At 43.3% G+C, this 288,358-nt stretch overlaps 3 protein-coding genes across 5 annotated transcripts; 1 reads left to right on the forward strand and 2 right to left on the reverse strand.

Annotated features, from left to right (window-relative positions):
• The first annotated feature begins 2,593 nt into the window (after positions 1–2,593).
• FSTL4 (follistatin like 4) lies at positions 2,594–237,556 on the forward strand. Of its 3 annotated transcripts, XM_050905332.1 has the most exons (16): positions 2,597–2,729; positions 17,184–17,217; positions 73,245–73,493; positions 126,414–126,604; positions 127,017–127,019; positions 130,195–130,315; positions 195,594–195,760; positions 209,962–210,082; positions 217,882–218,043; positions 219,057–219,191; positions 220,653–220,679; positions 225,943–226,061; positions 228,941–229,090; positions 229,680–229,787; positions 232,868–232,977; positions 236,058–237,556. In XM_050905332.1, the coding sequence occupies exons 1-16, from the start codon at positions 2,601–2,603 to the stop codon at positions 236,758–236,760; spliced, it is 2,529 nt and encodes an 842-aa protein (XP_050761289.1). In that variant the 5' UTR covers positions 2,597–2,600; the 3' UTR covers positions 236,761–237,556. The 3 variants fall into 3 exon arrangements, with proteins under 3 accessions (XP_050761290.1, XP_050761289.1, XP_050761288.1); XM_050905333.1 differs by lacking the exon at positions 127,017–127,019 and having other exon boundaries at positions 2,594–2,729; XM_050905331.1 differs by lacking the exons at positions 127,017–127,019; positions 220,653–220,679.
• A 2,140-nt stretch (positions 237,557–239,696) lies between these two features.
• LOC127021836 (uncharacterized) lies at positions 239,697–247,965 on the reverse strand. The gene is made up of 2 exons (XM_050905107.1): positions 247,522–247,965; positions 239,697–242,457 (listed from the first exon to the last, which is right to left on the reverse strand). The coding sequence occupies exon 2, from the start codon at positions 242,345–242,347 to the stop codon at positions 240,443–240,445; it is 1,905 nt and encodes a 634-aa protein (XP_050761064.1). The 5' UTR covers positions 242,348–242,457; positions 247,522–247,965; the 3' UTR covers positions 239,697–240,442.
• Positions 245,647–247,512, reverse strand: LOC127021837 (uncharacterized). Its single transcript, XM_050905108.1, has one exon. It carries the CDS (start codon positions 247,122–247,124, stop codon positions 245,958–245,960), a length of 1,167 nt encoding a protein of 388 aa, XP_050761065.1. The 5' UTR covers positions 247,125–247,512; the 3' UTR covers positions 245,647–245,957.
• Positions 247,966–288,358: the final 40,393 nt, after the last annotated feature.

Raw genomic sequence — 288,358 nt, forward strand, 5'->3', positions numbered from 1 at the left:
CCTGCAAATCTGTCCCTCATTCAGGTGAGGAAAGGAAATTGGTAGTAAAACTTGTCTGAGTTTACAGTGGTGGTCCAGATCTGTTCAATGGATTTGAATCTTTCTGTTGACTTCAGGGAACTAGACCGCAATCTGGTAGCTGTATTGCATGATGCAACTGCAGATCGGATTCTGCAAGGAGCCTTCCACTTAGCTCAGGGTAAGGTGATGCTGAGCTATGGTTTAGGATGCCAAGTGACATGAAAATGCTGTGTGATTTCAGAGTTAACCCTCACTTGATATTTATGGTGCGTATTTGTTGCTTGGTTTAGGCTGTTTAGATGTACAATGTATATTAGTGCGTCTTCCTTTTACTATGAGTGAGAGCAATTAGTGTACTGTCAGTCAGTATGCAATAAAAATAAGTAATTTCTAAACTGACTCTAGAGAAAGATGTTCTACAAATTCCATTTATAAAACAACCGGAGTTTCTAGCAGGTAGAGGCTGCCCTTTCAGTTTCATCTGTGTTGCAGGCATCCTAATCCAAACACCATCATGTTTTCTAGCAGCTAGTTATTTACTAAATATACATTAAACTAGCTAGTCCCCTGTTTTGCTCTAGGATTGTAATTTCAAGCAGCATATGAGTCAGAGGTCTCTAGAACTGCAAAGTGAAATAGTTGTATTTGCTGTGGTGGTATCAACTGAGCATACAAAATACCTCTATTAAAAATGTGAGAAACAGTATTGCTGTGCAAGAGCAATTCATAATGTAACAATGTACTTGTCGCTTATTGATATAGTGACTTTGGTTTATTAAACATTTATTTGTAGCCCCAGTAACGTTACATCTGAGGCTTCTAATTGGAATTTAGAAAGCCTAATAAATTTTGATTTCATCCTGAGTGCTCTCAATTCAGGGTGTTTACATTAGTGCTGAGAAAAAGCAATGCCTGAACGCCACGGGTGCATGGTGTGCAGCAGCTCTAGGCTGCGCTCGTTCTATTGACGGTGCATCTTTGGGCAGACGAAATAGCTGAGACCAAGTCAGTGCTGGTGTAAATGGTCATGGCTCCAAAAGTAATAGTGCTGCACCAAGGCTTGGATATACCCTGCAGCAAATACACGGCACGAGAACACTGTAAAATGAGTCCCGTCAAGACAAGGTATGTCATGGTGGCTTAATTCAGCTAGGCTTAATTTTGCCATTAGCAGGTAACTCGCCTTCTTAATGGATATTGCTCAAATCAAGCAGCAGCCTGTCACTTGCATGCTATAGAAATGCCATTGCTTGCTTCATTAAGTGGTCATTATGCTTCGTTACGGGTCCGTGTTAGCATCCTCTTCAGCTGCCGTGAAAGGTCAAAACTTCTCGCAGCTACCACGGAAATGGTACCAGGCCTGAAGACTCCTTTGGTATTTTTATTGTGAAAAAGTAATGACACAGTCTGGTGTCCTCTTCCCAAAGAAGTTCAGATGAAGTACGGAGCTCTCCTGGCTGAGCTTCCAGGGCACCAGCACTGGGCTACGCATGTATGGAACACATGGTAGTTCCATCTGACAACACTTTGAGTAACTGCATTGGTTTTACTTCCAAATTTTTAAAAAAAAAAACCCCACAAGACACGAACTGCTGCTCAAAGTGGATGCGGCTGTGGTGGAAATCCTTGCTTGCATCTTCCCAGTCCCCCGCAGCTGATGCGGGGCTGTGGTGGGGTGCTGCTGGGGAGGTGGTGCTGCTGCTGAGTAGGACGAGTCTGGGAGGGATTGGAAATGTCACCGTTTGGGACAGAGGCAAATGAGTGGAGAAACCACAGCCCCAGGTGGGGCTCCCCTGTGTCATGGTTGGAGAAACACATCAACCCTCTTCAGCACAGAATTTGTTTAAGGTCTTGCAAGTTTTAGTGGGTTTGGTGACCATCTGGGCAGGTGCCCTCAGCTGGGGGAAGAATGCCTGATCCTGTGTTTTGGGTGTCAGCTGTCAGACCCTGGCTGGCCCTGCAAACCTGATCGTAGCCTAAGGGGGTGGCAGTGGCTGTATCTTCATCATCCTCTGAATCGGAGGGGAATAGTGATATCTTCTGTCACATTGCTGGAAGCCTTCAGTGGTCAAAGTAGTGAACGTGGGTGTCTGGGGCTTTCCTGAAGATCTGCTGAGGGTACAAGTGTGAGTCCCTGACTATGAGTGACCCTGTGCTGCTAGGGGTTCTGGAGATGGGATGAAGTCACCCTTTGGCTTCCGCAGTACCATAATATTGTGTTTTGATGTGATTTGCTTTTGGCCGCGGTAGTTAGATTTGGAAACCCCAGGACTCCTGTTCTGCAGGTGCTGTGTGGGAACAGACTGGGAACAGCGTGTCCTGTGGAGCATAGTTTTGGGGTGAATGTTTCACAAAACTGCTACAATGTGGGAATTCATTGCCAATACACTGATGGGTGCAAAACAGGAAAATGGGTGTTTTGCTGCATGTGCTGTGGGAGTCTGCACAGCTCCGTTGGCACTGACCGGGTGTGGATGGGCGCTGTCAGCTGAAGCTTCCGCTGTGTTATTGAATCTGAGCTGAGTTTTGTTGTGAGACGATTGTTTTATGACTGTTCTCTTGTTTTCAACAGACGTGAAATGATGAAATCGAGAAGCTTTTGGTTATCTCTCGTATTGCTTGGGGTTTTCCCGTCGGTCACGAGGGGATGGATGGATGCGGACAGGAGCAGAAGGCTGTATTCGGATGCGGGGAGGTTGCATCAAGAGGTACTGTACACCTGCTGCTGCTGCAGCTACAACTCTTGTATTTCTATTTTTTTGCTGTGTTCAGGCTCTCCATACTGTGAAAACAGAAAACAAGTGAGGGCTTATCCATGTATATTTGTATTAAACGCCTGCTGAGGAGGTCAATGAAGAAACAGTGAAGCAGAAGCTCTTATACTTTTTGAGTATACTGACATCGTTCTGGGAGTGAAATTGTGCATCTGGCCGTTGTGGAGATGCTGTCTCTGCCCCAAAGACTTTACAGCATGCTCTGTCCTGGGGCTGCTGGGACCAATGAAGCTAAATTTAGTAAGCAGATATTGTCCTGGCTCTTCATTTGGGTCACTGGACCTTCAGGTGAAACCTGAAAAAAGTCCTTTTGCTGCTTAAAAAAAGGGAAAACTGAGCCGTAGGTGGTTCTGAGAGAACCAGCAAAGTTACTGCCCAGAGCGTTTGCCTCCCGACTTTCTGATGTCAAACCCCTGCAAAGCGCAAAGTAATCGGAAAGGGACCAAGGGAACATGGTGGCCATAGCGAGGGGTGGTGATCTTCATCCAGCTGGAGAGGACCCCTAATGCCTGGCTCGATGGGGAGGTGGGACTCCTCGTGCATTAATGCACTCTTCAGCGTTCAGTCCCTGGGCGTGTGGGAGTGGAGAAGAAGCTGAACCTGTTTTCAGTGCTGAAGGTGACAGTGTTGGCTTTCCTTGCAGTGATGTGGATCGAGCAGGTCCCCGTTCTGATAGGCGTCCGGTGCAGGCTGTCCCAGCAGGGACGGTGGCTTTCTGGACCAGAGCTCGCAGTGTGGCTTGCTGCACGGATGTGGGTAGGCTCAGATTTTCACGTGTCTGAGTCTGAGGCATGCGAATAAGGCCATAAAAATCTAGAAATGTGACTTTCATGAAAAGAAAAGGATGAATGCTGAAACAATTTTAGTTATTTAATTAGTTCCCAATTATCGTAGGTTTGCTAAATGATTGCTCAGATGCCTGAAAGTGGGAGATGGCGGGGGAGGCAAGGGAAAGGAGACTTTGGCATTTTTTTAACTGCCGTTGCCTAGAACACTTACATACTGGCAGACACATTAGTCAGTGCCAGGTTAATGATAAGCCCTTGATGGATTCATGCTGCAACTGAATCTATTTAAGCCTCAGGATTTTGTTCTAGTTGGAGAATCCCATTTCTCCCAGTCACATCCCATCTACAAATACCCACAGTTGTGTGCATTATTTCAGTAAAGCAGTTTAAGCCAATTAAAAAGATGCTTTTTGCTGCTTAGCAGGACTCGAAAATCATTTCAGTGGAGTTGGAGGTTCTGCAGTTCCAAGTTCTGTCCCAGGTGTACTTTTTCCTTGAGGTATCAATCCTCTGTTCTGTAAAAGTGAAGAAAAACAGTTCCCCTCCACACCTCCGCTGTTATTTTGTTGCTGTGTAGACTCAGGTAGTACACTGGCACTCTGTTGAACACGTTCTTGTATTGTCTCAGATAATTTTTGCTTTTTTATTAAAAATAATAAAATATTTTGCATGCTTTTGCATTTAAAAAACCCCTCATTCCTCACTAATGCATATTAGTTTTGATTTTTTGAAAAAGCTACTCTGAGGAATTAAATTCATTACTCAAATGATTTACTTTAACATAAATTGTAGAACTATTATACTACTTGAAAGACATTAATTCATTTGATCTTCCTCTAAAAACCATGAAGTTATTGTACCGATTACTTGATCTTGCTTGAGGTGAAAGGATCTAAGCTAGAAATGTATGTGTTCAGATTTGCACAGAATTTAACAGGTGTGAATATTAAAATTTTTAATGTACGAAGAATGCAGTTAAAGAGCTTCAAGGGATGTAAGTTATAGTGCAGATTTTTAAAGAAGTAACTGTACAGAAAGCTTGTTCCACAAGAAATAGTCTTTATACGGTGTGGCACCAAACATCAAGGTGAATCTGGAAGCCCTGAACATAGCTTTCGGGTAGGTCAGTGAAATTGAGATAACTTCTGTTTTCTCTCAAAAGGCATTTATTTTGTCTTTCAGAAAATAGTTTAGTCTTTTTAATAATACCTTTTTAATAATAAAAATCACAATGAAATCTTTTTCTAGTGATATTGGGCTTTGTTCGCTTTGGAGCTCCTTATTCGTGACAAGTTGGTTAGTTACCAAATTTGTGGTTTGATTAATATGTAATTCCATTAACATGCGTTTAAAACATTGAATCACAAATAGAAAAGCTCCTAGCAGTTCACTAAAATTGCTTTAAAAAAGTGTAAAGGGTTAATTTACAGGTCAAATAATTTGAAGTGTGCTCTGATCTAAAATTCCTAGGAACTTCATCAAAGCAAATACTTGGGTGTGGGTCACTGACCTTCACTAATACTTGTTCTGATCTGCATAGGAACAAGTTTACTGAATCAAAAACATTGCTTAATTTATGTTCAGATTGCTAAATCGATTTCTTCATGGTCTGTGGTAGAATTATTGCAGCTGTGCTTTGCATTTATAAAGGAAAAATAAGTCTTGAGGCCATAAACTGCAATATACAGCCCTTCTGCATGAGAAATTAACTCTCCAACATAGCGATGGTGTATGTTTTCTTGATGCTCAGCCTTCCACCTCAAATTTATGGGGTGTTCCTGAGAAGAGGTTTGTTTTCGGCAATATTTTCAGTCCTGATTAGAATAGTTAATAAACATGTGCACGCAGTCTGAAATTCCATGGGTGTACAATGAACTAAAATAGAAAACCTAATTAAAAAAAGGCCAACTGCATTTAGTTAGTATTTCAGTTAGTATTTAACTGAAAAGCTGCAGCTTGCCTGGTCCGTATTAATTTTGGAGAATACTGCTGTCACTTTTACCTTGTGAAACTTCTCATAGGCTGGTTCCAGAGGGTGCTGGAAAGCTCTTGAAGCTTTTGGGTGCTGCACATGGACTTCTGCGGAGCTAGGAGGTGCAGCTTCCCAGGGTTGAACCATCACGGGACTAAATCCTACTGAGTTGAATATATGCCAAAATACCTAAATGTATAGAGCTCACCACTCTGGGCTGATACTTTTGGACAAGTTTTGCCTCTGCCTTCAGCAAGGCTGTTTCCACGCTGAAGTTGGACATTTTAGAGGTGTCCACATTTCATGGGCAGCTCTGTGCTGGCTTAGAAGGGCTTTGAGTTGCCCATGGAGGATGAGGTGATGTGATCGGGGGTCACCTCTCCTTTCTTGAAAGGAATTCTCAAAAATGTAGCTCTGCGAGTCATTGCCAGCGGCAGTGGCTGTGAAGGTTGTTTCCAGCATGAGCACAGCAGAAAAGAGACGTAACCAATCTGGGTCTGAAATAAACCTGGAGTTCGGATTTGAAGGAGAACTCCACTCAGTCTCTACAAGGTAATCCACGCTAGTAGCTCAGGCTGATTTTTCAACCTATTGGGATATTTTACAAAAGCATCTTATTAACTACTGAAGTGTGACAGCTAGCTTTCCTTCTCTTGTTCCCTGCTTTCTGTGTGAGAGGCTGCTTTTCTGTATGTGCTGAAGCCAAGCTGGTTTTGCCATGGTTCTTGGGGCAAGTTTTTCATCTCCTCTTCTCAACCCGTGGTGCAGCAGAGCAGCGCTGCAGGTCTTCATCAGCTCTTCCAGGTCTCCCATCTGCTGCAGGGAGCTCCTCAAACACAAGTCGGCACAGCGCTGCGTCTCAGAAATTAAATTCTGTATTATGTTTTCTGGGGCACTGCTGGCAGGTAGCCTGAACAATATTGTCCTGGCTGGATAGTGTGAAAGTGGAGAATAATCCTGTGTTGTGGTACATGTATACTTGTTCTGTGCTGAATTGTTAAAGGAAATATTTGGATGTCACTGATAGCTCCTGAGCGGTTGCAGTTCAGACTGGCAGGCGTCCTCTGGTCTGCTCTGGGCTACAGAACCAGAACTGCTCTGTGGTTTTGTAGAAATACTTAATTGCTTTCATTTGGCTTTTACGCCATGCTCTGTTTTTGCCACCCATCCTCCTATTTAAGAAGTCCCGTGAGACACCAGAAACACGTGCACAGCACCCCACGCTCCTGCGGGGAGAAGAGCTGTGTCCCTGGGGAGGCTCCTCCAGCACAGAGCTCGCAAGTGATGCTCCATGTGCTCACACAAGTACCGGTGGCTCTTGCAGATCCAAGCACTGGCACGTTTGCCCCTCTCTGTGCTGCAAGATGTTTGTACCTCACTGATGCACCTTAACTGCCTTCCCTGTAAGGAGCAAGACACTGTTGGTGTGCAGTGGTATATCTAATTTGGACTGTGACAGCACAGTTCAAGGGTAAACTAGACCAGCTGTGCCAATATTATTTCAGGTCCTTGATAATTTTTACCCATGACGTTTGTTACCTTATCTGGCTTATGGCTTAAATGATATCACCAACCTCAATGTATGATGTGTAGTTATACTAACACCTATTTTTATGCTAATGAATGTAGCAAACATGCTCATTTCTTTAAGGTACCATAACTTTCTTATTGGCATTTGGAAGGTATTGGCTGTATAGGATATCCATCATTTGACTTGTTCATTAGTTATTACTTGCATGACACCTGAACTGCTTAAAATCTCCAAGTAATAAATGTCACCTTAAACTTCACCACGACTGCAAACAGCTGGGTCATACCAGCCCTTCAGTGCCATCCTGCACAGGATAAAGCATCCCTCTGGCATCCACTCACAGCCTCAACTGTGCTTGTCCAGGAGTATCAATTACTGCTGAAATTCCTAATTATCTTCAGATTCTTAAATGTTGTTTCACTTACTGCTGCAGCTGAAGACCACAGTTGGTTATTCCAAGCAGCAGGGGAGTCATGGGGATGATTTTGTGCTCCTTCCCTCAGCAAAGTCGTATTTCCTAATCTGACAGACTGCGAAAGGAGTGCTTTGGGAAGTAAGGTACAAAATTGCAAAGGCTTTTGATAAAAGCTTTTGCGTATAATTGAAATAGAGGCGTAATTTCAGAGCGTGAGCTTGGAATAAGACAGGCACAGTGTATCAATTTTGTATGCAGTTGAGGATCTACTATCCTGGTATTTATTTTAAGAATTATTATTGGTAATGTATTCTCTGCCATGCATGCGCTCTTCCTGCTTGTAAGTCAGTTTGGAGAAAGGAAGGAAAGAATCAGATTTGAATTAAAATCTATACTGGGCTACAGCCTGCTCCTGTTTTAAGCATTAATGAAGGTAAAGGGAGACAAGACTTAAATTTATTTTTGTATCACTTTGGTATATACTGATAATTCACTCCTTGTTACCTGCATTTATGTGTTATCTCTAACAAGCTGTAATTGCTGTTTGTAGACAATTCTAAATCTTAACTAGTATATTATCCCTGTGGAGATGAGAAGCTTTTGCTCTGAGCGCTGGTTATCGGAGTATCTGCAGTTCAAGGTGCTGTGGAATATTTTCGTAGTATTTGGATACACATGTTGGGGTCCTTCCTCTGCATCCCCAAACCCCACCTACCCCCTCCTGTGTACCCAGAGGGTTTAATAAATGCTGTATCTTAGGGGATGGTACCCAGAGGGTTTAATAAATGCCATATCTTATGGGATGGTACCCAGAGGGTTTAATAAATGCTATTTATGGGATGCTGTTATGCTTGAAGTACTAGAAAATTTGAATGTTGGTTACTTGGAACAAGGCAGGTACTGTATACTTGAATAACAGCATAAAATTTGAAGAATTTTAGTTTACATAGATGATTATGGTTCAATAGTGAGAGTGTCAGGAATTGTCAGGATGCATCTGTAGCACAACTTAAAGATGAAACCTCTTGTATGCAGTCCCTTACAGAACCAAAATCCCCTTTCCTTTATTTTTTTTTAAACTTCTGGTAAGATGCAGTGTATGATACCTCTCGGTGAGCCTGTATTGCCCAGCCTGCTGGGGGCTATCACCTTCCAGCTCCCAGCAGCCAGGGCCACCAGCTGCTGCAGGGGTGCCCTCGATACTGAGGACCTTGAATTTTGGTGCTGTAACTGGAGGTAGCTAGTGCTTGGATGCCGTCCCCTGGGGAGCGGAGGGACCATGGGCTCGGGGTGCCCGGCTCTGTGCTGAGCTGTGGCACAAACTGACCACAGGAATCAAATTTCTGTAAGTTTTTCTCATGTCGCAGTTGAGCAACTGTGAAAAATCATACCTGGGGCAGGGAAATGCTGGTATATTCCTGAAGCAGAGAATAAGACCAGAGTAAAACATCTTGCAAATAAAAAAGAAATCTAAGGCAATTTTAACTTGGCTATGATGTGGCAGAGGGTTACACTTTCTGATATTCTGTTCAGAAGCTACTTAACCTTAAAAGACTAAATATTGACTATTTTTTTTCCAAATGTAGCATATTTTCCCTTCCAAAAAAAAAGGCTGTAGCAGTAGTTTTTAAAGGAAGACAGCTCTACTTAAAGTACTTTCTACCATCAAGCAGGGGAATTCTCAGTTTTTTAGATTAGGGAGGGTACATCTGCAAATTTGGGGGTTCTAAAACAGGCATCCCATGAGCTTCCCTATGACAATGTGGAAGTTTATGGAGCTATACCTGGGTTTCTCATCTGAAGTCCAGAAACAGTAGTGAGTAAAATCAGAGATGCAGCAATTATCTCAATTAGCTACCGTATGGGTGAGCAGATGATACTGTGTGACGTGAGACATCAGAGCTTCTCTCAATGTTTATACCAGATCGGACAAATCTAAATTGCCAGCATCTGTACTGATAGCAAGCTTTCTCTAAACAGTAGTGCATGATTTATTTTTTTTCCCTCATGCCTGCTCAAAAAAATAAAGTGGATGTTCTCTGCCTCATTAACATCTTTTCTGAAAATATTCTGTATTCACAGTTGTAAACAGAAAATCCTGATTGTCAAACTAAGCTGCGTATTAGTCATAACCACTGCAAATGCTACAATCTGTATGCAGAGTGCCTCACCTTTCCTTGTACTGGATGTCAGCGTAATTTTCTTGACCCCTCGCTTGAGATAAGGAAGAGCACGCTCTGAAGGGGAAAAAAAATTCCCTGGGATGATAATCTATTAATAGCAATGGCCACTTCTTTATTAATTTGCGAAATGAGTCGGGGCTGTATATTTAGAAATTGTACAGCAGTTAGGCTGATCCTGAGAGCAGGTCCCTGGAGACTTGGTGTGTGCAGAGGTAACATCTAATTTAGTGATAGACCCAGCATGAGCCCAGCTGCATGTGCTGAATTTGATTTATCCCCTTGCACAAGCACTGCAGTCTCTTCCACAAAGTATCTGGTAAGAGGGTTGCTGCAGTCCAGCAATACAGGCAACTTGTGGATCTGAAATGTGTCGCCTGTTCTTCTGCATCTCTTCCATCTGCTGCATTAATTGGTTTTTTTTTTTTTGGCAAAGTCCCCTATGTTAACCTTTGCTTATGGCCATAAAAAAGGGACTCCTTTTGACTAAATCTACATCAGTATTAAAGGGCAGGAGACTGAAAACACTGCAAGGTTATCCCTATGAATTGCTGTACTTGAGGGCAGTTGGTACCTGTTCGGTACCGAATGTGGTGGCATGTGTTCAGCATCGTGCTTGTGGGATCAGAGGCTGCTAACAAAAAGAGGATGGCAAATGCACAGCCGTATACAAATCTCAGTGAATACTGGTCTGCAAATGGAGGAAGTTGGGAAAGAAAGAGAACTACAAAGAGACACTGGACTGTGAAGACTTGCACCTTAAAATACTACATTGAGCTATTGCTCAGTGATTCCTGCTTGTGATGTGCCTCTATGCATGTCTGGATTATAAGCAGCCATCCTCTGGTTTTAGTCAGAGGAAAACTAGGAAGAAATAGCAGACAGGAACTTGCCTTTCCTGATTTCAAGCCTAATTGTGACTGTTTAATTACTAACCTTGCAAAGTGTGCTCACTTTTCTCTTCAGATTAGAATGCAGGCAATTGCATGTGGCCACATGTGGATGTGCAGGGACAAAAGGAAGAGCAACTGTTACAGAAAAATCAGGAAACAGTCCTTTTTCCCTCCCTGTTGGTAACTTGTCTGTGCATTGCATGTCACTTACAAACCAGCTATAAAGTACCGTGTAGCTACTGTAATTTGTAACAGTGCTAGACTCTGCATGCGTTTCAGAGCAGTATTTCAGGGCAGGGAGCCTTGTCCCGTGCTCCATCTCTTGTTGTGCCTGGTCCACAGCCCCACGGGGCAGCGCTGGGGCTGTCCTGCGAGTGCCTTGTGGGCAGGAGCGTGCGGTGCAAGTACATCCAGCCCTGAACTGGGGAACCATGTGTGTGACAAAGCACGTGTGGTTGTGATTGTTGTCAAACCATGGGCTATTTTAGTAGTGGGTTGGCATATTTTTATTTAAGACTGCTAAGGGTGTGTATTATACATACACCTTAATATCTAGTCCACAGTTGTAGGATCCAGGTTAACAGATTGCTTTTAATCATGCACAGCAGCTTCTAGTGATGTGACTTTATACATGCATCAAGCAGTTATAAATTCTAGATAGCTAATGACACTTTTTTAACCTGCTGTAGATGGTTAATATTACCTGCCTAAAGGCTGGACTGTGTCCTTTTTCTAGAGTTGAGGAGAACCTCAAGAGCAGCTCGTTTGTGTGACCGCGTCTTGTCCCCAGTCCCACGGCTGTTTTAAAGCTGTGGGGAGGCTCTGCTTCATACTGTGCTTCCTGCAGACAGTCCTGGATTAGCTTTGTTTCTGAATGACCTCCCCTTGCTCATGCTGCAATAATCATTTACTGTAGTTAGAGCATCCACATGACTGTTCTGCTCTGCCTGCTCATTCCTTGGCTGGAGAGAATATGTGGATGTTATTAATAGGGATTGCCCGTGAGGTGTGGGAATTAGGTTTCTACGTGACAGTCCCCATGGTTTGGTACAGCAATTTCTTGGGCTTCATAGGTCACTATTTTCGAATCAGAAATTAGCCCTTCAGTGTGTTGGTCTTGCCTGTAGTTTTAAAGCTAGGAGGAACATGCACATGGTCCTTCCTTGTGCCCCCCAATTACTTGAATGCAGCTCTAAAAAGCAAAAATGATCAACTGCTGGTTAGCATTGGTGTAATAAAGGTAAGCTGAGGTGATCTTAACAGAGAAATTGGTATTCTTAATGTAGTGGTGGTTCTTCTGCACTTCCTGGGCTTCACTTGTTAAAGGCATTCAAAAGCAGCACCCCGAAGGCCGTACACCAAGATGCCGAATACGGCTGTCCAGCAAACTTGAGTTTGCTCAACCACAGGAGAGTTGAAGCTGAATCTTCCATTGTCCAAGAGTGCAAAAAAACATGAGTTCAGTGGAGACAGAAGTAAAATACAATATTTGAGAAAGAAAACCTTTGACTGTAAAGTGGTTTTTGTGGAAATTGGAGCCTGAGCTAGGGAGGTGCTGTGTGCTCCCTGCAAACAGTGTGATGCCCCCTTTTCCAGCGGAGTCAGGAGATGAGGGGCCTCCTGCTTCAGCAGCAGAAGAGCAGAAGCTCATGTAGCCTGCTCTCCCTGCAACAGGGATTTACAGGAAGAAGAGAGCATTGCCTTGTGTAGTGCACAATATGTTCTTTGTGGGTATATAGGACAAATGTAGGTATGGTTTTATACAGAGGTGTTTAAAGGTTTTATTTACACAGATACCAAATAACCTGAGAGTGGTTTTGCTGCTTGGATCCATCACTAATGACTATCAGTAAATCTGTTTGCAGCACATTGGTGTGCTGGTTTTGGCTGGGATAGAGTTAATTTTCTTCACAGTAGCTAGTATGGGGCTGTGTTTTGGATTTGTGCTGAAATCAGTGTTGATAATACAGGGATGTTTTAGTTATGGCTGAGCAGTGCTTACACAGAGTCAAAGCCTTTTCTGCTTCTCACCCCACCAGTGAGGAGGCTGGGGGTGCACAAGGAGCTGGGAGGGGACACAGCCGGGACAGCTGACCCCAACTGCCCAAAGGGATATTCCAGACCATAGGACATCATGCTCAGCACATAAAGCTGGGGGAAGAAGGAGGAAGGGGGGGATGTTTGGAGTGATGGCGTTTGTCTTCCCAAGTAATGGTTACGCGTGATGGAGCCCTGCTTTCCTGGAGATGGCTGAATGCCTGCCTGCCCATGGGAAGTGGTGAATGAATTCCTTGTTTTGCTTTGCTTGCACGTGCAGCTTTTGCTTTACCTAGTAAACGGTCTTTATCTCAACCCATGAGTTTTCTCGCCTTTACTCTTCCGACTCTCTCCCCCATCCCACCGGGAGGGAGTGAGCGAGAGGCTGGGGGGTGCTAAGTTGCCAACTGGGGTTAAACCATGACAGTTAGCTGCCAGGCACTGTACTATATTATGTATTCCCTCTGTGTAGTTGTATTTTAACTCTGCACAATGAAGTTCCTTCCCCACCCCACGTTTGTTCTGAATGAAATCTGATTCTTCATTCCAGAAGTGCTCTGCTCATCCATGGGCCCATGATTCAGCATTAATCAGGAGCCTGTGACACAAACCGGCTATTATGCCTTGGCAGGACATCTAGATGCTGTCTTCTGAAAGACTGGCATTCCCTTTTTGTACGAGCAGAAAAGGGCTTTGTGCAAAATGGTTGTAAAATTGCGTAAGGTTCACACAGGTGTTTGATGTGCAACACACGGCAGCTATGGGGGAGTGAAGCTGTGTGACAGCGGGGAGTGAACTGTATTTCTGATTTTTATTTTTATTTTTGTCCCTCCTAATCCAGGCAGGATTAGTAATCGTATTTGGTGACACTATATCTGCGCTCATGCACTGACACTGGGTTGGTCGGTCTTTTGGAGATGCAGTTTTTCAGTATAGCTACATGTCTGGTGAAAAGCAATACTGGAGCAAACGTACTACATTGATTTCCACATAACAATGATTAGGCACTTCAGATACAGAACAGAAGGACCTTTTATTCTGCATTCAATTAACTAACATTAAAAAGGAGGAAAATAGGTGCTAAAAGCGAACCTTGACAAATAAAACTGTTGTATTGCATTAATGAAATGCTATTTAAAATGGTATTCATGAAGAAGCTTTATAGAAGGAATGAGAAATCTGAAACAAATTTTTCCCTTCAAAGCATATGATTTATGCTCTGATAAAATTAGATTTTTTAGTTAAAGGAATTTGCAGTCATTAAATGGTGCCCATGAAATAAGTCTCATTTATAACCATATGCTTTATGGCTTCTGCAGAAAAGTGTTCCTCGGGCAATGCATCCGAGAACTTTAGTGTCATTTTTATCAAAATAGTTTGGTTCTCTACTAGTAACACTATTAAAACCTCTGTGTGATTTTTTTTTTTTTTTTACTTGAGAGCAGTATCTTATACTTCAAAGAAAGGGCGACGAATACTTTTTGTGAAGAGATTGCCCAAGTCATAGCGTGCGGCTCAGTGCTGTGCCTGTGGCCAGACTTGCTGGTAATGTCTCTTAGTGGTATATTAGATCACTAATAGAAAGGTCTTATGTTCAACATGCCCTCAAGGAGAAAAATTAGCATCGTTTCTTCTTCTCTGTGCTACAGAAGAGAGAAATGATTTGGCTGAGGCAAACTAAGAAAAATGAGTCCTTGCCCTAGTTTCACTTCACTAGAGGGATAGAAACCACAGTTGTGTCTCTTACCTGGAGCTGATGCCTTTTTGTGGCTGCTCCTTAAGCCCTGCCATGGTTGCCAGGTATTTTTCCCATTTCCCTGTGTACTCTCCTGAAATGTTGAGTGTTCTCGATGCCATTGGTCTTTTCTCCATGGAAGGGGACATTTTGGGGGACATACCAAGTGCTGGTATTCTCCCAGGTAATGGGAAGTGATGACTTGCAGCCTGACCTCACGTTCTCCCATTGCATTTCTAACAAGCTTTTCCTCTGAATCCTGCATCTGTTTTTTGGGGTAGTTTACATTGATTAGAGCTTATAATTATAAGGGGAACAGAGTAAAAGAAGAAACTTTGAAGACCATCCTTTGTTTTTCACGATGTCTATGCAGTTCCTTTCATGGAAATACCAAAAGGGTATTTAATACAAGTGAGCTGACACTTGAATTTTTTATAGAGTGTGATTGTCTTTTTTTCTTTTGATCAATGTAATAGTTGTAATTAGTTTTAGTGTTTCTAAGCTTTTGAACTGCAGAGAATTTGAACAGCTTGTAAAAGTGAGGGACTCCAGGGGAACTTTAAAAGTACTCTTCCCTTTTGCATATATTACATGTACACGGGCTTAATGATAGCAGGCTGTATCTGAATTTTTTATCCTATGCCCCACCTCTCAAACTAATATTTTGAAAAGCTCTGAGAGGTCCCTGGAGTATAACTGTCTACACAGCTCAGAGCTTTGCTGCCTAAAGAGGATAAATGCTTTGAAGTCTGTACTAATCCTGAATGCCATTTTACATATTGCTCAAGATCACTGAGGTAGCATCCTACAGGGAATAATGACTTAGTATTTTTATAAGCAAATACCCACTTTTTGTTTGTCCCCCTCAGTTGACTTGGAGGGTGCCAAGGAGACCATTTGTGCTGTTCTGATCCTTCTTGGTTTTGGCGAAACCTTTGTTTTCGAGAAAGACAGCTTGCCAGTCACTTGTAGGAAAGAGAAGCAGCATCTGTTGCCTACACAACTGGTGACAACGGACAAAGTATAAACTGTCACCACGTTTGAGCGGAGCTGGGCCAGGAAATGGTTGATGCGATTTCATTCCCTGGGCTGGAGGAACACCGCGGCTGGGGCAAGCCCTGTCCCGTGCTGGGCCCTGTCCCGTGCTGGGCCCTGTCCCGTGCTGGGCCCTGTCCCGTGCTGGGCCCTGTCCCGTGCTGGGCCCTGTCCCGTGCTGGGCCCTGTCCCGTGCTGGGCCCTGTCCCGTGCTGGGCCCTCGCGGGGGTCTTGGGAGAGGGACGGGAGGCAGAAAGGAGCATTTCTGTAGGCAGTAAACGAATAGCTACAACACTGTAGCGTGCGGTGTGTGTAATGTTACATCCTTGAATAAAACCCCTCATTCTGAATTACGTGATGCTGTCTGATGTATTCAGGTGAGGGAGGCAAGGCCTTCAGGAGTTAGCTGAGCAGGTACTGTTGTTACTTCCATAAGCTGTTTTTTTTTTCTTTTATTTATTTCTATCTTCTTTCACTTTGAAAAGCTCTGTATTTTTTATCATGTGCTGCAGTGGCGGCTTTCCATATTTTCAATTACCCTGTGGCAGGGCGCTCATACGGCAGAAGGGGACTGTGGATATATTTCATTAGATGCGTAGCACTGTGCTTTACTTCCCTTTGTCTAAACACAGTCTGCAGGGAGGTACTTTAGTTTTTTAAAAAAGTGAAAAACTACAAATAAAACTATAATAAGCATCAGGTGGGCCAGAAAGCTCAGATGTGCGGGGAGGCCATGTGTTGTTTTCCTATCAAAAGGAGGAGAGAAACAAACCTTTTTGTTATTTCATTCTCTGATAAACAAACATCTGAGAACAGTGAGCACTAAGGGAATGAAGTGAGGTTAAACAAGGCACATCCATAAGATTAAAAACCTGCCGTATGAGCTTTTGGCAGGGGTCTGGAGAGCTTGCTCCTCTTCCCTGTGTCTGTGCTGTGGGGGGTACCATGGTGGAGACGGTGCTGGGGCCTGATGGCACTTTGGGGTCTAACAGGTTTAAGTTTGCACTCAGTGGGGTTAATCCTGCATCATCCATCAGCGGGCACTGTCCAGGTCAACGTGACTCCAGGCAAGATGGTCTTTTAGAGTCCTCTGTGATTCCCCTATTTTTAATACTGGTTGCAAGAAGTAACTCGAATGATGGAAATTATAAGTATTTGTAATTAACCCATAAATAATGTTACTGCTTGGAATTAAATATTTATTCCTCTGGAGTCTCACCATTAGTATAAGTAGATAGTGTTGTCTGGGAACCCAATACCCTTTGAGACTTTATGCAATGCCTTCTTAAAAGAAGTTTCTTTATTAGAGATGGTAGTGATGCTTTGCAAGAAATAGGGCAAATGATGTAGGTGTGCAAAGACTGAAATGAGCCCTCAGCTCTAAGCATGAGTAGTCTGGTTGCTTTGAAATTATGCACGTATTTGAACAAGTCTCTGCTAAAAATATCTGTAATGGCTCCTCCCTCCTCAACCCTAAATCCTTGGTATAGTGATAATAACCCTCCTAGCTGCTCCCTTTTAATATCAATAGAGAAAAAAAATCCATTTTAAAGAAAGATATTGTGCTCAACCATGTAACTTATCACAGAATGATGAATCATTTTAGGTGATATATTGATCAATTATCTGTGGACAAACTGAAATATATGCTTGTAATTACTCCTCAGTTATTGTGTAGAGCTTCATAGATGCTTCTCTGGGACAATGACTAGTGTTTTTAGGGTTTTCTGTTCATGCTGCCTTTGAACAATTCTTGTATTTAAAAAAAAAAAACCACAAAAAAATTCTCTTTTTCCTTATAGGACTCCAGAAGGTTTGAAGTTACAAGAAGAAAAGGTAGGAAAAAAATACAGTTTTCTTTCAATGTGTGTGTTGGTGTTGAGTATTCTTGCAGTAACTTTTTAAAACAAACATGAGTTTACACACTTGAAAGAGCATACTGCTGTGGGATTTCAAAGAGACTGCCTCCTGACGCTCACCTGACAGTTCTTAGTGTCGCAAATTGTAGATTCCCCCCCCGCCCCCAATGAAAAGTTGCTCTTTCAGCACAGAACTGCATGACGGTATTGGGGATGCAAGTCAAGGTTTGTTGGGTGCTGGCAGAGGATCTAAACTCTGGCCCTGGAGCATTTCAGGGAGAAAAAGGTCCAGACAAGGCTTTCCATCCATCAGCACACTGCAAATCCACCCAAAGGTGCAGCAGTGTTAAATGCGAGTCGTGCCGGTGCCCTGAGCTCAGATCCTGCTCCTGTAAACTCTTTTGCGTTAATAACTAATTGGCTGCTGCCGTGAGTGGCTCTTTGATGGTTCCCGGCAGCTGGGTGGGAATTGGCCATCAAAGAGCTCGTTCTGGTTATCATTAATTTTGAGTTTTGTTTAGCAGATGTTTTCTGGATCAGGCAGTTGCTTGCCTCATCTGTCTCAGTAGAACGTGAAGCGAGTGGCATTCTCCTGTTCAACAGATTAATGCATTCCCCTGTTCTGTTCCAGCAGCTTCTTTAATCGCTTCAGGCATCCCATATATTGGGAAGAGGTTGTAACTACCACTGTTTTACTACATAAACGAAAAAGGTCGGGTCCAAGGGTAACTTGTCATCTGGGCAAATAATATTTTGGATTTTTTTGTGTTTTTTTTTTTTTTGCTGTGAGGCTGAGACAACAGAGAGGCTTGAATAAATTCAGTATAGGGCTGTTGCTAAAGGTGAAATCTGTTTAGCTCAGGTTTCCAGCATATGTGTGTGTTTGGTCAAACTTCTGCCACTCTTCATGAAGAAATCCAGTTTTATTGGACTTCCCTTGATCTCAGACTGAGGAGGGCTCTTGCATGGTTCAAGGCTGCTTTGAGATGCAGAAGAGCATCTTGGCATCCTGGATGTGGAGACATTTCAGTCATGCTCTAGCTACAGTTTGTGGTGCAATTCATTATAGATAGGGAGACTGAATCCAGTCTTGTGAAAATGAAGAAAATCTTGTGGAAGTACCCCTAGTCCTGTTTCCGATATGATTTGAGTCTCCAAAGTTTACTTCCCAGTGAAAGTAATCAACACCTACAAGAACTTAAATATAGCAATTTTTGAAAGCAGGACTGAGTTTATAGATCATGTGGGTGCTTGGAAAATGTTACTTCAGAGCAATAACTGGATTTTGAGATCAATGCCTCTAGACACCAAATTTCCAGGCTCAGTTAGGCTGATTTCTCGTTGCCTTCACAGGATGGGTAAGACTTGACTTCCATTTGGAGAGGTGAAACCATACCTTTTTTGAGAAATTAATTCAATATAATGAACTTCTCTGTCAGAAGGCTTCTTGGATCCATGGATGGAGTGGAGAGAAGGGGATGGTAGTTGAGGAGTTAAGGTCTATAGATAAATTGGGCTTATGCCCAGCAATGCAATCTGTGAATAATCAAGTATGTCTGAAGAACTGTAAACTCCTCAGAAGTCAAGAAAATGCTAACAAACATGTAAATACATCTTGGTCACAAAAGCCTGTGGATTTGTGGAGCTACCTGGGGATTTTCAGCAATGATTAAGTATCTTCCTCTCTGGAGTTAGTCCTCAATAGTGCCTAGAAAATAATTCAACAAAAGCCTCCTTCAGAAACCTCTTTGGTATTAAAAAGCGTGCAGAGCAGATACCACTCAGTGCTAGAAAAAGAAAATAACAGGAGGGTCGAAATGTTTGTTATGCACACTAAAGGATTTATTATAAATTTTGTGATATGGTATGATCTGATTTTAAGATTCAGGCCTTTTTTCCTTAAAATGGTAATTTTTGTGGATAATGGTTTTTACCTGAGGAAATTAGATGATTGGAAAATGTTTGAGGGTGGGGGGATTATGTTTGTTCCCTTCCCTTGGTGGAAGATTTGGCTTTCTGTTGAAAAGCTGAAAAACTTTGAGACTTAAAAATATCTAGTAGAAACCACCACAAAGGTGAGAGCTGCAGCAAACTTGCTCTGTGCCTGCTTTTATTATCCCATGCTCATGGATGAACTAGGATAATTTAAAAAGAGCTTTAGCTGAAAGGAGGAGCAATCCTGGCTTACACTTTTTGGAATTTTTCTTTTTCTTTTTTTTTTTGACAAAAGGTTTGAGTCCTTTAGATTGAAAGCAGACACTTTTCTTTCAAAGGAAACAAAGCCTTGATTGTTGGCAAATGGTCCACGGGTAAATACTAACTCGTCACACTTATTTCCTTCAACAAATAGTCCATTTAATAGACAGTTGATGGTCAGTTGTGCTGGGTTGTGTTTATATTAGATGAAAGAAAGAGATGTGAAAAGACTTTCTCCCTTTTTTAGCTGTGGATGAGTGTAGTTAAACTGGGAGGCTTTTGGGTTCCAAAGTGTCAGGACTGCATATGCTGGAGAAATTTTGAAGCTGCTCCAAAGCCCATTACAGTCGATGAATGGCTTTCCTTTGACTTCTGTGGATGCTAGATCAACTATAATTACATGATCTTTTAATTGCTGTGGTACGGAGGGGAGATGCTTCCCTGGCTGCAGCTGGCAGCCATCTTCCACTGTGATGTATGAAGACTGATTTCCTTCTAAATTTAAATGGAAATGGCTGCAGATCCGTTTTGTTCCTGGGATGCCTAACTGGTGTTCAAATACTACCCTTTTTGACTAAAAAAGATCTTTTAACCCCCAAAACCTCATTCTGGTAGTTGATTAGAAGCTGCAAGAATATTTTCCTAAATTCAGTTTAAGCTCATTAAGTTGAAATTTTGCTCTCAGTGGGTCATGCATGTGACCCACTGCAGTTTCCATCCACATTATGCTCATGTAATGGAAAACAGAAGATGGTGTGAGGTGCCAGATTTTGTGTTGCTAGCTTTTAAAAAAAAAAAAAAAAAACAAAAAACCAAAAAAAAACAAAAATACAAACTCAAGAAGACCCAGCATGTGGTAAACAAGCACAGGATTTGAATACCATCTCTTTATATTGCTCTTTTAAACTAAAATCGAGGGACAGGTTAGAGCAGGCAGACCTTTTTTCAGTTATCCAGTCTCCTCTCTATTCCCGTTTCTATCTAATACTTTTCCATTATTTATTCCATATGTTTATATATGGTTTCAGGTGTTAGCATTGTTGCTGGTTCCTATGCACAACCTGCCCTTAGTGCACAGGAAAGGGAAACTGAGCAAAAAAGTTAATAACCTGCACACTTACATCAGCTGCCTGGGACAGTGAAATAGTGCAGGAGAGCAGATGGGGATGAGCAAAACAGGAGTAGGGAGCCAGGAAAAGCAGCAGTTTGCAGATCAGGTGGACACAACAGGCATTTAGTGAAAAGGATGGAGAATAGCATGCAGCGGAAAATTGGGAGACTAAAGGGTTTATGGTAAATTGGAAGAAGCACTGGACCAAGCTCTGAAAGGAGTGCCTGTAAGCATTTGGCTTGACAGTGGCAGGGCTTAATTTTAAAGATTGGTGAGTTTTCACTGTGTAATGAGCGTAGATGAATGTGTGATGCTTACCTGTCGCTGTAAATTAGGCCACACTATGTATGTGAAAGCCATATACATTCACGTCCCTCAAATTGCCCATGTCTAGCAGAACAGGGCCTCCAGTGGTTTCCCCAACTATTTTAGTTGCAAGAACACGGGAATTCTGCAACTTCTGGAGCTGACAAATGCTCCTACTCCTGTTGGCAGTGTGGGCCTAAAGGATGCTCAGTACTAGAACAAATTGTCTGTTGAGTATAACTCTATGCCCAAGTGTATGTATAGTCACATTAAGCATAAAGAGCCAGATCTTCAGCAGATACAAATGAGGAAAGCCATGCTGAACTTAATGGACCACCTTTGCTGTTTACTAGCTGAGGATCTAGCCCAAGCACTTAAAACTTTTAATTTGTTTTTATGTTGCTCACAATCATCCATTCAACAAATTAGTGTCAAAAGATGCTTTTGAAACCATTCAGCCAAGAAATGTTCAAGCAGATTGCTTCCACTCTGACCATATAATCTTATTAAATGGGATGCAACTCCAGATTTATTCAGACAGGTGACATCACACTACCATAAAGATATGAACTTGAACTATCTGTTTTGAATTAAAAGGCTGAAACCTCTCTGAAGTATTCACAAGCTCTGTATTGTGGATGTCCTGTTTGTATTTATATATATTTATTAAGGATACGCAATCCTCATTGTTACAGTGTGTTTCCTAATCACAGCGAGGAGCAACAGAATATAGCACACCCTGAGCTTTCCCAAGTTGCCATAGTTTTATTGAAAAAATCTCTGGGGCTGCATCAATTAGCAGTGGTGGAGGATCCAGCCAACAGCTTAAGAAATACTTAATTACTTGCCACTTGACATCAATTCTTAGGTCCTAGATGAAAAACTGACTCATGGTTATAAAACAGTAATGCCCTTTAGAAATTCGATTCACTTCGTCCTTTCTTTTCGCACATTTCAAATTTTCACCTATCCATGGAAGATGAAAGGCTCTCAAAACTTGGCAGGAATGGCACGTTTCTCTCCTCAAACCCTTCACAAACACAATGAAGTGATCAGCTGTAATTACTTTTGTAGTAAATCACCTATTAATTTCCCATCCTTTTCTTTTCCTATTGCTAGAGTCCAAGAAATTTGGTTTTGTTCCTTATGACCTGGTCAAAACCCACCAAAAATCAGTAGCTGTGTCTGTGTGGCTCTTCAGAAGTAGCTGTACCCCCAGATTCTTGGTGGTCTGGCTATCCCAGTGACATCCAGATTATATGATATAATAAATATACATATCTATATGTATATACTATGTATGTATAGAGTCGGATGTTCAGAAACACACTAGCTGTATCTTCAGGACATGCCTCAAATTCAGAGGACAGGTTTTACATTAAAAATACCTGTTTTGTAGGGTCACAAGTAGGAATATTTTTCCATGTTTATTATACTGATTTTTACAATTACTCAGTCTTTACTTCAAACAAAGGTTATTGTCTCTGCCCATCTCAGCTACTTTGTTTTCATAGAAATTTTTATTCTCTCTGGCTTTTCAGGGCACATGTTGTCAGGGAATGGCAATCTGTTACCTGGGGAAGGATATTTGACTGGGTCAGAATATTAGTCTGATGTTTAGCTCCTGTTTTTCTAAGTTTGAGAAACTGCAGTTCCTCAGCATTTATTGTACCTCATCCCACTCGAACATTATTCTTCAAATACATGATGCGGTGGGGATGCCTAGTTTTGTAATGGTGGCAGGGAATTAGGTAGAAATAATGAAGGTAAAAATATTTTCGAGGAGCTACCCAAGGCATTTTTTTAGCTTGGATTTTATTTTAGAGTCAGGCTAACCCAAATTGGGGAGGGAGGAAGGGGCAAAATTGTTTGTTGCCACGTATCTATCAGCAATGGTGTTTAATTATAACTTGGCATATTCTGTGGTTCTAAGTGACAAGAGTTAACAGAGGGAGTACAACCATGTGGAGGGGGAAGAACCCCAAATAATCAACTCATTAGCCAGTGTTAGGCACAGTAGTAAATTAAAAAGTAATACAGATACTCCTAGACAGTCTTACTATAGCTGTTGGTATTGCACACGTGTACGGGACTCTGGACAAGGACAAGTAGCTGCAAACACTGAGCAGTGAGTTGCAGCTCAGCCAGGGAGTTTCTGAGCTGTTTTCTAAACCAAACAGTGCAGATCCTAGTGGTCACGTTTGGCTTCCAGATGAGTGTTCGTTCATTCGGATGGATTACTTCTGAAAATGTGAAAGCAGCCATGGTTTAGCCCAGCTTTGCCTGCAGACATAGGAAACCCATTGCGTGCCCAGCTCTCTCACTGCTGGAAGCAGAATGGTTTTGCAGACTTAAGGCTCTTGTAAATTGATACATCAGTTTCTGTAGTTAAGTACTTTGGAGCAGGAGGAGGAATGAATGCTGTTCATGGCAGAATGGGCATGAATGTTTAGTAAGTAAATATAATAGTATGTGGCTTTGCTAGAGCAGCAGATTGATGGACTCGAAGGAGTTGAAGCGAAAACTTCTTGAGCAGCAGGAAACCAGGCAGCTGTTACCAGCAAGAAGTCAGAAGAAGGAGCTTGTAGGCAAGCTTAGGAAGTGGCCAGACTTCATTTCCCTGGGTGGGGAGAGGGAGAAGATGGAGATAAGCCAGAAAACTACAAGACACTGTGAGGATTTACAGGGAGATGCAAAATAATACATATATGTATTCCATACTTCCTAAATAGTATCCCCAATGTGGAGTGCTGAGGCTGGATGTGCCCGAAGGCATCTCTCTTTTTTTCCATCTGAAAGCAGAATGAACTGTGCTGATTTGGCAGCTGAATAAGCCGCTTGTGCTGCTGGCTTCTGTGCTGCCAGGGCTGGCTGCCACACCGTGCTGCCCACCACAGCCCTGCTTGGCCATGCCCCACCTTTAAAGAAGTCCCAGTCCCTAATTTGAGCATGTGGGCAACAGCTGGAGATCGGGCAAACTTATGATCTCTTGGCACACAAAGGGAAGTTACTGAAAAAGAAAAAAAAAAAAAAAAAGCAGGGTGCTGCTGTTGCCTGCATTCCTTGTATTTAGTATCCATGGGTAGATATTGCACAGCAGTATCAGATCCTAAAACCAGACACGTAGAAATCTCAAACGGCAGTTAGCTCCACTGCAGAATAGTGGAAGATGCTGGAGTTGTTCCTCAGTGATGCTCGTTTACAGCAGATAACTTGGGGCACGAAACCTTGCACTGACCTGCGGCAATACAATGGCCTTATCTGCTGGCATGGTCCAGGAGGCTCCTTGAACTACTTCGTGTCTAGGAAACTTGAATCACTTGATGTTCAGGGTTTCTCACAACCAATTACATGACACGTGAATTGCTGACTTAAAGCTTGTGACCAAAATACGCACCACGAAGCCAACTTCATCAACCTAGCTTCTCGGAACAGTTAACAGCAAGGCAGAGTTTACCGAACAGACTTTTGGCTTCAAGCTATGCAAGAATTTTAAGTCAAAAGCATGCAAAAAAAGATAAAGCCATGTTGAGGCGGGCAGCGGGAAGCATGTAGTGTCCAACCTAGAAGGTAGATTCCTCCTGCTCATCAGTTCATGTTATTTGGAAACTTCGGAAGACAGATGAGCATATTTCCTGGAGTTAAAAGGAGAGGTTTTTTTTCTAGTACATGCCAAGCGCTGCACCTCTTGGGGCACTTCTGGCAGTGTCTGCCCCATGCCCGTGTCCCCCAGCGTGGCATGTCAAGGGCATCCTCCATGCTTTCAGGGAGGAGATCAGTGCCAACAGGTCGTGGTGCTGTGCTGCTGCTTGCTGCCAGATCCTGCCTGAGATGGATGACCTCCTCGCCAGCTCAAATGCCAAACTTTGATGAAGACTTAATAGAGAGATTAGGTTTATTCCACAGGGCAGTCTCTCCCTCTCTTTTTCACTTCTCCTTCTAATCTCTCTGTGCTCCACAGTCTGTAAATTACCTGTCTTTCCCCAAGAGATAACCACTTTAACACTTTTCCCTTCCCTAACGTCCCTTGACTCCACAAGCTCCTCTACTTTTTCCAGCTAAACCGGGCAGTCTTTTGGAAGATACCACTTTGTCCTACAAACGTTGTCTTGGCTGCATCTTCACCCCTGCAAAGCACTTATCTCCAGCTGACCCAGAGCAGTAAAGCAGGACTGGTTTGCACTGGGCTTTTAAGACAAGCTGTCTTTAAGAATAAGAGGAGAGATTTTCAGACAAACGGGCTTCTGTTGGCTTCAGCATCCTTAGCAGCAGCCAGGTTGAAATTCAAAGTGAGAGTTGAAGTCATGTTGGCCATTGTTCTGGGTGGTGAATTGCTATTTGTATGGAATACTACTTTTCTGTCCTGCCACATAATTCTGCTGAAATGCTGCTGTTATGCAGAGCATTGCATGATGTGGAAGCCTCTTTCATATGGAGGGGGCATACGCTGCTTGCACATAATATTGAAAGGTGCAAATGCATTGGAAACCCTGAGTTTTCAGACCAGCTGTAAAAGAAACTTCTTTGTAAGGGTTGAATAAAAAACTGGCAGCAGATGTTTCTGATAATGGCAGTATAATGTAATGTGCAAATACTCTCAAACAAGTCAGTTTATCCAGCATGTCTCAGAAATTAGCAAAATAAGTAACTCAGACTTTGAGCCAGAAAACCCGAAGTCCAGGATCACTTATGGGCTCAATCAGGTTTGAGTCACGATTTTTGAACGTGCTGCTAGTCTACTTAATGTGTAAGAGCATGGTATAGTTTCAATTACAGACTTATTAGGTTTCAACATGCCATTTCTTCCTGAACTGAGCTTTAACCATAAGGCAGAGCAATTAGGTTAATATTTTCAGAGCTTCAACTCACTGCTCAAATACGAGATAAAATAAGACAGAAATTACCCTCTTTGTGCTTTCTTAGTTCAGGCACTTATAACCAGGTGGCCGTGGCCTCTACCCGTGGCAGATGCAACATGTTGAGCTGCCAGCCTGGATTAACCCAGCTGGAGCATTGTGGTTTATGGTAGGGGAGGCTCTGAAAGTGCTCTGGTGTCTTCTCCTGGAGGTACCTCACTTTGCCAGGGCAGTGGCTGAGGCAAGCATCAGTGGTCCTTGCAGTACTAACCTGTGGGTCCGTTACCTTCTTCCATCACATCCAATTCTCACCAAACCCCGCAGGATGTGGAGTGGAGAACCGAACCGTTCAGGTGGTTGCTGCCATAGCCACGTCCCTGGCTGCCACCATAGCAAATACTCTGCTTAAATTAGTGGTTTTCCACGGGGCTCTGCTTTGTTTGTAAATGTTTCCTTTGGACTTTACATTTCCAAGCAAGATTTCAGCTCAGTAATTAGTGTGTGTCAGTATATTTTTTAATAAGAACTTATGAGCCTGTGAAATAGTCCAGTTGTTCTTGTTGTTTGGGAAAGAAAATCTACTGTGTGTAAGGTAATGTAATTACTTTTCTAAAGGAGTTTTTATTATGCACCTAACTGCACATTTACTGTACTTGATAGACCAAAATAAAACCAGAACAGAATGAATAAGCCATTTTGGTCCATTGGGTAAATAAAACAGCTAAAGCGTTTATAAATACGTATTTAGTCAGCAGAGCTGATTGGTGACTCTGCAACTGCTCCAGTGTCTGAGATAAGTAATCCAAGTTTAATAGCCTTCCATAAATATTTCCTTGTTTGTCATGAGGCAGTAGTTATTTATCTATGCCCTGCTGCTTGTTTGTTGTGTTTGATGAGATGTTTTGAAGAATATTAGAGAAGTTTGTTGTTTTGCATATAACAGAAGCATGGGCATGATGTGTGTTTATGAAGTAGCATGAGAGTGCTCCTCATATCTTGTCCCCATCTCCTTCTCCTTTCCATCCTTGCCTCTCCCTCGCAGGTGGTAAGTCTTTTTGTCACTCCTTTTACTCTTTCAAGTTTAGTGAGGTTAAAATGTGCCTTCTTTCTGCTGACCTTCTAATTTCTGTCTGCTAAAGTGGCCCCAAAGATGTGACATTCAGTAGGGCTGAATCTCAGCCCAGATGCTTTTTCTAATTGAGTGTAAAACTACTGGACACATATTATGAAATTCTTTTAGTAACATGTTTTACCAGAATGAAATTAGTATGTGTGAAAAGTGATTCTGGACCTATAGACTTCAAAGCCTGTTCCTTCCAAAGGCATAAGTTGGATTCTGGCTTTTAAATTTGTTCAGCACATTGGTCCAGCTCTGTCGAGGTTATCACGAAGCGTCTGTTCCTGTGGTTTGTTGTGTGCAATAGTTGGTGGAAAGGCCACAGCTGAAATCCCCCTTGTGCAGCCAGCAGATAATAGCATAAAGTTATGCTCTTGTTTCGAAAATAAAAAGTACAAGAAAAAAAGTGCCGTGTTTTCCATCTGCAGAATTGGAAGTTTTTCAAAATGTCACTTCTTACAAGATTTCAATTTAGTTTCTCATTGCAACTGTAAAGCAGGTGACAATGGCATGCATGCCCCTTCATCTATTTGTTTTGCTTCTCTCATTGAAATTCTGTGATGTGAATTGCCTATAATATGAATTTTTTCTTTGCTTTTCATATTTGAATGTTTTAAAGAATAACTTTTCTCTCAGTTACTTAGAAAGGATAATTAAAAAAAATCTAATTTGTTTCCTGTTTTATTTTCTGTAGTATTCTTTCTTCTTTATCCATATTTATTTTTCCAAAATGATTAGATTTCCTTAAATTATATAATAGTCATATTTAGGTTTTAACTCTTATTGCCCATTAAATACAGAAGTTCATCAACCGCTTTTAGCAGAATCAACATTGTGGCAAACCTTATTCCCTGGGAATAGAGTCAGTGAAGCCAGAAATTGGAAGCAGCCCTATGCAGCTTCTCAGCTGTTATCAACACGTCCAACTCTGTTGGCACCTGTGTCAATGAGGGATGATCCATTGCCAGAGACGTTTGTACGGAAAAACCAACAGTTTGTGAAAACAGAGGGTTGTTGCAATTAGAGCGGATGTACCGCTGAGCGTGCGAGGTGAATGTTTCTGCACCCCAAGGTGCTGGTGGGACTTGCGTAGCATGCAGGAGTCAGGATCCGGGCTATGTCTCAGCACTGTTCAACAATGAAATAGCTATGTGACCGATAGAGAACCCTAATAAATGAAGAACTATATTCTCCTAACTATATAATAATGCTTTAAACAGTGAACCTCAGCAGCAGCCAATAACTGAGCTAAGTTAATGGATGAGCCCGTGCGTGGGTCTGTCAGACAGGAGAGCTCATGGCCTCTCTGCTCTGCTGTACGCTGCTCAGGGTGGCTGGACCAGTGTGCTAGGAGTTGGAGTGAGCAGCCGGAGTCACAGAAAAGTTGGAGAGAAGGCTCATGCCGTTCTTGTAAAAACAAGGTTGTGTTTGCCGTTGCGACGGTGAACTGGCCAGCCTGGGCTGCAGAGTGTGTACAGGATATAGGACTGTCACAGCTTACAGTGGTCTGTTGGTCTCAAAACCAGTAAGGAGCAACTCCTTACTGTAAGGCACATAAGTCAAAGCCCTGACAAGTATATTAAATTATCCTGGAAGCCCTAACTGCCCCTCAGTACTACAAGGCATCTTAATTAGAGGGAAATCTCACAGGGAGGTAGCAGTAAAGGGGCAAAGACAGCAGAAAGCCCTCTCTTTTCCTTTTGGAAATATAATAAATGCTTCCTGCAGTTGGAGGTTCACATTTGGATGACACCTCCAAATATATTCAAAACAGGTCAGCTGGATTAGAGGCATTGCTAAGTGAGCATTTTCGGTAGGTCACAGAGTTTGCAGTTTTCACTGGAATGTCCTAACGCGTCTCTGGGAAGTGTGGAGATGCTGGTGAAGTAATCAGGCTTTGAGTGAACTTCAAAAAGATTTCTGTTTGAATGTTAGACAATGCTGAAAATGAGTCTTTACCACCTTTTAATGTTCACCCAATATAAATAACATCACCAGAACAAATCCTTGCTGATCTGTGTATCAGGCATTGCAATTCTCTCTTCAAAGGAGGCATGTTCATCAGGGCTTGTTTATTATAGCTGAGCTGTATTCCCTCCGATTAGATGATCCCATCATCTTTCAGACATCTTTAACTGAGCACCCTCTAGTATTTTAAAACAGAAATAATAATTTTAGCCCTCTGTCTTTTCTTTCACCCCTCTGCCTTTCCATCAGGCAGAAGCTCTAATGTGATTATTTCACAAGATGATGTTTGTTCAGCGGAGGGTGAGAGACTGGTCTCGTCGTGAGAAGAGCGCTGCTGGCCCGTGCACAAACATGGACTTCTTCATGGTTTTTTCTCTGGGAAACCTGGGGGATTATTTTCAGTTTCACATATCAAAGCAATTAATAGTGGGAATGACATAACCGAAACACATTTTATTGCATTCATTTAACAATAGGAACATGATGAAAATAATTAAAAGTATCCAACTTATTTTCCTTTGCATGGAGAAGCTAATACTGACTCAGTACTCTTAATGGTGGAGTTTCCATTTTACTTTCCTGCTTTTGTAGCAATAATTTTCAGACCTTCCTTAAACCAAACCTGTTGTTCATTCTTTCAGTGTATTCCCATGGGACAACAGGATTTCTGTCAAAACAGCAATGCAGTTCCTTTCAAGAAGGTAACTGGAAGCAGGGAAGAGAGAGCGGAGGGGGGAGCGTGGCTCCGTGCGCGCGTGTCCCCTTTGCTGATGCGCTGATCAGCAAGCGGCTGATGTTAATGGTGCTCTCCGGAGAGAGGCAGCTCTAGCGGGAGAGCCGTTAATATGCAGCCACTCTGTCAGTGGGAGCTAAGCGTAGTGCACTTATTTAATTTAGACATTAAATCTTTTTCTTAGCACAAACAAACACTCCTTTGGTAGCTTAAAATTCTCCTCTGCAGCTTTAGAGACAGAGCTTTTGTCTGCAAACCTCCTCTTTTGGGAAGGGCTCTAGGGAGGAGGTGATGGGTCCCTGAGATCTCTCCTGAAGCCCTGCTGACCCGTGCTGGCCGGTCACTGCTGGGGTGAGGGGAAGGGACTGTGTGTCCTTGGTGGCTCCAAGGGCTTTAGGTCACTAAGTAGTTAAAGGTAGTTGGTCAGAACTGCTCTGTTGAGTTTGCAGTTGAGCAAACAAGCAAAAAACCGACCCCAAACTAGATGTTTTTAGCTCACTCTTGCAAAATCTGATCTGCAACGCGTAAAGAGGCACCCTGTAGCTTTACTTATAGCTAAAGTCCATATAAGCAAGAATAAGATGAACTAATAGAGCTAATAGTTATTAAAACTGGGACTTGTGCTGACTTAAATACAATAAAGTTCTTTTTTATAATTTAATTATGATAAAAATGGCTTTCAGGTCTCCCATCCTTATCTCCCTTGTCTGGTTTTTTTTTTTTTTTTTTTAGTCTTTCCTTTTTGGATGAAAAAATAACGATAACTTTGGTGGAGTGTTTAATGTGATGCTGACTGACTGTAGGACTTCAGATAAGACTGTGATCTGGCAGCAAAAGCTTTGGGGGTACACTGTAATGGTAGGACATCAGTGGAGTCTGTGACTGGCATATTTCTGCTTTCTACTTTATATTTTAGAATTTAAACTTGATATTTTGGGATTTTCTCTTTGCTGGTGGGATGGACGGGGCCACTCTGCTGTGAGTGTCCTCTAGGGTCAAGTGATAAGTTCATACCATCCTCTAGAGCATGGGGCCAGGGTTCACGTCTGTCTATGGGTGACGTGTGCCATAAGGAGCAATAAGTGCTGCCAACTTCTCGCTGTCGCAAGAAACGAGGCTGCTCCATGCGTGGATGCCAGCATGGGGGCTGCCGCTGAGCGGTCAGCATATAGCACAATCTCTGCATTAGCTGTCTGGGGTATTATTTCACCCAGAGTTAGATCTTTATCTGAGAGTTAGGCTGTTAGAAATGAAAATTCACGGAGCGGATACTCAGACCACAGTATGTTTGTCAGGGTGTGATGCCGCGTTCGCAGATCCCAGCTCTTTGCCTGCAGATGTGGTGCATGCAGCCAGGCTGGACCACGCTGCCAGCTGGCACCGAGCTGCAAGTGTTTTAGCTGCAATTCTCTACTTGTTTCTTGTCCTGAGATCTCATTCAGGATTTAGTAGGAATTAATTCTGATAGAAGTTGTTAAAAAGTAATAATCGCTTCTTCAGTCATGCTCTTGGGTATTTCTTCCCCTAAGATTTTCTTCTCCTGCATCCTCTGATAGGAAAAAACACGTGAAAACATGGTTCACTGGAGTGCGAACATCACCAAAGCTGGTACAATTTCTGAGATAAAATCAACTTAAAACTAATTATCATAATATTTAACTTCATAATACTATCACAAATGTCAATCTCATGTAATCTGATAGTCATGACATGCCTTTTTCCTTATGGAGTCGTAGCGAATCCTTTAGGTCTTGGTTAGGGTTTAGCTTGTCCACTGCCTGCCAGTGGCAGTCTGTCATTGTTGCTGATCCAACCCTGTTGACTCTGATGAGGTCCAAATAATTAAAATTGTGTGCATTTATTAGTAAAAAAGGCAAGAAATTTAAGTAGCAGAATATCCTCCAAAACTGGAGTCTAGCTTTTAGTATTTTCCCCTGTAATTGGGGTCACTTAGTTTGCAAGAAAGATGTGAGCCTCTGAGGGAGACAGGCTGGTATTAGTGAGAGATGCAGTCCCACAATTATTTGTGTAATTGTGTAATTACTTGTCTAAAAAAGGAAGGTTTTTTTTACATAGTGTAAAGAAAGCCCTTCTCCCTGGGCGGGCTAAGCTGTAGCATGTTTTCAATGTATCTCCTGGAGGAGGAAAATGCACAGCAAGGAGCTTCTGCTACCATTTCTTGCTGTTGTTTGTATTTTGTTTTTAAGACTAGGAGCACAGCAAAGTGGCCGATACATTGAATGCTGTGAGCCGTGACCCTGTCCCTGGCACGCCGTGTCTTTCTAAAGTTTTTGCGGAAGCAAACCGAAATACCATGAATTAGACTCTGTTGGTGCCTGAGAGGCTCCATCTATTCTGATACTTCTAGTAGCAGAAGCAAAGAAGAAATTTATGAGAGTGGTTAAAAATACTCCTATTGATTCCTGGAGCTATATTAGTCTGAGTGATTTGGTACGCTTTGCTTTCTCTGTGTGCAAACCTCATTCGGTTGCTATTTTGTGCCTTTGTCATGATTTCAGCGAGACAATTTTAAAAGGAAAGGAATATCAATTGAACTAATACAAGGTGTAAGTGGAAAAACAGGCACTGCTTTGGAAACAGCAGCAAGGAGATGCTGGCTCCTCCAGCATGCTGGTGCTCCAGCGCTTTGTCCTGTATCAGCGCTGCTTGTGCTGAATGCATGGTTTTACTGGATTTGTGTTAGTTATTTCATTGATAAGTTGCTTTACTTTGGCAAGTCAGGCTGTAACCAATAAGTAAACCCTATCGTTTGGTCTTAATGGGTTTGGAGGCCCTAAGATGTATCTTGACTATTATGAGCCTAATACCTATAGCTGAGTGTCTCAGACTCAGAAATAATTTAACTCCTATTCACACAATTTTGAAAATAACAGGAATTAACAGGAATTTCTTGTGTCTTTATGTTGACTATATATGTGTTCTCAGATGGATTTCGGCATTTCATATTGAATTTCATTGACTGTTGGGTTTTTACCCTAAAAGCCACTGTATTATCTTAATCACAGCAAGTAACCTTTCTCTTTCTCATGTGTGAAATGGGGATAACACTAAGTAAACTTAGAAACATTGCGTGGAGTGGTTGAAGTATTTTGGTATCTTTACAATAAAGCTGTTAAAGCAACTGTGCGCCTGTGCGCCAGCGATATACTTTGCTCTGGCAGGCAGCAGCTTTCTGCCCAGGTTCAGTAGATGACACTTTGTGGGTCGGTGACAAATAGAGGCCGCTACAGCAAGCTGCTAAAATTATTGATGGGTTGGGGACCACTGTGATAGTTGGGTTAGAACTTGCCTGATGTCGACGTGTGGGGTTTGAATATTCCTCAGCAGCATCCCTTGCAATATCTGCAGAGAACGTGTCTCTTATTTAAGTTATTGGGACAGGAGGGGCTGGGCAGGCTCTCACCAAGACTGTTGTCCCTCACTGATGGAAGTGCAGAAGGAAATGCATGTGGCAGGACCGCGGTTTGCCCATCAGAGGCCTGAAGATGTTCCTTGCCCTGTGAGGACCTCTGCGCTTGGGGGACCACGTGAGGGCAATCGTCTGCTGGGCTCCTCTGGTCCTTCACCCAGCAGAGCTCCTTTCCCTGCCACAGTTCGAGACTGAAACGTGCCTGATACTGTCAGACATTAAACATAAAATGATATGGAGACATTAGGTCTTTGGGAATCTAATTAAAATGAAAAAATGTGACTGTTTATTTTGGGCCTTGTGTTGTACGTGTCAATGATGCTGGAGGGTGTTGGGGTTGGCGGAGGTTGGGTCTGACCCGGGCTGGAGCAGAGATCTCTGCTGCGGGGTCTGCCCTCAGCTGCACTTCCATCTTCTGCAGAGCCTGGCCCTTCAAAAGCACTGGTTCCTGCTGTGCTTGCACTGCAATATCGCATCACATGCGGACGGGCAGAGGAAGTGATTCTTCAAGTCTCTTAAGAAAGAGCTTCAAGGCTCTCTTCTCTGGAAGTAAATTTATTGGCTAAAGGGAAGTTGAACGGGATCACTTGTGAAAGAGGAGCAGCAGCAGAATGAAAAGGCTGCCAGGGAGCCTGCCTGCTGCTGGGAAGGGAAACCTCACAGGAGATGCAGGAGGGTCAGGGAGATACAATTTCTGTCCTGTGGCAATTAGAAGGGGTGAGAGGGAGGATTGAGTGGAACAAAAGAGAACCAAATGCTTTGAAAGAAAAAAGCCCCAGGTCTAGTCTGGCTTACTGATCTAAATCTTGATTGAATTAGTCATTCGTGGAGGTGAGGCAGTGACTGCAGGAGGCCAGGAGCCTAGGAGATGGGTTTGCTCTCTGCAAAAGTTATTTACTGGGCAGCTGCTGGTGCTTATCGGTGCTTTCCACTGTTTTTCCTGTGTGCATATTTGGAGCAGGTGGTTTTCCTGTTGAAGAACTCTGACTATTGCAAAAGAAAAAAGCTTGACATCCTTAGGTGCACTCATCAGAGCAAATCTAAAGGGAAGCCCAGGGCATTTTAGCATCCGCATGCCATGGCAGATGTTGGTGTCCCTTCAATGCTGAAAGACTGCTGTGTGCTCCGGTCCGCAGGGTATTACCAGCCTCACTTCTGCATGGGAAACCTGTCCTTCTGCCCCAAAGTCCCCTGGAAGACGTGGCCTCCTTCCCATCACCCTGCAGCGTCGCTGTGGGCCAGACCTGCTCGCGGAGCCGCCTTTGCTCCCCCCAGCCCGTGCTGCTCGCTGCCGTGTCTTGCTCCTCCGGCGGCAGCGGTGGGAGTTGTGTGCCTGGCTGCGTTTGCAAATTTGGCCTTTAGCTGCCTGGTCTCCCATTTTGTTGACGGCTGGAGAGATCATGCAGAACATACAGAAGGATGCGGTTGTGTGCGATGAATAATTATTAAGTGCCTGGTTTGTGTTATTGCTTGAGCCAGGTTTGAGAGACAACCTTCGTGGTGTTTGTGTTACAGAGCCTCTGTTGGAGCAAGGGCAAGCTTAAAGAAAAAGGGACAAAATTCAGCGTCTCAGCCGGTACCTCCAGGACCAGCACCCTCCTGTCTGTTAGGCATCATTGTGCGCCCTTCCAACAACCCTCCCTGTATTTAATGAAGAGCACCAAATATGCTGGAGGTGGAGTATCTTTAGAGGAGAACTCCACTGTCAAAGTCGGTATGACTTTTCTGTTTAGCTGTGCTGAATTGTTTTTGATAGATGTTTCTGTGGTACAGACCAGCCTCAAATGACTTTCCTCTGTACCTCATTGTGATACACAGCTCTGCGAAACAGCTTCTTACAGCTCTCTCTGGGGAAGGCAGTGCTTTACATTGAGCGAGAGATGAGATTGCAAGGTCTGCACTTACCTACCTTAAAAACAAATAAAAAACATTTCGACAGCCTGAGGTAACTAAGTGTTACCCTGGTATTTTGTAGCAACTTTTTTAAATAAGAGGGAGGCTTTGTTAATACCATAGTACTGGGGCAATACGCTACAGCTGACATCTGCAAAATCTCTTCGGTTTTGTATTTCATTATTTCAACAGATCTTACTCATCCCTAAAGGTTTTGTTTTAGTCTGAAGGAAAAGCAGATGTGTGTACGTGTGATCCAGAGTCATGAAAGAAGAATATGGGTATGCATGCTTGCTTTTTTCTTATGCATAGGAGATCCAAACAGAAAAAAAGCTATCATTTCACGATCGTCTGTGCTCTTCCACTCAGTTAAACCAAGAGACCCTAAATCCTGTGGGTGCAGGAGCCAGTGCACAGTGTGCCAGGGATTGGGAGCTTGCACGTGTCTGTGCATCTAGCGTAAATGCAGTAATGCTTGAGCCAGGAAGACACAGCAGAAACCCACCTGCTCGTAACATTTTCAGTACTGACTGTACAGGATTTTGCTCCTGGTTGCTTACCTGTAGGCGGTGGGAGAGAACTGAAGCCTTTACAGATTTGTCCGTGGTCATGGCGAACACAGGAAAGGGCATGTGGCGGCATGGGCAGAAATAGATCATCAGCACAGCTCCTTATCTAGAGCTTGTGAAGATTTTACCTCAAATAACTCATCCTGCTCTGTCCTTCCTATCTCTCCCTCAGCTTTGCAAAATGTATTTCACGTACATAGTGTCTCCCTGCTTGAGCCAGTTATCTGGCTCTCAACAGCTACTTATTCTTTCAAAGTACTCTATTACTGCTAGGACTTGATTTTTATATATATACAATCATTTTGCTATTGTGCTGGTTGTGTGTGGCTGTGGATGCAAAAGCAGCTTAGCTCCCTGCTTTCCCGTACGCTCCATCTCTTGCTGCAGTATTGATATTTCTATATGTGGTGGTAAAATTAATTAAATTATGTTCTCTATTTATGAACTAGTTTATTGCTTTAATTATTCATTGCTACTGCAGCTAATTTGATTTAGGCAATATTTAGTTCTGTTTCAGTAACTTTTCATTTTAAAAACAAACTGCTGGTTTGAACTCATTGGCATTAACAACCTGTTATTGATTAGTTTGGCCTCAAACTGTGTGATGAGGAAAGAGTGGCTGTATGCCATGCTAAGCCTTCAGACCGGCACGTTAACAGCAAGTTAAAGCATATTTTTCTGGAAGTAGTTCTTTGGAAAGTGTATAAAGCCTTGCAGGTGTCTAAGGAAGGTCAAAGCCCCTCAACAATTTCTGTGGCTTGAGCTTATCTGTATAGGAAAGAATAATGTAAAGGATGCAGAACTAAAAAACTGCAATGCCTCCTCCCACTTTTGTACCTCAATCCCAGCATTCAGGCATGCCCTTTACTACAAAGTTTTTTGTTGTGAATTGGTAATAACATCTGTAGTGGTGAAATTCGGTCTGCTAGTCTATGTATCTCTTAAGGTCTGCTCTCCAATTTGAAGAGCTTAATTCAAAACCTATTAAAATCAATCGGAAGGCTTCCTCTCTCGCTTGTACTTTATTTCATACCCTATCTCCAATAATGACTTGCAAGCTTTTCTCTGTCATTACTTTCTGCTGACTGTTCATGATTTAAAAGATCAAGAGGTTAAATAGCTTCTCTTCCACCATCTCTGGTTACCTGTGAGAAAAGCTCGAGGGCTACACTTGAGAGCAGAAAACGAAGGTCTTGTTTGTAAATTATAGTTCAAGGTCAGTTTGAAGAGTGTTTTCTTGAGGGACCAGGGCTGATCCTTCTTTTCCATTCATACCACAGTGGCATAGCTTGCATTTCATGTGTCTGACATCAGCACGACTCTGGATTTGGTGAGCTATCCTGTCATGACCCTGCAAGGCTGCGCCCAAAAGATGAGGAAATGAGCCCATATTTAGAGGCGCAGGCCATCGAGGGCATGGGGGTTTGCCATGGTGCAGCTCTGACCTGAGCAGTGGACGGGGGGGGAGAGCATCAGTAAGAGGGTTTTAGGTAGATATACAGAGTTTGTAGCTCATGGGCAGCATATTGTCTGCACTGTCCTGTTGTAGAGCCCACAGCTATGTGGTCTTTCCACCTTTCAAGTTGCTATGGGATAACATAAACGTTTAACTTATGACGTCTTATGGACAGGGCCTTTTGATCTTCTCCCTGGTCACTCCATGTTGGTCAGATATTCATACAATCATCTTGAAGACTTTAATGCCAGTTCTTTTGGTCTACAGTAACTTCTCTGATCACAGTCCTTCTCTTTGGAAGTGAAGAAGGCCAACATGGTGAGACGGTGGGGGCCTCTTGTCAGGTGGTCACCACGGCCATGGCATTGGGTTTGTGTTCAGCCAATTTGAACATGTGCCAAGTCCAAACCTCTCCTGGGGCTGAGCAGTCGTGGTGGTCAGAGGGCTGCTGCCCACCCAGTGGAGGCTGGGGGCTCTGCTCGGCTCCACGGTCCTTGAGTCGAGTCTGGCCAGCTGCAATTTCACGTCTTTGCCTCAAATGAAGCATATGCTTCCCAACGGATGTAAAGTGCTGTAGGTCCCCGTGGTTTTCCTGCTTTCTAGAGGTGCAGGTCATCTTTTTTTCTGTCCTTGAGCTCTTTTATGGAGAAGTAAAAGGTTGAGGGAGGCTTTTGTGTAACCTCCTTCCTCTGACAAATATCCTTTATTTATTCCGTACTACAGTGTGTTGTTTACAGCATATGCAGTGATATTAAACAGCTGCCACGTCTCAAGCCAGAGGTAGCTGCAGCAATCCTGGAGTGCCTATGTAAGCTCACGTCGAATCCCTGGGGATGAAGGGCTCTATTAAAAATGTAAGATCATTATCACTAATCTTGAAAGTGGACCGATGCATTTAACATATATAATTATAAACTTTCGAACAAGATGATTTCATCTGGTGGAGCATCTGGGAATTGTTTTTTCATTATCATGTTTCAGAGAGCGAAAAATCCTCCTATCCTCTCGGAGGATTTTGGGGGATTAGTTGCTGCTGTTTGCTGTTGCGTATTCCTGCAAATGTTTGTATAATTATGCACGTCTCTAATTCATTCTGCATCCTTTTGGGGGGTTTTGCGTTGCCTTCCCCAGTGATGTGCTGGGATGGTCCCCTTCAGATGGCAAGGAAAATAAGGACAGGCTTTTCCCATGATCAATTTGAAAAATGGTTTGACAATGTATGCAGGAGTTTACTGATGCGGCAAAGTACTTGCTTGTGCAATCAATTTGGGAATGACCATACTGACTCAGAAAATCACCTGATAAAGTGATTTGCATGAATGATATTTTCAGCGTGAAATGCAATAGGAACCACATTGTGATACCTTCATCGAAGGATTGTCTCAATTCCCTTCTAAGCCCCTGATAGCAGGTCACGCTGTCCAGGCAGCAGCTCTGACCACTCGTTTGCAGGGGTAAGGTGTAAAAAGAGGTCTCTCTGGTCCTGGTGATTGAAAATTTTGCTTCATGAAGAAAGTGCTTCCTCAGTAGGATTTTAAGATAAATGGTACAGACAGTCAAAAGTCGCTATGAGAGTGTGTTTTTACCTGATAGGAACAGTTCATCCCAGTTTGGGTTTTCAAAGTATAGGGCTATTTGCTATTGTGACAACAACTGATCTTAAACTTTTCTCTTAGAATAAAACCCAGTAAAGGCAAAACCAAAGCATCTAAATTTTAAGTTAGTAAAGACTTAATTTCATTCAATAACCTTAATTCCCTCTCCTTCTGATACTAACTTTTATAGGGAAGGTTCCCGGTTTTGACAGTGCTGGGGGAAAAGTTGGTTGTGATGGCCCAGGGATATTGTCACAGTTGTTTAAAGTGCAGTTCTTGGAGAAGCAGCAAGGCAAATATACATAAAAAAGAAAGGCACAAAAAAGGGGGAAAGGTGTAGTTCGTGTGGTGCTTACTTATAAGCATGTTGCTTAAGAAACATGAGTATATCTGCCACGCACAACCTGACTAACGTATGCCAGCATTGGGTTTCTGAGGCAGGGTTTTTGCTCTCCGTTTAAGGACTGTTGGCACTGCAGCAACAAGAAGACCTGGTGAGTGAAGCCAGGCTCTTAGCAGAAGGCAGAGTGGCAGGGAAAGGGAAAGAAAGGCTTGGGAAGGAAAGCAGCGCACAAAAGAGGAGGCTTGTTTCTGTTGCAGGTAGGATTCAGCCCATGCAGCTGAAGGTGGCGATGCCGTTGGGGTATGCCCTTTTGATAAGATGCGCGTAGGGCTCTTGGTGAGGGAGCTTTGATGGAGGAGATGGGAGAATGATGGAAATTTATTGCTTTGAGCTCCGTTCTCCCAGCGTTTTGATCTTTACAAAACTCAAAGGTCTTTAAGAGTCCAGAATGAATCCATCCTTTTCATGTCTTAATTCTTCTTAATGCAGTTCTTGCATGATGTCAATAGATACCTTCAGACAGACTGAAGGATTTTTGTCTCTTGTTTAACTCTTTCTGAGTAAGGTGCATGGTGATGGGTTGTTGGAACATCTTTGATACCCTGAGCCCGCTGTTACCGTTGCACTTGTGGGACTTGCCCCATTCTGCGTTTGTGACGGAGAATTCAATTGTAGGGCACCTCTCTTGTAAATAATACGACTGTTTTTAAAGGTGGTCTTGATCTTTGTTAGGTTTTAGGGTCAGTAAAGTTATAAAGGTGCTGTTGGATTTCCCATTTGAATGATAGTTCCTGCCAGAGATGCTGGCTTGCTCCTCTTCTTGCTCTGTAATTTCACTGTACATCCAGGAACTGTGGGACTAGCAGGGACTTCAGATGTCTTATTCTCTATTTAGCTGCCTGGTTGTCACTCCTCACTTTCAGGAACTTGACTAGAAAGCAGAAGCAGGGGAGGAGAGGAAGAGGTAAATAGTGTGAGAATGGGAAGGGAAGGGTGAGACTGGGAGCCTGGTGCAAATCCTGCACTTGGGTGGGGTATTGAGCTGATGTGTCGACCAGGTAGCAGCTTTCTGGGAGTGGGACGAGGTAAGTGTGAAAGCGGTGGAAATATCTTGTAATGAAAAATGCTCAAGTTCCTGCTGAGGAAGGATCGTGGTAGGTTTACAGTTTTTGACCAAAAGTGATCCACTTCTGGGCAGCCAAGCGTGTTTAAATTAGGTCAGTGCATAAGGCTCTTAAATCACATTCTTTTATAGGGTGTTTTAAGGGTATACAAGTTTTTGTTGTGATACCCTCTGGAAACAGGAAAGCAGTAAGACAGGAGATACTGATGGAAGAGTAGGCAGAGCAGGCTTGCTTGGGAGTAAGGATACTCCGGAGAGTCCTAAAAGATACAAGTTAAATGGGAAATGTCTCCTTGTTCTTGCTAGGGAGGGAAGATGCATTGCACCTGCCTGCCAAGGGCAGAAATATAGCTTGCCTGGCCATCGGGAAAGCTCAAGGTTTCATACAATAGGTTGAATGGAAACCCGTGTCCCACTCTGTACAGCGTGGGGAGCCAAAGGACCTTGTAAGAAGATGGAAGAGCATTTCCACTGGTGCAAACATTATGGAAAACAGTCTTAAGTCTGTGTTTTAGGAGTCCCCCCTTACCCTCTGAAAAGACCATGCTAGTGGGGATTTATTGTCCTTTCTTGGTAGAAACGGTACAGCACCACAAGCAAAAATAGTGACAGAGAAAGAGAAACTCGCACATCATTTGAGCAATATGAGCATGTGACACCTCATAGTTTTTTGCCCACATTGGAAAGATACTGTAAGGCTTGCTGGCTTTACAACAAAGTCTCAACCAACCTGTGATCTTGGTATCTTAAGTCTTAACGATCTTTTCACAAACAAGATAAGAACAAAATAGAGTCTTTTCATAGACTTGTAAAACTTAATTATTTTACAAGGGTAAACTTAATTAATAGAATTCATTGACACCTGCAGTTGAACTGGCTAACACATTCTCTTTCCTCAAATGTTTAACCACTAGTAATTAATACTATTTTGCAGTCTGCTAAAGCATCCCTAACTTTGTTCAGCCTTGGAGAAGCTGGGGGTTTCCTTTGTAAGAACTTAACTGTAACACCGTTTCCAAACACCAAATCTCCACTTTTACTTGGAGATGCCCAAGTTCCAGAGAAGGAAGGGCTTGAGATGCGTTGTTGTTTTTTTTTTTTTAATAGGCTAGCATGATTGCTAAGCCTGATTGCACAGGGCCCATCTCTGCGGCTCCACATGGAGCCCATTCACTCCTCTAGAAACCCTTTCAAATCATTTCAAAGTTAGAAATTTAGAAGCGCATGCAATATGTGAAGTGATTCAATGATTTGACACTACTTAAAACAGAGGAACTCCTGTTATGCCTCTCTCTTCCCTTCTAAGCATTTCCATCAAGAGCATTTGAAATCAATGACTTAAACTCCTTGGCGCATCTGACTGTCTCATGGAAGGAGTGAGGATGTTGCTGCAAATTTAAATAACGACTTCGAAAACCAATAGCAACATGAAATGAGTACATCTGCCAGTCACTGCGGTCCCTGTGGGCAGCAGCAAAGGAAAAGTAGCCTTTAAAATGCACCTGGCAAGATAGTGCCCTTAGTGACATTGCACACCTAGTTATACTTCTCTTGATAAAGATAAGTGTGAGGTTTTTTTTCCGTAAGCACAAAACAGGTGATTAAAGTCAGGTTAAGTTTTGCATTTGTACAGTGGCTTGATTATGACTTTAAAACATGATGGTTAATAAAAAGGATCAGAAGTAAAAGGGGATATTAATTTTACTTGGTCTGTAATATTGCGGCAGTTATGTTCAATCATTTGTAAGACAGAAGGCTGTAAAATACATCCTGTGATGAGGTTATAGTAAAACTAAACATCATCATAAATAACAAAATTCAGGTATTTATTTACTGATCTCTAAATAAGGTGTGATTGGAGTAAATATGATGGGAGACATTTAATTAAACTGAATGAAGGAGTGTTGTAAACATCACAACATTGCCAACGAAAACAGAAAATTAATGTGTTGGCAGACCACATAGTTAAAACTCTAAAATGCATCTATAACTATGTCCTTTTGATAAATGTTTCAGTACCTCTGTGAATGTTTTCAAATTGATTCAAGGACGTCCAAGTGCCATAATATCTTGCCCAGCCTCTGTCAGGGCTGTTGTGCTGCTTATTTTCAGTGAAAACATTGCAAGTAAAGAATGTGTTCCATAAGGAGAGAACTGGCTAATACCCACAACTCTATGAAATGAAAATACAGTTTGCATTGGAAGTTTGCATTGTATTGTCACAGATGTCAAACTATTCTGGTCTTGGTAGTAGTAAATGTTTTTCTGTGGATTGCTTCTTTTCTCTTTTTGATATTTTCAATAAAAACATCAAAATACATTTTAATTGATCCAATGTTTGCTGATACGGTTCTGCTCTGTTCTCCTGTTTTATTTTGAAATTGCTGGATCCAGAAATGGGGCAGGATTCCTCCTGTGTCACAGGGAGGAAACCTTGTTGAGGATGCGGCTCCTGCTAGAGGTTTTATTTTGAATAGCTGATAAAACTCAGCCCAAAGTCTTCTCCTTTGCTGCAGCAGAGTTTATTTCTTGTCCCCACCATGCAATTGCCTCCATTTAGATTCCCCCCTCCCTTTTTGTATCCTTTTTTTATTTTTCGAGGGCGATCTAGTCAGTAATGCTCGGATTCCAGTTTCCCATCAGACGAGCTGCTGTTGTCCTGTTGCTTGTACTAACACCATGGGGGAGCTGCTCAGGGTACACTAATGAGTCCGACTCTCGAATGCATCTGCCTTTCACAATGTGAACAAAAGCAGCATCTTTAAGTTTCTTTGCTGCTTTTCAAACCAGACCAGTGCCTAATTCATGGGAAGCCCATGTGCAGTCTACAGAGCCGTGTTCATCAAAAAAATAAAAATTTCTTCTTGCATACAAAATAGATAGTAGGAGTTAGCATTCATAGGAGAGGTGTCAGAACCATGAACTTACCAAGGTGGTAAGTACTGACTTTGTGCTTTTGGAGGACTTTCTCCATAAAACGAGGTGGAGAGGAGTTGAGGTTAGAACACCAAGTGCACTGCACAGACGGATGAAACCAGAGGCCATTAAGAGTCCTATCTCTTGAAGTGTGCTTTGTGATAGAAGTACATGAAAATCCCTCACTGCAGGTCACCGTCTGTAACGGTGTTAATGGAGCTTTGAATAACACAGTGCAGCATTGCTGCAGTCTCATGGTTTTATCATGCTTTTTCCATTATTTCTACTTCTTCTGTGGGAACCAGTCTCATCATTTCTATTCTCTCCATTTTTTTGGACATAAAAGGCATGGGACGCTGCCAGGTGGACATCCCTGCCAGGAAGATGGCAGCATTGCACTGCACCTGGGCAGGCACATTGAATTGTCCCATGCGGCTTTGCACGCTCCGTGGTGCGGATCTTGTGCCCAGCAAGTAATTTCTATTTCTGCTCTCCCTTCTTGCTCTTCCCCCAGACCTCGGCTGAGGGGGATGTGCAGACTGCACCCCTGGGGAGGCTGGGAAGCATAACTACTTGTTTCTCCCTCCATGTGTATTTAAATGACCTGGGAGCAGAGTCCCTGCACTTGACATTTTATCAATACTGCCTTCATTAGAAGTTCACTTCTGTTCATTAAAGTTCCCTTTTTAGAGGTAATTTGTCACTTCCGTTCAAGTGAGAAGAAGGGTATCTGGAGGAATGGAGTGGTTGCATTATTTCTTGATGTAGATTTACAAAGAAACGGGTGGTATCAGCACGTTGTCTGATACTCACCTCCCACTGCTGGAGTTGATTCAGGTCCAGATTAAAACTCCACAGGTTAAGACCCATCAGCAGTTTTGGCGGGTACCAGCCCGCTGAGCTTGAAACAGTGGGTTTCATGGAGCCAAAACATCCTTCTCTTTCCTACCCACGTCTTCCATTTGACTTGCTAGAGAGCAGCCATGGACATCACCTCACCAAGGGCAGATTTCAAATTCGGTACATATTTGTAGTGGTAGGTTTGTTTAGAGTCATATTCTTTGCTTAAATCCAGTTTGTGAAACTTCACCTGATGGTTCCTGTAGTGTCTTTTCTAATCTGGACATCAATGTGATGACCCATAGGCTACTGAACTACTAAGGAAACTCTTAGGAAGACATTCAGACTTCATTAAAGGCTTCAGAAATGTTCAAAATAAGCTATGTGTTTTTAGCTATAAAGGAAGACATAGTTGCTTTTCCGTAAAACACACAACAGTCAAGCTGAATGTGGAAAATGGGATGAAAGTCTCTTACCAATCAAAACTCTCGTATTTACAGTGCTCTAAGGCTTCCCACTCCGTGCAAAAATGAGCTGTTAGAGGCAGGTGGTTGATCATCACAAAATGCAAAACTGAAATACCAGGTCCAAACTACTGGTGTGGTGTGTGTACGTGCTTGAAGGAAGGACCCAGCGTAGCTTTCCCTGCTCTCTGAATTGACTATTCCTTGATTCATATTTATTAAGTTACGATAGAAAGGCTTGGTGGCTTCTTGAGAAACAAATACAACATTAATGTTGACAATTAACCCAGTTGTTCTACCATGCAAAAAGGTGCAATTTTCCTTTTCATGAAAAATTAAGATCTACTTTGATCGTTTGGAAAGCGTGAAGTAAACTAATGAAGCAACTTCAGTACGTGAATTCCAACGTACTTGGTAGGTAAATACGCAGCATCGCTCCTCGTAGGCCCAGAGGATCTAACTACAATCTCAAAATAGAAAACCATAGAAGAAATTGCAATTAAATTTGCAATGCATTCAAAGAGTTGAAAGGGGATGGTGTCATGCTTGAAAACGTATCGTTTATTCTCTTTGGTAATGTGTACAGTTTTTTCCTTTCTCCGTCAGAGACAGCACCAGCTCTCCAAATAACTAGAGAAGCTGGCACGCAGATGCTTTCTTGCTCATTAATAAAGTCAAGAGTTTCAAGCACAGAGTCAAGATATTGGTAGCACAAACTGCAACATGTGCAGGAGGATGTCTGGATGTGCATCGTAGGAAACACAGCGGTGGTGATACTCTGCTGAAGAGTAAGCCATGCCCACTGTGTGGATTCATCTGGTGAGAAGAAAAGCTTGCTGGGCCGTGCTTGTGTGGGATGTCCTAGGGTTATCGGAGATAGGTGATGAGTTGGGAGCTAAACCTACATTTTGGTTTGCCATAAGAAGTAATGCCCTTGAAAGGGAAAGGTGGATTTTTGATGCAAGATGTCTGGCAGAGCTGTTGCCCACGGTGCTGGCACAGAGCTGCGGCTCGGGCAGCCTGCGAGCAGCTTCAGCAGGTGCTCCGTGGTGTAAGGGATTGCAGTTTGCCAAAATGCCTGAAGACAAAGCCCGTCTCTGCCTCGTGTGGCTTAAATGACTCCTTCAGGAATATATCTGCTGCATCTGTTCAGGTTGAAAAAGGATGGTAAATCACAATAGTGCCAATTGATTGCTGTGGAAAAAGTTTATATCACTTTCATTCTATAAGTTAACAGTTCAACTACTGAAGTAGAACCAAAGTCTGTCAGAAACGAGGAACATTCATACCCATCAGCATTTGAGGACTATTTTTATTTAAAAACCTTTCAGGAGATATAAAAATTATTGCTGCTGTGAACCTTGCGATAGAGCTGTGAATATCTTCTTTTTGAGCTCTAACAGCTGCATCAGAATAGTGAGAATTAATAAGTGGACGTGCCGGCACAGCAGAAAGCCTCGCGGGCAGCTCTGCGCACACATGTCCTCCTGCCTCGTGAAGAGCAGCAGCATCGGATGAGCTGGGATGAGCGGATGAAGCTGTGATGGGAGGACCTGTGGCACCTGGCTGTACTGGAGGTCGGACCCAAGGCATGGTGTGAGCAGGAGCCCCCAGGAGCCAGTCTGGGATGGAAGCGGTGCCCATGCTGAAATAAATAGTGTTCTCACTGAAGCTAGAGAGAAAACTCCCACCGACAGAAACACAAGCTTAAAGTGACAAGATAGGACAGAGGAACAGAGCAAGGAGAGTACAGTTCTGAAAAGGACAACCCATCCAAGGATTTTTTTTTTTTTTGTACTTCAATATATGCATCGACATGTCTAATTGAAGAAGAAAAGTATTAATTGCGTTCAGAGAAAAGTGCCAAGATGTATTTTGAAAAGCATTCAAATGTTTTGATAAGTTCTGGAGCACTTCAAGGGGTGGCTTGGATTTTTTTCATGGCTTGACTTGATGTGAAGAGTATCTCTGCAATGTGAAAGGAAATTGTATCTTGAAACAGCATCTAAGCTTACGTTGACTTGACTGTCATTTTCATGCTAATAGGTTGTTAGAGGCTGAGTTAAACTGAAGACAGGAAACCTTTAGGGTCTGTTTAAGGCATGATAAATATGAATACTGCTGTCTCTTGTCTTCATGCAACTCTTTATTAAGCAAAAAAAAAGTAGAACCATCATTTTTCTTCTAAAGACCTTACTGAAAAGAATGATTAGTACGTTTATTTTTTGATATTTTTTTCCATTCTGAAAGTCTCCACACTCAGTGACGTGGTCTTACCCTCTGTGGACACACGTGCTTATTTTGCATCAAGGTTGCCGACACGGATCTGAGCGATGGCACTTGTGCTACAGGAGCTCTGGCTGTGCACTGAGCTTCCGACAGTGGGGAAGGCTCTGCCTCAGCAATCCCCACCAGAACCAGCGGGGAAGCTGTGTGTACCTTTTGCAGAAGGTTTAATTTGACCACCTTGCTTTGCAGTGTCAGGACCCAGCAATGTCAGTTATGTGACATCTACCATCCGCTATCACTGGGCAGAGTGGAATTGGAAAGCAGGAAAACACATCTTTAGAGATAGCTGAGTCTTACAGAATTAACAGAAAATGAGTTATGGCGATCTGTTCTTTCAGCTGGCGAGCACAGTGTTTCAGTTTACCTATGGTCATTAATGTTTTTCTCTTGCTTCAACATGGAAAAAGCGTATGAAGCCTGAGTGCTAGAATAGTTTGCGATGAGGAGAAGCAATCCACTTGTAATGCATCGGATCGTGAGTTCTAACCTCATCGCTGTGCCAAGAATCCACTTGCTATTAAGTGCTGCATTTTGATAAGATGTTTATGCACAAGGCTGGGAGATAAGTCCGTTGTCTCAAAAAATCAGCGCTCCTTGCTGTTGCCTGCGTCTTGCTCCTCCACCTTTTCCTGGCACAGTCCCATAGAACAGTTTTGATGATGTGACAGGAAAATGTGAAGGGTTTAGAAGGATTTGTTCACTTTGGCTGCTTATGGAAACTTCTCTGCATCAAGGATAACATTCATTAACACCTACCGCACAGCGATTAAGCTAAGTAAGGGTAGTTAATATTTACGTGGCATTTTGAAGGAAGATGGTGATAAATTCCTATATGATTTTCCAGAGATAAACTTAATATGAAATCCATGAATAACAAGAAACAAGCCACAAACAAGACAAAGTGGATGAGTATGAGCATTTTGCATCCCCAGCCCTTCTGTCATCCATCCTTCTTGCTCCTGACATATTGCAAAGCAAAGGCAGTGGAAGTTAGAATTCTCCATCAAAGAAAGTTTCTTACTCTTTACTCTGATTTCTTTACTCCATACTGACCACTCTCTGTCTCCTAGACTTTAGATCTGTATTAATGGATGTTTGTTCATTCTTCTGTAAATAGATCAGGTAGATAATAAGTAGTTATTTCAGAGTGCAAGTCTACACACTCAGCAAAGCTACATGCAAGTGAGACTTGCCAGAAGCAAAATCAATTGGTTGAACTTTGAATATTTCAAAGAAGTTCAGTGCTGCATGTGAACAAAGACTAAAAATGCTGTAATGCACTCAAGCCATTTTTTTCCAGCTACAAAACCATATCTGATGGAAAAATAGCATTGCTCAAATATGCAGAAGTAAACACTGCCACACAAAAATAAATTAATTACTAAAATGGCTGGTCTCAGTCCTCTAATAATCCAGCTCAGATGCAGAGCTTTGATAGTCTGTAAACTGTTGTAACGCGACTGGGCTGCAAAGCTTCGAAGAAGGAATTGATTAAAGCTTAACCCATCTGAAACGCATTCCCAGTTGTCCGAATTAGTTGGGCTTTGGCAGGGTACAGGCGATGCTAATGCCAGCACCGCTGCCAGCACGGCCGTGCTCCCGCAGGGGACCTGCAGCCTGGCAGTGTGTTTCCAAGCCAGATAACACACATGTCCCTGCCGTGGCACGAGTGAACCTGTGGCTACAGCGTTCAGCTCCTGCAGGGTCTCCAGCACAGGTTGATTCAGCAGGAGCGGGACCTGTGAGCATCGCTTTGACGCTGTTCCGTTGGGATGAGGCTCTGCGTTATGGCTGGAGGGATTCCCCTTAGTGCACAGCCAAGCTGATGCACTGCAGCTATGGGACCGCTCCTGTGAAAATCTCAAGGACTTTTTATTTATTATTGGTTTCCTAAAGGCCCTTTAGGTATAGGGGTTTTTAAGGATTTTTTCACATTCTTTATTGGTCTGTAAGGGTTATTAAATATCAGCATCTTTAAGATCCGTAATGTGCAGGAAAGAGCCATGAGCTCTCCTGTCCTTGAGCAAATGTTTTTCTGTTGTATTTAAAGATATGGCCCTTTCTCCAAAGTCTATTGCGGTATACCCTGGTTAGTGTTTTAGGAGAGCTATACAGGGAGAATACATTACTGTGGGTTTATATTTTAATTTAAGTATGACAGACGTCCTTGGTCTGCAAATCTCCACTGTCTTTTTATTGTCTTATGTAATGTTAAGTGCTCTTTGTGAACAGTCTTTTCAATGTTTGCTAGAAGTTCTTAGCTGTACAAACTTTTAGTAGTAAAATATATTTAAATTCCCTCTTGGAAAAAGGGATTAATTTTATTCTTTATATTCGACCGTAGTCCTTCCAAATTTTTATTGGAGAAGACATATAATTAATTGGAGAAGACAATAAAATAATTTTGCAGACTTTTCTGAATTTCAGTGGGATAACGTTTGCTAACCAAATGCACTGGTTTTGGAGCCTTTCCATACTCAACTCTCTTTGCATACAGCTGTATACATTTTCTCCTTTTCTATATCTATTTTGCATTCAGCAGCAATGAATTAAATCTTTCCACTCACCTGGCTTTCTGTGGTTGCTGTCTCTAAATACTTGACTGTGACGCTTTGCCTTGTCCCTTTGGCTTGCAGTATTCCCAGGGAGCCCAGCAGCGACCAGCACACATAACTGTATAGCATCTGGAATTAAAAGCAGTTTAAAATGCAACTAAATACATAAGGAAAAGATGTACATAAAACCTCTATGTTTTTACTGTATGTTTTTGACATTTGCTTGTAAGTGCAGTTGTATTCTTCTGAAATGAGTTAACCTGAACGTGAAAATGTTGCAAACAATTCTCACCGTTAACTATAGCTGATTAAAGAGTGGCAAATAGATAGCACAGGCTATCAGTTTTTTGAAGACCGTGGAAGGTGGCTGCTGCACTTAGAAGAATGCGAATTTTATCTGACAGCACAATGTTGAGTTCTGGCTCGATATTATTGCTTAGAAGCTTCCCGATCTGGTGCCGAAAGCAGAGTCTCCCAGCTGAGCCTTCAGGATCATCTTAAGTGATGAGGAAACCAATTCCTCCATCCACCAGTCGTGCTGTGAGGAAATCCCTATTCTCAACATGGAAAAATCTCCCAGTTCTTGTTTCCAGGGGCAGGAGCCCTGCCCAAATCACAAGGGAGGTTCAGCACAAAAAGTGTCCCGGGCAATTAATAATTTTTCTCATCCATCTTATCTCTCTTTTCCTTTTTCATTCAGAAAATGCTACAGTTCTGGCAAAGGCTGATGCCTCTTTTGACGCTGATGGTGTCTGACACTGCATTAATGTGTAGTCAGACATGAAAAACAATGCAAGTAGCATTGATTTGTTGTTTTCCAGGTTGGTTAAGTTCCTTCCTATTGAGGAAAGGGATTTAAATACAGCTTGGCAGGCTGGAGGGAATAAATACAACCAGGAGTTCTTGTTCCCACTGCTACTAATGGTGAAGCTCCCACTGCTTTCAGGGGATTCCGGATGGGACCCTGATGATGCTTTCAGAAAGAAAGGGATTTTTAGTTTCTCTTTCATTGTGGTAGGTGTTAAATGCAGCGTCTGCCATCCACACTCACACTTTGACTCCACTTTCATTAAATTCAGCAGTACTGTATGTGGGGCAAAATGCAGCTAAAGATGAGCAGAGGTATTAAATGCAGTCCTATACAAGTAATCAGAATTACAGTTATTTGGTGTAATGTTTCCTCTGGATGAGACTGGACGATTCTCCTGCGCTTCTTGTCACACTGTGAAGTTTTGCCCACGTGAGCTTTGCTTTCTTTTCCTCCAGTGATGTTCCCAACCCAAAGTGTGTCGGTGGTGCTGGAGGGCCAAGGCAACACACATCACTGAAACATCAGTGGGCTCTCTGTGGTTTAATGCTGACCCAATTTCCTTTACTTTGCTATTTCACGTATGTAGCAAACTGGTTTTGAAAACCCTACGTTTGTCCGAGGCGTGGAAGTGCTTGGCCGAGGATGTGGCTGGTGGTGCCACGGGATGTGGCAGCGGCTGCTCGTCACTGTTCTGCACAAACAGCCCTCTGTGTGTCGACACGAGGTCCAGCATTTGGGAGAGGCAAATGATAGTTTCTGTGGGTGGAAATCTGGAATTTAGCCATCAAAATAACACCAAGCAGACAAAACCATTATTTTTCCCAACCAAAATGAGAACATTTCACTATGCTAATGGCTGAAGTAAGTTAGATTATTTTTTCCCCCAGCACCGTTACGTTCTTGCAATGCGAGTTGTAAACAGGGATAAAATTTTACCAAGGATCAAATTCACAAATGCTCAATGAGCTTTTGCAAATTGGTGTTTACAAAGCAAAAGCCAGTGGGAGCTGCTGGCTCCAAATACTCACATTGCATTTGCAAGTTCGTCTGGCACTACTTTTAATTAAAAACTAGGAGTAGTTCGTCCATGATGCCTTAGGAATGAGAAGGCACTTCAGTTCTTTCTTGAATTTTGTAAGGTTTTTTATTAAGTCTTCTGTGTTACATTTCTGTCTGGGAGATTTCCGGGCCTCTCTATCCCTTAGGGATGTGTACTTCAGGGAATTGCTGATCTGTATGGTTTCTCAGCTGATCAGAAGATGTATCTGAGTCTTATACGTGATACCAGAAAATCACAGCATAATATAAACTATCTGTTTGCAGTGCTTCATATAATCTAAAAAGTATTTCTGAACTATACTGGGAATGGACTTTTTAGTTGCCTATGGATGTGGGTGCTTTGTAAGACATTGCATCGTGCACGCCAGTGAAAGGGGCCCTGGGTTTGCTAGTTTGGCATTGAAACCATGTGTCATTTAAATTAGTAGGAGGGAGGAGAGTCAACACGGGTGTTACCTGTGGAATTGCCATGAGCTGAGCAATTAAAGCAGTCTCACTCTCTGTGTCTCAAAGTTGAATATAAAAAAGTGTCAGCGTCAGAAGTCAGTGAAGACGTGAGCTTTCTGTGCAGCACCTCCTACCTAGCTCTGAAACAAACACCTTATATTTTAATCTTCCACGTGTTTTCGAAAGAATACTGTTATCATGCTGAACGAGTGAATGGTCCGACTTCTCAACTCCATCTGCAGGGTGAAAGCATAGGCTTGCACTGAACGTAACGGTGAATTTGCCACACGCTCCCCGGTAACGGCACAGCTGGTGCTGCAGTGTCCCTGCTCCGCCGTGGGCACCCGGAACACCGAGGCTCTGCGCCGTGGGGCAGGGGGCTGTGCCGCGGCGTTTTGAGCACAGGTGAGAAGCAGTGCTGAAGGTCTGTGATCTCCAGATGTTTTAAATGTAAAAGTCACTGGAAGGATCAGGAAGGGAAAACCTTCACTGGGCGGTTCTGTAGGCAGCTCCTATTAGTAGGAAGGGTCCCACGAGTGGAATCGCTTTGTCCCTGAAATGTTTCAGATTTAAAAACTGTAAATTGGACGCTTCCCCAGTTTCATTTTTTGTGCTTCATTTGAAGTGAGAAATCCATTTCTGCCATGTAACCTGGCTACACGTTTACTCCGAGCGACATGGCTCGGTTGTGTGATGGGGCTCAGGTGTGGGTGGGAGCAGGAGAAGCAAGGTTGAGTCTTGCTAATGCATTGCATCTGGTGGTGCTGATTGGAGAAGGGGTGGGGAGCACCTTCAGTCCTGATAAATCCAGGCTTCCTCCAGTTGCTACCTTGCTGTTCCTCTGTGTGGTCGTATAGAGTTGGTGTGGAAGAGGCTTGGGAATAACAAGCAGGAGGCAAAATACCAGGCAGAGGTGGGTGTCCCAGGTGAGCAAGCTCCAGAGCGTTACAATAGCAATGGCTGGACAATTCATGTGGTCTGATGTCTGGCATGACCCAGCAGCAGGGATTGTTTCCCACTGGTGATGACACTGCCTGGTCTGCTCTTGGGAGGGAGGAGGTTGGCCAGCTGAGACATGAGTGCTGAGATGGCTCTGCTGAGCTTCCCAGACTTGGAGAGGAGTTGAGTGAGTTAGCTGATGCTTGCCAAGTGGCAACATGCTTTCTGTGCTGGCTGCTCTCTCCAGAGTGTGTCTGAAGGGCCTTGTCAGGTGTGCGGTATGAGCGGGGGTCCAGGATCCCCTCCGAGGGCTGGTGCTCACCCACAGCGTGTGGCAGGGGAAGGTCAAGTGTGCATTTGTGCTGTGCCCCAGGGGACAGACTGGATGCTGGGCTCCTTATGGTGGCAGAGGAAAATAGAAGTGGGTTGTATGTGCTGGAAGGCATCATTCTTGCTCCCCCTCAAGTAGGAAAACAAAATAAGCCTCGCGCGGGTTCATGTTGGGTGATGGATGCTTCCAGCTGCTGGAGGAGCAGCTGTGTGCCCTGGGCTGTGCTCCTCCGCTCTCATTAGCTAGGTGACGCAGAGTCCGGCTCCTGCTTGATGGGGGCACATCCAAGTGCAATGGAAGTACTTCAAGGAGTAATTCTGACTTGCAGTGCGGGACTTCTTTCCCCCCAGGTCAGTAAAGAAGTGCTTCTGCAGCGGGGATGCTTTGTTCTCTCCTGAATGTGATTTTGGAGAACTCTACCATCCATAGCCCTCTAAGAGCCCAACAGGGATCACTGCAGCACTATCAGCCCTGTGCTGGACATAACCTTCTGACCCTACTGCTTACACTGCCCCGATATAAAACTTCCCTGATGACTGGTTTTGCTTAGGTTTATTGTTTGTAGCGAGGCATCCATTGCTCTGCTCGTCCATGTGGCTGTGAGATGACTTAGGAAAAACTGAAAGGACCCTTCAGCAGATAACGAGTTAAGGAATATTTTAAAGCCTTCATGTGGAGATGCCCTTTGGTGCAGAAAGGAGGCTGCAGAAGTCCTGCATTTGGTTGTTCAGGTTGGAGTATGGGATTTTGGTGGTTTTTTTTCCCTGTGATTTCATTACTCAGCTGTAGGCTATCTAGCTCAGAGATATTTTATCAAGTCGCTCATCTTATTAATTTGCTCAAAATGTTTGCTCGTTCCAGATGTGGTGCTAATTTTAACACTATGTCAGTATAAAGTGGCAGCAGGGATGCCATATATTGTGTTTTGTTAGTCAGGGGATAACATAGTCCAGAGCTTTCACTGAACTTCATGGCTGCGTGGAGGTTCAGGTGTTCAGAGAAATGCTGGAAATGCCTAATATAAATTCTTCTCCAGCTACTGGAAGAAAGAAGATAAATCATAAATAAACCTAAATTATGTTCTGCCTTCTTTGCAGATTTCTCTCCCCACCTCATGTAGTAGAAAAATACGTGTTGTAAATCCCATGTGAAGCGGTTTACGCTGGCAGTTCATGTGGCTGCGTTAAAAGAGATGCTCACTGCTATATTTCAAACTTGCACCTTTTATTTTCCACGCGCAAGTGTGCTCCTGGGTGCAACTGGGGGAGAGAGCGAGCAGTTTGTCTAGATGATGCGCTCTGCAAGCTCAGATAAGAATATTAGATCGTGACCTAGAGAAAAGAAAAAAAAAAAAAAGGGAAAAAAGCCCCTGTAACTCAGGGGCCCTTGTTCCCTCAGATAATATGGTGCGCTGCTCAGCATGCCTGGGGATGGAGACCCATCTCCCTGGAAGCAGTGAAGTTAAAGTGCTGGTGCTGCTGGGGGGGGGAAGAGAGATTGCGGTCTTTTGGGGGTTTTTTTTAGGTGACTGGTTTCTGAGGCTTCACTTCTCTGCTTAACTTCCATATTCTGCTCTGGAAGAGAGAAGGGAGCAGCTATGTCAGTGTTACCACTTCCCATCATACCTGCTCTACTTTGCTGCTGATGCTTGTTAGCTGAATCAGAGGGGGGAAAAAAACCCCAACCTTTTCTTGTTGCAACGTGCTCACCAAGTTTTGTGTTTCAAGAATAAACTGAGAAGTGTCTCATCATCTTTGTACCATGGAAGTGCTGAATATGCATGTGGGATGTAGAAAAGGACTTTTTGACCAAAGGTTTAGGCTCTGTGCTGATGCTGACTTTTTTTTTTTAACGCAGTTTAGCTATACTTGCCAGCTGAGCATAATGTGAAGCAAAAAACCCCTGCAAATCTGGTATTACAGCATTAACTGCAGAAAAGTGGTACTTAGACTGATAATGGCGTCTTGATACATGCAGGGTGCTGTGAAACCAAGAGGATGATGGTGATTTTCATTAACTCTCTTTGCTTTCGGGATCTCTCGTCTTCAAGTTCTCATGTGATTTCTGCAAAATTCTTCTGTTGAAAAGAGTTTGGCTGAAGAGCAGGAGCTGCGGCCAGGCTGTAGGCTTGGCTTGGGCTTTCTAGGTTATGCATTCACCAAATTTAATTCTGCATTTGTGGATGGTATCAGTTACATTCTACCTCTTCAGAGTCATCCTATGACTAATTGCAGAGGGAATGATGAGACAGAGAACGAATCAGTTGAAAAAGCTACTTTACAGATGGGACTTCTGGCAGCCCATTCCCAGTGCCTGACCCTGCTCTTGGGTTCCTGGGGTCCTTCATTTCTGGGAAGTTTAGGTTTTCCACTGAAAATAATATGCCATAGATGAACCTGAGGGTGGTGGGAGGAAGCAGTCACTGTTCCAGCTTTCTCTTGTTTCAGTAAGAAATATTGACTAAAAGCTGGTTTAGATTGAACGATCAATTAATACCCCTCAGCACGCGCACACACTGAATTAATTTGATAATCCCCTGTGTAAAGTCAGTGGAAAGAAGAATATTTTTTGTTAGTTTGCAACAGGAAGAAATTATATCATCCAAAGATAAATGTCACCGTATTGATCAAAATTCACAACAGCATCTCCAAAACTTTGCGCCATTGCTGGAAGACTGGCTGTATTTTCAGAAGAGATGCCGATACTTTTTTCCTTTCTTTTCCTCCTTTTGTTTTAAAGGTAGCACCTTTCGCAAGCAATTGTAGCACGGAACTTTTCAAGGTGTGGGGTTTTTTTGTTGGGGTTTTTTTCTTTTTGCTTATTCTTTTTTTTTTTTCATGCTGTTAGTACAGAGTAGTTTGTGCTTGTCCGATCGTTCCTGGTGAAATCCTGTGTTAAGCGGGCTGCTGGTGGGGCAAGGCTGGGGGTACCGAGCTAAGGAAAGGTTTGCTCCGTGCTGTAATGGAGCTAATGGCATTACGCTCAGGACAGCTGCGGGTACATCTGGTGTTAAACTACCGTTATTTAAACTTTATGATGCGAGAGACTGCCAACTCTCCCACTTGCAGCATATAAATTATGTCAATTGCTCATGCACTTTTTTTAACCCTGATTTCCCTTGAATTATGGATGATAGACAGGACCAGAATTTGCTTTTAGTGTTCCCTTGTGACTGTGTGTGTGCTGAGTGCACTGAGCAGTCATAATCTCAGTGTGTGCAGTCAGGGGAAGCATAATATAATTTGGGCTGTGACCATATAGCTTGTATCCTAACCATTAAGGGAGTTATAACATCTGAAACTCAGAGCTATTTTGGGGCAGGATGGGTGCTTTGATGCCAGGTTTGTGCAAAAAAAAAAAAAAAAAAAACCCGCCGAGGCTGGAAGGGTTCGTAGCTGTGAACTCCGCGTCCCAGATGGGTTTTTGAAAGCCAGTGTGATGTCCCTTTTTGAGAGAGCCCTCCATTGTGGAGATTAGAGACTGTCTTCTAGGCTTCATTGTGGGGAGGAATAATAGCTCAGGTCTTTAATGAAAATATTATGATTGGCTTACTTTGAAGTTTTCAAGCCCATATGCGTGGCGGTGGAGTGCATTCATCAAGCCATGCACTTAGTTGACTGAATAGTCTTGTGTGGGAACAGGTTTGACTGGTGCAAATTAAAGTAGTACACCCCAAAGCTGATGGGGACCCTGCTGAAGCTGCTGGTGTTGCTGTGATTTCGACTACTCGTACTGCTCCTCAGAAAGGGAAACCTTTTAAAAGACATTAATGCAGCGTGCAGCGCTTTTGCAGAAGCGAATCAAGGCACTGCTAATGCCACTTCTAAGATAATTTCCGCAGCTTTTATTGAATAATGTGTGTTTTAAGGTGTACTAACAGCAGGTGTTTGTAAATTATATAAAACAGCTACAGACAGTGACAAACGGTGTGTCTGCACTCCTGTTGTTGCATTTGGATTCTACATAAAATTTAAGACTACTTTTTTTTCATGCTTAAATATGAAGAAAGCGTCACTCCCTAGCATATTGATTTTACAAGCATTAGCTCTTTAATCAAACAGCCCTGAAGTTTTGCACTTCATTAACTGATCTTTAGGAGTAAAGTGCAAACTGTTTGCACTGGGTGAAGTCTGTCCTTGCTGATAGCACTTGAAATGCCCAGTGCTGGAAGATTTTAGACGAAAGTTGTGCTTGGAATGGAGACAGCAGAGGTTAGAGCTATGGAAATGACTGAGTGGAAGAAATGAGTACGGTCAGGTGTCATGGCAAGTATTGCTAAGGGAAAAAAGCCATAGCATTAGGTAGAAAAAGTCTTTCAGGGCTGTGAAGTTGTATGGAAGTGAACCTTAGTGTGGCTCAGAGGAGGTGGGGATGGGATGAAAAAAATCCTTCTGTGTGGCCAAATAAATCCTTCTGCAGGTCCCGTTGCAGAAGGAGGCGCTGCCGTAGCAGCTCGTGCATCAGGGCTGGCCTGCAGCAGCCAGCAGGAATCCAGGCTGGGCGCTGCTGCCTGCCCTGCCCAAGCCCTGCCTGCACACTGGTGCGTGCCTGGCTGTTGGGTGCACTTCAGCTGATTGTATTTATAATACCAAGGGTAAACTGTTTGCACGCATAATTATGAGGGCTTATTAATACTAAGCATTGTATAACAAACACATTTGCAAATAATGACTTCGTAATGTTACCTAAATCATTGCTTTAAAAATGGCTAGAACGTTACCTTATTAGAGTAATGTTTTTTTAAAGTATGCCATCAAAGCTTTATTTTCTTTCATATTTTCTTTATTTTTCTGTTTTCTTATTTTTCTTTTTACACTGCTATTTTTGACATTCAGGCATATCCAGACAGTCACCAGTGAGATATATTAGCTAAAAATACTGTGGAAGCACTTCCAAAATATTGAGCTGTGTCTCTTCACAGCCTGCAGTCTGTCACTTAGATGCATACATGTAAAATACTGTGTTACGAGGTGCATTTAATGGGTGCAATTCATTAAAAGAGTACAGAGCGGTGCCTGCTCTTTACCGCAAAGAGCCGCTTGGTCCCCAAGATGCTTTGCAAGCACAGACCTCTCCGAAGGAAACCACTTAATCCTTGGGTGAGCAAATATGATGATAATGTTCTGTGCTTTGTTGTGTACTATGATCTAATTGAGATTTAATGCATTCTGCCTTGTCCCTGCCGTGGACTCCCTTTGGACTGTGCAGTACAAAGCTCGGTGTTAGCAGCTTTCTTTGCTGTATCCCAATTTACGTCTTCAAAGACATTCAGGCATTTATTTAGTTTGAGTGCATGAAATAGTTGTGCTGGGAAAGATGCACAAGAAGGGAAGAAACGAGATCCTTGCTTTTCCTTTCAAAATGCAGTATTTGCTTTAAGCATGACTATTGAATTATGAGTCTTTCATTCTGCTACCCCTCTGTTTAATAACAATGTATTTGCTACTAATTGTGTTAAATACATCTGCACCTCACGCGATGGTGTCTAATCCCACAGCAATATTTCAGTATAAAATCAATTTAAATTGTCAGCACAAATGTGCATAACAAATCCAGCGGGAGAAAGTCTCCAACAGCTTTTGCAGCCCGGGAGCTCTGGCAGGGGTGGCCCCGTAAGGGGCTTTGAGCCCACAGAGCTGCCTGCGCCGGCTTGGGGATGCCGAGCCCCTGTCCCGGGTGGTCACCCTTTCGTTGCTGACCAGGGACGTGCTTTGGGTTTTCACATTACAAAACAAGGAAAAACTGTTTTTCTCCTCCCCCCTAAACTCTGTTCCTGGGAATCTGAGCCCTGTTTCTAATGGAGAGGCATTTACACGGGAAGAGATCTTGTAATTTTTAATTTTTCATGTGTTTTATCCACTTAAGTGGGCGCTATTGAGACAGTTACGACTTTAAATGTCAGTTAACTTCTGGGAACCTTGGTTTCGGTTCAGGATCGTTCCTGCCATCGCGCACGGAGAGCCATTTGCTTTTTTCTCGTTTTCCCTTTTTCTTCCCTCTCCCCTCCTTGCCAGCTGGTCATTCACTCCATTTCACGATGAGACCCGAGGGATTTCTTTTCATTGACAGTTTCAGACCTTTCTTCCCCCTGAAATGGGCACTGTGCATGTTCTTCCACCTGAGTAACCTGGAGGCAGCCATTTAGGGCCTGCAAGTCATGTTGGAGTCAGTAAATCACCCTCCGGGATCCCTGTGGAGACCTGCTCTGCAAATGCATCTCCTGTTGGCATTGGTGAGGATTATGAACGGGAATAGTTGGCAGCTCTGGTTTGTACTTTAGCTAGAGACAAATATTTCCATTGAGAAGTATGGTTTTTTAAGTCAAAGCTGTGCTACATTATTTAGTGCAGAAAATTTTCAAATAAAATAAAACTTTTTTTTTTGAACATTTGCTCTGTCTGTTGGACAGCCCCAGCTTGTAGCAGCTCTGAAGTTGTTTGAATCTCCCCATGCTGGGTGTTAATGGGAACGGGAGCAGTTGAACACATGCACATCAATAGGAGACTCGGAAGCATAAAAATTGAATTCTCTCCTGCCTTTTCCCTTCCTGTAGAGAAAATAGGCCCCATTAGTACAGAAAGCTTTGGCAAGATGGTATTTGCAGTCCAAGGCTGGAAAGCAGCTGCCATCCCCAGTGTGTTGTTCAGCAGAGGACTTCACTTTTCACTGCTGCCAGTAATCCTATTTACCGTGAGCACAAAATACCAGCTGGATTTTACCTGCTGGATGTGTTCTCCTGTTACGAATGGGCTGAAGTCATTTTGTGCTGCAGTTGATCTGACGGAGCCACGTGCGGGGAAGACGAAGGCGTGAGGAAGGCTGCGTTGTCCGGCCGTGGCTGGGGGGCTGTCCGCAGCTGCGGGCGCAGCCAGCCATTTCTGAGCCACGGTGTGACGTGAGGAGCTGCGCTGGCGGTGAATGAACACAATTTTTGTCTTTAAAGCAGATGCTTTTGAAAGTGCACTTTTCCCCAGGCCGTTCCAGCGATCCCTCTCTCACCCCTCCTGCATTTCCTTTGCGAGCTATCGGCTCCTGCATCAAAATGCCGAACTGCAAAATACTCCAGCAGACGTAGGTGCACGCCAGGCTCATGGGGAGATGGTGGTGGGTCCTGCGTGGACCCTGCGGGGTGGGAGAACCCGGCTGCCTTGTCAAGGGACAGCGCCAGTTTCTTCTCTACTGATGAATTCATCATTTGAGCTCTATACACGTAGGGAAAAGGACTGTGTCCTTAGCATGGGGTGTTCCTACTTACCTCCCTTTACTCCTATAGAGTCCAATATAGTGGCTCTCACTTCTTTTTTCCTTTCTGGTTAGTGGTCCAAAGCGACTGGGGAAAACGCCACCCCTCTTGCATTTCTTTTGATCTGATTCATCATCACATCTTTCCCCCGAAGCTGCCCGAGAGCTGTGTGTGCTAATCCAAAGGCGCCAGTTGTAATGACAGACTGGCAAGACAGACCGGGGAGTTTCTTGCATTGTCCCTCAATTTTAGAATGAGTAGATTTACTTAGTTTTTCTAAGGCACCAGGGAATGGGTTTGAATTATAAGCTGGTGGAAAAGCCTAATTCCAGTCTCCAGTTTGAAATACTGCGCCCGCCTGCTCCATGCTGGGCGTCCTTCATATATTGTATTGGCTTTAAACTGGTGGCACTGGTTTTCTGGGGCTTTCATGGCACCCGTCTAACCTACGTTCAGATGTAACCACTGCCTTGGCCTCATGGGTGTCTGTGCACACCTTGTACTCCTCTGTTTGTATAGTCGTGTCGTATCTGTGTGGATCAGCTTAACATGTGAAATGTGCCCTGCACCAAAATGCATTTTATTCCATTCCCTTTCTTAAATGAATAAAAAGCCCCGTAATGCTGCTTTTGCCCAATATACTCTGATGTTGATGACTGATGATTGCGGCTTATTCCTGCTTGTTATCCCAAGCTTTTCCTCTTCTGCTATTAAACGTGACCCTCTTGTTTTCATTCGGTGGCTTTGTATTCGAAGGGAAACAGTGTTTTGTTGATTTTTATCAGTTGTTGCTTGTTTTTATTCCTTGTGCAGAGCACTTTCCAGGGGAAGGCAGTGAATACATGTACTCTTCTATCTACCCTTTCAGATTCAGCTCTCCACACGCTTTCCTGGCGTGAATGAATGAGGAGTGCTCCCGCACCCTGGGTGCAGGCTGCTGTCTTTGTTTAGCAGCAAGATAAGTCCTAGATGGACTCTCTGCGTGGCTGTGGACCAGTACGGATGCCATGCGAGGGGCTAAAGCTCGTTGTGGGTGGCTGCAGGGCTCTGCCCTGTGCAGGGCTCTGCCCTGCTGGGCAATTTCCCAAATCACAGGCCCAGCTGTACAAATTAAGAAAATTCAGATTAACTTAAAAATGTTTGAAACAAAAATACATCCGCTGCAGAAACCCTTAATTTGTTACTGATTTTTATCTATTTTCACCTCTTCTGGATTTTTCTTTTTACATTGTGAGTCTCAGCCTGAGAAACTGGTGATATTCCTACTCCTCAGAATAAAGAAAAGCAGCTAATGTTAGTGTTTCAGTGCTAATGCTCCATTTCTGCACTGATACCCTCCGAGCCAGTTTTAACAGTATGTGAAGTTTAAAGGCTTTTCACTTTCAAAATAGCTTTTTAGTAGGTTTTTCATTTTAGTGCGTTCTCCTTTCAATAGCCTATAACTCTTCCATCAGGTAAATGCACATTAAAATGCTTCCTTCAGCACAGAGCAAATACGGAGGGAGTAAAAGGTTTGTAATGCAGTAGAAATGGCATTAATTCTTCCATCCTCCTTTGTATGAGAAGCACGGGGAGAAGCAACTGCTGGAGGGTAAGTGGGGATAAAAAAAGATGTCTTCTGTTTAATTTAGCAGCTTAAGATGTTGATGCATATACTTCTGACCACTTGGTGCAGGCTGGGGTGATGTGGCAGGACTGGCAAAGGAGGGTGGATGTGTACTGGGGGTATTTACCTCAGGAATAGGAAGAGATCTTGAAATCTGATATTCAAGAGCAGGATTGTTAGTCAAACTGTCTTCAGCAAGAGATAAATCTTCAATCACAGTTGGGGTAACTTCCTTTATTGATGAGAAAGTAAAATCCTCAGGAAGGGGGTGAGAAATAGATGTGCCCTGAGGACAGAGTCTCAAAAGGCTTGGTATTAACTACAGGCTCTGAGGTCTGGGGTGCATTTGCTGATAGAGACCAAAATGTCAAGGTGGTGTCCTATACGAGATGAAGGTTTCTGTGCGTTAACATTGGCCCCAGATGGAGCAGGCAGTGAAACAAAATGATGTGTCCACAAAATACGGGAGTGCTGGAGTGTAACGGCGTCCTTCCTGGAGTTAGACAACAAATAGAAAATTAAACCAGTGGAGAAGTGCAAAATTAGCACAAGGTGCAGAAGAACTGGATGCGATTGCTTAGAAAATAGTGTTTCTCCTTATTTCTTAGTCTTGGAAAAGAACTTCATTAAAGATAACGGAGGATGGGAAAAAGGAATGCAAATGGTTATCGATTGGTGTTGTGCTGTGGCCATGTTTCAGGCTGGCTTCAAGCTCATGGAGCATTTACTGCTCACTCGCTGCTGACCAGCACTGAATTAAAGCTTGAAGGCACTGCGGTCTCTTGTACTAGAGCACAGGGAGTTGCTGTATATTCCCTGACTATGCTATAGTCAGGGAATTTAGGGGGTATGTTGTATTTTTTATGTGTTTTGGTGACATCACAGTTAAAACTGGCTCGCTCAGCCTGGCAGTGCACACATCTGAATACAGTTTTTACTCCATGTGTTCGCTTGAGCAACGATCTGAGAACATCCTCAACCCACTGCTAATGTGACTTTGTTCAGCCTTTGAGTTGCTGAGCAGATTGCCATCGTTGGGCAGTACCGTGTTCATTTAAGAGTTATTTGCAGTCTCAATGAAATGCGTCCATTTGCCTTTGTGACTGTCCTGCTGGCAGATGTTGGTTTTGTTTTGATTTGCTATCGTTTTAAATCAAACTTACTTTGTTCCTGATAGAGTTTTTATGAACCTTATCTGAGAAGCATTGCATAATGCATATAAAAATAACATTTTTAAACACACATCCTGTTCTTACTAATTTTAAAGGCAGTCCTGTTTGTTTTCCATTTGCCTCTCTTTCTAGCAACCCACTAATGTTGAAAGCTTCCCTTTGGGCTCAAAAAGCTACGTAGGTTTTCAAGTAATGAAGTATTTGGCATAAATCTGGGTGGCTGCTGGCTCTGTGAAGCACTGGCTCTTTGCCTGTACCCTCCTCTCCTTGCCCATCCCTCCCGAGGTGGGATGCAGTCCTGGACACGCTGACAGTGATGTGCCCCGCATGCCTGCCTTGCACGGATCTCCTGTGCATCCCTGCTTGGTGCAGGCAGTGAGGCAGTGCTCCCGTTGCTCCCGTTTATGCAGCAAATTAAATTTCTCTGGTGCAGTGTTTTTGGCAGCAGAGCTCCCAGCACGGAGGGTTAGGGGGAAAGATCTCACTGCTAGCTTGGAGGAGGTGTGGCTGAGGCTGGGTCTTTGCTCCTTGAAGTTCCAAGTTTCTCTTTTGTTTTAGAGCAGCTGAAGAAAATCGCTTCAGCCGTATGTGAGCCGGACCTGGTGGGGCCAGGTTTGAGCAGCGCTTTGCTCCGTCTGATGAGGCACCGCTTTTTGTATTCAGTGAGGGGTTTGGTTCATGTTATGGTCAGAAATGGTTGGGTCTTTTCCTGCAGTGGTTCTTTTTAAAAAGAAAGGAAAAAAAATATATAAACACATACACATAGAGATTTCTTTTAAAAATACTTCCATGAGATTGTTCCAGCAGCTTCAAAGAAGCTTGTGGCCAAGTCATGGCTGGGGTATCTGGTGGGGTTTGTGGCTGGAGTATGTACTGTCCTGACCCTCTCTTGTGCCAGCACAGCTGGTGATTGGAAAATGGTCATTGCTTTCTCCTCGCTGTCCCACTGACCTTCTCCAGGGTCCCCCTGAAGCCTTTTCAGAAGAAAAAGTTTTCATAAGTACAGGGAACACCATGGATATGGTATGCCAAAATTACTTTTCTCCCTTTACGTAGAAGGAGATCACTCACCACATCAGCCGCTGCAGCATATGCCCAGGTCAAACTTCAGGTAAAGCCTTAATTATAAAAAATGCAGCATATCCTGCTGAGCCCTGTGAGTGAGCTGCAGGTCACTTGTGATGCTCTTGGAGACCACAGCAGGGTTGTAGACAACAGCTAGGAAATCCTTCTGTTACACTGGACTGGCCAGTCACTCTTCAAACTGCTGTTCCCCAGGGCTTCACCTTTTGCCTATGTTGTTTTTCTTTGCACAGCTGAGCCACCAATGGAGGAGGAGTTGGAGTTGGCATGAGGGCAGCAGCTGAGCTGCTGCTGATCCATTGCTGCAGGCTCCTTCCGTGACTTTTGTCTCCTTAGACCATTTGCGTGCTGCAGTTTTCTGATAGACTGCAATTAAATGATTCATTAAAAATGACAAGAGGGGACGCATGCAGACGAGCAAACAACTTGGTTGCATGGAGTCAGTAAGAAGGTCCCTCCACCAGTTATTTCCCTTTCTGAAGAATGGCTCAAAACTGATTTATAAAAACGTCCTTTCTTCTGTGTCCCAACGCAGATGTAATACATCCTCGTTCAGTAGTTGCGTGATTGTAATTCTCCCCATAATGGACCTGTTTGGCTCTTGCCTCGCACTTCTGTTACATGGTAACGCTCCTATGCTTGTAATCTATGAGGCTCTAAGGCATCTAGTTGGGAAAACATAAATGAAATGTCTTAGGAAAAAAAAAATGTGAAAAGACACTGTGCAACCTCAACAGTTTCCAGCAGGAAGTTTATGCTGATTTAGATGTGATGCAGGAATGCCACTAATCTTCTGCCGAGGCTGCCTCTTCAATAAAGTAGCCATGAGTCAAACATGCATTACACTTCACCCAGAAGTAAAAAAACACCCAAATACAAAACACCTTTGCTAACACAAACCCCATTACAACTAAATAGCTTTAATACTTTTTTTCCCCTTTTCTCTCCGTTTATTTCCAGCAAATAGCAACTTTTACAGAAAAACATCAGTGCTCGGAAATAGACTCACAAAATGAATCCAGTCCCTAATTTTCACACAGCTGTCTGACTTTGTTTATGTGTAGTAGTAAATGACAGAAGTGTTGCAAGCTGTACGTATATGCAACTATTGATAGATTCTCTCTGGAAACTTTTATCCTTGAAAATTAATCTAGTTGGGAGAAAGGGGCAGGAGAAGGGACAGTAAAAGACCCCGTAGATTTATTGTCTTAAGAGACCAAACTGAATTGTCCCTGGAGGTGGATTTGCAGGCTCATGCTTGCTTCCTTTTGAGGGTAAGAGCTTTCCTTTGGTAAAGAAAAGTGGCTGGCTTGAGAATTTTATTTCTGGCTGCTGGAGGAGGTGAGATGGGTGTAGGGGCTCATTGAGGCCGCTCTGCTGTGGATTCACGTTTTGAGTATTTGTTCCTTATAGTTTGCACAGTTAAATGCTTCTGATGGTGGAGCAGAATGAAGCCCGTTCCTCCAAGTCACAAAGTATTTCCAAGTAACGCTAATAACCAGGTGGAATATGGAAGTTACTGGAAGACCTGGTATTTAATTACTGTATATTTAGGTTGTACCCAGTGCCAGCCTCCGTCCTTTTCTAGCAGCGAGGGAAACAGGTGAAAGTCTGGTGTTTCTACCCCTTTTACGTTTTTGGGCTGTGCTTTAACGTAGCTTTAAAAAATGTTTTTCCGGAATGGGACTTCATTTGTAAGGTTCAAACGTGCAACATGGACCTCTTAATGAAAAGGAAATGCTAATGGAAGTGCTGACACAGGCATTGCTGTGGTGACGCTGAGGTCTCTGTAATCAATCACGTTGAAACCTCATGCAGTGGCACTTGTACAATTTGGTGCCAGTCAGATGATTTTTTTTTTTTTACTAAGAATGGAATTCAAGAATAATGTAATAAGGAAGCTGAATGGATATTAATTATAAAAGCTCGTTATCTATTCCTCTTCCAACCGAAAATAAATAATCAGAATAATGTTCTTTTTTTGAGACAAACACGATGATGAGCTGGCTTTCTGTATCTGTTCTTTCTCCTCAATGAGCCTTATAAACTGATGCACTGAATGAGAAAATAAATAGGAAACTGAAAACATCTTTCTATCCAATCTGAAATAACATTTGGTTTGTGCATATGTAAGGGGAAAATAGGCATACAATAAACAAATGCAGTTATTTTCTGATAAATGGTCTTATTGCAAAGTAATGAGTCAAAAAAAATGGGAAAAGGAGAGATTTCTGTGAGACTGTAGAATACACCTCAGATGGAAACGTGGCATCTTTTGTTCTTGAAACATCGCTAATATTGCAAGATGTCCTGTGCTTTTACATAGGCGTGATAAGCGATGGCCGTGTGTGTCCCTCTGCCACTGCAGCATGGCCCAATGCACTTGGTTTATGGATTTCACCCTCCTCCAAGCAGAAGAGGTCGAAGCGAGGGTAAAATTGTTAAAATTTTGGAATCAGATGTTGAAAAATAGATGGAAGTGAGAGACTGCTGCCTTGTGCCAAGGAGGTTTGGGGGTAGCATCTTGTGGAGGACTCTGGGTTCACGGTGAGTTGTGGCTCCAGAGGGTGGAGGAGCCAGGGGAGGTGTGAGCAACTTGGGGCGGGGGAGGCCTCGGATGGTGTGTCCAGGGGGAAAGGGGAGCGAGCAAAAGGCAAAGTGCACAGACAGATTTAAAGGTTAATAATGCAGGCAACTGGGAAGATCTAGACTGTTCGGCTTGCCTCCAGCAACTCCACTGGTAATGTAATTGGAGAAATCGCCAGGAAAACAGGCAAGTCATCTATAGTTATTTCATTATTGGATTCTAACCTCCTCGTAGTGTCTGCCACAAAAACTTCATTGAAGGAGTAGCAGAAAGATGCATGACACCGTGCTATTGATTTCTCATGTCTTTTATAGTAGCCCGTAGAGTGCTAGGGCTTGCTGTGCTGGTCAAAGGATAAAAGACCACTGAAAACAAGGAAGAGGAGTAGGGCTGGTCCTGAGAGTAAGAGTGAAGGAATGGGGCAGGCAGAAGATTGATGAGCAAGATTAAAGGCAAGAAGACTGATTTTTGAGCAGTGACCTATGGGAATTTCATTGCCTTCCTTCAGAAGAGTGTATTCTTCTGATACGGACTTTTACCAAAGAAACCAAAGTATTAATGTGATCTGTTCCCTCCAGATCTGATACTGGAAAGTTCCTGCATTCTTCGGACTGTGCAATACTGAGCTAACTAAATACACGATCAAGTGAAAAACACGTGTGTGGACGCATACATGTGCATACACACGCTGCTACCCAACTTCACTGGGTTGCTCACAACACTGTAAATACGGGTGCCCAAGGAAACATTAAATTAAATCCTTCTGATCAATGCAGGCAATATACTGGTCATCTGCTAACGTTGTGCCGTTTCTTGGCTGGCTGGTTGTGAGGACCTGCTAGATAGCTTGCAAATGCAGGGCAAGGTACGGTGCCAACAGGAGCTGTGCAGCGCAGCAGTCCAGCAGCTTTAGGTCTATATCTATACCTGCAGCACAGGAGTAATGTAATAAAATTGCCTTCAATATGCAGTACCTATCATAGATAACTTTAGATAAACATTTAATAAAGAGCAATTTTATGAATAGCCTCTTTAGTAGCTCTTCCAAGAAGAGAACAATCAAGCAAATTGTGCATGATAGAGTTTCATGGCAAGGATCTAAATATATATGGTCTCATATATTGGCTGGTATTTCTTTCTCAGTGATCTGCATATATGCTTTACATAGTTGGGATCTTCTGATTTGTACGTGTCTGTTGTCTCTTTTTTCATGTTAGTACCCTCATAAACCATGGTACCATCCAAAAATAATATTTAATGAAGCTTTTGACCTCATAATGGTTAAATGGATTTGAAATGGGACAAAAATTAGGCTAATTACACTAGGATAGCATAGTTACTTGAAATTTTCAAATGGCTTTTCACAGTATCACCTCTAATGGATTTCATAGTCCTGACAGATATAGCAAGTAACATTAATCCCCATTTTCAGATGTAAAAATTTATATAGAAAACTTTCCTATGATTTTTTGAGTGCTTCCTTGGTGTTATTTGCAGAATAACTGCACCTTGTTACTAACTTTAGTTGAGCAATTCCAATTTGTTTGTATTTGATGTTAAACTGTGGCCACAAATTAAGCATTTCCCTTGGCGTTGGTGTCATCGGTGTTAACTGTTGCAATGCTCCTTTCCAGAGGAAATTTTCCTTTCCTTTTGTTTTTTAAACTCTGCAAGAGTCCTCCCGAAATAATGTGGCCATCTGGGAAGTTTTTGTTCTGAGGAGGCTTTCCATGTCATCCTGTCTTTTGTTTCATGTAGAGCATCTAAATTAGCAAAAGTGACCAGTTTTCTGTCCTTCCCTTCCGAGGCTGATGCATCCCTCTCCGTCCCGCTCAAAGATGCGCGAGCACACACACACAGTTATCTCCTGGACCTTGAAAGAAAAGAGTTTGCATCTGTAGCAAAATGTATGGTTGAAGCACATATCGTTTTCTGTATTATTCTCCAGGATAAGTCACCGTTTTTGCTTTATAAAAATAAATAAATTATAGCGCCAAAGGCTAGTAACGGAGATAATGAATGCAGTGTTGCCATGCCCCTATTCCAGGTGATTTACCATGGCTTTTCTGCTTCTCCACTTTCATAACAGGCATGCAATGAAAAACCGAGAAACTCATAGAGCAGATTATTATGAAATTCCTGCTTTATGTTTCCTTTCTTATTTTATTGCGGTAGTAACAACGTATGTAGCACGCGCATTTGCTAACTGAACAGAAGCCAAGTGCAGTAGTTAAGCATCTGAATTTTTGTTGCTTCCAACTATGAGTTATTCAAGATGTATATTAAAGATGTGCTGGGGAAGGAAGGTTCAAGGTGCCGTACTGCAGCATCTGACTTTGTGTCATCGGCAAAAGTGAAGTTGTGGCAAGTTAGGTGTATGGGAAGTGTCTAGTCGTGTAAACGTGCAGAATCTCTGTATGTGAACAGATGTATGTAAATACGTACTTGAACACCTACACTTGTGTGTGTAGGCATTGTGTGTGTATATATCTGCATGTTCTGGCAACATATATTTTTCAGCAGTAAATTGTGCTTACAGGTGTGACATTTTAGACCATAAAAGATTATTTAACATGGGAAAGGAAAAATGTTGGAAAACTGGTGTCAAGATGCTGGATGAATAGCTTGTGACCTGTTACCTCACCGGTTTACCTAATGGAAGTAACAAACTAAGTTTAGAGACTGAATATTTTTATCATGTTCTAGAGGGTTTGATTTTATTTTTATTTTGTTACAACATTTGAAAGGTGCAGCATTGCCTTTGAAGGACTTGGCGTAGAAGCTTCCAGTTTCAGTTATACCAGTCTCCAGTGCCTGTAATTAAAGTTTCCAGTTTTGGCTCCAGTCCTGATGTAACAGCTAAACTTTTTCCTTCAGCAATAAAACTGGATGTCCAGCTGCCTGCAGGAGCTCACTGTTACTTGAAGGCAAACTGGCTTTTTACATGTAAATGTAGTAATTTACATTTCTGCAGTGTGTAAGCAACTTTTTATGAGTAGCGATATGATAAAGCTGTTTGGTTTTTGGTTTTGCTGTATGTGTGATGGGTTTGTCTGGTTGGTCTTAATTGAAGTCAGTGCTTGTCATGAACCCAACCTTCCCTTGAACTCTTTGGGAGTTTTGCTGAAGTAAGGAATAGGGTTGTATTTGGGAGTTAAAAAAAAAAAAGTCTGTGAGCTTTAGTCTGATCTGTAACATATTTAGTGGCGTGTAAAAGGTAGATGAGGTCTCTGTCTTTATGAATTAATGAGCAGCCAGAGGACGCATATTCTCCAATGTGGCAATAACATCTTCATTTTCTTATTAAAGTCTTGCTTTGAGATGGAAGCAGCCTGTTAACCAGCCTTATGAAATTCCTGAACTCAGCTATTTTACTGCCTGCACCAAGCTTTTGTCAGTTTTGCGCTGGAATTCCAAATTTCTGAGAGGCAGCCAGAAACCAATTTGAGAAGTCAAGTATTTTCATGGGTGTATGCAAACGGGCTTCCTCTCTCCATCCTTCTGGCTTTAATACAATATAACAACTCAGACTCTAGCCATGTTGGGTAAACTTAATTAGTGTTGAAAAGTGGCTTGTTTTGCAAGATGATCATATTTTAACCTAAGTAAATTACTTTCTTTGGCTAATAAATTAAATATTAATTATGCCTTTTTCCATGCAGTACAGTGGGGCTCGTAAATACTGTGAGCAGTTAGTTGGTAGTTGCACTTGATTACCTTTCCCATTTCTGTTTTTAATAATCCTTGTAAGAGTGGGGAATTCAGTCACTTTTAATAACGTGACAAAAAAATAGCAGCGGCAGGCGCTTTTCATGCCACTGAGCTGCACGCCGGTGTCCTTCCCAGCTCAGGTGCCTGCCCATGGGATCAACTGGAGCAGGCGCCTTGATGCCGTCGAGGAAAGTCCCTTTCTGTGGTGCTGCTCTGGATTCATTAATTACCTGGATAAAGACAACAGTGCTTTTACAATCAAATGCCTTCTTTCCTCTCCGTTCCCACCGGCTCCGTTCTGTTTCGCATCCCGTTACTGTCCTTCCTGGGTGGAGGGTCTGTCTGTACGGCTGAGTGTGCTTGTAGGGGCCTTTGGTTCTTTGAAGGATTATGCAAATAGTAATTGAATTAAAGACATTATCAGATTCTGGCAAAGGCTTCCCATGTTAACATTCTGATTGCAGACACACAGATTTCAGAGGGCTTGGACTAGTAGAAGCACATCAGGATTCCCGAATATGCGAATCTTTCCTTTCTGGCTGTTTGCGGGGTATCCTTCCTACCCCCTTACCTAACTTTGATGTGTTTAATCAGGAGTTCTCCATCTGGGAACACAGAATAAACCAAACAAACGAGTGAACAAAACGAATGAGGCATAAATGTAGACAGGCTTTCTGCGGTTTCTCCATAGTAACCAGGGTGGATGTAGAAAAGCCGAAGTATTTTGTCTTTTTTTTTATAAGCTGGTGCTTAACCAAATCTCTGATGTATCATTAAAAAACTTAAAATTTCCATGGCAATAGGAATAATGTTTGTCTTCAGTAATGCTAAGTTTATATTTAAAAAAATCAAAATACCAAGAATACTTGTGGCTCCAAGAGGGTTTTTGCTGCTGCCTGTGCCTGCGGTAGCTGTTGGGGCTGGGTGCAGCTGTGGCCTGCCCAGATGTGACCTGATGTGTTCAATCAGAGCAGCCCACCGTGAACGAGGCGGCAGAAATAACCTTCAGCGAGATGCATGGTGCAGTCCTCGGCTGGTGCTAGCTCTGAGAGATCAATTTTTAGCGATCAAGACAGCACAGGAAGGGCTTTGCTGTAGTTGTATCTGAATTACATTTATATAGACAATAATAGCTCCTGAATCTTGATTTTTAAATATCTTTAGCATCAACAGCAGTCTCCAAAACATGTCTTTTGAGGCACGTTACAATGGATAAGCCAAGTGCCTGTACAGGTGTAGGTCCTGCTACCAAGAGGAAGAGGAGGAGGATGCTTGAGCAGGGCTTCCTCAAGCCCTGATCCTTCGTGCTGTGCTCTGATCTACAGCAGACACCGTAAATGCAGATGGCCTTGGCAGTGAGGTCTCCTGGAGGTCACAAAATGTGCATTCCTGAGGACATTTTGCAGAAATTCTGGAACAATTAGTGAAGTAAATAAAGAATATTCAGATATTCCTTCCAGGGACTGTACTTTTTGCACTGCTCAGACATGCTTTGACCTTCTAGTTTATTACAAGTCAGGAAAAGTCAATATTTCTTAGCTTGCCAAGTTGGAGGAATTTTAATGAGTTATTGAGTCAAATAGTTAATCCTCCAATAACAGATTTTTTTTTTCCCCTTTCAGATTTACAGTGATAAAAACAAAGGCTTAACGGGGACTGAGAAAAATGGAGTTTTGTAGAAACTTTTGCTTGTCTTTGTGCACATGCTTTAACCCCTTGATCACTAGTAGATGAAATGTAGCTTCAACACTGGGACATTTCATATTGGCATAAAATGCTGGGCAGGCATGTCGGTGTTAGCAAGGAATTTAGCGTGATAAAAAAGGATTGATAGATTGAAGTAGCTAGTGCTGATGTTCCTCACATCTCCATTACATGTGATGGGGGTGGTCTTTGGATGAGATCCGGCCTGCTCTCTTAGGCTGAGCTGTTCTGCTACTTGAAAAAAAATCTTTGAAGGGGAGAGCCCTGGGTGCATTTTGGAGGATGTTGTGGTGCTCCAGGTGCTGCAGGATTTGTCCCGTTGGATGCTGGAGCACATCTGGAGCAGGGCTTCCACTTGAGCTTCCTCTGAAAGCTAGTGCACGCCAAAACCTCGCCAAGAGCCAAACCTACCTGCAGTAAATGTGGACAACAGGGATTTACTTCAAAACTGTCTTGCTGGCCCAGACTGAGTCATGGGCGTGGGTGCGGCGGAGGCTGCTGCTGTTGGAAGGCTGTGCAAGGCTGGCAGCGGGTTGTGCACTACAAAATGTTTATTCCTGCTTTATGCCTTTTGCAGCGTCCCTTTGTAATTCTCAACTTTGTGTACTCCAATTAGCATAGAATAATCTAATTTCCTGATACTCTCTTCATTGACTATAATGCTAATTATTGCTCTGAGTAGTGGCTTGTTGTCCTGTATGAATTATAATAATGTTCTGTTGTAAGCCTTTAAGTGAGGAAGCTTCAGAAGCAGAAAATGTTATAGCACAAGGGCAACTTCCTTAGCCTTTTAATAGTATCAAACAGCAGACAGTACAGTAATGTTCAGAACATTATATCCAATGAATTCTTAAAAGTAGTAGAAAGTTATTTTTCATTATATGTCATTACTCAGAGTGTAGGGGTAGATACTGATGGTCGCTTTTACAGCGAGAAGCATCTTCCCGTAATAATCCCTTGACTTCAATGATAGTCTTTCTTGGGGGTTATTGTTTCAAAAGCTCTCGGCAATTGTCTGTCTGAGCTTTCACTGATACCTCTGAATTTTAGCCTTGGGGATGTTCTGCTTCTGGCTCACAGGGTGGAAGTTAGACTCTGAATGTGGACACCAGTACAGAAGCTGAAGTGCTGGCACTTAGGGCTCTTTGCTGCCCAAAAGCGAAGCTCCTTGTGAGTTTTGTGGCTGGAGGAGCGTAGGTTTTCAGAATTGCTTTCCAAATGTAACTCATGGCCAAAGTTTGGGCACTGAAATACTCTCACTGGATTTTATTCTAGGGTCTGGTTTCGCAAAGGGCTAAAAGAACAAATGGCCACATGTCCATTACTTTTCAGTAAAGCATTTTCAGCACACGCTTAATGTTGTGAGTGAGAGCTGGAGGTCTGGGAGCACAGATGTGAAGACGCTCTTCAAACTGCTGCTATTCAAAGGGGTGTGCTTTTTGCCTCGGAAACCTTGTAGCTCCTGCTTCTGTAACGGTTGTGGTGCTACAACAGATGAGTATGGTCTGTTAGGCAAATGTTGCTCACGCTGACATTTTCTGCTCTTCCCAGTGCTTTATGGGCAGGATGGCCTGCACGCATCGTGTGAGAAGAAGTACTGCGGCCGGGGGAGTAAGTGTGTCGTGAACAAGGACACCAATCAGCCCGAGTGCAGATGCGTAGAAGACTGCAAGCCCAGCTACATGCCCGTGTGTGGATCTGATGGCAAATTTTATGAAAATCATTGTCAACTGCATCAAGCCTCCTGTCTGCAGAGGAAGAAAATCTACATTATCCACAGCAAAGACTGTTTCTTCAAAGGTAGGGCATCATTAAAAATAAATACTTCTGTAGAACTTTCATCACTCGTCTTACTGTAATCCTGATGAATGGCCGAACGGTATGTTTTATTTCTAAGAGATAAATTTTTCAAGGATGATTTATTCTAGGACACTGTAGAACATAACACAATGTTTTATGCGGCTATTAAGCCCCTGAGTGTCATCACCACCCAAAATGTAATCAAACTGGGAACTGGTAAATAATTAACATCACTGTATGCATTGTGTGCACTGTAGTTGTGCTGCTCAGTACTTTCAACTGCCAGTGTAATAACTTTTTACAATCCAATTCATTTGGTAAGGCTTTGAACAAGACAAAGACATTAAGAAAAAGTATATGGTATTACAAAAAGTTTGTTGCAAAAATGAGAAACGAAAACCTACTTAGGCAAATGACACGGGCAAAGGAAAGGAGCTGTTTAGATGAAATAAGAGCGGGAAGTGTACCGCCAGAACAGAGTTTTAAATAATTTTAAAGACAGTTCTGGTTACCAGTAGGATGCATACATCTTCAGCGGTTTTACTGGTTCAGTAGCAAGTTTCATTATCATCATTGCACCAAATCACCAAAGGGATGGAGTTCTGTGTCTTTTCTGTTAATATTTTATATGCCATGTACCATCCTGTCACAAATCAAGTGAGGCTGCAGTAGCGGGAGTGTGTGATAAAATGCCAGGGAGTGGAAGAAGTTGTAAATTATTTTACTTCTAATGAGAGGTCTTATAAAGGCCTCACTAGAGTATATCTTGAAAACTCATTGTCAGATATGACTCCATATACCTACAGAAAGATTTGAGTGGGTTATTGCAAATATATCCAGTGACATTTACATGATCAAATATGAAAATAAATCCTTTATCTTCAGCTCACTGGGCCCTTGAGCCCCTGAGGAGCTTGGCTGTATACAGAGCTATCCATCACAGGTTCTTGTTTACTAACATAATGCTAAAAGAGCCTATTTAAGAAACAGGAGCCCATTCGAAGAGTCTCATTAATATATCCTCGTGATACCCTTTGGAGATAGAAAAGCATTATAGTTCTTGTGCCTCAGAGGGAGGCCTGGAGACCGAGGCCAGCCCAAAATTTCCGGAGCTATCTAGGCACTGCTTTGCACAGCATTGCAAACTCTCGTTTATTTTGGAGGTCTGGCTGTGGATAGGACAGAGGAGCTGGTCAGAGGATTGACTTGGTGAACGCCAGCTGAGCTGGGTTAGTTTGTCACAGACACGCTCTAAATTTACCAAAGCAGGTAGTTAGGTCTAGGATCAATAGACCTTGAATGAAGTTAATCACGGAAAGGGGTCACCTAAAGGCATATTTGGAGGGACAGCACATGAGCAGGTCAAGGTGAAGAGGGATTTTTGCTTGTCACTTTAAAAAGGAGCATCTAAAAAGGACACTTGTGCCTTGCTCCTAGTGCTGGTGTTACTGCCTCTGAGTATTGAGTCGGATCAGGGCACAGATCTGGCTGGAAACTGCCTCCATCCCTCAATAAGATGCGGATGGGACTGCAGCCTGAGAAACCTCCCAAAGAAAGGGGGAATCTGAATTTCAGAGGTACTCAGCAGCCCCTCGACCCCACTTGATGCAGGGGATTTTCTTCCCCTGACTCCCCAAAAAGCGTCTTCAGTTTTTTCGTTCTTGTACATAGCCCACCTTTTTACAACGATGCTTCTGGCCCGGGTTTTTATTCATTCCTTTATCGCATATAGTGTTAAAGAAAATGAGTTCTCATTGCAGTAATCAGTGCCTCTGCAATGGCTGTATTATACCTAATGAAACAATGTCACGCTTGAATACTTTCCCGAACACACCATGAAATGATGTCAGAAAGTAGTAGTTCTGTGTCCCAGTTTAAAGTAACCCTTAAACTCTTGCCATGGACCACTGCTTAAATCTGCTTTTCAGCAGAATAACAGCTTTATGGAAGGGAAGAAAGAAACGAACTCACTTCTCTTCCTGGATGAATAAATAAAGTACTTCATATCGCTGTCTGCAGAGATGAAATGTAGAAAAAAGTTTACCTTAAGGGGGGACTAATCCCACAGAGTGGGACTCCATAGGAATATTTGGCTTCAGCCCTTGTTTCTGCCATGCAGTTCTGGAGTAACCTTCTGTGTATCTTTTCATTTCTCTGTACTTTAGTCTCCTATTTGTAAATCAAGAATGATGGTATTTTCTTTGAAATAGAAATCTGTAGTTAAGCAATTAAGCTACAGGTTTATAAGCAACATTATAAATGTAACATAAAGTGTAAGACTCTGACTGGAGAAAAATCTTAAAGGTGCAAAATGTATTGTTTCAGCTGGGTATGAGGTGTACATCTGTCAGTAGGCACATGCTTTCTATTTGTTTTCTATCAAGTAGATAGTTTAATTATTTGAGTACAATTAGGCTGATGACTGGGCTGCTTCATGGTTTTTTGTCCCAGTTGACTTGTTTAATTAAAGCTTAAGTCCCTGCATAGAGCTGAGGGACACCGCAGATTGCATCTGTGCGCTCTGCCAGTTTACCCAGTTATCGGTGACAAACTGGATGGCCTTAAAGTATGACAGAGATCAAATACTCCGATTTCACTTTGACTGAGCTAGGTCTATCCACAGTAAACTGCTAACAAAGCAAACAGCGAAGATCTTGTTTTCTTTTGTGTATTTTGGGAAAGGATTTTTTGGTCTTTGAGCATATTCATCACATGTGAAGTGCTTTGTAAATACTGGTGTATAGCAAATACTCATGTGTGACTAGAAGCATTACTACCTCACTAGCATTTCATTCTATGCTAGCGTTAGTATTAAGAAGAGCAGAAGAGAATTTGGCTCTAGGCAAATGACTGATTTCTCCTTTGCCCAGCCTAGAATGAAATGGCTCCTTGAAACCTTGAGAGTTCAAGAAGTTAAAAAAAAAACTTATGTGCCTTCAGACATCCAGATTCCCCCATGGCATTGTTTGAAATTAATATGTGTCTCTTTGAGAGCAATCTGGAAAATCACACAGACCTGCTGGGTGAGGGTGGGCCACATGGAGACATCGGCTCTCTGGTGTCGGCAAACGTGGGTCGATTGCATCAACGTTGCGTTTGCGAAAGATTTCATGGAGGGTGTCAGTCCTTGGTGTGCAGACTTTGGGCTGAGCTGGCCACCATGCCCAAGGCTTGGTCTGACTGGGCTGGCGAATGGACACGATGTCCAAGGTTGGGAGCATGTGGAAATGTGGGTGAAGCAATGAGAGGTCCCAGCAGGAGAGATCTCCCCAGGCTTCATCCTGCACCCTCTGGTGCAGCACAGTTCCCCAGTGCTGCCGTGCACAAAAATACAAATGCCGTCCCTTTTTCTCAGTTGACAAAGCAAACAATAAATAGGTGGAAAACTTCACTTAGGAGTTTGGAGCCCAAAGGGAAATACCGTAAAGCAGAAGTCCTACATCCATAGGTCTCAGGAGAAATGTCACTCCTACTTATAGTTGTTCAAATTCTCCTTGATCCGGTTGTCTTCACTGGTATGAAACATAGTTTGGTTTTCCCATAGGAAAGCATTCTATTTAAGACTTCTCTACTATGTGGCGAGTTTTTTGGTTTTATATATTTTCACAGTTTTGTGAGTTTCCATAGTCATTTGATTTGAGTGGTGGTGATTTTGACTGGGTAACAAAATACATGAGGATAAAATGCTTTTGCTCTTTGCCAAAGAGGAGAAGAAAGAAGTTTGTGTTCCCCAAAAGCACTCCCAATACCCATGAAAACTGGAAAGATATCTGTGCTCATAATGACAATTGTCCCACAGATGTCTAAAATGAGCAGTTGGCCTGGAAGCATTCCTATTTGAATAAATGCCTTGGATAATGCACCTATATCATTTTAGCGCAGTGATTTGGACTATGCTTTGCTTTCCCATAGCAGTAGTCCCCTTTTTTCCACTTCTACTTATTTTTCCTTCCTTTTGACTTCTTACACCCACTCAATCTCTTCACTCATTTTTCTCTCGTTATTTTTGGCCAGCGAAAGCTGCACATGCACCCCTCAAGACAGTTTTTCTTTGCTTACCTCCTTCCTTTCTGCAGAAACATTGGAGCAATGCACTTCTCTGGCAGTGTACATACTTCAGAGAAATTCTTTTTATTTAGAGCTATGCTTTTCCGTTTTCAGGATTTAGGAGCAATTTTTTTTCTTTCTTTCTTTCCCTCCCTGCTCTTTTCTGCGAGATTAGCAATCCTAAAGCTCCCCTGCATCAGCCAAGCCCTGGCTAGAGAAAGGCAGCCGCGTTGCTTGCCCAAGCTCATTCCTTATTTTCTCTGGTTCTGACATCCTCCCTTTATCCAGGTGTATTGGGTTTTTTATAAAAAGCTCAGCTTTTCTTGCTGGGCTGTATAGTGGCTTTGTACTGCAGCTGGTCAGATTTAGTTTGTGCTCTCGTATGAATTCAATCCAACTTAGTCGACCAAATTCTTGAACTTTCCATTATGTAAATGCACTGTACCTGTGCCGATTACTTTGTTCATTTTTTTTTTGTCCATTCAGTCCAACTTCTACTAAAACTCTGATTTTATGAGATCTGACAGAATTTCATGTGGAGAGATGGGGCACTGTAAAAGCACGTTCATGTCTGGTATTCTAGTCCTGTTCTCCTCCTTCCTCCAGTCTCTCCCGAAATGTCAGTAGTAATTTTTTTCAATAATTTGGTCCCATTGCTTAAAATATTTATTATTTTTTTCTTTTAAGCAAATACATGACAGTAATTTTCCTCCTCATACAAGGTCAATTCTTGCCCCATAATAAATCATATTTTTGTACAGATTTTGTACAGAATTTGGAAAGAAATCCCTGTGGAAAACCACCTGCCTTTCTCCTCTCCGTTACACGCACACGGTCACACTGCCGAGTTTGAGTCTTTCACTGTTGCTCAGAACAACATTTCATACCACGAACTTTATATATAGTCTTCCAAAGCGTGCATGCCTATGTGCTGGGTTGTGCGTGCATGTACACATACATGTGCGAGTGTGTATGCACATTGAAAGAGCAAGAATAACTTGTTTTCTCGTGGTGTTTATGCACGTATAGCATAGAGGATGGAGCCTGGCTCTGCACGGAGGGAGAATGAGAAACAAGGGGAAAAGCTGAAATGGGAGGTTCAGCCTGGATGTAAGGAGGTGGTTTTCCTATGAGGATGGTTGAGTGGTGGGGCAGGCTGCCCAGGTGCCACCTCCATCTCTGGGGGCTTTCAAGACCTGGCTGGGAAGAAGCCTGAGCAACCTGGTCTGACCCCGCACTAAATGTTTAAATGCCGAGGCCTCTTCCAACCCATATCATCCCATCATCTTACGATTTCATGGCCTTAAATGGCATCTTTCATTTTCAACTTCTCATCGTCTTTCTTTCAGTTCTCAAAAAGTTTCTTTCTAATTATGGAAAATGATAAGCTTCTGCATGTTGACAGAAAATTTTCTATGCTTGAATGTAAATAAATTGCAAACTTGGAAAAAAACCCCAAGCAAGCTAATAACTCGTGCAGTGTATCACTGCAGTAATCTCGAGTAGATATGAATTGAGCCTCAGGTGGTGGTGGTGGTTTATTTCCTCTGTACTTTATTTGTTGTCCATGTGTTAGTTCAGTGCTTTGTTAGTTCCAGAAGTAATTTGTTCTAGAGAATAGCATTTCAAAACATCTCTGAGAAGGTGTTGAATGTTTTGCTCATTTAGTGCTTGCAAAACAGGCAAACCCGCTCCGTCGGCTGGTTTGCAGACTGCAAAGAAATCTGCTCCATTTAACGCTCTCTATCTTTCCAGCTGGAAAAAGTCTGAGTGTGAACTAATGGCAGATTTCCCAGCTGGCAATTAATATTTGCCGATTTAACTTTGCAGCACTGCTGACAGGCTGCTTCGGTGGCAGCGAGATGGATTCAGAGCTGTTGGGAGGCATGCAATTAATCCCTCTGGGGAGGAGGCTGGGGTCTTCGACGTGTAGGTCTGGCCTATAATGATCATTTCAGTGTCCAATGTAAATATATTAGGAGTTTCAAATGATACAAAGAGAGATAAGTGCTATATATAATGGAGGTATGTGTTTGCTCTCACTATACTGAATACTTCAGGACTCTGAATACCAAAGGGATTCCTTACTATTCCCATGCTGCTTTTTCAGCTCCCCCCATGGAGTCTTTTGGGGAGGGATCAATTTTACCTGGCTTTTCAGGCTGAATCCTTTTAAACGTGATTGACGGCTTACCTCCTTATAAACGGACTGCATCAGTCTCTGGGGTAAATTGTGGAAATTCCATTGATTTATGTGAGGATGCAAACATGAGACAGTCTGCTGCTAGCTTCAGTAACAGGAATTTTGTAGGAGTATGTCTAAGGTCTTTAAGAGTATTTTCCATTTTAAAAGACCTTTGCTCACATTGCTGAAATTCATAGAAGGGAAATCTTGGCCCTCTAAGAGTCATTTGTGAAACTCTCCCTGATATACTTGGGCTTTCATTGGAAATTAAATGCCAATAACAAGAGAGCGTGGAAAGTTTAAGCATAAGAAAAAGAATCAAAATTAGCAAAGGTCCTAAAGAAGGCCCACCAAAAGTCCCCAAAGAAGAAATGCATGTAAGAATTTAAAAAAAAAAAAAAAAAAAAAAGAAAAAATCTTTGGGACCTGGTACATATTAGTAATAGGAAGCCTTTGCGGAGGACCTCATGGCCATAATGGTAATCCTACAGGCTCAAAGGAAAGTGGGACTGGAGCACTGCGGCGGACACTAAATTTGACATAGTCAATCAAAAGGTGAATTATGTCCACTGTAACTCCTCGCAGGGGTGCCATTATCTGCTTCGCCAAAAACAAATCTCTGTTTCCCTGATGCTGCGACTCTACATAGACTGGTGACAGATTTCAGATACGGTTGGTAAAGCTGAAATGGGGGAAAACGTACCACGGATGAAGCTAGTGGAAAAAGTGGTGTTATCTAAAGTGATCCCTATCCAGCATTCCTGGTGTTTTTATAGCTCCAATTTGAGGCAATGGCCATTTGGGGAGTGCAGGAGTAACTGTGATGTGGCCTTTTGTTTTTAATATGAAATTGTGTAAAGTTTGTTTTTTACAGCGGTCATACGACTGGGGCCCCCATGAACAGTTTTATTTGGTGACTGTTATCTGTTTCATCTTATTTAAGGACCAGTCTATTAATCGTCTTCAGTTGCCAGTCTTGATGTGTATGGCCATAATATCTCCCATAAAACCAAACAGCTTCATATTATGTATCAACTAGTGAACAAAGGAATTAAAGAATATTGCAGCAGCAGTAGTAACATCTTAAAAAAAAAAAAGTCAGAATTCTTCTTTCTAATTTCTTTCCCCCTTATAATTTAGGGTGTACTGGTTGAGCTGCAGTCACAGAAGCTCACAGTTAATGAAATATGCAGCCTGTCTGCCTTGCTGGGGGACCACGCCAGCATCAGGCACTATTTGGGAGTCCTTGCTCTGTATGAACATAACAGAGGGTATGATAGGTGATCAAGAAAGGGGTTCAAGGAACTGTTTACACATTGAAAATAGAGAAGCTCAGCCTAAAACTCCATGGCATGGAAGACGACCGTGGTAGCATGAGATGGTCTCAGTTTAACGCATCCAGACTGGCAGCTTGACGTTGTTGAGGGCAGAGAAACGAGATGCAGCTTGTTATTCTTCAGGGTGGCATCTGCTCAGCCAGCTCAAAGCCTGGCACTGGTAAAATTTCACTGCAGTGATTTCAGGAAAGCTGAGAGGTGATAATGAAGCTTCTTTTGATGCACAGCCTTAGCAGTTGTGATGGGGAATGAAAGCAGAGGAAGAGGACGGAGGAGGATGGAGAATCAAAGTAAAGGATGTGGGAGGGAGATACAGGGATGCGGCTTGCGTTTACCGGTTGGGGTTCCTGTGCAAACTTTGGTACTGCTGCCTACAACACTCAGTATGTCAGGGGATGTTTGTCTCTCATTTTTACCTATTTTTGTGTGCTGTTTGCATCTGACACATGCTTGTCGTGATTTGATGGCAATCTGGACTCGCTGTGTCCACCTCACTTTTCTTCTCTGCAAATCAGGTTAATATTTATTGTACGTGAATGAAACCGTACTTAAATATTGAAGAGCTCTATGTAGGAAACATTAAAGAAAACTTTTGCTTTTTTATTTTGTTGAATTTAATATTAGCTCTAGCCATTCTATCAGCAATTTTCCAAACCGCTCTAGGTGGTGAATAAACTGGAGAAATGTCAGCAAAGTGGGGCATGATATTACAAAGTCATGATTAAAAAGTGACACGTTTACTGAGCCTCTGCATTGCTGAATCTCTCATAGTCCTGAAAAGAGCTTGGATGCTCAAAAGTTTACGTGCTTTTTTTCCCAAATGTTGTTAGTCTAATAAAAGATACTGCCTTTCCCTGTAAACCCTGCGTACATTTTAGTTCTTAGACCATCATGGTTGCACCAACACTACTACAATAACTTTTTTTCCCCCCTTATGTCCTATTTCTTTTTTCGACTCTTCTGTTGCTTCTGCAGTAATTTGGAGGATTTCTCATGTGTCAAATGTTATGAAAATACAATTGTGTCAAGCTATACATTTCAGAATGCAATTTCCCGAGGGGTGCTCATGGGGAGGATTGTCCCTCAGCTGGGTGTCACTCAGGGCACACACATGGACAGTGTTTGCATAGCAAAATGCCGAGCTAACCAAGCTGCTGGCAAAGCACTCGCTGCTGCCTGCCGTTTCCCATTGACTCTGACTGGAGCTAATGGTAAAATTGGTGATCTGAGCATACCCAAGTATTGGGAAGGATGGAACCTGACTCTGGATCCTCTGTGGCTGCACTCAGATTTGCGTATGGACTCCTACTCAGTCCCCTAATGAAGGGATATTTAGATTAAAGTTTGATTCAGTTGAGTTTCTAGGGCTTGTATCAAAAATGAATGGAATCCAACCATCTTACAATTGGACTTGATGATCTTAAAGGTCTTTTGCAACCTAAATGATTCTATGAGGTGTCTACATCCATGGTTTTCCCAGTGGGAGGGAAGGATAGCACATGCCATGTGTTACCCAAGTAATTTCAAGTGAAGTAAACCAAATATTGCATAAAAATAGAACACATAGGGGTTTTTTTTATACTTTCTTCGCTGGCAGAGGTCAAGAATTCCTATTGCTGTTTAATTCAAGTGTCTTCTGTGTTGGAAAACCTTCAAATTTGAGTGCTGAACCACAGTAACTCAGCGTCATTGGAATGCTCTTTAAGTGCTTCTGCATAGAAGAGCATCAGGTGGAAACTCAGGATGCTGGTTCAAGAGAGGGGGAACTTATGCATGTGCGAAATGTCACCTATGGAGAATATATCTTACAGCTTCATTTCCTTGTGACCACAAAGAGCAAAATATTTCTCCATGCTAGGAGGTTTGTGTGAAAGCAGGAGGCAGTGAGGAGGAGGGGGGAGCCTCGAGTTGGCTTGGTTGGGAGCGAGTGCTCAGCCTGGACCTTGGAGCGTGGAGGTACGCGTGGAAATTGCACACAGATCACTTCAGATACACAGCATGGTTAATTCAGTTGCACGTAAAGAATATCCTATATTGTGGGGTTTTTTTTCTTTTTCTTTTTTTTTTTTTTTTTTTTTTTTCTCCTAGGTTGGGGTTTCTCCCCAGGGCCGGTTGCCTTTCCTGGCAGCCACTGCAGTTCTGCAAGAAACCAAGTCCCAGTTTGGCATGAAATTGCTGCTGTAAAAAAGGCCAAGTAATTTGAACAGATTTCCTGTGAGACATTGTTAGACTGAAAATTAAAACCATGAATGTTTTCTTTTCCTCTAGTAAAAAATGCTGGGAACATTCCCTAAAAATTTGGGTTCTTTCAGAATTAGGTATGTTGGCTAAGGGGTGACCACAGCTCTTCAGCGCTCTTGTGACACTTGTGAAGTTGCCTTCATTTCTCTAAAATCACATAAATTGTATTCAGAGAAAAATGACTGGTTTAATCAAGGGTCTCACAAGTCCCCTTTTGAGAGGTAATGCGCAGTTTGGTGCCAGGCAATTCTCCATGGGACACCTCTGGCTCTGTACAGAGACAGAGGCCAGGGAAACCCTTAATTAAAAAAAAAAAAAAATCCACAAACCCTGAGAGAGACCCAGAGATTGCTTTAAAAAGAAAACTGAAAAGGTTAAAAGGTAGAGATGAGCATTACAGATTAAGACGATTAGATCGTGATAAAGGATGCTGGAAACTGAATGGAGTAAAGCAAATGTATAAAATAGATTTTAAGGCTGGGGGAGTCTCAGGCAAAGAGATTTAGAAGTGCTTTAAAGATAAAAAGGACTGACACTTGAGACTAGTTGATTAAAAGCTATTCAGCTCAAATGCTAATTTTTCTGGGTGCTCAGTATAAAAATCCATGGAGCAAATTGAAATTCTGAGTGCTGGGGAATACCAACAGGCTGGATGCTGCGGATTCAATTAAGTGGCTGCAAGGAAAAAAGCCAGTGCAGCTTCCACCAGCGTTTGCTCCCTTCCTGCCTCTCCGCTCTAGGATTTAACAGGCACTTTTTGCTAATATGCTTGAGAGGGCTGAATCCTACCGGAGGTGTCGTGAAGTCAGAGGAATACTACTTAAAATAAGCACTCTGCCAGAGCTTTGCAGCACGAGGTACTGATAAAGCATTTGTAATTCCCTGGTTGCTTTTTTGCAGATTGTATTGAAGCCGTATTCTCGTCGGAGGCACACGAAGTGCCGGCGGTGAGGTTATCTGCCTTCCCTCGCCCACATGAAATGAAACTGTTCCCACAAACATTAAAACTTGACATAGTGAGATAACGAATGATCTGCAGATTTGGTCTATCTGCTAGTGACTCGAAGGCTCTTTGAGTAGAAACTTTTTTTTTTTTTTTTAAAAAGCTGAGTCACAGAGAGGAATTTCAACCATAAAGTGCAGAGTTAATTAGAAGTGCGACCATTGCAGTGTTTGTGTAGGGATGGGCGCTGCGGTGGCGGTGGGATTTGTGCCCCATCCCTTCGCCCAGCGCTGATCTGGGTGGTCATGGCGCAGTACAGGGATGCAGCATCCAGCCGTGACTCATTGAGCTGCAGGTATCGATCGCCTGGCTCCTTTATGGGAATTAGCACCGATGCTGTCTCTGGCACCTTCCTGTGGGGTCTGCTCCGCTGCTGGAGTGTACATGTAAATCCCATTACCTCTAATTGAGTGGGGATCAATCACAAATTAAGGAGTAAGAGGAAAGTTTCCAGGTGAGATTTAAATGGGAGGCTTTTACTGATAATATTTTGCATTTTCCATCAAAGTGTCCTAGAATGCTTTACAAAGATTAATGAATTAGACTTCACAACACCCTTGCATGCCAGGAAAATAGTAATCCACCCATTACAGAGGAGGAATTGCAGTCTAGCAGAGAGCCAGTGACTTTCTCAAGGTCATAGAAATGACTACCAGAGCTCTTGTTAAATCATCCCAGTTCCAGGCTCCCTGTCCCTATAAAATCCCCTGCCATGTGCTGTTTTTCCTATAGGTTTTGCAGGGGTGAGGGAGGGGCACGGGCTGGCTGGGGCTACTCAACGCAGAATCCCTGTGCCCAAGCAGAGATGCAACAAGTAGCGGTCAGTGGAGGTGTGATCGTGGTGCATCATGTCTGTAAGTGTGGAGTTGTGCTGTCCTTGGCATGCAGGACAGCAGGTTTTGAATCCCATCTAGCTGCTGTACTCGAATAAAGAGTTGCCCCATGTTCGGGTTTGGGGCTCTGGAAGGGAAAGGAAATGTTGCAGTTTTGCAAGTGCGATTGCAGCCTCCCCACCTCATAACGGTCTTGCTGAACAAAAAAAATCCCCACAGTAATGAACGTGTGTGATGGAGAAAACCACAGCTCATTCCTCTTCTGCTCTTTCAGTTAAAAATTCAGAGGAGGAAAGAACCATACAATGTGGAGTGAGAAACTTGCTCGCTTACAATTATATTTAAACGTAACCTTCGTAGTAAAAAGCCTATTGGTGTGACAAGTCCAAAGGAAGACACATGTTTTCCTTTTGAGTGAGGGTTGTTTTCACTGAAAACAGCCTGATGGGCTAAACAGAGGCTCACCTGTAAGAGGTTTGCCATGTAAAATGCATGGGGTTTGTCTCTTCCCGCAATGACTGCAGTCGTCTGTCAGGGCCTGTCAGAGTTTTCCTCTTCTCTCCTTGCTTGCTTTTTGTTTGCCACACTGGCAATTTAGTTGAGTGTTTAGCGAATGCAGCTGTTTTTCAGGAATAATGCGAGGAATTTTATTTTTTTAAATTATTTCAGGGTAATACCTGAAATCTTAGTGAGGTTCTATTTATTTATCCTGCTTAGAGGGTTGTGATCAAGATGTAGAAAAGCTCAAGGGAAAGAATTTGTGCACATCTAAAGTATACGCAGGGCTTTTGCTTTGCAATTACAGCTCGGGCAAGGCTTTGCCGTAGCAGCACCGTCACCTCTCTGCTGTTCTGGCGCAGCAGCTCCCCGGGGAGGTTTTGTGCCGAGGTTTGGAGGAGATGTCGGTGCCCCGGCGCTGCCGTCGCTCCTCTCTGCGGGGTTAGGGCACGTGCAAGGACCCTGTGGGCGCAGGTCAATTCTGGGGGCCCTTCTCCAACGCCGGCCGATCTCCTCACCGGAGGTTTTCCAGTGGAAGCCACGATGCCGAATGCCAGGCATTACTACAGGGTTTTTTTTTCCATTAAATCTAGAGCAAGCCAAATACAGTGAAAACATTTGCAGTGAATATTTAGTTGTATTTTCGTATGTAAGCACTTTGGCTGTATCCATGGCCCTTTAGTTTGCCATTCATGAATATTTAGCAAATTGGTTTACTAACAGGAATGTTGCCAGGAAGCAAATGTTCCTGAATATTTGTAGAAAACCGGATTTAACTTTGTATTTGCAGTTACTTGCTGTGGAAGCCCCATCTTAGTGCTCCTCTGGGAGGACCAGCATAGTCAATTAAAGCAAATCTTGTTTGGAAACGTGATTCTCGGAACCTGCCATGAATAAACTCGATCAAAGACTGATAGACAGCTGGACCAGCTGCACATAGCTGCCCCTCGGCACAGCACCTGGGTGCCTTGCAGGTAAACTGGTAGCAATAGCAAAATCTCTTGTGGGAACCTCTGGTATTTGGCCTTTTTTTGGATCAGAGCTGTGCTCAGGCTCTTCCGAGGGAAAGATTTAGAAATAAATATTTTTGTTTGGGGTGTCCCATGTAATGTGAAGGTTTTTTGAAGGGTAACTGGATGCTGGGTTCTGCTGCGTTCCTCTGGCTTGAGTTGTAAAACAGTCTAAAAGAAAATTGCCATAGTGCTATTTTCGTGTGGCCGGCGTTCGAGTATGTACACGTGAATTCTAGAATAACGTGGAAAAAAAAAAAAAAATCAAGTGCCATGAATACGCACTCAGCTCAAGGACTGCAAGTGCTGGGAACTCGCTGTGAGCTGTGCAAAAGGCTGTGGCAGTGTGGGACCATGGGGCGGGCATTACGCGCTCGGGTCCTTCTGGGCAGGGGCCTCAGGGATGCTCCTGCACGTGGGGTAGAGATTTCTGTTCATTCAACGTTGGAGGATCATCTCCGTCCCAAAAACTCCATGGTTTAAGCTGTACAGAGCGATCACAGCAGTGCATGGCGAGGGAGCTCTTTCCTGTGGGCTCGATGCCATCGGTGAGTCGGCACTGGGATATGCCCGCTTGGGGGAAAGGAGGTTGAAGTAAGGAATATTTACTATTTAGAGCATAAAATCCGTGCTCTAAACTAGAGCTAAGTGGTTTTGTTCAGTTCACGCACTCCGATGGATGCGGCACTGCTGCAAGCCCTTGTTTGAGGGCAGGTTCGTGCCGGCGCCGTGTGGCTGCTCCTGCTCCGCTGGGCTGGCATCGCCCTCCTGGCAGCGGGGTCAGCGAGCAGTGTTTGTCCTTTCTGTCCCAAGAACGGAGCAATCTGTGTTACCAAAACATCAGGGTGCTGAAGCAACTGATCATCTGCAGGTTTCTGATGCTGGATGGTTTTCATGCAATTTGCTCGGCTGACCGGGACCTGGAGCGCGGGTGTGCAATGGAGAAGTCACGCTCACAGCGCTGCACCTCTCCATCCACAGCTTCCCATTACTTTCCCATTTGTTCCATACAACAGTTATCATCAGACTTTATTCTTCGCCCTGCTGTAGGCACGTGAGGTATTTGGTGGCAATTTTCTGGAGAAAATTATTCATAAGAATAGTTTCCCAGAAGCAGAAACTCAGGGGTCTATCTAAACACAGCAGGTACAGCTCGGATAGCATTTTGGAAGAGCTCCCCATACAACATGTACGTGAGATGCTCAGCGCATCTGGAAAACATCTATCTCAGACTCGTAATTTGGCGTTGTCATTCTTGGAGTCACTGTAAAACAGGGCCTTGTGGAAAACGTTTAATACTCCTGGACACATTGTGTTTTGTTGTAATGGTAAAATAGCTTGTTAGGTCCAAACAAACTGGCAGAAAATCTTGCTGAAGCTGTACACTGTTGAGGAAGTAAAAGGCTATTAAGACAAAAAACCTCAGCCCCTCTGAAGCCATGAGATTTTGGCTGCATTTTTACTGGAACAGAACTGAAAGATAATGAAGGCATTTTGTGGCCCCACACTGGCTTTCAGCTGGGTTTTATTTTACATAATGAGTTGGTGAAAATCAGAGTGCAGTTACTTTGGGTTCACTTTAGAAATGTGAGCAGGTTGCAGGCTGCAGTTTTGGGCTCATCGGTTATAGCGAATTCCTTTGGCTCCCTTAAAACTGAAAGGCTTCATTTTGCTTTGCAAGAGGGCAGGGGCAGCGTGCGGGGCTGCTCCAGCCGCAGCGAGCTCGGGGTGGGGGAGCCGTCGGAGCCCCGCTTTTCCCGAGCGGCCGCCTCCCAAATGCATCCCCTTTCTGGCCTGATGGGATTTTTGGCAGATTTTTTTTAAGTCAGATTTCGCCACTTTCTTAAATTGATGGCAATTTCCTAATGGGTAGAAATTATTCAAAGGGTTTCTTTTTGTGTTTTCAGGAACATTGTTGTCATCTTTTCTTTTTTTCTATTTTCTTTTCTGCTTTGGGCTGAGGTGTTTTTCATCATGTTATATGAACCGACATTTGGCTCTTTCTTTTTTTTCTTTTCAGTCTGGTTGCAGAGCATGTGCTCTGGAGCAGAGGAGGCCACATTTATCTACTTAATGCTTCCTTGCACTCACCTTTGTTTTAGAGGCTTCAAAAAAGGTCAAGAATTGGAGAAGTGTTTAAGAAATGCTTTGTTATCCTGTTCGATACTGTTATGGCAATGAGTGGATCTAGTTTTGTAATGGCATCTGATCTGTACTGTCTTGTCTACACAACTGAAAGTCTTTGGTAACCTAAGCTCTGGGAATGTAGTAATATAACTTATTTTTCCTGACATTAACATACATAAAATACTAACAGTTACCCCAAAAGAACACTTGCCAATGGGAACCTAACTTAAGAAAGGAGCAGCCTTGAATCTCCAAATCTTGTCTCCTTGCTCCTCGGGCTCCGGAAACAGCCATCATCCCCAAGAAGGAGGTGGAGAACTTTGACATTTCGAGGTAATCGGGTAGAATTACTGCATCTCTAAGTATCTTTAACCTATTTACTGACATTTCGTTCACATCGTCTCATAACGTTCACTGGATCCGAAAACAGCCTAGAGCCGCATCTGCAAAATGCTTCATCAAGTATTTTGGTCTGGGAACGCAAAATCTTTGTAGAAGTTTCCTATGGAATATCATATTTCTTGTCTTTTTTTTTTTTTAACTTCTAAGGTTTTCCCCATTTATTTGTTATTCTAATTTTCTCCTCCTTTTGGTCACCCAGCAAACATTTACATACTCTTGGTGCCAGGCAATAGACTGCCATGCTCTTTGAGGGGATTTTCTTAACCAAGCATAAACTGGAGTCAGCCCGGAAGAGCTGCAGAGATCCTGACTTGGATATTTTTTTAGCCATATTTCAAATGTGTGCCTGTGTAGAGGGGCCTGTCGGTCAGGACACAGAGCTCAGAATTGCTGCTGGAGCCATAGCTGCCAGGCAGGAATGAGAAACCGCAAATGTAAGTCGAGATAAAAAAAAAATTGGTGCAGGATAGAGGAGAGCATCATCAGTGGCAGCGTCGGGTCGCTCAGGCTCTTCCTCAGCTGTATCCCACAGTAAAAAAAAAAAACCCCACAGTGGCTTTACCCAAGTTCAGAAGTGTACCTGATAGCAAAATATATCTGCAATCGATAAGTTGAAAGGAAATGTGAATAGGATTGTGAATGTTGGTTTGGTTTTTTTTTTTAAAAATACCGATATTTAGTTGAAATTCAGGAAGAGCATTTTGTAGGGGCATTGAAAATTATATTCAAACTCTGTAGATGGCTGTAACTCGTTGTGGCTTTTGGCAGTAGAAGGGATAATCTTTGTAGACTGCTGTGGCTCTTGAGCAATAGAGTTGGAAAACCTTCTAAAAACTCTTGTTCTAAGGAAGGTAAAAAAAAATCTAGCTTAGTGTGTTGAAGAAAATACTTTAAACTGTTGTACAAATAATGTTCTAACTTATAGTCTTGGGCTGAATGAGCTTTTGAGTAAGTAGGTGTTGTCTAAAGTCAAGCCAAGTGAGGTTTATCCCTGTTGAGATGTTTCAAATACTGAGTAAACAGGAGACTTATCTATGAATTAGTTTCTGTGATGTCCTGCCTTTATGTGCTGCATGAAGTTATGTGTGTTTCTAAGGTGCATGTTAGCACCTGAATTAGTCTTTTTTTTAAAGGTTTAAAAAAAAAAAAGCTTAGCATTGACATGTATCTTCTACTCTGAGATCAGTGGTAAATAATGTGGAGTGAGGAAGCTCCTGAGCACTTTGGAAGGTGTTGGTCTTAATTTTTCTTTCATTATTGCATTTGGCTTGGTACTTGTTATAGTAGGGGAAAAAACCAAACTCCTGAATGTTTAATAACAAAAAGCACAGAATAAGTAAAATATTAGCTATCGGTTTATTGCCATTATATTTCCACTGGCAGTTTACAGTTATCTTTGAGGAGAGCACGAGCTCAATGATGAAAATCGCTTATTGTCAGTAAAGGCTGTTTGTAAGAATTTAGCACCTGTAACAGGTGGAAATGGGAAGCTTTTTTTTTCTTCTGTGTCTTAGGACCATGAATTCTCCCCAAATTTTAATAGCAATGAGGAGCCGTAAGGATGACGGATGACCCGAGCAGGTTTTTGTCAAGCCAGTGACACTTGCGTTGCAGCTCCCTGCTCACACTGACTCTATAAAAAGTCGCTTTGCCACAGTCTTTGCTCTGTGCTGCTGCTCGATACAGCAAAAGGTGCAGATAAATGGAAAAATAGATTTTTGTTAGCGTAAAACAGGGAGGAGAATTGACAGTGCCCTTTTTTTAAGGCTGATTTACACTTTTCTGTATATTGTTCGTGCGATAAGGGATCTTCTCAGCAGTTTTGATCCAAGGGGTCTTAGGTTTCAAGCCAAGGGATCTGGGATCCAGTTCAGGGATCTGTCGTGGATCCAGCTGTGAGACGGACAGCCTGGCAGGCAGGTGGCATCGGGCATGCAGTGGAAGGCATGAAATAAAAACAAAATAGGCTGTTTATTTTCTGCCTGGACATTATTGGCCCATTTTTAGCAGACTGTTTGAAGAAGTTATGATTAATTGGGTATTTTAATTAGCTGCTAAATAGTTCCCTACTTGATTAATCTAATTACTTTTTCTTTATTTATGCTTTCTTCATCCAAGGGAGAGCCTGTGTCAGTGCTGATTGCAGCCTCCCAGGTCTGCCTGTACCACTAGAAAAATCCATGGGAACGGGCTCTCCCTTCTGCTCCCTTATTTTTATTTTCAATTCTTGATATGGGTTTATGCACTATAATTTTTTTCTTTGTAAATCTATTTATATGCATCAACTTGAAAAAAAGAGTCTTCCAGAGCTGAGTGATGCGAGCCTTTGCACACTGCCATGTTTAAGCCTACCAGCAAGCTAAAAAGCAGCCCTTCTGTGCAGGTTTTTATCCACTTTGCTCCCTGATGAAAGGGCTGAGGGCACCCAGGGACTTTTGTGTTGCAACTGGTTTTCTGTGGATGCTATTCCCAGGTGTGGTGGTCAAATGCTCTAAACAGTCAGCAGCACCAGGAGACAGGACAGAGTCTCCTTGCTTCTGCTGAACCAAGGAAACACTGAGAAGATGCCATGCTTGGGTGGAAAACCAGTCAGAGGCTGGGGCAGGAGAAGAAGCTTGAGTAGCATTTGAAGATCTGCACCTTATGCTCTTAGAAAATCACCCTTCAGAGAGAACCTGTCAGTTATTCTGGATTTTAAAAAGGCCTTGAGCTGCCCACAGGAGGAGTTCAAATGGCTGATCCAGGAGAAATCAGTCCGTGTGAAATGGAGACTTGTTAATCATGCATTTTTGGAGACTGGGATGAGGGACATTGCAGAGGTGATTTGTGAGCCTACATCTTCCAGCAAACCATCACTAAACCCTGTGTCACTCTGCCCTTTCCTGCAGCCTCCTCAAAACGGGCCATGTCCCGTCCTCCGGCGGGTGATGTTGGGCAGAGATGTCCAACATGGGGCAAGCCTGGAGAGATGGTGGCAGAAAGTGGCATCCCCGGCCAGCCCCGATCTCAGAGCGGTTTTGGTTGCAACTGCAGGCTCCCACAGTGCAAAGCATTTGAGCTGCTCACCTCTAGTTGTTAATATTACCATGCAGGCGAGGAAAAAAGGTCTACGGAGAGCTCTCAAACAGGGAAGGATGGGTTTATAAAGCTTGTCTGGATATCTTCTGAGTATGAAAAATTAATTTAGGAACTTACAGTCCTTCAGCTGAACTCTGTTCAATACGTTTTATGGTTTTATATATTGCGAAGTTCAGCAGTGTGTGATGAAATCTGCAATAATAACAGAAAAGCTTCAGCTTCCCTCTAAAAGTTACTTTTCATGTACTGTCCCCTGCAGTGCTGGTGTCCTACAGGGCACAAGGATGAGCCGGGTGAGTAAGCGTTGGCTGGGCTCTTTCCCAGACCGTAGGGATGCCCTATGGCCAACGCTCCTGTCTGATGCGGCAGGTTCATCCTCATCCCTGTTCTGGCAGCGCTTTACCCCGGGGAGTCCTGCCCCTTGCTAGAACCCTCTGCCAGCTCCGCTCATCCTCGTGTTTTGCAGACTCTTGCACAATTGTGTGACAAAATTCACTCCGAGGAGGTCATGTTTTCTCCATTACTGTGTCCAAGAGCATCACCTCTTTTATTTCTTCCCGTGTCTCTCTGCTGCATATCCTGGGGCAATCTAGAAGATGATCCCTGCCCCACTTCGCAGGTCCTTGGTCACCTCTATACATCTCCTCTGTTTCCATGCACAACTGGAGATTGCATTTCTGTTTTTTCTTGGAGCTGTAAAGTCCGTCTTTCCAGATGGTCTTCCGTTAGTTTAATACTTTTTGTAACGAAAATGCCAAGCTCTTTGAAGTCTGTGCATTAGCACAGAAATTATTAAAGTAGCCCAGCACTGATCAATAACAACTGATACGGGGTGGTTGTAGGCACGCTGTAGTTAGCTATTACTGTTAGACAAGGGTTTTAATCCTTAACTAAACAGGGAACACTTAGGAGAATTTACTGCTGGGAGACTATTCAGGTGAGGTACTGATGTTCAGAATTTCAATAAAGTATTAAATCCCTTTTAAGCCATAAAAAATGAAAAAGTTTATGAAGGAGAGCAGCTCATACCTTTTAATTTTAGTTCAGTGAAGTAATTTCCCCTCAAAACACCACTGTAAATTAATACCTCAGTAATCAAGCCTGTCGTTTTAAAACAAAATAAAATTAAAATAGTTAAAAAGCATAAAATAAGATTGAAAATTTGTGGAATAATGCAGGTTATAAAAAAAATTCTCGGCTCGGAGGGTTTGAGTCGATGCAAGAAGGGATTCTCTGCATGAATAAACTGTAGTAATTTTTAAATAATCGCTGTTAACGCTTTTGGTGACTACCTAAGTACATGATGGCATATGGTATGTCAGCGTGAAGCGCTGATTTAGAGTTTGATATTATATACTGGTTTTCAAGCTGTTAGTTACAAACGAGAAGAAGCTTTATGTAAGCAGACAGGTGGCAAGCATTCAGCAGCTTGGCAGGCAGGTGGGATGCCGCGTGTGCTGCTCGCCATGGAAAACCCGTGCTTTTCCTGCTGCCTCATCGGTCTCTCTTCCCCATCTCCACATTTTTTTCATCTCTTTTGCCACTGGTTATTCCCCAGCATCCTGTGCTTTGGTGGAGGAGCTCCAGTGTCCCCAGCCCAGCGGGGGCTTCGAGGCACCCTTGGCATTATTACTCTTCTTGGGGCAGAAATTGAAATTTCCTTGTTTTTTGGGCAAGGGAGAGGGAAGAGAAGCAGGCACAGTCTCCTTTTATGCCAATGAAAAAACTTCTAAAAGCTGCAGGTGAGCGTTGCAAACCAACCCTGTAAATTTTGCTGCTCAAAATGTGTCGTATTTATTGTCGTAAAAAGCAGGCACTCTTTCCTCCATGAGTTAGAAAGCTTGCACACTTGAATGACCACCTGTATGTACCTTTTGCGTAATTTCTTTATGCGACAGTTGCAAACGAAGATGCTAATAGCTATCTTCTGAAGCTTTAGTAGCCAGCTTTTGAAAAGAGAATACTGGCAGTTTTCCCAAATTTCTGCCATCTGTTGGGGACAGTCTTAAAAAGTACAAACTTGCACCTACTCTGTAAAAAAATTTCCAGGTAGGAAATCATGGTAATATAGAGAATGTATGCAAAGTAATGCCATATAGTGCAACATGTTATATGCAGCTCCTTATTGAGAGGGATAACTTCCAGTTGGTTCAAACCCACACGTGGTTTGGGCAGAGCCCCCATGGACCATGTACAAGTGTCTCAGGTCACTTCGGATCCTTCATGGATTACTTGGACATCCTGATGATTTTCAGAAACAATTTCTAGAAATCACTTCCTCTACCAGAAGCTGCATCCAGGATGTTGGGAGTAGAGAAGGAAGAGGAGCCAACGTGGAGCATAGTTTCCACTTTGCCGCAGGCTTTTGCTGGTGAAGCTGTCATCCAAAAAGAAATAGTCCCACCCTGGTGTAATTAATGTGGCCTCAAGTTCTTTCTCATTAGTGCAAGAGGGAATTCATTTTTCTTGTGGTCAGGGCACACGGAGATGGAGAAGGGCATCGTGAGTACCTCCCTGTATCTATTTGCGTACGTAGCTCTGCGGACAGGAAGGTGCTTGTGAAGTTGCAGTGAATTCAGGTGAGTTTGTATCACAAAGCCATGAGAAACTGCACTGAGGATGAAGTGGAGAAGCAGAGGCTATCTGATCTAACTTCTGGTTAGAGAGGACAGCATGCAGCCAGCAGGATGCTTTGTGGAAGTTTAAGAAAAAGTTTCCCCCTTCTTTTTTTTTTTTTTTTAATTATTAATTCAAGATGCTGCATTTTTTTCTGGCGAAGCTTAACAATAGAGCTGTGCTGACTCTTGAGCAACAGGAAATCCGCTGTATTATGTGAGGAAGAGTTGAAGACTTCTCAGCTGGAAGCAAAGCTCCTTGCGAGGCTCACCACAGCAGAATTTGTCAGTGCTCAGCAAGCAACAGAAGATGTTTGACTGCTGTTGAAAGCAGCTGAGCAGGGCTACGCAGAGCCTTGGGGAAGGCGGGCAGTGGCAGCCGGAGCAGCGTACGGAGGAAAACCCAGAGCTCATCTGCAGGGCGCTGGGAAATCGCATGTGCTGGCTGTCAAGCTCAGACATCAAAGTCTGCCTGTGTCTTGCAAAAGGTGCGTGCTTGGGGAGGAAGGAAGCTGGTGTGTGCCCTGGCTCCCTTACAGGAGCTGCAGGAAGGGGGAATCTGGTGTTGGCAATAGCATGGTGGTTTTATTTAGACTCGGGGCTTCAAAACACTGAAGGGGAGACCGCTGCTGCGTTGCTTCTTGCCACATCTGTCTTTTTCATCTCGGTGTTATGGGAGATCCTGTCTGCTGAAGGGAAGTATCTTGGCTGTATAAGCCTGGGGGTGTTTGCCAGATCCGTACCACGGGAGCGGAAGACGAGGATTTTCCCATAGCTGGTTGCTGTTAGGTGAGGAGACACACAGGGCAAGAGTAGGGTGTTATAGAAGATGATGCTTTAATGCTTTCTCAGGAGGAGTATTTTTTTTTCTCTATGCCCATCATCTATTGCACACACAAACTGATTGCACCCAAAATTTTATATATATAACCCTTGTAGGAATCTCAGGTGCTGGTTTTGAGCATGTGTTTTAAAGACACCATAGAGTAAGAGGGGAGTGAGGCAATATGAATAAATATATTTTTATGTACTGTAATGATGTAGGTTTTTCATTGGGCTTGGGCTTTCGGGGCCTCGTACAACTTTCGCTGAAGTCGGGATTTAATTTTTTGCTTTTGCATTTTATTATGGCTGGATTAAACCTTAATTGTTGAGGCTTCCAACAATTGCACTGCAATAAATACATGAAAAAGTGAATGTAAATAAAACTTAGACTGAAATGCAAATATGTGTATTTTTGTAAAATGTGTGCTTGTATCTTGTAGTCAAATTTACATTTTTAAGTAGCTGCTTTTAAACACTGTCTGCAGAAATCACTTTAATATTAAATAGATAAATCTTTATCTTCAGACCGGATTCACGTGTACAAATAGCCAAATATATTCTTAATACCAAGTAACTTCACAGGGTTGTGCACTCTATCTAATGCCTTGTCATTTTAATGGATTCTGTTTCAATTGCTCATACCCCACAGCTGAAAGCAGTTTTTCCTCATTCTTCTGAGGACCTGTTGCTACCATAAAATACTGGCTGGGGGTCGTAGCCTAAGCTAAAACAATTTGCTGAGCATTTTTGCTATGTTTGGAGTAGGACTACAGCCGCTGAGGTTTGCAGCAAAGCTCTGCAAAACAAGCTGCCTGCTGGGGCTGCGGGCTGATGCTGAGGCTGCACGTGGGGCGGGTTGGGTGCTCATGGAGGAACCCCTGTGTTTTGCACCCTGAGTCACCTATGGCCTGAAAAAAAAAGCAGCTGATGCATCATTTTTTGCTCCGGAAATCAATACCATATGCACGGTGAGCTCAGAGTGGTAATAATGCCTAATATCTCTGTAAGCCTCAATATAATAGCGAAGCTTTGCCAATTGATTAGGTAGGCTTATCCCAAATCAGCCTCTGTTAAAATGGAATTATTTGGCAGGAGTAAGTTGTCCCACGGGGAGCTTAGTGGAAGGAGATCAGCGGTCTGGGGAGCTGTTGGCTTTCAAATATACCGATGGGTCCTAGCAGCTATTCCCAAATTCTTGTGGACACTTTAATAATCCGTCAGCTCGAGCTGGTGTATCTCATACCCTTCCAATGGCCAAGCATAGGTAAGCCCAAGAGGCAGGTTGCCATGTGGAGGAAGGGCAGGGGTTTGGGTCTGGGTGTCCCATGTGTGGTCCCATGGTACAGCAGGAGCGGAGGCTCCCTTCTGGGTTTGCCCATTGAACATCATGAGTTGAACGTTTCTCCTGATGAGTTTGGGTTCCTCTCAGTGCCCAAACAATGACTCTGCAGACAGTCGGGGTGATTTGGAAGCCGTGGCTGTGCTCACCATTGGCACTGGGAGCGTGAGTCGGTGGGTGTGAGGATGAAAGTGAGTAGTTATGGATGGTGTCTGCTTAAGGCTTTGATAGCTTGTAGTAAAATCTTACCAGCAACTCAGTTCACGTCATGTCTTAAACTGCTTGTGAAATAAATATAACTGACAGATCTGCAAGTAGCAATGCACAGTTTGTGCACAGAATATTTTTCATTCGAAGCAACCCAGAGGTAAAAATAGATGAAATGCTCCGAGCACCAGACTGCATACCCACGGTGTCACTGTGCGTGAGGCATGAGTGACACATGTCCTAATATATTTTGGGGTGGCGGTCGCTCAGACACTTCTCTGTGCTGATAATGAAAACAAAGTGACCAAATTTGATTTGAGATCTGAAAATGGGGAAAGCGATACGGCAGCTGAAGTGTATCATTTACCTTAGGAAGCTTCCTCGCTTGGATTTCCGTGGGGAAGTTAGCAGTAGAAAACACCTCCCAGTCTTCAGCTTAACCCCCCTAGTACGAGAGATGCAGGGATTTCACCAGGGCTGCAGAGTTGAGCGCACATACGAAAGTTTGCAGGGCAGTTAGCCTTTAATTTGTACCAGCGTGACATACCTTCGTCTCGGGGAATTCCCCGGGTAGAACACACAGCTCTGTCTGACAAACTTTTTTCCATCTTTTTTTTTTTTTTTGACCCTACTCTTATATCTTTTCTTTAAAGAGAGATGAAGGTGCGTTGCCCGGTCCCAGCTGTCCTTCTGCTTTGCTGGGTTGCAATGTCGTGTTATTTCCCTGGACAGGGGTTTGTTCTTGGCTGCTTGGGGGGCTTGAGCTGAAAACCAGCTGTGTTTTCTGCTGTAGGTCTGTTGATCTTCTTCTTGAAGGCTGGGGTGAAGTACGGTATCTGTTAATGAGAGCTTGTCACTAGTGCTGACATTATTAGAATGCCTCATTCCTATTTCAATGGGTGTTGTTTTAGATATCTAATAGAAAAAGGGAAGCTATACTGTGGCTAAAAATACTCCGGAATGGTGTATTTATGGCTCTTGTTACACTTTGTTTTTTGCTGGGAAAAATGTTCTTTCTGTTGTATTTTATGAAGAATTGGTGACATCTGGTGATCACTTATAATGAGCCCTCTCAAGACTGCCGACAAAAATAAACCTTTTAGTAACAAAGATTTGTCTTGTGGCGCGTCTAGGAGAGCGACTGTAATTAGCACGTAATCCCTACCTGCTGCTTCTGCTTGGGGAAACGTTTGAAACCTGTGTCAGAGCAAATACTCTGTTTTCAGCATATTACAAAATGAAAAAGGTTGTTCCCTGGCTCTTAGGTCTAATTGAATAAAGGCCTATCCAAATGAAAAGGGCAGCGGTGATGCTCTGCTCGCTGCGAGACGGGCGCGCCGAGCTCCCGTTAATGTCAGAGGGGGAGTGGGTTGCAGGATCAATACTGACTACGTCTTCAGTTCAATGCATTTATATTTGTGGGCAGTGCGTGCAGGCTGTTATACTTCAGAGTTTTGTCATTTGTCTTTTAAGTATAATAACCCAAAAGTGAAGGAATTAGAAATCTGGCTTGGAGTGCTGCAGTGTATCGATTATAAATTGACCAGGTAGGGAGGTGTCTTACCTGCTCTATTGATGTATACATATAGTGCTGGTCTTCCCAGCTGGCATTGAAGCGCCTATAGCATACACGAGCGTGCTGGCGGCAGGCATATGGACTTTTATAAGCAGGATGATCTGTATCGTTTGTCTCTTAAGTGTTTTTTTTAAATCAACATCCAAGCTGTTAATACCTTTTTTGGTACTTTTTAACATGGGGAAGGTTGGATTGCCATGGTTTGTTCTGTGAATCTGAACAGTAAGGTAGCCCAGGGGTGTTTTTTAATGTATTTTAGGAGGAAAAAAGAGCGTTGTCTTGATTGTAGAACTTTGCCTGGTTTTACTGATGGTGTGAATAGAGATGGATTCAGTATGTTGCCTTTGCTTGCAAAACAAAGTCAAGTTTCAAAAGGGTTTTCATTTTAGAGCACTTGAAGTTACTTTGACCTTGTAAAATGTTTTGTGGTAGCTTGAGAATTTGACTACAATTTTTTTAATTCGGACATGTTTTTATTCAGTGAAATTCATGTGTATGTCAGAAGTCTGATAATATTTTTATTTTTTAAATAGTAACCTTGCTCATAAAATGCTCTTATTTTATTAAAAAAAAAACAACCCAACTTTGAAGAGAATTACTATCCATGGGTTAATTAAAATACTTCATTGAAAATTCAGAGTATGCTCTGAATGACTCCTTGTCTCTAGCTGTGCTCTGCCTTAGAGCTGTCTTACATTTTTAAACAAACAAAAATTAGCATTCAGGAAAAGGGAAAATATCCCGCAAGTAAATACCACCCGTTTTGGCAAAGCTAGTTTTATTGAAGAGGTTTGGGCGCTTCAGTTCATTGCATGCGAGTGCTAAAGTTGGGTAAAAATAGAGGCACGTGATGCATCTTTCAAGAAACACAGTTTTAACTCAATTTTGCCTGCAGTGTCGTAAACTTTGCCTGCAGTGTGTTTCTGGTGTGGGGGAGACCCCAGCTTTTCAGGTGCTTCGGATGGTGCCAACCTGCGGCTACTTCCACTGAATGTGAAGCTCTGGAAAAAACTTTGGTCGGATTTATTTTTAAGAAGGATCTCTCCAGATTATCTGAATTGTGCAAGCCTAAAGCCTGCCTGCGTAATCCCCGGAGAAACCATGGGCTCTTGTGAATAAAATGAGATCTGAAACACAGAACTAATGGCCACGGTAGCATTTCTTTTACTTCTTTGATCAAGTAAGGTTTGCTCTTGCTATTCGGTTTTGTAGCCATTTTGAAAATAGCATCTTTCTAACCAAAACCGTAGGAGTGCTTTTTCTTCTCCGTCTGTGTGACTTTCTCTTTCCAATCCTATAAATAGATAATCGATGGAAGAGACTCAGTGTCAGCCCTGGCTGACCCTCCGTTGTTTTCTGGTGCCACAAATAGATGAAGCTATTGATGATATCTCTGGATTAAGTGAAAAACAAAGCAATAGCTGCCTCCTTGCAGACACGGGGTAATGCACACGCTGATACAGAAACCAATAAGTCTATCCTTGTGGGCTTTTCATCTCGTGGCTCTGCTCTGTGCACTTAGGTGGGACCCAGAGTGGCGTTACCTTGGGGTGGAGTTTCTCAATGGCCAGATGTAGGGTAGTCCTCAGTGTCTTCCTAATATTGTGGACCATTTAAAGCTGGTTTGCAATAACGGGACACCGATGTAGTGGGCTCTCTGCTAGTTACCTGTTCTCTCTAATGTGTTTTGAACTTTCTGACTAATTTCAACCAAATTTAACAGCAGAGGCGCAGAGACCCAGACGACGGGTTTCATGACACTTGAGAACCTGTTGCAGTTGTCCACAGGAGGCCAAGGCTGAAGCCGAACTTGGTGAGAGACACTGGAGAATCGACACAAGAGGGAGCCATTATGTGTGAAAATACTTGGAAATTAGCTCAGTAAATCCCAGTGCTCTGGGAACAACTTCTTGTCTGTGCAATTGCACGGGAGGAGCCACCCCACTTTCGTGCCAGGGGTTGGAAGGAGAGGGATGGAGGGGCTCTGCTCCTCTTGAAAGTCCCCAGGGAAGGACAGCATTTGGGGCGTGCTGTCCCCAGATCCAGTTTCTGCTGTAGCTGCTGCTGCACAGCTGTTTGGATGGGTTAGGTTTGGTTTTCCAGCCCTGTGGACAGCAAGGAGTGATGGATGTTGGGGCAGGAGAGGTTTGAAAGATGGATGGAGGCCAAGTCCAGGCCCTCCTGCTCCTGACCTCTGGATGTTTTGCTGCTTATTCCCTCTCAGCTCTGTATAATTTTGGTCTGGATCTGATGGGCACACCTTGTAGAGGAGACTTGGCATGTCAGCAGCAATAGATGATGAAATATGGATGTTTTCTTCTCTCTTTTTTTTTTTTTTTTTTTTTTAAGGCATAGAAGGACTGGGTCCTTTTTTATTATTTTATTTTATCTCTTTCCCAAGAGATCAGTGCCTGAGCCAGGTGCCTCCATTACCCACGGCACCCCCGGCATGGGTCCCCACCTCCCATTTGATTGTTAAATTGAATTATTTTCTGCTTTATCTTTGAAAGCAAAACCGTGTTATCATCTTCTGAGTGTATTTGCAGACTATAACCATTTCCATTATTCTGCAGGATACGATGCGGCAAACCTTAATCAGAGATCTATACAGCTTGGATTTATGGTGTCTCTCAGTCCTTAAGATTTTCCTATTAATTAAGATTTTAGAGAATGTCTTTCAGGTTTCCCTTCTGCATTTTATTGCTCATTTTAGCACCTTCTTTTGTCCAGCTGCTGTGTAATTTTTTTGTACTCTTAAGATCTCAGTCCTCACTGGGAGCCCAGAGCTTTGTCAGCCTGCGACAAGGGCACGTCTCGGAGCGCTGCGGAGGCAAAGCTCTTGGCCCAGGTGGGACCTTGGGGCAACGGGGGGCATTCAAGGGAGGCTGCAGAAGTGCTGTGATGTTCTTGCCATCTGAAGTCAAATGGAAAGCTGTGTTTGACCTCACTTTATAGATGTCTTTTCTCTCCCGCTGTGTTATCTGGCTATATGTTGAATATGCTTCCACGTTTGCACATATAAAACTTACTGCGGGTAGCGGGAGGGCTGCTCGGCCACATAGCGCTGATATGCTGCCACCTTTAGCTCCCGTCACCCCAGGAACACTTATCGTGATGCTTGAACAAGGCATCATTTTCAACCGGGAAGGCAGACCTGTGGCTTTTACTGTTTGATAGTATTATTCGTTCTCCAGTTAATTACGTTGCCAAAAGAAGAGTTTCTGGCTGTTTCTGAAGCATGGAAAACTTAGTTTCACTGCTGAAATGCCCTGGGAAAGATTGTCAGTAGTTATTAATGTGGGTAATTGCATATGGCCTCTCTTCTAGCTACATAATTTCCCCTGTCATTTAGTTCTTTTGCTATTTTTTAGTGGATTATGTTTATCAGCATTTATTACCTATCACGGCAAGCACTGCCAGGAGTGAAAGACCTGCTCCGAGTCCCGGAGCCGGTGTCCGCTCCTCGGCCATAGGCGCCCCGGTTGTTTCTGCAGGGCCGGAGAACTCGGCTGGTTTTCTGCAACGCTCGCCAGCGGCTAGGCTGGATTTTAAAAAATCACCCTCATGATGTTTCTGATGCTACCAACACCCTCTAGATCATGGGAAAACAGCAAAAGAGGAGCAAGAACCAGGGTGTGAAGAGACTGCTCCCAAAACATGGAGGGAGAGAGGGATGAAAGTGGGTGTTTTAAGTTATTCTACGGAATGAGTAGGCATTAGAAATAGCAAGTATTTCCTTCCCTTCAGCCCAGTGCTCGGAGTACCTCAGTTATCTTGGGTTTAATTCCTGGTTCTTCATGACATTGAGGATGTTGCTCTGTCTCCTCTGAAAATGAAGATACTATCTTTGGTTTTTTTGATGAGGAGATCATCTGCCTGTAAGGGAGATATCATCTGCTTGATTCATGTTTGAAAAGTGTGAGCCCCAGAGAAACATTCTTTTCATCACATTTTAGTTATTTATTTAGAAAATGGAAATAGAAAAACAAAATATTTTTAGATTCCATATTTCTAACACTTTTTCTGGCCAGGAAAGGAGGAGATGCCAGGTCCTCTGAGAACTGCGACTGCGTGGAACGTGTTTCTCCGAGGCTGCCGTGGGGGTACTGGGAAGAGACGTATGCAACGTTATCTGCATTGGTTCCTCCTCCCGCTCCTCCTGCTGCAGCGTTCGCTGCATGCGTCTGTGCCAGCAGCCTCCTCGCAGCGAGACGGGGTCGTTTCAAAGCTTACCAGGTTCTGGGTCCTTTGTACTTACCCTCTACCAGGCTCTTGCTTTCTGTGTTCCACCTGCCAGCGAGCACCCTGGAAAACAGCATCTGATTTCCTCTAATGCCTGATTTGTTTCAGAGGTCAGAAAGGGCAGATGTAAATTACTAATACCTCCTTACTCATTGTCCAGATAAAAGGGATACTCTTGATTTTGAAGTAATGGTGGAAGAACAGCAGACTTTCCTGAAGATTTTTTTTTGTATGTAGACTAGATCCTCCTGATGTTGCTTTGTTTCAGTAAAACCTTTCTGCCATTTCTGGCATCTGTAAAACTATCTGCTCTAGTGGGAATGTGCCACCAGCAGAGGTGGGCAGACGCTGGGCCAGGTCAGGGGGATGCTCTAGCTTTTGATTGTGGCTGGTTGCACCAGGGAAAGCCTAACACCCTTGGGGATAATTGGGAGGAAAAGATCTGTATAGGAAGACTGTTGGAAGTTTGTTACCCTGAAAGACTGGAGCATTTGCTTTATAAATTTTATTCCAGCTACTGTGCTGGCAAATGTGTATCTCGGTCCACACAGATCGTCTGAATCCATATGAGTCTTAACTACCTGGATTTATGTGAACAGACATTTAATTGAACTGTGTCTTTCTCTTCTTGTTAATTTAATGTTTTATTTGTGAGCAACAGGAAAGAGCACTGAGGGAGGGGTCCAGCCAACTCGAAGAGTGCTGCTGGCGCTATTAGCTACTTCTGTCGTGTTTCTTCCTATAGTCTCAGCCATCTTTTCCAAAACCTTGTTATCCTACCTGCAATTTTACCCTTCTGGAGGGTACTGCTGGTTTATCTATCCTGTTTTCTGGAGACCAAATTATGAATTTGAGTCATCTCTCTTTACTTCTCAGTCAGCCCAGTGTGGTCAGGGGACTGTGAGAGAGAAGGTTTGCCACTAAGGTGGCTGGCACCCAGGTTGGCTCTGAAGCTCATCAGGAACCATCACCACAGAGAGGGTTTTTTTTACTGGGAGGTGCTTTGACTTCTTTTATGCTTCCCACATCTCCAGCACCTTGAAAGGGCGTTTGACAGCATCACACCTTTCTCCTGAACCACCAGAACTGGCTCAACCGATGAGTGGTGTTTTTGCCACCCCAAAAAAATCACGTCCAGATCGCCTCAAACCAAAGGCAGCTCTCTGAGAAAATCCTGGTGATTTGAAGGTACCCCAAGGCTGAAGCTGGGGGAAGCAGGGGCTGTGTATGCAGGCGCGAACGTGGTGGTGGGTCCCAGTGCTATGTCATGGCACCGATCGCATCCTCCTTCTCCTCAGCACATGAGCCTGTTGTGCAGTGGTGAGGAGGGTGGTGAAGGAGAGTTGAGTCGTTCAGGAGCAATGTACGTTCCTGCTTACTTGAGCATCAGAGGTGGGAATGGTAATGCTGACAGACATCGCCTGCTGAGCCATTGCCTTTGTGCTGCCCTTGGTGTCAAATAAACAACTATTTTACGTGTGAAGCTTGAGGACTCTGCAAATAGAGCATAGCCGGCGGTAACAAGCACGGCTCTACAAACTGCATACATTGGGTAGATTTTACAGACTAGCATGTTTGCTGTGTCTGAATAATTGCACTAAAGAGGAATCAATAACCTATAGATTTTACAGAAATACAGTATGTTTCCTGTCTGGTCCAAGTAGCCATGACTTGGGTGGATGTTCAAGTATTGTACCTCTTGCAGGCATTGCTGTCTGGCAGGCTGGGTAGCTAGTCACTGAAGTACTTGCCTTTATATTTAGTTTTAATTTAGGTCTGATTTTGTGATCTGTTAGCTCCATGAAGTTATTTAGGAGTTATGATCACAGTTATTTTGGTAAGAATATATAGACAGTAAGCATGGTATGACTAAGGCCATTTCTCATTATTTCTATCTGATTTAATGTGCTTATATTATCATTTCAAGATACTGATTTGAATTTAATACTGTTTAGAAAACAAATACGTGCCCAAATTGGCTCCAGATGTGATTCATTTCATTTTGTGCCTTTCAAGATGTTTTTAACAGCTGATGTATGAGTGTGGTTGGAGATTGCCAAAAGAGATGCTTTTTGATTCAAGTCAAAGCAGCAAAAACTCTTCATCTAAAATAAGATAGGATTTTTTCCCAATGTTTAAAAAGAACTCCTAATTACATATTTTAATGAAAGCAAACTTCTTTGGGCTCTGCATTAGAATAATGAGTGTCAAACGTAAACAGTTCTTCTGCCAAGATACATTCGTTGCCAGGTATTGCAAGCACTCAGGTTATGACGGCTTTAAGGCTGGAAGGGTGACAGTGTGACCAGCTCTCCATAGCGTGAATACAGCTAAGTCCTCGGATGAGCTGAAGAGAGATGGATCCCTGCTGAAGAACACCATATATAGATTGCAAAGGAAAAGAAAATAATTAAGTGAGTCCAAAACAGGTGCCGGGGATGTTTTAAAAGCTGTTGGCTTTGACTCCTTAGATGCTTTTTTTGCTGTAGAAAATACTAATATTTCCTTCGCAGCCTGGCATACAGCATTAAGGGAAGAGAAATTCATGAACTTGCAATACAGTTCTATTCCTAGGATTTTTATTTTTTAATCTAGAATGTATTTTTCTGAGAGGTTAAACTTTCACGTGCAGGGGATGTTCGCTGCCAAAAGCAGATGTATGTCTGAAGCTTTACACCTATTAGGGACTCAGCAGCCAGCTAATACAGTTTAGGGCACAATTTATGGCAATAAGGATGCCAGCTCTGAATTAGCCGGCAAGGAGCTCCTCTGTGTCCTCCTGTCTCAGACCCTTGAGAGTCTGGCCCATACTATTGCTGCACTGTATCCTTGCGTGTGCAACCATATGCATGAATGTATATAAAGGTATTAACATGATATGCGTGCTCTGCTGAGCTGGCTGAATTTTGGGCAGTGTGCTGCCGCTAAGTTCAGGAGAGTTTATATTAAAGAATTCCTGAGTTTGTAGGTCATGATGGTCCCCAAACCCACTTCTGGCCTTAACGGACAGGAGGAATTATGTAATTTAATGTCTTCGTAGTCTGAATCACAATATGTGTTTGAGTGCCTTTTAATTAAGCTCCATGTTTATACTTGTAAGGAGTAAAAATAATCCTACCCATACAGATCAGTGTATTTTCCAGGTTCCATCCAACAGATGCAGCTGTTTATTTAATTTTTGTAAGTTTAGTAGTCATCAAAACCTTCAACTGCGGTCTCATAAAGGCACTTCTCATGGTGTTTTCCAATCCACATAATTTGAGGCGAGTTGGGAGGATTTTGCATGCAGAGAAGGACGTGCTGGTAATGTCCGCTCCCCGGGGGAAGAGCGACTTTCCTTTCCTACAGACACAGGCAGTGGGGCTTTTTGAGTGGTGATATTCATGGCTGTGACTGTGAAATTAGGAAGAGTTTTTAGCAGCAGCTTGTGAAAAGAACTATTAAAAGGTGGCCTCAAGTCCTCCTCCCCTCTTCCCTCCCAAAAGCCCTTGATATGAATTTGAGATATTTTCAAGCTCATAAATAGTGTATTAGAAAAGCTGAGGTGCAGATAAGTGATAGCTGTTGACTTTGAAGCCAAGAGATTAGTTTCATTAATAACATCTGCTGATATTGTTAACAAAAAGATGAAAAGCATAGTAGTGTTAGGACGTTTGCCTTGATGTTGTGGACTGCTCCCATTTTTTATTGACTAGTGCAATCTCTACAAGGTTTGACACTGTCTTACAGCAGTGTCATCGTGGTGGAATGATGGAGGACGTTGCTGGTGGCATCCTTCCTTAGAAATGGTCGTAGTCTGTCAACCTTCTTACCTCCAAGGCTTCTGCAGTTGTAGTTTTTCAGCATTTCACTCCTTGAAGGAAATACTGTAGCTGCAGTCTTTCCTTTTATGACTTGAAGGAGTCCCATCTGCAGATACTTCTGCCAGGTGTTGTTTTAAATGTGCCGTTATCACAGTCTTGAACTGTGCTATTTGTGTTTTATCTCAGGTTCTTCTCTGGTCTTCATTGCATCCCTCCCTCGCAGCGTAACAGCTAAATGAGCATGTGGGAAGCGAAGTACCAGGGAATATGGCATTAGCCAAATGTGTATTAACGTTTTTCTTTCTTCACCTCCCTCACTTCACAAATATGCACCCATGGAAAAAGCATGCTCTTGGAGCATAGCCCTTTCTCAGATAAAGCTTTTCTAAATGTCTTTTGAGGAGTTAATAAACTAAAACTGGGAAAATAAATAGATTTTGGTGTCTCTCTGGCTTTTAATAATGTTTTTTTTTTAAAGTTCAGGCTTAGCTTTCTTATAAAACGTCTTTTAACCTGAAAGACCATGGAGATCTTCTACCTGACATGGAAATTTAATTTTTTTGTAAGACTTAATGAATAGAAGCAAAGGAACTGTTTTGACATTTGAATATGTCTAAGAAAGCAGTTATGCCATAATATGCCACAAAACTCGCAAGAGAAAAGATCCTGATAAAGCGTTGCAGAGCAGGGCTGTCCATCAGCAGGATGAGACTGTGCATGGCTTTCCTGGGTGAGTGCGTGGTTTGTAAACCTCTGGGGTTGGCTTCTCGCGGAGCTTCAAATGCTCGAGGTTTCCTATAATGGCTTCCTCCAGCCTGAATGTATGGAGGGAACAGCAAAAGAGTCTGTCGGAAGGGAATGAATGAACTGGAAGCCAAAGGCACTAAATAAGATTTTAAAAAACATGGAAAAAAAGGTGACCTGGGGAGTGGCACAGTTACCCAGAGAACAGTCTCAGTTCTTTGTGTGTCGTAAGAAACGATGATCAAAATGTAACGAGCATCGTAAAAAATGTTGCTCTGCTGACGTTTGCTGGTTTGCTCAGGGCCTTGGCATATGTTGTGTTTTCCACATGGATACAGGGGGTAAGAAATGGCGGGCACAGCGATTTGCAAAGGAACAACTGTGTGAAAATGCATTTCCGTAGTTTCTCTGTATGTCTATGTAATACAGACATCTCGGACTCCATAGGCTGAGTCGCTGCTGACCTTCTGCACCCCTTAACAGAGATCCAGACACGCAATCTTTCTAGATTTCTTTTTTCAAAAAGTGTGACGGGGTTATGTTGTTGCTACAAACCTACTCATGAATACCACCATCACGTTTTGTATATGGGTCACTTGCAATATCTCTGAGATATGAACTAGGCCAACGGGCTGTTGGCTGGTATCTTTGGGATGACAGGATGCTACCTTATGTTAGATAGCAATATAATTTTTTCACAGCTCGAAGTAAATTTATCCGACAGCCATAGATATATTTTCTGCTTGGCTGACTGCAACTCAAAACATTTTGTGATATTACAAATCCTAGCATGTGAAGCATAAAATTTTATAATATTAGTTTTAAAAGTTTTCAGATGTTTGGCTGCTACTATATTAAAAAAGAAAAAAAGAACAAAACTCAAGAGGTTACTTTACTTGCTTGGATAAGCTTGAGCTGGGAGCTTAGTCCCATTAATGTGACTGGCCACTGCTTATCAGAGTGCATCAGCGAACAGAAGGAATGGTTAATTTATCTTTATTCTGTTGACGTGGATGCAGACAAAGCTATCAAATGATGGTCTGAATCGTCTGCTGTTTTTCTTAGAGAGGTCATTCCAGCGTACGCAGAAGAAATGACCAAACTTGTATCTTACATGGGTGGGAAATTAAACACAGAAAACGCATTTATTTATTAATTTATTGACTGCAGGGAAAAGAGACTGAAATAAATAAGCACGGATATTGATTCCAGTCTTCTGTGCTGCAAATGAAGGCTAAGCCCTGCAAACTCACTGATACTCCACCGTCGTAAAACTGGAGTGAGCAGAGTGGGAGCAATCCTCTGCAAAAAGGGCAGTCCATGGGAGAAAAATGCAATCACCCTGTAATTGCAGCATTAATATGTTACCTTTAATTTACTTTAAAAGCAAAGTGATAAAGACATGGCAGAATTTTGGTGCTGTTTTAATTTGACAGGCTGTGGTTTTGAGATATTTGGAAGATAGGCAGGGGCTGTAGGAATATGACACGAGGTTGTGGTGCACAAGTTGTTTTCATCGCCTGCCATGTGGTTTGGCTAAATTTTTAATTAAAGCTTGAACATTGAATCCCGTTTTTACTTTTTGTCACGTTTCAAATGCTTTAACAGAAACCTACAGTGATACATCTTAGTTTGTACATCACAAAACCGCACGGCGTATAAGAAAGACCTGACATGACTGAGGGCCTGACCCTGCTTCTAATAAATGGCATTAAATTCCTTGGCTTACCTTCCAGAGCAGGAACCTTCACTCGTTTTCTATAGCTGTTCTATTTTATGTGGTGCTAAAGACAAGGAGAAAAGCATTTGTGCAAGACCACGTATAAACTGATTTGACTCTCTCATTAACGTAGAGTCTTTGTACGCTTGCAGGGGGCTTTAGCAAGATGCCGAGATGATTAGAAAAGGTTTTCACTGGGGAAACAGGCGTGTTGTCAACAAGTCTTATTATCTTACAGAACCTGCCGCGTTGGAAGGACTTCCTTGCATAAAACTTAATTACATCACTTCTTCAGAGCACTCAGTATCCAGACCTTTGCTCTTACTGTAATGCCAACACAACCGCTCTGCGATGCCCAACACGTGCGGTGCAGCGCGGTGAATTACTCGTGCCTTGCGCTGCAGGTTAAGCTGCATCCGTTTCCTGACAAAGAAAGAAAATCACTTTGGGTACCCAGTGGCTGGGAGTGCGAGGCACGAGCATCGCTTCTTCCTTCGGAGCCCTCAACAAATAGAATTTATGTCAATAAAACTATGTTAAACCAGACTTACCATTATCAAACCGCCTCTCTGAGCAAAGAGGAGCTAAATCTGTGCAGCATTTTAACATCCTTCTCTACTGCAATATTGAATTTTAATCTCCCAGCTGTAATAAACCTCAGAGTTTTATCCTCTTCGGTGGTTTGAGCTGCATTTGTGTCCTGTGCTGTTTGGACACAGCTAGGTGGGGTTTCGGTGATCTCTGTGGGAACGAAGGCTGGCTGTAAATCGTGAATAAGCCCAAGCCCTTGTGACAGTTTACGATTACTGTGAGCATAAGGGCGTGGAGTCGTGTCAGTTCATCAGGCGGCAGGGCCCTGGGAGCCAAAGGATACATCACTTGTATCTGTCACTTGTATTACAGTTAATGCACTTTAAATAAATACTGAGTGGTATGAATATGGAGCAGAGAATGAAATTAAAAGATTTCCTGGTATATGAGACAAATTCACCACCATAGCTGGGGGTCTCTGTTGTAGTGCTCTTTGGGCAGGAAGGTGTTAAGATGGTCAGTGTTTTGAAGGCTATCCTGTAAGTGGCTTAAACTCTTTCTTTTGGAAGAGTCTAGTGGTGTGCTTTCCTTTTCTTCCCTCTTTCCTTTCTAACCCTGAAACACTCTCCAATGCTGGGGGTGCTGCCTCCGTCCTCTTCAGCATGGCTGTCATTTGGGGGTTTCAGCTGCGGCCGAGGCAGAAACAGGCAGTGGTGGGTTTGCCATGGGAGAGGCAATCCTCTTCCAAATGAGAGGTGGAAATTTGGGGAGCCTCCTTCTTTAGGGGGGTCGACAGGGAGCCTGTTTAGGCAGAGCACAAGCTGAAGCTTTGCAGGATGGGAACAGAAGTGCTGGCACCAACCGTGCTGTGCCTGGGCGGGCAGCTCCCTCGGGGCCATCGCTCCCTGCGTCCCAGCTTTTAAATTGTGCTAATTCCCTCTCGACAGAGGCTCAGTGTAGTGCTCTCGCAGATCAAAACATAGCGATTTGTCATTTGTGCTTTACCCTGGAATATGTCACTCTCGGTGCTGAATATCTTCAGCAAAAACATGTTTTCATCCCCTTATTTCTGCAGTAAGAAGCTTCCCTCTGTACTCTAGTGACATATATAATGAAAAATCCCACTGTCGACGGTTCAGTGGGGGGATATTGTTATCTTGACAGGCCTCCAGCAGATCTACTCCAGAATTGGTACCCTGAACCGCAGAAAGGTTATTTGCGTTGTCAGCAGCAAAGCACTTGCAGTGCTTAGATGACTGTCCCATTCATCATCTATCATTATAGCGCTTAAGAGAAAAGGAAAAAAAAAAATCCCGCAAAGAAATAGGAGAGGAATTCATCCCCAAAATTCAGCCTGTTCATTGGTGAGCTTTTATTTATTCATTCTGTTTCTTGATCTGCTGCATTTGCTCCTTGGAATGTGGATTTAGAGTAGAAATGCAAATCTGATTGTTTCTGTTGTCTGGGTTCTGATGGGAGAGGGCAGGAGGAGTGGCATGGGTTTGTGGTGTAAATGGGAAGTTGGAGTAGATGTATTTGTATTTTTCTCTCTGTGTTGGAGCCCTGAGAGCTGTAATTCTGCAGCTGCCTTGGTACGGGCAGGTCAAGGTGTACTCGAAGGTGTAGCTGGGTTGAATGTTGTGGTCGACTGGCCGAGTTGGTGCAGTAGGAATCAGAGTCCTCATCTGCATCGTTTGTCACACAGAAAGGATCGGATTTAACACTTTACGTAGTCGGGACGTTCTATCATTAGATGGCAAATTTTGACTATCCATCATGGGAGGCTCTATTGATTTCTGGGGTGGCATATATTGTGCAGGATGATTAGAAAAATAAAAATCCAACTATTATTTTGCAAACCTTTATAACTACTACAGCGGAGTAGTTTTGACCTTATCAAATTCTGGAGGAGTAAGTGGACTCTCACATGTAAATGTGCATGTTGTAAATGTTTCCCTTTACTCTGTTGTTGCTGGACCAATTTAAGAGTTTTCTGTGTGAAGTTTCTGACTCCTTTTTAATATTTAATTTTTTCTTTGTTTTACATTAGAAGTACTTTCTTCCTCCTTGTGCATGTTTTCCTCCTTAGAAGTTAACATTTTATAATTACAGTAATGCCCTTTAGGGTGTACATTACGATCTACTAATGGGATGCCTGAGACGTCTCCTAATGACATCCGAACAACAGTCACAGCACATGGTTATTAGACCATTACACAAATCCTTAACAATAATAAATACTCCTGCTTACTGTAATCGTATTGTCCTTTAGTGCTCAGCAAGAGGGTCTCGGAGACTTCGCAGTTCAAGTGCGAGGTGGGGAAGTGCCTAAAATCAGCAGTCGTTTTGCAGCGGGTTTCTCTGAATGTCTTTGATTATGAGCATGTGGAAGGACACACAGTCTGGGGAGAATCATGGTGTTTTCTTATTGCAGTTGGATTGAAAATGTCACAAGAACTCGTTGCCAGCATGTGCGAGTACCCTCTGCTCTCCCTGTCTGCAGGGGCAGTCGTAAACCTCACACACCTTCTGAGTGGGGATGTTACTGAGAGAAACAGGGTAACCATAGGCAATGGCTGGCTCAGAATTGCTTAAAAAGTTACTGTGATAGAGGATGAAGCCATCCCAGGGCAGATCCTGCTGTCCCGTGATAGAAGCAAGAGTGTCTCCAAGAAGGCAGCAGGGAAAACCTGTTTACACAAATACTTGAGAAAAAAATTTTGTGTTCTTGACTCCATCCATCACCGAGGATGGCATGCGGTAGCCTTTATCGTACACGTTGCCGGCTGCTTTTCCCATGCGTACTTCATGGTACAGATAAGAAACCAGACAGTAAGAAAGCAAAGTACCTTTACCCAGGGAGTCAGATTCATGGGATCCCTAGTACGGAGTGATGGTGAAGCGCTCCTTCTGACAGTAGAAGCCAGTGAATTGTTTGGAAAGGTAAGTGTTTCAGAGCGCAACAGGATCAGTAAAATTTACATTAGTGCCAGAGGGCTTTAACGTTTATTAAAGCTTCCAAATAATACATTTGCTATCTAGAAGTATTTGATAGATGTGCCAGTTAGCCATAAAAAAGTGAGCATTGGTTACTTCCCGGAGGAATCCAGACAATTTTGCTTTCTCTAGTAGGAATAAGGTAGAGGATTGTAAAATGTCAAACAGCAGATTGCGTAGCGTCATCAACTGAAGCAGGCAGAAGGAGCAAACGTACCGTTTATCTAACAAAAGCCTGTTTGGTTAATTTAAATTACAGGATGTCTGGGTTAAAGTCATGACGAGATTTTCTGTATAGAAATGAGGATTGTGAGTTGGCTACAGTGAAAAGGTAGCCAAGGCTTTCTGGTTGCTCAGACCAATGGACCAAGACTCTTCCTCAGGTAACTACTGAAGTGAAGAGTGAGCTAAGCTAATCATTGCTGTACGAAAATTAACTCTTCCAGTTCATGATGACAAGTGGATGTGTCGTGGATGTCTTCAGGTGCTTCAAATGGCCAGAATTTATTTCTTTTTTTTTTTTTTTTTTTTTTTTTTTTTGTCCTGCACATTGCTCATGAAGATTTGGCTTCAACATTAATAAAGCAGCACTCCCCAAACATTAATGGTCTGCCAGGTCTATTTCCTTCATTTAAAAATAGCAATCTCAGGTGCAAAAATTAAAACTAAAGCACAGCACCATGGGTAAACTGATGTTTACAGCAGATGCATTGCAAAAGATATTATTGGCTTTAAAACAAGTCTTCCTCTTGTTTCCCTGTTGATGGAGTTTTTTCGATTTTTCCCTTGTCTCTGGCCTCCAAACCATGTGCATCAAACCAAGGATGATAGCTCTTAACTTCTTGTCCGTCTCCTGCTTTGCTGCTTCGGTACTTGAAGCTGTAGTCCTTTGCTGACAACCACAGCTGATACTACTGTGTTTGTAGATAGAAGGGTCCCAGCAGATCTGTGGAGCCATAGTTATTCTTATTGTTTGTGTTTTGGCAGCGCTTGGAGGCTCTAACCCTGTGCCAGGAGCTCTCTGAATGCATGGCAAGAGCCTCATCTCAGAGCCTCTAAATGGACTGGACAGACACGGGACAGGGAGAAGTCTGAATTAATGCAGACTGCTCCCCAACCCCACTAAAATCCCCCCACAGTCCTGCAGCTCCTCCCCCAAATACTCCTTTTGTCCGTCACAGCGAAACCACGCCGATCAGAGCCTTCCTGCCATCGCTGGTGGTCCAAAGGGTTCACCCCATGGAAAGAAACCTCTCACCCACCCATCCTTTTACAGCAAAAGCATGAGGAAATATGTAGAATAAATATAATCTAGTTAATTCTTTCTAAAACCAGGGGGTTTAGTTGTACAACTCTGTACAGACTGAATATGGAGGTTCCTGAAGTGCCACGTCGTGCTGCCGTGTGCAGCTCAGAAGGGAACAGCGTACAGGAGCATCAGGCCTTTGGGATGGACGATTCGATCCCAGAGGGCACGGGTCACACGAATGGAGATGTCAGTCCTACACAGTAGGATTGTCTTTAATTACCTTTGATTTGTTGAAGCAATGAAACAGAAATCAAAGTCTGGATTTCTGCAGAACACTCCTGTTTTCAGGAGCTCTGCTCAACCTTTACTATCCAGGAGCGCAGCTTTTCATAGATAGGTATTTTTACCTTTTGTTGTTGTTGTTTCTTTGTTTTGTTTTTCATATTGGAAAGTGTAATAATATGAAATACCCTTATAGGCCAGACTGTGCACAGCAAAGCCAGGCTCCCATGGGAGGAAGAGCAGTGGTGTCTTTCCCCGAGGACACGGTGTAGATGCCTGTGCCTCTCTGAGAAATCACTTGCGGTCAGGAAGCAAACAGCTACCTCAATATCCCATGACAAGTTTGCTAAGCTGCTTTGTTTCACGTTGCTTGGCTATTTGCCTGCTCTCCAGCCCCTCCGTGGGGAGCAAGCAGGAGGAGAGCAGGAAAAGGAGCGTTTCGGGACTGCAGTTGTGTCTGGACCTGTGCGAGCTGAGCAGAGCACCTTGCTGCGCTCCCTCTGAAGTGCCACCAACGGATCCACCCTCAATATCTCAGAGAATTTGCTATTTGAGTCCTGCTGTCACCTCTCTGCGTTTTACATTCCCCAAGGCAGCTGGCAGCCACGCACAATTTGATCCTCGAAGTCCGTGCTCTTCAAAGGCACGTACAACGTACCCGTCTAATTATCCTCAGCAGCGCTGACTGGTCTGCTCCCCATCTATACCAGCCCTCGCCTTCCCGGCTCCGCTCCCCTGCCAAATCCAGCCCCTCAGACCCGGCGTGGGGCTCCCTCCCCGTGTAGGCCCCTCGGGGGGTGGCATCCCCAGCACCCACCTGGCATCTGCCCAGACACCTCTCTTGACTGACTTTCTTCTTTTTCTTAACCTTTACAAAAGCCTCGCTGTCTTCCCAGGCTGTTTCAATACGGTGTTTCTCAATAATTGAATCAATTCATTACGCTGTGAATTTGTTTTGGGTTGGGATCTTAAGTAATGAGACATTCTTAAGCTCATTTTGGTGTCACTGTTAGAAACGGCTGCGTATGGCGCATTTTCCTCTCCCGCCCCCCGTCTGCAGCTTAGGATGCAGCATCACTAATTTAGCTGAATAGTTTTTGCGAAGAAAAACAATACAATCTGAAGACAAAATATAATTTGGAGAGAGTACAAAACAGGCACATAGTTGGGTGTGTGACTGCGTGTGTGTGTAAGATCTTGTCTCTGTGTGGAGTGATAGATTTATAGCAGAGCGGGCTGTGTTGTGAATAAATTAATCATTAGACATAGCCAGTTTTCTGTTTATGAATCATGCATAATTCACTCATGATTTCTATTACTATATTTGTACTCACTGAATAGTTTGGATGAGCAGTGTAGGGGTTACTTATGAGTTGTTTGCCTTGACTGCGTGGTGTTCCTTCTTCATCTGCTTTGATGTTCACAGCATTGTTTCTTTTCTCTGGTGACAAACATTTTTAATTTTTTAACACCAAAATAACAGCTAATACTCAGTAGGCAGCGAATAATAAACACAGCAGTAGGAATAGCGTTGTTTGCTTATGGTATCACATAGAAAACTTTCCCAGCCCAGGCATTGCTGTTAGTTACATCTTTATGCTAAATAGCGTTTGGGAACGCTGTCTGAGTGCATCTTTGGGAGAGATGTCCTGGTGGGATGAGAGCAATTGTCCACCGTAATCTTCTAGAAATCCCTGGCTTGGGAATGGGCTCAGGCTCTCTGTGGGTAGCGGAGCATCACCTTGTAGTACCATGAAGGGTCTGAGCCAGCTCAGGTGGTGGGCGCTGAATTGCAGCAGGGCCGCCCGCTGCTGACTAGAAGCCGAAGGTTCTTGCAAACGTGGCCATGGTCATTTTGATGCCCACCGTAAAATGATAAAATTCCCAGAAAAGAGGAAAAAACCCAGTCATTTAGATCGTGAGCTGCCTTAGTGACAGCCACTGCATCCCACAGCTCATCAGAGAGGACAGGTAAGACGTGAGCTGAGCCCAACATCAGTGCAAACCTGGGAAGATGACGTATGGGATGTAGGACTTACGGTTTGATGTACCAGATAAATGCGTAACAAAATTCAGTAGATGGAAATTGAAGCTAAACAAATTAAAAATAAAACATGTTTGCCCACTAAGACTAAGTAGTTATTTGAAAAATTATGTGCTTAAATCGGGGCTGGAAGCCTTCCTAGGAGGTGTGCTATAGAGCAAACAAATTACGGAGCTGCTGCAGGGAAAATCTCGTTGAATTCGGTGCTTGTGTAACGGAGGAGGTCAGAGTGTGCACATGATCCCTTCTGGCTTTAAAAATCTGTGGCACACCGCCTAGGCAGTGGTAGGCACTTGATAAATTACATTTATCGTGCGCTTTCCTACCTGCAAGCTTCCTCCTGCCTCCCTCCCCTGGAGTTGCTCCTGACATCTCCTGCCTGTACCGCTGCCTGCTCCCTCCTGGGAAGGATACAAATCTAGAACTTGCTTTCAGACTTGGTAAACCAAGCTGTAATTCTTGGGCTTCCCAAGAAAGGCTGCAAATCCATCCGTCTCTTTTCCTGTGCATTTGAGGCGAAGGCGTGTGATTCATTTAGGTTTATGCAGTTTGGAAGGTAATTGTGTGAGGTAGAAATAGAGGGGTTTTTTTTTTACAGAATGGGGAATTTATATTCTCCTGCTCTAAGTTTTTAATATATTTTAAAAGCTCGCACAGTAATAGATGGCTGCTTTTTCTTGTAATAAAATGAAATATTGAAATAAATACACATTGAGGCAAGTTTTAACTCTTCCAGGTTGTAAATGTCTATTGTTTAATAGTATCTGTTTCGTAGTATATATTCCATTCCATTTCTGTGATGTATTCGGTGAGCTCCCAGTTGCTGCTAAATTATATATGGATATCTGATAAATGTACATCTTAAATGAAACATATTCCTAAGATAAGCAAGTTAGTTTGGGCTTTTATTGTTAATTGAATTTTTTCAGCAGTAGCAGCTGAAGGATTGCTAATGTTCATGAATTTGCATGATGTTAAACATCTGCTTCTCTTAGCGGGAACTTTACTAGAGTTTCACTTAACTTGTAAATTCAGATCAGGAATAAAATAGTTACTCAGCCTTTGAGGGGTTTAGCGGTGTGTGAAGTAGGTGGGCAGGTAGGACGGCGATGGGAGCACGGTGCGATTAGCCAGCTTTGCCTAAATGTCACGTCTGCAGCGCGTGGCTTCCTCTGTGCACAGCGACAGTGAAGATCATGGTCTTCGGTGGTCTTTGGAAGCAGCAGGATGCTCCTTGTGTTATTATCAGACGTTATAGAAACATTGTAGTGCGGTTACCTGCAGTGTAATTGCTGCAAAGCACTGCCTGGTATTTTATAGGAAGCTTTCTCTGAGCGATCAAAAGTCAAATGGTTGATATCATGACTTCTTGTAGATTAAGATTTGGGTTAATTTTTCTTCATCCTAAATCGGTTTGCTCAGACCTAGTACTTACAGCCTATAAAAATCAGAGCAGGGGAAGGTTCAAAACTCACAGATGTCTCTAAATCGCAAGAAATCTCTGAATTTCACCAAGCTTTCTCGATGTTCTCCTCTCTATTACTGCAGCGAGCTGCTGTGCTTGCTCAGAGGAGTCTGTTCACGCAACTTGTTGAGAAAAGCAGATTTTTTCTTCTTCTTTCCAACCACACAGGAAAAGTAGGAGGAAAGTCCATCCAATCTCCATGCATATGCAAAAAAGAGCAATTAAAAGAAAAGGAAGATAGATAGAAAGAGACAGATAGAAAATTTGCATGAAGGAATGGGGATTTGCAATGACACCCCTGAAGAACTGAAGTCATCTTTAATTTTCCTGTCCCTGAAGAACAGAAGGCATCTTTAATTGTCCTGTCCCTATATAGACTTCCTCTGTAAAGTCAAACAGGCCACGAGGCCACGGATTATTGGTGCAAAGAGTTCACGTAATCATCTCACTCCGATTCAGCGGTCTGATGTTTTGGGACCACATTTTTGCAGTTTAGGCATGCCAACACTTTCATTTTGAATGCATGAAAATGGGCTGTTGCTGATAGGCAATTTAGCTGTAAACGGCACAAGAATTAAGGAGCCACGCTCATAAATAAATTTGTATCCCGTAACATTTTAGTTTAGTCCTTTTCTGATGCTTCTAACAATATCAGATAAAGCCTGAGTAAAGCATATGAAAGGAGGGGCTGTTTGAAGACAAAACCTTTCTCAAATCCCTTTAATTTTGTCTAGAAATGTTACTTTTGGTAACCACATCTTTTTTGCCCCGTGGATACGGATGAGAAAACAAAGCTTAGTGCTCCCATCTCCTGCACTGAATTTCTTCCTGGAGCTAGAAAACTGCCATAGGAGCAGCTGAAAATAGCCAGCACGGTCTGAGAGGAACTGTCAAATAAAATGACACCCCCCATGCCTCCTGCCTTAGAAATGACACTCTTCAGCCCGCTCTAAACTGCTCTTTATTACCACATTTGGTGGCGGTGAAGGGTTGCCTTGAAAATTAGTGCCACTGGAGTTCACCTTCGGTGGTGGTTTATTTGTACTGGGTTATTATTACACTCCCCCGTGGCAGCAGCGAGCAGGAGCACGGTCCTGCCATTGCAGGCGGACTTCTGGCATGTGACGGTGTGGGATCCGGGGAGCCAGACAGGGCTGGCAGCTCTGCGTGGGACGCCCGGTCATGACGTCCTTACTCGCCTGCAGTGATAGCATACAGAGTCTAGTCCTGGCTTGGGATTGTTGGGATTAGCAGCACGACTGCAGATTTTCAAGAGCTGGAGCCCAGACCTGAGAGCACGGGGGCTGCCGTGGGTAGCTGTGCCCAGGCAGGCGGAGATGCTGCCCAGGGGAGAGCCTCCTCCAGAGTTTTTTTGGAAGGTCACAAGAAGTTTGAATCTCCATATATACCTTCTTGTGCAGATAATCACATGCTCTTATACTTAGCCTGGATGCTAATGACTGCACAGCTTTTGCCAGGGATTTTATGGAGAGCTGCAGGTGCCACCTGCCATTTGTGCAGCCCCTGTAGTTGTGCTGAAAAATAGCTCAGTAACCAGTGGGGCTCAAATCCTCTAAAGACTTCTGTACATGTTTAGGTTCACACCTACTGTCAGGTTAGCTGTACACCAAGGACTTTGAGATTGATGCTCTATAGGTGTAATCAGATCTTTTTGGATATTTAAAGAAGTACTGACATTTCTAGTAATCGTTGTGTTGTAAGGCACCTTGCACAAGAATATTTTACAGGGAGATTAGTTTACCCATCAAAGCAAGCTCTGCACTTCCTCACTTTATTTTTATTTTATGTTAACTGCATTCCTTTGAAGGACACTTAATCCCCAGACTTGCTGTTTCTCCATTGTCTGCTTTGACTCAGAATTGGGTTGAAGATTGCTGAGGGATCCCACTGTAAAAACCTGCTACAATTCACAGAAAGCAGGAGTAAAATTCTTAAAGAGGGCAATTATTGCGGGAACTGGATTAATGATCTGTCATCATAATTTAGCCATATTCACCACTGACCTTTCACAGAGAGGATGCTCTTGATAAATGTAGTTCATTACTGAGTTCTGACATGAAAACAGAATGGCACTCTGTGTTTCTTGGCAGGCTGATCAATATTTTATCTGCCAAAGCATGCAGAAGTGCTAAACAGGATGAATTACGTAGCCGCTGCAAAACAGAGCAAGAAACAGCATTGCTCGGAGTGAGCAGAGCATGTAAATGTGACAGTTACTGGCCACACTCTAGCAATCAGACCTTTAAAAAGCTGCATTTTTCTTTTACTTTTCTTCTGTCTTAGTGTTTTTCTTTGCCTGTCTGTCTGGGGTTTTTTTTTCTTTTTTGTTTGTTTGGGGTTTTGGTTTTTTTTTTTAATTCGAACAGTGCCAGGCTTCACTGGTTTTGAAAGTGCTGTAAACAGATAAAAAGGGCTTGTTTCTTCAGAGATCTCCCGTGGCGTGGAGGGGGGGAATCGCGGGCTTCCCTGGCTGGGGGTGTTGTAGCGCGGTTCCTCGCTTTCGGCTCCATCCTACATCACACGGCCGTGGCTGCTGCAGGAGTAGGGCTTGGGGATGGAGAGCCGCTGCAGACTGCTGCTGGAGGATGTATTTAATGGTCCATTTCTACCAAAAAAAATTGCCAGAAATCCCTGTCTGTTGAGCGTGGCAAGTATATTGAAGTTTTATCCAAAGGGCACAGGAGGGAGCTGCCCCTTATGTGAGGTTTGTGTGAAAGTCACCAGTATTTTCTTCTTGGGGCTACAAAGTCAGATGCAGAGCTCACAGGAGGGATACAGGCTGACCTCCAGCAGTGGGATGGGAACAAAGGCATCTCTGCCCAGAGCATCCTACCACAGGACAAAAACCATGCAGCTTTTCCTGGGGAAGGCTTGTGTCTGTTGTACAAAGCATTGCTATCAAATTAGGTTTGTGTTCAAAAAGTAGAGTGGCCATCAGTAGAAATGATACAGAGTCTCTTGAAATGGTGAAGGTGGCCTTTTAATTTTATTTTTTTTTAAATTCCTAAGCTAAAATCCAAAGATAGTGGTATTATGTTATTAAAGTTCATGTGAAAAAACCCCACCCTGTGTTAGATGATCAGCATTTTAGTTCTGATGTTAGATGCCTCTGGTATGCCCTTAGCTCTCCTCTCCTCCTGCAGTCAGCAGAATAAATCATATCAGGATCATGGTTAAAGATAGAAAAGGAACATGTGTGACTTTTTGCTAACCAGCCCTCATATAAAGTAGCGAAGAAAGACGATCAAGTAGAGAATTAGTTTAGGGCATGGAAGACAGAACAGCAGTTTTAGCTCATCCCAAATTTGTGTCTTTGGCTCCCTGTGTCTTGGTTCCCCCAGCTATGTGGTGGGGACGGTGCCCTGAGCACAGCAGTAGGCAGTACGGACAGGGGATCAGCTGGCAGTGGTACAACACAGGCACTTAAAACACACATGGTGGCATTTCTGGTGTTCAAAACCAGGGAAGGGAAGAAGTCCTTCGAAACCTGTCTCTGAAGAGCGGTGGTGATCACCTCCCGGCGTGCATGCTGGGAGACCCACCTCCAAGCAAACCACCTCTGGAAATAGAAAATTTGTCTGAGCTGGTCGCGATTGCGAACAGAATCCAAGTCCCCGGGAAGCCGTAACAAGGAAGCCCAGCTGCGAGACATCCATTAACAAGACATACCAATGAGAGCAGTCTGAGATGAGATAAACTGCTAATGATGAGCTCATGTTGCAAAGGAAACTGCTGGGGGCATTTAGCAAAGCGGAGACGAGAATGGGGATAAGCGAGAGGGCATACAGATGGCTTCTCTGTGATTCTTTTTGTTTAACAGTGTCGTGGTTTAACCCCAGCCGGCAACTAAGCACCACGCAGCCGCTCGCTCGCTCCCCCCACCCAGTGGGATGGGGGAGAGAATTGGGAAAAAAAAAAAACCCCAAACCTCATGGGTTGAGATAAAGAGAGTTTAATGGGACAGAAAAGAAGGAAAATAATGATAATAAGAATAAAATGATAATAATAATACTAGAAGAATTAGAATATACAAAACAAGTGATGCACAATGCAATTGCTCACTGCTTGCCAGCCGATGCCCAGATAGTTCCCGAGCAGTGATCTGCCCCTCCCAGCCAGCTCCCCCCAGTTTATATACTGGGCATGATGTCATATGGTATGGAATATCCCTTTGGCCAGTTGGGGTCAGCTGTTCTGATGGTGTCCCCTCCCGGCTTCTTGTGCCCCTCCAGCCTTCTTGCTGGCTGGGCATGAGAAGCTGAAAAACCCTTGACCTAGTATGAACACTCCTTAGCAACAACTGAAAACATCAGTGTGTTATCAACATTATTCTCATCCTAAATCCAAACCACAGCACTATACCAGCTACTAGGAAGAAAATTAACTCTATCCCAGCTGAAACCAGGACAAACAGCTATGGTTGTAATGCCTGGAAGAACAGCAAACATGCAAGAGGTGGCAGTGCTGCTGGAAACCTAAAGAGCGGTCCTTGGCATTGGCTTGCCAAATGATTCAAGTCGCCTGAATGTGTCTCCTCCCTTCCGTGGTGGAGGAGCAGGCAGTGGCTTTTGTAGGGTGCCTCCAGCATCCACATCTGGTCGCTGCCGTGCCTTAAAGTGGTGCTTGAAATAGCATTAGGTCCAGGTTACGCAGCAAAACATCAGCTCAAACATCCCAAGCACGGATGATTTTGGAACTAACACTTTGGCCAGACTTACTATAAAGTCATAGTTTCAGGTCAGACAGAGTATTTCCTTTGACCTGGAGTGGTTTTCGCCCTGTTTTTCCACTACAGTGAGGTTAAATATATGTGTTTTATATATATATATATTTATATGCATATGTATATTACAGTTTTAATGCGTTTTCCTATCAATCTTTTGGTTCAACCAAAGAAGCACAAATTATTAATCTCACACCCCTGGGACAGAACTTTATTGCTTTTACTCATCGTTTTGTGTGTCGCGTGCTGCTAAGCAGCTCTACAGTGCCGTGCTCTGAAGCGGCTGCTAGTGCATCACTGCAGCCCTCAGATGTCTCGGATGTCAGGGGAGAATGTTCAAAGGTGCGAGACCCGTGGAGTCTGTCACATTCACACTGTGGAGAGATGCCAAGGGATCCGCGTCCAGCAGAGCTGAAGAGTGTAGTTTTCTCCAGAGGGAAGTGAAGGTAATGAGGTTTTAGACCAGTTTTGACAGGGCCGAGAGCACCTTCTGACCTTCTGACTGTGGCGTGTGTTAACAACATGTGAAACTGAACTTATTTTTTTGAATAGGAGACATAATTGTCTTATTGCCGGTTTTCTTTGTTGTGTACGCAGCGGAATGGCATTATCCTGCCACGCGGGATGGGGCTTTGCTGGGTGGGTGGTCCCTGACCCTGGGTGGGGAGGGAGGGGAGTATTGTGAGTTTATAGCAGGATTTGGGAATTGCTGCCAGAGGCTGTCACCAGCTCTGTCCTTCCGTGGTTTCCTTTCTTTCACTCTCTGTGCTCATCACATTTGCTTGGAGGCTGCAGCATGGCTGTGACCCTCTGAAAGTCCCAAAATGGGCACACTTACCTTGGGCTGTCTTGCAGCCCAGGTGAGTGCGTACTTTTTCGAGAACAGCAGTTTTGTGGTGGCTTTGTTTTCAGAGCATGGAAGAATCAAGGAGGGTTGTAATGCAGTGAAAGGAGCGTGCCGTGTCCTAGCTCACAGTCAGGAGCCTGTGTGCATCACCAGTGGGTGACCTGGTCAGGTCCCACGTGCGCAGGAATAGAGATGCAATGTTTGGATTCAAGCATCCGCTCCTTGTGCACGTTGCTTGTATTTTGCCATTGCATTAACACACAGTTCATACTGGAAATTCTGTTTAAATGTGCGGTTGTGCTGGGCTTTGGCTGAGGCTCCAGTGTTCAAGGAACTATCACACCCAGTTAATTCACCAGGCAGGTGTGTGGTATCGGACTGGTGCCAGGGATAGCTGTTAGCAAGAGAAGTTATCAATATAAGTTTAATAAAGTGAGAAGGTCTGTTAGAAGAGATGAGGGGGCTTCAGAAGCGCTTAGGTCCTTTTCCAGTTCTGCCTTTTGCGGTCAGAAAGAGGATTAAGGTGGAGGCGAGTCAGAAGGCCAGCAAGGGAGGAAGGCTGGGAAAGCACTGCCCCAGGCAAAAGTGAGGGAGTATCTGGGAAAAAGACCCAACTGCAGAACATAAAAGGTCTGGAGGGCTTAAAGGAAGAGCTGCTTTGGTATATGCTACTGGCAAAAGTTGATAGGAGGAAGAAGTGAGAAATAAAAAAGGCTCAAGGGAGCTGTCGGAGCGAGCAGATCTGGTGGGTGCGATGCACACGCAGACCCGGGCGCAGGGTGGTCCCCGCCGTGGGGAGGACCAGGTCAGTGGGTCAGCCCACCCCGGTGTCACCGTGTGGCTCGCCTGTCGCCGTGCTTGTGCTCACGAATGGAAACCACAAAGCAGAAACAGAGATGGAAGCAAATTAAATAGATTTCCCTGTCTTCATTAGCCTTAGATACATCTCTGGGATTAAGATTTGACTGAGGAGAAAAGAAAACTCCAGCTCAGGAAAAACTATTATTGTTGTAGCTGAAACGGTTTTTACAACAGGATTGTAAAACTGCTTGATTACACTGGATACAGCAATCAATTTTTCTCTTAAATAAGCACGTGATTGGAAAAAAGAAATTTCTTCATACTGCCTTCACAATAGCCATCAAATTACGTGATTGGGGGGGGGAAAAAGCAGAAATAATAAACAAGACTGATAGTAGCTGAGTAGCCTTGTTTTTTCCATAAAATGAGACTGATCCCATGTAGGACCAAGAGCTTTTTAGACGTTGTTTAGAGAGAAGGAAAAATTTAGTAGCTGCTTAATATCCCTGAGCAGTGAGAAGCTCTCAAAACTAGAAGGGTCTGAGTTCGGGGTGGAAAATAAGCCTTGTCTTGCAGTTATTGCTCATGTAGCAGTAGGGCACTGACCTGACTGGTGAACGCATGTCCAGCCTCTGTGTCCTCTCTCACCTTCTCAAGTCATGGTGCTTTTGAAGTTGTGAGCTCAAAATGTGAAGGGTGAAAAAAAAAAACTTGACAGTAGATGGGTTTGCTGTCAGAGAAATGCCTCCCACCTGGAATTTTAATTGGGTTTTGGTTGGAGTGGGACCAGAGGCCCAAAAACAGTGCAGCTCAGCAAGAAAAGGACAGGAACACTGGTTGTCAGTATGCCAGAGTCTTCTGTTATTTTTCAGAGGAATAATGTTTGGAGTCTTTGGGGAGGTGATCTACAAGGGCATTGTCCCTTAAACTGAGGTGAGACCAGGTTCCCTTAGATTTAATCCAATAGGATCAGTGATGGGACTTAAAAAGTTGTTTTAAAACCACCATTATAGAGAATAAGGGCGTCTACATTATAGAGAAAAGAGATTACAGAGAAAAGGGCATCTAACGGGAACAGCTGACTGTGTCGGTACTGTTGGTAGGTGATGGTTGATGCCCACGCAGTGTGGGACAGCTGGAGCAGGAGGGTCTCCAGGGTCCACTCCAAGGCAGAGTAAGCCAGGTTCCTGCAAGGCACCAGCCACTGTGGTCTACGCTAAAGCAAACAGATTTGCACAAAAAAGACAGTTGCCATTCTTCATTCTGCCAAGCTCTGCCAGACAGCAGTTGAGCAGAAAAGGGCCGTAACATCTGATACCGCTTTGGGCCTGTGGACATGTTTCTCCTCCAGGAGGGTGCCCTTAAATCAGAGCAGGGCATTCCCCAGAGAAGAACCGTGGAAGAGCTGGCTGCTGCAAGCACAGCAGGAGCTTTCAGGGTCATGAAGGTTCAATCTGATTCCTCCAACCAAGCCAGTGTCACTTCAGAGTGAGTGGCTTGAGGGCTTTTCTGTGATAATAACCTTTTTCCCTGGTCAGGGGCTGAGGAAAGCATTTATGTCAGTCTGCAGCAGAGTGATATGCGCAGGCACCGGCGACACCCCGGCTGCAGGAGCTCCCCGCAGCCCTGCGCTCCTCACTGTCCTCCCTCTGGCCATCTTACCACCTTGGGCTGCCTTTAAGGGTTCCTTAAGATCAGCCCCGTGTTTGGCACAGGGTGACGCTCAGGGGTGCCATTTATTTATGTTTGTGGCACTTTCTAAACATCAGCTTCCGCAGGTTTATTTTTTACTTTATAATCACAGGACAGATGAATTTATCTTTAGAAAAACATAGAGCCAATTTAATATGGGTAGGGATTACGAAGCTGAGCATGGAAGTCTGTAACTGAAACCCTATAATCTGGAAGGTAACATGCTGGAGAGCATCCTTGACAGCAGGATTTAGAAAAACTGCCAGCTATTACAAAAGGTAACGACTACAGGAGCTCCTCAAGTGCAGAGCTGAGTGGTGCTGTATATGCAGACAACCTGTCTTCGACTGTGCCTTATTTTTCCCTTTAGGAGCTCTGTCCTTTAAAAAGATCAATGCAAATGTACATGGTCCAGTAATGCGGTCTTATCTTTTAGGTGACACCTGTACAATGGCAGACTACAGCCGGCTCAAAAGCATCCTCCTGGACCTGCAGGCGCATCGGCAGAGCTCGCCGAGCAGCCCCGCCGAGGACAGAGTATCCCAGAAGCGCTTCTTAGTTGAAGATATGTTTAAGCACTCGGATATAAACAGTGATGGGCATCTCAGCAGCTCTGAACTGGCTCAGGTGGGTTTATTGTTCAATGAAAATGGAATTATGAAGTGGATTGCATTTTTCATTCAAAGTGTGAATTGAATGTAACGCAGCAGCGCTCTTGTGAGAACAGTCGTTTGTAACTGTCCGGCTGGCAGCAGGTAAAGGAGGAAAATCTACTGCCACTTGCGAGTCTGTCTCTGCATCTCTGGGGAGACGGTGTTGTCTCAAACATTTGAAGCTCCTCTACAAACAAAAAGCGTGGCAGCTTTGCAGCCCCATCCATGCTCCTGAAAATAGATACTAATCCTCACTACTAACCGTCATCTTCTGAAGTATTTCCAGCTAGCTGGCTTGGGGAGAATTAATTTGGATTTTTTAGGTGCATGTAAGTTAGGCAGAAATCTCTTAATTCTTCCTCCCTGCCTTCTGGACCGTGCATTAGCATGTAGTAACATGACAGCAAAGTTGGAATATTTTTTAACAGGTTTATTTTCCCAAAATCCCTAGGCAGATGCTGAAATGTTGATTAGCAGAACTTAATAATGATAGAAAAGGTGAGAGCTTGAAAAAAACTGTTATTTCTAATTATGAGCATGCTGTGCTGTTGGAATTCATCTAATTGGTAAAGTGAACCGAACGTGCAGCCCAGGCACTCGAGCCGACTACTCTGTGTCCTGAACCTGCTCTTTGCACATGCGGACCTGAGAAAACAGTCCTGTAAATACGAGAAAACGCATTATGCCAGATGCACGAAGATCTTGTCTTTTCCATTTCATTGTGGCATCCATGAGAAGAATTAGAAGCAAACGCCTTTTAAGAGACTTTTGGAAGCCAATACCTGCCTGGGACCTGTTCCAGTTTCCAAAGCTGGCCCTTCACCCTTTGCTCTGCAGGAAGATCTCGTCTGCGCTCACGCTTCCCAGTGAACATGAAGTGCATTGCAGTTCCAGCGTGTAAATGCAAGCTGTGAGCAAGCAGGAGGACAGACACAAGCTCGCTCCTCCCTGAGCTTGCTCCTGTGTAGGACAGTTTGCACTGAATTTTAATCCTCAGGCTGTTGACATGATGCACGATCCTTTCTGCACAATGCAAAGTGTCAGTGTAAATTCCCTTACTTCTCAGAGCTATGAATATATACAATACTTCATCTAAATGCAATGGTTTTTTTATAAGGACATGGTAGGTATAAGAAAACACTTTTATCTGAATTCAAAGCCAGCTTTTGCATAGTGACACCTAAGTGTCTGTTCCACTCTCCAATTTTTTTCCCCTTTTTACATGAAACTTATTCCGTCAGGACATTAAAACTCAACTCGCATGGAGATAAAGGTTTGGCAGCCTGCAAGCTATTACCATTAGGAAGAAGCAATGACCTGCATTTTAAAGGAGCAGGATTCAGCGCTTTAAGGTCTGCCGCAAAGTTACTATGGGCTTCATTTGCAGATGTGCTTGGAGCCCAGGTCTCTCTCACAAGAGCAAGCATAGACCTTGGCTACTATTATTTTAATTCTTCTCTTCTCACTGTTATCAAAATCGGTAAATGTGCTTGCACATCTGGAGCCCACTTCAGTTTGATGGACCAGAATAAATTCAGCCCTCGGGTAGGAGCCCTCTCACCTAAATGTCCTCCACAAAAGCTTGCCACCAGCATTGCTGGGTTGGCGGCATGATCACCTCTCAAAAGACAAAATAATGCCCGTTAATGCAGAATATAGATAAGCCATGAATACTTTTAGTCCTGAGCGGAGTGGCGCTGATTTTGGGCCCCTTGGTGGGAGCGTGGCTGAAGTCCCGACCAGGCTGAGGACACATCAGGGATGTGATGTCCTCAGGGCAGCCCTGGGCTCTCACAGCAGCAGTAGTCACAGTTTACGTGTAGCATGTCAATTCTTTATTTTTCTTGTTAGCTCTAACAACATGGTGATTTTCATGTGCTCTTACACGACCAGTTTATTCACCCAGTTTTCAAGGGATTTTTTTTTAGGTAATGAGCAATTTTTAATTTTCCGTCTTGTAGTCTTAATAGAACTTTTCTTTCCTTGTTAGGTAGATTTGTGATTGATTTGCATTGGCTCTTTAATATGAAGCTCGCTGCAACTTTAAAATTCCCCAAAAGATGGGAATTTCATTGCCCATGGGTAGAGGCAGCTGAAGTGAATGTGGTGCATTCATTCTCTCTGGCTGCTGGATGACTTGCTGCTGTGCATTTTCTTTGTTTTATTTAAAAGAAAAATAGTCTCTCGAGCGCTATAACCTTGTCTGCAAGGAAAAACTCGAGGCAGGTAACGTGCACTGCTGCAGAAAAAAGTCATTTTTAAGACCTGAAGGGGGATTTTTAGGAGGCTCATTGCAGAGGGATTCACCCCAAAGGAGAAACTGGAAGCAGAGTCCTTCCAGAGAGGACAGTCCTGCATCGGGGCGGCACCTAGCACTGGGAGATGGCGGGGATCTTTACCCACTTGTTTGTGCTCCATGACAGAATTGCTTTGAGCAAAAGGGGCAGCAGGTGGTCCATCCCCCTCTATTTAGAGCTGCTTTGCCTCCTGGCTGCTGGCAGACCCTAGCAAATAGTTTCCCTCCGGACCTGGCAGTGTGAAATGCCCGTGTAGTTTTGCAGCAGCGGGTATGCAGGGCTATTAACAACGGTGGTAATTGGAATGTTATTTCCATTTAAAACTTTAATGTATTTTAAAGTCAGATTCATAAATCTACTGAATTTGATGCAGCTGAAGTGTTTTGTGTTGGGTTTTTTTCCCCGACGCTAAATCAAAAGGACTAGTAAAAACTTGTCAGTCTTATGAAAAGTTAATCAATTTTCAATACAAAGGTAGACAAAGGGAAATTTCCATCTTTAGAAGATTGATCTTGGAAGTTATGGTTGATCTCACTTTTATTGAACATTTTTACTTGCTAGGTGAAGGGTCATTTTTTTAGCATTATTACTTTAAATTGCTTCAATATAATGGGCCAAGACTAGAATAGTAAATAAAAGAGTCCTTGGACTGCAGCTAAAAGCCTTCCTGCCCGGAAGATGCAACATTTCAGCAGTTTTCTTCACGTTCTACAATAAATTCAGAGAACCCAACATTTTCATTATGCTTAGGTCTGATTTTGGCTGTTTGCTAACTTGGATGTATGACTTCTAAAACTCTCTTCATTTTTAATGTAGAATGTGTGAAATGTTTAGAATACATAAGAAATAAACTGTCAGGGGCTGGAAAAACTCATTAGTGTTAAGTACACCATCCATTCTTGCCCATCCTAGTCCTAAAAGCAAGGAGTACAATTTTGTCCTTACCTACAGAGGAGAGAGGAAAAACAGACTTTCCTTTTTCCCTTTTGAATATTTGTTTTTTCAATACATTTGCAAAGTGAAAATGTGTTTCTGTGCTGCTGCTGAAGGAGGAGGCTCCTCGCCCTGACCAGTCCATGGCCCGTGAAGTGCTGCAGGAATGCGATTATCGGTTGTATATTGATACAAAGCAAATATGTAACGATAGATACGATATATCTATATATATCTCCCCAAAGGTCATTTAATGGAGAATCTACGGGGTGAGCTAGGACGGCAGTCTGTAGCTTTACATTATGTGTAAGATTACCCATTCTCTTTGCTACAGCTAATGAAGGAGGAGGACCTGGAAGATGATTTATTGGATTGTACACTAGAAGACCTTCTCCGGTTTGATGATTACAACAATGATGGCCGCTTAACCCTGCAGGAGCTCTATACAGCCTTCCGTGAGTCCCGATGCTTTTGTCTGTCCTGGCTATTGAAAGCATGTGAATATCTGTGATGGCAATGTTGTCTTCCCAGACATGGTCAGCAAAGATAATCCCATTTTGTATTTAATGCCATGAAAATACTATGGAGGGCTTGTTTCTAAGGGTTACTGTGCTCCAAAGGATAATAAGCATGAACTAGGAGGTTGGTAAAAGTGTGTGGGGCTTATTGTTTTCTTGTGTATCTTGTCGTGCTTCTTGTTGATGGCAATGGAGAGATGTTGGTGAACTGGCCAGGTCTGTAAACCTGAGTATGTGGTTTCTGAGTAACCCTGAGGAAACAGGGTTGAAACCTGTCTAAATGTCTTGTGGTAATGTGAGTTAGTTTGCTGTGGGGAAGGTGTTTTACTGAATATTCTGCCTGGGAATGATATTTTCTGCATTTTGTTTCTGTGTTAGTAAGTGGTTTACGGCGTGCAATCTCCATACATACCTCAGCACCATTTGCAAGGATCCCTAGATCACTGAGCTACTTAAACAGTGTGAAAAAATAAGTACTTGTGTTATCCCATTTGTCCTCATAACTTTATGTTCATGCTTTAAGTTAAGCATTATTGAAGTCCTTCCCTGGAAAAGGCCCACATTGTCTCCTGCACCTGGATGATAGAAAGTTTTATTGATGCCTGTCCCTTTGGGATACTAAAAAGGAAAGACAGACAGAAAGTGTGGCGGTTTATTCAATAATCAGGATAGTGAGCTACAGAGTACTTGTATGTGGTTAATACTCTTTAAACAAAAGCAGGATTCAACCATTGAACTGTTGAGTGCAGGCAAAAGGCCGCTAACAAGCTGGTTACCTCTTAAGCTGGATTCTCAAATCTTTGCATATGGCATTTTATAGACAAAGTAATTTCAGTAGCTCTTGATTTCATTGTCTAACCCAGGGCACGCTGCTCCAGTGCCTGCTCGGTGGGAGAAGCTTGGTGTGCGCGAGAGTCACCATGTGCCCCGCACCAGCACGTTCCTCATTGATGCTCTTTGCATTAGCTACGATGCTAATGCAGAACCTCTCTTTTTGCCAAATATCCTCTTTTCTAAAGAGCGTCGTTTCTGTTTTCTTGACTTCCGGCTTTTCGTTAAAAGAAACAACTTTGGATAATAATGTTTAAAGCGCTTTAAAATTAGCCCCAGTTGTCACCTTGGACCTGTTTGAACCGCATATGCATTTAATTCAACACAGCACACTCAAACCAGTAGATATACAGTAAAATATAAAACCTCATACATTAAGAAGGCCATAAAGTGAATTAACCCAGCTATAAAGGCTTGACACGCAGTTATTTGGGAGCATATTTGGATCAATGGGTTCTCAAAGTCACAGCAACTTGAAGCTAAATTCCAAGAGTCATTTGTATGGGTTTTTGGTTCAGTGAATTTTAAGTAGGCAATGAAAATGAGACAAGTACAAAATATTAGCCAATGAATAGAGATAGTAATCGATAAACTGGAAAAATATTGTAACAAAACCCAAGGCGTAACAATGAGTGTCTATCAAAAGGATTTTGTATATGATGAGAATTGTTCTCCATCTGCAGCTGAAAATCAGACTGACTTCTCCCTTTTCAATTTTCTCCAAATCTCTGCTTTTATCAAGAGCGGTTAATGGCTCATCAGCTTTTAATTTAAAAACAAATTCATTGCTTGCAACTTCTGAAATTTTGGGGACTCTATAAGCAAACTTCAGTGCTTGGTGAAAGTATATCTTTTTCCTTTATTAAGCGATGTAGGAAAAAATCTCAAAAATACTTCAAACGCTTGTCTTAAGCGCACACTTTGGTTTAGAGTCCTTAAGTGTTTATGAAATTTCTGCTTTGTTGTGAGCCAGAATTGGGCTTGCAATAGTAGTTTAAAGGTACAACATCCTGACATTTCTCATATTTTTGGCCCATTGGGGTGATCCTTTTGTCGCTGGAAATTCACCCAAGCCACTCATTTTTGCATGCTGGCAGCAGGCTGCGGGGATGGCTGCTCAGCAAGCTGAGGAACATAATTACCAGAATTCAGTGACATCAGAAAGTCTCAATCTAATTTATCCTCTCAAAAACTCCGTTACATCTGTTTCGGTGCACCGTGCTCTGGTATAGCGTCGCAGTGTTGGAAAGGTTTGAAGATGACCTTGATAATGTGAAAAGCTTTCCAATTTGTCATTCTTGTGCTGCGTTAGAAGTTGCATTTCATTTTAAAGAGTCTCATGGCCTTTTTGTAACTTGCCAAGCCCCAAAATGGTCTCTTTCTCTCACTCCATGTGTGCCTCTTGCTTTCTCTTGACCCATCGACTCTCTCCAAGACCCACAGAGATTCAAGGGGCATTTTTGATCCCCATCCATGTTGATAAGCTGCAAATGAACGAAAAGTGCATGGATGAGAAAAATCCAATCTCTTACCTTTTCTGAAACGTGGTTTCACCCTTACAAGCACTACATCTAATAGGTGCTATTTTTAATAATAATTTCTAATCATGCTAGTCATTTGCATACACATCTTAGTGCAGAGTTTTGGATTATGGACAGAAATAGTGGCCCTCCTACTAACCCTGTCATCTTTCTTCTGATTTTCTGGAAGTTCTTTTGTTCCTGAATCCCAAGAATACAACTTTCAGGAGTTTTCTTGCATGTATGAGGATGACTAGAAATATCTATTAACACAGGATTAAAGTATCACTTTTCATATCGCCTTAATCATACATGTGTAACATATGAGACAGATGAAATGCTCTGCTGGCAGCTCTGGCAAGAACAACTTGTAGGTGTCTTCTAATTTCTCATTAATAAATTTTATTAGGTAAGCAGACTCAGGACCATAATTAAAAAAAAAAAAATTAATATGATGATCTCAAGATTTTCACATTCCAAAAATAGAGAGGGTACTAGCAAGTCTGTTGTCTTTTCTTTATATTGTCACAAAGATTCAATAAATGAGTAATAAATGAAAGTCTTAGTTGTCATAAGAGCTAAAGCAGAGCATGCATCTAATTAATCAGCATGGAGATAGTCTGGTGAATTGGCAAGCACATCATCCAGCTGAGTTATACTTTAAATATGCTCAGACAAGTGATTTTTGGATATAACTTCTGGAACTGTATCTGACTGGAGGTCGTTAGAATTAGGCATGTCACTTTTGGCATTCCTCTTGTCTTCCCTAATGGGAAAGTAGCAGGTTGGCAGATGTGAAAGCCTAGCTGAAGAAAAAAAATCAGTGTAATCTTCTAGATCTATATTATCATCAATGTGGACAGGTCAATTTGTAATACAAATATGTCGAAGAGAGGGAAAACATGCATTCCATCAAAATGGCTTTCTCCTGTCAACATTGTTTAGCTAATAAGAAGTTATTAACCCTACGATAAAATCCCCTTAAATTCTAGCTCATTGCCAATCAGAGCGCTCTCCTAACCAACATCCCCTTCTCACAGCTTGCCTTTGCCTTTCACTACATTTTTGAAAGCACAGAAAAGGCCTTTTGCAAGCATCTGTGCTACCCCCCAGCAGCTCTTCCCAGTAGGTCACACTGGGTTTAGAAAGCTTTTTGACTGAGGTTGCATAAAAGACCGGGAGTATTTCACTAGGTCAGGTGAGAAATTATACCCCGGGATAATTTCCCCGTCAACGCCACCGTGGCTTACTGAGGTCGCCTTGCGTGCCCTGTGCTTCCCAGCATGGCTCTTGAAGGCTGCTGTATCACACGGTTTCTAGTGGCTCTCCAGCGACATTTTGAGATCCTTGATGTCATATCTGGACTAAAAAAAACCCACAAAGGCAGTTTGAAAGAAAAATACTGAATACGGTTGTTGTTTCCCAGGCATTTATGCATATATGTTACATGTAGACAGAAAATTGCTGTTTCTCTAAGACGAGAGATATGTTACCATCTATGGATATGTTATTATCTAAAGAACACAAATATTGTTTAGAAGGAGTATGTTGCATGCAGGAATGAATGCAGAAGAGGCTGCAGGATCAATGTGCTCTTCTCTTAAACTTCCTCTTATAATGCTGTTAAACCCTTTAAAAGGAGTTTGCTTTCTTCCCTGATTCTGTTTTAGTTCCAATTTTCCTTTTTTAACAGTCCCTAATATTTATCAAAAAAGCATGATGGAGAAATATGAAAATGGGATATATACGCTTGCAGCGGGAGGTCAGGGAAATGCTAGATAACAGCCAGGGAGGACGGATGGTACCAGCCCGCGGCGTGGACTCGTGTCGTGGGCCTTTCCCAGCACTGCAACTGGGGACTGGGAAACCAGAGAGAAGGGTGAATTTGAATGAACTAGGTGAAAAAATGAATCGGGAGCCTGGGCTGGGCATGGGTGTTGGATAAATCACTGCCAATGCAGAGAAGCAGCAGTGAATGGCGTTGGACTGGCTCCGGATTTACTGCAGTGATCCTAAAATCTCCGGTAGCTGTATTCCCCACCAGGCAATGCAACCGCGTGGTGTAGAGGAGTGAGCCACCCATCCCTGACCCCTCCAGGCATCCTCCGGAGGCTCATTAGAAGTGCGGAGTATAAAACAGATTTATTTTTGAGGTGTGCGTATTTCTGATTTGCTGGAAACTACTTTAGGGCAGAGCTTTGTAGTTGTCCCAAAAGCGTGGAGATAGATGCTTGCTGGGGAAAAGCTAAGCTCTACCTTGAGGAAGATGGAACGAAACCTAAAAAAGGGCTGTTGAGTCAAGTGGGAGAGGGAGTTGTTGAGTGAGGAAGGAAGCTTTCAGAAGTGTATCTATTCTTGATAGACATCTCATCTTAAGAAAGGTGAGAAATAAATTCTGTGTGAGGAAAATGAATACCCGTATTTGGAAAAATATGTCCGTAACATATGTACTCCACGTACACCTAGCGAGCCAGCTGTTCCAGCAGAAATTGCGTCTGTAAATTCCATGTTCAGATGAAGTGTTTACTCACATCTTTACAAAGCTGTTCTCCTTGATGGCATGGCACGTAGGGTGGGGTATTTGTTACTGCTACTTTCCAGCTAGATTGGTCAAGCCCAGTTAATTCTATTGGAGAACTATATTGTGAGATAAAGTGTTTTGCTTGAGGTGTTCTCTTAAGCAATGTTGTAGCAACAGTTATCTACAGGATGAAATCATAGTCCTAAAATAGTGACAATTTGTGCCCCATGCTCTGCCTCTTCAGCTGTAATCTCCCTGGTACGTGATTTTTCTTTCGTGTTGCTGCAGATATTGATACAAATTTGGAAATAATTCATTAGCTTACCAACATTGATTTGCTTCTCCTGTGAGCTATGTGATATCTAAACTTCAAACACATCTTAGCAAGCAGGGGAGCGCTGGCCTCTGCTTTCGGTTTGAGGCAGTGTTAGAGGTGATGTGAACTACTCAGGAAAGAAATGAGGTTTCCTTCAGTTGGCCAAAGCAACCCATTCCTGCTTGCCTTGAGGAATGATGTGCAGCCGTGTTACTGAGGATAAAGGCAACTTACTGGGCATTTTCTGGAATGATTAATTTAATAGTGCAATCTTAAAGTGAAAACAAAACTAGAAGTTAAAAATCAAGCAAAAAAGCAGAAATCTAAAACTATTTAGCTTGTTTTCTGCAGCAGGTGCAGACTGGCTGAGCAGGGATGACAGGAAAAACCAACAAGCATCCAAGTCACTGCAATGGCATTTAGTACCCAGCGTTTCCGCAGCCGAGCCGTGATCCTGCACTGGGTTTTTAGGCTTTATTAGGGTCGAGCCAGCAGCGGTGTGTTGTCGGTAGGCACAGCAGCTTAGCAAAGCCGAGATACAGAAACCAGTGCTCAGGGGCTCTCCGTGCGTGGGCTGATGCCCGTGCTGCAGCACAGGGCTTAGCTCCGGGCACACGCTTGAGGTCGGAGGTGCCTTTGATCATCTTTCGGGATCTCCCAGCTCAATAAGTTTTGACTGTTCAGATCATCTTCAGAAGCACCTAACTCCTTGCCTCACTCGTAAATGGAGTGTAAGGTGCCTGGCTTGAGCACTGGGAATGATCCTGTTGCACCTGGAAATGTAATTTTTGATTGTTAGGATGCCTCAACTGGGGATATCTAAGTGAGTTCATCCTTACTCCATTTTAGTAGGCAGGTAATTTTTGAACGTGGAAAATTTTCTTGCTTTGATTTTCTTTTTTTTTTTTTTCTTCCCTTGCTATCAAAGAAACACATTCTGCAAAAAAGGTGATTTCTTTTTCTCTCTCTTTTAAAGCTCTTCTCATTGTGAAAATCTTCAGTTCTGAGCTTCGAGTCTAAAATATGTCGCTGGGCTCCAGCAAAGTTCCCTGCATTGTTTGCAGTTCCACAAAACAGCTGTCAGAGTCGGGTTTTGTTGTGTATTCTCAATTGTTTTGCTGCATTTTGAACAAAGTAAAAGGTGTTTTCTCAGAGGGGAAAAAAAACCCCAGAATTAATTTGTAGCAAGAAAGACAAACTTAATCTAAGCAAAAATGCTTCAAAAGCTAAAATGTGGTTCCACAGAAAAAACTAAGAATGCTCAGATCAAGAAAAAATATGTTGCATGTGGATGCATGCTTACCAGTGGAAAGAGGGACATGGTTTTGCCTTAGGCCAAAAAGGGGAATGTTTCAACATTGAGACCAGACATTAATTCATCTAACCAGGCTTGCTGTTCAGTTTTGTACTCTGCTTATTTTATATATTTTGGCATTATGATTTGAATTAAAAGAGTCTCCTGAAATAAAATTTTGGCAGAATTAATGGCGAATGTAGACATGGTTAAAATGATTGTGATTTCATCCTTTTTGGGCAAGAATTGCTGTCCATATTTTTTCATGAAAAGGCAGGGAGAGTATCTGACACTGGTTTTGCTGTTTCTTTCTGACATATTAGTTGCACGCCGGAACCAGTGCACTCGAGTGTGAATTGCCAAACTCTAGTATTTTGTCAAATATCTCTCATTTCAAAAGGTACCATCTGCAAAATATCAACGGGCTTAATATGTAACGACTGAATAAGAGAAAATGAACTGATTACAAGTTGTTATTGGAAATCTATTGTCTACAAATTGCAAAGAAAACTCGCTAGAATACAATGTACTGGTGATTTTAAAATGCTTTTCAGGGTGCATTGATTTGTTAATCTTGGTTTTAAATGCAAGAATTTGCAATGTGGAGTAGTGCTTCAGAGGCGATGTAGTACAAACCGTATCAAATGTCTACACGCACTCTTGCAGGAGTAGAATATTTAAATATTTATAAGTGCTTATGAGTGACTCACTGGTGCATAAAACCAGGCAAATACCATTTCTCAAAAAATTATTTGATCCGTACTGGCAATGTTCACTGAAGCAATTTCACATACACAAATAATAGTATTTTCAGTTGCTTGCAGACACAAAATTACGTCAGTGAACAGCAAATAACAAATATTGGTGAGATCATAAAATGGCTGACAGTCCTAGACATACATGTGCACCTTCAGATCACGTAGGTAGGGATCTAAAAGGTATCATTTGCATTTTCAATGAGCTGGGAATGAAGAATTGCAGGCTTTCCTTTGGCTTTGTTCTGGTCTTGCAAAACCAGAGGCCGTTTCTGAAAATCGGACCCAAACTTTCTGCATTGCCTTTCCTTTTATTTTTCAGTCAAAGTCTCTCTTTTTGAGGAATTTGTGAAGCAAATGCAGCATAGTCGTGAAGCAAAAATATCTTTTCACTAAAAATGGGCAAAGTCATAGTTAAAAGGTGTAAGATTTTACATGAAGTCAAAGGCATGATATGGTAGCATCCTGGGCAGGCTTTCCTGGATCTTGTTTTATTACATACAGACTGGAACATCTTAGCTGCTGTTTTCCTCTTGTTTCTTGTTTTCTCTACCTGTTTTTCCTAGTGGGTAATTCCTAGAGCTATATTTTTCTTTCGAAATCTGCCCTCATCTAAGGAAAGCTGCTGCAGATGTTCTCTCTTTGCCCTTTCAGGCATCTCATGGATGCTTTGAATTGCTTCTCTGTATCTACGTGCTCTTCAGCTTTTCTTTGACCAGTTGAGCAGATTCATAGCTTTTACAGCCAAAAATGTTCCTTAATATATCAGAAAAAGTGTATCTAACACCTGTCTCAGATGTGTCTACTGCAGCTACTGCTCCTGATTCATGTTGTATTTGTCTTGCGTAGCTCGTAAGGGTGCCTTCTAGGTTCAGTACCACCAGCACTGGGGGTAAAATCTCCCATATAACCCTTTCCTCACCATCCAGGCAGGGATCACACTGGTCTTTGGCCGCTGTTGTGTGTTTTGTCACTTACTGACCCTTTTCCCTGCTAAAGGTGGAGGCAGGATTAGTTACCTCATCTGGTTTTCATTTTATAGTTCTGTCCTGCATTCCTCATTCCTGGACGTGTGGTCAATGTGTTATATGTAACTGTATATGTGGTTATATTAAAATACTTTATTGTGCACGGATGCAGGTTACTAGCTAACCCAAAAAGCTCATCAGTCCTGCCCTTCCGCTCCGTCACTCTCTGGTGTCCGTAGCATCAGCTGGGATTTCTGTGTTCGTTCCAGATCTCGATGGAGATGTTGAACAGATTTGGGCTTTGGATGACTCTTCATGCGGCACCACTAGGAACAGCCCCATTTGAGTGGTCCCCTCTGAGAAATGCTTTGAGAGATCTGTCTGTCAGCCAGTTCTTAGTTCATTTAGCACGTACTTTATTGATATTGTATAGCGCTACAGAGCTGCAGTGCTAATTTTTTAATCAAAATGCCAGAGCAGCCATCAGAAAATTACCAAATACAGTACATATCCCCAGTGCAATGATACGATTTATGTAGAGCCACAGCTGAGATGTTTTTATTTCATGTTCTTCACAGGAGAAAATCTCCTTGACAAATCCAGGATGTCCAGATAGAAACTGAAAAAAATAGCAGTAGGAAATTGAATAAGCTGAACTCAAAGGTTGGTTCTGCTTTAGTACTTCCAAAAAGAATAAAATAAGGTGCTAGCCTATAGAGAAAAGTAAAAAGCTTCAGAGATGCTTCAGTGGCATCAGGATTTGAGGTGAAACTCAGCTGTTGCCAATGTCTGTCTTTAGCACCATCATAAAAAGCTCATTCTCAAGTTTCTTGATGATCAAAACTTCAGAAAGAACATCAAGAGCCATCAATAGAAATAAAGAACTCAGAGCTCAGGCCTGCCGTGCCTCCAAAGCACCGCTTCTGCCGTCAGATTTTCCCTCTGCAGTATATAAAATACATCTGCAGAATTTTTGTTTCTCTTTCTGCAAACCAGTAAGTACAGGTCCCACTGAACTCATGCTTTAAGCCACACTTAGATCCTATAATTTTCCCCAGCAGTACTATTAGAAGCTTGCTGCTTAGAGAAGTAATTTGTGACCGTGATTTACCAAAAAGAAGAAAAGAAATATGCTAAGTGTATGTGGCTTTCTTCTTGTTATTTGTCATTCTGTTCCTCACACAAACCTGAATAATGTGTTAGACAAGGTCACGGGTACCCTCCTGCAGACTGAAACACTTGGAGCAGGGTCCTGCTCTGTGGCCAGCTGAAACCCGGCATCGATTTTGCAGCACTGTGCATCATAGCCCCCCAAAACTGCTGAAGTGGTGATGGAGGGCGGAGAGGGACAGAAAAGGGAGTGGGAATGACAGTAATTTCAAAGCAAAGCACCAAAAAAGGAGCAGGGTGAAAAGAGAGAATAAAAATATCCTCACCCTGTGATTTCATAAGGTATACACACCTTTTAAATAGGAAATTAAATGGGAGAATCAAGAGCTTGAAAGACCAGGGTAACATTCAAAATACACTTTCAGGCTGTATTTTGACATGAACTGTGTTCCACAGGGTTTTTCCCCAGCCTGATTTCATGTAGTTTCAGTGCAGGGCTCCGGTCTGATGGAGCTGCTGCTGAAATTGCTTTCAGGTAGAGACTGATTTTGAAGTTTTTCCTGAAAGATACTGCCCAGACCGACTTTTCCTGTGTTTTTGTTCTCCTGACTGGCTCCGTCACCTGATTCTCCATTGTCATTCATGCTTCATGTTAATCATGGAGAAAATTCAGCTCTCCCCACTGTTCGGTGCTACCACGAAGCGGAGTTGTCCATCACACCCCTTTTGCCGAAACTGTACCTGCAGCCTGGATTGCCGTCCTGCTCTTCACACATGGAAGCAAAAAAAAAGGCAGATGAGTTTGACCCTGGTCTGTGAAAACCCAAGGGCCATTGCCAGTCATGACACCGTATCGGCCAAGTTCAGGCAGTGCCACTGCACTGTTTGTTTTTACAGCAAAGGCACTATATGCATATTTTTAATATACAGTCTCACAGCTATTATTTGACAGCTCTTACAGTTAGACTCATAAAAATTTTGCTGCACAAATGTCTCCCTTTTATATTCTGCTCACCTCCAAAAGGCTATTGATGTAAGGAACCCATTGCTAGGGGCGGAGGGTGGGGAGGGAAATAATTTCTGCCATGAAAATTCAGGAGCTATGTACGGAGCCCTTAACAATCTGATGAGAGGAAATGCAGCACTACTACTGCTGGTCCAGGCTTAACATTGTTCTGGGTATCTAACCTATCTCCATTAGCACAGCCCTCTTGAATGCCCTTAAGAAAATTGGGAGCTGGAGGAAAAGCGTTTGCTAAAGCTTGTATGGTGAAACTGGAGAATGACATGCTGTGTCACCTGCTGCTCAGCATCTTCCCAAAAACCTGGTGGTTTACGTACCCGGGAGAGGGTTTCTCTAGAGAATGATTACTCGTTTGTGGGTGTAAGTCCACACGTAAAGTTACAATTTCCTGCAGTTTACAGCAATGAAGTTAAAAATGAACCATCCGGCAGAGCCTGATTGTCAGGGTGGGAATTTCATTTCTTTATTTTTCTTAGGAATGCTAACGTGTTTTTCTTTAATATGCTAGTCCTGCAGCGAAAGACTGTGGTTGCCTGTTGAGGACACCTTGGCTGGGGTGGGGGGCATGGACCTTCCCGACCTGCATGGCTTCCTGCAGCAGAGCAACCCGGATTCATGAACAGGCCAAACCAGATGGAACCAAAACTCCTTTTTCGGCCCTAAAAACCCAAACAAGAGCATGGCAGTCCTGACATCTGTAGCTGATACGCAAGCATCACTAGATAGGGTTTATATTCCTGTAGGACCTGGAGGTAAAGTTGTTTCAGAAGCAGTGATAACATCTGGTTGCATTTGGTCATTACTGATATCAGAGGCTGTTGCCTTCAGTCTTTTCTCTTCAGGGGACTGCAGTTTATTATAGCAAAAAAAAGAGCTCTGTGCCAGATTCTCCTGCAGTAAACAGCATAAAAGTCTGCACTGTCCGTCTTCAATTCATGTAACACGGTGGTAGCCACTGAAATCATCTCCAGCCCCTGAGACAAGCCCATACGGTAATTTACAGGCGTAAGAAGGTATAAAATGGACATGTGTTCTGACTGTTAGAGAGCACATCTCTACTTATTTTAACACTAATTATTACTGGGTTTTTTTCACCATTAGTGTATATTCAGTGCAATATAAACCATGAAAAATACATATGTCTCTCCTAGGTAGACTGGTTTGGAGCCTGCTGTGAGCTGTAATGCGTCTTCTGGCAGGGCTAATGGAGTTGTTTTGCTTTTAATGCATTTTACTAACCAATCATCTGCTAAAATATGAGATGTATATGAGTCTAAATTTGTTACAGAATTGCTATTATCCTCCTTATTTTGTTTTAAGATGTATTTTTATGAACTCATTCACTCCAAGTCAGGCAAGATACATTCATGGAAAGACTCCAATATGTTAATTGGTATTTATTGAATACTTCAGTGTAATGTCATGAACAGGCACCGTGGATTGTAATTAATACAATGACATCCAACGACTATAGCTGAATGGAAGATGAAAGCAATTTATAATGGACATAGCATGCATTCATCTTGCAGTGCTATGTAGACACCCACCAAGTCAAATAGCTTTCAAAGAGAATGGAAATGCATTTTCTTTGCCAGACGGGAGTTCCGTGACAATAGTGGAACGCACTGACACGGCAGCAGTACAAACCTGCAGGCGCTGGAGGGGCTGCTAATGCACTGACTCCTCCGGAGAGCAGCGCATCCCTCCAGCGTTATCGGGCTCCCGTGAAGGAGAGGGATGCTTACGACATAAAAGAACAAACTCATCTGCTGCCATCCAGGTGAGCGCCGCTGGTGTCTCCTCCTGCTCTCCCCTTCCACATTTCCCTTACCCTGCACCCTCGCTGACTTGAATTTGGTGAAAGCAAGTGCATTGATGGGAGGGATTTGGCTCAGAAAATAGTTTTCTCCTTTCTTAAATAGAGTGAGAGTAACCCACTTACTCCTTTGATGCATTAGCGCAGGTGGCCTCTTGAACGTAATGCATTAAACAAATTATATGAACTGCAAATAATATGGTTTGTATTCTAGCGCATAAACAGGGCTTCAGCAAATAAATAAACCGATGGCAAAAAGCCGCTTTTCAGATTTCACTTTTAAAGCCCTGCAATGAGGCACTAATACAATTATATCAAAAGTGTGTTGAGCAGATAGAAGTAATGAGCTGTTGGATTCCTCTTCTGTAAGAGCTCTTTAACAGAGGACGTTGGGCAATAAAAGATTTTCCCTGCAATAGGCATCATGTGTCCAAGAGCTTTGAAAATAAAAGAAAGAGTTGGCAGGTTAGCTTCATTCTTCTGGCTCCTGGGAGAAGACCAGCAGCTCCGAGCGATCATTGAGCAGCTTTCCTTTTGTTAAACACTGGGCAAGGGAAGACTGGCACGGGTAATTTCATTTAAGGAGAAAGCAAGAGGGAAGGGAAAAGGAAGGCTGGGGGACTTGGTACCGCATTGTACTGAGCCGTTGCCTTACTCCTCCCACGCGGTAAGTCTCTAAGTTGCAGATCTTCCGTCAGGCTTTGCAAGCGTTCTTCTGCCCGTGAAACAAAAAGTGCTTCAATAAGTGTTAATTGATCCACTAATTTCCTATAATAAAAGAAACTTTGAAGAAACCAACAGGGCCAGTGGCAAAGCAATTTCATTACATGTCTCTTGTCAGTGGACTGGATAATTTACTCTGAGGATTAGATACAAGTTGCTCATAGAAGAGGTTGAAATATCTGATGAAGCAGTTATACTACTCGTGGGGATGTTTGGTTTCCTATAGTAATTATTGCTATTGTTGTTGTTATTAGTTTTTGTGGACGATGCCCCATAGGAGCTGGATTGAGAGGCCCAGCTAATTTCAAATTCCAGCTTCAAAAATTGTCAGATAAAAACCATTTTAAGTCGCTTGAAATAACAGGATTGTTTCAATGCGGTGGAGATGACTGGTGCTGGGCTCTGCAAGTAGCCAAATAAATGTTACAGGTGGTGTAGCAGCTGTATCGAGATGGTAGAAGTGGTATCTGAGCCTCACTGTTTCTCTTGCAATTGCCTTGTGAAGCATTACCAAATAATCAGTCAAACTAAGCAAGATGATTTTGCTGTGCTGAAGTGTTATTTAATTAGTTGTCTGCGTCGTTTAGCTGTCAGGAGCCCGGGTGAGCCCCAGGTTACGCGGGGGCTGCGCTGCTGCGCCTGGCTGACATGCCCAGCGCTCAGTCTCCAGCAAACCCAGCAGTGGCCAACATTGAAATATGTTGTTCCTTGTAAATCTATTATCTCTTGTATCGAGTTTGTATATGAAATGCAAATTCTGCATACTCTGATGGTCTTTGCCTATTCCAGGTTCAAGCTGGTATGACCTCTGGATATCTAATTCCCCTCGCATATGCCTGTAACTCGAATCATTTTTAAAAAGCTCATTTACTTTTAAGTGGAACTGCTCATGTGTCACAACACACCCGTCTATAAATATTTGCAGTCTCAGGTGCTGAGAAACCTCCTTTCGATCCGTTTCTTCTGCCCACTCCATAAAATCGCCAAGGCATCTCTCATCGGGGCAGCCTGCCTTATAAATAAACAGACCAGTGACAGCCCTGGAGGGAAAACAGCACAAGGAGTAACAGAAACTGCTAATTTTTATTTTTTTTTATCCCTCCCTGCCTTCAGCAGGCTAATAAAGTACAATAACAAGGAGCCCGCATGCCTTTTCATTGCATACCGTGGCTCTGCCGCTGCCTCCCCGGTTTGCACCGGCCCCGCTCGCCGCTGCCCGGGGACACGGGAAGGTGGCTGCCCGTGGCTGCCTGCGCAGGCAGCTGCGACCTGCCTCTCCACCCCGACGCTTCACTTGGCTGGCTTGCTCTTCTCGATTAGCTCAGTTTTTTTCATACCTGCCTCTTTCTACGCTGGTGGAAATAAAGGGAAAGGTTTTCAAATGAAGGCACAAGAGGAACGTGAACAATTCCCATTTTGGCAAATTAAGGGATTTCTAAGCCTCCTCCTTGCATAACTCTTGAAAAATTTGACTATCGGTGTCCAAGAGATGTTTCAAAGACTTTTTTTGATGCTTAGAAATTATTCTGTGTCAATAGCAGATGGGTCTCAGCTGTCAGGGGCTATAGCGTCTCTCTTCAATTCACAGACACTGAAAATCTGGCAAATTCAAGGGTAATTTATGTCTCTTATCTCACAGATCTCTTTCTAACCAGAGTTAAGAAAGAAACCATTTCTTCACCATTTAAACCCTTCTTAACTATGTCTGTTGCAGGACTTGCCATGTCCTCCTCCTCCTCTGGTCGTGGGCAGTCTCCAATGTCCCTGTCCTCTCCGGAGCAAAGAAATGCATTGGCACTATACATGAAACAGGTTGCAAGTTTACTCATTCCTGTGCTACAAACTTCTTAGGCACATCCACATCAGCTCAGCGTTAGTTCCTTATGTTATAGCAGGTGGAGATGTGGAAATAACGGTGTGACTCTGTCAGAGTGAATTAGGTGTTGCAAGCTCTGCTGGTTTCTAAAAAGGGATGCTGATGGGAGGTGTCCGTGCTCCGGTGGATGGACAACATCTTCCTGCCATGATAACGCGTCAGGAATTTCTTTTCTCTCAATTTGGTGGGCAGTAAATCAAGAACTACACCCAGATTTCCCATGATGTACTTTTCTTCCCCTGCTGAGTAACGGGGTCTTTCTTATCAGAGTATTAATTTGCGTGAGCTGTACCTGTGGGAGTGGTGTTTCCTGGCAGAGTACGTGTCCTCTACAAGGCGAAGGAGAGAATCATCCATATATTAGAAAAAGTATTCACAATTTTGTATGCTTGGAACAATGTTACAATGTCAACATCACAATCTCGTCAGATCAGAGGGTTTTAGTTAAATCAAACTGACAGGAAATTTCCTTGGATTTTACCCATCATCTGAAGAAATTGGTTAGAGTCTGAGTTTGTAGAGCAAACACATCAAAATGAGTTTGAAGAACTGCTGGAAACAGCAAGACCTACGTGGGTAACTTTCTTGCAATTTCTTTCTATTATTAAGATTTAATTTCTAAAATTGCCTGCAAATTATGACTGGGAATCTTTTATTATGCTACCCAAGAAATTTGTTGGTCTTCATCTTTTTGTGAACACTTTTTCAAATTTTTTTTTTTTACTACATGCAGCAAAGGGACTGATGACCTCTTTGTCATAGCTACTTCCACAAGATTTGCATTTCAAGTGAGACTAATGCTTGCCTGAAATTGCGAGTAATCAAAGTCTCCGTCAAGTGGGATTCAAGCTTCCCCCCGTGCTTCTCTTTGTGTCGCAGGACGGCAGAGCAGGCGCTGGCCGAGGGGAAGGGTTTGGGTGCCGTGTCTGTCTTACTGAAGCTGTCAGTTTTCAGAAAAGTGTTTGTTGTGGGTTTTTTTCTTTAATAGTGTTCAGCTTTTTGCCTTTTCCGTCCTCCAGAGGTGCACTTTTCTATATACTTTGTCTTTTAAGACCCTTTTCCTGCAGCCAGCATCAAATGGCTGGCCGTTAGGATCTCTCTCGTTAGAGTTGCAGCAGGGCCAGCGCCTGAAGGTCCCGATAGCTTTGTGCCTAGTGCGACAGCGCTTTGCCTGCCTCGCTCAGGGAGCTCCTGTCGTGCCGGGGGATCCTCGGTGCCGGCCGTGGCCCTTGCGAACACAGATCCCATTACAATGACATTGCTGCTCGCTGCTGCAAAGGGTTTTCGTGCTGAGCATCGCTTTTTTTTTTTCCCCCCTCTTAGAAAAAGCCCAACTGCCTTCTAGTTCAAATGGAAACTTTTGAAGCAAACTTTACATCATTTTCAACGTGCCTCAGAGTGACTTTTCCCCAGAATGTGACCTTGCCATCGCCGCTCGCTCGTCACCACCCGATGCGCTTGCTGTGTGAGCTGGGGGTCCAGGGGAATCGCTGCCACCAGCCACTATTTATCTTTCTCTGAAGTGTAACAAGCGCAGTCTGAGACAGCCACCCTTGTGTATCACACACAAGGACTGGAGTAACTTTAAAGCCGAGATGACTGTAACGTTGAGGAGTGATTTACAAAGCAGGTAAAGGATCATGCTGTGGATTTTTAAAAGCGATGCGTTTGCTGTAGGTGGTTTCTCTCAAAGCCCCCTTTCGCCAGAAAGAGAAGGAAACCATAGGGCAGAGGTGCCAGATTTTCCTATGATTTAAATGCCATCGTTTCATTGCAATATATAAACGTAACCTAATTGTGGTCATAAAAGTTAGAGGACCCTGGCCCGTGAAAGAAAGTTTTTCCAAGAGAAGATATTGTTTCATTTTTATAGAAAAGAATAAACCGTTCACCATGTATTGGGTATGCAGCAGCTCTGATGATGTGGGGGGGACAGATGAAGTTTATTACCATATTCCTGAGCATGCAGGAAGATGAGGAGTGTTTGGTCCTGGATGGTGGACGCCAAGAGTTAGGGCACGTCTCTCCGATGAGGAAAGTTGAGGGGGACACGGGGGCCGCTGCCTCCAGACATCACCTGCAGGAGCGGGCAGGGGGAGCCGCACAGGACAGCGACGGGAGCGGTGAGAGGATGGCCGTGTGGAGGAAGGCAAAGAGGCAGATCCTGCTTTCCACAACTGACCAGGGCTGTGTTGGACCAGAGCCATAGGACACCAGTGAGACCTGGGGGTGAGACCTGCTCTGGGCACTTCTGGCAGCTGACTGCAGCCACTAAAGAGTTAACTGGTTCTCCCCCGGCTGTTGCAAGGTAATATTTGTGGCTCTCTGGGAACAGCTGTATTAGCCTCTTCTGCAGCTAAATCTACTCTTAACGGTGGCAGGAGAGGGTGAAGAAAGGATTCTTGAAAAAAAACCTCCAAGGCTGAATTGAGTAACTCTGCCCTGCAGAATATGGGACTGTCCAGCCTGACTATCTCCCAGAAAAATAACATCTCTTGTAGAAAACAGTAAGAAAGGGAATGCAGTAGCATCTGTGCTCCAAGGCTATGTCCTTAAATCAGTGAACCTGAATTTATAGAAGTGAACCACCTGTCAGTTCCCTTGTAGGGGATTTTTTAAAGAGCAGCAGTGTTCCTTTACATCAGTAGCCTTGTCAGGGCAGTACAAACAATGGGTCTTTTTCCATCATATTACCTGGCTAGAAACAGCAAATAAGAACATATGAAAAGATTTTTTTCTGAGCAAGCTCTCCTGCAGGAGGGCAGGGACGAGCCCTCATCTCAAACTTGCCAGGCTGTCTGGAAAGGTTCAGTCTGGGATCCGATGGCAATATTTCAGTATTGATCGTTTTCAGGCATTTGGCAGGTATCTATTTGCTTCATCTCCCCTTCCCACCTCCCTCAAAATTGTTGGGCCTGTCTACTAGTTTCAGTCACGTTTGATGAGAGGCAAAAGTTTTAAATATGCCAAATCTTACTAAAAAACAACCGAAAAGGAAACAAAAATTATCTTTTTGTCCCAACTGAGGGAAACACTGGGGAATAAGCTCACGGCCTGGAGACGCTCAGGGGAACACACCGAGGAGAAGGTCCTGCTAAACCTCCCGCAGGCAGAGAGCATCCTTGGGAGCTCACGTCATCTTAGATACCAAAGTCAACCCACTTTGGGCTGGTGCTGGATAAAACAAAGCTGCTTCAGTTCCAATGCTGATGGAGGTGCTCCTTCATAAGCATAAGCAGATGCTCGGATGTTTGTTGTTAAGTTACCTTACTGTATTAATTTGTAGTAACAGTAACAGCAGAATGCCTTTGCTAGGAACCATGTTTTACTTTTGCTGGTAGGACATGGTAGTTAATCATGGGATATTTGCCGCTTATCTGTTCTTATTTCATGAAGGATTTTCAAAAATAACGGTTCAAGCAATTCACCCAACCCGGTTTAAACACGTCTCACCACAAATGCATTTCAAACCATTCATCTCTGCTTTGCTCATCATTGAGCATTCAGATTCAAAGAGGTTAAATCAGCGTATGGCAAGATGGGAAGCAGCTTGATTGATCTGCCTTTAAGCTGTCTATTCACTTACAGAAGCTAATAGCCTAAACAGCTTCCTTGCTGGCCGAAAACAGATAAAATTCCATTTCATTCTTTTGCTCTCCTTACTTCCAGACATTGTAATATAAAATAATTAATCCTGATGCAGCTCACACGGCAGTTTGCAGCTCTTGTTGGTATTGCTCTGTTGCTCCAAGCAGAAGTAACTTGCATGGTTGCTTAACAAATTGACTGCTTAGAATTGTTTAGAGTACTCATTTTTCTTTTAGACTATTCTTTTCTTGGAGGGATGAAAAGCTTTCAGGAGACTGCTTTTTATTGCATCTATGGGGAAGCAGGAATATGTTGAGAGAGGACATAGAGTTTATCTTTACTTCATTTGCATAAAAATACAATTCAAACTATTTTCTTTTTCCAGCGCTGTTTTCCGTATTTTTCGCTCCTCAAAGATAGCAGTAGAAAAATCTAAACAATCAGAGTTATGTTAAATTGGTGCAGGTCATAACACGGCAAGATCTTTCACACTGTAGGATCCTGGGGGCAAGAACTGTGCCCTGATATGTTCATATGGAGTACAGAATACTTGGACTTGGGCAAAACGGTTGACTTTGGGTATTGTTGTCTTAAGATTAACTATGCATTGCAATCAGATGCTATCCTCTGTTCTTGGACGTCGACAGAAATTTTTGCGTCATCTACATTTGTTCGCTGCTTGTGCTGTGGAACAATACATTCACAATTTCTGCATCATCTCATGCAGAAAAGAAAGAAAAGACTGAAAGCTGGAAATCTGGTTCCCTGAACCTTTCAGATAGATTTAGTCTGGCTGCCATGACTAGTTGAACTGATTATAATACAGTTCTTATTTCATTTTTTTTTTTTTTGGTTAATATGACACTTCAATAAGAGTGCGGGATATTCTGGCAGCTTGAAGTCAAGCTATTTTCCCCCCTAAAACCAATCATTTTGAGTGATTTCAGGTAAAACACCTCTCTGTGGTTTTCCATTTTCAGGTATCCATTTTACGTGTGCTTACCTTTTCTAAAGATTGGGTGTCTGCCCATGTTTTGGTAAAGAATGCACACAGTGGGTGTGTAAACTGTCTGAAACTGTCTAACATCGAAATAAAAGAACGTTTTCCCTATTCCTTCTTAATTACATTACTTCTAGGAATTCCAACAACAGTAGACTTCAAGGAATTAGTATTTCCTCTATCTTTTGTTTCCCTTTGCCCATTGTCCCTTCAAAAAGCGTAGCAGCTTTCCCATCTAGGTTTTGTGGCCCTTACTCATTACATAAGGTATATATGTTACCAAAAATAAAATAAATACTTGCTGGTTGTGCTTGGACATCCGAGCTAAGGAGATGGCGAAAACCTGCAGGGTGTGTTGCAGGTACGACATGTCCTGAGGCTGAGGTGGGATTTCTTTTGCCAGATCCTCCATCACGCGTCCTAGATGAACCGTTCTGCTCTGATGGCAGGTAACAAGTGGCCCATGGGCCTATGCAGCTTTGTTTGTGGATTTTTATATTTTTAATAAATTTTTGCTGTTGCTTCAGTCAGAGGGCTGCATCGCTTAGGGATTGCTTGTGCCTGCCTAGAAACCAGAGAGAATAAATACATACAACTGTTTTGAACAGGCATATAGTGAAAATATAATTAGGCATGCCATTGTTTCCATTTTATATTTACTTATTTAGGGTCTATCATCTCTTTTGACAAGCCTCAGTTCTTTACTGCTTCATTAAATACTACCGTCTCCTCCCAGCTCCCTCCTCCCTATTTAGATAGATTGGACAGATCTTGTTAGCTTTCTCTTGGTGATGATGGGGACCAAAAAGTCATTTAAACATATTTGGCAGGCCATACATCTTAATGCTATTCAGTAATAATTCAACAGAAAAAGAAGTCTTGTGACTGCAGGCTAAATGAAATGAAATTAGGGCTCTGTGCTCCCTGTGGGCCAGAATCCCCGTGTCTCACTTGATGTAAATGAGATGGGCATTTGAGCTGTGTAATCAAGATGGAGAAATGATGTTCAGGGTTCTTCACTGGAGAACCGTGGTCTGAATGCCCTTAGGTGGGCAAAAATGCAAAAAGTCTTGCAGAGGTATCTCCGTGACCCGAAGCGCTGGTAGCTGGTGTGCAAACCCTCTGGAACATGCCAGCCATACTTGGAAAACTTTGAATCTGCATTTCCGACAATAAACAGGAGGAGAGAAGCCGAGAGCAAACAGGGATGACAGGCAAGGGTGTTTTCATACTAGGAGAAATCAATCGTGTTGTTCATCACCGCTGTTGCAGGAGAAGAAGCTGAGGTATAAACAGGGCACAGACATTTTTATTACTGTGCCATCAAACCCTGCCCAGGGAGATTTAAGGCATTATTGCAGGAGGTAGCAGTCACTGTAGTCAAAGAAGCGTCTAACCTCAGTAAAGAAATTATCTAAGCTTCTTGCTACAATAGAATTTATTTTCCCAGCATTAAATAAAAGGGGAGGACATGTGTCTGGGGGGGAGACGTGCCACTCCCAGCACACTCCGTGCTGCTACCTGCTGTCACTGAGCTTTCGTTTCAGCTGTAAACTTTCCATAGCAGTTACGTTACTGTCTGGGGCAGCAACTTCTTCTGGGTTGCATTTATTTATATGAGCCACACAAATCCTGGGGTTTTATTACCCAGCTTGTGGCTTATGCATAGTTCAGGCTGAATGCCATACGCAGTGGCGAGCACAGCAGGGAACCAAACTGCCCAAGAGCGCTGGGTGCCTCTTAACAAGGTATATTAAATTATAATAACCGTATGCACATCAGAATTTTAGCTTGGAGCCCCAGTTTTGTGTATTAGATGTATTATACGCAGCCCAGCAGCAGAGTGGACGTCAGGGGCTCGGATGCTCCGGGCAGGCTCTGCCCCTGCGGCGAGGCTGGCATCCATCCCTGTGGCCTCGAGCCCAAAGAGCATCACTTGCCACTGATGGCAGCGATACTGTTTTGAGGTGTTTAAATGCAAAGGGACATGTAACATCAGTGGAGCTGGTAACACTATTGGAGTTAGTGGAGCTTTTCTAATGTATAGCCAGTGTACATCTAAAATGAAACTCAGGGCTGCTATGCTCACCTTTACAAATAGATGGGAAAGCATCCATGGCCACCAAGCCGCTGTCACGGGCAGTGATGCCAGGTAGCCTCTTCCACGATTGTTTTTGCTACTGTGAACTAATTTCCACTATGGTGTCGTCAATATTTGTTCTCCTCTTTCCATTAAACTCTCTCCATACCCTCTGTTCTCAGACTCGGTGGCTTCAGCAATGATTTGGTTGCTGTGTAAGGATTTGATCCACTTGTAAAAAGCTCCGTGACAAAAAATCTCAACTTGTTCCAGGCATCAGATCTGATGTCAGATTCTGCAAGTTCTTTTACAAGTGTTTGTGTGGTGGTAAAAAACCCCAATAAAAACAACATCAAAAACCCTGTACAAGCAGAACTCTGAAATTCAAATGACAGCATAGGAGAATAAAAGTGTAAGAGAAGGGGATTTCAGCTCTATTGTCATTTTAGAAACTTCATTATCTAGTTACGGGCTTTGATATTGCTATTGATTTCACATAGAAGATACTCAGATACTACAGTGATGCGAATCATATAAAACCTGAAGACAGATCACTGCAAAAATATAATAAGGTGGTGGTTACAGCTTACGTTTTTAGTGAAAACTTCCACTAATAGATAGAAGTCTGCAATAAAATTGCTCCTTAAATGAATTATTATTCAGGAAATTTCTGATTAATATAAATCCCCTATTATGTCATACCGCAATTAAATTAGACAGGATATTATTTTATGTGAGATTGTAATTAACTAAGCTGGAATTTGGCCAAGTAGCCATAATTTATACCTGGACTGTGAAGAGATATATGAGAATTTTAATATTTATAGTTGATTGAGAACTACCCGAGTTTTCCATTCATCTAGAAGACAATATTTTGCCTTTCCTTCCCCATTAATACGGGAGAACTGATTTAGGACTTCTTTGTGACTCCTACCTTTAAAGTTGACCTTCTTTCGAATATTTCTGTGGCTGTGAAACGTCACCTACATATTTGTTTAAGGGGGTGACATTTCAGCCACTTTAATTTTTTGGGGTGGTAAAAATAACAAGGTAATGGCAATGTTTTGCACGTGTGAGATCATGCTGTGCGCCTGCGTGTACACCGGAGCTATGCAGGCAACCAGCCCGGCTGAGAGAGAGCTTGAAGTCAGAAAGATAAAAAGATATCTGGAATCGATATTTTTTGAATTAGGTTTCTATTTTACAGGATTAAAAATGTTTCATGAGTGACCCAGAGGAAAAATGTAGACTGGAGGCAAAGTAGAAATTATTACTGTACCTAGTAACTTCCAGGCGTCCAGCAATATTTTGAGTAAAATGGTGAAGTGCCAGTTTCCAAGCATTATATATGATGAGTTTCAAAGTGGTGTTTTGTTTTCGTTGTTGGTTGGTTGCTTGATTGTGGGTTTTTTCAAATTGGTGCAAAAGCAGCCTTTGCTGGAGACCTGTCGAAATAACTGCCTTCTTTCTTAGAGATGAATAACTTTATAAACATGATTTTTGGTAGTTCTGAAATGGGAAGAACGTAGTGTATTTTCTAACGTAGTTTTAAATCTTTCTAGTTGCAGGCTTAACACTCACACAAACCAAATCTGTTATATAGGGGTATAAATTAGCGCACAAGGTAGTTGGACCATGGTCTGCTCTTACTTACAACATGGCAAGCCATTTATGGATTTTTACGGGACTTAATAGATTTGTCACGGACTTAACATTAATAGCAGCGTAATATAGTTCAAAGTTGCCCATCATCATGGTATTTTATTTCTTCGCTGTGGATTGGCAGCAGCAGAGCTGACGGATCTCTGGCTCTCCGCTGGCTCTGCAGGGATTCGCTCGGCAGTTTTGGGTGCTCGGGGGCTGCAAGGAGGGAGAAGGAGAACGGCTCCATCGCGGCAATGGAGAGAGAAAAATTCCTGAAAACTCTAATGTTTGCGTGCGTTTCCTGATTGTATAAAAATAGTCCTTTGCGTAGGCCTGGAATGGGATTGCCTATGTGGAAATGGCTATAGTTTCATTTTAAGACAACGTTAAATATGACAGATCCGAGTCATATGCCTGTAGTCAAAGCCATGAGATCTGTTGTGCACAGCAACTCATTACTGTCAGCAGCAGAGTCATTTTATAACCTCGCAGAAAAAAATTAACCAAGATAATACTCAAAGATTAACAAAAAAACCCCCCACAATGTTAAACTTTTTAGCATATATCTGCTTAGATCCCAGTGAATAAAAACCTATTGGTTTTTCCTCTGTCTTTAACAAAAACAAATCCCCTTTCTCGCCTGGCAGCTGTCAGCAACGGGGAACTTTACCCTTCAGATTATCGTTTATTGAATCTTCAAGAAATTGAATTGTTCATTATGTGTGTCAGCTGTAGTTTACCAGAACACTTCTGTCCCTCCAGGAAAGAGCTGATTGCTGTAAACATATAACTGATTTAGTCTAAAATTTTAGAAATCCAGATGCAGTCCTACAGCATGTGTATTGCTCCTTTCCTTTTAACATTATGGTAGAAAATTTATTAATACGATTATTAATATGCGTGTGGCATTGACTGCCCATCACTCATAAAACAGATTTAATTTAAAAGACGAAAATATATTTTTAATTAAAAGAACCCTTTCTTTTTATGAACATGGCTTGTGTTAACCTTTACCTTTTTCTCTTCTGATATCCACACCTCTTAATCCAAACATACAGTTCATGTCTCCTCATTTCTATGTGCATCCCAAACAACCAAACTTCCTCTCAATCTGAAAGGTCAGTGCTCTTTTCAGAAGAGAGAGATTTAATTTTTACATGACTTAATATCCACGTAAAGACTTGTCCAACTCTTTCTTCTGTTAGGCAGAGCTGGGGGTTCCTTCAGCTCCACGTTCGGGTGCTGTTATCGGGTAGCGTGGGGTTATTTCTGATATGCAACGTAATTCACGTTTACTTGGCATCGCTGGATCTGACTCATCCTTTCACACGCTTTTTGGAGTCTGTCCCTTTCATCGCGTGAGCTGGTGTGCGTAGGGACACACTCACGGGCAGATCAAGTGACAGATACTATAAGCGTGCGCTGCTTAATTCTCAGCACCAGTTAGATGATGCCAGTGTTCCCAGTAAGTGCAAAGATACTCACTGTCTTCCCAGATGGTCTGGCCTCCAGACCGTCAAAGAAAACACCACAGTACTTAATCGCGAATATTTTAAAATGAATTACCTGATTTGTAGTGGGTTTGTTAGTTCCTTCCGTGCATGGCATCGATGGAAACTATTTCAGAGTTGGGTGATCACATACACTGCACAACACACACCACTAAGCTTATTGTAATGCCTTGATTGAGTGGAAGATAATATTTACTAAGCAGCGTGTGGGGTTCTTTTGCAAATATTTTACATGAAAGAATATGACTGTGAAGCTACAGGAAAGGAATCTGAGAAGGATTCATATATCAGACCTGAAAACCAGATAAAGATTCAAATCCTAGCTCATTCAACATGACACAATCCTTTTTTACTCTTTAATGATTGTGGAAGATAAATGCTGTGGCAGTAGCTTGCATAGTGTGAGAAATCTTGTAAGAATAAGAAAAGGTGGTTAGTGGAAGTCCCAGCAGGAACGTATTCTTCACAAATTGCAAAGGGATTTATGAGGATAAGGGGAAGGAGCGAAGCTGGATGCTCTGTGCATCAATTAAAGGACTTGGTAGTACATCCGCCTGTGTTGCTGGGACCTGCGAAGGGAACCAGGTGATGCTTCACAGGACATTTGCAGAAGACTTCTTTGTTGGAAAATGAGGATATTTATACAGTGCTTTTGGAGAGCTTCAGCCTGTGGCTTTTGGCAGGAGATTGAACATCAGATTGAGGTTTTAGGAAAGATATTTTCTGACATCTTAGAATAGGTAGTGTGCAGAGATCCTCTATTTTGGAGAGAAGCATCATGAGATTTTGTACGTGGTGCTGTAAACAGCCTGTAGCTGGTAAGCAATCATACAGAAATGGGGTCAGGGTCTATTACATACCTTTGCGTAAATGCCAGTGTTGGGTTTTTGTGTGTGTTATGCGGTAATATCTAATACAGTGCTGAGCAGGGGATAGAGAAAATATAATCCTAAAGAGATTAGGTTAAATGGTAGTGGTAGGTATTGGACAGGATATTTTGAGACTAACACTCCCCTTGGGTTTTTTCGGATAGTGTTGTTTGGTTTATTGGTGCGTGCTAAATTGCACTGCACTGTATTCCCCACTGGCACAGGGCAGCGGCTGAAGCAAAGCCCGACGCCGGCACTGCCGGATCCCGCGCCTCGCAGCAAGTGTTCCCGCGGAAAGCTGGTCCTTGCCCAGAGGTGAATAATGCAGCTTGCTCTCAGAAACGTACAGGTTCTCTTGCTGCTTATAAATCTCCAATTCTCAGTGACGTTTCAGCATCTTTGCATTGCATAGAAGCTCTCCTGGCACCAGCGGGATAACCAGCAACGCTCCGTGCTGCCGGTCCAGAGGGAGAAGGCACCACGGTATGGGAGCGGGGACCCTGGCCGTCAGCGGGTGCGAAACACCCGGGCTGCAATAGCCTCAGCGTGGGCAATCGATCTCATCAAGTCTATTTCTGAATGTAACGTTTCTGTGGCTACAGAGAAATAATCAATTGAGGACTGCAGAATTAGCTTATTCTAGTCAGTAGAGCCGACTTGGTAGTGGAGTTTAAAATCCTTTTATGCAGTTTGACCTTTCTGCTTGTGAGAAGCAATAGGGACGCGCTTCAGCAGGGAGGGTGTATGCGTGTGTGACGGCCAAGAGGCAGCCCTTGTGACCCATCAGTTGTATAAAAGCCGATAGCACCTGAGATATGAAGATATCCAAAACCTGCCGGGGCAGGAGACCAAAGAGTCCTACTCTGAGGTGACTTGTAAGACCTCAGCTCTTCTGAGATTTCTTTTTCTGTCTCCCAACCTTGTTTTTCTTCCTGGTCTCCTTTGGACACCAAAAGTAGTTCCTGTGATGGAAAAAATCAGTTTAAGCCTCTTTTCTGTTGAATCAGCAAACTGATTGATTGTGTTGGGTGCTCAGCGATGGAAGTGGTAAGTGCTGGGTTCCCAGATGCCTGAATTAACACTTAGGATGCTATATAGCCAGCTACAGCAAAATAATTATCTAAGCCTCATATATATGTGTGTGTGTGTATATATATATATTTGAGGTTTTTAAAAATTCATAATGTTAATATAGCAATCTTCCATGTTTTTGCAAGACATTCTGTTTAAACCGTCTACGCAAATGTGGATATGTTTATTTTGCAAGTGTCCATATAACGTGCTCCATTAAAAAAGTGTGGTGATGTAAAAGCAAGAGCTGTGCACATAAAACAGCTGCCCCAAAGCACTCTCTGGCGGTCCGGTGGCATTGTCATTTCATAAATTAAGTGCTGTAAAACTTGTAGCAAAAACTGTTGGTTTATTTGGTAAGAATTCTGTGCCAAGTATGGATTGCAAGCTGTTTTTTCCTTCTCATCCAAGCCCTGATGAGAGCCCGCAATGTAACCCACAGCTACTTTCTCACTACTCATTCATTCTAGGACAGTACAGCTGCTGTAGAACCCTGTGTATTTTTCTTATCTCATGAGAAACATTGCCATTTGGGGTAAATATTATGCTGTTGCTAATGGGCTTAAAATTCATTTCAAGTTTTCCAATTACATATTTCATTTATTTCATGAATGTGAAATGACACTGCAGAGAGCAAAGCTGTTAGCTGGCATGCGCCGAGTTAGGAAAGGTTTCACTTCTGCATTTTGCATTTAAACACGCAAAATTTATTAATGACATGAAAGTTGTTCTCATTTACTGTGAGATGCTTTGCATTTCTCTGGCTGAGATCCTGATGTGTACCCAACCTTTCTGTTTTATGTAGCAGGAATAAAAAGGATGGTCCCTAACGGCCTAAGCTAAGATACGCTGTACTGACCTTAGGTGATGGCTGGTGACATGTTTGGGAGTTGCTTTGGGGACAGGAATACTTTGCAATGAGCGAGCTGTGATGGAGCAAAGTACGTTTTATTAGTTATTTGTCTCATGCTAGGTATGGCTTTTGCTAATGGACATAACCACAAATAGCCCTTGAAAAACTCCAGAAAGCACACCGGCTGCACCTTCAGCTTGCTCCACCCTCCCAAACCTCCCAGCACACGATGTCTCCGCCTGGTACAATCGCGCCAGTGTTGAATTAGACCGGGTTTTAATTGCAAGCAGAGCCGAGGACAAGCTGTATTGCAACCCCATTTGAGGAACTGCGTGGTGACCACGGATACCTCCCTCGCTCAGTACGGACCCCTGGAGTCGTTGCCCTCTGCCACCCAGGCTGTGCTGGATGGGGACCCGTTCCCCACGGCACCTCCGGGTACACTTGATGTGCAGTGAGAGCTGCCTTTCTCTGGTACCTATTACTCACCTCTTGTTGTAGTTCACAGGGAGGTTTTTCTTTCCAGCTTCAGCAGTAGCTCTGAATGTCAATGAAGCACTGAGAGATCATCCCAGCCCTTGCTCCTCTCTTCCATTAAATATTAAGCGCCCGTCTGGAGCCTCTCTGGTGATCGGGGATGGAGTCTCCTCTCCCTGTAGGCTATTCGGTGGTTGGAGGCTTGAGGCAGGGTGGGGTGAAGAAGAAAACGGTGCATTTCTAGTTACTGAGCACTTGGCTGCTTCTACAATGTGATCTACAGTATGGTTTTCATGTAAGTCAGATGAAAGAAAAAGTCTGATATGTTATGACCTTCCTTGGCATAATTTAGCTCACCTCCCCTCTCGCTCCTGCACATTTAGAGTGGACCAAAGATTGCCCATCTGCATTTGAGTCTTCTCTCACCTTTTCCAAAATCTGGTCCCATAAACCTCTTTGTAAATGGCACCTGTTGTGCGCTGCAGCTCAGCGTTTTACTGCTGCAAGCTATTAAAATGTTCCTCGTACGTCGGGAGGGGAACGGCAAAGCCCCAGCCTCTGCCAGCCGCTGTGGCAGACGGCTTCGGTGATAACGTCCACCGTCACGAATAACCCCGTGCGAAGCGGAGGAGGAAGAAGCTGGCTTGTGCTAACCCGTGCTTTCTGTCGTTCAGCCGGTATAAGTTTGGCACAGCAAGTGTTTTAGGACTGAAATAATTACTGATGGAGCATAGGGAGCTCAACAAAGCCCGAGGCAGTTTACAGACTCCTACAGTTTATATTGCAATACATGTGTTAAACCTGTGACATTAAAAGCAAGCTTTCATCAATTAGCTTACATTGTTACTTTTCTACTTAAATTAGACACAGTGCTGCTGCTTGTGCCACACAATTTGGTGAAAGAAAAAGGATTACGGAGGGTTACTGAGAGTTATTGCATACCGGGTGGATTTGTGCTCAGTACAAAAATACCTGTTGTGTTGTTCTAACCTACTTTGTCATCTACCCTTACTTTCCAGGATGTCTGGGTTTAGGTTTGGGGTCTCTTTTCTCTGTGTGTCCTTCACAAGATCCTGGGTTTATGTCCATTTTTTCTTATAACGTGCCTGGCTCTGCCTGCCGAGCTGTTCCTTACTGTAGTGTAATTATTGAATTAATTGCATATATAGTTTTGGGGGAAAAAAAAGTCTTGCTGGTCCTCACTCTTTGCTCCAGGGAGTGTTGGAGGAGAATACGAGGTGATATGGGCTGTGTTGTCAAGTGCATTTAAACATCCAAAAAGGACATAAATACATGGTGGGAGTTCAGAAGCACGAGAGCAGATTTTCAGTGCCTTCTCAGTGAGAGCTGGGGATCTGCTTGGGCATCCCTAAAGTTCATAGAAGGTGTTTGTCCAAATCTTTAACAATCAAAATGATGTTAAAAAATGAAGAATAAATGAGAATAAATAACCAAATGAGAATAAATAACCAAATCTAGAATAAAAGAAAGATTAGACCATCCTGATTTACAATTCTGCATCGAGTGAAGCCACAAAATCCTGCCCATTTTTTAGCTGTTGATGAATTGTGGCAAGTTCATAAAATCCCGTTTAGGGCCTTAATATATGGATCTTCTGCTGTGTTACACTTGGAGACAGACCCGAAGGTGTAGGTGTGTGAATGCCGTTCACTGATTAAATTTGCAAATCAAGTGTAGGTCCTGGGAGTACAAACCCTGGGACTGGCAGAGGTAATGCGGTTGGTCCCAGCCCACGATAAAGAACCGTGCTGTCTTCGAACGTGAAATCCCAGTGTTCGGAGGGGTTATTCTGCAGACTGAAAAGAGGAATTAGAGTTCTTTGTTCAGTGATCAGAAAAAAAAAATGTGCGTGTCAGAAAAATGCATTCACAGCTTTATTTTTCATTTGTGCATGGAAAGGATCAATGAGAACAAATGCTCGGTGCAAACATTGCAGATGATAAATTATTTCAGATATCTTTTTCACAAAGCATAGAAAGCAGTCAAGTAAGACCCAGCAGCTAACTATCCCAGTGTTTTCAGGCACTAATAAAATCTTAACACAATTCTTAAACCCATGGTTCTTCCCCAATCTAAGGTACGTAGAAAGATAGATAATTTAAGTCATTTCATCTCAAGCTGAGAGTTTTACCTTTTAAAAAACAGCAAACTGATTTACAAGGTTTCTCCTGTAAGTCCCTTAAAGTAAATTACCTGTCACAAGGGTCGTGGATCCCTGTCTGCATGTTTGAATAAAATGTGTAACAGATTTATAGCATTAATAATGGGGCTGTCTTGGAAAGCTCTCAGTTTGTAACAAATAGAATGGAAAGATGGCAGTTTGGTTATTTAGCACCCTGCCTGTCTTTCCTCTGAAGTTTTGAGAAGAACTCAGCTGCTGATTATTTAAGTTGTGCTCAAGAGCATTGACCTTTACTGGAAAACCTAAAAATCCTGTTGCCTGAATGGAGAGTCAGCACTGGCAAAAGCTTTGGACAGAAGAGGAGAGAGCGTGGAGGAACGGGGTGGTCCTGTAAAGCAGTGCCTCATCATTAGATTTTATTATTTTTTTCTCCATGACCAGAGAAAATGTGCCATGAAAGCTCCACTTTTTTGTGCCACTCATACCTATTTTGCTGAACTGAATAATTTTATCAGAAAAGTGTAGGAGGAAAAATTTTTTGACATCCTCAACTTCCCCCATCCAAGGAAGAAGAGTCCATCTGCCAGTGGCTGTTTCTGTGGCAATCCCCATACAGGAAAGTTAGCATGCAATAAAATTAACCAAATATTGTGGGAATGTAGGAGCAATCTCGTCTTCATCCCTGAGGGATTTTATATAAATTCAGAGTATCCTCCTCAGCCCAACCCTCCGGCCATCCTGGATTCTCCTCCTCTTTGGACACCCTCCCAGCATCCTGATTTCTGATGGGGACCTCCCCGGCCTCGGCTGTCCTCCCGTGGGACTTTCGAGCCCTATCTCCCCACAACCAGGAGTTTCCATAGCTGCCCACCTCCCGATCCATACGGCTGGTGGTAGGTGCTGAGGGTACGAGGCGCAATGCCCGGCAGCTGAGGTGAGGATGCACATTTTCATTTTCTTCCCCAATTCTTCAGTCGGCAAAAAGCTCCAGATCAACTGGCTGATTCAAGCCATGTGGATAAAATTTGTTACCATTCCTGCAGAAATGGAAATAATGAAATTGCTATTTTAGAGCCTCTCTTTAATAAAATACACTATCATCGGACTAACATTGTATCTCTGCAGAAATTCATATACTCATGTGTACGTCTCTGAAATTAGACTGGAGCACTTGAAATAAAATCCTGCACTTTATGAACAATTCCAGCTGGGGCCTGCTGTAATGATACTTCTGTATCAGACAGGGATGAGTGTCACCACAAAAGAGAAGTAGCTGCTCTTCCATGCATACATAGGCTATTGTTTTATATAAATGCATGTTGCAGAGCCCCAGTGACACGGCCTGTATATCTTACTCATCTGAAAGGAGTTTACATTTCATTCTCGTTTATCTGTAAACAATCCACACAGCTCCGTGGCAAGTGAGAGATGGATGGAGTCACTGATGGGAAATTTAATGCATATCTGAAACGCATGCAGAGACGTTCAGATATACGTCCTCTTTTTTTTAAACCAGATCAGCTCGCTAGAAGCTTGGACAAAAGCATCGTTGTCTTTTGATGAAGCGACGGGTCATACGTGGGCAGAGCTGCCTGCAGGAACAGGAATAGAAGGTCTCAGAGCTGGTCAGCAGCTGCCATGAGTCCATACCTAAGCTGTATCTTCTTGAAGCTATCAAAAGAGGGCACAGTCCGTGGCTTGAGGAAGTCAGACCTTTCCATCCTGCAGAAATGAACATCTTTTTACCCATCTTTGGCATTTCTCTTTGCTCAATTTCATGGAGTTCCTGGTGGCCCATTGCTCCAGCAGGTTGAGGTCCCTCTGTAAAGTTCATAAAATCTCTTCTAACCCCCTCCCTTGGGTCGTTGGGTCAAATCTGGCTTGTAGTAATTCAACCTTTTCAAATGACATCATGACACTTTATTTTTTCTCTTGCTATTTACATCATCATGCCCTGATGCATCTTCGGGATGAAAATCATGCCTGTAGCTCACAGCCTGTGCTGTCGTGTTGTGCTTCTCCCCGGTGTGCGAGGAGAGCGTCCCTGGGAAGACCACCAGGAGAAAATCACTGGAAAACCTGTGGTTTCACTGGAAAGCTTTTGCTGGTATTTCACTAATATCGTTTCCAAGTGCCAGAGGTATTTAGGCCATGAACGTGAAGTGTTTAATGGTAGTGTAGCAGAACAGGAAGCGTGTTTGTCGTTAACCCAGGATGCGCTGACTGGGAAAGCTTTCCTGCATTTTCATTAGGTGGAATGGGAGACAGCGGAAATACCTCCAACATAATGAGGTTTTAGGAAATGTAATGAAATGGAAAAGAAATTCTTGAAATGCAGTAGTTGCACTTCAAACAGGAATCTCATTCACAAGTCAATTAATTCACTATATTATATGCTCACACACAAACACGTGTAGTAAGGCCAATGTTAAACTTCTATACTTAAATTTAAAAAAAAAAAAAGAACAAAAAAACCCCAAAAAAGCCAGAGACACCTGCATTATGAAAAATACGAAAAAAATGTCTGAACAATTGCTACAATAATTTTGAAAATACTGATTTTAAAAGCCTTTATTTTTGACAGAGACAATAGCAGGTTTCAGTGCCATCATTTCACCAGAAGCTTGACCACATCCATGGAACTTATTTTAAAAATCGAAAGAAAAATCAGCCTAGGGACTCCCTTCCTGGGGAGCAAGGTCAGCCCACCGTGCTCCTGCTGAGCTCCCCGGGGCTGGGCAGACACAGCTCAGCCCAGCAGCCGCTGCCGCTGAGTGCCATTCCCGCACCAGCGTAACTTCAGCGCTGACATCCAGATTTTTCTCTAATATGTGCCATTAGTAGCCAGAGAATTATGCAATGGAAAGTAAAGCAACCATAAATATCTTTGGAAGTGGGGATGGTTGCATAGTATTCATTTCAGCACGGCTCTGCAAGCTCCTGTTCCTTGTGCGATTTAAATATAGACGCGTTGGCACCTGGCTTTGAAATTTTGCCTTGGAGGTTTATGCTAGCACGTATGCGTATGCTAACGTATAGGTGTATGCCTAAATCCAGAGGGAAGGACAAGAGGGAGTCAGGCTGGGAGGGACATACACATCTGAAGGACATAGCAGAATTATTAGAGAGACAGATAAGGTGACCTTTCTAACATTTCTTCGCTGCACCAAGGAACGGAGGAGCCACCGCTGCCAGACTGCTCTTGCAAAGAACGGGAAAAGCTGCCTGGGCCAAAGACGCGGTGCGGGCAATGAAGCCGGGTGCTCTCCTCTTCTCAGCAGCCTGGGCGGGTGCTCCAGGGCAGCGCTTCTCCAGGAGGGAAAAATCATTCTCCTCCGAGAGGTCAGTGAAGGGGAATGTGCACAAAGGGTTTCTGGCTTATTCTTCTGACCACCAAGAAAATAAAGAATATGATTCTGAATTTTGCCTACAGACAGAACTGGTATAATTTGCACCTCATTTGCTTTGCTAGAAGGTTTTGCTGCTTTATGTATGTTGGCGTATTTGAAGTAAAGGGTGTAGTTATACTGGGTTAGAAGAATTGTATTGATGCGAGTTAGCAAAATTTGAGAAAAAGTAAGTTGGAACAGTATTAGTCATCTTTATACCAGTATAGGTGGTATAAACTGGAGAGAGCTTTTGCCGGTATCGGTGATGGGATAAAAAATTACTCTCTGAACTGAGATAGTCCAGACCGGTCTGAGGATGGTCCTGTGCCATCCTGCTGCTTTTGTGGCGTAAGGAAAATTCAATTCTAAATGCACTCTGCAGCGTCTTCATGTGCTGGGCAGTGATTTTGCCATCACTGATGTTGGCGAGTCACACGTGCATTATCTACCTCGTGGCAGAGCTGTAGTTAACAAAAAAAAAAGTAAGATAAAACTACAGACAACCTTGAAATTGTTAATGCATTCTAGAAAATTTTAATGGAATGCCAACATTAATATGATTGTTTCAACACTATTAATAGTCCCAAAGTAGTATTTCTATATCATGCTCTTTAATGAAATACCAGTGCTGGGTATTTTGGCTTATTTGCAAACCTCCTGCCACCTGGATCTGAATCAAAAAAAACACCCCACTTCCAGTGGAGTAAGAAATAAGGCATGCATAGAATATTACATTTCCACAACAATTTATATTGCATTATTTTTAATTACATTAGCTTTCCTGCCACGTAATTACTCTGCAGATGTATTCCTGAGTAAAAGATGTGTAGATTTGTTTGCACTGCTATCTTCCATTCCAAAAGTGTAACAGTACCTTTTGGTATGTTTTATATGTGCATAACTTAACCGGGAAATTTGTTAGATCTTTAAATGTAAACCATAATTCTAATAATCGTGTGTGTTCTTTGGCGAGTTGAGGTTGCTTTCGCTGTTGCTGATTGCATTGCTCAGTTCACGCTGTGCTGCAGATTTCACACGGAGTGCTGTACTGGCCGGGAAACTTTTATTTTCCGAAGAAAATAAGCAAATGGGACTTTAAAATGAATGCAGTGGGAAGGTCACCTCCACTGCTGTTGTGAAGGGGGAAGTTCAGTAAGGGGGCATGATGATATACCACAGTTAAAAATACAAAACCATAGAGAAAGGTACACCTGGTATCAACTCGGCCTAGTGCAGAATCAATCCGTTGATTTATTTTCTCAGTTGCACCAACTTCTAGTGCGTATGGTTGCTACAATAGGTTTTTATCCAAATGTCATGTTATATGTAACATCTAGGTAACATCTATGCATGTTACCTTGCAGTAATTTAAGATGAAGTGATACCTATAAAATGTGAAGCTTGGTTGATGTCTAGATTAAATCATCACGATTTAAAATTAGACTATTCTAATCTATTAGAGCCATATGTGGAACTGTTAATTTAATTTCATTACCTTATTACTTGTCCGTTCAAGTAGCACGTGTGGTCCTTTCCGAGGAGTGTGACACTAATAATGTAACTACAGTGAGAAAGGAAATTAGCATTAAGATTTGATGTGGTTTTTCTATTGATCCTTCATTAGACGTTTTCAGGGGTCTGCTGCTAAGCCAGGTGGAAGTCCTGGACAGAGGAAATGAGCTGCTCAGGGTCTGGGAAATCAAAATTACGTTTAGCATCTGCAGAGTCTAAGGAGATTCTGAGCAAGCTTTCCTGTCTGTTCCCAGCAGTCTAATACGTGGCACTGTATTGTAGAGAAAGAGGTAAGTTGGTCCCTTAATCAGTGCTCAGGTATGATTTTGATAGAAAAGTGGATACTTAGGACTATTAAGGGTGAGTGTCTGACCTGGGAGCATCAAGCAGTGAGAGGTGTTGTACTCTCCCGCAAGAATGACCTTGCCCAAATTTAAAGGCAAATGGTAACATTAATAATTTTGGAGTTCTAACGCTACGTAGTTAACAAAATATTAGTGATCCCTGCCGTATAAGTTTGGGTCTTGATATACTGCTGTAAAAGTAAGACCATGCTTTGTCCTGTTTTCCATATGCTGGAGAGGATTTTGAGATGTTTTCCTTACTTGACCGTTGTCTGCACTTAACCTTTCCCATCCACTCTGCGCTGCACGTGGGTGGTATTTACCTGCTGTTAATTTGGAGGTTTGCTCCATTTTGCCCCGGTGTGCACTTTTCCCAGTCTTTCTTGGGCTGTGCAAGCCTCCGTCCGGCTTTTTTGCGTCCAAGGAGCTGGAGAGGGTTTCTCTGTCTCTGATGTGGGTTGAGTCTGTCTATAGGAAACATCCACATCCTTCCCGTGGGATGCGAAACACCAGTGCAGCGTACCGGCAGCATCAGTATTACTCTCAAATGCTATGGGATCTTGGATCCCTTTTTGTTATAAAACCATTTTATTCAAGGCTGTGCAATTAGAAAAGTCCAAAATCTGTAATTTACCTAGCAAATAATGTGCAATATTCGTTCCTGGATTTGAGGTTTCTCTCTACGCACGTAAACTAAATGAAAATAAAGCTGTAATATCCAGCAGGGCATTAATGCTGAATTGCTGCTTTACATATATTGCTGGAATTTAAACACTACGCAAGAACCATAACCAGAAAGTTAGAGGCATGCTCTGCTTAAGCAGCAGTCTGCTAATTAGATCTCTCAGCCTTGAAGTAACCTTGTCTGGGTTTTGTGTAGGTTTTTACAAGGAAAATCTTTAAAACATTCCTTCATAATCTGAGTGTTGAATTTGCTTCAAAGGGCTTTGACGCAGCAGTAAAAACCACACTATAATATTTGTAATATTAAATTTACTGTGTGCAATATCATTTATCACTGTCATAGTGATTATCTGCCTCTAATTAGGAAAGAGCAGAGAAATCTATCAGCCCTCAGTCACCACAGCAGTCGGGGGGGCTGCTTAACCTCGCCTCTAAACCCTACCAGCAGAAATAACACTTTTCTGCTCAGCCCATGTGGCTCTCTCCTGACACCTGCAAGATGCCAGCTAACAGGAACTCGTTAAAATGCATTTTTTAAATTTCTCATGCAAATTACCGTGAAGTGTGCTTCATCAGTTAAAAACGGTTAAGTGCATGCATCTTGTTGCTCAAGCTGTGCAAACATCCCCACCCTCCAAAGCCAACGCGAGACGCAGATGTGCTTCCCTGCACGGCTGTGGGACGGTCCGGGCTCTGTGCTGCTCCCTGAGGGTTTGATGCTGGCGCGTTGTTGCAGGAGGTGGTGGTTGCACGAGACGGTTGTCCTGAGAACGAGGAGGCAGCCTGCATTGCTGGTGCATAAATGGCAATTTTGGGTGATTGCAGCCCGGCGTTCTCAAAATCCTCCTGGGACAAAAGACGTTGCTCTCCCCCCTCTGTCCAACCTCCGCACGTCCACGGAGGTCCAGTGAGCATCGAGTGACACGGTGTAATGCCACTGACTTGCTAAGTAGAATTAGAAACAGCACTTCACTTCTTTCTACCTGTAATTTATGTATAGTTTTTTAGGTACAGGAACTATTTCTGATTATTTTTTGTTGCAGTGAGTGAGAATACTAATAAGGCAGCGAGCGTGGCCTGTGGCTTAATGCAGCGTCTCGTCACGGGAGCGTCTCATGGTGTCCTGCGTTGCAGACATGCCCTCTGCTTCCATGGCTTCGTGCATGCAGAGAGAGGCTTGCCATGGTGGTGTTTGGTTCACCACCAGATCTTTTTGTTTCGTTGGGCGAAGCCGTGGCAGCAGTGATGTCCCTGCGTAGAGGGAAGCATGAAGCTTTCTCTTTAGAAAAAAGCAGCAATGCTGCTGGAGAGCCTTGCCTAAGGTGAAAGCAGGAGTTTGAACAGCTGTTTAAAATAGATGTTGTTCTAGAGACTATGGAGGGAAAAAGCTTTAGGCTTCAATTCTGAAAGGCATTAAAATGCGTGCCTTAAATCCTTCTGTATTCAGCACCCAGTTGAGCATTTATCTGGGATCAAAACCCAAGCTCCTGAAATGGCACTCCTGTGTCCGTCTGGATCCGGAGGGAGAGCGCAGGAGCAGGAGGGAGCAGAGCAGGCTTGAGTGATGCTGAGGTGGGAAAGAGGCACAGGAGCCAGTACAGTTTTAAATATTTCCAGAGATTTATGGAACAGGATTTGATTAGTTTGTTGATTTATTTCAGTCTACGTAACCACAAGCAAAAAAATACCCAAGACTGTGCTTTAGCAAACTGAACGTCAGCTGCACTGAAACCATCAGTGGGGTGGGAAGTGAGCCAAGCTTGCACTTCATTTTGATACCGCTCGCTGTTTTAGGAGAGGCTGGGGATCGTTCCGACAAGAGTCCCACCCTGGGAGTGGCGTGGGATGAGGAAGACGTGGGACCCCTCTCACACTAAGCTGCTGCTTGGTGTTGTCCCGATGTGTGATGAGGACAGAGAGCCTCACACACACCACTGAGGGCTTCAGACCTTGCGACCGCCATTTAAAGCTCCCCTTCGAGAGCCACCTGCCATGCCAAGGGGCTCTTTGGCTTGCTCAGATCTGGCTCCAAACTGTCGGGAGCTGCAGCAGTGCAAACCCAGCCAGAGCTGGTAGGTCCTGCTGGGAGATGAGCTCTATGGGCTGCACGTGACTATATAGGCATGGCCATATGGGGAGCATGGCCAACCCCAATGAGCTGCCCCACTGAGCTGGCCACAGCAGCAGGGAGGAGAAGGGCGCAGAGCCTGGGAAGCACCAGCCATCGCCTCCCCACTGCTTTGCTGCGTCTCCTCTGCTGGGACAAGCAGTGAAACAGCCACCGTGTGTGGATCCACCACTACAAAGTGGAATCAAAAAAAAAGAAACCCAAGTAATTTTCAGCTGACAGAAGAGATTGCACAAAATGTCTGCGCTCCGGTGAGGAATAAGCAGTTGTTTGCAAGTGCAGCGGGTACCCCTGTTTGTTTCGAGTAGCAGCCTGCGCCGAGCAGTCTGTCCCCAGCACGACGCTGCCGGGCCCGGCCGTGGCTCGGAGGCAGCTGCCTGCAGCCGGAGCGGCGGCAGAGTTCAAACGTTCCCCTACGAGGCGGACGTTTGCTGAACGTTGCTTTGCAGCTCTGCGCAGCAGAACGCGATCGCTGCCGAGACCAGGGCTGCTCTGGAGAAGGTTGTTAGTGCAATAATGCCGCCCCGGGTGGAAGGTTTGCTGTAATATTTTTATACCTGGAATAACCCCAGCACCGATGCGTTGGACTCAGCACATTAGTGTTTTGCCGGGATAGGTATTTCATTGAGGGCCGGTATAAGCTGTAGCAGCAAAGCTCATTTTATGCCCCTATAAATGGCATGCGGACAAGGCAGATTTGCTGGTGTAGCTTATCGTTGCTGGACCACTATCAGCAGACTTTTCCTAGCAGGCACCTATCTTCAATTTAGACTTTGTCCCTCAGCCCACTGTATACCCAGAAGACTTTTGAAAATCTTGGAATAACTTGCTGAAGGCCTTTTATCCAGCACTGCTTTTAAGCATTTAATATTTAAATACCTTTTAATCATCGTAATATTCTTATTACCACCTACACATACCGCTGTTCCCTGGGGTCGTTGTGGATGCAAGTCGACTGAGGAGGGTCCAACGGCAAACCACTCTGCTTCCACCCTGATGCTGGTCCTGGGTGCATCACCCAACGCAGTGATGCCGATAGGCAATAGTGACTTCACGGTAACAGACAAAACCCTGTTTAAATGTACCCTCGGCAGAGGGTGGAGAGAATGCAAAGCGAGATATACCCAGCTCTTCCAATGGCTGTTAAGGGACGAAATATAATTTATATTTTTCTGGAGTAGTACAGTGAGTTACATTGCTATATGAAAATGCCAACAAGGCTACAGTATTCCATTAATAATGAGCATGGAATAAATTATCTGCAGATGACATTTTTTAATTGAATTGCAATCTAATATCCCAGTAATATATTACAATAGTAAGAATATTAGGATGATTAAAATATATTTAAAACCTGAGCCAACTGAAATGCTAAGATCCGGTGCTGGGTAAAAGGCACATGATGTATATATGTCTCATTGATTCTCAAAAATGGGCAGGTAATTTGGTGGTGTTTGGCTCTGCGGTGTCATAAAGTTCCTCTCTGATGTGTACTTGAAGTCTATTTGTTGTCAGTTTTAAATGTTTCTTCCCGACAACAGCAGTACTGGGGGCTACCTTAAGTGCAAGCATAAGCTATAATATATTTTGCATACGTCTAGCAGAATACGTAGGTAATGATCGCGTGGAAAAAGCTTAGTTCCTTCCCCGTTTCCTCCGGGAAAGAGCTGGGTACTTGGCATCAGAGCCAAAATCCTCTGGAGCGAGTGAAAGGGTTGCCGTTGGTGTTGGTGAATTAGTTAAACTTGTTTATATGCTTTATGTTTATAAACTTATTTATATAGGATTGGTGACTTGCCTAAATACCACAAAGACAGCATGGGACGCACAGTTAGGGAGCAAGTTGAATCCAGTGTGATGTAAATGACTTCTGTTTGCCCTGGAGATGTGATGAATCACTTAACCAGACCCGTCCTAGGCTTCTGTATAGCTCGTACAATTCCCCCACCCATCATGTTAATTACTGGCAGGTAAAGCATTTGCTGTGAAAGCTGCAGGTAGGAAAAATATCGCACTGGCCCATAGAACCTGCTTGGTGTTAGTTACCTTGTCAGCTTGCTTCTTGTTAGCAGAAATGCCACAGCCTGCGAAGTCAAATACATATAAAATATATAATTTTATATATAAAATATATAATATTTTATGTTTATATAAGTCCTGAAATGGACTTTCCTGCTTGGCTTCAATAGGAATAAAGGGCACAACTTTGTTAACTGCATCCCTTAAGAAACTCAAGGACAATATACAGCACCCTGCTGGTAGCACGGCATAGAGAATCCCAGCCTCTTCCCACCCTCCACCTTCCTTCTTTCCTTTTTCTCTCCACTCTGTATCCAAACAGACCATCTTCCATTGAGTAATCCAGGAAAACTGGGAAAACTGTCCATCGTTCAGCTTTTCCAGTGCCATGAGGTTCAGTCCTCGGGCTGAACAGCACAACAACCTTCTGTTGCCACAATCTATTATGAAATTTATTATGCCTTAATTGATCTTTAATCGTCCCGGCTTGGTTAGCGCTTATTTATTACTGAGTAACACGTACTCCAGAACTCATTGAAATAAAACCTATTCCAGGAACGAAACTGCTGACTGAAGACTCCCGCTACCAGGCACAGGGGAAAACAGCACAGACAGAATCCCATTAGATGAATGCCTATAAAGAAAAAGCCAGTCTTCTGTGAATGGAAAGATAAAATGCAGTCATAATTTAAACTGTTTGATATAGTAAACAGTTAGAATATGTTTTGCAAATTCCTTACCGTAGGGGTGAATCATTCCCAATTCACTTACTGCACAAATATCGGGCTTGTCAAAGAAAAAGTATTTCTTGTGCATTTCCATTTTGGAATTAAATGGGTTTGGGGGGGAAGCGCGTATACTGAAGTGTGCTTTAGGGGGGTGTATGACTGTGTGCATCGATATGTACAGGAGTTCACACGTTCGTATACCGTGTATATCTGAAAGGCTGCTGCAGAGGCTGCCAATTCAAGAACTTGAAAATCATCATATGCCCCATTTGCAGTTAGGAAGAATTAAAATAAATTGGATTGCGGGCAGTGGTAACAACCCCAAACCCCTGGTCATCAGCAGATTTTGAAGCCTCGGTTTTGATGGCCGAAGCAGGCCGCCGGTGTTGAAGCTGCCGGGGCAGCGGGAGGCTGTTCGTGCCGTGGGGAGAGCGGTGGGTCGCGTGGTCCAGCTGCCTCCGCGGTGATGGGCTTGGTGGAACGGAGAGAGGGTTGGTTGTGGAGAGGGGAAGGGATGCAAGGCTGGAGATGGGAGGAGAGGACTTCATAGGAGGTGGGTTATATGGCCAAGACTTGGAAATAATAACGTGGTTTCAGAAGGAGCCAAGAAAGGGCAAACAAGGCAAGAAAAGAGGAGAGTTTAGGAAAAAGATGGAGCTTTCCGCTCCTGCCCACCCTCCGCAGGGCTCTGGGTGCCTGCGTGCCCCATGCAGCGTGGTGGCCTGGGGCTGCCCGGCCAGGAGCAGCCTCCACTCCATGCTTCCCATAGAGAGATTTTATTTCCAGTTCTTACGCCTTTGCCAAGCTGAATCTGTTCGAGGTGAAATGCTCCATGCCAGGAACCTGCTGAAAATGAATCTGTCTTTTTTATTTGCTTTCTGGAAACCGCGGTGAGAATTGCTCAGCAGCTTTCGGTAACAAGATTAGAGAAATGTCCAGTGTTTAGTCCATGCTACAGAAAAAAAATCTTATTATTACCACTACGGTGTGAAGCTTTAATACTGGATGTTTTGCAGTATTGGCTTTAAACCTGGCAGTTGGGCTGCACTTGGAGTCAGGAATTTTTTTTTCTGAATTTGCCATGCATATAAAAAATTAACCAAAATTTGAGAAAATTATGAGTCTTTGACAATGTTGCTTTGTGTGTGCAGGGCAAGGTGGTCAGTAGAGAGAACCTAGTGGGGATGTATCCTGACCGCCTGTTTATCCCATAATTCCTACGATCGTACAGACTTCTGGGAAGCTTCGCATCACCAAATTTTATAACAGTCACTAAACAGTGCTGTCTCCTTCTTCCCTTCCCAATTTTTTTTTTTTATTTTCCACCCAGAATTACACTGATAGTAAATTCCCACCTGGCAGAGCAGCAGGCATAAGTATAATCATTTATGACTCAATAGCGTGGTGCAACTTCCATGAACATGGAAGACAATCATCTTGATTTGGAGAAATACAATGCTTGCAACTGTTGGTTGTGCAGAGATGCCGGGGTTTAAAACTACAGCTTCGGAATGATAAAGATTATTTCTACACCACCTGCAAAGGGTTCGAAAGATTTAGTTTTTATTTTCTCTAGGAGTTGAGAAACAAAATCTATTAGGGTTCTTTGAAAATGTTTGGGTCATGGCACTTATTAAGACAAGGATATTGGAGTGGAATCATGCTTTGGGGTACTGTGTGGGGATTTCTGTGCCTCTGCGAACCCAAGCAGCTCGGGCTTGCTGCTGAGATCCCCTTTCTCCTTCTTCCCAGGGTATAGTAAATAGATTCTACAGTTCTTGAGGTGCTCACACATTACAGTACAAGGAATTTTCTAGGTACTGCTGGGTGGAAATAGTCAAATTTACTGAATTATTTCACTACATATTTGAGTCTGGCTTTGGTCTCCAAGAATAAAAATCCGCTGGTGGTGGCAGGTTTCGGTGAGAGCCAGAATGAATCCTTCCGTCACCACAAACGGGGATGGCTGATGGCATCCTACCGTTGCAGTGCCAGCCTGCTCCTCTCTAGGAAATCATTATGAATAACTACACTTTTTAATTACAGTTCTACTTGGAGGCTCACATATGCCTTTAAAGAGTACTAAAAATCCTTGACATCCTGCACGGGATATTTCTCTGCCTGGTGGTGCTTACAGGGGATTTAACTCAGTTTATAATCTCAGTTCAGCTTAAAGCTCGAGAGTTAGAAAGAAGCTGAAGGGAACCACTCTTGCGCTGTTTTCCATAACAAAATGTCCTCGGTCTGCATTGCATAAACAGTCGGACGAGCCCTGCCAGCTAGGGAGCCTGACCTTTTACGGTCACAATTAAACCCTTTGCCACCCTGCCTTTTATTTCGCCTTTTCTGGTGGGCAGAAAGTTTCAACACTTTAATTTGTGAAAAGCCTGGGAGCTAAGGAACACAACAGGGAAGAAAAGAAGCAATCATGGCTTTGTCATCTGAGGGGAAGGCTGACCCTTGTGTCCTATCAAATTTAGTCCTAAGTATATTTTACCTGTATCGTAAAATGCCCTTCAGCTGGCACAAGAGTTCCTCATGCCCTGAGCTAATGCATTCAGCAGCACAGGCTCTTTAAGGTGAGAATTGAATCTTGTTGTCCCTTGACAGAGATGGAATAATAGTGTAATGCAACAGAACATTTTTGAAATGCTAATACTTGCCACCTGCAACTTAATTTTATTTTTTTCTTATTGCCTTTTTTTATGACATTTCACAGTCCTGTAGTCTCAATAGATGGATCTGCATCATAAAAATGACACACCGATGATTTAAGAAGGATAGTCAGTCTGAGTGAAACGGATGGAGTGCTTTAAGAGTGTCAGTTTAGCACCTATTACATAGGGTCAATGTTCATTTTCAATACATCATTAAAGCATCCTGCTAAATCACTCAGAAAATGTTCATGTTCTCCTTTTTGAGCCACCATGTTAGATTACAGGGATAATGAAGTGTAACTGCACATAAATGGCAGTATTACACAAGCATATTTTATTGTTTCCAGGGCCACTGTTTTAGGTTATTCTGAATATGAAACATTAAAAAATCCACAATGAAATACTGAGTACCTCCTTAGGTGATAGTTCCCATACTTAAGTTTGCAGTCAGCTACCAGCTCCATCAAATTTGATATCTAGTGAAGTCATTTTCCCACTCTATCAGTTTTACAATATACAGTGTTCACTAAACTAATATCAATAAAATCAAAACTGCCCTCAGCCTGGTAGCTAGTTCTTAAATTACATTACGGAAGATGTATTTCTATTATTTTGAGAAGAACCTGGGAAGCTCAGTTATTTCAATAGAAGTCACTTTGCCAAGGTCATTTCAAGTGCAAGGTGATTTTTGCTGGCTCCAGATGCTATTATCGGAGCAGAGGCTCAGTGATACTTCTGTCACAATTAGAATTTTGACTATCAGGTTAAGGTTAAAAATCAGGCTTTGGGAGACAGGAATCAGGACTTAGGAACATAAAATGTTAAATATTTAAATATGTCATTGTAGTCTATCCCTAACACTGACCCTTCCCACAATGCGTGCTAGTAACCACTGGGTATGAACTATGGATATGCATATACTAATACTGATTAACTTCCATTGTACTGAAACAGGGAGCACAATGCTGGCTTCACCCTAGCAGGGAGAGAAAAAAATGTCAGGTTCCCTCTGGCTTATAAAATGTTTATTTTCTTCTATTGCATTTTGTAATGGAAAACATGGCTTTTATTTACAAAAAGGTGATGCAAGTACGTCCCGAGGCACCCATTCTTCATCCCACCTAATCCAGGACATCTAACTGAGGGGCTTAAATTAATACCTCGGTTACTTTGGGCTTTCACTACCTTCACTAGTCAGAGACAGGTATCTCAGACTTTCTCTGTGTTAACTATGGAGGGGATCTCCAGTTTCAAAGTCCTAACCTGGAGGCCACATCTATCAGGAGTCATCTACTCTGTTGGTTTGGACAGTGTAATTTTGGTGTGTTATAAATAATAACATAGGAAGGCAGAGTGAGCTGTGATGTGGGAGTAGGGAGTTTTGAGGATATCGTTACGGGCAGGATGGGGAGCTGCTGGAGCAGGCTGGAGAAGAGGAGAGACCTGAGAAGTGGGGTGCTGGGGGAGGGCCTAAGGGACAGCTATCCCAGAGGATGGGAGCAGACCTTGGACAAGATCTGAGAGATGATTGGGTCATATTTTCAGGAGAGCATTGGTTTGCCCAATTTTTTCTCGTTGGCTTTTCCTTACATAGAGCCGCAGTTGTGGGGGTCATATCATTTTCATCCCATACGTCAGGCAGCTGGACACGCTGTAGGTCATGACACGGTGGCCTTTCTCGTCATTTTCTAACGTTCTTCTCCTCCACTCCAAGTTAGTGCAGATGTCCTCTTTGTCTGCAGTGCAGACAGAAAGGACCAGCACATGGCAGAGCCATGAGAGGCTTTGCCGAGAGTAGGAATCACGATGGGAAAGGCTCCAGGGTGGAAGTGGCGCAGATGAGTGGAGCAGAAGGTGGTACTGGCCGTTGTGACATGGAGCTGGGGAGAGCGGAGGAGCTTTCTGAGGCAGCTGATGATGCAGGCACTGCAGGTTTTTTAATGCTTCAGTTGGGAAATTCGTACCGTTAACAAGACGTTTGTCTTAATGACAGGCTTATTTTAGAAAACGTTCAAAGCTAATAACTATACTCAATAATGATAGTGAACATTATTGAGTTTTCCCCATTCACCTGTAAAGGATTGTGAAAGACTTCTATCCTAGTGCCAATAAAGTCTTTTGCAGGCTATACACTCTGCTGCTCAGCTCCTCTAGACCCTTCTTACCAGGACTTGCAGGGAGATGTTGCTTGAGAAGGTGATGGTTCACAAAACAAGAGTTATGGAAAGAAAGGATACTTAAGTAAAGGTTTTTCCCATTACAAATAAAACGAGTGTGATCTGCAATGGGAAACCGTTATGTGAAGAGCAGAGGGTCATATTCCTTATTTCTGTTCCCAAGAGCAGTGGGTATTTAAGCACATGGTATTCCTTCTCCAGGACAGATTTACGTGGGTTTGAGCATCCTTTCAGGAAGGGGACCATGGCTCTGCTGTTCTTTTTCTAGGATCAGCTCCCAGCCATGGTTCAAGGTTGGCACAAGTCCCCTGCCCACTCTTCCCCTCCCTCTCCTGAGCTGTGGGGGAAAAGCCCTTCGGCATGCAATGGGGTTGGGGAGCTCCCTGCTATCCAGGTTGGGGGAACCTTCATTCGGGTCCAGGGGAAGGACATTTACATTTGTATTTTTAGAGCTAATTACTTTCTACAAAGTCAGTAGACATGGTCCCATGAGCTACGGAATTTGGTCCTGATTCAGAGAGAATTTTCTTGTCCTTTCAGTTTATTTCCTAGCCTTCCCTTTGGAAACAGGCAGCGCTCCCTCCGTGTTCTTGACTTCAGTTAATTGCCTGAAAAAAATACTTTTGAAGATCTGTTTGTTTTATTTTATGAAGCTGCTCTGAGTTCTCCAGTCTGCCCATATTTCCTTATTATAGCACTCTCTTACTCCTTGCAAGTGTGGCAATATATCAGTATTATCAGGTCTCCAGTCCTTTTGCATTTTGAAAGCTTCAGTGGGTAATCCCGATCTTTTCTTCTTAAAGTAGTGAAGACTATTTATGCCCTACCCTTGACCTTTCTGGTCTTGGGCCAGTTCTGGGGCTGCAGTATCCGTTTCACAGCGCAGTGACACTTTGCTCCTTGCCACGGCCACCTTGCTATAGTAAGCAAGAAGATAAGTCACGATGTTTTGTTTGTTTTCTCATGGCATAATAGCTTTGCTTTGATTTTCTTACTGTGCACCAAATGGTGGTCTCAAAGGTTTCTGTTCAAAATAAATAAATTAATAAATTAACGCTCACCTCCTGTTGAGTGTTGCACGTGACTGCAGCAGTTAGCAGCTGCTCCCTCGATAGGTGCTCTGCTCATGGGCTAATTATTTCACATTTGTCTATGCTGATCAGCAGCTGATTTCTGCAGCTGCAGTTTCTTGTGTCATGCAAAACTTCTGGAAGACAGCTCTAGCCTCTCTTCACGGTTTATTCTGCTTCTAGACTTCGGGAAGCCTCTTGACCGTTGTGGTTTTCTGTTGCACGGAGAACGGACCACACTTGCCCCAACTCCAGCTTGGAGTGCGTAGCTCCAAATTTCTCCCCCTCCACGGAGTGCTGTCCCCGGGCCAGCACTGGCCATGGCTCATTTCACGATTTGTGAAGCCGAGGACACCAAGGGAGCTGCAAGCATCTCTGTGGGAAGCAATGCGGCCATGAAGGTGTACGCACCGGCTGCCGTGTCCTGCAAAACCAGTCATTAAAGCATCTGGAGCACAGGAGCTCCTGCGATAAATACAGCCAAAGAATTTAAGTATTACCTTGAGGATTACTGTACCATCTGATTTAATTCTTCTGGCATTTTACTGGCAGGTCAAAGAGAAAAGTGTTTCTGTTAAGAAGCACTGCACTTGCTCAGAAATGCTGCAGCTGAAGCTTTTTAAAGGGTCATTATTCAACCTGTTGTGTGCAACGCTGTACAGCCATCATATCCTCTAGCAGCTAGCCCTCAAACATCTTCTCTAAACCTTTGAGCCAATGATTTGTATGATATGTCTTGTCATTTCTATCGCAAACCTTGTTCCACAAATGATCTTAACGTGAATTAGTCAGAAGAAAACGTTGTACCTCATTTAGTACAATGACAAGATCCTGAGCACTGGCATAATTTGGTTGCAGAGCCTCAGACGTGGTCTGATGGCTTGGAAAAAATCGCACTTGTTATCTGTGGGGCAGCATAGCTCTTCCTCCAGTGAAACCCAACTGAGCTGAACCGTTTTGGCCTGATTCATATACATCCCTGCATCTGAATGTTATGCCACTGTAAAACAAGATACTAGGGGATAAAACTTTAAAGGTTGGTAATAAAAAGGTAATAAATGGGGATATACAATAGGCTGATGGGAAACTTCATTTATTTCCCTAAGTTACGGATGACCTCATAACTCATGAGTGGTGGAGCGAGGCGGAGTTATGAAAGTCATGAAAGGTCATCAATAACAAGTGAAAATAAATGCGTTAGTCTATTGTATTTTCTGTTTGCGTGCATCACCCAATGATAAATGTTGCGGCAATGTTGGGACGATGAGGCTGGGAGGGAGCCCGGCAGGAGCAGAGCACCCCGCAGCAGTGCCACCGGGACCCCAGCCCTGACCTGCGTGGGGGGCACCCTGCCTAGGACATGGGGCTATCTTCTCCATCAGAAACGGGGGATGAAGAAAAGCTTCTAGCTGAAGTAGAAAAGAGGCAAAGAAGGTGCCAGCACAGCCGAGGAGGTGACTTGTTGTCCTGGTCCCATAGGCACCATTGTCATGGGGTAGCACACCCTATTTTGCTCTTGGGAAGGGCAGCTGGTATAGGTTTCCAGAGCACATGCAAAAGCCGAGCAAGGATCAAAAGACTCCAGCAATACCAGCTCAGATGACTTATAGTGTAATGTAACAGCATGAAGGTGCAGAAAGTCTTTTGATGACATTTCTTGGGGTGTTAGGCTGTTAGTTCAGTGGTCGTGTATTTTAATGCAGCCCCCCGTCTCCTCTCAGACTGTTTTCAGGTTCAATGGTAACTGTCCCCACTCTGCCCTTCTGCAAACCCTTGCAGAAGCCAAGGTCAAAACAAGGCATGACGACCACTGAAAACTCAAACCTTGCTCGCATTTTAAGACAAGCACTCCAAGAAGGCAGCTGTGTGTACGTAGCTATTCCACCCATAATGGGATTATAAAGTAATCTCGGAGAGGCTGGAAGAGTAACCTTGGGAAGTAAGGCATGTGTCTGGTTCTGGTTCAGATACACTGTATAACTGCAGCTAAATAACGTCTGTCTTTGCTTCTCAGCTCACCATCTGTAAAGCAAGGATTTTTATGTTCTTTCCATAAAGGAATATTACTGGGGAGAGGAAAAAACCCAACTATGAATTGTGGAGATATTCTTGTCCTGGAGAACCAGCCACAGAGCAGTACTCGAATGGAAAGTCACTAGAGGAAACTAAAAGAACAGTATTTTGATGAGTCAGTTAAAGAGCCAACACTCTTCCTGCTGACAGAGTATTGAACTTCAAAATTTGGTTAGAAGGCACTGTTTTGCTGACAGTACTGTCTTTCAAAGGACATGCAAAATCAACACCTGACCATCTGTAGTCGTTTAAGATTCACCCATAACATTTTTTGTAATAGAGGGGTTGTTGTTAACCTTGACATCCTGGACAAATGCCAGGTTCTCCCACTCTATATTAGTCATCAAACATAAACTACTCACATCCTCTTCTGTCATGAAATACCCTTTTGAGTTCTTGGACATTTGCTGCATTTCATGCCTCAAGAGCAAGTGCAGGTTTGCGTCTCCCACCGCAAGTTGCAGCAAACTGTAAGCTTCAGTGATATGGTCCACGTAGTCCTGGAGTGAGGCCGCTTCAGACCTAAAGTCTTCCCAAGACTGTATTCACAAGAGACCATCCCATGCAGGTTTTTCCTCTAGTGCACCAGCAGTGCTCTGGCAGGCGTGACAGCCAGGCTTCTCCTCGGGGTGGTCTTCAAGGACATACACGGCTGGTGTGCAGACCCCTTGTGCCATGTATTAATGAGAGACTAGGAAGGAGGGATCTTCTGACTTTTAACTTCCAACCTCTGTAACCCTGCAGGAGATAAGCATGCTTTTTCCTTATATATGTAGCATAAATTTTGATGAGCAGTTCATACCCTCAGGTATTGCTAAGTGAAGAAGCTAGGAAAAAATAGTTTAAGCAAGTTTCCACATTGCAGTAGACAGTATTACAGAAGATCAACGTGAAATATTTCTGTGCCTCCTTGCTTGAAAATACTGGGGAGCACTGCTTTACCTGGTTTGGTGTCCTTGGTTTTTCTCCTTCCTTCAATCACTATTATCTGTAACTTGGGAATAAAGGCTCCATTCAGTCTGAAAGGAGCAGTTCTGCAGTGGTTTATGAATGCTTTGTTTGCTCAAACATCAGAAATATATTACTCTGAATCATTAAGAGCCTTTTTTCACAGTATGTCCCTGACTTCAGTACTTCATCCTTGACGTTTCCTATATAAGCATTGCTCTTGATTTGTACTGAGAGTTAATGATTTGCAGTGCATGAAGTATAATGAGATAGCCATGTCTTCAGAGGGGGGATTTAAAATTACAGGCGTAGCTTTAACTTGGGGCAAAGAACAGAGATGCCTATGCAAGTCAGTCCTTGGTGCACACCTTGAGACACCACTGATGTTCTTCGTTTTCAGGTGCGGTCAGTGGCTTGCTGCAGGGTTCATTTCAGAGAGCACTTGAATAGTTACAAGACCTGATCCTGTGCTTCTGCTCCAACCTATTTGGTGAGGTTTATCAAGCATTGCCCACAGCCCTTGCTGTGCTGTGAGCCCGTGCAGCGAGCCAGCTGACCACCGCTTTGCAGAAGGGCTGAAGGATTTTTCCTGAAAAGTTCATATTGCCCATGGTTGGAGGTGAGGTTTGCCTTGCTCGTGGCAGCGCTGAGCACTGCCGTCCTCTGCTCTTTATGAAACGGGGATGGAAAATTACAGTTCCCCTTGATCTGACCTGGACTGAAAGAGCAGTGTCTCTCAGCTTTTGGCACTAGTTGGAGGCATTTTCATTTGTGAGATGCCCTTTTTATAGGATCAGAGGCAATCTTCTCAATTCCAGACGTTGGCATTTTGCTGTCTTGCTCAATGTAGCCTTAGTAAAGGGAAGGGAGAAAATAGTAGAAAAGATAGAGAAATTAGAGGTTTGGCAAAGGGTGAAGCATAGCTGTAAGAGAAATGAAAAGGTATTCATGTCACCTGGTTCAAATAGCATAATTTAGCTAATGCTTATTAAATCCCTTCCACCTAGGATTAACCACTGCCAGAAACACTCACTCATGCACCTGGGCTCTTGCCAGAGACAGAGAAATCCCAAATACTTGTAGCTGAGTTGGTCACCATAGTGAAAACATCTGAAAGCAGAATTCAGGGATAAGATATAAACAGTTCTTCTCACAATAATTTATGACTTTTTGGGGGGTTTTGGCAGTACCGCTCAAGAGCAGGGAGACAAGGTTTGCTCTGGTCGACGCAAGTCATTTTATCTAACTGTGCCTTGGTTTCCCATGCTGTCTTCTGTCACTATGGCATATTTCCATTGCAGCTCTCTAGGGCGTGAACTGGTTTTTTAGTATATGTTTGAACGAAGCTTTGCGCCGTGAATCCCTGATCGTGGTGGGGCCCTTTTGCTGTGCTGTGTCTCACTAGCCACATATAAAACCCAAACCAAACCTTGTCAGGCATCATGTCTGGTGCTGCAACAGTGTTGGGACTAAGTAATAGCTCCATAAATTACCATTAATTGTTTACCCAAATTAATAATAATACAGTTGAGCCAATTAAAAATGTAGGATTTGAGATTACTTTAAACGGATATAAGCCACAAAGGACTATACATCAATTAAAGTACTGCAGCAGGCTTTTCACTGAATGCCCTGCAGGTATGTGTTATATCTTAGTGAATGAATGTCATGTTACGTTTGTGAAAATCATTTCATTATCAAAGCCATGATTTACACAATGGATAATATATACTGGCACGTACAAGCCAACCACTGATCTTATTAATACTTGCATTGGCTGCAGGTTTTACACTGGAAATTTTTAACTTTGACATTATTATCATGAGCAGTAGCTACACTTTAATACTGTTTTCTGCGGTTTTCCTATCACAGAGATATTATTTAGGTAAGATATTAGCAAAAGCAATTGAACCATCAGTGCTGATGTTGTGTGCTCTTTATGTTGTACTAATTTGTATCTGACCTTTGGTGAGTGAATGAATATATTTGGGGTGTTGTTTCTGTGTCTCTGCATAGCTGCATAAAATAGAGAGGGAGGAAGGTCTGGCCGGAGCAGGCGAGGAAGGCTCTTGTTCAGGGAGGAACCAGCTATGAGGAGGGACATGGCTTTAACCATTTCTGTGATTGGGTTGTTGTGAGGTTCCCCGTGGACTTGCAGTCTGAGAGAATTTCTGTTTTTTCCTTCACATTAAGAGTGAATTGTTTCTTGGAAAAACAGAGCATCTGGTTGATAATATTTGTGATGAGCACTGTGCTAAAGATCTTAAAAAGAAACTATCCCCAGACTCTTGATGTGATGAATATTGTTATTTGTGGCACTTGGCATATGGTGGCTATGCTGGCAAATAATTTAGCATTAAACAAGCTTTCATTTAGCCCACTCAATTTCTGGGCTGTTGTAAATTAAATAGATGTTTAAAGATTGTGTTTGTATTTAAGTTATAGACTTAACCAGCAATAATTCATTATATATAGTGCAATGTGCATTCCTCAAATGTTCGGTTTATTGACCTGATTTTAATTTGTGATCATTAGACGTAAACAAGGCATGTACCTACTGCAATCAGCCTAAAAAGTCAATATTTAACAGCCGTTACCAAAATGGTGATATCTAAGATTGTATTCTGTTAGTACAAGAGAAATCTCTGTGATGTTGTCTATAATCACCCGTACAGGGAGGAGGTGGTGGGTAGCACAGAGACATTTAATATCACATACAAAGAGATAATGAGATGCAGTTGGTGGAAATTGAGAAGGGAACAATTAAAAAATAGGGGGGGGGAAAGACCATTTTCGTAGGAAGAAGGAGTGGAAACGTGCCCATTATTTTAAATACTGTCAGTTGGAACAGATGACGAAAAACCTGTTGCAGCAGGTTGGTGTGGCAGGAGGGCAGAGGTGGGCTGAGGGCTGTAGGGGTAGAAGCAGCCCAAGTGGGGCCGAGCTTTAAGATGCAAACTGAGGTGCAGTTTGCACAGACTCGGGGAAATACTTCTCAGGTTTTGGCAGAGAAATTCCTTTGGTGAGAAGCAGTGGAGGCCCTCCCTGCAGAGCCAGGAGCAGGACCATGCCGTGTTTTGTCCCCGTCAGCCTTTGCCGGACCCGGGAGGTGTGAAGAGGGCAGATGTCGAATCTGGAGGCGATGGGAAGAGCTGTGCTGTGACAACGGGGAAGGGAGACTGGGACCAGCCCTCCATGGGGTGACTGAAGCTCAGCAGGGATGGGAGGTCTTGGCAAGGTCAGAGCTGGGAGCAGGCCGGAGCTGAGCAGAAATGAGGCAGAAGGGCTAAAAAGTACTTTGTGCCAAATAATCCCTCTCTGAGGCCGCACAACTCCCTTAAAGCAAACATGTCAAAGGTGCTCACGAGCATTTCTGGAGCGGATTTAATGGTGAAGGGTGTTACAGAAAAATCCAGGGAGAAATGAATCATTTCTGCCTTCAGAGCTACATTTGAATAGTTGAAAATAAGGTTGAGGATATAAGATAAGAAAAACAAAATGTTGAACAGCTGCTCTCTAAATAAGCCCTGTCTGTTCTGTGCAAAAATAGTGTACGCTGATGGAATTAAGAAGGGCGCGCATGCGACCCAAGCGATGCAGACTGTCTCCGCTCTCCTTTCCTGCGGTTGCTTCCCTTTGCAGTCTGAACGTTCTTCTAATGCCACGGGGTTTTATGTGACATAAGACTTATAAGCCTGAATGATAAAGAACAGCTTCTATAAATCGTTTTGCTCTGCAGATTTAAAAGTTTCAAGAGGCTAATGTCGGTTGGTACACAAAGTATGACTGGCCACATTTGATTTTGCCAGCATATCTTGCTTTTCAATATGCTTTTTAATATGATAGTCTGGATGATTTGTTTTTCCTGTTACTTTCAAGGATGCAGCATTTATCATTCTTGTATTACTGGAATTTAAGTTTCTCACAACAGTAGCTGCAAATCTCAGCTTCAAAGTATTTTTGTGTAATTAAATTTCAGTTTTCTATGTGGATTTTATCTGTGAACCTCTGAGGGGTTTTAATGAGAAATCCACAGACATGACATGCTTGTGGGTATTTGTGTGGCCTCTATTACCATGGTTGCTGAGAAATCTTTTCAAACGTGTTATTCCTGGAATGGCCTGGAGAGATCTTTCCCATGGGGGAAACTGAGGCAGAGCAGGGGTCACTGTCTTTCAGGCAAGGACTTAAACCTGCTTCTCCTGCCGTCACCACCACTCATCCCAATCTCTGAAGCTCTCTGCAGAGGTTTCCACTCCACTGGAGAAGCCGCCTCGGCAGCCACGTGAAGCCTGTACTTACCCCTTCCCTGCTGGTCCTTTCCGAGCCTTTTGTTGTCCATCCCGCAATTCCCCGTGGAGCCTAAACCCACAGAAACGCCGAGCTACGCCAGCTTTGAAATGCTGATTCAAAATTTTGTAAAAAAAGTCCCAGCTGCCTGCCAGGCATCATGCAGGAGCGCTGCTGAATTGCCTGGCCCTTTCTGTGCAGTTGTTAAAAAGCTCTTAACTGCAGGGGATTCGGCTTGAAAAGGTTTAACCAGGAGAAAACCTGCCCACAACAATAGATGTGCTGATAGCACGAACCAGGGGATTTTCTTTAGGTACTGTTCTTTGCTCTCTGGTTTCCCTTCACCCTCCTCTCCAGAAAGAAATGTTATTTAATTACCTGTTTCTTTGCAAATCGCTGCTGTTCGTCTGCACATTTCTGACTTTCTCCTAAACTTTAGTTAGGCGGTTTTGAATATGGGAAGGACACGGACGAGAGTGCTGATGCAGAAGTTTTTATCAACTAATGTATTTTTAAAATACAAGATGTTATCTGGATAAATGTTGCTGCAGAGCAACCTTGCTGTAACCTTGCATGGTCCCCAAAGCCGAATTTGCACCGTTCGTGCCAGCTCCAGATGTATGTATCGCTGCAGCACGCGTTAAATTGGTCCGAAGCCTCACCCTCCAAGGCAGGACCGGCAGCACCATCGGGACAAGGAGGAATGCATCCTCAAGATGCACGTTCGGCTGAGCCCCGGCATAGCTGGAGTCTTTATATCCATAACCCTGCTTTGCAGCCCGGGAGGCAGCATTTCTGAACGATGTTATGCAAGTCCCACGTCCAGCCAGGGATGCATGGCATAAATATCTGGGTATGCCTTATAGCCACTCGCTTTTTATTGCGTTGGTTTTTTTTCCCTGCTTGTGTAACTCTAATTTAGAAATGAAATGTGTTCTGATTTTATACTGCTGGCCTGGGACCTGGGAAGCTGTTTGTAAGGAAAATCACCAAAAGCCTTGGAGAGAGGCTGAAGTCTGACTTTAATAAGGCAAAACCCAAATGGGCAATGGCTGGAGTGGAAGGTGAAGGCGGGAGATGAAATAGCTCAGGTTCTGGCTTGGGATGGTGTGAGCACAGGAAAGCAGAGTCCTTGCATTTATTAAGTATCCTGAGTGTAGCTACAGTCAGAAAAGATGCGAAATCCATATAATCACCACAGCTAAATTTGCAGTCAGCCATAGAAAGAGCAATGAAAGCTCCATGAAAAATATTACTAAAGCTTATTTACAACTCGAAAGGTATGCTATCACTGATTTGGTTGTTTATGAATGCAGTAAATGTGGGAATATGAAAGAAATAAATATACCTGATCTTAAATGCTTGGGATTTTTTTTTACAAACCCTTAATCTGAGGTTTAGAAGCAGTATGGGGCTTTTTTCTAGGCTCCTTGTTTCCTGGTTCATCCATTTTTCAGTGTATTGCATTCATTGCATAATGCTGGCCAAGAACTCAAAGGAAAATGAACAGAAAGTGAGAGACTGGAGCCGTTCAATGTAGCCATTTTTGATGTCTCAGTGGTTTTAAACTATATGTGAATGCTTCTTGAACCCCAAATACCCCATGGCCTGACTTGTCTCTATTTTCGAAGTAATTTACGTACACATTAAAGCAGTTCCCACAAGTCATGCTGGACTTAATAGTCTGACAGTATTTCCATGATAAACCCTAGGGGTTTATAGAGCAGCCATAAAAATTCACTCCAGGGAGAAACTTGGCATGCCAGATCCTCCACCAGAAGCTATCTTTTTCTGCCTTAAATCAGATATAAATCAGTTCAGCCGCTGTAACTTACAGAAGTTCCAAGAAAAAGTTTAGTGGTTTCATATGGTTTTTGGACCTCTGCAACTCTGAAATACCGTATTTTAAATACAGATAGCGGCTGTTCTTAAAAGTTTCATTGCTTTGAAAGAACCTGCCCATACTAAAGAGTTCTCCATTTCAAAGCTAAGGAATTTCTGAAAGCCTGGGAAAAACTTTGAAACTCCTAGAAATGTTGAAATAAACCTTTGTATTGGGTTTGCGTGGCAAGGTTTTGGTAGCGGGGGGGGGGCTACAGGGGTGGCTTCTGTGAGAAGCTGCTAGAAGCTTCCCCTGTGTCTGACAGAGCCAATGCCGGCCGGCTCCAAGACGGACCCGCCGCTGGCTGAGGTAAGGACAGGGAGAGATCATTCACCGGTTACTGTCACGGGCAAAACAGACTCGACTTGGGGAAATTAGTTTAATTTATTACCAATCAAATCAGAGTAGGATAATGAGAAATAAAAACTAAATCTTAAAACACCTTCCCCCCCATCCCTCCCTTCTTCCCGGGCTCAACTTTGCTCCCGATTTCTCTACCTCCTCCCCCCGAGCAGCACAGGGGGACGGGGAATGGGGGTTTGGGTCAGTTCATCACACGTTGTCTCTGCCGCTCCTTCCTCCTCAGGGGGAGGACTCCTCACACTCTGCCCCTGCTCCAGCGTGGGGTCCCTCCCACGGGAGACAGTCCTCCACAAACTTCTCCAGCGTGAGTCCTTCCCACGGGCTGCAGTTCTTCAGGAACTGCTCCAGCGTGGGTCCCATCCACAGGGTGCAGTCCTTCAGGCACAGACTGCTCCAGCGTGGGTCCCCCGCGGGGTCACAAGCCCTGCCAGCAAACCTGCTCCAGCCTGGGCTCCTCTTTCCACGGGGCCACAGCTCCTGCCAGGAGCCTGCTCCAGCGTGGGCTTCCCACAGGGTCACAGCCTCCTTCGGGCATCCCCCTGCTCCGGCGTGGGGTCCTCCACGGGCTGCAGGTGGATATCTGCTCCCCCGTGGACTTCCATGGGCTGCCGGGGGACAGCCTGCCTCACCATGGTCTTCCCCACGGGCTGCAGGGGAATCTCTGCTCCGGCGCCTGGAGCACCTCCTCCCCCTCCTTCTTCCCTGACCTTGGTGTCTGCAGAGCTGTTCCTCTCACATCTTCTCACTCCTCTCTCCAGCTGCAATTGCTGCTGCACAGTAACTTTTTCCCCTTCTTAAATATATTATCCCAGAGGCACTACCGCCGTCGCTGATGGGCTCGGCCTTGGCCAGCAGCGGGTCCCTCTTGGAGCCGGCTGGCATCGGTTCTATCGGACATGGGGGAAGCTTCTAGCAGCTTCTCACAGAAGCCACCCCTGTAGCCCCTCCACTTCCAAAACCTTGCCACGCAAACCCAATACAACCTTTTACAAGAGACGACCGTTGCTGTGCAAAACACAGAGAGCAGCTGTAACAATTCTCATCTGTCCCAAAAAACCCATAATGTTCTTTTTTTCTGTGGGTTCAGTGAAAGGTTGTAATATTGCTCACCCATAGTTATTCGGAGAGTATATAGTGTATATATATAGTATGTTTTTGACTCTTAAGAAAAAGAGGCAAATCTTTTGAGTCAAGTGTTTAACTGGCATGACTACCTGAAGTAATTCGGAGAGCCTATCAGACCATTAGCAATTTTACTTTTCAAATTAATTGACTGGGGAAATGCGTGGCTGTTACAATCTAGGCAGGACACTGTTGACACAACATGGGAATATTTTATCAAAAATTAATCATATCAACATTGCTCTCAATCTGTGGGAAATAGGAATTTAAAATAAAAACAAATGCATTTATGTAAACTATTCTCTAAAATAGACTACTTAGGCCTATTTACATAATGAATCCATCACTTATCACCCTCAGGAGATTAGATAATTAAGCACTGAACAACTTATATTTATTCATGTACTTTCAAGAATGAATGAATTATCCCTTTCTGCACAAACTAAATGTTCTCCTTCTGATTAGTAACAGGAGGGCAGTGATGGGGTTTTATGATGGAAAGTGTGTTGCTTTTCTTCTTTAAAAAAAAAAAAAGAAATTGATCTTTAGAATACAATACATAAAGAAGCTGTGTTTGGTTAAAAGTCAGTATAAGTGATTTTTAGCAAATTTATTAGCTATGTGAATGTTCTTGATACAAATTCATATGGGAAAGCGGGCCTTCTTTTCTTGCATGTGTATGATTTTTTGAAGAAATTTATGTATAATTTAAATAAAAATCTAAGCAGCTGTTTGAACAGAGTTTGCCTCTCCAGGTGTAGACGTTTCCAGTGCAGGTGGCTCCATTGGAGTTACTCACCTGCAGTTTCTCTATAGTCAGCGTGAGAAATTGGCCTTCCTTGGGAGCAAATCACCCCGTCCCACAACATGGCCAAGCCAGGCGTGGTGACCCAGGGCCCTGCGTGGGCTCTGGAGGGGATTGAGACACCAACTCGGAGGTGGTACCGGCCTCCAGATCCCTGAAGTTCAGGAGATCTGAATCCATCCTCGCAGAGCCGGGAGAGAAGCACCCTTGGTTGCTCTCAAATCCAACAGCTGGAAAGGATGCTCATCCTCCCCTGAGGGCATTTCTTCACTCTTCCAGAGGATTCAGGGGAATATGCAGGTATTTCTCAGGAGCAAGGGCAGCTTGGTCTGCATGTGAAGTCCTAATCCCTCTTAGTTAGAAGCTGGACCAGACTCTGACATGAGATCTTTTTTCCTCCTTCAAGTTAAGCTTTTTTTATTCTGCATATTCTCATTATCTAAATAATCAACTACTTTAAACAACCTGATCTAGTGAAAGATGTTCCTGCCCATGGCAGGGGATTGAACTAGACGATCTGTGAAGGTCCCTTCCAACCCAAACCGTTCTGTGACATGGCAGTGATAGGGTATTATGAACACACAAAATGTCTCAGTCGCTGAAGAAAAGTAAAAGGCATTGTAATTTTTAATTGTTTTAGTAGCTGCTTTTCTCTTACATTTAATCTAAAAGCTATAGTCATACAGACTAGAAGAGTTGTTCAACTTGACAGGGATGAGAGACGGGGTCTTGTCCTCTAGTGCCACGCCAGAGCTGAATATCGCTGGTGATTTGCGCACATTTATCCTGAATTCCACGACAAGGCAGGTTTTAGCTTTCAGTGCAAGGTTGAGACCTACCTCAGGGAGTCGTAGCCTGTGGCCTTCAAGAGTAATGACAGAAGAGGGCTTGAGGTACTAAATTCTTTCATACTGCTAGAAATATGATTATGCCTTTTTATGACTTAGAAAACAGCATTACTAATTTAGTAGAGAATTTACAATAAAATGCTTCCTGAAGTAGCACGCCCAAGGTCCTGAGGATTTATAAATTACATTAAGAACTTGAATTACTGCAGTTACAAAATAAAGCTGAGATATGAACATTTCTACTTGGCTTTAGAAATCATTTTATTATTCACATTAATTAAACTTACAAGCCTTAGAGGAATGCTGCATTGTCGTACCTCTTTTTGAGGGAAACCAGACTCCTAAAATGTCCCACAGAGGCCAGCCGGGCAGTGGTGGGTCACACCAGAGGTGGCCAGGGGCAGAGCCAGCTCTTGATGGTGTTTGTCACAGGTTATAAAGCCAGAAGACTCATCCCAACCACCTGCTCTGAACTGATGCGGGAGCTGTAGGAATTCTCTGGGTTAATTACTTGTGAACAACTTGAATCATGTTCATTAACAGCCCTAATGTTGTTAATTAATAACATAAACATTTTTAGTAGCATGACTGGCTTTCCTGTAACTCTGAGTTGGTGTTCAGAAAATGGAGTCTTCTTTTGGGGCTGGGCGATGGATAGTCATCCATAGATACAGTGCTTTACAGATTCAGACCCGCTGTGAACTGCCCTTCATTTCTTTTAATCTCTCTCTGCAGTGACTAATTAGATGACCACATCTCATCCCAGGGTCTCCCAAACAGTATCAGCAGAGTCACTCTTTGGTGGCCAAATTTCATGTTCAGTTGTGTTGTTTATAAATACATCTCACATATAACATGGTCATTTTAAAATCAGTTAGCTGCAGTCGGCTCAGATTTAAGAGGGTCTAAAATTGCTCTCCCCTCTCTATGCAAAGCCCAATACATCTCATCGAAATGATTGGGGAAAAAAATAATTATAAAAGGTATATCCTGTTTTTTCCTCTGATCCATTAATGGTTTTGATTTTCCTGATTCAGTTAGCTCCTCACCTGAGAATGTATTCAGCTAGAGATGACTCTTTTTATCTATTGAAACAAATGCTAAAATCACCATTGACCTTCGTGCTGCAATATTGGGCCACAAGGCAATAAACAGATTTTACTAATGCAATGCAGTGCGTAAACACAGCTGCAGGACTTGGGGAATTGAGTGGAGGCTAAAGTTTTCACCCCATTAAATCAATCCTGACTTGAACCATTGCCGGAGAAACGTGATGTATTTAGGGCTGCGTTACTCATGCTTCAGTTCACAAACAAAAGGTCTCTTTGCTCAGGAGCATTAATTTTGGGGGCAAGAATCTGTGCTTGAGACTTTCTTTGAAAGTCATCCTCCCATTGCTTCAAACAAGGCTACATTTTGGTTCATTGCCTCCCCACTGAGAGCAAGTTACGGGATTAAAAAAGTATTGCCTTGTCCCCTGAGCAGAAGCTAAGCAATCGAGTCAGTTGCTCCACATTCTGTTTCAGCAAGGCAAGATATCCATGAGCAAATGCAACAATGATTAAAGGTGGCAACAATGTATTAAAAAGTATATTTTCTTTAGGTTTAAGGGAAAAGATCTAATTAATGATATTAAGCACTTTTTAAAGTGTGAAATCTGTTTCTGTATGTAGTGTAGCATGAGCAAAGGCAGGCAGGCAACCAACATTTACTATGTAAATTATCTCCACACAGTGCTAAATCAATGAGTTTTTCTCCATAGATGCTCATTCCAGGTTGCTCCCTATAATGACCTCAATTATACATGTCTTCATTGTGAAATTATGATTGCCTTTGGCGGGCTGCAAATGACAGCAGAGAAAAAGATTTCCATGATAAAACAGCACAACAAGTAATACCTGCTCGCATTAGTATGCACAGCTTGCAAAGGTGCAGTGCAACTCCAGCTTAGCACCTTAAGAAATAAAATCGGAGCAGAGGAGGGGCCGTGGAAAATGTTTGCAAGTATCTTGACATTTTTAACCAGAAAAGGAATTAGTAAGACTTCACGTTCTCAAATGTGTCACCGTGGGACCTGATATTGCAAGAAATTTAACATAAGGACATCGGAATGGCTACACCTGGGTCACCAAAGGTCCACAGTGCTCCACAGCCTCTCTCGGACTGAATATAACAGTAGAGAGGAAAGGTGTGAGAGCCAGGACAGAGCGATCCTTCCCCTGAATAACCTCTTGGCACCGACCGCTGGCACGCAGGGGCTGATCCTTCACCCTCCTTAACAGGGGAGACAGGGTTAAAGACGGCACTGCCCTAATTCCTGAAGCCACCCGGTTTTCAGGCACTGAGCTGCTGCCGTCGCCAGAGGAGAGTTTGCAGCGTCCTGGCCGCCTTTTACTGACCTTGATTTTGTTCTACATTTGGTGCAGTACCTGATGAAAGATTACTCCCAGACCTCTGTTCCACAGAGACATGGTTACACCCATTCCTTCTTAAAGGTGATTATTACGAAGGCTTTACCCCTGTCTTGAACTATTAAAAGTTGAGTCAAAAATGATAGCATCCCATTCTCTGATGATAGCATCTCTCTCTGATGGCAGAGTAGTTGGCAGGAACCTTTTTTTTTATTTCCGGCTGGAATAGACTGAGGAGTTGCTTCAACCGAAATCCCGGAGAAGAGTACCAGGTTTGACATGACTTGATAAATATGATCAACTAGGACTGATATTGGTTGAATCTACTGAATATAGAAAGCTGTTTTGCATGCATCATCCTGTAGAATTTCCAAATGAACATAAAATTGCTTGATTTTAGGACCAAATTCCATTCCAGCCTGTGTTCTGCAAGTGAGCACTCTTTGAACATTACCCATTTGTTCTGTTCAGTTTTATGCGCGTGGTAAAAATCCTTTTATCTCCTAAAGGTTTTTAAAAATAAAATGAACAGTGTTCAATACTTAATCTAGAGGCTCTACACAAAATCATTATGGTGACTTGAATAATTTGTACACGTAATCCAACTAGCATCAATGTGTCTAAACTCTATAACTTAAGTACAAGATTCGGAGTTTTTTAAAAGGTTTTTAAAAAGCCCAGCCCTCGCATCCTCTTAGGGAATCTCTCTTTCCTCCCCAACACACCTGGTTGTGTAAGGAAATCTTTTCTATTGGTAACAATAAAGCAATGACTGAAGCCACACAAAATAATCCTGTATTAGTAGAAAGCCTTTTAGATGTTAATGAGATGTCTTCAAACGTACTGGTAATAAGATGCCCTCAAACATGCACCATAGAAATACTGAAAAAAGGAGTGTGTTTGCATTGTTAAAGTGGTCTGTACCAGTTACATGCTTTAACATAAGTCATCTGTTGGCCTGATATCGTTCATCCAAGAACGGCAGCTAGGCAAGGTGTCTTCTCAATTAAAAGTTAATGTATTTTTCATGAGTGTGCTTCTAAAATGTAAAACCAAAGCCTCTTTAGCTGTCATTTGGAAGATGGGCAGGGAGCCTTAAATTCTACTGCAACAAAACACTCAAAAAATGTTGCTGAAGAGGGAGCTGATGGGAGCCCAGCATAAGCCCGGGAACTCAAGGCAGTGCGAGAAACAGCAGAGGGAATTAAGGAAAACAGCAGTAAGATGAAAAAACAATTCTCCTGTAAATGAATGACCCTCTATTTCATTTCTCCTCAAGAAAAGATGTCCTCATTAGCCCTACTCCATGCTACAAATTATTGTAATTATCAGTTCTTTATCCTGTCAAGTGCACTCCAAATATTTTATTCATAAAAAGGAGCTCTCTTTTAGGCAGACAATAACTACTTTATTAGCCTCTCTGTGCTGTTTACGTGCTTCAGGCAGCTGGATGAGGGCGGTGGGATGGGACATCACCGCTCCTATGGGCCGCTGTCCGTGGGCCTGAATGGCCGTGTCTCTGATCTCCTCCAGCAGGTACCTGAGGGCGGTGGGATTTAATGATGTATTATCTATTCCTGGCTTTGCCGCTAACCTGCTCAGTGACCACGGGTGGGTAACGTTCTCCTTCCCTTCCCAGTCTTCCTCCATCTCCCCATTTGGATTTTAAGGTTTCAGGTGCGGAAACTGCTCGATGGTCTGACTGTGTCAGGCTGCCTTCTCATGTAATGCCTATGGGAGCCACTGCAATCCAAATAATAGCAGTAAGTTGGTCAAACATTCCTGGTTTTGATCAACCAAGTATCAAAACCATAGCTACCGTTTCTTTAAAACAGCTTGCACTCTTGCTAAACTAGCGCTAGGAATATTAAGTGGGAGAACGGCTAACCACTGGCAGACACGACATGCAACGCCGTATTGATCTTTGCAGCCCTAAGTCAGCCTCAGATCTACAGCGGTGAACACAATTTGTGGCACGTTCAATTAACTTCTCACTTAGGTGGAAGAAGCGGGAAGAGAAAGGCTGCAGAGCTGTTTGGGTACTGCTGCGCAAGCAAGTTTTGCGCTAAGTGTTCGCGGTGGGTTGCTGGACCAGTGCACGGAAGTGAGTCTTTCCAGGCTTCCCAAGGCTGCTGAAATAGGCTGAATATTTTAGTGAACAGATTTAACAGATTTACTACTCGAGAGATGTTAAAGCAATTTTTCAATTAGAGGGTATGTGAAGAGATGGAAAATGATCCTTGCAAAAGTAGATGCTGGGGTTTTTTATTTTTATTCCATGCATTTCCATAGTGTAAGCCCCATAAATGAGTGCAAGATTTTCCCACCAAAGCTGTTAACTTTTAAGGCAAAATCACATCTTAAGCTGTGAACTGACATGATAAAAATGAGTATTTGGAAATCACTGAAAGTCAGCGCTTCTTCAGGGGGCTGGAAGAAAGCGCACATAGCATTTAGATCTTACCAACGCAGATACACTGTAAGTGATACGCAGATCTTGTGCGGGTCATAACGACAGAGATGTGAAGCAAGCAAGCAGGATGAAGAGTCATTTTGCCAGCTGATGGGAGGGAGTAGCCTGACACCATACGTCATTTTATAGTGTCAGCACTGCTGGAAGAGTTTTTTCCCAAAGCACATGGCCTTGGGTGAGGCAGCGTCGGTCTCTTTCATCCCTGTTTTACCACAGTTAATGCCAATGGACATGAGGAAGGAGGGGCCTTGGGGCCAGGAGAGGGTGTTTCATTCTCCAGTCCAAGTTTCTGAGTTGGCTGAAGCAAAGTAACACCAAAGCGCTGTGAACATTCCCCGTTCGTCTCAATGGGCCGTTACCTTGAAAGACCAGTTTTCAGCATTTATATGCAGTATAGTTTCAAGGCTTTCTTATTGCAGAGCCTGTGAATGAGAGTAAGCGAAAAACATCATATGAATGATAAAAATGTGAATGCAGTAGCTTTGACAATGTGGCCTGATTGCCCTGTTGCTGGCTCACTGCTGCTGAAACGCTTAATAATGACAATCTGCACCCACCTATCTGTGTAGCCACACACGGCAAACTATGCAGACACATCTTGTGAGCCTTGGCCAGAAGGAAATGATGTGACATGGTGTGGTTTTCAGTAAGGCCTGCTGCCTCAGGTGTTTCTTTTGTTTAGTACATATAAGTCAAAATAACTGATTTTTTTTTAATTTAAATAAAGTATGAGAAAGCTTCTCACTCCTTGGTTAGAAGAACATCTGTATCTCAGATGCCATATGTGGCTGCATTTGGTAAAGGAGTTTTCATGCTTGGTGACTTCGAATATTTGGGCAATTTAAAACTGGGTTTATTTATATTTCAGTGACAACAGTCTTACCTTAATTCTGCTTCTTCAAGGAAAGAACCTGACTCATTCTTGTGCTTTTTCAAAGGACCTTGGCAGGAGTCCTCTAGAGAAACAAACCCAGATGGTCTCAAGCAGGCGAGCCTTCGCTCGTCGTCCTGTTGCTGACTGCTTTGTAGACTTAACTATTGCAGCCAGGCTTGCCAGAGGACCCATCTGAGTGCCCTAATGCCACAACTACTGCTAGATGCCCCAGGAAAATGACGCAGCAAGTTTGATTGTGGCAAATTCAATTTCTGTGTCTCTTGCTTTATTGTTTAGGGGTTTTTTTATAGCATAGATAATCCATCTCTGTGCCAAAATCCTTCGAAGTTATTCCTGGAACGAGGGAGAAGGGGAACAGCTTCCCTTTGTAGTATTTGGTATTATTCCTGTTCTGTTGCCTTTTGCAGAGGTGGTTCGGCTGAGCCTGCCGGAGGACCAGAAGATCAGCGTTACCACCATCACAGTTGGCCTGAGCACTGTTCTGACGTGCAGCATCCGCGGGGCGCTGCGGCCTCCCATCATCTGGAAGCGCAACGGCGTCATCCTCAACTTCCTCGACTTGGAGGACATCAATGTAAGTCCTGAATTACTCCTGTCATTTTCTTTTTAGGGCATTGAATATGACTTCATTTAACAGATGATAGTTTTAAGGGAACAAGTTTCATCTTGTTATTATTATGGAAAACTGGAAGCTGGCATGATATTTTGTTTTTATGTGAATATGTCTCAGGAATAAAAGCGAAACAACATATATGCAGCTGAGAGCAGGGGTCCTTGGAATATGTTATTATGAAATTAAAACTCAGTACTGTAATAACCCAGCACTTAAATAGCACTGGTACCTCATGCCTTGTTGCTCATTCAGTTTGGTGCAGCCAAACTGGTCCACGGACAGCAGCCCTGGAAACCCAGGGGAAAGCAGCTCTACAGACCATTAACTCCTCAGGGATCTGTCGTGGTTTAACCCCAGCCAGCAGCTAAGCACCACGCAGCCGCTCCAGTTCCAGCAGGATGGGGAGGAGAATCGGGAAAGAAGGTAGAACTCATGGGTTGAGATAAGAACGGTTTAATAACTAAAGTAAGATATAATACTAACAATAATAATAATGAAATATGATAATAATAATAATAATAGTAATGAAAGGGAATATAACAAAAAATAAAGAGGGGGGAAAAAAAGGAAAAAAACCAGTGATGCACAACGCAATTGCTCACCACCTGCTGACCGATGCCCGCAGCGATCCACCCCTCCCGGCCAACCTCCCCCGTTTATATACTGGGCATGACATTCTGTGGTATGGAATAGCCCTTTGGCTAGTTGGGGTCAGCTCTCCTGGCCGTGCTCCCTCCCAGCTTCTTGCCCACCTGCTTGCTGGCAGAGCATGGGAAACTGGAAAGTCCTTGGCTTAAGATAAGCACTACTTAGCAACAACTAAAACCTCAGCATGTTATCAACAGTATTCTCACACTAAATCCAAAACAGAGCACTGTACCAGCGACTAAGAAGAGAATTAACTCTATCCCAGCCGAAACCAGGACAGGATCTCTTTCCTAGTAGAAAGAAACAGGTTCATCGAAAGCATGAAACAATACATTTATGGTCGGCAATAAAATCTCTTCTCTATCTGAATCAAATAATATGTTTTTATCTCTCTTCCTCCTGTTTCACTTGCCTTTCAGCCAATTCTCGTCTCTCATTCCTCGGCTACTATTTCTGATGAGCAGTTTAAAATTTGGGATTATTCAGCAGGGTGTGGCAATACCCTTGCAGGGAGGAAGATGAATCTCTTAATTCGCAGTGCTGGTCTGATGTGTGAGTCATAGTTTGTAGTAAAGACAATACCTGAATAATGGTATAAACTTACTCATTTATTTAATAACATTTAATTACAGAGAGAGTGGAAGGTACTGTACAAAAACTATGGTCTGTGTTTCATTTCTCTTTGCATTAAAGTACCCAGTAAATCAGGTTTTATTTTAATTACACTACAGCAAGAGATGATTTATATTTTTGTTCAGCTCTTGTTAATTTGATAACCACTCAGTTCAGAGTTGTTACAGTCAATACTGTAGCTCCCTAAATTGTTGTGTATCCAGGATTGCCGAAATGTGAAAAATCTTTGTTTTACTCTTCTGCATTAATACGTGAAACTTTCAGCACACAGGGCAGAAATACACACTGCAACTCAATACGTTATTTGTTGACTCTACCTTAGCAGGAAAATCGTGTGCACTATGTATAGGTGATTACTGTGTGCACAAACTCAGTAATTATAACCATCTAAACATTCTTTCTTTTCATCAAAGCAAGTATTACCCCTTTAAAATGCATTTCTCATCACCATTTGAAGCATGATATTGAAACGCAACATGAAAGCAGCAGGATTGGCACAGGACTATACAGGAACCGTAACGGGGACGGGCAGGATTGCACTGCCAGTGTACCTGACCAGATTTTTTATAGCCATCCGTCAGCACCAGGGTTAGAATACATGACTGTCGGGTCAGTGGCACTAAAAATACATGGAAACCTGGCAAGCTGCGATGCGCAAAGTCAGGCGCTCCCTGCTGTAGTTGGAGGGTGGCACAGGGAGCCGTGCAGGTGGTTGACCTGGCAGCTTACTGCCTGTACCGCCTTGTGCAAATATTCTTCAGAACAGATCTGTTCCTTGACACAGATTAAGCTTAGTTTACACACGCTGCCAAAGTGCTTAGTTTAATTTGTGGTGAGCAAATCCAACAGCTTTGTGTGATCAGAGTCTAGAAAAGAGCCTTTTCTTTCGGCAGTTATATTCACTAGATAGATCTGAGATGTTGTGGTTTTAGGGTCAGTTTTGTTGGGCTCAAGATTGAGCTGGGGCTGGAAGCGAGGTTCAGCTGTTCTGAAATCTTGTTTCCACACACTCTGGAGGCTCAAGAGCGGTCTTAGAATTTTTTGGCCCAAAATAATGAAAATTCCAGGTATTTCTCTTACCTTTATGAAATTTTGGTTATGATCACATTAATCTTAAAAGGTTAAAGTTCATGTGTGAACTGGGCATAAAATGGCAGTCCAGGAATTGGAGTAGCAACACATCCTTGAAGGATGGATAGCACGTGGCTCTGAGGCTTCATTTGCAACTCCTACTATTTTAAATAGAATTATGAGTAGTACATTTTCAGGCTGAAATGCCAGTAACTGCCTAATTTAGCACTGGCCCAAGTGGATTTCTGGTTTACTTGCAAGTAATTCTCTTTCTCGTTGGTTATTAAATGTTAGGTGGAAGCGTTATGTCTTTGCCCATAAACTGACTGGTTCCTGAATGATTCAACACCCCCTAGGACAGTAACATGCAATACAGCAGAAAAAAAATAATCACTTTTTGATCTGTTTGAACTAGTATATCACTGAGAAACTATATCAAAGGAGCACTCTGAGATTCTTACAAGGAGGAAAACCAGGATTTATGCCTCAATTTTAATGTTTCACATGTCAGTTTATGACCTCTATCACCTTGTCATATAACACCTGCTAGTAGCGCGCATCAACTTTTTTTTAATCTAATAAACACCTCCACACCTTTTTAATCTTTAATTAAACTGTAAAGTTTTTTATGTTCTGTATATATCACTGCCATCTGTATTCAGGTCTGGTTACTTCAGGTGACACAATTTGGGGATTACCATCTTTTATTTTCCCTCTTCCACTATGGGCAATCTGTAGGACTCCTCAGCTCAGGTACGTCCCCTCTCTGGCTACCGAGGACAGGCACCTGCATGTCTGATGCACTTGTTTGTAGCAGGGATGAAGAGATGGTCCTTCAGCTGGTAAATCCAGTCTTTTTATTCCGATTAATCACAAGTTTAAAAAGTCCTGTACTCGTGGGGCGTGAGCCACGTTCATCTGCGGCGTGAACGCACTTGTGTTCGAGGTTGATACTTGTGTGTAGCATGGAAGCAGCATCAACATTCGCTTTGAGGTTTGCAATGTGAAAATACGTGCAGCCGTGCATGCTCGGCAGCATGGGTCGGGGTGGGTGGCAGCAGACGGTTCGAAGCTTCAGCCTTTCGTGGGTACAGAAACTCACATTAAACAATAATCTATTTAAAGGCATTGACAGCAGGAAAGTAAAGGCAGTGTGCTTCTTAATGTACTTGAAGTCAGTTAATTAAATTACTTCAGTTTTCTTTTAGTACGCCTCAAGCAGAAACTCGATTGCATTTCTGCTTTTCACAATAAGGTTAGCAATTTGGCTAATTGGAAGTGCAACAGGAGATTAATTGTACCTTTTTAACTTCAAGAAAATCCTCCCTGCTCCTGGCACAATGGCAATCACATACAAACCTACAGGATATTCACACACTTGGAAAAATCCTCATATTATATTTCAATTAAACTCTTTCTCTTCTAAATGCTAATTCAAGAAATCAGATGAAAATAGAAGCCCAACTCTGGAAAAAAACAGAATCCTTCCAGCTAGGAGTGAGAGCAGCACAGGAGAGGCACTGCTGAAAAGTCCTTCATGGCTTTATTCTCTCCAGATTCGTGACAAATGTGATATGAGAAGGTTGACTGTGTTCCAGATTAATACTAGAAGTGACAAAGGCAGTCAACAAAAACCTAGATAATCCTAAATTTGCGCAGAACTGAAAGGTTGAAGATTACTATAAAGCTTGGTTAAGTGCATTACTTAAATCATTTTTATGTGAAATCTTGATTGGCAACAAAATATTAATAATTTTTCACTGCTCTCTTAATCAGAAGCTTTCATAAGCAACATAGTAATAATTTGTCTTGTCCTGTCTGTGAAGAACTCTGTTAATGAGTTGTCACATAGCTATTGCAAAAGAGCCATCTTAATGGTACATGTAATTAAACGATTTTTCTTGCAAAAGTTTAAGATTGCTTTTAGCATAAAAATAGTATTTATCCATAAATTACCCACCCATATTATTTATCCATTAGAAGTCCCTTTGCAGCTATACTTTAAAAAAGTCAAATCAACTTCTCTGATGCAGAAAATAACTATAATGTAGCTGAAACTGATAAGATTGTGATAGCTATAAACTGATTTCTGACTACAAATAGTGAAGTGGTTAAAATGTGTCATATTTCAAAATAATATACGTTTGCCCCCTAGGAACAAGCAGTGTGTTTTCCCAAATATGTGATTATGAAAGCATTCCTCAATTTGAAAATGTAACAAACTCCTCATGGAGTCAAATGTATTTATACAATATTTATAGGATATTGTTTCACATGATTTGACATTATCTCCAGAGAAACATCCGTAAATTTAGAAACAAAATTTATAAACAAAAGTTATTCCTTCAGAAGCATGGTGAAAGCATACACAAACAACAGAGAAGAGACTGTTACCAGAAGAAAACAAATGTTATGGAATGCAGGTAGATAAGAAATTGGTGAATTACCAAGCGTAAGGCAGGTCACTATAACATAAATTCATTAGTGTCTTTCATTATTCATTTCATCTTAATCTGTACCCTTTAACTCAAATCTGCATTAGATCATTAGTTCAAAAATAAGCTTTTCATAACAGATCGTCGAAATACAGGTTTCTTCGTTTCTGCTGATGCCAGGTGGGATAGCATGTCCTTGCTCTCCCAAAAAATCCCATCCAGGGACACACACAAGACTCCAGAGTGAAGTCCCACATGGTGGAAAGCACACCAGGGAATTAAAGGCAGGGGAGTGAGAGTGCTTTGCAGCTACTTTATGACTTGTCTTTCTCTTTGTGTGATGAAAAATCAATAATTGCCCTTAAAAAGTATACTCCCAGGAGTTAACAAAATACAGCTTATCATTTGTTTGCTATTGTCACTTGCATGTATCAATCAGCTTGTCTCGCACAAAGTACACCGAGAAATGTCCAGTCAGATGTCCACGTGCCAAATTCTCAAAGAAGTCTTGAATGTTCCTGTCCGATGTCATGCATTGTATTATAGCGTCAGGATGTCGCACAGGCTGAAGACGGGGTGAAGGTGTGATGAGGCAAGCCCAGGGAGAAGCTGTTCAGCACGAGGACAAACTCCTCGGTTCGGGAAATGGCTGAGTGGGAGCTGATGGGAGCACAGCAGCGTGTCCTGCTAAGGGTCGCCCAGTTCCTGTGCGTCTCCTCTGCCGTTGCCTCCTGTCAGGGGAAGGAAACTCGGTTGGAGAGACCTCTGCTCTCACCTTCAGCCGTTCTTGCCTTTGAGAAGACCATGTGAAGAAAGTCTGGGTGTTGCCGCCGGGGTTCCTGTCATCACCCAGGACTCCGGAGGCACCTGAGATATGTAGGCTGAGCTCGGAGGTGTAAGTCCCTGCTTGGAGGAAAAGGGGTGATTCTCTTCTCCAAACGGGTTTTCCTCCTCCCCATACAAATCTGTGTGCCTTACTCCGGCTGAATCCAAGCCTGCCTCCATCTCTGCCCACCAAACCTCTGCCAGGTCCACGGTGCAAAGAGCGTGCGGAAGTGGCAGAAGTGAATCTGGGGGGGCACAGACCACTTTCTAGATCGTTGATTGCTCATATTCCACATCTACCTGTGCACCCGGGAAGATTCACCTCTGTGGGTGTCTCGTGGCTCTGACAAGATCTGTGCCTACCTGCCTTGATACACACTTCATGTATATTCATGTGAATGTCCATTTTCCACATATAATATTTGAAACCCAAAGCAAACGGCCAACCTTGAAAGTGCAAGTCACTTGGATTAGACTTCTCATTAAAACAGGCTGTATGAAGGTGATATATGCCTGTTGATGGTTTTAATGTAGTTTCACTGTTAAATAATAAAAAGGTCATGCGTGAATAACCCCACTTAATACCCCGCTAATAGAAATTGGGCTGTTAAAATTATCAAACCCTGTGTCATCCTAGATGCTGCAGTAATACAGTGATGGGAGTAAATTACAGGAAGTTGCATGTTTAGAGCCAAGTTTTTTCTCTTTCAAATCAAAGTTTAAGAAATTGCACAGTGCTTATAGTATCTTAGGTCTTTGCAGGCTTTAAAATAAAGGCGAAGTGGAAAATTAATACTTACAGTATTTTCAGAATATAGTCTCTCACTTTGCTGTAATGAAGATCACAGAACTTGTATCCACTTGTGCCCTCGCTGGCATAGCTCATTTTTGGGTCACAGATGAAAGTGTGTAGTTGATTATTGCAAATGCAGAAATACCTTCATGGAGACAATAGAGTTGTTCGCCTGGTCCTAACTAGCTGGTGGAATATAAGGCTTCATTCACCTTCCTAAACAGCCCATTTTTGTGGAGGAAGATGTTACTCTGGGGTGGTTTTGTTTTGCTTGCATTTTTTAGAAGCATATAGGGCACATACCTTGTGAAATTTTTGAGAAACCTGAGATGTTAGATGCAACTCTCCTATAGACGAATTGCATGTACTCGGTCTGGGCGTTATAGCAGAAAAGCAGAACTATGAATGCGGCGTGAATCTTCTAAAAAGGAGCAAGAAGAAAGGAGTGAGCCCATCTGCTGCGAAGTATTAAGGTAACTAGACTGGCAGGCTTAAAAAAATGCATGAGAAAAAAATTGAGAATGAGATGAATTAGGACTCTGAAACCAGCTGTATTCTCCTGTACCTGCTCTGACTGTTGCAACTGATAATTGAATTACAGACCAAAATCCATGAATCCCAGTTATCTACCTCTGTACTGTAGGGAGAAAGTTGGAGTTTATAAATATAATTTCCTCCCAAGATTGGTACTTACCTGTTCAGTCATGGTCTTTGCATTTCTCTGAAATGTCCAGTAGATCCAATTAATAGAAACATTTCACTACATCCCTGGTATGCTAATTCCTCCCTTCCAACAGCTCCGGCAGGAAGACCTACCATTGATTTTCCTCGTTGTTTTGTCTCTGAGTTTCTTAGGATATAAAAGTCATCCATTTTTATCTATATTATAATTGCACAACTATCTAAAAAGTTCATTTCCATATGTTCAAGCCAGAAACATTTTTGGCTCACCAGCAAAGTCTTATGTTGTGCTGAATTCTTTGAGCAGAAAAAGAAGAAAATAAATTAATACTCCATCAGGCTGTGTTTGCAATAGTTTTCTGGCATTTGCTTAAGGCTGAATTTTTCTCCATGTAAATTACTAAAGTGATAGCATGTGTAAAACCAAGAACAAATAATATTAATGAAGCATAAGTTCTCAGCTTGTCTCTGGAAATGAATTATTAAAAGCACCAAAGAAAGTGATTTAAGAGCCCATGACTAATTTAGTTTTTATTATTTTTATATGAATCACTCATGAATCTATTGTAAAAAAGATCAGAGACATTTGATTAGTGAGGAGAAATCATTTTCAAAGTGATAGCCATTGTTGTAGATTTTGCATAATAATAATCTCATTAAACGCTTGGGTACATTTTGTTTTAAAATCCTGTAAACATTATCAGAGAGAGATTTCTAGGACTCTGAGGATCAGACAGGCTTTTTCAACGTGAACTAGTCAATACATTTTCGTTGCTGTGCTGGTTACTATGAAATCATGATGGTGTTTTTCTTCGTCTAACGGAAAACCAGTGACACCAGCTAGCCCCAGTGCCGGGATTGGTTTTGTCAGTAGGCACTGAAACCATATGGGGAAGGCTCCCAGCTTCGCTGGGCCTGGCAGAAAGGGCTGAAAGGGAAGGGTTTAAAAGTGAAGCAAATTATTATTATTATTTAGGAAGAAATCGCAGCAACCGGTGGGATTCTCCTAAGAGAAGAAGCCACTCGGGGAGCTCCATTCCCTCTGTCGTTATTTCTGCTGTGAACACTTTTAAATCAGCATGGCGAGGGGGTATCGACCGTCTTTGGGTCTCACCCCCAACGTCTATTAGGAGCATTCAATATTTAACTGGGGTGGTTTAAAATCACTGTGTAGGTTTAAAATCGGATGGGCCGGGCAGCGGCTGCTGCCCAGGGGGTGTGTGCCCCATAGTGCCGTACTGCGGCGTGACGTGTGCCGTTTGCCGATCACTGGAGAGATGGGGAGATTGTCTGGTTTTGTGTCACTGGGACTTGTTTTTCTGTTCCTTCTTCCTATCTATAGCCTTAAGGCACGTATTTTTTTTCCCAAGTAACTGGAAGTTATCCTAAAAAATAATAAGCCTGAATCTACTCTATGCTAATTCCTCTTCAAACTTCCTGGAAAACAGGAAACTTTGCCAAAAATTTAAAGGTTTTTAAATATGTTTCTGTTCTGTGTTGGAACAACCCCAAGACGTGTTAGAAAGCTTCATGAAAAAGCATCTGAAATGGGCCAAAAAGGTGGGTGGCCGGTGCCCCACGGCCTCCGGCATCGCCCCCGGCCGCCGGCTCGGCAGCCCCGGGTTAACGTGGGCTCCCTCACCGCCGGCTGCGTTCCTGGGTGTCAGAGCAGGAGATTTGTGGCGTTGCAATCACGTACTGGATTTTGCTTGAGACAGAATGTGAACGAGATTTACAAGCAATATGCAATGTTTTACACATTTCTAAGCGGGGTGTCTCCAAGCCGCGGCAGATTGCATGACCAGGGAATGCATTAGAAGGGAGGAATGGGATAAATAAATATGAAAAATCTTCTGTTTGGAGAGACCGATGCCTTGGGTAATCAGTAGTGATGGAAAGGAAATACAATACCAAAAAAAATACATATCCATTTTCTAGGATCTGCTTTGTTATTTTTTGAAACTGACTGTGTGCAGTAGCAACTTTTTTTTTTATTTTTGAGATTACCGAGCTGTTATCAATTTTAAATGCAGGGTGATGCACTTTTTTAATCTTGAAAAGTTGAAACATATTCTGAGGTCTCTTAATCAGTCCTTTATTTGAAGGGTAACTGCAAGACATAAAAGAAGCTCATGATGGGCAGAGAACTTTTTATTCGAAAAAGGGCGAGAAAACATGAGACAAACTGCTGGAGAAGTCAATTTATCATCTGCCACTAGTCGACCTTATCAATTATGAGATATTACAAGCATAGCTTGCTGAATTTTTTTTTTTTACCAGAACGTGTAACGTTATTTTATAATGAAATTCATAAAATAGAGGTGATGAACGCCCTATCCTTATCTGGCCACTTTGATGTAAGGCTCACCGGTTTGTGGAGTTAGAATGGTTTCTGCCTCTATTTTCATTGCTTCTGTTTCTTCCTCTTCACAAGAAAATTCACCTTCAGTGGTAAATGAGGAAAACCATGTCTCAGAAGTTACTCTTTTGCCTTTCTCCTGGTTGCCTATCCTTTTTCATGGGATGATACATAAAAATGTCTTTTCAGTTCACCGTTGGGCATTGCTGGGGTAGGAGTAGGGCAGTCCCAGCTCCCGGGGGGCGTGCAGCACTCGCTGAGACTCCTGGACAGCCCCGAGATACTCTGCTTCAAAGGTGGGATAGTTTTAGGGAGAGAAGAATTATGTTACATCAGTTTTATGGATGTTTATGGTTCCCTCTGACTGCTTTCAGGCTTGTGGTGACTTAGAAACCTGGCTTTGCAAGCAAAAGCTGTCTGAAAAAAGTCAAAGCACATGAAATGTTTCCTCTGCCTTTTTCCAGCGTGAATTCTTCCCGTTCCCTCTGCCCACCCCATCCTCTCCCCTGCCAGTTCTCCCAGCAAGCTTACACGTGCGTGTTTGGGTGGAGGGATGGAGCTCAGAACCTGAGCCTCTAAAAGTGTTTTGTGCTAAACGGTTTCTGAGAACTTTTGTTCAAAGAGCTCCCACTTGCCTGATACACGTTGTTGAGAGGCAAGAAGTCCTTATTGACCCGCAGTTCCTTCTCACTTGATAAAACTGTGTGCAGCGCTACGGTGTTACACCCTGTCGGGGACCGCTTCCCAGCAAACCAAAAGAGCAGCTAAGCACACTGTCAGTGTTAACTTACTGTCCTGGTTTCGGCTGGGATAGAGTTAATTCTCTTCTTACTAGCTGGTACAGTGCTGTGTTTTGGATTTAGTGTGAGAATAATGTTGATAACACACTGATGTTTTGTCGTTGCTAAGTAGCGCTTATCTTAAGCCAAGGACTTTCCAGTTTCCCATGCTCTGCCAGCAAGCAGGCGTGCAAGAAGCTGGGAGGGAGCACGGCCAGGAGAGCTGACCCCAACTAGCCAAAGGGATATTCCATACCATGGGACGTCATGCCCAGTATATAAACTGGGGGGGAGTTGGCTGGGAGGGGCGGGTCGCTGCTTGGGCATCGGTCAGCAGGTGGTGAGCAATTGCATTGTGCATCACTTTTATTTTTTCCCTTGGGTCCCCCCCCCCTTTTTTTAATATTCCTTTTCATTACAATTATTATTATATTTTTATTATTATCAGTTAATATTATATTTTATTTTACTTTAGTTATTAAACCTTTCTTATCTCAACGCATGAGTTCTACCTTTTTTCGCTTCTCCTCCCCATCCCATTGGGAGGGGGAAGGAGTGAGCGAGCGGCTGCGTGGTGCTTAGTTGCTGGCTGGGATTAAACCCCGACACTTACACCCCGGTTAATACGGTGGCAGTGGCAAGAGATGCACCGGAGCAGCTCCGAAGAGCTCCCGAAGGCAGTGCGGTATGGAGGGGTGTGGGAAGTAGCCCAAATACCAGGGCTGCCCACTGCCTGCCTGGGACGGCTTCCCGCTGTGCTGCAGGGCTCCTGGCTGGGATGAGTGTAAGATGTAGAGTGAGAGGCTATTAACGAATCAAGGACTCATCATTTCCTAATGCTCTAGAGCTTGGGTTTTTACAGCACTTTCCTTATAAAATACACACAGAAATTGCTTGTGCATAAGAATGCATGCATATATATAAGATGTAACTGTGAAATCCTAACGTACTAATTATATCCACAGGGAAACACAAGGAGAAACAGTGAGCTGCAATAAACACCCAGAAAGAGTCATTAATTTGTTAGAGAATTCAGTATTCTTTTTGTAACAACAAAAGGTTCAGTATTGAACCTAAATTTCATGATCACTTTTTCCTTCCCACATCTAATACTGGTCATTCTTAGTAACGTTGTAGTCTTAGGCGAATTTACTGCGTGTGTGCAAGTTCTAATGCAGGGCAGATAATTTCCTTCTATGCCTGACATAAATGATATGGTGTTAACCTAAATCATCTTTGATAACCTTCTTTAAGTGCCGGAAGTCAGAAAATAGTTTTTAAAAGTCATAAACCATGCTTTTACCAATATAAGCTTCTCTTTACAAAAAAAATGCCTTTGGAGAGGAAGAGAATAACACTATAATCTTGCATCAGTTTGTTTTTGCAAACGTCTTTACTTATATTAATACATTTGTATGCATTGGAAAAAAACAGATCATCCATAAAAAGACAATTACAGAGCACAAACCAAGCATTCATAATATTTTTCTGAGATATCTTAAAGGAAGCAACATACTTAAAACAGAGAAGATTTTATTGTCCTTTTTTTCCACAACTCCTTATAAATCATTCCATAAAAGTAGCCATCCTGCTTTTATTGATCTAAACTCAATTTGAGTTGCTTTGGGATTAACTTCAAAAACCGTTATTAAGTTCCCTCCACTGCAAGCATTTTCTCGATGTCATGCAAATATCATTTGAACAGGGTTGATATCTTTTCTATTTGCAGTTAATCATGAATCTTTGCTTTCCGGCAGGAAAGATCTAGCTGACCAGAAAAGAGGCAAATGCTTGAAATGGGAATTTTTGAGTAGATATTTGTAATAACGTATTGGGTAACTTAACCAGCTTATCCCATAGCGTAGATGCCAAATCGCCCTGACGCCCAAGGTGGCAGTAATATCTGAGATGCTTTTGATTACAGATAGTAAATTTCAGGATCATCTATGGATTTACTCTTATTCTTTATAATTGTTCATACATTTGCACATTGGGGCAGCACAGGCCTTAGGGTAGCAGATAACAGAACCAGGGTGGTTATGTCTGTGCCCTCTCAGGTCAAGGTCTGTGCTTTGGGAAGGGTTGTTGTCCTGCCTGTAAGCTCTGTATTTCTCGGTGCTCACTCTCAATCTGCCTTGTAACACGTCTAAAAACTAGGCAAGTTCCCAAACTTCCCTTCTCCCCTGCCAGTGCTGGCCTGCCACTGAGAGGAGAGGCATGAAGACATTTCTCTGATGCCAGACAGAAGTTATTGGAGAAGATTCAAAAGCCGGCGGAAGCAATGCCAGATCAATCCCATACTGCAAGAGATGGGCTACTTTGTACTTTTCTTTAAGGGTGCCAGCTGGCATTGCAAGTCTGCCTCAGAATCGCAGCTTCCTTCGAAAAACGTTCGAAGTGTCATGACTGGAAAGGAAAGCTTTAAACTTAAGCAGATGCACCCTGAAGAGGCAGGAAATGTGAGATATAAGGAGCCCCAAATGGTTGTGGTTTAGAAAGCAGCCCATTCAATGATCAAACAACTCTTGCTCATAATTTCTGAGTACCTGGCAGGGGGTTTGGCAGTAACAGCATGGATGAGGATGATTCCTGGTAGCATTGGACCTGCCATGGGCGCAGCAGGGAAAGGGAGCGGCGTCAGCACCTCTGTGCATGGATTCCCTTTCTCCGTCACAAAGAAAATGGGACCTAAGCTCTTGACTCCCAACCAGCAGAGCAAATTTGCATTCCTGTTTTACGCCGTCCACCCTGGTAGGTTCAATCAAGTCATGCTGGAAGACCCTGGCTGGGAGTTTTCACCTCCTCACCGCTCTTACAGTGCTGCGCTTCCATTTCGCTCCTGGTAGCCATGCCGGACAAGGGCAGCAGCAGGCACGACTTTGTGTAGGGGCTTTCCCGTACACCCCTTGGCTGCAGGCTGGCTTTCCACCTACACAGTGGAAATTTGAAAAAAAGTCCTTGGGTTTTCACAAGCAAAACCACTTTTCAACACTCACCCTGTTGAGTTTGCACCACCCTGATTCTAAGTTGAATTTACCGTACTTTTGCAGTGAAATTCTGCAAAGTTTCATTAGGCATACTTCACGCATGGAGCTGATTAAAGAAGAATCGTTCTTTAAGCTCATGAACTGTTTTTTAAATGTATCCTGGGTTTGCGTAGCAGTACAAACATTCTGGAGCTGCAGAAGTCTGAACGTTAATGGAGTAACAAGAGAAGCAGCTTCGTATACCTGTCAGTGCTGTGGTTCTGTTAACTATAATTTGAAATAAATTCCGAAGCAGGGCACTTGTACAACATATTCAAGTGCCAAAACCTCTCTACTAACTCATATTTTCCCCCTCTATAATCAAAAATTGAAGTAATACGAGAGCAAATCTAGGAAGATGAAGGGGATAAAGAAAGATACTTGTCAAGCAGTGACAGATCAAAACAAGTTTCTTTCAGAAAATGCTTTTTGTCTTCTTGCTTGTCTCCTGCCTAGGATATTGTCTGAGATAAGTGACGAACAGTTTCAGTTCTCTCTCATCAAGTCTCAAGGTTACAGTGCATTTTCTAAGAACCAGCGTAGATAAAGGAAACCTTAACCCACCCAGAAGTTAGCATTTTATGCATCTGAGGTTAATGGGTAGATATTAAATTCCCCCATAAATTAAACAGCTGGATATTGCCATCTTTTTTATGTGCAAAGAGCACCTTGTTAGCAACCAGCACAAAAGTTCATATTCTCAGATGAGTTACTTTGCCTTACTCTTAAATTGCTGCTCATTTTCTCCCTGCATGTTGATTTATGAACTTTAAAACTTACCTTCAAAATTCAAGCTGTGTTCCCAAGCTGCGGTGCTATCAAAACCACTGAACAGGTAGTCTCCCTTCACGTGGTGTTTAAAATATTTTTACTAAGTAATAAGGTACCTTTCCTGCCTTTTGTTCCATACAGGATTTTGGAGAAGACGATTCCCTCTACATCACCAAGGTAACAACTATTCACATGGGCAATTACACCTGTCATGCCTACGGCTATGAAGAGCTGTATCAGACCCACATCCTTCAGGTGAATGGTTAGTAAATGGCACATATGACAATCCATGAAAACGTTCCCATAAGCAAAGTTGCGTGTTAATCTCATTCGCACAGAGACATGAAAAGCCACGCACCAAATTGTCTGTGTACGAAAGTGAATGCAGCTCGGGGTTCGCTCACTCGTGCTGTCACACAGGCAATCAAAAAGAAAGGTACCAAGGGGGGACGTGTATAATTACCCGGGCTTCAGCAGGTATCCTAACTGTAAAACAAGCTGTCAATAACATTTCCATGGAGTTAAGAGCAGTGGTTCAAAGCATCTCTTAGACTAATTACTACTTTTGTCAACAGAAGTGTTGCTTCAATAATTTCTTCTTCCAGAAAATAATTTCTGTTGCATGAAATAGCCCAGGATATTTCAATAACTACAGCACAGTGTTTCCAAAACTAGCTATCTAACTCCCAGCTATATATCAGATTATTACCTGCTTGTTGTCAGCTTGGTTCGCTGAGGGCTATTTACATTGGCTAAAGATATGGCCCGCTGGGTTGCAAAATGAGGGCAAACGATTTTACAGGTGAGAGAATCACACGGGCCATATTCCAGCATTCTCGTTCACCTCCGTCCCCTGGACCACATTTGCATCTGGTGGAACTTACATTCAGGCGTTTGCTGTCTTTCTTCTGACCTCAAACTCAGTCAGTCGGGTTTAGTTTAAAATTACATTAGCTTAAACCAGCATTTCATCGAGGGACTACTCCGTGGAGTATCCACCTCCCCAGCAGCAAAATCGTTGTCCAACTTTAAACCCGTATTTACATGTGCTAATACGACCAGCAGTATCTCCGGAATAGGAGACAGAGTAACCCGTTGCTCACTATGGGTAGATTTTGACGTACTCTGGTATGAAAGTATTGAGTTTTACAGGAAAATTCAGTAACTTTTTGACAAGGGATATGTTCTAAGGAAAATTAATATTTAGCTCTTTCTCTTGATGTGCGCAGACCTCTACAAAGGAGAGCTTTCAACTGGTAAGAGCAGATAGCTACACACAGGTTAATAGAGAGAGGCTGATACGAAGAGAAACAGTAAAAAGGGCTATTTATGCACTTTAAGAAGTGCCATGGTGGACGTGGGGTTTAGGTTTAACTGCAGCTCAGGTCTTCTGGACGTGTGTAAGTGCTCCCCACCCACAGCGAGTGCCTGGAGGAGAGCACGAAGCATCCAGTTGATTTGAATGAAAACTGGCTTAATGTTTCTACATGATAATTTGTCATCTTTTGAGATAGTAAAGTCTCAGCAATGTGGATAACTAGATTGTGCATGCTGCAGCTGGGAAAATAGGTTTCCTTCCTCAAAGTGCTATTTGTTTGATGAATGGCAGCTGAAAGAAAAGCGAGCTAACAACTTAATCCCGTGTATATTATGTGATATATTATGAGGCCTGAATGGAGTTTAGTTGGCAGACAACAATGTAGACTTTATCATCACTGAGAATATAAGGCCCAAAGGCTTTGAAACTAAAACCAGAATGAGAGGAAAGCTAGATGGAGTGTGGGGAGGGGTTGATTCGTTTCGTACTCATGCCTGCCACTTAGATTTAACTTGTTGTTGAAAGATGCCATTTTCTTTTTAAATGGAAGTTTCACACCACAGCTGCATGTGGTTTTTCGTACTAATAGAAGAACACTCTTATACAAAAACCCCCACTATCCATGTTGGCTTTTTAATGTTGCTGTATGGTCACTAAATACTGCAAAAAATGCCATGCATTCTCGTATCAACCCGGGCTTGCTAGAAGACACTGCAGGGTCTAGAAATCTTTGTCTAACAGCATCTGATATTCCCGTGTGAGCCATTAGGCTTTGCAAAGCCGGGTTTTTGCAGTTCTTGATGTGGCTGGCTGGCTGCCCGCATCACTAGATTCTCTCCTTTTTTGCCTGTGTCGTGGCTTCCTCCAGCAAGTGATGTTGGGGCGACAGCGCCGATGACAGGACAATGTTGCTTACCTTCAGATGCGTGGTGGGGTTCCCAAGGCAGAGCCCTGCTCAGGAAATCCTTCTCAGTTTTAGTAACTTAAAGGACAAATTGAGGAATTTCTCTTGACAGGAGTAGAGAGAAGAAACTGAGCCGAGCTGAATTGAGTGAAGATGCCGAGAATCTAAGTATAGTTGATGGGCTCTGTTCAGCGCTGGGGATTGTCTCTGTCTGTCTGTATCAAACTAAAAACTCCATCTTCAACACAGGAGGTTTTTTGTTGCTTTTCTGTATTGGACTAAAATGGTAAGAGAATGTGACAGAACCAAGTCAGCCAGAACTCGGATGTATCTGCTCGCCTGTCTCCTCCAGGGAGGGACTGATACACTTTTAACATCAGAAACACAGGGGTTTTTTATTCTATGAAAAGGATCAGAGTTATTATTTTTTTTTTCTTTTTAATACAGAAAAATCCAAGTTTCTCTATTGGGAAAGAGTAGAGAAAGAAGAACCAACTGGAAGTAAAAGGGTTTATCCCCAAGCCTTCCCAAGCTCACTGTGTCTGTACAGGCAGGTCCCAACTTTTAAACTGCGTTTCAGTTAGTTCAGTGTTTTTCAAAGCTGTAGGAACTCTTCCAGTGTCCTTTGATCATTTCTGTACCACCTGGGCCCTGGCTTACTCTTTCCACTGAGGCCCATCAGTCCAGCTACAAAATATTTTACTTTTATTGCCTTTTTCTCCTTAAAAGAATCTGACCCTAGTTATATGCACCCTCTTCCTATGCTTTTATCCAACATATTATATTCTCTTTATCTTGCTTTCTCCTTTGTCTCTTTTTAGAACATAACACTAGCTTGTAACAGCTCATTGATTAGGTGGTATAGAAAATTAGGAAATATAAGCTTAAATAGAAAGCTTGGAGCCCAATTTTGACAAAATTAAAAGTTTCTGGAATTCAGAGCTCTAGTTAAATGTATTACAGACTCATCAAATTTGTCAAAAGTTTACCCATAGAAAGCCTTGCTTTCATCCCAGTGTATTGTCACGGTTGTTCCTTTTCTTGCCCAAGGAAAGTAAATTCACTTCGCCGCAGTCCAGTCCTGCTGGAAGACGGGCACGCGCTTGTCCACGGCAGGCAAGCAGCGTTCTTACTGATGCTTGCTGCTGTACCCGTGCCACGCAACCCAGCCACGCGCGTGCAGCGCTGTGCTTGGGCTGTTGAACCAGGCTACAACGCGATGCTAAAAGCAACTCCCTGTTGTCTGACTCGGCGTCAGACAGTGCACAGTCTGGACTTGCCTGAAGATCCTCTCCAAAGCAGCCTTTCTGAAGGGGAAAAGAAGGTTTGTTTTGCTCGACTGCCGAATGCCGTGCAGTGCTTCCCTTTGTCTCAGCTCGTTCAGGATATCACAGAGAACACGGGCAGATCCAGATGCTCATTTTGACAAGCAGAAATGAGAATCCTGTTAGGCAGAAAATGTGATGAATGCCCCAAACTGCTGGCTCACATCTTCTGGGCAAGAAGCATAAAGCACACATGTGAAATGCAGCCTACATGTGACATTTGATGTGGTAGGTTTGGGTTGAGCTCATCAATCTTAGGATTCACAGCAGTGGTAAAATTTAAGTCAGTCTATTTATACAGCTCGCCCTTAATGTCTTTGGAAGAAAAGAACGCGCTGAAAAGCAGCACAAAGTTTAAGAATGAAAAATTCATCTTGCGTGCTGGTATCTTTGATCAGGGGAAGCCAAGAACAGTAGGAAAATTATGTTCTCTCCTACGTATGGATATTGCTTGGGAAATATGTACAGCATACACTAACTGTAGGGAGGAAAAGCAATTTATCACATTCAAGAGGAAGAAGAGTTGCTGAGGATAAAGAATCTCATAAAATTGTAATCAACTATGAAAATTGATAGTTTGCAAATCAAGAGACTGCTGAGTGTAGGGCATCATTTTCCTTGGTCCTTGCACTCTGGAAAGCATCAGCATAAATCAGAATATTGTATTCCTTGAAAACAGTTTTAAAAAGCCATTTGATCCTCAGCCCAATTATAAGGGTCCAATAGGACAAATTTTCCAGTAGCAGAGAGATGTTTTAAACACGGATGTTTTGTTCATGTGGCTTTTCAAGAGAAAACATACAGTGCTACAAACTCCTTTCAAATCCTAAATGTCAAGATTAAAACATCTCAAGTCAATGATTAATCTATTAATTATTACTAAGCCCTGGAGTATATAGGTCCTATAGCAGCAATGTATGTCTTTGAGGCTTGATACTGCCATCTGTGCTCGTCGTGTGCTTTATCACCTGAGCTGTTTTATTGTAATGAATTGGTCCGCTCGCGAGTAAGGTACTACTCAGTATGCAGTAGTAGGCAATCTACCCAATCTCGTACTTGTTTGAATGCCTCTTTTTTCCTACTTTGCTTAAGATAATAGCATTTTTATATTGCCCTTGGCTGCAGACACAGTAATGGTTAGCAATGATATATATTCACCAAGGGAAATAGCAAAGGATAATCCATATATTCCAAAGTCTGGAGCTGAAATCTTTGCAAGTTTGAAGTAAAATGTGCTTACTTGGAATGTATTAATTTGTAGCAAGGACAATAAAAATGCATTCTGCAGTTTGCTGTTATCACAAGGCAGTTGCATGCAATAATTTACCTGTGTAATGAATTATGTAAGACAAGGGAGAAGAAATAAAAAGTTTAAAAATGGAAGGAGCAGGAAAATGATAAGAGAGCAGGAATGGAGATGCAACACATATTTTTGTAGGTGAAAACAAGCAGTTTCCTCATTAATCACTCTTGAAAAGACACCTTGCTATAATTTCAAGTTAAGCTAATTTTCATGCGGAACATTGATTCAGTGTCTAGGACCCCTGAGCTACCTTCTGCAGTGTAAATCTATTGTGTTTTCAGCTCTGCGGGTAAAAGATGTGGATTACTCACATGCAGACTAACACGGTGTGAGGCAAAAAACTGAGAGATGCAAGTGAACTCTGCTTTGTGAAGGAACGCCGTGTTTCTAGGGAGCATGATCATTGCGGCGGTCATTGGGAGTGCTGACATAAGTGCCCATGTGAAGAGGAAAGCCTAAACCAAACTGTTGTAAGAAAATATCAACCCACGCTGGTTTTGAGAGCATTAAATAGGTGATGTCTGGGATGGGCTCTTACCTCCTTTAAGAGCTGATGGGTGAGAAAAAAACACTAGGCTTGGAGTAAAATTGCTCTGGTGCCTTTGGCCATTTGGGATATGTTAGAGAAGGGCTCGAGCCCGGCTGGGGGATCTCCGTCTCTTCTGGCAGGCGGTCATATCCTGGCAGGAGCAGAGCTCTGCACGGGGCACGGGACCTCGCAGGCTTTGCTCCGGAGCTGGTTTTCATGTAGCTAGCTGCAAGCATGGGCACACAGATCTGTCTGCAAGAGGCTGGGGCAGGCAAACCCCCAGGCAGAGAGGGTCAGCGCTGCGTGTGGACTGGAAGAGGCAGGTTGTGCCATCTGGAGAATTAGGAAGGTACCTGGGGACATCGAGTACTAACTGTCAGTTGACTTCACCAGGATTTGGGCATCTAACCTCCTTGGGTATCGTAAGTTTTTTCCTGTGCGTTTGTAGGAGACAAACCACCTCTCATCTGTGAGTCTGAATAAATCACGTAGACTTTCAAGGGACCTCAGTTCCTAAATCATTTCGTTCTAAAAATGTTACTAGTAGCAAGCAAACCATAGGCGAGACAAGCATTGAGTGCAGGACCTTCATAAATTTCTGTCGAAGTGGACAAAAATTACTATCTTTATCCTATCGCGCCTGGAGACACTGACTCGGAGCAATTTAAATTAATTTTCCGAGGTACAGCCGGAATGAGAAGCTTCTGACTCTCAGTCTTATTCTCCTGAATTGCCTGGGCACTGTCTCTTAAATAAACGCAGGGATGGCTCCGACAGCTGCCAGACGTTTCCAACAGCGATTGCTTCCTTTGCTTGCCCTCCACTTGATCTGGCACCTCCTGAAGCCAGGAGGAGCTGCAACCCTGATAGTAATGGGAGGAAGAGAAGATAAAAAGCTAGTAGATGCTTTTATTTAGAATTTGAAAACTCAATTTAATAAAACAAACTTGTCTTTTTGGTAACCTCCTGATTAAAAAGCTTGTGGATGGTGTTTTACTTACTGCCCTGCATCTTACAACACATTTTCTTTTCTTCTCAAGTAAAGGAAATAGAAGACGAGGAAGTAAGCCCACACGTCCAGTGCAGAGGTGGAGTTTAAAGCCATTTCTTTGCTAGAAGTCCCCATTTTTTTGTGCCTCCAGTTGCCCCTAGGCATTTCCTCTCAGATTACACTTGAACAATCTCTTGCTTTTAAAGCTATAAAAAACAAGTAGACTTGAGGGCTTTCTGTCGTGGCTGATTTCCTTCCAAGCTGATGACTCAGCTCTGGTTAATACTTGGCAGCTGGTCGGTAAGACAGAAGTAAAATACATCTCTCTCTGGTAAAGCCCATAAAAAAATAGAAATAGAAGGATGGAAAGTGTATGCTAGTGAATGTAATTATTTAAACTATCCCCATATGGATATATAGACGCATAGCAAGCTGCAAACGCAGATTTCATTTTATTCTAAAGCAACTGTTAGGACAATTTAATTTTGCCAGTCCTGGAGCCTAATGATGGACTATATAAAAGCACAGCAGTGAGTTAGGTACCTTAAGCCAGTAATTTCCAGTAGAAGTTTGTTATTAACTCATTCAGGCTTTCTTAAAAAAAACTCCACACATTTTCCTCAATCCTCCACTAGTGCCAGCAGAGGTTATTCATTTTCCTTGAGGAAGAAGTTGGGCCCCCACATATCACATCCATATTTGACTCGGACTGCAGTTTTACAAAACTGTACACCTTTCAACAGTTACATCGTGAGTCCCAAAATCTCCTAATCTGGTAGAAAAGTTGACCACTTGATTATGAAACACAGCAGTCCATGACCACCCTTCAAATACCATCAGCCATGATACAGCACGTCCTCACGTTTCCTTTTATTATGTCCCTTGAAGTGAAAGGAAGGAGGGTCCCACTGATATTTTTCACTGATACTGCAATATTGCAAATTCTCTTTAAAGTATGTGAGTAAATTGTTAAGAAATAGTTAATGGGTGATAGTAAGCCTTGTTGATGTGAGCAATGAAGGCAACATGATTGAAAATCAATGAACTTGTCTGAAATTGTAATATAATTAGTAGTTCTGCCAATTGAGTATATTAAATAGTTCAGAGGGGCCTTCCTGAAACAAGGTAAGTCATGTTTTGAAAGCGTCTCAGAAAAAAAGAGAAGTAATTCATAAACACTTTATTTGTTCAGAATAACAGGTAGTGAATGTACAGGCTATTTCCTGATGGCTATTTAATTAAAATGTTGAATAATATGCTAATTCTAATAGGCAAGAACTCCAATTCCTTCCTTACTAGATTCAGTGAAGGTTTGGAGTTTATACTTTAATTTTTAAATATGTCAGTACCCGCCTTAGGTTTTAATCCAACTTTACTTAAGTTCAATCAGTCACTTAATGAAAGAAAGCAAGAACGGTCTAAATACAAAATCAGATATGGAGGTTGCTCCCTGGCGTTGGTTTCTTAGTTTTCTCTTTTCTATTATTATTTTCTCTTTTCTGCCCCCAAAGTTGAGCTGTAGAAAAATCATTGCTGTAGCTTGCACTGAAAGCCGGGACGTTGCTTATCTCCCCGGTTGTCGGATCCGACCTCTTCTGCCGCGCCGTTTGAAGGCAGCGGCTCTCAAGCCACCGACAAGGGGTGGCACCTGGCGGGTGAGTCTAAAGTCGCCAATTCCTTGTTTCCCGCAGTGCCACCGGTGATTCGCGTCTACCCTGAAACGCAGGCGCAAGAGCCTGGCGTGTCGGCGAGCCTCAAATGTCACGCCGAAGGCATCCCTAATCCCCGAATTACCTGGCTAAAGAACGGCATTGATATCATGCCAAAACTATCCAAACAACTGACGCTCTTAGGTAAGAACAGAATTTTGATTAATTGAAGTATTGTAGACGGGGATTAAGGAGGATTATTTTGCACTTTACACTAGAAGTTCCTATACTTTCGCTAAGCCACGGTTGTTGGAAATCGTGTTACAAAACCCCTGTTCTTTCTTTTTATCTTTTTCTCCTGTGAATTTCTCGGGAAATACAGTATTGATTGATATAAGTGGTAACGGCATTCTGTTAAAAGACAGTGTGCCTGGTTCTCTACTGCCTCGCCTCTTGTGTACAGCTGTGCAAATCAGAAGAGAAATGCATTAAATTATTTGTTCAGGTGTAAGCACTACACTGGATGCAAGTCAGCTGAGAATCGGGCTGTGGTTCACCTATCTTCTCACGCCCACCTCTGCAGAGGGAATCAGGCTCTTGACTCCTGTTGGTCCTCGTTCAAATAAGGGTGCAACAGACACAATGAAAGGCAAAAGCATTTATTTGCAATTTTCTGTGTAAAAATATTAAAAAACCTCCCCACCCGCCCCCCCAGTCTGGCTGTGGTGTATGTTGGCAACACAGGTATCCCTGCACGGTTGGGTGTGGTATCTCAAACTCTTCCAAAGGTTTTAGGCGACAGTCCCACTCCAGAAAGCAAAATAATAGGAGGAACTGTAGAGAGACCCCTCCCAAACCCAAGTTTTTGGTGATCTGATGAAAAACAGTTTGCAAAATTGAAGTTGTTTTTTCTCCACTAAAGCCAAAGCATCTTTTTTTAACAAGAAGAAATAAATGGAATGTAATTTATTGTTTGCACTTGGGATTGTTCTTTGTTCGTTTCTGGCGCAGAGTGTGTATGTGCTAATGGAAAGAAGCAAAACATCAGCTCTCATGAGAATCCCCCAAATACCTCGAGTTACGTATGGGGAACTATTGTGCGGTGAAGCCACCCTGTCGAGCCGTCACCGGGTGGCTGCGGCAATGGAAGGCAATTACGGGCAGTAAAAGCAATTAGCAGCAGTGAGGAACACTGTTTCTGGGTGTCTTTCTTACAGCAAACGGAAGTGAACTTCATATCAGTAGCGTTCGATATGAAGACACGGGTGCCTATACCTGCATTGCTAAAAATGAGGTGGGAGTGGATGAGGACATATCTTCACTTTTCATAGAAGATTCAGCAAGGAAGACCCGTAAGCTTAATTTTCCATGTATTTATTTCTTTAAAGAGTATTTAAATGTAATGGTATACCTGCAATTTAATAGTTCAGTCCATTGCATGCGGTATGTTGGACTCTTACTCGTAAGGTAATGACAATTTTGTCTGCGCTTTGATCAGAGGATTGTATGCTGTTTTGGGAAGGAATCATGTGGGGAAGGTAAAATCTCCTCGTCTAGGACGATGGTGTCTTTCATGTGCCAGAAGTGTACTGGGTGTGGTACGGGCAATGTCTTTACTAAAGTAACAAATTGGCAATAGTTTTAGATATGAGAAAATCCAAAACCTAATATTTTGTTGAATTATATGCGGTTTTAGAAAATAAATTTTATTGATTTCTGTACAAGACTTCTTCTTTTAAAGCCAGTTACGAGTCGAAGTTCTCAAACATTTAGATGCTTCAAAAATGCTCTGATCGAATTATTTATTTTACCTGTATTTACATCACTAGCTAGCAAAATAGGTTTCCCTCAGTGTGAAATTATCTTCCACTTCAAAAACGCGTATTCTCCCAGCCACTCTTAGCTGCATGTCTCCCGTAGGAGTGCGGCAGTGTTATCTTGACCGCACTGTCCCCGAAACACAATTAATGAAGGAGGTGATTAGTTGCCCCAATGGAAAAGCTCCCAGAGGCCTGATCCTTCCTAATTCTGCTGTCTTAACTACTTGGGAGATTGCCTGGGTTTATGGTGATACTAAAAGGCTAGGTGCAAATGAGATTTTTGCTACTTTTCTGGCTGTTAATATAGAGCAAGAATTGAAAACGAAGTTAGCCATAAATATGTGCTCTCATGGCGATTCTTTGGAAAATATATTCTATTCCTCATTAAATAGATTTATGTACTCTTGTTAATATCGGTCGTTTTCCCTTGAATACTCGAGCAAGGGAAATTACAGTATGTTGAGAAATAATTGGATGTATCTTAAACAGAAATTCAAATGCAGATGTACTTTCAAAGAGTATTTGAATCCTAAAAGAGAATGTAGTTGCATGAAATTCCAAGAAGAAATGCAGCAAAGTGTGTGGCTGCTCTAACTGCCAGTCTCAGGCTTCTGAAAGATGTCATGTTTCCTTATTGAACCTGTACAGAAAATCACAGCCTGTACCATACCTCCAATTACATTTGAAGGTAACATCTTCTCTTTAGTAAGACTTTGATCTTTGCACAGGCTAAAGTTGGCTTCATTTCGGGGAGGATTTTCCCCACGTCAAAGTTTCAGAATTGTCTCTAGAAGGAGCAAATGTATTTAGAACTATCTATCTTTCCTGATATTTTATTTGAATGAATGTTACAAAGTTTTCACAAATTAAACAGTTCATGTAAACATGAGTATTAATTCAGTTACTTGCTACAATGAAGATTTTGACATTGTTTTGTTGTTTTTTTTCTTTTCCTGATTATTTTCTGGCTTTCCCAATTTTCTGATGCTGCAGTTGCAAACATACTGTGGCGAGAGGAAGGTACTGCAGTAAAGTTCTTTTGTCGTAGTGATAATGTGCTTGTCTGCTTTAATAATTCCATGATGGGCCATTCTCCACTGACTTGCCACTAACTCTATCAACTTTCACAGTTACCGGATTAAGTACAGACCAGACATTTAAAAGCTAAACTATTCAGATAAGAGATATCACCCTCGTAATATAAATCGTACCTGTAACTTCTTACGTTTTCCCACTACGAAATAATAGATAACTGTAAAATATATAAAAATGTGAATTTTATATAAACTGCCACCAGTGTGAGTAGCCTGAGATTCTCAAGCTGCATTGACAATTGCGCAAGTGTCAGAAGTGCTCCCAAATTACCATAATTGAACAAGTAAGACATAAATTCAATACACTGCATTTTTAAGCAAGCAGTTCAAGCTCTTCCTCCTCAGTAGCACGTATTGATGTTTACTAGGTGAGCAACAAAAATTGTGTTCTTGACTGTTAGGCAAAAAAAAAAAAAAAACCACAACAGGTTTTGCTTCCCTCTATCCTTTAAATCGATGCAGGGTAAAGGTTGCCCCATTTCTCCTTGTTTTAATTGGCAGTTAAGAGCTCTAGTTTGATCAAATTTATAGTGTGCCCTGCACAAGGTCAACATCTGTGTATCTTGGAAGCCGAATTAGAAAAATCCCATCCTAAACAGCTAATTGACTCAAAGATATTATGGAGGCACTTGAAATGAAAATTTATTTGATTTTGTGCGCGCTTGTGCTGTCATAATTTCCAAAACGCGCAGTAAGACGCATCGTGCCAAGGCCCAAGGAGCTCTCAAGCAGCTCGCCCATCTGCCTCTGTAGGTAGGGTGCCCGGGTGCGTGGATGGGGAGCCTCCCGGCTTCGGGCTCCTGGGGGCTGTGAGCAGGGTATCTGCGCACTGGAGGAAGGTTCTTGGATTGAAGTCCAGGCGTAAGCCAGTTCTTACATCTGCCAGTTGCATATGAGGAAGCTGGGACCTTGGTGTCCTTCCAGCCTTGTGGGGGAGGTCTCTCTGCACTTACAAACTGCTCTCGACCGTGTCCCCCTGCCCACTGCAAACACCCCTCCCTCCCGTTGTTCCTCCAGGCAGGGCTGCACGCTCACTCTGCCTTTGGAAGGTGCAAAGACCCTTTCACAAGCAGTGCCTCCAGGTACCCAAAACGGCAGTTGTGCTTCATGCCCTTGGCTCGGAGCTTTCTGGATTGCTGTGGCTTGGGCCAAAAGGTTTTAGGGGCGGAAGGAAAGTGCCAGCCCTTAGTGACCGGTGCTACCTCGGCCAGGTACGCAAACACCCGGTGCATACCTGCTGTCCTGCTGCAGGCACGTACACGCAGCAAATGCAGCTGGCTGGAGGTCAGGAGACGTGGCACAGCTGCCTAAGATGGCTCTCCAGCACTTATTCCCAAATACGCCACCTGCAAGTGCCTGGTGCGTGGCAATGAAGAGTGTCTCTTTACTGCTGATGTTCCTGTAAACGGCATTATGGGCACTAAGACTTGCTATTTCCCTTCTGCTTGGAAGTGAAATCTCTAGTGCATCTAATCAGTCCAGCATCATCTGCATGATGCTACATGGCTGTTTATATACTGCATCCCTTACACCCCTTTTTAAAAAAGTAGACGGATAGCCCTAGCAGATGCAGAAGTACAGTAATATTTAAAGAACAACTAAGAAGTTGATTGCAGAAAGTCTTATTATAATTCTGCTAAACAATATGGACTTACTGCTTATCAACCTTGCACATTTTAAATAAAAGTATGAGCAATGTACAGGGAAAACATGGGCAGTAAAAGCAGATTTACTGATGTTCTGAAACAATTCAGTATCTTTAGAGCAGGTTTATTCCCCTGCCTGTGTTGTTCTATAGTGTTTGATCGGCACATTCATTCTAGACAAAGAATCCATCGAACATACTTTAGCATGTGAAATCTTGGCACAGAGAAAGCTGGAGGAGAGGAACGGTATTTTTGTTTTTACGTTTTAAAGTATTCTGTCAATTCCATTAAAATGAAAACTTATAAGTAGCAATATTAACAAATGGATTGGTAGACTTGAGCTCCTTTAAAATGATCACATCCTCATGCCCACAAGGTCTGTAGTAACTAAAGCTATTGGGAAAATGCCTAGACAGAATATTGTGTAGAACAAGGTTTTGCTGCAAATCAAAGTTTTAACACGAGTAGTTGGTCATTTTAAAAGTCAGTCTATCAGTCTGTTCTCAAAACCTTTCACAGACCATGCACAAGTCAAACCTCAAGAAATGAGTGCACATAGCATGACCAGCCAGTTAAACAGGGAACTGGAAGCACGTGCAATATTTACTCAATGTACAAACTAGTTTTTAATGTTGTACAGAGAAAACTAGGAGTAGCCCAAATGTAACCTAGAGATTTGTTTTCATGCCAGTGTTCATTTCTGCAGTGAGTGTTGCTTTCTTTATACCTGAATAAAGGGAGCATATCGTGCCAGCAGGCAATCATCAGTTACATGAATGTATGCACTTAAAAAGCTGAAAGCCTTTTTGTTACCAAATTTAAGTTCTAAAATACTTCCAAGCATTTAGATTAAATTGAGGAAAAGTATCCAAGTATCACATCAGAGGAGAGTATTCCACAGTGACAAATTTGCCCTTTGATCTCAAAGGAGGGAAATACAAACGTACACTCGGATGGAGACTGTATTCCTCAAATAAAGAAAACTCTTGTTGTCATTAGGTGTCCTCCTGAAGTTTTTAAAAAATAAAGATGTTAGAGTCAGCTTCATCTGGAATGGTTCAAATAAGAACTGTTATGTTTAGGAGACCTTCCCCATTCTTAATGGGGGGTTTGTTATATTAGTTCTTCTGTTACACAGATGAGGTATTTTGCCTTTTGTAAAGTCTTTAGTTTTTGAACTAGTTGTGTCATCCAACCTGAAATGTCTTCAATTAAAAAGGAGAAAAAAGAAAAACCCTCCTCATTACTCCTCCGGTTCCCAATCTCGTACCTGCCTCACTAGTATAAATAACACAACTGAGCAAAATTCTCCATTGCCCACCTCCGTACTGAAGTAATTCCCCAGGCCGAGGAGTTGCAGCAGTATAATCAAGAGTGGAGTCTGTTTTACCGATGTCCATGAGATTGTTTAGAGACGTACCCCAATCAAGACTTGGCAAATACTTCGTAAGTCACCATAAAACACCTAGTTTGTCTAGTAAAAACCCTACTTTGTCTAAAAATCAGTGTGAAGATTACTCTCTGAAAAAGTATTTTAATTTAAATCGGTAAACTTTTTTAAAAAGAGAGTACTTGAATGCTATTAGTAATTTGTATCATATTTTAACCAGTCAGCAGAAAAACTTGCACTCATTTTACTGTAAAATAAGGGGTGGGACTTGCCAAGTCACTAACTCTAAACCTACCAGGGTAAAATTATTATCAAAGTATTTTTGTGACTAATTAAGGCCTTAGTTCTGAAATACACCCTCATTGTAACAGGATCATCAGACAAAATCACGCTACTGCCGTGCATGAAAATAATAATAAGCATCTTCACAATGGTCATAATTTGTTGCCTGCCTGTTTCCACTTCTTAGGGTTAAAATCCTTTACTCATGAAAATATGTGCACTCATTCCAGCCAGGGCCAAGTTCTGCCCTCGGAGGTATTCACTCAAATCCCACTGAAGCAGGTGGGAGTTGTGTGCATGCTGCGAGCGCAGATTTTGGTTCAAAGTGCCCGAATGAAATGTTTTAACAATATACTCGGAAAAAATTAGCCCTGACTCCATAAAGATAACTTAGTTCTCGATAGAAGTTCGGTAGCTTTTTTGCTATGTGCATGATCCCTCACTGTGGCATCACCTTTAAGGATCACGGCTCCTGTACCCGCCTGATGCCCTAACTGGGGTATTTCTGTGGTATGATTTAGAGAAACTCAACTTGAACATTGTCAGTACAGCAAACACCACATACTGAGACGTTGTACTCTGAAGCCACTTCTTCGGCACAAAAAGAGGGTTTTTTAGCACCAAAAAAAACCCCTTCTAGCCTTACTAAATACTATGTATTTTACAAAATTTTCCAAAAATGGATTTATCCAAATTATACATGTTTTTGCTGTGAAGTTTTCCTATGATGATTTAGACCCCAATCCTGCAAACACTTAAGAGTTGTGAGAAACTCCGTAGATGTGAGCAGTGTTTAGAGCTGCCACGACAGGACCAGCCGAGGGAATTGTAACACTGAACGTTGTTCAGATCTGTAGAACCGGGACCTTATTTCTCCATGGGTAAAACGTAATTAATTAGAAATTACAAATTATCACATCACCGTATCGTTGGCAGATAAGTACACTATCAACATTACTGGGGGTGACAGTGGTCATTGCAAACACTTACTGGTGGTGGTATGAAAAGGATGAAATGGTGCTTGGATCTTTCTAACTAGAGTGTTTGAAAAGATCCTGAACATTTCTTAAAGATGCTCGTTACTGCAATTGCATGTAGCTGAAGAACAACTAAATTATCATTGTTTTAAGGCATTTCTGCATGACAGAAATGATAAAATACAATCTCCTAACAGCAAAGCAATGACAGACAGCCAGTTTTCCAAATCTCCTGGAATGCCCCAGTTGGATAAATGAGTGCTATTGCGATGCTGAACTACTCCACATTTGTGAATTACAGTTTGCAAGATTTCAAAAATGTATTTGTTTTGGTGGCTATAGTTAGTTCATCCAGATCGTTTAAGAAAATAGAGAAATACATATATTTTCATTTGTGGAACAGATGTTAAGCACTTCCATTTTGCCTCACAGTTACAAGAAGGCAAGTTACCTGTAACAGCACAACCTTCAGATTAATTTTAACTAAAGCTTCTCTCTCAGTTCTCAAATTATTAGCAAGCTATTTTTAATGAAATCATAGAAAAAACAAAGTCATAATCTGAGGGAGTTAACAATGCAGTACAGGGGCTTCTTGTAATCAAATCCGGCTTTGGTACATATGCACAAGACCTGAACATAGTTATTTACGTACAACCGCCGCCACCAAGGCAATGCATTTTTGAATGTGTCTGTACCTCTTCACTCCTCGAAGCCCTCGTTGTGACATGAAATTTGATTTTGTGAATGCACCGACTGCATCCAAATGACCAACTTTTATGTAAGGCAGATTTTGTTTGTTGGGGGAGGAGGGAGAGTTCTTAAAAAAAGTCCTAACAGCTATGGATACATAAAAAAAAAAAAAATCCTACTCCTTTTGCTTTATCCCCCTTCAAGGCCTGAGTGTTGGGAATATGTTCTATGTCTTTTCTGATGATGGGATCACAGTCCTTCAGCCAAATGAATGTGAAATCCGGAGACACATCAGGCCCGAAGAGAGGATTTTCACAAGTTATGTAAGTCCTAAACCCGGCAGCTACAGCCGACAGCTGGGAAACTTTCTCTTAATCTCTTCAAAGGTTGTTATTGCTAAAGGACCTGTTTGACACAATGATGTTGGAGCTTGGTGGGCTTCATGTGGCATCCCTGAGGTGTATCATCTTCTCCTCTTGAAAATTGAGGGAACCACATATGTTATAAGACTGACATGGAAGATTACTGACATGATGCAGAGAATTTGACTAGTTATCATGTCAAAATGTAGGCAAAGACTTTCACTTGTCCTGCTTGACCTATTTACATATCCCTGCCCAGAAGTTGTAACTGGGCTGTAGGGAAAGTACAAAAGTCAGTAGCAGAGAGATGCAGGCATCACTCACTGGTGCTAACTGGCCCTTTTTACTGGTGGCTCCATAGGCAAAGGAGTGGGCTGCTAAGTGCTCTTTAGAAATAGTTTCCCAGCTTAAACCACAGCAGGGAGGCGAGTAAGAATGCATGGAACATGGTTGTGCCACGCTGGTCCTCTGCATTTTCTGCCGCTGAACCGGAGACCCACGCCGTCCTTGTTTGCTCTCCGGCATTTTCTGCCAGCACTGAGTTTACCTGACCCTTGCTTTAGGAAATCACAAGAAAAATTTGTTCAAGTGTCAGTGAACGTCAAGCACTGGCTCGTACACGGTGGAGCTCAACATGGCAAGTGGGATAACACGTGCCTGGAGGCCCTGCGAGGCCAATGTTTTCAGCGACCTGTGTTACATACTCTTGTGCGGTAACATACACCATGTGTATGCTCATGAAACTATCAATTCTCATAAAACACAGGTGCTGAAATACATCCAGAAATGCTTTTTTGGTCACTCCTTTATTTAGTTTTTTTTGAAACGGGAAGCTGAGAATGTGGCTCCCTTCTGAAGAAAAGGGCTTCAGCCTTGCTTTCAATTTTGGGAGGAATAAAAGGGGAGAATCACTATCGTGAGCACTGCAGGGCTCTGCTGCCATGGGTCAAGATCTTCTTGTGAATCTGTATTCAGTATTTTTTAAATCTCAATAAATTTGTGGTTGATATTGGTTTTTTTCCCCTGGATTTTAATATACCTTAGTAGAAATCCAGACTGATGCTCACCGCAAGACTGGTCCTTAGAATGAGCTTAGTATTATTAAGCCACACTTGAGCTGTTGCTACTCAAAGACAGAAGTCTTGTGTTTCTTTTCCAAAGAGCTGTAAATATTGAAGAGGTGGTTCTGGAGAAACAGGTTGAAAAGAACAAAGGAGAGAGAGCACTTAAGGAAATAATGTCAGCACAGTGGTGGGCATAAAAGGGATTTTTAATGTCATTACTTGGCTGCCTTTCAGAGAGACTTCTAAGGGTTTCCTACAGAAACCATAGGGCCTTTTGCCTTGGTATAGGGAGGACTGGCTTTTTTTTCCTCCCTTTTCCCTTTTAGTATCTTGAGTGTTTGCCACATAGACAGTGACACCAGCCTGCAACTTTAGGAGGGTTTCTACAACAAAGGTTTCTTCGTTTGCTATTAGAGAGCACAAAAGCAGACAGAGCGGCTGCAGCTGAGCACTGTAGAAGAAAGGCCGGTGACCTTTCCCTGCTCCCGTTGGTTTGGGTGGATGCTGTGTTGTGAGAGCCCAAGCCCCAGCGCACAGCCGAGGATGAGGAGGGCAGTTTGGAGGCTGTCAGGTGCTTGGCTGCATGAACGGCTGCTGGAAGCCCAAGGCTGGGCTTTTGTAGCATCTTTTAGCTTGCAGTAGCGTAGATCCCCAGCCTGGCTGGAGGGCCAGAAAGGAAAATGTGGCCAAGCTGTTGAGTCTTGTATCTTCAACCCTTGCACGTGGTCTCCACCGAGGTACCTAGCCGACAGAGCTGTGCGGCTTAGAGGTGAAATCTTCTTATCCATCATCATCGCTCTGATACAGACCTGGTGTTGGCATTGTTTTTTCTTGTTCCTGCTCTTTCCCTGAACAAGCTCTGCTGCTCTAATCACTTTCCCCTTAGGGAGGTTGTGCCATTATTTAAAGTGACCCAGCTGTTGTATTGACAAGATTTAAAGCCAGCGGTTGTGCTCACTGGAATATGTATGTGTTCCTTTAGTTTCACCCTCGTTTCCACACCGCAGCCTGGTCCCACACAAATGCTCTTTCAAATAAAGCAACTCAACAGAAGGAAGAGCGATGAAGAGTAGCCAACATGCAGAGGCTTGTTGGTGAGATCACGTGTGACTCTTCAAACTTGGGGTACCAGTGGGCTCCCCACTAAAGCTAATACCAGTTTTGCACAGGACTCAGTGAGTGAAGAATCAGAGACAAAATATGGCATCAGGCAGCTGTGAACAGGGTTTGGTCCAAAGCAGCAGGATTTGGTTCCTTTTGAACAGGGGAAGTTTCTGTGTTGGAGCAATAGACTGTAGGACCCTACTTGTTTTGCTCCTGTTTCCCTCAGCACAAGCATCTTAGAGCATGCTCTCCTGAACTGAAAATGAATTTATGAAAAATATAAAGCTGTGATTCAATTAATGTAAATCACTGCTTTTTCAAAGCAGAGTGTGATATTTCTATTGCTAATAAACGCTGACAGCACTGCAAGTCTTAATGAACCACGGCGTACTTCGAAAGATAGATCCATAGACTGTGCGCTTATTTAAATTCAATGTGAGTTTGCAGGAGGTCCAGCTGTTTAATGTCAGTGGGTAGAGCCAGGCTGCAGTGTGGTACCTGATAAAATTATTATTTCATGTTTTCCAGGAAAGAAAGGGGAAAAATATCATCCTAATGGAATCCCCAGGGAATTTTTTCCTATGGTTTTCAAGGCTAAGTTTCTTGCTGCTCCAGGCCCTGAACTTGTAGAAATTAAACCTTTTCTCCTCTTCTTTTTTTTTGACCCCTCAGGAAGAGATCTGTCCTAGAGTGGAAGGTGAAGGCACTCAGTCCTGCCTCTGGGCTTCAGCGGTCAATGTCAGAGACAAGTACATTTATGTGACACAGCCTAAGCAGAATAGAGTAATGATAATTGATACGCAGACTCAGAAAGCCATACAGGTACTTACAAGGGGAACTCTTTATTCACTGATGGCAAAAGACTTGATATGGGACAAAAAAAGTAGATCTTTGCCCAGTAGATCTGCTGGCATCACTAAAAAGTTGGGCCTGTGTTGCTTTCACCCATGGGATCACACTGTTTGTAACCTCACTGGCAGGAAAAAAATCCTTTACAGGCTGTTTGTCATCATCTTGGGGCTGCATCTGCAGCCAGGCTTGCAGCTAGCATGGTAAAATAATGCTAGAATGAATTTCTGGCTTACGCTTCCTGAGCCGCTGCCTGACCTCGGTTATAAGCAGGTTGGGAAGAATGAACTGGTGTGGGTATAATTCAAGCAGAAATTGGCCCCTGATCTACTGGCTATAAGTAACAGCATAAGATGGAGTGATGTCTAGCCGGAAAATGGCACCGAGCAGCCAGATTTTTCTACTGCTGGTGCTGCTGCCCCAGTCGATCTGAAGGTAATTGTGCAAAGCGGCACAAATGGGTGTAACAGTGGTACATGGGAATGTCTGCAGTAAACTAATACAATATTTGTCATGTGCATTTGGGTCACTATGTAAATACCTATCTCTGTTTTTTTTTAAGTCCTTGGATGTTGACCCATTACCAACCAAATTACATTATGACAAGTCCCACGACCAAGTCTGGGTGCTTAGCTGGGGTGACATGCGGAAGTCCTCACCAACGCTGCAGGTAGGTCCTTACGCGCCTGAGCCTTCGCCCTTCCTTGCCTTGGCATCATCGGTAGCAAGCTGGTGGCTGGTTGGTTGCAGGTAATTAACAGCATTTAATGGTCTGAATATAAAGCTGCTCTTTCATTTGCATATCTAGTGTGTTTTATTCATCCCTCCTCCGTCCATCCTCACATATTTTTCCTGCTGTTTAATTTGTTTTTGAGCAATGACTGTGCCGTAGGCTGGCAGCAGGACTGCTTTGCTGCCAAGGTCTGTTTTGTTTTAAGGCTGATGACAGAGCCAAGTGCCGTAAAGTCATACAGCAAGGGCTGGCAGCTGACTGCGAGCAGTACGAGCCTGCGATGCTCCAAGTCATTTGTGCAGCCTGCGTGAGTGCAGCCTCTTTTTAACTTGATTGAGGTCTAAAAGCAGTGGGTACCAAGAAGGCACAAAGAGCACACTTTCTGCATAGAAATGTATTACTCCTGAGGTTATTGGTAGTGTTTCATCAGAGGTGCAAGTCAGGCCAGGCAACACATAAAAGCATAAGCCTAAGGTAGGGACTAAGTGTGTGTTCACTGCAGAGCTGCAGCGCACCCTTCTCAGACGTTATGATGACCTGCGAATTTTTCTATCTGCAAAGAATTTGGGGGCATTGCATATAAAAGAAGCATTAAAAGGTGAATGAATTGTACTGTGCCTCCAGATTTGTCACTCTTTCAGGATTACTAGCCTAGCACCCTCATTATGCATTGAGCAAAACCATCCTGTTCTCTGGTTTGGTAAAGGCATTTACCTCTTCTTGTCTTCCACATAGGAGAAGTCCAGGTTTTCTGCCAGTGCACTAAATAGCTACCTATTTTCCTTAAACTCATTTTGTCACTTGTCTCTCACAAGCCTTCAGCCTCCTTTTGGATGATGATGGAGCATAATGTGGTAGAATTGTTCCTTTCATAGTAAAATGCAGAAAAGAGCTCTCTAGGGCATGAAAAAAAGCATAAACAGCAAAGGTAAAACCTCAGGGACAAATTCTGTTACTGGGTGTCAGTGACTCCGCTGGAGGGGTGCCAGTGAGGTCCCTGGAGCTGCTCTGCGCTCAGCACCGTCAGACCCACAGTGATATTGGGCTCTCTGGGGCACAGTAATGCACATAGGTTTGGACAATTAAATTAGCTTCCGTTTCTGGATTGCCCTGGGGGATTCACTCTTCTGTTGACGGCACAGAAACACTAAGGGTAGGCGTCTTGCTGCTGCTGGATGTCATACGACAGGGTTGACACCAGAGCTGATTTGATCCATCCAGACATACCCTTCTCTAGTAGTTATTTTCTGGCACTTGCTGCCCAACCTTTCTGGAAACATAGGTCTCATGTGAATACTTCTTCTACTAGAAATGTTTGCTTCTAAGTCTAAATTAAAGCATTCCCCAGCAGGCAGAGAACAAGGGTGGCTGTGCTTTCTGACCTAAAAACCTACAAATCTGGAGGCTACGTTAGTCGTGGGGCTGCCCAAGGCTTCGCTGGAGATGCTGCCCCGTGAAGGTGGGACGAGCCATCCCCACCAGCCACATGCTCCATCCAAGATAACGGCTGCAGCCTGCAGACTTTCAATAATAAAGAATGGACCAGCAACTCAACATGGGCATTTTCAGGAAAAGACACCAGAAACAGAATGGGGGCAAATAAATGAAGGTTTCTGAGGCCATGCCACCAGCTTGCCTCACCTGGGGATGAGCTGTTTCCTGTACAGAGTATAAGGAGACAAAATGGGCTCTCTTTACCCTCTCTGACTTAATTTCTTCCATCCAGCTGTGAGAGGTTTCTGTAATTAAAGGAGAGATGGCACAAGCATGTGATTATTAAGAAGAACACACCATCTGCACAGTTGGAAACCTGTTATAAGGCTCCAGCTCTCAGATAGTCCTTTCTGTTATCTTTATGAAGTGCAGTTACACATGTAGAGAATGAGATTAGCATCAGCATCAGCAGATCTTTTCTTTTTTCCAACCTTCTTTCCCAAAAGGTGGGCAGTGACTAATTTGGCAAAGTTCGTTCTTAAAGCCTGCAGTAGTTAGTTGCAGACATGCAATAAAATATCTTTTCTTAACAAAGGTGCTACTGCAGACATTGATCTAAATTTCCACTTGTTCTTCGGAAGTCAGGGATTTATCAAACAGCCCGTACAGCCGACTAATGGGATGCTGTTGTTTAGCCATTACTGGCTTGTGGGAAGCAAATGTCTGGCCTCATGAAAGCACTGTGCAAGAGTGGGCATCTTTCTTGAGCAATCTAATTGGAAGAAATCTAAATGGCACGATCAGAACAGCTGTCTGAACTAAACCTCGTAGGGTTTTAGCATTTCCTTAATGAATTATGTAGCTATAAATTCAAAGCAACTACTGTGGCACATTAGAGCAGCAGAAGTTCCTAATGAATGGTCTAAAGTCATCTTGAACTGAGCAAACAATTTGAGTATTTAACATTTTAATTATTGAGAACTTCTACCTCTCCTTTTCCGGAGCGGTAGAGGAGCTGAGTTCCCATGGCCGCGGAGGTGTGCCCTGTGCTGGAGGACAGCACGGCGGGGGACAGCCAAAGGGCCTTTCCCTGCTCCTCCCTGGATTTTATATGGTGGGGTAGATGGACGAACAGTTCTTCTCCTTCAAATTGATAATTAACTTCTGTGAGTTAGTGTTTGATCCTTCAAGCTGGTAAATTATCGCTGTGCATTTAAGTGAGATTAAGAAATATGACCATGAAATAGATGCTTATTTTAGACAGTGAGGAATAAATTATTATGGTCTTAGTGTTGTCATACTACTTCAGCTCCTGCATGACTGCTCTTTCTCGAGATATAAACATCTTATGAAAGTCGAGTTGTGTACTTACCTTACAAATGTCAAGCCTCAAATACTATTTATTAGCACACCTTTTTCAAGACAGCTACACCAAACAATATTTTGAAGTCATTAATCAATTTGAGTCTACTGCATCCCTGGGAAAAGCCACTCGGTACCGTGTATGACTATGTAATCTGTATTTACCTTTCTGCCTCACTTGCTGCCTTTCCTGTACTCAACTTTGTGTGTATTTATTGTAGGTAATACCAGAGGCAAGCGCAGGGGAGGATCAGCATGTTATCCGCACGCCGTTTGAAGGAGTGGATGATTTTTTTATACCACCTACAAATCTTATTATTAATCATGTTAGGTAAGAAATGATCTTAGTGAATAGCAACAGTGACCATGCTGCTCTCTTCTAGTGGGCATCCTTCTAATAATCTTACAGCACTTTACAAAGGTGAATGAATGAATGATCGAGCTAACTACTCTTATCCCCGTTTTCCCCTGTGAAGTGGAGAAACGGTTGAGCAAATTACCAATAGTTATTCAGCGAATCAATGAAACAATGAGAAACAAACCTGGACTTCCCTTAGACCATGCACAAGCATTCAAACCTCAGCTTGGTCAGCCATGCCTCCTTGCAGCAAAGTATGACACGCTGCCCTGGCTTGCTTGTGCTGGGAATTTGATGACCGGAAAGTTGCCTTCCCTGCCTCAAAACAACTTTATGGATCTGGGCAGAAACTTATGTCAAAGATTTATTGCCTGAAGTGGTAAAAGTTTATTCTGCCTGAAGCATAAAGCGTGCTTCTTCCACGTGTTTCCAGCTTGTTCGGATATTGGATCTCTGTGTGAGGTGTACGGTTTGAGCAGAAAAATGGTATGCACTGCATATTAAAAAAAACACCTCTGTGAACCATCAGTTTTGAATGTTAATGTGAGGTAGTGGCTAATGAGATTGTATAACTAACATACTAATAACTTGGAGTAATACTGGCTGCTTCCCAGCAGGCACAGGAAGCCTCCCATTAACATTATCAAAATTGATGATAACTGCACAGCAATTTATACTACTCTTACCATGTTATAACATAACAACTGTTTAACCATCTTCTGTCCCCAATATAGTTTAACTAAGTTAAACACTCAAAAAATCATCATCTAACTCCATACTTTAATCTTAGGTTCCCTGCAGTGAACACCGAGGACAGGGGGTCACGCTTAAATGATTATGTGTTGAATCTGATCCAAAATAAATAACTTTGTTTCCCGAAACACAAAATAATGAGACTTACTTCATGGCTGTCATTCTTAATTTTTCCCTACCTCACTTTCCCAGTTTGCTTTCGAAATATTGTTATGACTAATAGTAGTGCCAGGAGGTAGATGACGCTGCTGAATGTTAAAGCCTGAGATGAGAAGGTGTGGTCTGGGTTCAAAGACAGGAAGGTGGAACAATTACACTTTTTTATTGTTTTATTGTCTTTTTGCTTCAGTGTGATTAATCGGCTGTATACAGATGATCTTCCATAAGAAATCCTAAATGTAGATAATTGTCTATAGTTTTCCATGTGCAAAGCAGAGAATGCTGTGCCTAATTTCCTATTTCATTTATTCGGGGCCAAATCTTCCCTCAGCACAGAAAAATAATTGCTCACAGTCTAATGAGACTTACTGAGATCATGTTCTAAATTCTCCACTCAGAAACAATAAATGGCAATACCAGCATTTCCCAGGAAGGTGAATATTTAAGCAAGCTCTTCCGCAAGCCAGAAAATATTTGTATGTAAATGTTCCTGCATATGTATTTCAGCTGCCTGTTATTTCAGATGGATATCTAGGAATGTATCCATTTTTATTAGTTCCCAGGGTAGATTGTTGTCTATTAAAAACTCTCTAAGTGCACGGTTTTCTTTGAGATTTCAGATCACAGATTTCATGCAAGCGCTGCGTCTCTTCTGCAGCTGTGTGCACATAAAACACATTCTGACCCACTTTTTAAAATTAAAGTTTATGATAAGAACCATCTTTTAACTTCTTCAGGCATTTGGCCAAGTATTAAGGAAGTCTTGGGAAAAAAATGCTGTAAGGGAAAGCATTTTTTAAAGTGTACTTAAAATGCATTCATCCAGGAGAAGTACGAGTGTCATATCCAATTTCCCCACACACAGTGCACTACGAATCTCCACTGCAGATATTTTCTGAAGTCTCTAATGGACGTGAGTATAATGGGAAAATGAAAGGCTTAGCCCAGTGATTTTCATGGGATCATACACTACATTGGCTCGTTCTTTAGAAGTGAAATCATTGCCGAGTGTCTCATTGACAGATAGATTAAGAATAAAGAAATGAACCCAGTGTTTTAAGCAAAATATATATTATCTGCACACAAGCACGTTGTCCTCCACATTTTACAAAGCAATTTTACATCTTTCGGGGAAGAGATACAAAACTAAGCACTCACTTCATTTCCTTCTGTCTGCATTGAATGGATGAAAAGCTACTCAATGTAAAATTAGTTTTCGTAAGTCGGTATCAGTGACCTGTGAATCCGGGGGAACACAAACAGGCTCTTTCTATGGGTTCCTTCTCAAATTAAGCAGAAACCTTTCTTGGCTATTCTTGACCTTTTCTTGTCTTCAGCAAAGGTCAGATGTGCTGCAGCATATATCTTTTACAGAACATTTATTCTCTGCTCGCTGTTGTCTGCCCTCTCTTGAGACAGAAAACAAAGACCCCTTTTCTTCAGCGCACCCTGGCTGGTTATCTTCCTCGAGAAATGTTTTACACCTTCCCTGGGCCGGCGGGCCGGTGCTTAACAAAGTCTGCTCTACACCTCAGCCTTGCCAGCTCCTGCAGTGGTCCCCAGGCACCACGGGTAGCAACCACAGATCACAGCTACCCTCTGATGCTATAATTTAAGAGATGAGGTTGGACATGGTCTTCACTCAGTGGTTATACATACAGCTCGAAGTTGCTCTCTGGCCCCAACCTGGCAGGGATATGCTTTATTTTGAGCAGTTTTCTATTTTGAGATTGAAGAAGTCTTGAGTATATATTGAATTACATCTCTGTAGACCTGAGACAGATTAAATACAAAACTGCTCAATGCTAGCCTACGAAACACCCAAGCCTTGATATCATTCCTGTTGTAAATTGGTCTTCCCAATAAAAGGCTTCAGCTCTTGAAGATGTTATTCAAATACCCAAGCACATATTCAGGCCTCCAGGATCAGGTTGCTAATTTTACCTGAAATATATACTTCCTTTTAGCACGTTTTAGAAGCACTAAAACGAGAGAGATTTCTTACAGAAAAGAGACAGCATTATTGCACACACTTCCGAAACCAAGGGGATAGGGTTTCCCAGTTCTGCTGACTTTTGTCTTTTCTCAAGCATATCACCGCGTCTCCAGAGATGACTTCAGTGTCATGTTTTCTGTTTCAGGTTTGGCTTCATCTTTAACAAATCGAAATCCGCAGTTCACAAAATTGACCTGGAAACTGTGACCCACATCAAGACTATCAGCTTCAAAAACTATAGCTGCGTACCGCAGACCATGGCTTATACCCACCTGGGCGGTTACTTCTTTGTCCAGTGTAGGAGGAATAGGTCGGTGGCTGCGTCGCCGCAGCTCGTTATTGACAGTGTTACCGATGCCGTCATCGGCCCCAACAGCGACGTGTCGGGCACGCCTTATATCTCACCGGACGGACGCTATTTGGTCAGTGCGGATGAAGACAGTGGCAGGATCAAAGTCCAGGCTCTAACTGTCCGAGGGGAAATCAAGTTGATTTATGACTTACAAACAAACATACACGTATCTGATCTGACATTTCAACCCTCTTTCACCGAAGGCAATCAGTACTATATATATGCTACTTCACATTTGCAAACAGATGTGCTTTTTGTAGAGCTGTCAACGGGGAAAATGAATGTACTGAAGAATTTAAAGGACCCTATCACATCCAAAGACTGGCCCTGGAGCAACTACAACAGAATTATGAAAGACAGTGGATTATTTGGACAGTATCTCATTACACCAGCTAAAGATTCATTGTTTGTTATAAATGGGAGGCAAAATACGTTACGCTGTGAGGTTTCAGGTATAAGGAGGGGTAACACAGTGGTCTGGGTTGGAGAGGTATGAAAGGGCAATAGCAGTAGAGCCTTCGGCAGGCAAGTACCGGTTGGACCTTTACACTGCAACAAATGAGCAGTAGCATTGTATATTTTTACACTGGGAAAAAAAAAAAAAAAGAAAAAACAAAAAACCCCTGTATAGGCTTCATGGTACAACACTGGTCTACTTGCAAGTTTTATAATATAAGGTATGCTCTGCTAATAGGAAGTGGTTTTGAAGGGATATTTTTTATTTGGGGGTATGATTTGTGGTTATGAGAAAAATGCTGGGAAGCGAATAATATCTCCACTGAGATATTGTATAAGCCACGAAACCTAGTGATTCTGTAGAACAAAACAGATTTTGAGTTTCCATACCGAGGAGCTTTTATGTTATCTTCAAGCCATCAGTTTTCTTTCCTGTATACCTTGCCCGTTAGCTGTGCTGACTACCCCACCCCAACACAGAGAGACTACAGAAGCAATGACTGCAGTTAAAATTCACCTTTGGATGATGAGGGAAACTAAGCATCAGAGAGCAGTTTTCAACCCACAGAAACCTAGGAGAGCGATTTAATGAAAACTGATCAGTTTTCTCTGCAGGATGGCTTTGGGAGGATTCACAGATGTGATTTCAGAAGGAGGCATAACAGAAATAGTAACTGTCAGCTCGCTTTCTTCTGCACTTAATTTTGCTCTTGGTACTACTGAAGGCAACGTTATGAGTCCCCCCTCTTCTAATGCATATTTGTGTGATTGTATTTGAGAAATTTGGCGTGAAATATCCAGGCCATTAGAAGGGGGTAAAAGCCACGAAACACTGAGGGGGGGTCAGAGTTTGTAAAAAAATGTTGTTGAGAAGGGGGCATTAGTCTTTCAGCAGCTTGTGAGTGCGGTCAGCTTGGGCACAATATGCAAAATCTGCTCTTCGGGGGCAGAGAATTAGTTACGGTTATTCCCATAGGAGGCAGCAACACTTCTAGAAATTGTTGGTTTCTCTCATTAAATATTTAGTAGCACTGAAGTCACTTGGTTCTTCGTAAAATAATAGCTACAATGACAGAGGGTATTTTTAATAGAAAACTCACTCATTTTCTAGTCATAGCCTTAATTTGCCTATTTCTTTTCACGCATCCTGCGAAACAATTTTTCTTTGTGATTTTTTTCTTCCCATTTATAGTACGCTTGTTTATAGTCAATTATCTTTTAGTTATGAGCAAAGAGATTCATGTAAAACCAGCTGAATTACCCTAGAATGCAACAGCTGGCATTGAGAAATTTCGGTTGCGTTCCCATAAAAATATAGATCCATTTGCACATTTGGAAGATATAAAAACTTTTCTAGTTGCGTTTTTGTAACTTTCTATATCCATCACCGTGAAGTAATCAGGGCAAGAGCAGCTGTGGCTCGCAAAGCGGTGCAAACCAGGTGAGCACCACTGCCACCGTGAACGGGCTTTGAAAATGTGGTCTTGAGGTGGGTGAAAACTCTCTCTGAAGGTAAACATCTGGTGCATCGGAGCCACCCGTCGGCCTTTCGAAAGACCCAGCTCGTTTTGCCAATGACCTTGTTGCCCAGGCTTTGTGCGAAAGCAGCTGCTGAACGCATCCAGTGATACGTAGTGGCGCAGTAATTATTTTCCAACACAGATGCTTAAAGTCACCCATTTCACAATGCACACAGAGGGATTTTAAATAAGAAGGATGCAGACTAACACCGGTAATCTTTGCTTTAAATGTTAAGCTTTTACCAAAAGAGTAGCATTTTAGCACGGCTGTAGACCTGAAGTAATTTCAACCATTTCGGTTCTATAGAGAACATATAAAAATCTGTTCAGACAGACGAAGAAGGGGAGCTGAATCCTATGAATTCATTAAACATGGAGTCCTTGAAATTGCCCTTCAACACCCATAGGCTGAAACCTACATCTCTTTTTCACTTATGAGCCATAGGGGTTAGAAGAGACTATCCCATCATTGCAACACAGACATAGAAAACAGATTGGCATAGCCTTCCTCTAGCAATGCATGGTGTCCATGATTTTCTACTCATCTGGTTAGGAAACATACCCATGTCAAGGAAAGGAGAAGACCAGCTTTGTAAGTACCTTTAAATATGCACAACTCCTTTCTTGAACAAAGCTGTATCCATACATTGCAGTCATCCTAAATGTGTTTTACCAAGGCCAAACACTGCTCTCGTGTTATCTTTTATGACTTCTTGAATATTTTATTATGCCTATGGTAAGTTTCCCTGTAGAGACGTTCATTGTGTCATAGATCAAGCAAATATTACTTTTTTAAGAATATTTAAAAAAACTGTATATATCTGTTCAGGTAAATATTCTTGAGGCTGGTTTATATATAGGCTGTGAAAGATGTGTAACAGACCTCACTTCTTCCTGTTTGTCGCAAAATATTGGAATAGCGTTCACTTGAAAAATCCCACTTGGACCTTCCAAAGATGTTCCCTTTCTTCCCTCTTCAGCCCAAGTTCTGGTGATGTGTTTTCTAAATTATCCTAATGGTTATATATCATACTTAGCAAATGAAGTACAACTTAGATTGTCCACACTACTTGTGAACAGTTCCAATGACAGTCAAATCTGACATTAAAGTGCTGCACATTTGTTACGCTGATTTTATTTTTTTTATGACACAGAAATTTTATATATACTCAAAAAATGTTTCAACTCATTTTTGCCTTTCAGCTCTGTCCAAAAGAGACTCCATTTCCTCGTCTGCAGTTTCTTTCCCACTCCCTTCGTGTTCTCCACCAATTCACAATTAATTCCTAGCTAATAAATTAATTAATCACAGTGATTAATTGAAATGAATTTAAATTGAATTAATGACCATTTAGTTATCCTATGACACTGTTACGACCCGGACCGGACAGACCAGAGGGCCGTAGAGGTTCTGGGATTCCCCCGGGCTAAATTAAGGTGAAACGACACCAAACGATCACTTTGAACGCTTTATTCGAACAATCCAAACTGCGGAAGGCATAACAGTGGGCAGCGTGGGTTGCAGCAAAACGTTCACAAGAAGAGAGAAAAGAGAGGAATAAGGAAAAAAAAGAAAAGAAAGAGGGGGGGGAAAGAAAAGAGATAGTCACCACCCTTGGATCCCGCGATGTCGGCGACGAGCGTGGCAATCCTCCGGTGATGGGCGCGCGCCCGGCTCTTTGCAGTTGTGTCTTTTATAGTCTAAATCTCCGTCCACAGTCACGCCTCTTGAAGACTTATATGGGTTCATTCTAGACAGTTCTCAACATACATGGTAGTGTTCCAGAGGGTTCTTCACCTACTGAGCATGTGCGGCCCATTGGGGTGGTGGTCTTAGGGACTTTCCAAGGAGCTACAAGCCCCCTCCTCAGATAAGCTTTGTGTGGCCTCTGGCCATATGTGGTGGGTTACCAGGCTGGTTCTGCCAGAACACAGGACTGCATACCCTCCGGCACACCCCCTGTGTCCATGCCAGCCAACTTCCCGCCAATGGCCCTCTTCCTTATGCAGACCTCTACAATGTTTGAGACATTGACAGACATTAACTCTTTCAGTCCCTCACACCACCCCGTGGCTCAAACATTGTCCATACAATCCTTGTCCAGGGTGGCGACTTCACAGACAGCAGAAGGAGGAAACACAAGGTAAGAGTAACAAGAATAGGCAAAACAGGAACCCACAGCCCTAACATTATAACAATATTCAAAAGTTACTTTCCCTAAGGTCTTCTTCGACCGTTGTGATCCGTACTTGACGAATAGATGTAATGGGGGATAGCAAGCGAGAGATCATACATCTGCCTATTGCAAGGCCCATTATCAAAAATAAAAATCCACACAGTATCATGAGACCAATGTTTACAAGCCATTTTCCCCAACCTGTAAGTCCCAGTGAGCCTGCAAGAGAGGTGAGCCAAGTTTTCGGATCCCAGCCGTTAAACCGATCCTTGGGCTGCATCGCTTGAAAAAGTTCTCCGGTTTTCTCTGTTACCTCTCTCATCTTCTCTCGCGCTTCTTCTATGGTGGTAGTTGCATTGTGTATGGTGAGACAGCATTCTCCATCGGTGAGATTTAACATTCCACATACACCTTGCTCCTTTAACAATAACATATCTAAAGCTAATCTGTTTTGCAAAGCCATTTTAGACACTTGTTGAACCTGTAAATTTGTTTCCCCGAAAGCATAACGGGTCCAATTGCTTAGGACGTGTACTTGCCAGGTCAGATTTTCTAAAACGAATTGGTGCCTTTTAAGGGTCACATATGGGGTAAATATATTCTCCAACATCAGAGATGTTGTCATGCCCCAGGTGTAATAATCAGGCACCTGAACTCCATGCACTGCCCACTCAGGTCGCGTCTTGGGTCCATCACTTTCCCGGCGCCTTCTGTTATGATGGGGCACTGAGAAATTGAACACTTTAGAAGGGCACATTGTTGGAACGCCGATGGTACAGCGTAAACCTGCCATTTCGTGTACATGCAGGTGTGAGTACATTTTCCCATTCGAACATGCCCAAAAGGTGCCCTGAGGGGATGGATATCTCATAGTGGAGCACGTTAATGGGTCATAGGATTTAGTTACTCCGATTCCTCCTTTCCACACAAGGTTCCACTTGGTTTCGTGGGTAAGTGTGACTCCACATTTTAATGCAGTTTTTCGACTGGTAATGGGCCCTTTACACCTGGGGTCTCTACGTTTAAATCCTGGTACCGGAAAACCCCAGCAAGTACACATATCCCGAATGAAAGTTCGCAATTCTGAGACATACCATGTTTCTATAGGGTCCCATGTTAACGATTCACAACCAATGGTCCGTGAACAGGTCATTAAGGGGGTGTTCTTATAGGGTAGGGGATCTATTTCCTGCGCATCAATTATATTGTCTGGATCAAGTAAAGCATGCTTAAGGGACCAAGCGTATTCATAGCGAGAACGATTCTGGTGGGCATAGCTACCCCATCTGCGAGGAATTTGAATACACCAACCTGGGGATAGCGGAACATTATATTCATGTTGTAGGGGTTCACCGTGAGGGGGAGGGTCCCACCAACGTACCAGATTACAAGGGATCTCCTCCTCCCGGGGACACCACTTCGAATTCAGTACAGACATGCAAGGGAGTTGCACTTCCTGGGGACATGCTGTCCAACCCTCTCGGGCTGCAAGGGTAGCACTCATAGTTCCTATGCAGAGCTGTTGCTTCCAGCATGTAGCCTTCCACATATCCCTCCAGGTCGTGTTAACTGGAAACTTATAGGCTACCGGAGAGGGTATGTAGTCAGCTTCCCACCCCAGAGAAGGTGCGTAGTCAGTTCCCCACAAACATTGTTCCTTCCAGAGAGTATTCTGAATACACTTTTGGTTTAACATTTCTAATTTTGAATTTAACACTCGTGAGAGATTTAACCAAATAACGGCAAATTTGAGACCCTCTGACGCGGACGTAGGGAGGTCCACGCAAAACCCTTGGTCTGTCCGATTCCAGATTCGGACGAAACCAGTAATCAATTCCCATGCCAGGTTGGGTTGGTTATTCAGATTCCCCGTTGATTGAGACAAGATTATACATTCACAAAGTAAGAATATAAACTTTCCCCACACCATCTATTCCCTAATAAAGAACAGCAACGGGCCTAACAGGATCAGGCAAACAATGCAAAGAATGACCCGCTGAACAACTGAAACCCTAAGTCCCACGATGGGCTTCTGTCAACCTGTAATACATATATTAGAAAGACGGGATTATCCATCGGGTGTGAATGCGATGGTCTTTCCCGTGGGCGTCAGTAGCCACCCATGTGTAAAGATTCAGTGGGGTTTTTAGAGTGAGGGGTACTTCCCCTATAGTTGGCAGATCAGCCAAAACTGGCTGTCCCGGATAATGGAGGGGTTTTTCTGGGTCTTCATCTTCCCTTTTTCCCGGCAGTGAAGAGGGGGGTTTCGGACAGAAAGCAGTGAGTTTGGGACATCCGTTCTTTCCCCACCTGTTATTAACTTTTGCCACAGCGTCCGGGAGCCGTGCAGGCCACCCAGCACTGTGCAACTTGAGAGCATGTTTTAATAACCCATTCGTTCTTTCTACTATCCCGTTAGCCTGGGGATAGTAAGGGGTATGAAATGTCCATTGAACTCCTTCATCCTTTGCCCATTCTTGAACCACCCCGGCAGTGAAGTGGCTGCCATTGTCAGATTGGATAGATTTAGGTTTGGGTAGGTAACTGAACCATCGCTTTAACACTTTTACCGTATTTTCCCCGGTAGCTCGTGCCACTGCTTCGGCTTGAACAAGGCCGGAGACGACTTCTACCCCAACCAAAATATACTGTTTTCCCTCTGATTTTTTGAAAGGACCTATGTAATCTACTTGCCAAGTTTCCCAGAGACCCTTTCCATCCCGTAAGTGGAGAGGGGGTCTTTGCAAGGGATGCCGCTCTAATCGGGTGCGGCACTGACTGCAAGCAGAAGTGATCGTGTTACACAGTTCCCGAGTTACAGGCCAGCCTCTGCTACCAGCCTCCCTGAAAAGATCTTTAACTCCTGAATGACCGCGTCTCACGTGTAACCACTCCAGCAGGCGCTCCCACTCTTTTTCTTCGGCTTCCACTGCCACTGGAGCTAAACGTGTCAGCGAATCTACCTGATTGTTCCAAATATGGGCTGGGTGATCCCCCCTCTGGTGTGCGGCTACCCATCCCACCAAGAAAGTCCCCTGCTTAGCAACCTCTAATATTTCCTCCCACCTTTCCCTCTGCCACACGGGTATGCGATTAACTTCCCATTGATTCTGTTCCCAGAAGGGGAGCCACTCGGTACATCCTTTGAATACAGCATATGAATCTGTGTAAATAAAAGTCGATTCTTTGTTCTCAGCTTCTCTTTTAATCACACTCCACACTGCCACCAACTCCCCCACCTGAGCACTTCCCTCCCCTTCCGTTACAATCTGCTCCCCCGAATCAACATGTAAGGCTACTGCCCGATATTTCCACACCTTTCCCTCCCTTTTTGAGGACGCATCAGTAAACCACACATTTTTCAAATGAGGTTCAAATGGAGGAGCTGGTTTTATAAGGGAAGGAGGGGTATCCTGGTTGGATTGGCTATCAGGTGGCTCCTGTATTTGGAGTACCTTAAGTGCCCCTTCTTCTACCCTTCGTGCATGACAATAGTGATCTAATTGTGCATACCATTTCCTGACTGTTTCTCGCTGTGCAACCCCCGCCGGGGGTGGGGTCCCAGCCAGCACTGGCTTCAGGACCTTAAAGGGCCCTCTCAAAATAATCGGTTGTTGCTTTGTGATTTTTTCAGCCTCCTGTAGGGCTAGATTAACTACAAAAAGACCCTTCTCCCAAATTGAATATCGTTTTTCAGCATCTTTGAAGCTTCTCGAGTAGAACCCGACAGGGCGAGTTGGTCCTTCAGGTCCACGCTGCCACATGTGTATTGATAGGCCGTGGATGGCAAAGCCCCGCTCAATATGGAGTGGATCAGTCGGGTGTATTGGCCCTAAAGCCTGGTATACCCCAGCCTCAAAGATCAATAGTTTTAAGGCTTCCTCATGGACAGGGGTCCACTCCCAAGAGGTCCTTTTCCTCGTCAGGTCATATAAAGGTCGAGCTATAATAGAAAAGTCCGGAATATGTTTTCTCCAGAATACCAGTAGGCCTAAAGCGTGTTGAAGCTCCCTTTTGTTACCAGGTGCTTTCACTTGCTGGAGGGTAGTTAAGGTCTCTGAGGGAATGCACACTGTTCCTCCCCTCCACCAGATGCCTAGAAATTTCACTTCAGGGGACGGGAGTTGTATTTTCCCTGTTGGAATCTGGAGTCCTAAATTTTCCAAATGGGTAATTATGTCTTCCTGAGTCCGTCCTACCACGGAAACATCAGGGCCACCGATTAGCACATCATCAATATACTGATATATTTTGACTCCTTCCCTGGGGGTAATTTGGGCAAGTTCCTGTGCTAAAGCATAATGGGCAATAGTCGGTGAATGACAATAGCCCTGGGGAAGGCGAGTGAATGTGTATTGTACACCTTCCCATGTGAAAGCAAAACGCTCTCTGTCTGAGTCCTGCAGGGGAACCATAAAGAACATATCTTTTACATCAATGGTTGCCAAAATCGGGTGTGCTTGTTCCTGGATGGTTGCGATTAGTTCTGCTATGTTTGGCACCGCGGCGGTTAAGGGGCCTGTATTGGCGTTTAGGTGCCGATAATCGACTGTTAGCCGCCATCTGCCGTCTGGCTTGCGGACAGGCCAAACGGGAGAATTATAGGGGGAATGTACAGGGATAATTATTCCCTTTTCTTTCAGGTCTGAAATCACAGGAGCAATCCCTTCTCTAGCTCCTAGAGGGAGAGGATAGGGTTTAACATTCACAACCTTAGACGGGGGTAATTCCGGCGCGGATTGTAACAGTCGCACCGTGACTGTCGGTAAACCAAACACCCACTCTTTTCCCTTCGAGTCCACCCAAGCACGCCCTCGGAGCAAATCAAGTCCCAAGATGTTCGTCGGCAACCTCCCCAATATCATCAAAACCTCTATCGGGGATTCGTCCCCAGGCAACCAGCATTTTACTCGAGCAGTCGATTGAGGTCTGGAATTTCCAAACACATCAGTAACCCAAATTCGCTTTTTATCCGCCACTATCCCGTAGCGGTTAGCCACGTCCTCCCGGAGAGCCGACATCTGGGCTCCGGTATCTACTAAAAAGGTGACTGGAGTTTTAAAGGGACCCAGGGGAAAGGTAATTAACAAGTCCCCTTTGTCGTTTTCTGTGAGCCTCCTTAAATAGATCCACCGGCCATCCCCCGGCTCACCGACTGGGGACGGCGGAGGGGGTTTCCCGACTCCGGGACGCTCAGATCTATCAATGCAGTCTCCCGGGGGGGGCGGATGGGATTATTGTTTCAGGTTCCCGGGATGGGAGAACAAAATCCTTGGGGTTTGAGGGAGATGGGGATTCCTTTATTTTGTCCCAGCTTTTCACCAAACTTTCCAGATTGGGGGTGGGTAACCCATCCATCACCTCCCTGGGAATCCCCTTTGAGATGCCTTCTGTCCATAAGACATATCTTTTACTATCAGGGGGCCGCGTCGGCTTCGGGGGTGCAGCTTTTATTCGCCCATTGCCTTCCACCCTCCTAAGGTCCGCCTTGGATTTTGTCTCTCCCTGGCCGGTAAATCCCATCCGTCTCCCGTAATTAATCAATTCTTGTGCCACCTCTCCCCATGTCGTCTCCGGGGGGCTCCCCTTCTCTGGGGTCGAGGCGCCCTCAACCGATCTTGTAGTTGCACCGCATATAATTTCAAAGCATCAGGTAATCCTCTTATAAGGGGATGCAACCTGTCGGGGTCTGCCACATATTGCATGGGAGAGGGCTGTTGCGGAACCAATAACCGGTCATGCATCAACTGGAGGCACGCAGTTTTCTGTACACTTTCTAAAATGTGCCCCGCCGTAGGCGTTTTAATCGAGAAGGGGTCTCCCCTTTCCATGGGATCCAATCCACCCGCCCAGTATGCCACTCTTTGGGTCAGGGACCAGGGTTCTCTATTGTCATTTGTGGTTAGAAAAACTCCCGGACCCCAATATCCTCTCGCCTCGTCCTCACTCAGCAAGATACGGTCACCCCCGGTAAGAGACACTCTCCACACATACTCAGTTTCAGTTTCTCGGGGGCCCCGGGAATATTTCTCCTGAATTTTACCCAAATCAGTGGGAGAATAGGGAATGATACGAGTGGTAACTTGTTGGGGTCCTCCTTGACCACCATCCACAGTCTCAGTTTTAATTAAAGGTCGCATTACAGCTCCCTCCCCGAGGGAAAATATTTCTTTTATACGGTCTAGATCTTTAAGAGGGTATAACGGTTTTGGATTTTTCCCCTCGTCAGAATCGGCATCCGAATTTTCTACAACAATTGGGGAGCGGATTTCATCTAATTGTTCCCGCAATATTCGCTCCCGCTCCAAAGCTTCCGTCAAAGCGGTGTGTAGCCGTTGGTTAGTCACCCGCTCGGCGGTAAGCTGATCAGAGAGATGTCTTGTCTCATTTCCTAATTGCTCCTGCAGAGCCCCCACCAGATCTTGAAGGGATTTTATTGTCTCCCCTTCCACGTGTTGGGCCATGTGTTTATTCCGTTGTGCTGCCACCAGAGCTGCTCCTAAAACCGCACAAACTACTGCCTTCCCCTTTCCTTGTTTCAGTTTTCGTTCTTTAGCCAAGGTGGAAATTCTGTCGGCTACCGCTTGTGGATCGTGCCAATTATTGTGGGCCCAAGTCATACCAGAGAGAGAAGGTCGGGCGCTATAGCCCTCTAACCTCTCCAGGAGAGGGGTACAATCTACAATCGGTCCTCCCAGGGAGGCCATTATGAGTGTACAATTATAGGGACCAGATCCCGTACTAGTCCTCAGAGGACTGTCTCCCCTGGTGTATGACTCCTCTCAGAGAGGGGCTTTGGTAAAAGCCTAGTCCCAGTGATCGCTTTAGCACCAATGAGGGAATCCTGCCGACTACGCCAAATTTGTTACGACCCGGACCGGACAGACCAGAGGGCCGTAGAGGTTCTGGGATTCCCCCGGGCTAAATTAAGGTGAAACGACACCAAACGATCACTTTGAACGCTTTATTCGAACAATCCAAACTGCGGAAGGCATAACAGTGGGCAGCGTGGGTTGCAGCAAAACGTTCACAAGAAGAGAGAAAAGAGAGGAATAAGGAAAAAAAAGAAAAGAAAGAGGGGGGGGAAAGAAAAGAGATAGTCACCACCCTTGGATCCCGCGATGTCGGCGACGAGCGTGGCAATCCTCCGGTGATGGGCGCGCGCCCGGCTCTTTGCAGTTGTGTCTTTTATAGTCTAAATCTCCGTCCACAGTCACGCCTCTTGAAGACTTATATGGGTTCATTCTAGACAGTTCTCAACATACATGGTAGTGTTCCAGAGGGTTCTTCACCTACTGAGCATGTGCGGCCCATTGGGGTGGTGGTCTTAGGGACTTTCCAAGGAGCTACAAGCCCCCTCCTCAGATAAGCTTTGTGTGGCCTCTGGCCATATGTGGTGGGTTACCAGGCTGGTTCTGCCAGAACACAGGACTGCATACCCTCCGGCACACCCCCTGTGTCCATGCCAGCCAACTTCCCGCCAATGGCCCTCTTCCTTATGCAGACCTCTACAATGTTTGAGACATTGACAGACATTAACTCTTTCAGTCCCTCACAGACACTCATATATCAGTTGGGTATTCTGACACTAGAATCACGGAAAAAATAGTCCCTGGTTGACAGCTCGTCCCAAGATCAGATGCATTTTCCGTTCATCGTTGAGGTTAAACAGCAGTATAATGGAAATACTGGTTTGTCTTAGTATTTCCCTCAATATTTTCACTTTCTGAATGAGTGAGAGTTTTTACTTAACATCTTTAACTATGCAGTTCAGTGACTATTTAGAAACCGTCCACTTTTAAATTGGAGAGAAAACTCACGAGTGCCTTAATTTGGAATCTGTGACAATAATTAACATATTCTTATCATTTAATACTTTGATTATTTTTTTTTACCACTACAAAAAAAAAAAATCAACAAAAGCCCCAAAAGATTTCAGTGGGCAGAGGTGGGCATGCCCGCAGGATGGGTGGGAGATGGGAAACTTGCAGGGCTGCTCGGTCACCCCTGCAGAAGGGGCTTAGCGAGGAGGGCTATTGAAAAACACGGCACCCGCCTTGAAGGAGTTGGGCCGTTTGGTTGTGTTGACCTCCATGAACACGGCTTTACCCGAGAGACACACGAGTCCTGATGACCTGTCGACAAGTACTTATTTACTTGATTTATACCATGATTAGGTCTTAATTACTAGAGTGCCCGGTAGTGTGCTGGGTACTGCGTAAAACGGATAAAAAGGCCAAGATCTCAATTCTGTAAGGAGATAACGGCTAATTCCCCGTATGACCCTACAGCAGGTCAACACAGTGAACAAGAAAGTAGGAACTGAGGCTGGGGGAGATGCAAGAGTTGACATGAGTGCTATAACCTGGTTATTCATCAAAGATACGGGCATGCCATGATGTCTGTATATTTTTTTCCCTGAGACCCCCTTAGTCCCTCCCCGTTCAAGGCTTTATTTTAAGTGAATATCCCTGGGGTTACATGCATACCTGTTGCTCTTCGTTGAACCCCTGGGACTGGGCCACTCAACCCCAGGGATTTCCCTGTCTGCTGTGTATTTTATGACTTGCCACCACATGCTCGGATAATTTCTCCCTTAGAAAACCTGGGGTAAGTCCTGCTTGTTCTAACGAAGCGCGTCCCACAAGGCGAGCCGCCAGCACCTGCTTTCCGTACCAGCTTACGACTCCCACTCTGCCTCCCATCTGAAACCTGCATTTATTCCCTGACTGAATGCTTTGCACGTTTTCTCTTGGGCTAACCAAAAAAACCACCCCCAAACCCTGCAATACAGTTAGGTTATGGCAAGCAAAGCAGAGATCAATGTTATATTTACCTCTTCTAGTGCTGCTACTTGCTCCTAAGAGCTCATCCCCCCCCAGCCCAGCAAGCCTCCTCTCTGCCCTCCCTCGCACGCATCCCCACTGCCAGCCGTGTCCTTTCACGACAAGGTACCACCAGCTGCTGTTCCCCAAATGCTTTAAGCTCCTTTCTGGATTTCACTCCTCCTTCCCGCTTCGTGCATCTCTACCCTGGGCACGTGGTACCCCAGCCGTGATGTGGGCACAGCCTCTGCCGCATCGCCGTGGTGTCCTCCCACCCGCCCGGCCGCTGCCTGCTTTACCCAATCCCCTCTGGAGCAAGAACTTTTTCTTTATATTTTTCCCTTGTTACTTTTTGAAGCAGACTGAAATAAAACACGGGGAAGTCTCTCCATGTGGAGACCAGGAAAACCTGTGTGTTTCTTTTATCCAAGAGAGGTGCGGCGATATTTGGTGTTGAGGACGGGACAAATTCCCAGCCAAGCACAGCGAGCCCAGGAATGTAGTGCTCCTCTCTGCTAGAGGAAGAAAAAGGCACCTGAAATGTCACCCTTTTTTTAACCTGCTTCCAACAAGAGGGTTGGTTCTTTTTTAACACTGCTCTCTAAAAATAAAGAATGAAATAGCAAGGCTATGAGGATTTTTTAAATGACCCTGAAAACAGAGAAAAAAGACAGGCAGGCAGGAACCTCACCTCTGCTCACATCTGGTAAAAATTAGGATGCCCCTAAAATGCAAAGGCGCTGACTCAGGGCTCATCCCGAGCGGTGGGACTGAGCTGCAGCCCGGGCTGAATGTGATGAAGGGGGCTGCAAATACAGAGCTGCAACTATTCATTTATTTCTTTATTATATGCAATGCAAGCTGGCTCTTGCAGCCCAGCCTAATGCATTTGCCAAAATACCTTAGATGCTGAAATCCCGTGGCTGCCCAGTACGATGAGGTGGGATTTACAGCCCGTACAGGCGGAGCGGGGTGGTTTGAGCATGGCCAGTGCAACTTGTGATGTTCTTGGCCCAATCTGCTCTCTGCACCAGCTGAATTGATGCCCATAACTCAGTTCAGTGGCGTGTACGGCACAGAAGGTCAGCCCTGCACAGCCCGGCGGGAAGATGTACCGGTGCCTTCGCGCGGTGCTGTTCATGACCCTCGGCACCTTGACGCAGGATGCTCGGGTGACTTACAGTCCTCACAGACATGACTGGCTAGTAAAGAAGCTCTGGTTTCCTTTGGGTTTTTTTTTTTCCTTCTTGTAATTGTATTTGTCCCTCATTGTAAGAAAAAAGAAAATTCCTGAACAAGGGATGACAGCTCATGCTAGTGGCACAAAACTCAAAGGTGAACAAGGCTCTTGCATGTCTCATCTTAAGTTTGGGAAACATGGAGGATTGTGGGTCACACTTTCCAAATGCTCGTAGTTGCAAGACAAAAAGCAAGACCAAAAAAAAGTCATCATTTTTTTTTAACCAGTTCCCAATACCAACTTAAAAAAAACCCAAAAGAAAGAAAAAAGGGCCCTGCTGTGGTGCTTCTACCATGCAAATTGCCGCTGCCTAGAAGCTTGTTTAATTAAGCACTTCAGCATCTAACCCCTGGCAGTCTATGGTGTCTCTGACGCTTGTCCAAAACCATCAGATAAAGACAGTAAGCGCAGCAGAGAGCAGAAAGCCAGCTGCGTCTAGTAAACAAGACAAGCACTAAATCAAACAAGAAGTCCATCCCAGTTTACGAAGGTCAGAATACTGGCTTTTCCAGAAGTAAAACTCAGATTCCCAGATTAGCAAAGGTTTCTCCCCACAGTTGCATGTGCGTGATGCCGTGCGTGGCTTGATGGCCGCATCGCTCTCTGCGCCATCGGGTGCCCAACCCAAGAGCCACGTGCTTTCCAGTTACTCTTTAAGTTACAAGAAGAGGGTGCAATGACGGCTGGCACCTCAACCACCCCGTAATCATGGCAGAGCAGAGAGTGGAGCGTTACCTGAAGAGATTTCTTTTTTACTGCAAGGAGTATTGCAGGGGGAGGGGTTTTAATGTTTTATTTAAGACCACAGTAAACTCCATGTTAATTGACTTCCAGAAAGTGGAGGGAAGTTTCTGCGTAGGGAAGTGCATAATTTCTGCAGAGGATTTGCTTCAAGGGCTTGCAAAGCCTGATCTGAGCGGGGTCAGGCAGGGAGACCAGGCTGGCATCTTGGACTCCCAACCTCTCTTTTCTTTAGGCAGGTCCAACCAAGCTAGCAAAGAGTAAGAAGGCATCTGTTTTAGCTCAGCTGCACCCTGCAGGCCAGTACCTGCTGTAAGGTGTTTCTGAGTTAACACTCATGCAGAATTTTCCGAACACCAGCCCTGAACACCCTGTTGTGCAGACCATCCAATATGAGCAGCTATATTATATTTATCTGTATTTGGAGTGTTGCATTATTTTTACATGGAATCCAAGACAATTGCTTTAAAATATAGTGTCAAAAATACTGGTGGACCACAAATAGAGGCTAACTACCAGCTTATTAATTACCCTCTCTAGCATCCCTTTCTTTCAAGTGGCTGATCTGAAATGGTCTATATCCCATCTGATAGCTAAGCTTCGGGTTGTTCTCTTCATCCAGCTCATCAGCACATCTAGTCCTAGTGCAAATAAAATTCCCTGCCGTGTCGAGCACAGCTGAACTCCTGCAGGAAGATACCACATACTGACACAGACAGCAAGCGCCAGCGAGCCCCGCTCCCTCGGCAGTTTTCCAATTCCCAAGCTTGCTCAGCACAAAGTCAGCTCTGTATTAAACACAGCTTCAGCTTCGAAGCTGGCTGACTCTGGCATCCAACCGTTGGCACGCAGGATGCCATCTTTATCCCATAGCCAAAATTACTCAGTATTTTCTCTCTGTAAAATTATTTCAATCCGGTAGATACATCAGCTTCTTTATGATTTGTTAAGTAGATTTTATTCTCTCAAGGCAAGGCATTTTCTCAAGCCTGAAAACTCTTTATGTGATTCTTTTTTCTTTTTTTTTTAATTTTCATATCTTCAATAGCCTTTATTTTTTAATGGGGGAAGGGAATGCAGTCACGTTTGTAGACGACATCCTGGTGCGGCGTTGCCCTTTCTCCCCTCACATGTGGACCACATCGGCAAAAATCACAGCGGGTACTGGCAATTTCTAAAACCAATAGGACAGGAAAAATGCTGGAGCAGAAAGCATCGTCCTGCCCTGCATTGCTACCACCACCAAAGCAATACGGACCTGCGTCATGCCCTGTGGCCAGCAAGAGTGGAAAAGCGTGCCAGAGCCCACTGCCGAGTTAGCTAAAGTGTCTTGCATGAAGCTAAAAACCGTCTCCATCAGACACGTAGTGTATAGCAGAATATCAAACGGGGGAAAGGGAAAAAAAGAGGATTGATGTAAATATAAAGGTTTGGGGAGGTTTTAGGTTTAGAAAGGAAAGCAGCAGTTGCAGTGCTGGTGGTCCGTGGCTGGTCCTTCCCCGCGCCCATCCAGTGGCTTCGTCCAGCCCCATGTGCTGGAGCACTGAGCCTGGCACCACTGTCCACCCCGGCAAGGAGGTGGCGAGGCGGTTAAAACAGGGACTTCATGGAGTCAGTTTGCTGGATACTTTATGTTTGCGTTGTTTAAAACAGACTAACTACTGGTAGCTCTGAGTGTGCGTGGGAAAATTAACAGCATCCCTGGAGTGTACTAACTACGCTGTTCTCGCCTCTGAAGGCACGAAGCTTTCCCAAGCACAGGACATCCCAAACGTCCTGCCCCTTCTTCATGGACAAATATTGGGGCAAACATATGGCCAAAAATAATAACCCAACAAATTATTATTCTCTCCAAATAAAAGGTGAGGGGACTGCTGGCTAAGAGCTTTTTTATTTCTTTCCCCAAACTTCATTGAGGACACTGAAAACTAATGAAAATTTCTGATTAAATTTGAAAGCTATGGCTGAAGAAAACAAAATTCAAACACTTTTGTCAATACCTGAATCATTAAGAGCAGAGAGCAACTTTTTAATACTCATTTGCATTTTAATAGACAAATATCTGCCTCTTTTGCTGCAGCTTTATATTTTGGACATACAAGCCTGTGATCTGCCTGTGTGGATTCCTTATTCATCCTGGACTTCAACGTGTCCTTTAAGTCCGTCATGAAGCACGACTCTAGAAATAGCGCCAGGAATCTCGAGGGCAATTCCCACCCCGCTACGGCCGTGAGCCGGGCGAGGGCGCGGGGAAGCCTTCCTCCTGCCCGCCGCTCCGGGTTGAAGCGCGCGAGGGGAGCTCAGGGACCAGCCGCAGCCTTGTAGGGCAGCCGAAGAGGAGAAGTAGCACAGCTCGAGCGAAATAGTACAGGCAAAGCCTTAAGATAAATGTATGAAGTGGCCTGCTGCTGATGGATCAGGGGCTGTTTTCCAAACTGAGTGGTTTTTTACCTTTTCTCTTTCTCCTCTTGTCTCTGAACAGCATTTCCAGCTGCTCGTTCCCCCCACCACTGACTTCATCAATCTCTGAAATCTCCGTGTGCTCCCAGCTCTCACCAAAACCAGGATCCTGCACTCATCCTGCAGACAAAAGCTTATTCAGCAGATGAATCGAAACAACCCCACAAGACCTGCTGAAAAAGCCTCGGGAACCGTACTAGGTGGGCTTGGGGTGGTTTTTCTTTTCCCCTTGATAGAAGAGCCTCTACATAGACAGGCTAATTCACACGCTGGTGTCAGCGGTGCACTGTCCTGTACGTACACAGCTACAGCATGCCAACCCCACATCCCTACCCTTTAAGACTTGCTAAAAGGCCGGTTCATTTGTCTCAAGACAGACGACTAATGATTTTCAGCACTGAACGCATACACTGGAAAATGTGCAATGGAAAATAAAAATCAGCTTCGCCTGAAAAAGCCTCCTCTTGTAATGCTTGTACATGTGAATTTTCCCCCTTATTTATAAAATATATGAAAGTATTTTTAATACACCAACTTTAGTAGAGATTTGTACCAACACAGTATTAGTGTGCAACATTTGAAATACGTTTGTATTTACTTTGATGTGTTATATAGTACTGCTCACACAGTGTATTTGCAGTAACCCGGTCTAGAAGAGGAGGGGCAAAAAAGAATCACACAAAGTGCTCTCTATAGATACTGTCAATGCTCTTTTTCTGCAAATTTTACAATAAAACTTGACAAAAGCTCATGCTGACAGTGTCTGTTTTATCCTTTGGGTGTTAGGATTATTGATGACAGGATGCTGTTTCCTTTTTACACTGGATATAAGGCTGCAATCAGTGGCTTTTTAAACTGTGGGTGTATTCATTCAGCTGAAATACAGTTGAAGTGATGAGCAGGGCTCCTCTCCACCCTAAAAAAGCAGCTGAGTGTAATTTCTGTATGTATGCATGTGTTGTTTATATGCACAAGTTTATAACGGTATATTTGCAGCTGGGAGCTTGCAGATCCAGACTGGACAAATAATACATGGAAAGGTGCAGGAAGGGCTCGAGGCGTGCACGGGATCTGTCACCTATCACTGGCAGGGATGAACTTCTTTCGGGAAGGTACCGTGGCCCAGCGCAGCAGGACTGCAGTTCGGCGTACCCTTTTCTAGTGTATTCGCACTGCGAAACTCAGCCCGAGCCCTGTGCAATCCTACAGCAGCTTATGGGATTGCGCGGGCTGTAAACCAGGGCAGCCTTTGGCCCTTGCTGATTGATTCAGAGACGTCAATCTGCCTTTCTGGGTGAGCTGTGCAGCTTACCGCACACTTCTCCGGGAGCCTTCGTCCTCGGCTTTGCGAGGAGAGCGATGAACAGCCAACACCGTACCTGGCACCGGCCCCTCCGCAGATCGATCTGGTGGCAGACCTCCTAAAAGCAGTAAGGTTGGGATAGGTGAGCTCCCGGTTTTCTCATGCACAATGTACTACAGCTCTATGGGTTTATATTTAAGATCAGCCTGCCATGTCTGTGTATTTAATTTATAATTATAATTTTGGCCTGGGAAAAATTAGTCTGTCTTCACATGGAGCTATTGTAACACTGAGACACAGATGGCTGATTATCGAAATGTCTAATAGCATCTTTGTAATAGTCCTAAGGCAAAAAAAACCACTTTTGACAAGCATTATTTGCTGAAACAAATTCCGTTTAATTAAGACATGAAGTCTGCACTGAAAGACATCCTAGCTTGTCAACAATATTAACTGCAGCATATACTGCTAGAGGTTATGCTTTGCATTAAGGCTAAATGGTAAAGGACAGGAGCTTTTTGAAGGATTTCTTAGGTTTTCCTGTGTAGCAAGGCTAAGCTGGTCATTTTTCTTGAACACTATTTTGCTTTAGAATCTCAAATCAGTGCTGATGAGAACACCCAACTTTACAGCTTTGGAGGCTGAAATCCTCTCTGTACCCTAAAAACTCATTTCACCAGCACGGGCTGCTCTGCATGCCCTGCCCCAACGCCTGCAGAGCCCTGACATCCCTGTGGCTGGGTGCACGGGGACTGGGTCAGCAGGACCATCACCACTCATGAGTGCTTCTCATAACAGGAGGGGTGTTAGCAAACCATCCCTCGTGCAACCACATCAGCTGGACAATACTGCACCGGAGACTCAGCAGAAACCAGGGGCTTAGTCCCAGGGACGCGAAGGTTGCTGTGCACCTCTCGTTGAGTGAGACTCGTTAATGCACGGAGGAGTTATACACAGAGCCGGCAGCTCAAGGTCCGCAGTATTCCATATGGCAGTAAAATTATTCAAGGAGAAATTATGCAGATAGTCAACATGTTCAAGCCGCAATGACTTACGCTGAAAACATCAGCACAAGTAGCAGTCAATTTGTGTTGCGGTCAACGAACGCAGCTTCACTTGTTTTCTCCTGTTAGAGGCCCCAGGGGCTCAGGGGCCTGGGATACTCGGGGATGCTCTAATAAACACCCTAAGCTACTGCTCTTGCATCGGTATGCGACAACACTTGGAAGTTAGCAGGGAAAAAATGTTCAGTAGTAATAGCCATCGTGCAAGGGGCACAACGCTTCATCCACCAGCAGTTCATCCACTAGTTTTCTGGACAGACTAGAAGGCATTTTAATCAAGGCAGGATGGTTTTGGCAAGTGTAGGAGGAATAAGGGCAGCAGAGAAGGTGCCATTTTTAATTACTGCTGTTTCGACTACAGGCTGACTCCCAACTCTTGCTGCTCACTCATGGTTTCCTTGGATGCGATGGGAGCTGTGGAGTCCGGCTGCTTTGCAGGGCCTGCCTCTCCTGGGCCAGAGCAGGAAAATGCACCGGTCCATGTTATCATTACAGAGGGGAAAAAAGGACAATTAGCAGATGCACTTACCTGGCGTTATATTGAAAGTAAGAGTACAGCACTCTTCAAAGCAAAACCGGCCGCTGTCCCTCCAATAAGCTAAGAGTCTGCTGGTTGTTGCAAGCCAGATTTTTACAACCAGGCTTACATTGATTAGCAACTTCTACTGACGCCTTACGAGTGAGAGCAGCAGGAAAAGGTCTCCTGGTGCAGAGTCCAATGGCCACAGTATCAGATAAAATGGACTCTGGATAAGACAGTAGTTTGGGGAGCTATAATCAGGTTTGTGTCAAGCATCCCTTCAAAACGTCACCAAAGCAGGATGGAGGCTGATACAGTCTTCACAAAACCTTGCGTGGTGATACAGAATATGTTGAATTTGTGTTTATTTAAACCCTTCCAGCAATAAAATGAAATCCACTGGCAGTTGTTTCAAAGTGTTTCTTTAAGTCAACCAAACAAATCCCTGAATTATCATCTGCAGCAAACAAAATGCAGACACACTATTAAGCCAGGCTGTAAATATCATTGAAAAGCACACTCTGACCAATAAATTAGGGCTGTGATGGCAACGGTGTTAATGCAAGCCTGGAAGGAGACGCTTACTAAGGGCAAATAATGTATTTGTGGTGTTGCAGGAGAGGGGAGAGAGGCAGCTAATGGATGCCAGTTGCGTAGCACACATTGTTCACAAAACCGTTCAGACCGCCGCCAAGTGCCTCGCGATCGATGGGTGGGTGATAGCTGGGAAGATTTACACTCGCTTTCACACCTCCTCGGGAAGGCTGGGATGGTCCAGAGCATGCCGTGAGATTGCTGAAAACTCAGTGCCAAAAAAAGCCCTGGGTCACCCAGCCCTGGCAGCAGGCTGCCGGTTTCCAGACCTTCAATAAAGTGAACGTGGCATCTTCCAAGGATTTGCTGTCCTTTCCCGCTGTCAGAGGGAAAAATATTTGTTAGACGAACTCTACAAATGGGTGTAGCGAGCTGTCTGCTGTGTCTGGAGCTGGGAGCTGAAGGAGCACGGGAGCCTCAGCCGCCGGGATTGTGGAGGCTGCTGCACGCAGCCGGGGCTCCGCCAGCCTGGCACGTCCTGGGCTTCGTGTCTGCTCCAAAGTCACAGCCTGCCGCCTCCCGCCCGCTATTTGCCGGCATCGTTTGCTCGGCTGCGTGAGGTGGAACAGGCTCCTGGTGTAACAGCGTTCGGAAGGGCTGTGACACGTTGGCAGCACCCGCCGGTGGGTCTGAGCTCCGGTGCAGGCAGCTCCGGCACCAAGGGTGGAACCAGGGCTCCGGCTTGGCACGTGTCACCAGTGAGCACTGCTGCTCCAGGGGCCCCAGAGCCGCACCGTTCACTGGGGGGGGTGACTTTTCCAGGTGACAGGGACAGGACACCATCTGATTACTAGAGCTATGCTGAACGGAAGAAGAAAGCCAAGAACAGTAAGAATACAACATTATAATCCTTTAACAGATCAGGACATACTTCATGGTTTCCAGCAAGCTTCTACAGCAAAAGCCCTCTTTTTTTTTCCCTTATTTATTTACTTCTGCTCTTGAGGTTAGATTCAATCAAAGTGTCAGATGGTTCACGGACGACAAGAAAGCTTTGCAGGAGGAAACTCAACACATGATGGAGGTTTCAACCTCGCAGGACTTACAGCAGAGGGGTTCCCACAGGCAGCAGAATAAAGCACTGCAGGTGTCCCCCCACCCGCTAAACATGAGAAATGTTCGTGAGAGCCCTTTGCTGCTTGGGTTTAGGACTGGATCCCATGATGAGATAGATGGCAGGGGTGACGTGACTAATGCCACCTCATGGAGTGACTTTTGTGGGGTGAAAGAAGGGACAGGGACCTAGCCCTGCTGCAAAATGTGCACGGGAGCTGCCTGGGAGATGTTAATCCCTGCTACAGGCACATGAAAAAGTGAAGCAGGGAACAAGCAGCAGTAATGGAGCTCACTGCAGGATTGGCATCTGCCAGTCCGACTGCTCTGCGTATGAAGCGCAGATGTCCTTCCACCTTCTGCCTCACTGGGCAATATTTCATGGCAGCAAGCTGCTTTCCCTTCTCTGTGCAGCGTCCAGAACAAAAAGGATCAGAGCCCTGACTGGCTACTGGCATAAAAAATAATTGGAAGGAGCAATGGTCTTCTGAATATGGAGCAATCAATAGGAATACTGGATTTGCCAATATTTTAGGTATTGGTGAAGGCAAAGCCATTTTCAAAATGGAAAAAAAAGAAAAAACATTTGTACCTGCAAGCCTTAAGATGGCTGTTAGCAGTATTAATAATCTGATCAGTAATGGCTTCAGTCCAGCATATGGGGATTTATGCCCTTAATTCCCTTCGAAGATAAGGTACTGCAGGGTAGGTGAATCCCTACTGAGATGTGAAGCCAATGTCCTGCTCCTGGACAGTGTCAGTGTGCCCTGTGCGCCCGAGCCCTGGCCGGCCAAGGGGTGAACCAGCTCAGGGACTGTGCTGCTGAGCCCAAAGTTCATCAGCTGCAGCACCAGTTTGTAGTTAACTGCAAACCCGTAAGTTTAAATCAGCATGCTTTGTTCTTTTTTTAAGATGCTTTATGGTTACTACATGGGGCATGCGATTTCATCTTCCGGCGGTAACAGATACTCTAGCTAAGTAGCTTCAGTTCAGTGAAGATGATGTTTAAATCTTCATTAAACTCATCATTCCCATAATAAATATTCACTAACAAATAATATTTTTAATGTCTGAGTGGGGGAATTTTAAGTTATTTAATCATTTGTCCCATTTTATTTACTATGTTTTTGGTTGTGCCATCACGTGATTTAATTATTTAATGACAGAGCAAGGCAGCAGCCTCTACCATATATTGGTAAACCACAGAAGTCATATATGTCACATACATTAATTGTTACTATTAGGACTGTGCAAAAAACATCCTGTGATGACAAAAACATCAAGAAATAATTCTTCTTGTACCTTTACTCCAGAGGCAAAGACTGGATTGTGGTTGTATGGCATAGCTTGGGGTTACACGCAGTCATAACCTTTGAGGGGCAGTCCAAGATCACTAGTTAAAAATAGCCATATACAAATATAAATAAATCCAGCAAATACTATGGCAACTGGAAGTGTGGCATAAACAGATTACACTGCACCCTCCCGTGCCCTGGCAGGTTTGATCCGCACAATCCCAGTATGGACCCGTCAGATGTTACCCAAAGGTGGCCCCATGGGTACCCCAGGACTGGAAACCTTGACTGCTGGTTCCACTTTAGTAGAGCAAGTCTCACTACATTGACTTGATGTATGAGTGCACGAAGAAGTGGGAAAAAAATAAGGAAATTTTAGTAGAGATAAATAGGAGTTACAACGCTGTCATCTCTAGCAACTTTGGCGTTTCAATTCATTAAAAGTCCAGACAAATTAGATGTTTGTATTCATTTAAAATAATTTCTCCTCTTTGACCTAGCTTAATTTATCATTTTACATCTTTCTGCAGTGCTTAGGAAGGCTGCTGTTTAAATGAACCCAAAGGAATATACAAGTAAAATATTAAGTAGTTATCATTAACAACACGGTACATTAAAACCCCGCACCATAGCTTCCCTACAGCTATTTTTGCCAAGCCAGACACAAAGTATTCTCCTACAGATGTAGGATTTGTATTTCTTGCAGTATTAAAGCCGAGACACCTTGCGACAGTGTTTTCACAACTAACACATCTATCTCAGGAATTTAATTGTAGTCACTGCAGAGGAAAAGAAACAGCAAAGGGGAAATCCTGCACTTCAACTTCGACTAATCCTTTCTCAAATTTTTTTTTTTCCCTAATAAAAACCTCCCATGGTTTATTTCTGTCGTTTTGTATAAATTTTGGAATTTTACCTGCTTTTACAAGTAGCTACATTTTGGTGATGATAAGTGCTATTTATAATTTTGTACATTCAAATATTTTCAGAAAGGAGAGGCTGGATAATCAACAAGCACCTACCCGACCATGCATATCTTCAATTTCAGAAATGAATTTTTGTTTACGTCAGCCCAGGGCGTACTCTGACAGGTCCAACACACAGTCACATTTAGGCACTTGTTGAGAGTTACAGGTAACCCAAGAGTAAGGCTCTCTCGTAACTGCGGTATGCATTTCTCCATCATCAGAAACAGATAGTGTCAATGAAGGCCACATAAATTATATTTATCCAGCGGGCTTAAGCAAAGGCATAAGGAATCCTACTAAGGGTTTGGTATCTTCTTCTTAAATGACATGTATTAATGTGGTTGTCAGGTGGAGAGAGGGATAAGGAAAAGATACAGGACTTCCCCAACATCTTGAGCAAATCAGGGACAGAATGGAATAAACTAGTAAAGACAATACAAGTATTAACTACATGAAGGTGATGTTACTACTTTATTGCAGTGCTTCCTGCATAACACAAAAACATAAAAAACTCTAAATGGCGACAAAACCTAACGTTATCACCAAGCAATATCTTCCATAAATAGCTAATCTGGGCTGCCCTAACATCGTCTCAAAAGATCCTTTCCAGGATGGTCCTCTATTAGATGCCAGCAAAAGCCATTACTGTGTTCTAATAATAGCAGAGCACACATATACATGTACCCTGCACTGGAAAACAATACGGCACCTCTGTCCAAAGCACAAAGAGTAAGTGCAAAGAAGCAAAATGTATGTATATATATTTTTAATATGTATATATATATTTATATTTTTTATATATATATATATATAATCAAGTTGCTCTCTGAAGATGATGTGGATTTTCATTACATCTAGCAGTCAGGACACAGTATGCAGCAGACGATGTGCTTTCCCCTATGTCTCCGACAGCACCAAAGTCCGTGGCATGGCATTACTGCCGTTTCAGCCCTTCCTTATTAAAAGCTTTTTCTAGAAGAATTAATTTAAATGTACACTTTTGCTGCTCATGGCCATGAGTTTCCCAGGTGAGAAGGCTGACTCTTAGTGTCACGACTACCATCTGTTGACTGTCTGAGATGGGCAGGAGGATCTTTCCATGTGGTCTGGTTTGATTTCTGCCTGAAATCCGCGCTCCTTTCTTTGGATGACATCCAGAAAACACCTGTGATTTTTCATTTTGAAATACCATTTGCAGCTTGCTACATGCTGACTTGGGAGTTAAGAGATCTGTGGGGAAATGAGTGACATCAGCATGAGCAATTTTTCATAATGACTCAGAAAATTACAGGATAAAATGTACCTATCAGCATTGCAATAAAAGGAGGGCTCAATTGTTCTCCCCTTCAAGCGTGTGGGACTTTCTGCTCCAAACCAAGACCCCTCTCACCCCGTGCTGAACACGAAGCACAGGGCAATGGGCCATGCCACGGTTTGCAGAGCAATCCCAGATGATGGACCCAACCTCTTTCACCCCAACTCAAAAGCCTGTGAGACTGAGGTCAAAGATGTTAGCAAAAAAGCCAGGAGCTCAGAGAGCAGGAGGGAGCTGGCACTTTAGCAGGTTTGGAAGCAGAATGGTCTGTTAGGTGTGGAGAGGAGAATTAACTAAGGATTAGTAAATAAACACTGTTTTGGCCATCAGCTAAGCCTACAAACTGCAGTGGCCTGCTTGGAGCATTCCTGTTTGCTCTGTGCCGCAACGTCTCTGCAGGAACCTGGCAGAAGATGAACCTTGTGAGAAGGGACACGTCAGAGACGTCGCAGCAGAGCTGGGCTCTCGACTCCGGAGCAAGCTGCCAAGAGCAGCAGGACTCTGCTAGGTGACAGGTGAACAGGCAGGGGGACAGGTATCCACAGAAAAATATCTATAAATAAAAGTCATAGTCCAGTGAGTTCTCCCTGGTAAGGCTATTGCAGCCGATCTCTAGACATGTCTGTGTGTGAGCAGAAGTTTCTCTTCATGTTCAGTAGCTGTTCAGGGCTCAGAAAGGGACCTCTGCCATACTGGCTTGTAATACAATAATATATGTGTAATATCTGAAGATCAAGACCATCTCTCTATTAAATTAGATAACAAATAATTAGATAATTTTAATTTACTTTATGAATCTTCTAGAGACTAAACTGCTTACAGGCAGCTAATGCAATAAACTTACTTTATAAGCAGAGAGCAACATCTGTTACAATGAAGAGTCTGCAGCGCACATTAGGATTCTGTGCATGCCCAGCCGTAGTTAGAGTAAATGTATCATTAAGTTGGTATCCTTTCCCATTCAAAGCACACTTTTCAAGATTTATGTACTGCAGACAATAAGATAGCAGGAGAATCAACTTGCGCTTGACTCTTCTTGCATTCACCCCCTGTCCCATGGCAAGATAATGTTAATAAAAAGGGTAAGATGGAGTGTGGAAGTTAGGTCACTTCCACACGTGGCAAAGGAAATACAATTTCAGCCCCACACACATCCAAAGGCATGGCAAAGGCAGAAGCTGTGCTAAAAAACTATCGTTAAGGTCACAAGATCAAGCCCTAAAAAAATCAAGCAACTTCATCATACAGCCTTCCTTGCATACACATTGCTGTCAGACATGCAATTGCAGGGAGTGTCCCAGGCCACAGCCTGCCCAGTGTAGGCAAAAACCTGGATTAATGTGATTTCTAAAAAATCTTAAATATCTTAGCTGAGTAGCTGCAAACTGCAATTTTTCCAAAGGTTTGTAAACTCAACAAACTAGGCGAATAGAAGTGACAGAAAGGGACGTTCTTGATAAAGAAATCTACTCTTGCCATGGATGTGACATGCCTCGTCCAGACCTGAAGGGTGCTATAAAAGATCAACAAATATATTTCACTTGGGCAAAACAATGTATTTAAGGGAACACGTCAATCCAAACACCTACCTTTTTCAAAGTTACAATGATACCGCATTTGCAGAAGTGACCAGTGATTTCTTAGGTGCCCTCACTGTTTGAAAGGTAGAGGAACCTGGTTTTGGGAGGATGGATGCTTTATTGTCATTGATGCAGCTTATTTATATTTGTAATTGAACTGGCAGCACAATATAAAAATAAAACCAAATCAGCCGAGCAATGCTACTGTGCATCTTAGCAGTAATAGAAAACCACATTGTGCCTTCAGGCAGATGAGCATAGCACTAAAGATATCTCCTGATGTCATTTATGTGAAAGTTTCATTTTTATTGTAAATTAATCTACCGTGTCAGTCACACATACAAATCCTGTCAATGGTCATCACACGCTCCAAGAAAATGAGCCTTGCGTGCTGCTGGATTTTGCAGTTGCTGACTTCCTCTATTTAAGGAGAAGTCAACAAGGTAGTATTAATGAGCAGGAGTTTGGAGATAAGCACAGTTTATCCGTCTTGGTGGGAAAGAGCCAGCCCCTGGCACAAGCACGGGGCTGCATCATCCATGTGCTTGCTGTGGGTGAAGCTGCTGGGAGATCCACGGCAGGTTCGTTCTTTGGGAAGAAAGACTGTTGTATCCATGCTTTCACTAGCAATCATGGGCTCTTATAATCCCCCTTTTCTTCTTTTTAGAGTCTGGGGCAAGTCCCAGTGAGGGTCACTGAGTGTATGGATGGTTTGTGTCAACATTTACAACTTTGTGTCAACATCTTCCCTCCAGGAAGATTAAAGGCTTTGGGGAGAACAAACTTGAACAGCATGAAATAAAGCAAAATAAATCAACACAGGAGCCACATCACCGTCACCTATGCAACAAAACCCCTTCACAAGATTTTGTATGATGTAGTGGAAAAATCCAGCAAAGAAAGACAGCTGATTTACCCTTCCAGACAGAGCTATTGGAGAGCTACCCTCCGTGCTGAGCTCTAGATAAGATGCAATCAAAGTTCCTTTGCTGCTGGAAGGTGTCACTTGCTCTACATAAGGACATAGAGATACTGGCGTGATGGATGGCCAAGAAATGATCATGACAATGCTAGTACAAGGTTACTGTACGAATTGCTGTACACTGACATTGGAGCTAACTGCATCTTAAACATGGAGCACAAGGCCCTGTGATGTTCAAGAGAGCGGGAAACAAAGTGCTGAAATCTTGGAAGTCGTAGCCCTGATGTACCATGATGCACAAGAGCCCCTGGTTATACTTCACTGCTATATTCAGCAATGAGCTGCTAAAAAGACTCTTTTTTTTATGTCCTGAAGATTATTCCATCCTAGCCTACAAGTTATTAAAAATGCCTGGGGCTTTCAGCGCCGAGGAGCCAATCCCTGTATATTCCCTCCCCTTTAGCCCGGTGGATGGGAAGAGCCTGCGTGTCCTGTGTCCTTCTCCAGGCAGTTACCGCAGAAGCAGACGGAGGAAATGTGCACAATTCACTTTTGACTCTGACCGTGAGTTTTCAAAGGAAAGTTCAGCGCACGTCTCAACGCGGAGCTCGAGGTCAGGGTTTGTCAACGTACTTTATATAGGAAACAGAGGCTATTTTTAATCTCAGTGTTCTTCTGGTCCTGAAAATGTGCCTCTTCCCCAAAAAACTCAGCCAAACCAGATTCACAGAAAAGCCTACAACTGCACACACTCCGGAGGGTGGCAGATACCTCTGTTACTGTGTACTGAGGCTTACATACGGATGTTGAGCTGTGCTTTGCCTGTGTGATCCAGAAATAACCACGAGGGAACATCCTGAAGAGTGCATGAGTCTTACTGGGAGAGCGTTAGAGAAGATGTATGTCCACAACCCTAAGCACAGGCACATCTGTCCTGGCGTTGGACCTGGAACTTGTTCAGCTTTAGATAGTCCACACATTAACCTACGGACCCTGTGATCACAGTGCTCTGACTGTGAAAATTGGGTTGAATATGGGGCTTCGTGCTCCAGATTTGGACTCGTTATCTGTGGTTGGGTCAACTGGCATAGAAACAGACGTAAAAGAGCTGCCTCAAAATAGCTTTCGGACTCGTGGGCCATTCAGAAAATTGCATAGGATTCCCGTATGTGCAGAAAACCCTGTACAAGCCGTGACACGAGCTGCTCTGGGGGGGGACAGAGGTATCAGCTTAAGATGCACTGAAAATTTGATAACTGGATTAGGCACAAGAAAGAATTTCCTGAGGGGGCAAAAATCCACGTCTTCTCTACTGAGGAAGATTTCTAGGCCAATCTTATTTATCATGCATTCATTTGTTAAGTAAATATTCATAATATATAAATGCTAGTGTCACTTTAACATTCTGATTAGCATGGTACATCTTTTCCTCTGTCTGGATAATGGTGAAAGTCATACTAATTGAAGTAATGTTGTGTGTCAAATGATATAGAGATGATTTACTTAAGACTTGAATGTCTGCTCCAATTAACTTCCAAAGTAAATTGCACTGAAGTTCCTTTTTCTGTCTTTTATGAAACAGAATACATAAAAAGTATGAGTTGCAAAGCAGATCTGCCAAAGTTCTCTTATATTACCCCTCCACATATTCACTGACCTTCTGCCACTCATTTCCAAAGCAGAGAGAAGCCTACAAAACTCGAAACAGTTATCCCCCGCTCCTGCAATAAATTCGTATCTGTTTGCAAATACAGGATCAGTGCGCTGCCTAGTCCAGATTTCAGGCTTTTCTGTACACTGCACAGCTATTACAGCAAGCAGCCATTAAACAGAGAAAAAAAACTGTACGTGGAATAAAGGATGTGAGAGATATAAAGTCCATATGGTTGAGTGAAAGAAGTTCATTGTGTCTAAATTGCTTTTTTAACTGTTGCTGGATGTGTTTGTAATCCACCTTTACAAGTCACACAAAAAAGCAGCACTCGGGTGGGTTACCGTTGAAAGCCTGACCTTATTAACATCCGCTGTGTCTTGTCATTTGGACTAACATTACTGGAATATATGGTACTGACCGCTCCTATATTTTTGCAGTTCAGAAGTGCATTTGAAAAGTAGTTTACATGACCATCAAGCATCCATTTCATCCCAAGTGAATGGAATGAATAATGAAAGAAAAGGAAACATCAGCTGGGCACCAACAGTAAAAACAGAATTCTTTTGGCCACATCAGTTTCTAATGAAATGAAATAGAACAAAATACTCAACAGTTGCACAGATATTACTTAAGAATAAGGCGGGGAAAAAGCATGAAAGACTGGAATCCTAGTTCATTTGATTTTTAAATAGCAAAATTACTAGCTCAGTTGCCAGCATACTGCTCATATCTCAAGTCTATAAAAATTAACTGTAGGAGACCTTATTCAGGCTCTGATTCAAAGCACTTCAGCCCAAGGTGTAACTCCGCGCTCAAACCTAAACCCACGCATCCTCAAAACCACCTAATCTCCTGAACACTAAGCATTTGTTCACGTTGCAGTGATTTTTAAGGGGAAATTAGATGCAGGCTTCATGACTTTGCTGAATCAGCTCTTAGCAGATCTTCTGGACTTCCACAGTCTGTAGTGCCAAATCCCAGGAAAGGGTTTATGCAATATCTACAATGTCTAAGTGCAAAGAGCGCATGAGAGGATGCCCCAGCGGCTCCGTGGGCGCGGGTGCCGGGATCCCGCGGGGCTCAGCTGAGGACCACCACCTCCACCGTGCCCACAGCCCCGGCCCTGGGCGCTCTCCTGCTGCTGCCCAGCCGCTCCTCAGCATTTAGTACCACTTTAAATTCTCCTGGCGAACCAGAAGTACCTGAGAAGGAACAAGTAAATATTTAAGCTACTGTCTGAGTTTTAACAGGTATTTCTGGGGAGAGCTATTGAATTTCTATCTGGAAAGATGATTTGTGTGCCTAGAATATCAGAATCTGATGCTCACCCGGGGATGTTCAGAACAGCAAACTCTCCCCAGAAATACTTGAATTACTAACATTTCAGCTGGTCTTTTAATGACTCTTGCCTCAGCTGAGGGCACTTTATCAGTATTCATGCAATGGGCCGGTCGGGGAAGCTGCAACCACACCACTGACTTTTCAAAGCCAGGAATGAAGTTGATTGACACCCATCAGCCACCAACAGCAATATCAAATACAGTTTAATCAATAGCAGCTGGCAGTGCTGGAATAGCTTTGGAGATGCAGACGTGCATCCAGCCCCATGCTCTGTCAGCGTGGTGGATATCAGCACGGTCGCAAAAGGGACTGCACTCCCACCGGCTCCGCTCCAGCGGCATAACCTTGGAAAGGACAGAAGCGAAGAGACTCAAGCCTGAACTTTCTTATTTTTAATTAAGTTAATTCCTTGGGTTACTTTAATTTAGTAATTTGTATTTAATTTCCTGTTTAAGGGGGGGAAAGGATGAGGAGAAACAGATGTTGCCCCCTGCAGTCTGTAGAACAAAAAGAGCCATGAAAATTCATCCGTCCATCTGATTGCTTTTTTATTAAGTAACAAACACAGATGCTGGGAAGGTGGCGAGAACTGAGGTATGTCAAAACATTAACTTCTGTTTTGGGGTTTTTTTCATTCTGATTTGAATTACCCAGTAAAAAATAAGATGGAAAATAAGGTAATAAACCTGTTTTCTCTTCCAGCCATTGAATACACAGCAAACATCTGGTTTTGTCTTTTTTCTAATGTATGAGAGAGGAGCGTGACTAGGGACTTTTTGCAATAAAGCACTGATTTTCCTAAAGGATGTTTAAGCAAAGGTTTATTTATGTGCTTCATCTGTAAAGGGCTGGCGTTTCTGTTTCATGTAGAAGTTCAAAGTCATAACTGCTAAAAAAGGTGCAGGACTGATTTAATGCAGGCTGACATAAATGTAAGTTTTGGCGACGCTGTTCGAAAACTTGTCCAATGGTGTAGCATTTTGATGTATCCTCTATGCATCTTGGTATGGGCTGCAAATGCAGAAGTTGCCTTAAGTTGCAAAGCAAAAGGAAGCAGGCATGCTTCTGCACTAGATGGGGCAGTAAAGATAGGAAAGAGAAAATAAATTCTTCAGATCTGTTTGGGTTTAGCCATTTTTGTCAGATCTGTCAAACACATTAATAGATTCAAAAGATGGGAAATTCTGTAGCAACAGATATATAGGTTACGTAGGGAATGGCCTCTTCTGAACGTGAAAATCTATTAATCTATTTCTAGAGCTCTCTGGTTGTAGACAACTGAGTTTAAGATGACACAAATGAGATTGCTATAACTTTCCTTTGATTGCAAGTCAAGTCATTGTGAAATGAGGAGAGCTGAGAGCCTGAAGGCTGAGCCCAGAGGAAATACGGAGGGCTAATCCAGAAGCAAGAGCAGAGGAGCCTTGGCCATCATTTTGCTCTTGGTCACCTCTCCTTCTGCTCTGCCGACAGAACTGCATCAGTCGCCAGGCTTTGGCTCATAGCTTCCACTCAGCTATTTCCTCACGGGCTCAGCCACGTCTGGTTTAGAGATCATTGTCATCAAATTTGGTAGAGACCCTCAGGACCCCTTGGTTAGACCATTTATACTGAGAAATAGTTTGACTATTTCTGCTGCACTTTTCGAGCTGGAGGACATGCCTATCCTGCATCTTGTCTGTGTAAAGATCTTTTTATCTTCTTTGGTTTAAGCGGTCAGAGAGCAGTGTGAGCTATACTTTCTCCCAGCTCCAGGGGATCATGGATACTCAGACCCAGAGTTTGCAGTAGATTTGTTTCCGGTAGAGAAGAGAGTACATATGGAGGAGGCAGTCTGCAGGCATTAACTGGAAGGAGAAAAGTCATAACTTTGCCCTGGAAAAGTGTGCAAGCATCACATTTTTAGGGAAGAGATCGTTCTGCTGGAAGAAAATTACACTGTTTTCTTCAATAAAAAAAGTATTTCAAATCACTAAAATATGCAAACCATTCTCTTATATTCCGCTAGCTCCAAACCATAAAAATTTACAGCTGAAGCCAACTCCGTGGTGGGCTGACACTGGTAAAGGCGACTAGACCATGACTTGTTATGTAAATAAGCCCATAAAAGTCTTGAGTTTTTACATGAAAATCAGATCTGCAACAACCATTCCGCCTTTAGCTTTGTGGATTGTTTAATTTGTATGTACATGATTATGCAGCGTTATTATACAGAGAAGGCATTTTATAAACCTTTAAATGATCAATCAGTTAAATAAATAAAGCATCTCCAGTGATGCCGTACTAACTTTTTAGGAAGCACCTCATCCTTCTGTCATTAACATAATAAGCTTGAATAATGTTTTCACAGCAATTACCACCAGTGGGTCAATGCCTGCTATTAGCAACCTTTCCTCCATGGATCATGAACCTAATAAAGCATGACAGCCCCAGAAGACGGTGTATGTCAGAAGACTTTCTCCAGTATCGGTGCCAGGCTGCTTTAGTGTGGCACATATTGTGACAATAGATTGTCAAGGATCATTCAATGCAACAACAATTTACTGTCTCAGTGGGAGTTTTCTCATTTTGAGAAGTTCAGCAAGTGTTGTAAGTCTGTCTTATCAGACATAAGAGGAAAGTACATATAGACCAAAGTGGTTTGTAACACATAAAAGTTGTACCTGCTCAGACACTGCTTTTTCAAACTGTATTTCCTCTCCCTACGTCGTTACCTTTTGGCATTAGTTCACACGGGGTCAAGCTGGCACAACATTCAGGCTTTAAAGCATCTTGTTGCAGAAGAAGTGCCAGTAAAATCTTTTAGAACAGGCAGTACTTGGCCGCTAAACTTAATTAAAAGCAATGTGATTTAAACCCGACACCTGGGGGTTACCCGGGGGTTGTGGAGGTTAATTGCAATTGTTACTGTATTACTTTCCAAACTCAAATTTTCGTTCCTTGTATGCAATAAATCCTGTGAAGTCAGGTTACAAAAAAAAAAATAAGCTCCACATACAAGACATGCTCTTCTCTCATTCAAATATAGGAAAGTGTCCTGCAGACAGTAATTAAGTCTCTCAACACCTTTGCAGAGCTGGAAAATAACCAGCTTTATAGGTTGGTGGAACTGATATTGCAGACTTCATGCCAGATCCCCAGTGACTTCAGGGCCAGCATGGGAGCAGAACCCGTATCTCACTCCCAAGGAGCATCCCAGAGATGCCACCTGTCCAGCAGAGAGGTTTCAAAGCAACAGGGTCACTAGAAAATGTAACGCTGCAAAATCTTCCGTTGTGATTAAAATAGACATTTTTCTTATAAATACATTGATGGGGTTTTTATTTTCTTATGCAAAATACATGCACAGACAAACTTGTCCACAGAAGTAAAAAAAATTCTTCCTTATTTTAACAGCGATAGGTTGCCCTTACCTCCAGCCTAGAGATTTGGATCATCTGTTGGGTGCTTTGGAATAATCTGCTCACTTCTTTTTACCACCAGCCCTTGCAGAGTGAAACCATCACCTTCTCCAGTTTGGGAAAGTGAGCTGGGGCTTTCAACAGGCAAAGGGACTGCAAGAGCCCTGCTCAGCCTTCATGATGGGCACTAATCCCTTGGTAAGCAATAATGTCAGATTTCCTGAACAATGTAATTTTACTGAATAAGCGAACAAAAAAAATCAAGCTCCTACAAGCACGTGGATAATATCTGAAGTATTGACTTGAAAATAGATTTTGCCTTATTTTTTAAATTCTTTTCTCCTGCCACTTTGAAGTAACAACCATGCAAGTCTCATGTTTGGTACTCTAACATACAGTAAATTACTGTATTTAATCTGCAGAATTTAACATGATTTATGCAATCAGGAGTTTGAAAAACAAACCCCACCTCTGTCTTCTCTTCTTGGAAACATTTCAGTTATTCCCAGTTTCAATTATTTTCAATTCCACCAGTGTGATCAGCATATTTAAAATTCAATCAGCCTTCTCGTTTAAAACATTTCATGTGTGTGTCACACTAACAATCAACAAGAGTCCTGAATTTAACATCTGTTCCTACTAGTAAATGGTTTTAATTTGAGAATTGAAAAAATATATAAAGTAATTACTAGGCACTCAATCACAATGAATAATGTGTTTGCTACCAGCAGTTCTGTCCTGTCAGCAAAAACTCTGGAGAGGCAGAGCGGCAGAAAAGTGGAATTGCTAGAAACTGGGGAAAAAAACTCGAAATACTGAAACTGGGAGCAGGATGCTGCTGTGCCTTTCCTTTGGATAGACCCGGGGAGCACAGGGGTCATTGCTGGCGGACGCGCGCTAGCCGGCTTGTGGGTACCAGTGACGTTGTGTTGGCTTTTGCATCTCATCACACTATCCCTCTGCCCATATTCTTGCTTGTCTGCTGAAAACAGGTTTGATTTTGTTGCCACAGAAGGCAGGGTGGGTACAACGGCCGAGGCTGTGCCCAGCGTGGCCGGGCCCCCCCGCAAGCAGCCCACCGCTCCTCTGGCTTTGTCCAACACAGCTCCCTCCCATCACCTCCTCAGCAAATATTACTCATTTTGCTAGATGCTGACATTTTGCGAGCTGAACCAATATTTTTTTCTGCAAGCAGTAAATCCGGTTCACGCGAGAATAAAAGGAAAATCTGAAATAAAATAGCAGAAAGAAAGCCTGTGAGTTACAGAGCAAGTCTTGCCCAGCGCTTTGCATACAAACGGATCTGATGCCCTGCAGAAAACATGTGCCTCTGCCGTGCAGGCAGGGAAAGCAGAAGCAGATAGCTCAGATATCGCAAAGCAAAGTCCTGCAGAGGCTCCTGAAGTCGGGGCTGCTGGGGCTGCTCAGCTCAGACCCAGATGGCCTCGGTAGCCGTTATCCCTGGAGACCTCTCGGCTGCTGCTTCAGAGTCACTCTGCAGCTTCCCGAGGGAGATGCTGTCCTCCTGCCAGGTCCACAAACAAACAAAAAATCACCATGTTTTAAAAACTATGAATAGATATACATTATACAAACTTTAAAATGAATCGTTTCATCTGGTTCGTTTCCTATGTGAGTAAGCACATCATGCCCTTCGGGTTTTTTAGAAATCAAAATTCGAGCAAAGAATCACTTCTGTCCTTCTGAGCATTAAAAGCTTTAATGTTGAAGACTTCACTGGGCTGGAGGCATTTTCACCCCAGGTGTTTCTGGAGAATACGGGGCTGGATGCCAACAGGTCTCCGGGAAAGCCTGGACCAAGAGCACAGACAGATCAGACAGGAATGTGCTTTTTAGCCTAACGGAAAGAAAGCACATTTTTCTCTCCTGTTTTATATCATTGCAGGTAGCATTAGCACAGCCTGATGCAGTGGATCCATCCCCTGAAGAGGCTTACCCCTCTGCTTGGCCTAGCAAACAGCACCCGCCACTGTCTGACACGCACAGCTTGATTCATTTTATGTGTTTATGCTTTCCTGAATCGCATATTGGGGAGGATTTATGATGGCATTACACACCTCCCGGAGAGACGGCCGGGCACGTTCACAAGCCGCTCGCCCCGTCGAGGCCAGCAGCTCCTCGAGTCCAACGCGCCGCGTGATGTTTCGGGGTGATGGACTGAGAGGGGCATCCACCACTGCCCAAAACACTTAGAACCAAACCTACTTTTCATTTCTGCCCTGATACTGATATTTGGCGTTGGCACTTGATGGGGATTATGGTGGTTACTGAACCTTACAGACACGGAAACTGCTTGCATGATGTTTGGGGGCAGGCTCTCCGTTAAACAGGTCTGTTTGTTTGCCATTAGAAATGATCCCTTGAAGCCTGCAGATGGATAAAAGTGGTTTCAAAAGCCATCATGCCTGCCACGTTACAACTCCATCCTATAATACTTTATTCCTGGTTCCTGACAGCCCCTCACACGATGACTCCAGAAGAGCCGACGCTCATTTGCAACGCCGGGGAAAACGGCCCCTTCTCAGCACTTTGCTCCATTGACTCGACCATTAAATGCTTTTGTTCTTTGGGGAATAAACTTTCTCTGCCCAGGGGAGCAGGGATCCCAGGGCAGAGGTTTGTATTTTTTATCCGGGACATGCTGCTCTTTGCACCCATATCATGTTATATCCCAGCAGTGCATGGATCCATTTATGAGCATCTGATAAGGGTAAGCAGAGTGAAAAATAAATAGAGGTTGGCCATCGTAATACAGTTGAACTTCACCAAGAAAAAGAATGACTTCTTGCTTTTCTGACGTGCACTGTTTACTCCAAACCTACCAAAAAGTGCTGTTTAATGTTGCTGTTAAATGCAATACCCTTTACAAAATCTATATACTCTGCGCAGTGCCACCAACCTTGCTGGAATAGGGAACATTATTCTCTTTTTTCGTGTAGTCCTCGGAGCACGAATCCCCAGACTGCAATAAGAGGCTGCAAAAAATTCCCCATACGGGATTTCAGTGTTTGATGCTAAGCTGGAAGGCCAGTTACAGCCAACGGCAGGAGAGGGAAGAGATGTGGCCTTCAGACCAGTGAGTAAGTGCGAACCTAAGGATCCCACCAGCAACACAGCTGGGAAATCGGCCCATCGCCCTGCTATCTGTTGGTCAGAGCTGCTCGGCAAGGTGTTTGGAGCAGGGATCAGTCCCCTGGGGGTGGCACCATGCCTGGCCCAGGTGGAAGGGTACCACCTCCGTGCCAATAAATAACAATAAACCACGCTGCCGTCCCTGTTCCTCCCACGGGTCAGCTTGGGTCTCAGTATCCTCCTTTGTAAATCATTGCGATTCTTAAATGACCATTTGAATCTCCTATCATTACCAAGGCATCTTATGAAATTATTAAGATTTTCATTGAAAGGAGAAAAACCAGCGATACTCTGCATCATGACGACTGAGCCCCTGGGGCTGCAGGAACCTCCTTCCCCCATGCTCCACGGAAATATCTTCAGTGTTAAATCTGTGTGTGCACTGAAGGAAGGAAGAAGCCGCAGTGTGCACTGGAGCACAACTGATGATACTTGTCAACACAGTCACGTTACAAGCAGTAGTTTTAATAATTTTCGATCCTTAGAGAAATTACCAAATTCTGCACAAAATTACCAGTTTTTAAGTAACAGCATTCCTCTCAACACTTCTTTTATTCCAGAAGTAATATTTTTACTTGCAAATCCCTAATTCTTCCATTGCAATTATTTTAACCATCATTGAACAGCAACTAACTAATAAAACAACCTAAGCCCTAGACATGCTCTCTGCTGCAAACATTACGGATACCAATTCCGCTGCAGGCAATGCAGAAAAAAATTCACTGCTTCCAGCTCACTGGATTTAACCCAGAAAAAAAATACATATTTTATAGAAACATCATCTGATGATTCACTGTATATTGAGGAGGAAGGGGAAATTACAGAAGAAAATATGGGACACATTCCAAATTATTGCCATTATACTGATGTCAAATTAAAGCAGTGAGCCAACAGATCGGTTTGGAGTGTCTAGAAATAACTTCTTTTGCCAAAATGTTGTTTTGTTGAGTTTAACACAGGCATCTTTTGCTCATCCCTTGGAAATACAGAAATAAGATCACATAGCACTTTTTATTCCTAAGAATTTGTGATCGTGGAGGCGACACAAGAGTGACTGGATGCTCTCTGGTACAACGTGGTATCTGTATGAGACTGAACACATTCGGTAGCTCTCACTCAATAGATATCTGACCTTGCTTTGATATTAATATCAAATTATATGTATCGATATTAAGAAACTAAACCTCATTCAGTGCTGCAGTCAGTCAAGGCCGTATCTGGCACAGTTATTACCTCTGAGCATACCTAGAGGTGCAGCCAGCCAACACTGCAGAGATGCTGAAATTTTCCCAATATTGTTTGGACCTGTATTTTAGCATTTTTGTTTTATTTTTAGCACATTTTCAGACACAGGAAAACAAATGGAAACAAAATGGTAATTATTTTGAAATACGGTGATGTAGAAAATATATATTCACTCCTTTTTGCCTCGGAAGTGAGAAAAGTCTTTCACTTCTCATTCTTGCTGGCAATGCTCCATTCGGTTCATAATTTAGATGTATGATTTTGTACTTCGGATCTGCTCAGTCAGATGCACAACACAATTCTTAATTATTTCAAAATTATTTAAATGGAATAATAAATCTAGCGTTTGATGTAACATGGCTGCCTGACCCAAAGAAATATGTGGGTAATTATCATGCTTCCCAAGTGGATTTTTTTCCCCCAAATCAGTCACTAATTATTGGCTACACTCGCAATGATCACTTGGAGTAATTGTGATGTTTTGCCGCATTGTTTCGGACAAGAACAATATAATCCTCTTAATGAAAATAGATGTATAGATTTTATTCCTAGGCCAAAACCCAAATGTAGTTGGTCTTATGGTTATGAACATAATAAACTGAGGTGACTTAAAAACCCAAAGGGTGGGAACTTGCAATACTAATTTTCTAAACAAGAAAACTCAGTATCAACCCTGGGCACAGGCAATTTGTGCAGACTCTGGGGAGACCACCACCGCAGTGTCTCCTCAAGGGAAAACCAAAGCCACCCAGCCAGGACCACACCACGCTACGGAGAGCTGCCCCTCTGGTTTATTTGCTTTTTTTTAACTGAGCAGGGAATTAATGCTATCTTGGAAAGTAGCTACAATTCCCTTATCATTGCAGAACCCTTAACAAGGTCACAGCAAATGGAGGTAAATGTAGATCAGTCTAGTAATGAAAGGGTCTAGCCATGAATATAGATTTTTGGTTAGAAGAAGAAAAATCAGTGTACCTTAGAAATGTTTTTAAAACTTTTCTGTATAATAACTCACATGTGATGATAAAACACCATTCAAAATCATACCTTCTCAGTCCAGCACAACCTTCTAACTCCCAACTTTAGGTAGCGGAGTCCGCTTTAAAGGTCAACAACCTAAATTAAAAATAACCAGCGGTAATAATATTGATTTATCATCTCTAGAGGTAGATTTTTCACAAGTGTCTAGTTAAACTTCAAGTAATCATCTCCTCAATTAGGACACTTTTACTCTCAGTGCAGTTACCAAAGTGCAGGTTTCAGCTGCATTTAAAGTTGCTCTCAGGGCTCTAATCCATGTTCTGTCTTTGATTGCTCTGGGAAAACTAAAGAAAAAATAGGTTGCTGAAGCATGAACAAGGATGAAGAGAGCCAAGAAGAAGACATGAAACAAAAGCTCTGCCCCCAATCCTGCTCCATTTCATAAATCCTTGATTAAATGTGGAGAGGGTGGCATAACCTCAAAAAAATTTCCACAAACTTCTGTACTATTTCAGATGAAAAGAAATGTTCCTTCTCACTTTCCTTTTAGTCTGAATATAGCTTTTTTCTTACTGTATTTGCTTTAAAGAAAAATACAGCTTTGCCTACAGATGATGGTATTTTTCATTCTTTAATTGTATTATATAAATATACAAAGAGAAAGGGAAAGAGCAGCTCTGCACACCGCCTCGCCTTTTTGTACTGGGCTTCCTGCAGGTTTACCTTGAAAATGTTCTGATAGCCTCTGTCTTTGCAAGCACAATACCTGGTTGACTGAAGTATGTAGTAATACAGAGTGTGAACCAGAGTGAGGAATGAAGTCCCTTAATGCGAGTAGTAATCTGAGTGGTGGTGTTAAAAAATGCGTAATACAAAAAAATATATATTATGTACTACCTTCAAAATAATATATGTGTGTGTATACATGTATATATATGTGTGTATATACACACACACATACATATGTATAGATGACAAGTTTACCTATCTATCTATAAAGAATAGTGTATCCTAACTATGATCTCTTTACTGGAAAACTTTCCAAAACATAATAAGCAAATCAGTTAAATAAAACCTAGAGATATTATCGTCTGTGATAACATGGAGCTGTTTGTAATGACACACTGGTCATTTCCTCCGGAGAACTGCACTACCAAAACCAGCACAAAAGTTCCCAGCCAGGCGACTTCACCCGTGGCAGAACTAACCAAGGGACCTGCAGACAATGCGCTATGACTAACTTTGTTTTGCTGGCATTTCATAGGAAATGCATGCTTGTAAATGTCTGCCAAGAGAAATTCACCCCTGATTCTCTTAGATTTACTGTTGGCTTTCAAAAGTATAAAGCGTGAGCTAATCACAGCAGCAATTACCAGCTGTTTTAAAGACAGAAAACACTTAGTGGGTGGAAATAAAAAAGGTTGGGTTTGTCACTATTGGCCATAAATTGGTTTTCTGAAGATTTTGCTAGTGAAACTCTCCGCCGGCTGCCAGTGAAGGCTGTGTGTTCCCCCGCACTCCGTCTCTGCTCAGCCTGGATCACTCTATAAAACCAAACCGCTGACCCCCGGCACCGTGCTGCCATCAACGCAGAGAACGGCAGTCGCCCCAGCCAGCGTCCTGTTTCTCTTTGCTATTCTGCATCTCTTTTCAATGCATTCACATAGAAGTGAGTCGTGCTAATCTTACTCTTATCAGCAGTTGCCAGGGCTTGGGATGGTAACTTTGAATTAGCATGAAGTGAGTAATTCCCCGAGTCCTTCGCAAGAGCTTTAAGCAATAGCTACTGTACGAAATTACTCATTTCCCATTGCTGTCAGCAGTTCTTTTATTTACCATGATTTTTCTGTCCTTTATCCCCAGCCCTAATTCTGACCTTTAACTCATCTGTTGTTACATTTTATGCTTTCCACAGCCCTCATAAATTTCTATCGCTCTGAGAGGCTGCAATGGAAGATGCTGTGTGACAGCAGGTACTGCTGCTCTCGCTCCCCGGCTCCTGGGCAGACGTGCTTTATGCCAAGTCTGGTTTTTGCGTGTCTGCCTCCATCAGAAGGGCTGATATATGGGAGCAACTAATCATCCCTGGCAGGGCTGCAGGAAAATGCCCCCAGGGCATACAAGAGGGATTGGAAATATGGACACGCACAAAACTTTGCAGCTTGTCTCATAAACGTGCACATCACACAGACAAAATTAAAGTCTTTATGATGGCAAACGCAAGCCAGGGAGCTCGGCAGCTTGGTCCAGTCCTGTCCCTCAGGGCATCCTCTCTCGGTGGGTGTAAGGGGCTCCTGGGCAAACGGACACATCTAGAAACAATGTTTGCTGTAAGCAAGCCCCCATCCCTACGTTGCCACTTTGACAGGGTTTATCGAATGCACTCAGCTGCGGTTCCCGTCTCGCTTGTGCTCCGTGATGGTGTCAGTGCTTCATGGTTACGAGATGTCACACCATTAGCCCCAACGTACCTGGGTTTGGGGACCAGAAGCGCCAGCGCTCACCCCTTCCTGCACACCCCCAGCAATGGAAATGAAGGGCAGAGACCGCTACAGCTTTGGCTCCCCTTTCACAGTGACATATTTCAATCAGAATGGCTGGTTCTTTAATTATTTCCTCATTATATGTGATACAACACCACTTGTGTGCGAGCTGTTTTAACTAATGTGATTTTGCTATGGAGAATGTGAGAGAAAGCACTTCGTTAATTGGCTTGCCTGCGAACAGCAATCAACGTGACTAACATACCCTGCACCACCAGGAAAATACAAATTGAATCATTCCCGCAGCTTTCATTTATGCGCTGCCCATCCAGGTGCACGGAAAACACATTTCACATTAAATCCAAACCACATAGTGGACACACATTTATACAAAAGTATTAAATTGTTTCTATTTATAAAGTAATTCTGGATGAGATTATAGATTCCTGGCTTGGATTGACTACAAATTCTCCATCCTGTGACTTGATTAAAATGCATTATGAAAGAAAGATGGCAGCAAGGCAGCCTGCATTTTCAAGTCAGGGAAAAAAGCGCCCAGCTTGCCCCGCTGAATGTCCTTTTGAGCAGTAGGAGCTGCTTTAGCAGACTGCTGCGTCTTTGCTGCACACTCAGATAAGCCCAGCTCCAGAATGCCACATTTTCCATTCCACATTTCCATTTAAAATTCCTGTTTTGCATGCTATTCTGAGACCGGTTACTTGCAATCTGGATCTTAATGCAAATATTTAAAGCTTAAGATAGAAACAGGAATAGCTAGCCCGAGAAACTGATAAAGCATTAGAAAGCCTTTTATCTTTCCAAGTTACCATTTCACATTTGATTCAGCACGGTAAGTAATGGTGCATGGGCTTATATGTGTATTCTCATTAATGAAAATAAGGACAAGAACAAACAACTGAAATAAATGTCACATGAAAATGCAATTTTTAGTGAACGAGAACGTTTCCCATTGCTGAGCCCTGGGGGGGCTGGGAGTGGCAAGAAGGGCTGAGCTGAACGCGAGGGCTGCGGTCACCCCCCAGCTTGCCCGGGGACCGGTGGGACCTGGGGGAGTGGGACTGGCCAGAAAACCACGGCAGTAACACCACCACCAAACCTTATACATATGTATTTGTGTGTGTATGTATATACTTTATATAAATACCTATATATACTTCTATATTTAAAAAGTTTTTATATAAATATAACTTTATATATGTACATATATATTGCAACAAATTATGAACTCATCAACTTTGGTTTCATTCTGATTTGACAACTCTTTAATTTTTTCTGGCATGAAACTACCCTTGAAAAAGCTGATATACCAGCAGCCTTTTTTCTGGAAGGGGACGAGCCAGTTTCAAGCCCTTGCACCGCCTGATTCGGGCAAGGTCGGATCCTGCACCTCCTGCTCACCCCGCAGGCTCCTTCCCTGCAGAGAAATGCAGAGCGATGCAGAGGGATCTGCCTGCTGGAAATCTTTAGTAAAGAGGACACCAGCTTACAGCGGTGGGAGGGACGGAGCACTCTTAGGGCATTTTTCTTGGACACAAGAGCTGCCAGAGTCAGAAAAGATGCTGAGAAACCAAGGTCTTACCTAGCCTAGGTGAAGGGCCAAAGCAGCTGGGAACCTTGCTCCTCACCGGCCCCGGCCACACCGCTTTTACAGACTCATTGCCAGCGAACTGATATTACCAGGAACACTTTACCAGCAGACTCTTGATGCTCCTGGATTTGTCCTCGTCTTCAGCCTCTTCCTTTTTCTCCTTTCCCATAGCACTTCCTTAGGCTGTGGCTGCTGTGTTTAGTTTTTCCCACACAATATCCTACTTTGAGGAATAAGTGATCTTCATCTGGGCATTGGCAGCAGATGCAGACATGATAAGAAATTCAATTTAGCTGGTGGGCCAGGCGAGCAGAGTCGACACAAACCTGTTCAGGCCGAAACAATAACCCAAAGGTAATGCTGCCAGAGCGGTGCCTGCCGCAGCACACTGCTTGCTGCAATCACTGAAACAGAAACATGTTTCAGGAGATGAAGATATTGTTACTGGGAAGCAAAAAAAACCACCCCAAAACCTGTAGGAAACTATAAGGCTCAGCACCATCCTTTACCATTAGCCCTGCAGCATCTTTTCCCCTCCGGATCTGGTTCTGCCTGTGCAGAAATAACCCAGAACTGATACCCACTGCAGTCAAAAGACCCAACCTCTTTCCTTTTTCTATTTGCTTTGCACGGTGCCTCCAGTCGAACCGCAGCCAGGCAGTACCGCCAGGACCTGCAGCAACCGGCCCCGAAGCCCCGACCCTGCCCGAGACCCAGCAGTATATCGCAGCAGATCGGTTTGCTCTGTCCCGGGTGCGGGCAACATGCATTGAGACCAGGGATCTCCTCTGGCATCGTGGAAAACACGATTTTGCATCCTTTGCTAAGTGTTTCTCTATCCTGTGAAACAACTTCAAGAACTATTTCGCTACTGCTTCCAGGAGGACTTGCACACCCGCTACCACTGGCCGTAGCACAGAGAAATGTTCATATCAGATCAGATCCAAGATTTCTCTTCTTTATACAGTATCTGAGAGCGTCTGGACCTAGGTATCTCACAGGAGGACACACAGACCCAGGTATTGCCCTGTATTCTCCCCACTTGATCTCCTGATATTTAATTTAAAACCAAAGCACATGGCTTAAACCTTTCCCAAGTGTTTGTCTCCGTCAGGTGTAATTGTGGGCATCCCTTGCAGCCATATGAATAGCTAATCTTCCTGGAATCTGTAAATCTAACATTTCAGATTTATAAGAAAATTCCAAGAGGGCATTCCTGAGTTTTATTTTCAATTTCATCCGCCTTTACGGAGTTAACAGCAAAATGTCCCTAATGTCGCTTTTATAGGGATAATCGAAGATATGTACCATAGCAAATATACCTCTAATAAAATGAAATGTCTGAATTGAATTAAACGAGATTCTGTTGATATCTTTTGCTGGAAAATCAACCTGTTTCTTCTTAAATTAACCTGGCCTTCAGTCTCTTAACACCTAATTGTTACTACCCTGGTATTCGCTAATGGGTTTTAAATCAAAGGAACGCGAATGATAATTGGAACTGTTTAAATTCCTTCTCATTCATTTGGTTCAGTAGTTTCCAGCTTCTTGAGCCTGGCTCTGCCAATGCACTGTGTGTGTGTGTGTGTATGTGTGTGCACACGTGTGTGCATGCCTGTGTGCATGTGAGCGTGCTCTGAAGATACATGCATACATGTGTATGCTGCTGGTTTTGTACTCATGCAATACACAAAACCCAGCTTTGAATGGCAAAACCACACTAACGTATATTCAGCCAGTGCTAAATTTCAGTTTGGTGATCGAATTCTCCAGGACTGTTAAAATGACATCTAAATATGTCATTTTCTTGGGATTCAATACTTCTGAAACTAGCAGACTCTCATCTAATTTTTACAGGCTCGTATACAATTGTCCGCGTGGGGTCAGGTTGTGCTATAGCAGGCTGGGAAGCTGGGTGCTTCTGCTTGTTCTGAGGGTACGATCTGGGGTTGGTAGCAGCTATAACAAGTACCTGATGATGTACTTTATCTGCTCATATTTTAACCCCTAGTCCCAGAAGGTCACTTGCTTCCGAGCTGTCACTGGCTCCAACAAGGAACGACATCTTTGACAGTGTCACTCCCCTTCCCCTTTGGCCCGTTCAGAACTTGCTAAATAAATCATAAAAAATACGACTTTAACATTCCAGTCATACCCGTCTCCTCATCTGGTTTCAGTGATGCCAGCTGGGTGGAATTTATGCTCAGTGTAATCAATCCAGATAGTTTCCTTCCTTGATTAATTTTCTGCCTGATATTTTGATCTGGTGTTAATTCGTCAAGGGCAACAAGAAAAGCTTCTATAGGTCGGTGATAAAAGGAAGACTATCTTTGTCGGCGACACGGACAGTGGGATTGAGTGCACCTTCAGCAAGTTTGCCGACAACACCAAGCTGTGTGGTGCGGTCAACACGCTGGAGGGAAGGGATGCCATCCAGAGGGACCTTGACAGGCTTGAGAGGTGGGCCCGTGCAAACCTCATGAAGTTCAACAAGGCCAAGTGCAAGGTCCTGCACATGGATCGGGGCAATCCCAAGCCCAACTACAGGCTGGGCAATGAGCGGATTGAGAGCAGCCCTGAGGAGAAGGACTTGGGGGGTGTTGGTTGACGAGAAGCTCAACATGACCCAGCAATGTGCCTTTGCATACCAGAAAGCCAACCGTATCCTGGGCTGCATCAAAAGAAGTGTGACCAGCAGGTCGAGGGAGGTGATTCTCCCCTCTACTCCACTCTCGAGAGACCCCACCTGGAGTACTGCGTTCAGCTCTGGGGTCCCCAGCATAAGAAAGACATCGACCTATTGGAGCAGGTCCAGAGGAGGCCATGAAGATGATCAGGGGGCTGGAGCACCTCTCCTATGAGGACAGGCTGAAAGACTTGAGGTTGTCCAGCCTGGAGAAGAGAAGGCTCCAGGGAGACCTTATAGTGGCCTTCCAGTACCTAAAGGGGGCCAATAATGGTTTTAAACTGAAAGAGGGGAGATTTAGGTTAGATATTAGGCAGAAATTCTTTACTATGAGGGTGGTGAGGCACTGGCACAGGTTGCCCAGAGAGGCTGTGGATGCCCCCTCCCTGGAAATGTTCAAGGCCAGGTTGGATGGGGCTTTGAGCAACCTGGTCTAGTGGAAGGTGTTGATGTATGGCAGGGGGGTTGGAACTAGATGACCTTTAAGGTCCTTCCAACCCAAACCATTCTATGATTCTATGATTCTATCATTCTGCTCCCTCTTTTAATCCTGCCATTTTGTCATCGGGGGGTGACCACCAGGCCAGCTTATAACCAAGCCTGTGCATTGGAGCTGCCCATGGTGGTGATTGCCCACTCCTGTCCCCTGCCCACCCGTGTAAGCCCCGACATCGCTCCTTTCCCTGGAAACACACTGGGTCAGAGGTCTCACTGATACGGGTGTCATTTTTTCTCCCTTCCCAAAATCTGAAGCATTGTCTCCAAGCAGGAGTTTCCAGTCTATTCTCTCCTCTGCTCATTGCCTGCCCAGCATATGTTAATCCAGATTTTAAAATAGGCATCTCTTCAGAGAAAAATAGAGATTGCATATTACAAGGGAAGAGAAGACTCCCAGCAACACCAGCACCTCCAAGACCCACGTGCACCTCAAAAACAGAGGGTTTATCTCTGCATAACTGTGTATTGGAAATATTTCTCTGCTCAAATGAAGAGATACAGCTGAAAACCAAAAGATACAAAAAAGTTAGCGCTTTTAACACTCAGCAAGATAAAGGCAGTGTCACTCATGGTCACAGATATATTAGAAGGATTTGAAAAAATCCTGCAATTTGTCTCTTCTTCTGACAAACAGAGGATGCTCGTGACCTGTTGCAGCTGCAGGTAGTGCTGTGAGTATAACAGCACGGATCCAGACCTCAGCAGGGTGCTCACAGGGAAGGTTTCCCCCGATGGGGTATTTTACCTTCGGAGTGAAAACACCTTCTCTCCATTCCTTGCTGTAGAGCACAATCAGCTGCAAAAGCCTTAATTGCTCCACGTTGGGCTTCTTGGTCCTGATTTCCTGAATGCCTTGAAGAACAGCATTAAAAAAAAAAAAAAAAAAAGGCATCCCTGTTCTTTCTGAGCATTATCCTCTGTGTACATAAAGATATACTATAGATATTTTCAGACATGGCTCCAGCCATGGCTCCAATATTTACTTAATGTTCAAGCAATCCCTGTTTTAAATCTCCCCTTTTTAAACACAGTTCTTACCAGTCACAGCGCGAATGTATAGAGTCTGACATCTCACACTGTGTATCACCGTAGGAAGACATAATCGGACAAGACAGTGCTCTCCGTTTGGGATTCACACATCGGCTGGACGTACCATTGCTGCTTAGTCATTACTGGGCAAAAGCTTCATTATAAACCCTCCAGAGCAGCGAGGGGGGGCACAGCTTTCAGACAGGGATCTCCATGGCTCTTTAGCCACACTTGGCAGCCTATGAGCTGAGAAAATACACGTATTTTAACCTAATCCTAGTCCATGGGCTCCAGCCAATCTCTTTTTCTCAGGAAATATGTAGTCATGGTTCTCTACGTGGCACTGAGATCCTGGTGCGGTCTCATTTCTCTGCTACCAGCGCTAAGATACAGCTCTGAGCTGACCCAATGTGTTCGTACATGATCCAGATAATTTTGACGTCAAACCAGGCAGGTGAGTTCAGTCCTGCACTGGAGCCACTGCCAGAGCTGGAGGCTGAGATGGCGATCTCGGAGAGCCCGGACTCATGCTGTGAGAATCGCCTTATGCAGAGAGTGATCACCCTTCAGATAGAGCCGAGACCAACGGGTGATGTGCAAAACACAACACAAGAGAGCAGAAACTGAAGCAAAAAAGTACGCTTTTAAACTGGTCAAGGTGAAAAAATTTAAACTTTTTTTTTTTAATGCTATCAGTAATTAGGTTTTAAATTTTTCCCCGGAATGAGGATGTCTGAAATATGGATCATACCCATCATACGTTTTCATTGGAGAGGATAATACATGTATTATATGGTGCAGCACACTTTTAAGTATAGCGTCTTGATCCCACCTGTTTTTAATTGAAAATACTATGAGCAGGTCCTCTGAAGCGTATTGCATTAGTCCTTGCAGGTCTTCCATCAAAGCCTTTCTGTAATCAAAAGGTGCAAGGCAAGTTTAAAGTAACCAAATTGGTGTCTCCATCATTGGCAGGGTTTACTGAAAATAGGAACGTTTTTATGCACTCAATATTTTCTCACTCAAGGCAAGTTGGATTTTTTGTATCAGATTATCAGCAGGCGGTAATATATTGATGCTCTAATGCTGCTGAAATAAAGACATCACAAAAAGCGCACTGTACGATTTTTATCTCGAGGAAATCTAATGCAATATGCCACTTCAAATTTTAGTTATATGTCCTTACACCATAAAGAACCGTAGGTATTTTGGCTGCATAGCAGAACTAGTCTTCCAGGTACAACCTTTCCCAGCTGCATGACATTTCACCCTTACCTTTTTTAATACAGCATTATAAGACAAATATTATCAGCACAAAGAGCTTTAAAACCACACTACTTGAAAGTTTAGACTCTTGAGGAATACAGCAGTCCCTAAAGACACCAAGCACCACCAGGATGAGAAGCAGAGTAGACCTTCCCTGCCCTGTCAACAAGCATTTTAAATCGTCATTGAAAAAGCTCCACAGTTACATTATGAAGGAAAGTATCTGGGCAAGTAAATACTCCCTGATTTCCCCTGATACAAGGGCATGCTGCCTGCGAGTCGCTGAGACATTTCAAGATCACGCTGCAGTTCAGGCAGGAGCTGATGAACAGCTTATGACAGGTAATGAGGAAGAAACTTCATCAATTAGAGAGCTGGGAAAGCTTCCGACAGGAGAAGAGAGTTTTCCTGTTTATCTTACAACTGATCCCTTGCAATGAGAGGGTTAAGGAAGATGACCCGAGACACACGTGCAGCCCATAGCAGTACCCTTCTGTTGCTGACAGATTATCTATATAAAATGCCAAATATTAAAGTAACTATTCCCTGGGCTCTAGAGGGGAAAACTTCATCTCAGTTTGCTTGGAAAGAGAAATCTTCCTTATTTCACAGCTCAATCATAGAGAGTGGTCAGAGACAGACAGGTGAGAAGGAGAGCGGATCTGCTGACGAAGGGGGAGATTGCACAAACGTGGAGTGGAGAAGAGAGAGGAGCGCAGTGTCCATGGGATGAATCCATGTCTTAGTACCAAAGAGTTTTTCCAGCTGGGTATTTTATCACAGACCTTCCTGCCTACTCGTAATGAGGGAGAATAAAGTCGGCGTTCACCAGTTAACGCTGCTGGGGCAGTGAGACGATTACAGGAATAAAATCTGGTCTGTCAAAAGAGCTGATGGCCAACTATAACCAAATACCTACTTTGGTATTGCTGACCAAAAAAAAATATTAGAGGTAATAAGGAATGGAGATTTACGTTGTTGATGCCTTTGTTAACTGCCCTTCCCTCCTCTGCAGTAGTGCAGCAATACTGTTCCTTGCAAAAGCCACAACGAAGCAGCAAACATTACCTGAACCATCCTTTTTTGTAAGTGTTTTAGCTGCCCTTAATGTAAGAAAATCAAATTAATTAAAAATAAAAACAAACCACTAGCACAGCAGGACGAGAATCAATTTTGCTTTAAAATTATTACTCAAACCTGGTGCCGAGCTTATATAAGCAAAAAATATTACCAAGTTTTGCACTTTTCCTCCACAGCCCTCATTCCCTGCGAGGTCTGGTGGCTCCATGCAGAAACTCCCTGCCTGGCCACAGTCCTGCAGACGGGTCAGGGCGATGGTGCCAGGGCCACAGGGTGCCTGGGGTGCCCAGGGTGCCAGGTACCAGGTACTGCCACAGACCTGCTCGAGAAACTCAGGAATATTCATGCAAAGAAATTCCTGAAGCCAAATATAGGCGGCAAAAGTTTGTTTCCAAGGGTTATGGTCAGTCGAGGAACGGGGGTTTACCAGGAGCCCAGCATGTCCCTTCTACACTCAAAGAAATATCTTGTAATGAAACATCCATGAGAAAGTCTATGCAGCTTTGAGAAATCATTTAAAACTATCTAGTGCTTAAAAACAGCAACTTTTTTGGCAGATAATTCACACACAATAAGGAAGATGGGATTTGTCAAACAAATTGCGCACTCAACAGACACTGCTAAAAAGCTTCCGTAGGTTACCAAGCCATTTTTAGGCTCAGGATGCCTTATGAATATTTCTCTAAGCTGCCTGGTTTCCAACCAGCTGTACTAGCGCATTGTCCCACTAGATGCGAGTTGAATTTACATAGCGTGTTGAGATAATCAGAGTTGTGATCGCTTACATGAAACAAACGAGACAAATATTTAAACAAATAAACAGTCTATGGTTTTATGAAAACACGATGACTGCATAATTATTTCTTCCCAGGCTCTGAGAATTCCTGCATGGTTTGAACCGATGTTTTCAGAGTGTGACATTTAAAAGAGGAGGAAAAGCACTGGGGCAAGTCTGAGAAGATTGCCTTTCATGGTACTGGTGCCTCAGCACTGCGACCAGCCAAGAGGACTTGGTGGGCAGCTGAGTGGGCTCCTACCCCATTCCTTGGCATTGTCCAGGCATCCACAGCCCGCATTGCCCACCAGGAAGGAAAGGCTTGCCACAGCTTGAAGAGCTCAGAGACCAAAGGCTGAAACACACCCCGGGGTGCCCAACGCTACAGCTGGAGTATCTCCTCTGCTGTCTTTCATTTTCTCATCCTCCTGAAGTGCTAAGATTAATGACTTTGCAAAGTCTGCCCAAGCGCTCTCCTCTGGATGTTCCACTTGAAGACTCCCGTTTCCTCAGCCACTTCCACATGACCCAGTCGCTGGGACAGTAAGCCCCATTTTGATCTGAAATTCTTCATATTAATAATGTCATACATTACATTTGACAGCCTCTAACTGATTCTCTGACTTTTACATGGCAAAAACTTCTGGCAGTGTTATTGGCTTTCCCTTTTTTATTAACTGCTCTAACTGGCAGCAAAATCCCCAGCAGAATGGGATGCTCCCAGGGGAATTTTTCAAAGGTTAGATCCTCTCACGCTGATGCAACGTTTTTGTCATTATTCAAGAAGACAGATTAATCACTTAGGCCTATATCCTAATCACAGTAGGGAAAAAAAAGTCAGTCAGGTGCTTAAAAAAGGT

The sequence above is a fragment of the Gymnogyps californianus genome, chromosome 14, assembly GCF_018139145.2.
Source record: "Gymnogyps californianus isolate 813 chromosome 14, ASM1813914v2, whole genome shotgun sequence".
NCBI classification, from domain to species: Eukaryota; Metazoa; Chordata; class Aves; order Accipitriformes; family Cathartidae; genus Gymnogyps; species Gymnogyps californianus.

What these genes read in the sequence shown, in the direction of transcription:
- FSTL4 (XM_050905332.1), top strand. Translation starts at nt 2,601, where the DNA reads ATGATGAAATCGAGAAGCTTTTGGTTATCTCTCGTATTGCTTGGGGTT. An exon ending in CAAAGACTGTTTCTTCAAAG is followed by an intron (nt 73,494 to 126,413) that starts GTAGGGCATCAT and finishes CTTATCTTTTAG; the next exon opens with GTGACACCTGTACAATGGCA. An exon ending in CCACATCCTTCAGGTGAATG is followed by an intron (nt 210,083 to 217,881) that starts GTTAGTAAATGG and finishes TGTTTCCCGCAG; the next exon opens with TGCCACCGGTGATTCGCGTC.
- LOC127021836 (XM_050905107.1), bottom strand. Translation starts at nt 242,347, where the DNA reads ATGGTGTGGGGAAAGTTTATATTCTTACTTTGTGAATGTATAATCTTG.
- LOC127021837 (XM_050905108.1), bottom strand. Translation starts at nt 247,124, where the DNA reads ATGGCCTCCCTGGGAGGACCGATTGTAGATTGTACCCCTCTCCTGGAG.